Source organism: Callithrix jacchus, chromosome 16, assembly GCF_049354715.1.
Source record: "Callithrix jacchus isolate 240 chromosome 16, calJac240_pri, whole genome shotgun sequence".
NCBI classification, from domain to species: domain Eukaryota; kingdom Metazoa; phylum Chordata; class Mammalia; order Primates; family Cebidae; genus Callithrix; species Callithrix jacchus.
The window spans coordinates 92,243,118-92,490,775 of NC_133517.1; the positions used below are offsets into that span (position 1 = coordinate 92,243,118).

The 247,658-nt window shown below is 37.8% G+C and overlaps 2 protein-coding genes and 1 pseudogene across 5 annotated transcripts; 2 read left to right on the top strand and 1 right to left on the bottom strand.

The window, feature by feature from the left end:
- Window positions 1–121,132: 121,132 nt before the first annotated feature.
- Window positions 121,133–142,596, bottom strand: LOC118148420 (uncharacterized). The gene is made up of 4 exons (XM_078352477.1): window positions 142,383–142,596; window positions 141,197–142,325; window positions 131,900–131,982; window positions 121,133–121,214 (listed from the first exon to the last, which is right to left on the bottom strand). The coding sequence occupies exons 1-2, from the start codon at window positions 142,594–142,596 to the stop codon at window positions 141,217–141,219; spliced, it is 1,323 nt and encodes a 440-aa protein (XP_078208603.1). The 3' UTR covers window positions 121,133–121,214; window positions 131,900–131,982; window positions 141,197–141,216.
- LOC108588598 (U6 snRNA-associated Sm-like protein LSm6 pseudogene) lies at window positions 123,622–124,129 on the top strand (annotated as a pseudogene). Its single transcript, XR_013527812.1, has one exon. The product of XR_013527812.1 is annotated as a U6 snRNA-associated Sm-like protein LSm6 pseudogene (transcript).
- On the top strand, window positions 141,424–238,025 carry LRP12 (LDL receptor related protein 12). Of its 3 annotated transcripts, XM_017965640.4 has the most exons (8): window positions 141,702–141,896; window positions 196,506–196,562; window positions 205,233–205,262; window positions 217,428–217,563; window positions 227,063–227,265; window positions 228,543–229,647; window positions 231,836–231,968; window positions 235,722–238,025. In XM_017965640.4, the coding sequence occupies exons 1-8, from the start codon at window positions 141,818–141,820 to the stop codon at window positions 236,586–236,588; spliced, it is 2,610 nt and encodes an 869-aa protein (XP_017821129.3). In that variant the 5' UTR covers window positions 141,702–141,817; the 3' UTR covers window positions 236,589–238,025. The 3 variants fall into 3 exon arrangements, with proteins under 3 accessions (XP_035133513.2, XP_008981623.3, XP_017821129.3); XM_035277622.3 differs by lacking the exon at window positions 205,233–205,262 and having other exon boundaries at window positions 141,424–141,896; XM_008983375.5 differs by lacking the exons at window positions 196,506–196,562; window positions 205,233–205,262 and having other exon boundaries at window positions 141,424–141,896.
- The last annotated feature ends 9,633 nt before the right edge of the window (window positions 238,026–247,658 follow it).

The window sequence follows — 247,658 nt, forward strand, 5'->3', positions numbered from 1 at the left end:
TAGCCTGATGTCAAGAGTGCCCAAATTGAGAAGGCCTACACTAAACTCTGAGACAGGAAAGCCGAGGTTGGGAAAGAGGAAGAATTGCATCTTACTCGTTTCTTTATCAACAGCACTTAGTACTTTATGCTGAGAGCAGTAAGTCCATTCTAAACCTGGCTCTACTGTTAACACATTCAAAAACTTTGAACCTGATCAAATCCCTTTATCTTATTCCACTTCAACTTTCTCATCTGTAATTCGGGAATGATAACAATATCTAATACAGGTTGAGCACTCCTGATCTGAAAATCCTGTATTTGTCTGTTTTCATACTGCTATAAAAAACTGCCTGTGACTGGGTAATTTACAAAGGAAAGAGGTTTAACTGACTCAGTTCAGTATGGCTGGGAAACTTACAATCATGGTAGAAGGGGAAGCAAGGCACCTTCCTCACAAGGCAGCAGGAAAGAGAAGAGTGCAGGCAGAGGAAATGCCAGACATTTATAAAACCATCATATTTTGTGAGACTCATTATCATGAGAAGAGCATGGATGAAACCACTCCCTTGATCCAATTACCTCTATCTGGTCCTGCCCTTGACATGTGGGGATTTTGGGGATTACAACTCGAGATGAGATTTTTGGGTGGGGACACAGCCAAACCACATCAAGCCCAAATCTGAAATGTTCAAAAATTCAAAACATTTTGAGCACTGACATGGCTAAGGAGATGCTCACTGGAGCATTTCAGATTTTGAAGTTTTGGATTAGGGATGCTCAGTCTGAAGTATAGAGTAGAGCTATCATGGCCAGATAGGTCAGTGAGAGCCAGCCCTAAAAATCAAGGCTGGAGAGAGGGCAGCAGGGCTTCCTGAACAGTACCTTCCCCACCACATAGCTTCTCCTTCTGTCATATGTGCCAAAGTGCCAGCATCCATTTGACATTGACACTGTTTCCTTGTATATTTAAGAGGAGGTCCATTAGTTTTATGCCCCTACATTCACTTGACAGATGCTTTTCCATGTTTTCCCTCACTGTTCAATTCCATTCACGCCTCTGTGGGTTGCTGCCTGCAACTCTTATACCACATACTTTCCTCAATATATCCTGTTATTAGCATGTCAGACTCAGCCAGAAAATACTCAGAGAGCCACCCCTCTGTATATTCCCAACCCTCCCATGAACATAAGGAGGGGTGTGTATGAGGTTTGTATGTGAACAAAACTCAGCGAGAAAATACTTAGGGAGAGCCACCCCTCTTCTGTACATTCCCAACCCCACCATGAATACAAGTGTGTGGGTATGTGTGTGTGGTTTGTATGTGAACAAAAGAAACTTTACTGGGGGATTGAAAATAGTGCAATTACAATGAACAAATGAAATCTAAAACCTGATGCAGAATACCCCATGCAGTACTTTGCCTCATAGAAGTGCACCATCTTCTAATCTTTCCTCACTGCTCAAGATGCACTCTTCATTTTCTCCAAGACAGACATTATGATGAACTGAACATTTGTGCCCTCCAAAAATTCATATATTGAAGGCCTAACCCCCAATGTGATGATATCTGGAAGTGGGGCCTTTGGGAAATAATTCATGAGGATGGAGCCCCCATAGGATTAGTGCCCTTTAAGAAGATACATGGGAGAGAGTCCCCCCTCCCCCGCCTCTCTCTCTCTCTCTCTCTCTCTCTCTCTCTCTGTCCGTCTCTGTGAAAATACAGCAAGAAAGCTGCCATCTGTAAACTAGGAAGAGGGCCCTCACTAAGAACCTAACCACGCTGGCACTCTTAGACTTCCAGCTTCCAGAACCATGGGAAATAAATGTTTATTGCTGAAGCCACACAATTTATGGTATTTTGTTATAGCAGCCCAAGCTGACTAAACAGACCAATTCTTCAGTTCTCCCCAGTGTAAATCTCTACCCCACTCTACAAACAGGGGCCGGATTTACATTAGAATCCATCCTCTTCCTCTCACTAAAATAATTTCAAAATCTGAATTGTTCAAACTAGGAGATCCACACAAGACCTCCACAGAGAATGGAAGACCTGTGAGGCAGGTACCCTTTAATGTCATGGGTTGGTGGGGCACAATGTGATATCCAGTCCTCTTCCAAGTCTCCCTGTCATTCATTCCATGTCATTATCTCTTGAACCCACTCTAGATTTCCACTGCTCGTTTCACTGAACTCCCTGTGCTATGGCCATCGAGGACCTCCACTTTACCAAATTCAATGGCCAGGTTTTCAGTCTTGATTTTACTGGATCTGTCAGCATTATTTGATTCTGTTCATCACCGCCTCCTTAAAACATGTTCTTCACTCGGCTCCCGGGACATCACACCCCTTGGTATTACTTGCATCTAAAATGACTTCTCCATGCCATTGCTGGTTCTACCTCACCTACCGAGCCTCTCAACTTTGCAGTGCCCCATGGCTCAGTCAGAAGATCTTTTGTTCTGCCTACATCCATTTTTAAGTAAGCTCATCAGTCTCAAGACTTGAGTACCAGTCTATAATTCCCAAACATTTTTCTTCAGTCTAGACCTCTCCTATGAAATGCAGACTCATACTTTGCCGTTTGAAGATCTGGCTGACATCTCAAACTTATGTTTAAAACTGAATTCCTGATTACCCTTCCATAGTAACTCTAGCCTTCCAATTGCTCAGACCAAAAATGTAGAAGTCATCTGTGACTCTTTCTCTCACATCCCACATTGAATCGTTCAGTGAATATATCCAGAATCAAACCACTTCTTGCCCCCTCTTTGTGACTTGATCCAAGCTACCATTGTTTTTCTCCTGGATTACTGAAAGAGATTCCAAATGGCCTCCCTAGTTCATTTCCAACACATATGCCAGAATGTTTCTACTGCAAAATCAGACCTTATCACTCCTATGCCAGAATCCATACGATGTTCCCCCATTCAATTCAGTAAAACGTACAGTCCATAGTAAATCCTCTAAAGGACCATATGCCCGAACACTCTGTTCCCGTTTGGCCTCATCTCTTACTTTTCTCCCCAGTTTCACTCTTCTCCAGCCCCTCTGGCATCCTTGCCTTTCCTGGCAATTTCCTACCTAGAACACTCCTCCCTCTGACAACTGAGAGGCTTAGCACTCAAACTATCACCCCCTCACTATTCTACTTAAAATTGAAACCTCCTCCAACCCACACTTTCTTTTGCCTCTTTCTGCTTTCTCTCCATAGTAGTCTTTTGCATCTGACATATTACTTATGTTAATTATTGCTTTGAACTCTTTTCCCTCTCTGGAATGAGAAAGCTACATGATGGTAACATCCATGATATCACTTTTGTTCACTATTTTATTCCCAGCAACTACATCAGTGTTGGACACATTGTATGCACTTAGTAAATATTTATTGAATGAATAAATGGACATTAGAACACACATACATCTCTCTCAATGACAACAATTCTTGGAGGGACGGTCTAATTTTTTCTTCATTTTTAAAGGTGTTTTTACAATACTTCAGTCTGATTATCTATTTTAATTTTTAATTTTTATTTTTTCTTGAGATGGAGTCTCACTCTGTAGCCCAGGCTGAAGTGCAGTGGCCCAATCTCGGATAACTGCAACCTCCGTCTCCTGGATTCGTGCAATTCTCCTGCCTCAGCCTCCTGAGTAGCTGGGATTACAGGCATGTGCCACCAGGCCTGGCTAATTTTTTGTATTTAGTAGAGAAAGGGTTTCACCATGTTGGCCAGGCTGGTCTTAAATTCTTGACCTCAAGTGATCCACCTGTCTCAGCCTCCCAAGGTGCTGGGATTACAGGCATGAGCCACCATGAATTTTTTTAGAGACACAGTCTTGCTCTGTTGCCCAGGCAGGAGTACAATGGCATAATCATAGCTCACTGGAGCCTCAAAATCCTAGGTTTAAGAGATCCTCCTTCTTCAGCCTCCCAAGTAGCTGGGACTATAGGCATGTACCACCATATCTACCTAATTAAAAAGCAAATATTTATAGAGATGAGTTTTTGCTATGTTGCCCAAGCTGGTCTTAAACTCCTGGTCTCAAATGATCCTCCCACCTCGCCTCTCAAAGTGCTGGAATTACTGTGGTGATACTATGTATCAATTAAAAACCTGACTTTTTAATTGATATATAACATTAGTGTGTATTTATAGGGTACATATGACACTTTGTTACATGCATAGAATGTAATAATCAAGTCAGGGTATTTAGGACATCTGTCACCTCAAGCATGTATCATTATTATTTTTTTGATCGCCCAGGCTACAGTGCAGTGGCGCGATCTTGGCTCACTGCAACCTCTGCCTCCTGGGTTCAAGTGATTCTCCTATTTCAGCCTCCCAAGTAGCTGGGAAAACAGGCACGCACCACCATGCCCAGCTAACTTTTGTTTTAGTGGAGACAAGTTTTCACCGTCTTAGCCAGGCTGGTCTCAAACTCCTGACCTTATCATCCATCCACCTCGGCCTCCCAAAGTGTTGTAATTACAGGTATGAGCCACCATGCCTGGCCAAGCATGTATTATTTCTATGTGTTAGGGACATTTCAAGATCTCTTCCAGCTATTTTGAAACATATAATACCAAGAAAAGGAAAACTGTTCATTAATGTAACCTAATTTGTATAGCTTTTCTATCTGGGCATGGATACCTCCATTTAACATTGATTTTCAGAGCAGCTTCTGTTTCCCTTTCCTGGTTCCATACAATGCCCAGGAACCTGCAGATACATAGAAAACAAGTCCCATTGTAATCCCTACCCAACAGAAACTTCACTGTCTGCTGGGTTCATTTGTAGGAACATGGTAAAATATAAATGTCTATTGTTAAAATTTTTCTTTCCTTTGAACAGATCAAATTCTTTAGCAGAGTATTCTCTTAAATGGTCTCCAATCTTTCCATCAGCTGAAGGGCTGTGGAGTAAGAATTTATTTTTAGGCTATCCAGAGAAAATGTTCAAGGTGTTGGGACTGAAGGAGAGCTCTTCTGGATGTTTATCATTTGGCTGCAGCTCTGCTTAGAATAATGTATTTTAAACATTTAGAGACCTTAAGAGACCACCTACTTCAATCCAAACAGGTAAAGATAGCACATGTCCTGAAGGCCTTTATGGTTATTCAGAGCTGGGGATCAAAGTCCTTAATCTCTCTGAGCCTCTGTTTATTCATCTGCAAAGTTGAAATAGTAATACTATTTTAGTACCTGCCTGGATTAGAGATGGCTCCCTCTGTAGACTGAGCCTTACCTTACTTCTTTGAATTGCAGACAGAAGGAAGCAGCAGAACTCCAGAAACCAGAGATCAGTAAATGGAGTTTTCTCTCCCTCTATTCCCCATCCATGAAAATGCTATAAAAATTCAGGTATCATTCTCCCTGCTCCCACCTCTCTGCCAAAGTTGAAATATTTTGCTGTCCAGTAGTCCCAGGTCTCTGAACTGGAACAGCTTGCTTGGTCAGAGAGAAGGACCCAGAGGAGTTTGCCTACAACCCTCAGAAACCACAGACATAAACTGGCAACTACTTCAAAGGCAGAGGATGTTCTTGCTTTTTTAGAGAATTCCCAAGTGGAAACAATGGACCAAAGGAGACAGTCATATTTCACTTCCTTCATATATACACACACATATATATACACACACATACATACATATATTTGTTGTTTTGTTCTTTAATAGAAACATTAGAAAGCAAGCTAGCACACTTTTAGACAGAGAGAATCTTCCCAGGAAATTTGCAAACATTGCATGTTATTTTTCCTTTTTAAATATGTATGGTCTATCTTCTGGGAAAGGGCACACAGATCTTTATAGTACCTTTATTAAGAAAAGCAGCAATCATTACAGCCTTGTTAATTCTGCTTTCTACCACATATATATATATATATATTTATTTTACATGCTGAGTATATGTGGTGGGGTGGAGGAAAGGAGGTGCTTAACGCCTATGATGAAGATTTCATTGTGGGAGATAAATAATAATTACAGATTTCATAGTGATATGAGATTCTAGTGAAATCAGTATATAAATGTGCAGCACAGTGCCTAAGTATTCTGCACTTAATAAATGCTAGTTCCTTCTGTCCTTTGTATTTTTTATCAAAATGATAGCTATTGAAGTTTAATTCTTCAACAGTTTCATAATATCTCTTATTGCCTCCGAGGGAAAAAAAAAAAAAAAGGTGCAAACATGAGGATGCCCTTTATTTAAGCAGACAAAAAGAATGGGGTAAGGCAAGTGCTGATGGAGACAAGATTTTTTCCCTCCCTGAACTGGTTTCAGTACATGCACATGATGGCATGTGGACAAGTTAAAGAGGGATCAGAAGCTAATGAGTCATTTTTGTAGCCATAGAAATGATTAAATTATATTACACCTCATTATCGGGAAACAACAAAATGAATTATGGTATATTTCATATCATGAAATACCAAGCAGATATTACCAAGAATGAAATAGATGTCTACGTAGAAATTTAATCCTATTTTTACATATACATATATAATATATAATCATATCTATATATAGCAAATATAATCATATAAGCACAGAGGCATGTAAAATATATATATATATCTAATTTATATACTAGATATATTTTTGGTATATTAGATATATCATATATATTTTATATGCCTCTGTGCTTATTTGTGCTTATATATATAATTATGTGCTTATATGAGAAGTGTATGTATCTGAAAAAGCACAATTCAGTTATGTATGAAATGTTTGATCGGGAGAAAAGGGATTTTCACTTTTTGTGCCATACATGTAGCACAAACCTTTAATTCTCATTGACTATCCATACACTTTTGCAATTTCCCATTTTCCCATACAGTTAGGTGGGATCACATAACTGGTTTCAGGCCATGACATGTAAGCAGAAGTGACAAACATCACTTTCTCTCTGGGATACTTGAAGTTGTAAGTGTCCCTCAAGAAATCTCCCTACTACAAAAAAGCAGCAGCCTGGATCACTGTTACCCACAGAAGATGGCTTCCCAGGGGTATGCCCAACTTGAACTAAAAATGTGTGAGTGTGCATATGTGTGTGTGGGAGGGGATTCTTGTGTAAAGGCACTGAGAGATGGAAGTTCATTAATGTAGTAGGTGTCTATTGGAGGGTAATAAATTACTCCCCCAGCCCCCACCCCCACAGCTTAGCAGCTGGAAGCAACCGATATGTATTATTTCACAGGCCAGGAACCCAGGAGGAGTTCTGGCTCAGAATCCCTCATACAGCTACCATCAGAATGTTGGCCAAGGCAGCAGACATCTCAAGGCTCTACTGTGGCTGGAGAATCTGCTCCTAATCCCACCCACATGGTTGTTGGTCTCAGCTCCTTGACAGCTGTTGGCTAAAAACATGTATGACCTCTCCATAGCTCATGACAAGGCAGCTTACTTCCCCAGAGAGAGACTTGAGGATAAAAGAGAGAGGGGCATAGAGAGAGGGAACAAGTGTAAGCCACAGTCTTTTTGTAACCTAATCTTAGAAGTGACATTTATTCTGTTAATTAGAAGCAAGTCACTAAATCCAGCCCACATTCAAGGGGATGGGAAATGCACAAAGGCATGAAGAGCAGGAGCTGGATTCCCAGGGACCATCCTTGTGGCTGACCACCACAGGCAGCATAACCTAGCCTACCATACACAACGTAATCTTCTTCTCCGTTTAAAAATGTTTATAGCAAGCATGCATTATTTTTATAATATAAAAACAAAGCACTAAAACCTTATATAGCGTGTTTTCTAGAAAACTACCTAATTAGAATCTCAGAAGTTCTTCCCCCACCCAAAGATCGTTACCTAAGGTGATACACAACTAGTAAAATTATCCATTTTGTTTCTATTCAAAGTAACTTATTACTCTTGAGTTCTTAAATGCACATCTTGAAAGTGACTTATTTTTTATCTCTGCTCCATTTGTGCTTTTGTCACACTAAAGACATTTCCTTTGCTAGAATCTAAACAACTGGGAGGTCTCCTGAGCATTTTCTGCAGAAAAATACTTTCTTCTCCATTTCCTTCGTGTTAATTGTACAGAGCAGCAACCTCTGAAGTGAGAATACAAAATGAACCAGACCAAAAAACCCTTTTCAACCTAGGTCCCCAAAGTTGACATCAAGCTTTGAAGAGGCTGCCTTTTATTAATTAGCTAAAGATTTGTTCACAGTTGCTGCTGTACAACCACCTCACTGTTTACCTTCATCTTTACGGGAGCTTTTCAATATTCTAAGATAATCAGGCAACTGGGAGATGAGCTCACCAAGCCAGCAGGATTTGGGTCAGTCTTACAGGATAATCATACATCTCAGATGTCTTTCTTGAAGAATCTGAAAAGGAGGAAGATAAAAGTGAACATGAATAGTAAACACCTTTTAAAAAGGGGAGTAAAGACAAAAACTTCTCGGGGTTTTCTCTATATTTGGAAGGAGAGGACTAAACAAGCAAAAGCCCAGAGATATCTTTAGTGGGAAAAATACCAAGGTAAAAATGAAGTGATACAGGAGACAGAATTAGAAGATAAGAAATAAGATCAAATAGAATAGGGAATGTCGGGAAGATTGCCATTGATGGTGTAGTAGCTTTCAGCTTTCTAAATAGTAGACATCATATTCCACACCATTTTGAGAGTAAACATGCTTTGACTGCCTGTACCTTTTAAGAGCTAGGTAGGATTCAAGTGAATCTAACAGCATGATAAAGTTGGCAAGTGATTTTAAATCATTTTTAATAGTTGCAGTTTGCAAAATAATGGGTCCCGTGGGAAGACAGTGAGGAGTTTTCACCACAGCTGGGTAGTCCCCATAATTTCCCTCAATTTTCCTTTAAAAATCCCACATCAGCAATGTAATTGCCTCACTGTTTCCCTTCCACCCCAGATGGAAGACAGAGTGCATTGAAGGGAATAATAATGTGACATTCAATAAAGTGTTCTCAAGCAAAGCCCTGGGCTGGCTGGAAAGTGGGGGTGGGATCCAGAGATGAAAGGGATACCACTTCTGGATGGTGGCATCACCTCCTCACAAGGCAGACCACCCTATCACTGGATGCCTCTGATTCTTGGAAATAAACCCAAATCTGGTCCCTTGATTTCTTCTGGGGGTGGGGGAGTCTGTCTCCCTCTCTGAAAATGCACAGGATTTCAGCCTGCCACCCACCTCTACCCACACCCCTTACAGTCCTGGGCAACACACAGCCAGAGCAATTAGGAGGAGACCACTCTGGGACAAAGAGAAAGATGATGCATAATGCCACACTTTGTCACCATCCTTCTTTCAGAGTATTTTGGCTCATGTTTATTTTACATACTGGCTTTCACTCAGGTTTCATTTGAAAGAGCTTGAGACAGGAAAAGAAAAACTTATTTTTAAAGAAATTGATAAACTATCCCAAAGATTAGCAGTAGCTTTAAAAAAAATTCTTCTAGAGTTGGAAATTCTCTTAGGCATGAAATATGGGGGAAATACTAAAACTGGTAACAGATTCATATTCAGAAAATTGCCCAGGACCTTCCAAGAGACTGTAAAAGTGGTTTGCCTGAGCTTTCCTCATTTGACTTGTCTCTCAGGTCGACTAGTCTAAGAGTCTATTGGTGAATAAGGATTTGCTGTCAGTTAGAATTAAGTATAGCTGCATATGACAGAAAATCTAACCCAAAACTTGGAAGCGTGGTGGCTCCACAGAGTCATTAGGGTTCATGTGCCTTCCAGCTGTCTCTAGGGTCTGGTCTCCATCATCACTACCCACAATATCAGATAGAGCTTTAGGACCAAATCTGGATTTCCAGACAGCAAAGGAGACAAAGGAAGAGAAGATACACACCCACAGTCCTTTAATGAGGTTTCCAGAAATGCCTGTATCAGTTAACTCTTTACCAATAATGCTGTGTGAAAGTATTCTTATGCCTGTGGCTCTGATCTAGTCTGGGCTCAGCAGGGTGGCTCTGCTTCAGGCTGCTAGTCTGACCACCCTTGGCACCACGCTGTGATTTGGACTTCAGTCTGCTTTATGTGTTTTCACTTTAGTGCCCAGGCTAATAAAATCAACAGCTTCTAGAAACATATTCTTTCCATGGAGGAGTTCAAATGCTCCCAGAAAGACAAACAAAAATGTGCAATGCCTCTTAGGGTATGAGGTTTGAATTAGCAAAAAGTCCCTTCTACCTACATGCCATTGCCAAAAGAAAGTCACATCGTCAAGTTCAATATCAATCACATGAAAAGTATACTCTTTCTATGAAAGTTGAAGGAGAGGAATGGATATTTTTTGAATCGTAATATATTACACCATCGGCACCAGGGTTCCCCAAGACTTGTACATTTGGTGATTCACTAGAAGGACTCACCAGATGCAGAAATCATTACATTTCAGTTATGGTTTATTACAGTGAAAGGATACAAAGCAAATTCAACAAAGGAAAAATACATGGGATGAAATCCGGAGGAAACCAAGGGCAAATTTCCAAGAGTCCCTCCCAGTGCAGTAACACAGGAAGCACTTATTTCTCCCAGCAGCAAGTTGTGAGAACCCATTCTGTGCAGGGGTCTGTCAGGGAAGCTTGTCTGAGTCTAGGGCTTTTATCAGGTGTCAGTCACATAGGTATACAGTTTCTATATGACTGACCGCAGTCAATGGAGTCCCAGACCCCAAGAAGGAAAGCAGGTATCCATCATAATCACATTGTTGGCACAAACTATCTAGATAAACAGGTATAATGTGATTCATGCAAAGCACTCATCAGTTAAAACATTCTAAGAGCTCAATTCTGAGGAGGCAGCCAAGGGCCAGTCATGAAACAGGTCCTTCTTAGAAAATTGCAAGATTTGCAACTTGAGGAAGCTGAGTTAACACTTTTCTGCACACTACTCCATACCCTTTCCTCTGATAGAGACCAAAATGTCATCACACTAACCACACCTAGGTGCAGGGGAGTCTGGGCAGGATAATTTTTTCTCTAGGTGAATACATATCAAGCTAAGAATCAGTTTTACTCTTAAGAAAAAAGTTGAGAAGAGATTATGGGGTGCCACACTGAGCATTTGAGATGAATTGGAAAAGTGAGAGTAAGACAGATCAGTTAGGGAGCTATTACTACTTGACCACTGATGAAAATATTTTACTTCAACCAAGATGCCATCAATTACAAGACACATCATTATCTGAATACTGCTAGAAAAGGGGGGATACTGCTGCCAGTTAAACAATGGCAATGCTTTCATTTCACATACTTAAAAGTATGAAACTCATCAACAAAGCTTAATGAATCTCCACACCCATGTAAGCAGCACCCTGGATTAAGAACTAGAACATTGTCAGAACCCTACAAGGCCTGTATGCCTGCTGTCATTACTACCATCCTCCAAAAGTAACCATCATCCTGGCTTCTAACAACACAAAGATTTTTTCCTAGTTTTGAATTTTATATAAATAGAACTATACATCACATATTCTTTTCAGTCTGGCTTTGTTCAACATTATGTTGATGATATTCACCATTACATGCTGTTAGAACATATTTGTTCTCATTGCTGTATAATATTCTATCATATGAATATACATAATGTAATGATCCATCACATTGACAGACATTGGCTATTTATATTTTGAAGGTTCTACAAACAATGCTGCCATTAACATTCTTGTACTTTTATTTGGCTGAGTATACACATTTCTACTGGGTACATACATACCTGGAATGAGAATTGCTGGATCAGAGAAGATACAGATGTTGCCAAAATATTTTTCCAAAGTAGTTGCTCAGTTAACATTCCCATTAGTAATATTTAAGAGTTTCAGTTCCAATAGCTAAATCAGCTTACAACTTGATATGTTTGTATTTTAGCCTTCTCATGCATAGTGTTATCAACTGTGGTTTTAATTTGCATTTTCCTGATGAGTAAAGAAGCGCCTTTCATATGTTTATTGATCATTTTATATCCTTGTTTGTTCATGCTTTTGCTCATTATTTTATTAGGATGTTTGTCTTATTACTGATTTGTAGTTCTTTTAATTGCATGGACTGTAACCCTTTGTCAGATATACATTTTGTAAATATTTTCTCCCATCTTATGACTTGCTTTGTCACTCTTTTAATGGTGTGTTTTGACGAAAAACTGCTCTTAATTCCTATATATTTCAATTTATTTTTCTTTATAAATAAATAAATTAAAGCATATGGGGTTCTTGTTAATAAATATTTGCCCAACCCACGCTCAAGAAGATAGTCTCATGTTATGCCTCAGTAGTTTCATTATTTTGCCTCTCACTTTTAGATCTACAATCTAACTGCGGTTGATTTGGGGTCTGGTGTCAGAAGGATGACGCTTTTTCCCTCATTGTGGACATCTGATACACCCAGAGCCTTCATTGCAAGATCATCCCTTCCCCACTGCACTGGAGTATCATCTTTGTTACACGAGTCACATAGAATTTTTTCTCGTAGTTTTGAAAGATCTCTTTTAGAATTATTTCAATAAAATGTATTACATATAAGTTTTTGCATATATTAAAAGGAAAGTAAAAGAAAAATAGGCCAAAATATTGATAATATTTTTAATCATTTAGTCTGACTCACTTTTCCAACTATTCAATTCAGAGTCATTGCTGACTGTTTCTCCACAAAGCATGGTCCTCTGTGCCATCAAGAATGTTGAAGATGCAGCAAAAGAATGCCCCACTCTTATCCAAGGATTTTCTTCAAAAACTTGACACTGGTTCTGTACATTTTCATGTCAATGTGCAGAAAATGAAAACCTGACCCTAGTTTACAGTGATTTTAAGATACAGTTTGACCTCAAACTTGTTAAAATGTGAAAGTATGTGTGGCAAAAATCAAAGAAATATGGTTCTTGCTTAGGTCAGGTTACTAGAAGCCTGAGACAGAGATCCAAGTGAATATGGTTTATTTAAAAAATGATTTTTAGGGGAAGAAAAGTAACTTCTAAGAGAAGGAAAGACGATTAGGGAAGAAGTAGTTAAGCAAGAATGTGATCTTGGGAAAAATCTAGGTCTAGTCTGCTCCATGCTGGGGAATGGGGAGGAAACAGGTAGAAAGGACCTGTAGTTTTTTGTACCTATTAGTCACTGGCTGCCAGCAGCAGAGGGCAGGATGGGTTGCAATCTCTTCATCTAGATTCCTCATTCTTGACAAGAGTAAGTCTTCAAAAAAAAAAAAATTAGCTGTGATCTTTAAGCATCAACATTGAAAAGAGCTGAAGGATGGGTACACTGGTAAAAGGAATACGAGCTAGACAATAATTTTACTGTAGTCATAATATCTAAACTGTATCAAGTACTTACTATATCCTAGCCATACTTTTTTGGCAAATGAGGAAACTGAAGTTTGGAGAGGTTAATTTACTCATCCAGGGGTCAATGGCAGAGTTTGAGCACAGGTAGTCTGACTTCAGGACTCTTGCTCTTAATTAATACATTACTTCCAAAAAATTCAAACAGGGAATTAAACACATGATTTAAGTGGGAGAAGGGAGAAACTCCTTGTGTACTTGAAGCTGGGCAAGTAAGCAAGAGATCATATTCATTTTTAAAATGTTAATTTCTCCAAACACACAATTTTGTTTTACCTTCAATTGTTTTGTTTTTAGATTTCTAGACAGATTCTCATCTCATGCTTGGAGCCAAAGATAAAATTGTTAGTGCTCACAATACACCTTTAGTGGTGGGCATTTGTTGTCACCTTTGGTTTAGCCCTCTTGGACATTTATGAGCCCCTCATCATCAATGTCTATTATGCAGAAGTAGCAGTTAAGTCTTTGTCTTGGGATGATAGGGGTTCTTTGCAATACACATGACTGATTTTCTTATAGTAGCAATGATTACTACGGTTCTTATAATCTTGGTTTTTATTCCTTCCTGTGACATTCAAAATTGTTTTCTTCCTACATTTTTTCATAGCTTTAAATAGCATTTCATAGGCATAGGCAGCAGAAAGCTAAGAACCATCTTTATGTCTATTTGACTGACTTGCCCTCAAAAGCAGCATAGAAATTGGATCTCTGCAAAACCAGTGGGTCTCATATTGAAATTCTTATCTAGTTTTTTGGTCTTAACCATCACTAATTCGCCTTCTTTCCCATACCTCTCTACCCTCTATACCCACATCCCAAAGAGGTGCTATTAAAAAGAAAAAAGTACTTTAAAGCGGCAAGCCCCATACAAACCAAGCCAACATAGAAGTCTGCCTCCCCAAATACAAATCAGTGATTAAAGAGGTTTGCACTGGAATTCCCAAAATCAATTTCTGCATTCCCTAAGCTTCTCTTACAATAACAATGCAAGCCCATGGTCATCAGCATTACCCAGGGACTGCTCTGAGTCCCAAGTAGCTCTTCTGGTTGCACCTGCTAGAGATCTAGGCCCTCATAACTAACTTCATGCTTCATAACTGAGTCAAATGATAGGCAATCCAAACCCCCAATGGTTCCTTGATGGCACATATAGAAGAAAAAAAATGGTGCTAAAAATGGTAGGAATGAACATCAGCAGTTGGCTGTGAGTAGAGTTTCATAGAAGCCAAGACACTTTACGGGCAAAATTGTGATTTAATCTTCAATTTGCAAGTAAGACACCTAGAGAAATGTAAGAGCTCACATGTCTGCTTCGACCGTTGTTGTTCAGCACCTTTCACCAGGCTGAGGGCAGAAGGGATTGCTATTCTACAGGACAGCTCAGGGTACAATTCAGATGGAATAAAATTGATCTTTAACATCTTTTTATGTATCTAATTTTATTATTTATTTTGAGACAGGGTCTCACTCCATTGCCCAGGCCAGAGTGCAGTGGTGCAATCTTGGCTCACTACAACCTCCGCCTCCAAACTCAAGGAATCCTTCCACCTCAGCCTCTTGAATAGCTGGGACTATAGGTGCATACCAACATGCCTGCTAAGTTTTGTGTTTTTTTTGTAGAGACAGTGTAGAGACAGGATTTTGCCGTGTTGCCCAGGCTGGTGTTGAATTCCAGCACTCAAGCAAGACCCCAACCTGGGCCTCCCAAAGTGCTGGGGTTATAGGCATGAGTCACCATGCTGGGCCTCCAATGTCTTTTTAAACAATTCTTTTAGTGTCCCTAACTCTCTCCAGGGACACCTGATGCTCTAGACATCTTTTCTCCTTTCTTTAATGTAACAATTTAAAGTGATTTGAGCAGAAATTAAGGCCTTAATACAAAGAAGTGGGATCTCCAATTACGGACTTTTAGGCAACAAGGAGTGGTTTTAAAGAGTAGCGAGGCTTCTGGCTGATCATGCTGTGTAAGCAACATCAATGACAAGAAAAATTCTGCTGCTCCGGAAAGTACTGGAGGTGAAGACGTTTAAGAAGTGTGTATAATTCTTATCTTCTATTCATAGTTCTGTGTTTTTCCAGCTGCCACTGTTACATTTCTTAATCTTGGTGGGAAGAGGATAGCTGGGGGCTGGATTTCCATTGATAAATATAGACACATTATAAAAGAATTTGCTTCCCTCAAGTCAGGAAATGGAACAATGTTGAACTTTTTTCGTGGAGATTTAAATGAATCTTAATGCCTTTGTTCTGTAAACTAATAAATAAAGCCCCCTAATTCTGGAATACATTATTCCAATATTTATAGAGCACTAAGGAAAGTCTTTCCCCAAAATTTTCTTATTAACCTTACCATAACTCTGCGAAATCGGATAGCCTGTGTATTATTATTATTCCCACTTGAGAGTAATTGACAGACCCATGTCTACACAACAGCTGATGGATAGATCAGTATGTTGCCCAGTATTCTGGCGTCAAGTTGTATGGTCCTTCTACCATCTCTCTGATTTGTGGAGAAGCATAAGGACCCAATATTTGTGCTTTATTATGATGCTATAATCTGTGACAAGTTATCTCACCCTTTGTTTTTATAAACTTGGCATTAAAGATTGGCTTTGTCAACAAGTCTACTCAAACTAATTTCATGTGTCTTATCCCTCCTTCTAGTTGCCTTCTTTTGTTGTTGTTGCCAAAGTTGGCTCATTTGATCCCTCTTCTTCCTTAAGATAAAACACACAGATGAATCTCTTCCTTCACCTAGGAAAGGGGTGGAGTGAAACACTGAAAAGACAAAATACAGTGAAAGGAAAATAAGACAAAATCTTTGTTACCTACATTTGAAAGGATTTTTTTTCAGTGATAATGCTAATTCATATAGCTTCTTTAAAATCCTAGTAATAGTGAAAACTTATCTCAGTCAAAGGGCCTTCTTGAACAATTCAAGAGCTGACATATGAGTAGGAGTCAAATCCAAGAAAAAATATGGTTATGGGAAGTGAGTTTGATCAACCATCCTTTCTTTCCTGGAAATTCCAACTTAACTAATGACTACCAAGTATATTCTAAGCTTCACTGGTAGAATGGGAGCTTAGTATAAATCAGTGAACAACAAGATCAACTCACTTCCTCAGAGACAGTCAATAAACCATAAAGTAATGAAAAATTCAATTTTATAGTGCTAATAGCTGTGGGGGGAAAAAAGCAGAGGAGCATATGACGACTTAGGAGGAGCAGCATTTATGGCTGAAATTTTAAATAGGGTGATGGTATTGGTCTCAGTAAGAAAGTGATGCTTAAGCAAAGACTTGAAGAGTTTACCCACGGCAAGCCTGTGCAAAGGCCCCATGGCAACAGTGTTTGCATGTTTGAAGAATAACAAGGAGGCCCGTGTGGCTGTAGCAGAGAAATCAAAGGGAGGCATAGCAGGAGATGAGGTTGAAGAGAAAATGAGAGCTGCTTTTGTCAGGCCTCAGAAACCATTGTAAGAATTTGGGCTCTCACTCTAAGTGACAGCTTCTGAGGGAAGAGACATGACTGACTTCCATCACTCTGACAGCTATGCTGAGTATACCAGGGAGAAGGAAGAGAAAGGAAGAAACTGGGAACCCAGTTTGGAGACTACTTCAGCTAATGAATTCTTAACCTTTTCTTTCATAGCCTTAATATTGCTGATAATACCATTTTTATTACTCCCTTTGCAAATGCCTCATAAATGGTCTAACATCTGCCTTAGTATGTGAATATACTTGGAATCTGTTCTCAGCTTTCAGGCTTCAGACAAAAACCTCGAGACTTAGAAGAGTCCCACTTTAACAACCTATAGAAAGGGCTTCTTCTCCTGTCCTGGTTATCTTAAGGGACATCACTTTAATGTGTGCAGCCACAGGAGTAACTAGGACATTTCAGAATCAGTCACCAAGCTGATAGCATCTCATTTGTTTCCTACCAGGGACCAAGTTCTATGCTAAGAATACAACAACAACAACATCCTTAAAGAGCTCACAGGCTAAGGGAAGAAAATAGATCTGTTAATAATAACTATAACGAGGGAAAGTGATGGCTATGACAAGAGTCATATGAACCAAGTGCTATGGGAACAAAGAAGGGGTACTTAATTCTGCCTTTTGACAGAAGAGGACCCTTCAGAGGAAGCAGAATTTGAGTCAGCCTTGAAATTGAGAAGTAGAGATGGAAAAAATATATCCGAGCAAAGGAAACAGTCTGGCCTCAAGCATAAATGCTAGCAATTATGCAGCAGAGTCAAGGACCAAAGAGTGACCTAGTATGGCTGGCTTGTCATCAACCATGGAATAGTTTGATGAGGGGCAGGAAAACGCATGATGGGGGATGAGACTGGAAAGTGCGCTGGGTCCAGGTCACTGGGGACTTCAACATTGTGCCAGAGAAAAGTCAGCAGCAATATTTAGGCCAGGGAGTGATAAAAATCTTATTTCAGATGTAAGAAAATTATTTGAAATGTGGAAAATTAATAGGAAAAGAAAAAAACTATTGAATGGCATCTTTCAAGATAAGAAATAACAGGAGCCTGACTAGGGCATAGAATGGAGGGGACAAAGTCAAGGGACATTTTGCAGGTAAAAAATAACAGAAGGACTGGAGTATACTTGTATAAATTATAAAGAAAAGAAAATATACTATACAAAGAAATTATAGGACAGTAATACCACTAATCATCTAATAACCACAGGGGGAGTAGTGGACCAAGGAGACAGGTCGAGATCCATGGTCATAGTTTTCTGCATATGAACGTTATTTTCTTCACTTAAATGATTACTACCATGCCAATGCTTCTGTACCACAAACACAACATGCTGCCAGAGCTTGCACATAAAGAAGCAGAGGAGTTGGCAAGCAGAAAGGAAAGGTAAAATTGGGAAGGTACTGTTATAAGAAAAACTTCAGACAAATTCAATTTAACAGGGTTTGAGCAAAAACCGATTCATAAATTACACAACATTCAGAGCCAGAAGAGGGTCAGAGACTCCACCCATAAGCACAGACAGCTTTTATAGGATGAATACGGAAGCAAAGTGGAGAAATCACCTGTTGGGTATATGCAGGTGTTTGCCTTATTTGGGCATAGTGTGATGAGGCATTTGCCTTCTTGGGGCATGGTCTGATCAGCTGGCTGCTTGTGATTGGCTGAAACTTAGTAATTTGTTACAAAATATACTCCTAAATTAGATTTCAGTTTGTTTAGGTAGGAACTCAAATACAAGACAGCCTCAGGCCTATGGTCTCCTGCCTTTTTTTTTTTTTTTTTTTTTTTTTTTTTTTTTTTTTGAGACAGAGTTTCGCTCTTGTTACCCAGGCTGGAGTGCAATGGAGCGATCTCGGCTAACGACAACCTCCGCCTCCTGGGTTCAGGCAAGTCTCCTGCCTCAGCCTCCTGAGTAGCTGGGACTACAGGCACGCGCCACCATGCCCAGCTAATTTTTTGTATCTTTAGTAGAGACGGGGTTTCAGCATGTTGACCAGGATGGTCTCAATCTCTTGACCTCGTGATCCACCTGCCTCAGCCTCCCAAAGTGCTGGGATTACAGGCTTGAGCCACCGCGCCCGGCCTGGTCTCCTGCTTTTTTAACAGTGCAGACCAGTAAGAGGTCACATCCACAGAAATTGGTTACTCACCTGCCACTAGAAATGTCCCAGGCAAGCGAGCCAAGAGTCCAGGGTTGATAAGGCCAGATTGAATATGTAGAATTGTTGATCTGGTATCCCGGAACAATGGCTGTGTTCTCTGCTCCCCACTGAGGATGGAGAGCCCTGGTGAGTGGACGTTCATATCAACTGCAAGGAACTGAAGAACCTGAGGATGGTGCCTGCCCTCGCCCAGAGCCAACTGGCTCCTGCCAAAGCCACTTTCTGCCGGACTTGCACTTTACACAGATCATATTTTGTCATGAAGGGAAAGCATTATTTTTTTTCATTGAAATAGTTAAAAACACACTAGCACATGTAGAAAATATAAAACTGTTAAGTACAGAACAGTTTCCCCTGATAATGGGTACTAGAGAATACGCACAATAAGGTATTCAGGCCATGGAATTCCCTTACTGCCCTCTTTTCTCGGTCTCTTCTTTGAAGGGAGACGTGAAGGAGGCAGAGAGAGGAAGCAGCACTTCGGGGAGAGAAAGATGTGGGTGGACTAAAAGGGAGATGGGAAGGGAAATTAGAGAAGCGAGTCAGAGTCGGGGGAGAAAGGAGAGGGCAGTGCTAAGTACAATCACCTGAGCCAATTAAAACACCACAGAGCGAACATGGCACGAACAAGGAAGGAAGGAATACATTCTAATGTAAGATGGGAGCAAGAATTGTAGACCATCCTCAGGAAGTACAATTTTGTGTTCCTGTTTCATAAACGTGTGCCCGGAGTGAGCGACAAAAGTGGGGCGTGCACCTCCATTTGAATGGTGCCAAACTAGATAAAACAGGTGCTCATTTGTTTTCTGATTTTAACCATTTCAAGCCAGCATTTCCATTATACATCTGCCTCTCTTATCTCAATTTTTTTAAAAGCATCAGCTGGTTCATCTACCGTCTCATTGCCTCTTCCTGTTTCACCTAGCCCAGTGTTCAGGCTTCTGGCTGACTCCTGAGTCCCAGACCTAGGGACAGTCCATTCCATTTCTTATTTGTGCTGTGGGAAGAGTGGCCAGACTCAGAAGGATGCCCTCATCACAAAAACCTTGCTTGTTCTCTGTCCTTCCTTTGTTCTGTTTCAGAATGGAACCACTCTCAAATACAGCTAGACCTGTATGAGCATCTCACTGAGGTTCCAGAAGGTAAACATACTGGGGTTCTTAGAGGTCCAAAGGCAGCTCCAAGGAAGGAGTGTGTTACACTGGGGCGTGGGTTGTTTCCTTGTGGCCAGAACGCCTGGGGAGGTCCTTGTTATATCAAATATGAACAGGTCACTCCCTTCAGCTCTCTTGGCCTCATTGCCTCCACTGTAATATGATAATGATGTTAAAGGCTTTGTAAACTAAAAGGTCTATACCAGGGGTTTCTAATTTGTTTTCAGCAAAGCACGAATTTCCTGAGGAGAGCCTCAGCAGGCCGGGGAGGAAGCCTGCTGAGGCTCTCAGACAAGCTCCCTGACTGCCTACCCCCGGTTCAACCATGGAAGCTGGCTGTTATTAGAACTTGATATACAATTGAATTCAAATAAGGGTTCAGTAACCTTAAAAAATGGAAAAGCATGAGGCTTTACAAATTACTTTTCTTCCACTTTTCCCCTGTAGTACATTCCCAGTGAAGCCAAACCCCTCCCTCACTCCTATTTTTTTTTTAAAGGGGACAATAACTGTATCAGTCCATCTTCACACTGCTATAAAGAACTTCCCTGAGACTGGGTAATTTATAAAGGAAAGAGGTTTAATTGCCTCATAATTCCACATGGCTGGGGAAGGCCTCAGGAAACTTACAATCATGGCAGAAGAGGAACAGCTACCTTCTTCACAAGGAAGCAGGCGAGAGTGAGTGAAGTGGGAAGGGTCCCTTATAAAACCATCAGATCTCGTGAGAACTTGCTCACCATCAAGAGAACAGTATGGGGAAACCACCCCCATGATCCAATCTAATCACCTCCCTCCCTCGACAGGTGGAGATTACAAATCAAGATGAGATTTGGGTGGGAACGCAGAGCCAAACCGTATCAATAATGCTTCCTTAAATCCAACCTCGATCCCCTACCTGTCATTCATTTCCCTTCTTTTTGTGTGAACCACAGGGAGGATAGAGGACAGTATTCCCCACCCAATACAAAAGGCCCTTCAGGAGCTGTGGAATGTTCCTTCCATTGCCCTTGAGCTGTATCTCCTCTAAGCAGCATCATCTAGGTCCTGGCCTTTCATGTCTCCTGAGACATGCTATTTTCTTCTTTTTTTTTTTTTTTGAGACAGAGTCTACCTATATCTCCCAGGCTGGAGTGCAGTGGCGTGATCCTGGCTCACTGCAACCTCTGCCTCCTGGGTTCAAGCAGTTCTCGTTGCTCAGCCTTCTGAGTAGCTAGGATTACAGACATGCACCATGCCCAGCTACTTTTTGTACTTTTTTAGTAGAGATGGGGTTTCACCATGTTGGCCAGCCTGGTCTCAAACTCCTGATCTCAAGTGATCCACCCTTCTACGCCTTCCAAACTGCTGGGATTACAGGCATGAGCCACTGCATCCAGCCAGACATACTATTTTCAAACCCTTAAACAGTGCCTCCCTGCCTGCCAGCTCCCTCCCCAGGTGAGGAGCTACACAGGATTTGAAATGATCATAAGACAAACATCAAAAGGGTCTGTAAACCAAACAGGAAGGCCTGAGAACAACACCATATGGAAATGAGTGTAGAAGAGGGGAAAACATGAGAGAGCTGGAGAATGGAGAGGCAGGGCAGGAAGGTACTCTTCCTTCAGCAGGGACTCGCATACTGGCCTTCCTCTCCTCATGGCAACTTTCCACTGAGCTGTCAGGGATACTACCCTGGGACTGTGCAAGCCAGAAGTGGCATATAGCCCCTCCTCTGCCAGGCTCCTGCCCAGCCTCCCTTCCCTAGGCAAGGCTCTGCATATATTTGTAATTTGATTGTTGACATCCCTCACCTTCTCTTTCTCCTCCCTTCCCTGCCTCTCCAGATTCATTCACTCAAAAGTGTTAAGTAGCTTAATGAGGTGCCTCTCCTGAGAAGATTTCTACTTATAAAGAGTCAGCTCATCCAAGCCAATGTGTAACACAGGGGACGTGACATGAGCCATTAGACACCAGCATTAGTCTAGCATGGGAGGTGATTGCCTGTTGAAAAATCACAGCACAATGAATTCTGCCTTCTCCATCCAGATCTCTGATGAAACCTGCACCTGACACCAATTCCTTTGCTGACAAAGGTTTTTGTATCTTTAGCTATGCCCTCAACCTCTCTCCTAAGGAATGCCCCGGCCTTTCTTGCGGGGAATTGACCTTAAGGCCCTCTTCTACAGCCTCCAGTCTGTTTCCTTTTTTCTGTTCCTTTGAATTGCACCAGGCTATAGCTAGAGGTCTGTAGCTTCTGAAAGCATGTAATGAAGTTGCTACTGCAAAAGGAATGGCTTGAGTGCTGCACGGATGAGAGTGTCATTCTTATAAAACATAGAACTGCAACAAGCGTTTGAAGGCTTACATGACCTTCCATTCAGCCCATAGGACAACAATATAATTAACTTGCTTAGCCACAAGCTTCCCCTGAAAAAGATTTAGAACTCTGGTCTATGGGCATATTTATGGTCTGTATTCCTTGGAATAGAGAGTTGTTATTTTCTGTGAGAATTACAAACATCTTTATGTTTATTTTCAGCTGTCTATTCTCTGAATTTGTAATTCTTAAGTATTAGTTATGGTTTATCTGGGACTTATGAACAAGACAGAGGCTACTACTCCAAAGTACATTAAATAATGTAATGTGTAAGCTCCAGCCAAGTAAAGAAATTGTAAAGCTCAAGAATTCAATTTAGTTTCCAACTCCCTCTGGGCTATGTAACCTTACAAAGCCTTTGAGGCATATTTCGTAATTCCTGCAGGGTTAAACTGGTATTTTTTTTAAACATTGTTTGAATTAAATGGAGATGGGGTCCCTAGGATTCTACAAGAGACAGGCCAAGGTTATGCAATAGCTTCACCCCAGGAAATGTATTCTTGATCCATGAAACAATCCACCTCGAAACTAATGGTCTCAGTCTACCAGAGCATCCCAAAGAAGTCACTTTCCCCTGAGCCAGCTTTTTAATAGAGCCCCATTGACCCATTGTCCACTATCATTGGAGCTTGAAATTTTTAACTCATTTATTATTTTCTGCACAGACTTGCTCCAAGATGCCTCAGATGACCCAGATGCTGCTGTCACAGTCTGTCCACTTTTGGTTGGTTATCTGGGAACTCTCAGCGCAGCAAATTGAGGACAAAATCCTTTCAGACAGTCATCTGGAAGGCAAAAGGACTGTCCCACCCCACAGGGTTGGCTCTGTAATTTGGCATCTGCACTTCAAGCTTAGCTAAGTCACAGAGCCTTTGAAAGGTGCCTAATGAAGTGGCCAGAAGTGGAACAAAAACAGTTCAGCACTCCTGTGCCTTGGATGTAGTTGTGAATATTGCTCTACAGGAGAACAGTTAAAAATACTTTCAAAGTGATAGTAACTCCTTACTCCCAAGCACATCCCCGCAGCCTACAATAAATAACCTGCATGACTGTAATAACTCTGGTACTGCTGTTTATGGTATACAAAATATATTCACATACATTACCTGATCCGATCCTCATAATAAATATGTGAGCAGCAGATGTTGGAACCCTGTTTTACAAAGAGGTTGCCCAAGGTCATACAGCTATTGAAAAGTAAAGCTTAAGATAAAACAGATTCTCATTCTGATTCTTAGTTTTCTGCTATTTTTATTACTTTGCATTGCTTCCCAACCTGACCTTCTAATAATCTCTTTAAGAAATTTAGAGTCACAGGAGAGAACTATCTGACACACCACTCTGGGTACAGTAGCCAAAGGGGAGAATTGGCTGGATGTGGAAACTCTTAAGGGCTAGAGAGTGTGTTACATTTGAGATCCTCTGAAGACAACCTGCCCAAATGAGTGAGTGATTCAGTATCTGTTAGGTGCTAGGGATTCAATACAAGTGCCCAGCTGGTAGAGAACTGCAGACTTGAAAACCAAGCAAAATAAGACCAATGGCTTAGGCATTCATTTTAGGCAATCACTTTAAGATTCTGTAGGATTTCGTGGCTAAGGATACTTTCAATATGTGGATCTTGGGAGTTAGGACTGGACAAGTCACAGTGGACTAGCCAGATTCAAAAAAAAATAAGAATCCTTTTATTTGCCTCTAATCTTATCTTTATGATGTGCAATTATGATGTGCAAGGTAAAGCCAAACCTAGAAATTTTCACTAAATGCTAACTTAGACATTTTTGCTATTTGAGATTTCTCATTATTTCAGCCATCTGTAGTTCTATTAGAGAATGTAAAAGCAGTTATTTTGAAAAAAAATAAAACACTGGGAAGTATAATATACATACAGAAATGTGCACATATAATTCTATGACTCAATTAATTTTCACAATCACACACTTTATAAACAGCACATAGGACACAGAAACTGGTTATAGAGTTATATCAGGACCCCAGAGCCTGCTTCATTTTTCTTTTAAATCAGTACACTTTCCCCAAGAATCACCCCTCTCCTAACTTCTTGATTTGATCCTTCTCGCTAGAATAAACAAATTAATCTCCTATTAAAATATTACCTTTGAAATACCTTTCATGTGTGTGAAAGATGAGGCAGACCTCAAATAATTACCAATTTACAATAGACAGCTATAGTAACAATTTTATGAGTATAGTTGAAGCACCTAAGATCTGTTTTCTAAGGCCTTTTATTCTTCATAAAGACCAGAGGAGTCTCAGACATGCCGTATTGGAAGACAGTCAGGCCTGATGTCTGAATCTTCAACTTTTTCTCAGAAAGAATTCTTTTGTGAGATGATAAGCAAGAGTAAATATTTTCAGACTATTTCTAGAAATGCTTTTGAAATCCCTCCTCTATAAGCTTGAGTCAAGCTCTCCATTTCTATTCGTCTTCATTCTCTCTGTTAAAATCTTGATCTATTGTTCAGCAAGAGGATTATTCCCCTGTCAAACCCAGAGCTCCACACACGTGTTGTTAGAAGAATAGTTAGTATTCAAGGCACCAGGAGAAGCCCTTTCTAAATTAAATGAAATTTCAGTGTGGTTATATAATACCAAATCAGATTGTCTGATTTAAGCAGAGATTTGGTTAAACTCAATTTTATATGTAATTTTCTATTTGTAGAAACTAATAGAAGGAAATTGTAATAGACATGAAAGAGAACAGGAATCTTATAGAGTTTGTCATATTCTGTTATGTATTAAAATGATAACACTGATTTCATGGTCCACTATTTCATTAAATTTCCTGCTGTCATTAATGCTTTTATAATTAAAATAACCTTAAATTTAATTCAGAACTTACTACATATTTACAATTTTCCCCTCATACTTAGCTATCAGATTTTAGAGGGGTTTCCCCTTAAAGGGATGTGATTAACCTTTTGCACCAGAGCCTGTATTCGATTTTGGCAACCCCCGCGCTCCCAAAAAGAAAAAAAGAGCTTATTCAACAGGAATTCTGTGTAAAGTATTTCCTAGTGGGTAAGATTACATATCAAATAAGGTTTAGTGTGCTTTAAGGAATTTCCTTTTGAATTATTAGTCTATTGAGGGCTGTCTTTTCGTCAAGTGCAGCACTGAGTCTCAACCTTTTGAAGATGATGCTTTATTATATATGTATGTGTTTATAAACATCCCCAATATATACATATATATTTCCTTCTCTATAACCCACATTTTCTGCATTATAAATGTGTTTATAAATCTATAAATACATGTACACATTTGTGTGTGCATGTTCCTTTTCTAGTCATCTGTGATATTTACTTTGTTGTAAATTACCTTTTCTGTATGGGTAAATGTAGATACAATGAATCAAAGATAATACATTCAGATTCAGTTGTCTGAGTTCTTATGCCATTCATAAATGGCTTTGTGATTCACTTTAATATCTGTTAAAACTACTAATAGCCAATATTCATTGAGTGCCAAGTGGCAAGCATGTTGCTAAGTACTTTAATCCATACAACCTTTCAAAGTAGTTGCTATTACAGGCCCCATTACACACATGAGGAAGCTGAGGCTTAGTAGTCAACTACCTTGGCTGAGTCCCACAGTTACACATGACAGAAGCAAGGCTCAAACTCAGATCGTTCCGATGGCAAAGCCACATTATTATTCACTCTGCCATACTGCCAGCTTCACTCTGCCATACTGTGTGACTTCCCTCTCTTCTCTTTTCTAGAGTTTCATTGATAAACCCCTTGAAGTGTTCTTTTCTATTAAATTTAGAATTAAGAAGTAATGTTCTCAAGCGTCTTATTTGGATTTTGATTGGAGTTGCATTTAACCTATAAAAATATTTGGAAAGAATTAATTTTTTAATAAAAATTTAATCTTCTCTTGTGAGGATATGACATTGTTTGCTCTAGTCTCCTTTAACCTCAATAAAATATTGCATTTTTCTTTATATAGGTCAAAAGTACTTTTTCAAAAGATTATTCCTATGTAATCTATATTTTTACTGCTGCTGATGAAAGATCTTTTTTGTTATGGCATTAAATATCTATTGTAGTTATTGTCAAGAACAATACAGGGTCTGAGATTTTATACTAATTATAGACTAATAAGCCAGACTGTTACTGTTTTCTCATAAATTCTGGCAGAAAACATGAGGCTCCTCAGAGAAAGATCTCATGAGGCTCCTCCAAAGAGAAAAATCTTTATTATTCACAGCAAAGCAGTAACAATATACATGAAGATGTCCCATCTTCCTACAGGGACAAAGCAAAGGGGCCCTATGGATGCTTATATATGCAGCAGGCTGCATTTGTGGAAGAACCCTGAGCTTGGGGTATTCTCCACTTGAATAGTGAGAAAAAGCAAGCCAACTTTTGCTTCGCTGGAAATATTCCCTCATTTCTCAAAGAAGCTTGCTGCAAACCCAGCCTGCAAAGAATGATCAGGTCGGGATCTTGCCTTCTTATTATATATACCAAGAATATGCACAGCTACTTAGGGCTGATGGCAGATCACCCTCCACAAAAGGTATACATGAATGCTGTTGGGTCTTATGTACTTGTCTTGTATGCAGAAAACTTATTGAACTCATTATTTTGAACAAGGTACAATCATTATTTCCTTGGTGTGTGTATATATATATGTATATATGTATATATATGTGTATATATGTATATATGTGTATATATACATTATATATATGTGTATATTTACATATATATATTATATATACATATATATATTTTTTCTTTTATTGCATTTTAGGTTTTGGGGTACATGAGCAGAACATGCAAGACAGTTGTGTAGGTACACACATGGCAGTGTGTTTTGCTTCCTTTCTCCCCTTCACCCACATTTGGCATTTCTCCCCAGGCTATCCCTCCCCACCTCCCCCTCCCACTGGCCCTCCCCTTTTCCCCCCAATAGACCCCAGTGTTTAGTACTCCCCTCCCTGTGTCCATGTGTTCTCATTTTTCATCACCCGCCTATGAGTGAGAATATGCAGTATTTCATTTTCTGTTCTTGTGTCAGTTTGCTGAGGATGATGTTCTCCAGATTCATCCATGTCCCTACAAATGACACAAACTCATCATTTCTGATTGCTGCATAATATTCCATGGTGTATATGTGCCACATTTTTCCAATCCAGTCTATTATCAATGGGCATTTGGGTTGATTCCAGGTCTTTGCTATTGTAAACAGTGCTGCAATGAACATTCGTGTACATGTGTCCTTATAGTAGAACGATTTATAGTCTTTTGCATATATACCCAGTAATGGGATTGCTGGGTCAAATGGAATTTCTATTTCTAAGGCCTTGAGGAATCGCCACACTGTCTTCCACAATGGTTGAACTAATTTACACTCCCACCAACAGTGTAAAAGTGTTCCTTTTTCTCCACATCCTCTCCAGCATTTGTTGTCTCCAGATTTTTTAATGATCGCCATTCTAACTGGTGTGAGATGGTATCTCAATGTGGTTTTGATTTGCATCTCTCTGATGACCAGTGATGATGAGCATTTTTTCATATGATTTTTGGCCTCATATATGTCTTCTTTCGTAAAGTATCTGTTCATATCCGTTGCCCACTTTTGAATGGGCTTGTTTGTTTTTTTCCTATAAATCTGTTTGAATTCTTTGTAAATTCTGGATATCAGCCCTTTGTCAGATGGGTAAACTGCAAAAATTTTTTCCCATTCTGTTGGTTGCCGATTCACTGTAGTGACTGTTTCTTTTGCCGTGCAGAAGCTGTGGAGTTTGATTAGGTCCCATTTGTCTATTTTGGCTTTTGTTGCCAATGCTTTTGGTGTTTTGTTCATGAAGTCCTTGCCTACTCCTATGTCCTGGATAGTTTTGCCTAGATTTCCTTCTAGGGTTTTTATCATGCCAGGTCTTATGTTTAAGTCTTTAATCCATCTGGAGTTAATTTTAGTGTAAGGTGTCAGGAAGGGGTCCAGTTTCTGCTTTCTGCATTTGGCTAGCCAGTTTTCCCAACACCATTTGTTAAACAGGGAATCCTTTCCCCATTGCTTGTTTTTGTCAGGTTTATCAAAGACTGTATAGTTGTAGATATGTTGTGTTGCCTCCGGTGCCTCTGTTTTGTTCCATTGGTCTATATCTCTGTTTTGGTACCAGTACCATGCTGTTTTGATTACTGTAGCTTGTAGTATAGTTTGAAATCCAGTAGTGTGATGCCCCCCACTGTGTTCTTTCTGCTTAGAATTGACTTGGCTATGCGTGCTCTCTTTTGGTTCCATATGAAGTTCATGGTGGTTTTTTCCAGTTCTGTGAAGAAAGTCAATGGTAGCTTGATGAGGATAGCGTTGATTCTGTAAATTACTTTGGGCAGTATAGCCATTTTCACGATATTAATTCTTCCTAACCATAAACATGGAATGTTTCTCCATCTGTTTGTGTCCTCTTGATTTCGTTAAGCAGTGGTTTGTAGGTCTCCTTGAAGAGGTTTCTTACGTTCCTTGTGAGTTGTATTCCAAGGTATTTTATTCTTTTTGTAGCAATTGTGAATGGCAGTTCATTCTTGATTTGGCTCTCTTTAAGTCTGTTATTGGTGTAGATGAATGCTTGTGATTTTTGCACATTTATTTTATATCCTGAGACTTTGCTGAAGTTGCTTATCAGTTTCAGGAGTTTTTGGGCTGAGGCGATGGGGTCTTCTAGGTATACTATCATGTCGTCTGCAAATAGAGACAATTTGACTTCCACCTTTCCTATTTGAATACCCTTTATTTCTTTTTCTTGCCTGATTGCTCTGGCTAGAACTTCCAGTACTATATTGAATAGGAGTGGTGAAAGAGGGCATCCTTGTCTAGTGCCAGATTTCAAAGGGAATGCTTCCAGTTTTTGTCCATTCAGTATGATATTGACTGTTGGTTTGTCATAAGTAGCTTTTATTACTTTGAGATACGTTCCATCGATACCGAGTTTATTGAGGGTTTTTAGCATAAAGGGCTGTTGAATTTTGTCAAATGCCTTCTCTGCGTCAATTGAGATAATCATATGGTTTTTGTTTTTGGTTCTGTTTATGTGGTGAATTACATTGATCGACTTGCATATGTTGAACCAGCCTTGCATCCCCGGGATGAATCCTACTTGATCATGATGAATAAGTTTTTTGATTTGCTGTTGCAATCGGCTTGCCAATATTTTATTGAAGATTTTTGCATCTATGTTCATCATGGATATTGGCCTGAAGTTTTCTTTTCCTGTTGGGTCTCTGCCGGGTTTTGCTATCAGGATGATGTTGGTCTCATGAAATGATTTGGGAAGGATTCCCTCTTTTTGGATTATTTGGAATAGTTTTAGAAGGAATGGTACCAGCTCCTCTTTGTGTGTCTGGTAGAATTCGGCTGTGAACCTGTCTGGACCTGGGCTTTTTTTGTGTGGTAGGCTCTTAATTGCTGCCTCGACTTCTGACCTTGTTATTAGTCTATTCATAGTTTCAGCTTCCTCCTGGTTTAGGCTTGGAAGGACACAGGAGTCCAGGAATTTATCCATTTCTTCCAGGTTTACTAGTTTATGTGCATAGAGTTGTTTGTAATATTCTCTGATGATGGTTTGAATTTCTGTGGAATCTGTGCTGATTTCCCCTTTATCATTTTTTATTGCATCTATTTGGTTGTTCTCTGTTTTCTTTTTAATCAATCTGGCTAGTGGTCTGTCTATTTTGTTGATCTTTTCAAAAAACCAGCTCTTGGATTTATTGATTTTTTGAAGGGTTTTTCGTGTCTCAATCTCCTTCAGTTCAGCTCTGATCTTAGTTATTTCTTGTCTTCTGCTGGGTTTTGAGTTTTTTTGATCTTGCTCCTCTAGCTCTTTCAGTTTTGACGATAGGGTGTCAATTTTGGATCTCTCCATTCTCCTCATATGGGCACTTATTGCTATATACTTTCCTCTAGCGACTGCTTTAAATGTGTCCCAGAGATTCTGGCATGTTGTGTCTTCGTTCTCATTGGTTTTGAAGAACTTCTTTATTTCTGCCTTCATTTCATTGTTTACCCAGTCAACAACCATTCAAGAGCCTGTTGTTCAGTTTCCATGAAGCTGTGCGGTTCTGGGTTAGTTTCTGAATTCTGAATTCTAACTTGATTGCACTATGGTCTGAGAGGCTGTTTGTTATGATTTCAGTTGTTTTGCATTTGTTGAGCAGTGCTTTACTTCCAATTATGTGATCAATTTTAGAGTAGGTGTGATGTGGTGCTGAAAAGAATGTATATTCTGTGGATTTGGGGTGGAGAGTTCTGTAAATGTCTATCAGGTTTGCTTGCTCCAGGTCTGAGTTCAAGCCCTGGATATCCTTGTTGATTTTCTGTCTGGTTGATCTGTCTAATTTTGACAGTGGAGTGTTAATGTCTCCCACTATTATTGTGTGGGAGTCTAAGTCTCTTTGTAAGTCATTAAGAACTTGCCTTATGTATCTGGGTGCTCCTGCATTGGGTCCATATATGTTTAGGATTGTTAGCTCTTCTTGTTGTATCGATCCTTTTACCATTATGTAATGGCCTTCTTTGTCTCTTTTGATCTTTGTTGCTTTAAAGTCCATTCCATCAGAGATGAGAATTGCAACTCCTGCTTTTTTTTGCTCTCCATTTGCTTGGCAAATCTTCCTCCATCCCTTTATTTTGAGCCTTTGTGTATCCTTGCATGTGAGATGGGTTTCCTGGATACAGCACACTGATGGGTTTTGGATTTTTATCCAATTTGTCAGTCTGTGTCTTTTGATTGGTGCATTTAGTCCATTTACATTTAGGGTTAATATTGTTATGTGTGAATTTGATACTGCCATTTTGATGCTAAGTGGCTGTTTTGCCTGTTAGTTGTTGTAGATTCTTCATTATGTTGATGCTCTTTAGCGTTTAGTGTGATTTTGGAATGGCTGGTACTGGTTGTTTCTTTCTATGTGTAGTGCCTCTTTTAGGATCTCTTGTAAAGCAGGCCTGGTGGTGACGAAATCTCCGAGCACTTGCCTGTTCGCAAAGGATTTTATTTTTCCTTCACTTATGAAGCTCAGCTTGGCTGGATATGAAAGTCTGGGTTGAAAGTTTCCTTCTTTAAGAATGTTGAATATTGGCCCCCACTCTCCTCTGGCCTGTAGTGTCTCTGCTGAGAGATCCGCTGTGAGTCTGATGGGCCTCCCTCCGTGGGCGACCCGACCTTTCTCTCTGGCTGCCCTTACCATTTTCTCCTTTATTTCAACCTTGTTGAATCTGATGATTATGTGCCTTGGGGCTGCTTCTCTTGTGGAATATCTTTGTGGTGTTCTCTGTATTTCCTGCAATCGAGTGTTGGCCTGTCTTGCTAGGTGGGGGAAATTTTCCTGGATGATGTCCTGAAGAGTATCTTCCAGCTTGGATTCATTCTCTTCGTCCCCTTCTGGTACACCTATCAAACGTAGGTTAGGTCCCCTCACACAGTCCCACACTTCTTGGAGGCCTTGCTCACTCCCTTTTGCGTTTTCTTCTCTGATCTTGGTTTCTCGCTCTACTCCATCGAGTTGATCTTCGACTTCAGATATTCCTTCCTCTGCTTGGTCAATTCGGCCATTGAAACTTGTGCATGCTTCACGAAGTTCTCGTATTGTGTTTTTCAGCTCCTTTAATTCATTCGTACTCCTCTCTAAGTTATCCATTCTTGTTATCATTTCCTCAAATCTTTTTTCATATCTTTTTTCAAGTTCCTTAGTTTCTCTGCATTGATTTAATACATGTTCTTTTAGCTCACAAAAGTTTCTCATTATCCACCTTCTGAAGTCCAATTCCATCATTTCATCACATTCATTCTCCGTCCAGCTTTGCTCCATTGCTGGTGAGGAGTTTTGGTCCTTTCTAGGAGGCGAGGTGTTCTGGTTTCGGGTGTTTTCCTCCTTTTTTTGCTGGTTTCTTCCCATCTTTGTGGATTTGTCCGCTTGTCATCTGCGTAGTTGCTGACTTTTCGATTGGGTCTCTGAGTGGACACCCAGATTGTTGATGATGAAGTATTTCTGTTACTTGGTTTTCCTTCTACCAGTCTAGCTCCTTCGCTGTATGACTGCTGAGGTCCACTCCAGGCCCTGCTTGTCTGGGGTGCACCTCTAGCAGCTGTGGCACAGCGAGGGATGCTACCAGTTTCTTTTTCTGCTATCTTTGTCCCAGGATGATGCCTGCCAAATGTCAGTCTTTTGGATATAGAGGGGTCAGGGAGCTGCTTGAGGAGACAGTCTGTACTTTATAGGAGCTCAATTGCTGAGCTGTGAGCTCTGTTGTTCATTTAGGGCTGTTAGGCTGCTATGTTTGATTCTGCTGCAACAGAGCTCATTAAAAAAACCCTTTTTTCTCAAATGCTCTGTGTTGGGGGGTTCGGGCTTTATATTTGGATGTCCGTTGAGGTGTCCTGCCCAGCTAGGAGGAAGACTAGCCACTGTTTGCCTGCCGAGGTTCCGCACTGCTGTTGTGAGGTTCGCCCTATTGCTGCAGGCTCTGCTGTTCTGCTGTGGTCTCCGCCATGCCCTGCAGTGGAGTCTCTCTGTTGTAGCGGGTTGCCTCGGCAACGGCAGGCTGCGTCAGCAGTGGGCGTGTATCTCAGTAGGGGCGGGTTGCCTCGGTAATGGTGGACGCCCCTCCCCCATGGAGCGTCTCAGGGACCGTCTGCACGGGGAGTGTTTGGAATCGCCATTTTGTCCGTCCCACTGCGCTACCCCAAACGCTGTGTCCCTGCATTCCCCTGGGCTGGCCCACTGTCCAAGTCCCGTTCAGTCTCAAGTTCAGCCTCTCAAGTCTCAGGTTGCTGGTTCAACAGGGCACCCGGACAAGCGCACCCTGTGGAGAGCGCTGGGTAGGGCCGGCCGCCACCACCCCGGCTGCTGGCTTCACCAGGCAGTACCTCTGCCTGGCGTCCCACGTCTCCTTTATACTTGGGAATTTCCCCGTTCTGTGGGCAACAAAGATCAGTCTGGAAATGCAGCTCCGACTCACCTCTCCATGGATTCACCGAGAGCTTCAATCCTGGGTTGTTCTCACAGCGCCATCTTGAGTCCTCCTCTATATATATTTTTTAAACTTTTATGTCAGTGTGCTCAAATAACATGATCAAAGTTACCTAGATAATAAATCTGGAACTTAAACCCTGAAATTTTAATTTCAACTACTTTAACCTTTCTTTGTCATCATACTAACCAAGACAAGTTATATGTCTATTTTATTTGAAAATATAGTTTTATAATAGTATGTGCATTACCATATTGTATTTTCATCATCTGTTTACACATGTTTCTCTGAACTTGGATTGTAAGCTCATTGACCAAAGACTGAGTTTATTCATTTTTGCAGCTCTGGTATCTCCTAAAATGCCTACAGTGGACCAGGATAAAGATGGATGAATTAATCAATGGATATGAGAATGTATTCTTGCTGTGTATTTTTTGTGTGTCTAAGAATATTTATTTGCCAAACACATTCCAAAGAAATTATCTGTCTACATGTTATTAGATTGTTTTTGGATAAACAGAAACAACCAGCATGAGTTTCTAAAGTAGGCTGGCAAAGGTAAATTGGTTTGTCTAATTTTAAAGACCATAATGTTGTATAGAGCTGATAAATATGAATCCTCACATTTTCTTTTTCTATTTTTAAAATAAAATTTACTACTCACAGTTGAATACAACATTTACTTTTATTTAATAATTTTAAAAAGCAAATATGAAGCAAAGTCAGCAGATTTTGAAGCACCATAATTTTTTGTTTTAATTTCCTGACTGACATTTATATAAAATGATGGTGAAAAGGGCCTGCCCCTCCACGAGTTCACAACTTGCTTAACTTAGTACTGACATGTGCTGCCAAGTGAGTCCCTGAAAATGCCCAACTGATCACTTCACTCCTGTGTTTAAAATGGAAAAAGATGCACACATGCACACATCTTTCCAAGGTCTCCCTTTGCCTTCAAGATATAGGCAAATTGCTCAGCAAGATATAAAAACGTTATGATCTTCCTATGTTTTAGCTGTGCCACTCAGCATGACATTCCCCCAAACCTAAGCTTTGACGATGTCAAAATGATTGGCATTTCCCAAGCAAGTCCAGGCCTCCGGGCCTTTGTATACCCTGGTTCCTCTATCTAGAATCTTTCCTTGTACCTTTTCCCTGGCTAATATCTAATCGTCTTGCAAGACTCACTTCAAATTTCACATTTCATAGAAATTTCAAATTTCACAAAAAGCTTTTTCCTGAACACTCTTCTTGGTAAACTAACCATACTCTTCATTATACCTCCACTGTGCCCTAATCATACTTCGTTGAGAGCACCCGTTACACATTATTGCAATTGCTAATTTACAAGTCTGTACATTTCTACTGTGTCTTATTCTCTTTCTATTTTGATCTCTAGAGTTCAGCATAGGACATAGCATATGCTATGTGCTTGTACTTACCAGTTTTTCTTCCTTTCTCTCCCCTCCCTCATGCTCTCCTTCATAGATAAAGTCTTATTACCAATAAGGGTATTTGTGAGCTCTCAATGTTGAGACCCACCTCCTATGAAACTATCCAAAGAACTGGTATCTTAAAGTTGTTCATTGTACTCTGTTAATACTCCTTAGTAACTAGGAAGTCTGAATAAAGAGGTATTTTACATTTTATGTGAGAACCCAGATCCTGGGGGTAGGGGACAGGTATTCCTATATATCAGAGGATACAGAACATCGGTGATTGCACAAAAGCAAGGCCAGCCGTGGGTCAATATGGTGATGCACTTTCAGATACTCCCTGGATTATTGAGGGTGATAGCTCAGCTGAATGCTTTTCTGGAAATTGTAACCATTCTGAAACATCATCCTAGCTCCTGAGCTCTGTGTGGGATTGATTGAGAACCTCTGTGTTGCCCAAAAGCACTTTCCTCCCTCACAGGGCTTTCTCCTATCAGCCCTCCCCAATCAATGTCCTGCATGCAAAAATCCATCTAAGAATCTGTTTCCTGAAGAGTCCCAGTATAAAACAGAGGTTTTCTAATGTGATAGAAATTTACATTTTGTGGGTCTATGGAAGGTACACCTATTTAAAACATTTCTTCCATTGCTTTCTGTTTTGAAGGCTTTGAAATATTTTAGGTTAAATGCCTCTTGGAGCAATATTTTAACCTAGTATTAGTTGAAACTGCTGAAGGAATGAACAAATGGACACTATGTTTTCAAAATTTTGTTTCTTTTATATTTTGTTATTTATTTATTATTTATTTATAACCTCCCATCATAACTTGAGCTCAACATGAATAAACCAGTGCTAATAAGCTAATATAATTATTATTTTTTAAAATCTTAAAGAAATTTTGATTTTTGTTAGCTGATTTTTTTGTTGTTGTTGTTTCTGTTTTTCAATGTTCAGTTTCTGGTAAGGGCTCTCTTCCTGGCTTGAAGACTACCACTGTGTCCTCCCATGGCCCTTCCCCTGTATGTGCATCAGAGAGAGAGATATCTCTGGCCTCTCTCTTCTTAGTTTATTTTACATTAAGTTCCAGGATACATGTGCAGAACATGCAGGTTTGTAACATAGGTATACATGTGCTATGGTGGTTTGCTGTACCTATCAATCCATCATCTAGGTTTTAAGCCCCACATGCATTAGGTATTTGTCCTAATGTTCTCCCTTCCCTTGTCCCCCACCCCCTGACAAGCCCCCGTGTGTGATGTTCCCTTCCCTGTGCCCCACTGTTCTCAGCTAACTAACACAGGAACAGAAAACCAAACACCACATGTTCTCACTCATGAGATTTGAGTAATGAATGAGCTTATTTACTTTTATTGCAACATAAATATATAATGTTTAATCTTGTTTTCTGTTTCAGATACTAAAAATAGCATATGAACTCCTATTATCACCTTCATGTGCCCCAAGTATAGAATCTATTCTAATCTTTTTATTTTATGTTAGAAATAAGAAAATCAAAAGAAAAAAGGAACAGAAGCCAAAATGATGATGTTTCATCAACAGGACTTCCATCCATGATTATCACACCTACAGGTAAATTGAAATAACCCACTGATATAAACAAATATATGTGTGTATGAGTGTGTGTATGTGTGTTGGGGGTGTGGGGGAGTGGGGATGTGTGTGTTTATAAATAAGCTATCTCCTCTTTGACACAAATTGGCTTTTCTATCCAAATCAGTAATGTCAAGGCCAGAAAATCAGTGTGAACTTGTTGACTGGCATCAAAGTTTGAAGTGTGAAATGAAAACAAGATACTCTGTGATGGTTTATGGAATTTATTCATAAAGATGGCTTTTGATTAAGGCACATTCTCCACTGACATAGCTAACCTAGAGCAAAACTTGGTAAGCGAACTGGAGCCCTTCACTGCCTGTTCGCAAACTCCCCACCTTCACTCCTTCCTATGGAGATCTTCCAGTCTCACCAAAGGCTCCAGAGTTCTGCTACCTGCCCTTTCTTTCTACCTAGGAGGACAAGCCTCTCGGGTCTGCAGATCTGCAAGGAATTCCTAAATCATTAAAATACTTAAGAGGCATTTTTATAAATATAAAAGGTATACCTCCTTAGATATTCTAATTCTTCCTTAAATCTGGGTTGAGGCTCTGGAGTCCGTATGCTTAACAATCACTCGCAGGGGCTTGAGGATGATCAGCCAAATTCAGGAACCACCAATCCAAGATTATCATTCTCACCAAGTGTTAAAAACGTCATGGTTAGTGTTCTCAAAGGGATTTGCCTTTTATTTTGTTAGCGAAAGGCTATGCTAAACTCAAGGGAATAGATCAGGGCAAAAAGGAAAGATATTACGTGACAATTGGTCAATCCATGTGCCTGTCAAATCAAACCCCACAGAAATCATGTACTCCATCTGCCCTTTGAATTCTGGTGAGGTCATTTGAACTCATATCACAATGTCCAAAATAAGGCAAAAAAGAAGAGAATAGCTATCTCTCTCTCTCTCTCTCTCTCTCTCTCTCTCTCTCTCTCTCTCTCGTGCTTTCGCTCTCGCTCTTGCTCTTTCTCCCCTCTCCCTCCCTTTTTTTTTCTATCCCTTCCTTTCTCTCTTATTTTAGAGATTATATATACTAGTCTTTTCCTTTTTGGAAAAGAAAAATAAATCACAAGATTATGTAATTTATGAAGGAATTCTTCAAAGGACAAAATTAAACTAAAGAACTAAAAATTAAATGCACCAGGACAAGGAACTTAAAACAGCCCCAGTTATAAGCACTGACGAAGGAGGTAGCAGCCACTTCCTAATGACTAACACCAGACAAACACTCCCATGCTCAGAAATTGCGTATGCGCTTCCTAACTGCCACACTCTGATGCAGAAAAACAGCACAAGGTCTTGGTACCAATTGCTAAAAATAAACTGTGCGCCGTCAGAGAAAAAGATGGTCTTTGCAGGGAGGGCGTACATCGAGAACTTCTGTAAAGAAGCTGTCAACACTGCCCCCAACACCCAGCACTGCTAACAATTATGGTGAGCACTGTCCCCAGTCCTCTAACCAACCACCGAGGTAAACTGAGCCAGAGATTGCTGCTTGCAATCTAGAAAGGGATGAGCAAAGAAGGAAAACCGTTGAGTTCCCTGTGTTGTGGTCATTTTTGCCTTAGAATTTTCAGGAGAGACAGAGCCAACCAGCCCTGATGGGGGTCAGAAGACACGCGCCCATCATTTTCTTTCTTTTGACACATGGGTTCACTGAAATTCCTACAATTTTCTGAGGATATTTTTCTCTGCATCTTGAGCTCATGGGTAGTTTAAGAGAAGATTAATCCAAGGGTTTTCTGTATTATACTTCCCTCATTAAAATATTGCATTGGAAGATGTGTTAATACCCTAAAATCCTGCTGATCCTTTATATTAAGCTCTTTAAAGGAATTCTTTAAACAGTGAACAGAGCTGAATAGTACGGTTTTCATTTAAGCTCAGGATTCACTTTACTACCAGGTGCTTACATTCAAGGTTAGCTGATCCCTGAGGACATTCAGACACAGGCTCTGTAATCTGTACAGAACTTTTCCAGAGACAGAGAAAATGGAAGAGTCTGTCAGGAGAGAAAAACAGCTGATTTCCCCCAGCTCTCTCCTCCCAAGTGTTCATACAGGATAAAACCAAAGTAGCAAATTCTAATAAGGTGCTTATTAAGTGGCAAGCACTGTCCTAATATAACCAGTAATGTTATGAGGTGGATGCTGTTGGGAACTCTTACAGATAAGGAAATTGAAGCAGTTTACTCAAGTAACTCGCCCTTGAGCTGCAGAAGTTGATCATGTGGTCATTCAGATTATCATACATTTCCCCAAATCTCTGCTCCTTTACTTCAAGAACTGGCCCCTGTTCCTGCTTCTTTGCTTTAAGACCTAGACTGTGTGTTCCTTTTTTTTTTTTTCCTACATCATAGAAACAGAGTCTCACTATGTTGCCCAGGTTGGTCTCTACCTCCTGGCCTCAAGTGATCCTCCCAACTCATCCTCCCAAAGTGCTGGGATTACAAGCTTGAGCCACTGCACCCAGTCCCTGCTTTGGTCTTAAAGCCACACATCACCTAAAGGGGACTCAGAGTGTAATAGCAGAAAGAACTTTCCTTGGCTTCAAAAGAACCTTCTTTTTTTCCCTGCCTTGACCACATGTTTTAGTTGAGTCATCTTAGGCAAATCTGAGCTTCCATAGTCTCACTTCCATAGGGGTGGTAATGAGGAAATAACATGTGAAAAAAGCAAGCTGTGAATTGTAAAATGTCGATCAACATTAGTTATAATTATTAGTAAAATGCGAGATATATTTAATAGCAGTCAAAGAAAACATGACCTGTTCTGACACAATCCATGTATTTGGTGGAAAATCAGGTTATATTGGCAGTTGAATAAGGTGATAAAACAGACTAGCATATACTAAATATATTCCTGGGACCCAGGCCTGGTAATACTGAAGGCAGGTCATGTATTCATCTTTGTGATCATCATAAGTTACATGTGTGTAATATTTTACAGTTTTTAGAGCTCTTTGGTGATAGTGTTTATTTTATTATATAAGGGTATGTCACATAGGTGGTGTTGTCAAGCAGAGTGTGTGAGCCAGGAAATGATTGCTGTGTCCAGACAAACATTCTCTGCAGTGGACTAATTACAGGTCCTCAGAGGACCTGAGCCCATATGGTAACCTGACTGACTTCTTGAAATTGTGTAGTCAGGAAGGAAATGAGAATAATGCAGGAGCCTCAGAAATATCTTCCCCCATCCTCACTCCTAGCCCTCATTTTCAGATGTTTTCATGAGAGGTACTCGAGGAACATTATGTGCACCAATTCTTGTCATCTGTGTAACCTGGAGATCACTGAAAATAAAGGCCATGGCAAGTTCATACCTGGTTTTCCCGGACCCTTTACATGTAGAACTCAAGATGCTTGCATGGGAGGAAGAATTTCATGAAGGAAACTGGGAAAAGTGGATTCATCTCATAATGAGAAGATCATGTATTTTGGAGGGCACATGCCCAAGCCTGCTTCCCGGAGTGGCCTTTCTCTGATCTCTGTGGCTTAGAGAAAACAAGAATCCACGTGGCAAATGTATCAGTTAGGGTGTTTTCAGCTACAAATAATAAAACACTCAACTAGAAGGTATTATTTCAACAAGACAGATATTTATAGTCTCTCATAATAACTAGGTGTGTCTGGAGCACAGTAAGTTTTATGGAAGTCTTAGCTGCTATTATCAGTAGTAATAATTATTATTACTAACATTATAAGAAAAAAGTCAAGACGGCATTTTCAAAGTTGGTACAACAGCTCAGAGATGTAAGAGTTTTTTTCTTTGTGCTTTGCATTCACAGTGTGACATGATCCCTTCTTTTATGAGCCCAAAAAGGCTACGGTGGTTCTGGGGGTCACATAAAAAGAAAATCTAGAAAAGGGAAAAAAAAATGATGCTTCCTCTTTTCTAGGAAGAGAAGCCTTTCCCCAAAGCCCTTAGCAGACACCCCTTTGGGTTCCATGAGCCAATGCTGAGTTACTTGCCAATGCACTAGTTGTAAGGGAGGCTTGGAAAATAGTAACACATTTTCTCTAATAGGAGAAAGGCCTCTCCAATAAGGAAAGAGAAAAGGAAGCTCCTGGGAAGCCAACAAATAGTGCCAATGGTCCATAAGATTAGGCTAGTTCTCTCACCATGCACTGCTCGGAAAGCATGGGAGCTATCAGTCCTATAATTCTGGGTCTCCCCCTGGAGGTAAGGCTTTGCAAAGAGAGAAAGAGATGCCATTGGGCAAGCTGAGGTTGCCATAAGAAGATTTAAACTTTGGAGTCAGTCCTCACCCTTCTGCCTATGCTAGAAAAAGGCATTAGAAACCGGGCGCGGTGGCTCAAGCCTGTAATCCTAGCACTTTGGGAGGCTGAGGTGGGTGGATCACGAGGTCAACAGATCGAGACCATCCTGGTCAACATGGTGAAACCCCGTCTCTACTAAAAATACAAAATATTAGCTGGGCACAGTGGTGCGTGCCTGTAATCCCAGATGCTCAGGAGGCTGAGGCAGGAGAATTGCCTGAACCCAGGAGGCGGAGGTTGTGGTGAGCTGAGATCGCGTCATTGCATTCCAGCCTGGGTAACAAGAGCAAAACTCCATCTCAAAAAAAAAAAAAAGAAAAAGAAAAAGGCATTAGGAAACTGAAAAAGGGGTCCTCCCACCATTAACAAGAGATCAGAGTCATACAGAGAGAGATCAACCTCCTTGGGTAACAGCAACTTCCGTAACGGAGGGTCCAGCCGCAGAGCACAGCATTTCCAGCACAGAGAAGAGGGCCTCAAAAGAAAGTCACCGTCACAGTAGGATAGGTGCTTTTCAACATCCCGCAACTGTGGAAGCACCTTATGAGCAGAGTGGATATCACCACACAGCTTTCACTGTCCCATTGCCTGGTAGACTTTTGTGTTTAGAGACAAAATAACAAAAAGAAAAACAAACAAACAAAGAACAGTACCAACCATTGGTAAAGTAGAAAAAAAAATCAATTCCCTAGGAAATCATATTGTTTTGTGTATTCAGTACACTGACAGGATATTGAGGCAACCTAGTCGAAATAGATTATATTGAGAAAACAGACATTGGGAATTGGATTTTTGTGGCTCTAAAGTGAAGTGCCTGATTTCCTCAATATTCATCCTTAACGGATGTTTATTAGAGACTTGTCTACAGGCAGACTGAGCACTGTAGTTGGGAATCTGGATCTCAGCGAGATCCAGGCAAGCAGTTGGCTGGATGTTGGTCTCAGTGCCAACCACCAGAGGTGAGAAGGACTTGGAGATAGAGATGGTGGGCATCAGATAACACAGCCCTTAGTCAAAAGTTAAGTTCTAGTATCAAACAGATAATACTTCAAATCCCACTTAATAGCTGAACTCTGCCCAATTATTTAACCTCCGTAAGCCTTAATGTCCTTACATATAAAAGAGGAATGATGAGTGTACCTCGATGTGAAGATTAAATGAATTAATATATGTAAATTTTTAGAACATTATCTTGCATATATAAATATTAATAGCTCATTATTATAAGAGAAGGCTTATGAGAGAACCCAGCCATAACCAGTCTGAAATTCAACAGAGTAACTAACTTGATTCTGCTAAGTCAGTTAACAAAAGAACTCAGTGTAAGTGGATGAGAGGTGGCAAAGGAAGTTTGGGGAGGAGGGTACAACCCTTTTTACACATGATATAATTTTTATCGCATTAATTCGACTTTTATGAGGCTCCCTCGCTATGTTGAAGGTGAAGACCAATACTCTGTACAACAATCTGGAACTTCTCTTGTGATGTGCAGAGCCAAGAAGCTGAGCCAGAGAGGGCCAGGTGACTTGTAGCCTTAATCTCAACTCCTGCCCGCTTGAATGGAGAGAGGAACATGTACTATTTAAACCTCCCTTATGTTACCTTGAGGAACAAGACCTGTGCAGTGTAAGGGTGGAAATGAGGACGGCAGGCTCAAAATATTTGAAAGATTGGACCTCCAAGAGAAGGAAATAAAAGCCCCACACCCCACCAAGAGAAGGAATGAAGCTCAAGAACTGGAAGCTGGCTTGGGAATCAAGGCAATTCTAGAGCTCTGTTACCTTGTCACCCCCTCAGTCCCAGGAGTTCAGGGAGTTCTGCTAGTGTAATGAGTCAGCTCCTTCTACCCCTCCTACTGCTACAAATAACTCCTGTGCCATCTGGTGCCCACTTACTCATCACTTTGGTGTACTGTGACTTCTGCTCACTCACAACTTCTGTTACTCATGAACCTTTATGACCCTTCTCCCTTATGGCCTTGCTGCCTTCATCTTCTAGATTTCTTTTCAGAAATTCTGATACGTCTAATTTCACACCCACTGTTCTGGTTGAACAAAGCTCTTATCCATGACCTTACAGCTTATAGGTTGCCTTTAGCCAGAAATCTACATTTGGTTTAATCAACCATGCCCAAGAAGACAGGGTCTCATGGTGGCAACAGGAACAACTGCCTGCAGCCTTCCTTCAAGAAGGAAGGAAGGTGGCCCTCTAAAAGAAAACCATAGACTTTGCAGGCATTCTAAAGTTTGGTCTCTCCACTTCAGCAGGTATCTCAAACTAGAAACTAAAACTGAGTAGGAAGAAATCATCTAGAAACTTCAAACTCAGAGAAGGTTTGACTTTTAATAAAGAATGAACTTTGGCACTTGACTGGGCATAAAAGAAACATCACAAAGCCAGGAACACAGATAGTGATCAGACTAGGTCTCCAAGTCACCTAGGACACTAGAAGGGAGAAAAAAACTACACCAACTTTATATTAGAATAAAGAACACTGGGGTTTGATAAAGCATGTTGATACCTGTACTGGGGTAGTAGATACAAATGCTATAATTCACAGAACATATTGTCCTTGAGCTATTTGTTTTTTCTACACATTTTGAATTTTTCTTTTTTTCCTTTTTTTTTTTTTGTGGGGGATGGAGTCTAGCTCTGTCACCAAGCTGGAGTGCAGTGACACGATCTCAGCTCAATGCAATCTCCGCCTCTCGGGTTCAAGCGATTCTCCTGCCTCAGCCTCCTGAGTAGCTGGGATTACAGGTGCCCACCACCACACCCAGCTAATTATTGTATTTTTAGCAGAGATGGGGTTTCACTGTGTTGTCCAGGCTGGTCTTGAACTCCTGATCCACCCGCCTCGGCCTCCCAAAGTGCTGAGATTACAAGCGTAAGCCACTGTGCCCGGCCTGAATTTTTCTTATCCCTCACTTTTTAATGGTCATTTGTGAAAATTACAGCTGGATTACCAATACTTAGGGATAGACCAATGTAAAGGAAGAGGGGTGCATGCCTCATGGAAGAGTCACAAAGAGTGGGTGAATCTCAGGAACTGTGTTTCTTGTCCTAGAGTTTGCTCTTCCTACTCTTACTCATTTTGGTTTGTTTTACAAAACCAAGAGGGGCCTAAGGAGACATGACAAGTAAATGTGATGTGGCATCCTAGATGGGATCCTGGAACAGATAAAAAGGCATTAGGTAAAAACAGGAGAAATCTGAATAGACTGTGGATTTTAGTTAATAGCAATGTATCAATGGTGGCTTCTTAATTGCAACAAATGTACCATATTAATGTAAGTTATTAATAATAGGGAAAACTTGGTGCAGGAGTTGGGAGAGAGGCGTATGGGAACACTCTGTACTATCTGCTCAATTTTCTGTAATTCCAAAACTACTCTAAAAAATAAAGCCTCTCAATTTTTTAAAAAAAATCTATCTCTAGCAATGAATAATTTAGACACTTCAGTTCACTCAAATGGAAAGTGATTTAGGACACGGCCAATAGTCCAAACTTTTTCACAAAGATAAATTATGCAACTAGAAGGTTATTAGAGAAAATGTTGGGCTCATTATTTTTTGGGCCACCATTTGACCTTGTCAACAATCAAATAGCCAAACTATCATCCTTTACTCTTCAAAATGCAACTAAATTAATTGTGAAATACTTTTTACAAAGTTCATGTATTGGAAACTTAATCCCCAATGCAGTAGTGTTGAGAGGTGAAACTTTTTTTTTTTTGAGACAGAGTCTTGCTCAGTAGCCAAGCTGGAATGCAGTGGCACAATCTTGGCTCACTGCAACCTCCACCTTTAGGGTTCAAGCAATTCCCCTGCCTCAGCTTCTCGAGTAGCTGAAATTACAGGCATGTGCCACCATGCCCTGCTAATTTTTTGTGTTTTAGTAGAGATGGGGTTTCAGCAGGTTGGTCAGGCTGACTGGATCTCCTGACCTTGTGATCCACCCACCTCGGCCTCCCAAAGTGCTGAGATAACAGGTGTGAGCCACCGTGCCCAGCTGAGAGGTGAAACTTTTAAGAGATGATGTAATCATGAAGACTCTGGCCTTACACATGAATCAATGTCGTTATCACTGGAGTGGATTTTTTCAAAACTTAATTTAAGTTCCAGGATACATGTGCAGGACGTGCAGGTTTGTTACATAGGTAAACATGCGCCATTGCAGTTTGCTGCACCTATCAACTCATCACCTAGGTATTAAGCCCCACATGCATTAGCTATTAATAAAAGCAATTTCAGACCTCTCTTACTCTCTCTAGTACACTCTGGCCCTCTGCCTTCAGCAAGAAGGCCCTCACAAGATGCCAGTGTCATGCTCTTGGACTTTCAAACCTCCTGAACTGTGAGGAAAATAAGCTACCGTTCGTTATAAATTACCTAGTCTGTGGTATCTGTAATAGCAATACAGAACAGAGTGAGACACTATTAGCGTAAACATAACCAAGGGAAGCTGCATGTTACAATTAGAATGCCATGGCTCTAAACTTCAAATATTAACATGATGGGCTACTTGACTTTAAAAATACAAGAGTAAAAAGTGCCAAACAGGTGGCACTTGACAGAGAGCTGGAACAGAACAGTGAGTTCCTCATAATGAGAAAGCTTCTAACAAGAACGATTTCAGATGTAATCAGCTCAGGAAAGAAACTCAGCAGAACAGAATAAGCATTCTAATTCAATTTATATTATTATATTGATGATGCATTTATATAGTGCATTTTTCACCAAGGCTGTCAAGCACATTAGGCTAAGTTCTGCACAACAGAATTCCGAATACTGAGTAGGAGAGCTTCACTGTAAAATTCCTCACCTTCAAAGGTCTTAACGACATTCACAAAACCACATTTTGGGTAGATATGAGGAATTACAGCTACCTTGCGAGAAACAATTGTCAAGGTTTTACTTCTCATTTTTTTCAGTTCGTTACTGAAAGAGAATGCTGTCACTAGTTTCATGGCTTTCATGGCCAAGAATAGAACAGTAAAATCCCAGTTTGGTGTTTTCTAAGGTTTGAATATTTGTGTCCCTCCGAAATCCATATTGAAACTGAATCTCCAATGCAACCATATTGAGAGGTGGGATCTTTCAGAGGTGACTAGACCGTGAGGACTCTGCTCTCATGGATGAGATTAGACCCCTGTAAAAGAGCTTAAGAGAGTGAATTCATTCCTTTTGTCCTTCTGCCATGTGAGGACACAGCAACAAGGCACCATCTTGGAAGAAAAGCACAAGCCCTCACCAGACACCAAGTCTGCTGACACTTTTTGTTCTTGGACTTTCCAGCCTCCAGAACTATGAGAAACATATTTCTGTTGTTTATGAATTAACCAATCTAAGGGATTTTCTTACAGCAGCAGGAACAAATAAGATAGTGTTTAATATGCTGGGAAGTCTCTCACAGTCTGTGGGTGGCAGTGCATTGAAGATGGTAGCTTACTCAAAGCCCCTCCTACTGCCCGACCCTGATGTTTCTTTCAGGGTATACATTTCTGTCTTCATCAAGGCTCTCTCAGTGAACAGCAACTCACTCCAATCTATTTGGGTAAATGGGATTTCTATTTAAATACACACAAACACACACACACACACACACACACACACATACACACAATTTTATAAATGTTCTACGAGCCAGAAATTAAATAGAGTTGGGCCATGTAGAAATCAGAACTGAGGGTTTGATAGTGAAGCTGCTCCTTCCACTCCTCAGTGGGCCCCTTGGACTCTCAGTTCTGTTCCTTTCTGGACATCTGCCTTCACCCCTGTTTCTTCTCTGCAGGCTGGCTTTCTGGGTTTATTTAGGGCCTCTTTATTCTCCCATATTTCAGTGGCATGTGGTTTGACATCACAGTGACAACTCTGGATTCTGCTCTCTCTATATGACCTTTCAGTTCAAGCACTCATCATCTGCCTCTGCTCGTCAGTATCTCAATTCCAGATGCCCAGGGGAATGTCTAGGATAGATAGGGTTCTGTGACACATAATACACCTACTTCTTCCAGGAACTGAGTCACTGAGGGTGGGGTCTTTAACAATGAAATGTGAGAAGGAAGGATGTAATTTACTTGTCAATGTCCCCATCTTCCCTTTCAAAGTTAATTTAATTTGTATTATTGTACTTGTAACATATATTCCTTATAGAAAGACAGAAAATTAAGATAAGTAAACATGTTTTAATTGTCTGTAATTCTGCCATCCAAATACAACTACTGCAAATATCATGGCATAACCTTTCAGAATTTCTTAAATACCCATGTATTTATGTCTATATCTCCACTAATATTTTTAACAAGAAACAGGATCACTTTATGCACACTACTTTAAAATATGCTTTTTCACTTAAAAGCATATGTGACTATGTTGGCTATATTCTCATAACCATGAATATTAATTAATATCATTTTAAATTATTGCATAATATTTATTTTATGTATGTGCTGTAATTTAACCAGGTACCTCATTAATGTTTGTTTCCATTCCTTTCTTGTTATAAAAGCAACCAAACACTCAGATCAACATTCTTATATATATATATAAGTACAAACTCCTGAAACTTTCCTTAGTATGAAGTCTTTCAAAGGGATTTGCTTGTTTAGAAGGGATGAGACATATGATCAGAGTATTTGCATAAATGTGGTTCTGATATACATTTCCATGGGTACTATATCTATATGATGTGCCAATTTCTCTATATCCTGGGTATTATCATTCCCTTTAAACTACCTCAGTTTCTCCTTAACTGCCTATTTTCCTCTAACTTGCCATCTGTGTGGCAACTCAGACTGAAGTCATATGGGTTATAGTTCCCTTTAGACCAAAGATACTACATCTGTGACTTTCCTTGGCCAAATGTTTCATTTGAGAGAGCATTATTTTCAGTCTGACCTTTTTCTTCCTCACTGTCTTTGTAACTTGCTGAAATATTTGTATTGAGCATCTGCCTTTCCTTTACCAGCTGGGATGAATGCAGGAGTGTAGCTTTCTTTCTCTATTTAAAGCTGTCAAATATACCATATCCAGGTTTAGCCCAGAGTCTACTGAATATTCATCCTTGGTCAAAGAGCGCAGACATACTTCCTGGTAAAATTGACAGTCTGGTAAATTATCGGAGGGCTTCATATTGAATCAGGCTTTGCCATACTGGTACTTACTTTCTGTTTAGGAGAAACACTTATTCATTCACCTGTCTATTCATTTATTCATTTATCCACCCATATTTGCCAAGGACAAGTAAGCACATAAGCTATAAGTCTCTTAACTCTCTCGAAGAAATTTTTTGAGAGTCATCCTTATAAAGGTCTTTTAATTATTATTTTATTTTATTATTTTTATTTTTACTTTTTTTGAGACAGAGTATCACGATCTCAGCTCACTGTAACCTCTGCCTCCCAGGTTCAAGTAAGTGATTCCGCTGCCTCAGCCTCCCGAGTAGCTGGGATTACGAGCTCAAGCCACCACACCCGGCTATTTTATTTTTTATTATTCTTATTTATTTATTTATTTATTTTTGAGATGGAGTTTCGCTCTTGTTACCCAGGCTGGAGTGCAATGGCTCAATCTCGGCTCACCGCAACCTCCGCCTCCTGGGTTCAAGCAATTCTCCTGCCTCAGCCTCCCGAGTAGCTGCAACTACAGGCACGCACCACCATGCCCAGCTAATTTTTGTATCTTTAGTAGAGATGGGGTTTCACCATGTTGACCAGGATAGTCTCCATCTCTGGACCTTGTGATCCACCCCGCTCGGCCTCCCAAAGTGCTGGCATTATAGGCGTGAGCCATCGTGCCCGGACTATTTTTAATTTTTTTAGTAGAAACAGGGTTTCACCATGTTGGCCAGGCTGGTCTCAAACTCCTGACCTCAGGTAATCCAGTCGCCTCAGCTGTCCAAACTGCTAGGATTACAGGCATGAGCCACCACACCCGGCCAGGTCTTTTAATATTAAGTAGTTTCTCAACAAGCACAAGTAAGAAACAAGTAGGTATAATTTAAGGTGATCAATAAAAAAATATTTTTATAAAAGGAAAATATATGTTTATTATAGGAATTTTCTAAAAAAGAAAAACATAAAACTTATCTGTAATTATATAACCCAGAGGTATTCAACAGGAACACACCACATTAACTTCCTTTTGTTTTTTTTTTTGAGACAGAGTCTTGCTCTGTCACCCAGGCTGTATCACAGTGGTGTGATCACTGCTCAGTGCAACCTTTGTCTTCCCAGTTCAATTGATTCTCCTACTTCAGTCTCCTGGGTAACTGGGACTACAAGCACATGCCACCACACCTGGCTTATTTTGTATTTTTAGTAGAGATGGGGTTTCACTATGTTTGCCAGGCTGGTTTCCTGACCTCAGGTGATCTGCTGACCAGACCTCCCAAAGTACTGGGATTACAGGCATGAGCCACCATGCCTGGAACCACATGTTTATTTCTATTTTTTCTGTCTGTATTGTTAGCATAATCCCAAATAACAGCTGCCAAAGAATCACTTTCAAAAGAGCTTTTAAACTGGTTTTTTATGTAAAATGAACGGTGAAGAAAGAACAACAGGCCTCTGTGCAGTTAGGGAAGGAAGACGAAAAAGAGAAGAGGCTGGGAGCGGTGGTTCACACCTGTAATCCCAGCACTCTGGGAGGCTAAGGTAGGCAGATCACTTGAGGAGTTTGAGACCAGCCTGACCAAGATAGTGAAACCCTCTCTCTAAGAAAAATACCAAAAGTAGCTGGGTGTTGTGGTAGGCACCTGTATAAGCCCAGCTGCTCAGGAAGCTGAGGCATGAGAATCACTTGAACCCGGGAGGCGTAGGTTGCAGTGAGCCAAGATTGCACCAGTGGACTCCAGCCTGGGTGTCAGAGCAAGACCTTGGCTCAAGAAAAGAAGAAAGGATGAAAGGAAGGAGAGAAAAGGAAAGAGAAAGAAAGAAAAGAAAGGAAGGGAGGAAGAAGAAAAAGAAAAGGGAAGGGGAAGGAAGAAAGGAAGGACCAGGAAGAAATGGAGCAGAAATAAACAGAAAGTCACATACTAAAGAATGGAAATAGCTAGTGGTTTATGAAAGCAAAGGGAAGATTATAGGAAACAGGGAGAAAAGGGGATAGCATCAGAGCAGATTCTTTTTATTAATCAGGACTCTTAAAGATTGCGAATGACAGAAAGCCCTTGTGAAACAGGATACACAGAAAAGAGGGAATTATTTGGAAGCATGCTAGTGTATTTCTACTAACTAAAGGAACAATTAAATAACCAAGTCCATCCGGAGTTAAACTGTGCCTCTCAAACAATAGGAATCAGGGATTCCACACCATCAGGACTCTTTGTGTAGCTCTTGTCTTTGCTTTTCTCTCCACATCACATGCATCACATACCACTGCAGATGAGCTGACACCATATGATAGAAAGCATAACTGCCAAAAGCTAGCAAACTTCCTACCCCAAGCCTCCCACAACCTGAGAAGGACTTACTCTCATTTTCCAGTTCCAGTTAGGAAAACCTCAGAGATTACTTCTATTTTCTCACTTTGGGTAATTTGTGCACCAATTATAGTACCATAGGTATGTAATATACCATAGGTACTACAATATAGTGACGTCAAATAAGAACAAGGCGGCTCTCTGCAGAATCACATAGCTAGAACAGAAGGAAAAGCAGTTATCAACAGAGAGTTCCCACAAGGCTCTCGACAGACAAACTAGAGTTACTCATTACTCTTCTCAACGTAGCATAATTCTAAACCATTTAGAAGTTTGAGAGATAACAGTAGATCATTGTCTCCTTAGAAAGCATAAAACAGGTGGGGTCCTCCACAGGTCGCCCCCCAGGCCCTCTTTGGTTTGGAGGTTCCATTGAGTTCCTGGCAGTGGCCTGCATACTCCTGGCATGGTCCGAAGAAACATCGAGTGCCCAGAAAAATGGATTCCTCCAAGGCCAATGGAAGTGTTTTCTTGTTCAAGAATCCTTTACCAATCTCAGCTTGTAAATCCAATCCCCTAAAAGCACAGCTTATAAGCAAGCCAAACCAGTAGAGGGCATCTGTGTAGCATAGAGGTTTGGGGAGTACGAGCATCACTGTTGGGTGGGAACTCCCTAATGTTGACCAGTTTGTGTCAAAGCCTAGTGAAGTTCTTAGGAAGAGATGGAGAAACAGGTAAGGAGTCAGGGTGACACTGGAAAGAAAGGGAGCCAGCCTTAAGTCTGGAATAAGAAACCATGGCTCTTATAAATAAGAAGCATCTTATTTACCTTTGGAAAACACTATACACCCAACCCTGGTTTTTTTCTTTTTCTTTTTCAATCTCGGGCTAGGAATCTTGTTTTCCATTCATTTATCTAGCACTCTTTGAGTTACTTAAGTAAGATTTTTCTTAAAGACATTCCAACTCTTTCTATTACTCAACTTTTAAAAACAGACCATTATTCTAGTCCACCTGTCCTACTAGATTATAACTTCTGTAAGAACAAGGGATCTGGAGGATACAGTTTTGCATTGCATCTCCTCTGTCCCAAGCTCTTGGTGCAGTGTGGCTAGTAGGGCCCAGAAAATATTTGTTAAATTGAACCAATTTATAATCAGAAAGTACCCAGACATCACAACTATGTCTGCAATTAAAAGAAGCTTAGAATGTATTCTATAAATAAGATTTTGCTAATCCACCCTTTCACTTACTTTTTAAATCTTATTGAGTTCACTTCTACCAATATTTTTTGAGTGGCCAACTCTGTACCATTCAACGTGCTAGACACTCACAACACATTTTTGGTAAAGTTGTCACTGCATCTCCAAAAAGACAGACACTCCTAAAGAAAAGTTACACTGCCACGGAAATAAAGAGTAGGCAAGTTAAAGTTTAATCGTTATTTGCTGACAAGATGCGGGGGATGAAGCTGACAGCTTCAAGCAGGCTAAAAATCCTGGAGCCCTTCAGCAACTCTTGCAGTAGGAAATCCAACAAGCTAAAACCAGAGTTTTGCTGCTGCTGTTATTGCTGTTTTAAGAACAAGCAGAGTGACTCAGAAGGAACAATTTTGTTTGGTTTCTTTCTCCATCATGTTCTCCACAGAAGGGGATGAGGAGTTATTTTATTTGAGAGTCACAATTAGTGAGGAGCCATTGCTATATCTTAACTAGATTCTTCAGGCACTGTTTGCAGATCACTTAAAACTCCCCTGTGCTTTCCCTTTTCTCCAAACAGGATGCTCCCAATGTTAAAAAAAAATTCTTAGGGAAAAAGTAGGAAAATTAATCCAAAAAAGAAATCTAAACTTCATAGGTTATCCAGCTGCAGAAATGCAATGAGACTGAGTTTTTTGCTTTTTAGGAATCCCAAGGATAAATGGGTATGACAAAGAATGTGACATTAAGCTGGGAAAGGTGGTTCATCCGTGTAATCCCAGCACTTTGGGAGGCTGAGGTGGACAAATCACGAGGTCAGGAGTTCAAGACTAGCCTGACCAACATAGTGAAACCTCCATCTCTACTAAAAATACAAAAATTAGCTGGGCCTGGTGGCATGCGCCAGTTAACCCCAGATACTCAGGAGGCTGAGGCAAGAGAATCTCTTGAACCCAGGAGGCAGAGATTGCAGTGAGCTGAGATTGTGCCACTGCACTCCAGCTTGGGCAACAGAGTGAGATTCCGTGGAACATAGAATATTCAATAGGCCTGTCATATATCTCTTCCTATAAAGACCATTGTGATTACATTGAGCCCACCAGGATAATACAGGCTAAATTTTCATCTCAAGGTCAGCTGACACAAGTTTAATTCCACATGCAACCTTAATTTCTCTTTGCCATGTAACCTAACATATCCATAGGTTCTGAGGACTAGGATATGGACATCTTTGACAGCCATTATTTTGCCTACTGCAACACCTCGGTCCTCAATTGTGTTTAGGGTGTCAATAAGTCCAGAGACCCTTGGTTTTAGCTACTTCATAAACTAAACCTCCTGTTTTCTTTAGGGTAGAATAGGGAGACAATGGCAGTTAATGACTGGGCAGACTGGGGGATAGAATCTGAATATCTAACTCCAATAATTCTTAAAGAGAATTTCACTGAGTCTCCCTATTTCTGTCTCCATTGAGTCTCCCCATTTCTGTCTCCATTGAGTCTCCCTATTTCTGTCTCCATCTTCATCTTCCCATTTTCATAAATACCTGGTGTGTATACCAGGTATAACAATTTCTGAGACTTCAGAAGATTCTATGGATTAAATTAGTACATTGGATTGCTTCTTGTCTCTCCTTCACTGCAAGGTTAGGATTCAGCTCTCTCAAGTGTCTCTAAGTCAATGGCTACTCATTAATTTTCCTTCTAGCCTCCAAAATTTCATTACTATTGTCTTCTTTTCTGTTCTCTTTGTCCTTGTGGGTTTATACCTTTGGGGTAGATTAAATATAGATATATCTGTAATTAATTTTCTCCTTATATTCATGCCCCTTGGAATGTAAATTGCAGCTCCACTAACAAAGTGGCAAAGCCAATTTTTTTCCACCCCTTAAATCTGGGCAGGCTTTGTGACTTGCTTCAGCCTAACAGAATAAGGTACAAGTTACAATGTGTCAGATCAAAGGGTAGATCTCAAGAGACCCTAGATACTCCATTCACTTTCCCGAGATCCCCTTCTTCACCATGTGGACAAGCTTGATCTGACCTGATGCTGGATAGTAGCCTGAGTCAACTCATTAGTCCCAGCTGAGGCTCCGGAGATATGGGAGTCCAGTCAAGATGAGCAAATCTGCACTTGACCTGCAGCTGACTGCAAATACATGAAGAAGCCCTGTTGAAACCAAAAAATCATTTATCTGAGCCCAGCTCACACTGCTAATTCACAGAATCTGAGCTAAATAAATGGTTGTTGTTTTAAGCCACTTTATTTTGGGCATATATTGCTATGCAGCAAAAGCTAACTCATAGAGTCTTTAAAAATCCCTTTACTTCATTAATTAGAAATCCAGCAGACTGTAGATGTGTGTGTTCAATCCCTCATCTTTACGGGGAACTCTTGATTGACTGTTTTCTCAATAAGATTTGTTCAGTAGAGAACCGTAGAAGTATGCTTAGATATCACATTAAATTTTATTGTTTATTTTTGATTCATTCACTTGATTTTGTTTCAATATTTATTTTAGATTCAGAGGTTACATGTGCTGGTTTGTTACCTGGGTATACTGCATGACGGTGAGGTTTGGGGTACAAATGATCACATCACCAAGGTTCTGAGCATAATACCCAATAGTCAGTTTTGGTTTTTTTTTTTTTTTTTTTTTTTTGAGATGGAGTTTCGCTCTTGTTACCCAGGCTGGAGTGCAATGGCGTGATCTCAGGTCACCGCAACCTCCACCTCCTGGGTTCAGGCAATTCTCCTGCCTCAGCCTCCTGAGTAGCTGGGATTACAGGCATGCACCACCATGCCCAGCTAATTTTTTTGTATGTTTAGTAGAAACGGGGTTTCACCATGTTGGCCAGGATGGTCTCAATCTCTTGACCTCGTGATCCACCCGCCTTGGCCTCCCAAAGTGCTGGGAATAGTTGGTTTTTTAACCCTTGTCCCCCTCCCTATCTACCCCCTCTAGAAGTCCCCAGGATCTATTTTTGACATCCTTACATCCATGAGTACCCAATGTTTAGCTCCAATTTATAATTGGAACATGTGGTATTGGGTTTTCTGTTCCTGTGTTAATTCACTTAGGATAATGGTCTCCAGCAGCATCCATGCTGCAAAGGACATGGTTTTATTCTTTTTTATGACTATGTAGTATTCAGTAGTATATATGTATCACATTTTGTTTATCCAGTCCACCATTAATGGGCACTGAGGCTGATTCTTTGCTATTGTGAATTATTTGCTATTGTCTTTGCTATTGTGAATCATTTACTGGATTTTTAAAAAGCAGTAACTTTGTCCAAAGCATAGCTGACACAGCATCTGGTTTTTCATGATTCCTGTTAATCAAAAAAGTAGTTGCCATGATGATACTCAACGTTCCATTTGAAGCACATGCTTATTCTTAATTCCTACAAATACAATACATTCTGTGTCTTTCCTTATTTTACCCTCCACCCATACCCTTTCATGGTACTCTTAAATAGGAATTCCTTTAGCATGTTTGGTCACAGGACAATATAGAACATAATTTTGAAATGTGACCAGTTAATACTGAATTCAAATAGGTTCTACTGATGCATTTTTTTTCGCTAATTTTGTATCAACGCCCATTTTAAATGGTATAGTCTGTCTAAAACGGAGTAAAGCTTTCTAAGATAATAATAGCACATAGTTCATAGTTCAGTGTTTCCAAGTATTGAGATCCAAATCTTAAGTTATATTTCATAATACATACAATGCCTTGTTATGTTGGCATTCATTAATTGATTTTATTTTTATAACTCTTCAAACGTTAGTATTTTCGTCATCTGAATAGTTATTTATTTTCTAAGTTTGATCACAAAAGAAATTATTTGAAATAGTTATTCAGGAGTACAAAGCCCTTCCAATATTTGAAGGATGATTGCTGTGTCTTTGGCTCTGATTGTCAAACTAAAGCAGGGTATAGCTCTAACCAATATAATAATTATTCTACCCTACTCCAATTATTAGGCTCAGGAATACAACTATCATTACACAGAAGCTTTTAATAATTTTTCTCAGCACTTAGTTTTTATCAACTGGGTTACAATTAAATGTGCTTATTTTAGCCCTAAATTCAATGATAATAGATTATTCAGAGACTTTGTAGGCAACATAAAGGATTTCTGAGCAATATATAGCAAAAAATCAAAGTAAAAGAAGGAAATCATACTGTTGCCTTGGTTATTAATGGATTTGGAACTTCTTCTGCATTCACTAATGATTATTACTGTTTCTTACATAAAACAAAATGCCAATATTTGGGATATAGAAACTTGACATGAACATATTAAAAACATACAAATTGGAAAACATATGAGAGACACAAATGCCAGTAAGAACACATGCTAAAAAATGGTAAAGATAGGATATGACATGAGCCCAAAGAGGAAATTAACAAATAGTAATAAAAACTAGTATTTTTGAGAGCTTACCATTTTATGCCCTTTCACAATCCTATCATATAGGTAAAATTATTATTCTCATTTTGCAGGTGTTATTATTATTCTCATTTTGCAGTACCTATCAGATAGGTACTATTATTATTCTCTGAGAAACAGAGGGGTTAAGTGACTCTCCTAATATTACATAGCTAGAATAGGATGGAGCAGTGGTCATACCCAGTGGTCTGCTGCAAGAGCCCAGGCACTTAACCACTGCACTACAGATTCCATACCAGAAGGAAGCCACGTGAAGATTGCTTTCCATGGAATTTGGCCTTCTCTAATCCACTTCCCTCTACTAACTAAAAATATCGTTGCAAGATATAAAAATTATTACACAGATATAAGCGAATGTGTATGTGGAATTATATCATCTTCTTTTAAAAATTCTTTGTCTTGATATTTCTTCTTAAATCTTGTACAGTCTGCTTTTCACCTTTTGCTTTTATGCTTTGACTTAATTTTATAAAATACCTATGTCATTGGCCTATTTAACAATTAATGAGACAATAATATGCTTTTATGGTTATTGCAGTGGTCATAGTTTCTTTTATGTCGTACAGGTGTGTAGTCAATGCACCTCTTAAATTCTATGGAGTGTGGTCCTCCTTCTAATTGCAGTAAATTGGTTTCACTAATCACTTTGAGTTGTTGGCCAACATAGTTATAGATTTTGTACCAGGTGTTCTAAAGGAAGATAATTGCTTAACCGTAAAGAATATTTCAACACCGTTGATTAAAAAAAAATTCAATGTTAACTCCACATGCTGGTTTCATATTTTATTCACTTATTCATTCATTCACTTATTCGTAAAAAAATACATTTGCATCAAATGTATCAGTCATTAAACCAAACATCAGAAAAATGAAAAGTGTGGGATATATGCCCTGCCTTCACATAAGTTAGTGGCTATAATAATGAAATAAAGGATATGATGAGCCACAAAAAAGAGATATATAAAAATTTCCATAAGAGCCAAAAGGAGTGAATAACTAGCTATGTGTTCAAGGTCTGGAGTCAGAGTCACAAAGGAAATAATAACACTTAAGCTAAATCTTGAAGAATGTGTAGGAATTAACCAGTTGTGGGGAATTACGCAGTTCCTGGAAACATCAGCACAATCTGTGTGGCTGACACAGGGTGTGCAAGTGGGGGAAGGGCCTAGCCATGAGGCTGTACCGGTCAAGTGGATTCAAATCATGGAGGATCTTTTATTTCAGGAGAACATAAACTTTTTTCTTATTAACAATAAAGAAGCATGGAAGAGTTCTCATCAAAGAGTGGTTGTATCTCAGATATAATACATTGCACCTTCTCTTGTAATTCTCTGTGTACAAGTCTATCTCCCACTAGACTTGTCACAGTGTCTGGCACATCATGGGTGTTCCATAAAGTTAAGTAAATCCTGAGTGACTGAATTAATAATTTTTTTAAAAAGATAACATGGTCAAGCATGCAAACCATGGATTTGATTAGGATCAGTTAGAAGGCATGAAAACCATTTGAAAGCTTGTATCGATACAGATATATCATAATGAGAGTCTGTGCAGAACTATGGCAATAAGAACCAAAATGCAAAGCCATCTAAGCACTGTCCTAAAATGGACCCGTAGCCACTTTATTATCAACCCTGTGAAATCTTGTGAATAGATGGGAAGAAAACCTTCAGGCCTGCAATAATATTGCACCACCTACCCAGCTTATTGAGGGCACTCACCTGGACTGCCATCAACTCCTTGAATGCCCCATAATCTTGTTTGGGACTGATACTGTCAAATTCCTCATAAGTAAGTAACACAAACAGGTCTTCCTTGAACTGAAAACTCTGTCCCTTATTATAACCCACATTTTTCAGCAAACATTTTGGATATAATTGCACTGCTTTGATATGATGTCTATCTGAACTGTTAGAAATTCAAACTATGTCTTTACCAGGTCTAACAGTGGTGACTTCTAAGATCAGCAAAATTCTGTAGCAGTAGTGACAACAGTAATACTAGGCAAGAGGACTTATAAATAAGAGAGAGGCTGAGAGTTAACGATATACGAAGAATGTAAATGATAAACTATAGTAAGAGCTCAGTGCACATTTAAGCACCATTCTTTATAGCCAGAGCAGAAGCCTTTGATGGCCCGAAGAGCTAAAGAATAAATGAAACTATTGCAAGCAAAGTGCTCAGAGAATGTAATAGACCAACATTAAAAAAACATTACAAAGGGAAACTACCCTTTTACTACAATACTATTAGCATTATATATTTATAAAGATGAATAGAAATTGTTTATTACCTGATTCTTGGAAGCATTTCTTGAAACAAAAGCAGCAGAAGAAAATATATATGTGTATAGTTATATTCATTCTCTACACTTCTTTCTGTGAAATCAAATTGTTTCGGATTAAAACTTCTTTCTCTTCCAAACTAAGGCTAGAAAGATAAGCAACTATTTTTTCTCACTCTTTTTGTCCTTCCACCCCACCCTCCACCTTAGAAAAACAAAGGGCGTCTAAGTATACCATGACCAGGTATTTCCCCAGCAACAAGATTTTCCTAAGTGTAAAAACTCTGAGTAGAAGAAATCAAACATTAAAAAGTGAATGTTTTTCCATTTTCAGCACAGACATAATTAATTTTCACATCACATACTCACAAACAAAAGCATGATCAATATTATACCACTATGTTGAAACAGAGGCAAATAACATTTGAAAATCATCAAGTTATGAGCAGAAACAAGTAACCAAGAAAAAGGAGCTGGTTTGGGCAGAAGATGATGAGTTTGGCATTAGGCAATGCTGCTTTTGAAGGAAGGAAAATACCCATATTTTGGTAAATTGTCTTTCCTCATTCTCTGTTCAGTTTTAGGACAGTGTTTAACAAAATACATATTAAAAGTCAAAATGCTTAAGACCTATAAAAACATATTTTTAGTTTGCATTTTAAGAAATTAAGTAAAAATGGTACAAAATAATTCCATTCAAAAGTGCAATTTTTATAAAGAACATCCATGACAAAAATTTTCATTTTATCTCTTATTCTTACGGTCTGCAGCCTGGCATCTCCTCACTAGAACCACACTCTCCAATATTTGCAGAAAATAGGATGTCCTCATCTTTAAAAACCTTAAAACTCACCAACTTAAATATGTACACTGTGACAATCATGACAGCTCCTTAAGGTGACAAATAAAAACAGGAGTATGTATCTGTTCTAACTGGCATTTCCTTCACAACTGACTCATTTGTGGGACCTGATACAGTATGGTTTGCCAGCAAGTTCGCATGCCAATGCTTGGGCCAGGACCACACTGTGTATCCTTTCAATCAATGGAATCAGCAGTGCATTGTTTAAAAAGAAGTCCAGTTATAGATTAACAGATTTTCTTATGAAGATCCAGCAGAACAGTGTATTGTTTTTCCCTGTTTCTCAGTATCAAACCCTAGCGATTCCTTTAATTACTGTTTTGGTGAAAGGATCACATTGATCTGCCCACATGTTAGCTTATTAATTTTTTTTTGCCAGTTGATAAGGGAATATTGCTTTGCTTAAGTAGATATATGTCAACAATGTACTTTTAAAAATACCAAGTACTCTTGCAAACCATCTCCCTCTTTCACATGTGTGCACACACACACACAGAAACCAAACTCGAATGTTCTGTGTGTCTGTGAATGTGTGTGAGAGAAAGATGTTTATTTATGAATGAGATGAGAGTGTGACATTCAGATAGAGGTACCAAACAAGAAGGAAGATATTTGGCTCTAACGTGAAGGAGATAGGGTCAGTGTGAAGACAGGGATATGGGAGTTATCTGCTTAGAATAAACAATAGAAAGCTTGTCAATGGATAAAATCATAAATGGAAGAGAAAGATGCCTTAATGAGTTGCTGTTAAACTAAATTTGGCCTGAGGATGCGTTGGTGCTTTGAGTCCTTACATAACAAATTGCGACCTAACTTAGCATGTAAACTAACTGAAAGCCTAATTTCGGAGTGTACTTTTGTAACAAACAGCTGAGTCTCAAGCCTATCACAGCAGCTGAGCTTCAGTTACAGGCAGTCAACTGATGAAGCTATGCTCAGATGAGGCAAATGCTGAGCTATAACCAATCAAGCTGTTTCTCTTCCTTACTTCTGATTTGTGTCCATTAATGCTGTCTGCCCACATTGTGGAGCAGAATCCCTGCTGGTTCTGAGTGCTGCCCCATTCTCAAATCATTCCTTGCTCAATTAAACTCTGTTAAATTTAATTTGTCTAAAGATTTTAACAGAGCCATTATCCTAAATTTTACACTTAGCTCAAATAAGCTAATTGAGTTAATAATATAGTAAGCATTTGTTCTTGTTTTTATTCTGGTTTTGTTTGTTTTAGTTTGGTTTTTGCCTGCCTGGCTTCTGATCTCATTTGAGGATTCTTGCAGAAATAATACCTCCCTTTTCATGGGTAAGGACACGTGTAGACCACAATCTGTGTCAATAAAATCAGCCCAGACTTATCCTTTCAGGAAAGATAGTTCACTTTTAGCTGCAGCTGCTAAGCTGGAAGTTCTGTAAGCCTAAAACTGTTGCTCAGTCTTCTGCACCCCTTGGGGAAAGCTTGTGTTAGGATGATGTCAACACAGAAGAAAAGAACTAACAGGGCCAAAGAGAAGACTTCCTGGTGGCATCATTTCGTTTATCAGATCAAGTTGTGCTTGAAGCTCAATTATCTCTGGACATACCACTTGCAACAGAAAGAATTCTGACTTACTCACACAGCTGTAGAAATGAGTCAGAATCATAATAGGAGGAAAATAAACCTTCTATCATAAATTTACAGCTATTTAAAAAATGAAACTCTTTTTACAAAATTGCCAGCAAATCATTATTGGACAATATTATTTTATTTTTGTTTGTGTTGAGGTATACAAACACTAATCTTCCCAGATCAGAGCTATAAAGACACTAACTTTGAGAACTGTAGAAGTGACATAAGCTGGAATCTTCCAAGAGAAGAAGCAAAGGAAAAACTGAACTGGTGATTACCGTAATGACCCCTCCTTTCTCTAAATGACTGCCCTCCGTGACCTCCATCCAGCAAACAAGTCATCATTGTCAGTCAGCTTCCCCAAAAATCTTTACTAAGACTTGCTTAAAATATATATGAGACTTTTCACAGTTGTCAGTCTCTCATTTATGATTTTTCTTAATTCTTAATCTATTTATCTATACAACTTCTCTGGCAAAAGTCATTTAGTGTATTAAAAACTAAAGTAATTTTTTAACAATTTGAACTTTCTTGGTGCCTTTATTAATATAGTATATTAATATAGTAAAACATCAACTTAGTTTTATATGTCCAGACAACAATTTGGAACCATTAGAACCAAGAAAAGCAACTGCATAGCATATAATGAGTCCTACTCTGTGCCTGGGACCATGCTGAATAATTTAATCTCAATACACTAAAGGGCAATAAACCTTATAAAATACAAACGTGAAAAATGAAACCAGATAAATTGAATGACTTACAGGTCACAGAGCAGTGAAATTATAAATTATTTTACCATATGCTGAATCACAAACCCATGTTCTTAATCACTCCATTATACTGCCTCTAATCAACACCTCTACTTAAAGAGCTGTAGGATGACAGCTTTGGTAACTGGGACTTGATTTGCAAGGCTTTTCCCAGGCTTCAGTCAAACAAGGAAACTGAAAAGATAAATTTAGAATGTCTTCCCAGCCCCTAAATTATTAAAGTTTAAGATATAGCAAAAAGGGAGTGATGAGGTCAGAATTCATGAGCCACAGCACAGTGTCATATTTTTACCGTAGCACTTATTACATAGTGCAAAAATTTTTTTTTTCGCTTGTTTTCTTCCTTAGCAGGCTATGAACTCCTAAAAGAGAGAGATCATGCTCTGTTCATCCCTGAATCCCTTGTATCTGGCTTAACGGCTATCACAAAGAAGGCGATTAATACAGTTGTGCTGAATAAATGAGTGTGCCCTTAAGAGACTCCTTTGTCGGGTGTGTGTGTGGACATTCCTCTGGAATGGTGAATCAGTGGAATTTTTCCTTACCTTGAGGTTCCAAGAAAGGCTAAGTAGGGCACCTAAATCTGGGATACCATGTGGTTGTCAGTAAGTTTACTTATCTAATGCAGTGCCAAAAGAATAAAATAAGTTTTTAATTATGAAAATGACTTGTTTACTGTATGGAAAAAAGTAAATTTAGAATCAACCATAATCTTACCAGCCAGAAATAGCTATAGTTAACATTTTGGTGTTTTCCTTCCAATCTTTTACATTCATACATATACACAGCTACATATATAATTACCTCATGTATATTTTCTCTTAATGTTATATTATGAATATTTTCCAAATGTTTACAAAATTATTGAAAACACAGTTTTAATAACTGCATTAAATTCTATTGTGTAGATGCTTTAGAATGCTTTCAATCTCTCAGCAATAATGCCAGTCAGCAAATATTTATTGAGCAGCTGCTATGTATGGGACATGAGTGCTAAGCTCTGGGAAGATACAGTAATGAATGTTGTGGATGTGGCATGCATGGAGCTTATGATCCCATCCCAGCAAACATTTAGGTGTTTTCAATGTGTTGCTACTTTCAGAAACAGTATGATGAATGTCTTTCTACAAATATCTTTCTAAAATCTTGTTTGCATGTGTGCAAGCACACACACTTACACAATAATGAAATAAAAATTTTATGAAACATGAATCCTTACTGTTAGAGACAGAATGCTTGTTCCTAGGTACTACAAGGAAAAGTTAGTATTCAAACAAAAAGTTATCTCAGCAAGGCAATTTTACTTTCTTCAGAAAGGGCACTACTCACCAGCAGTCTCACTACAAGAGCACAATCAACAAAGGAAAGGCAGGCGTATTTATTCTTTATGCATTGGGTCCTCACTGCTGTGTCTGATCTCAGTTGGAGCCAGACCTCACAATCTAAAATCGAACTTGATTGGCTAACAACTTAAAACTTTTCTAAATAGGTAAAGACAATGGAGAACAAAGAAAAGAGGACACTGCTTGCAAAGTACTTAGAAAAGTAATAACATTCCTAAATAAGGAAGGGGCATAGGCTGCAAGCTGGGACATGCCTGTGAGCACATCTAGCACAGATATCTTGGTTAAAGTACAAGGACATAGAATGTACTTATTCCTTTATGTCTGATAGCTACAGAGGATAGAGCTCAACAAAGAGTTATTAGCAAAAAGCAAAAAGGCTTTGAAGAAAGTTAGTCTTTGAAAGAAACTATTATTTCTAACATTTATTATTATTTAACAAGAAGGAAAACTTTGAAGAGGACCTTTCTACTTTTCACATTTACTATATATAATGTATTCCTAGCTGTCTATTCCATTATAGTCTTATAAAATTTCTTTTTCAAAATTGTTACAAGTAATTAGATAGGTGTCAGCTGGGCAGGAGAGGGCTCTCCCCCCACCTACTAGGAATGTCAGGTTCAACAATTACTGATGTGGCTACATTGTCTGGGGTATATACCCTGGGGTTCGTCATCTCACACCAGGAAAATTTAGGACACAGACACACACAAGGAGTTTAGAAGCTGGGGTTTAATAGGCAGAAGAGAAGAGACAAAGAAACAGTATTCGCTATAGTTTAGGAAGTTGGAGAGAGGGGTCTCCCAGCAGAAAGGGCCAGTTGGTGGGCAGCAAATATGTTGAATTTTATAGTCAGGGTTGAGGAGGCAGTGTCTGATTTACATAAGGCTCCCAGATTGATCAGGTATGACATTTACATAGCATGTGGGAAGGCTGGCCACCCCATCCTAATCTTATTATGCAAATGAACTCTCCTGTTAACCAGAGCCATCTTGTCTGCTCCTTACTGTACATGCAGCTGATAAAGAGAAGGGAAGATGGGGCCGCCATTTTGAATGTGATTGCCACAACTGCCGGCATCTATGACTGTAGCTCAATTTTACAGGCTGCTTTTTGTTAGAAAGGAAAATGATTTGGGGCTGTTTTTCATTATAAGGTAAATCTTATTGAAGACTTCCATACCCTCACTATCCACCTAAGTAATTTCTTCTTACCTCCTGTATCATTATCACACTGCCTCACTAAAAATTACAATTTGGCAGCCCACCCAGGGTGCCAGGGAGAGGCCATTTCCTGATGATCCACAGCTATTAACATTAAAGTGTTGATTGAATGCAGATGCCAGGGAGAAAAACTTCCTGGCCATGAGCACTAAGAGACAAAATGGTACATATGACCTTACGGGTGCACTCCACAGGAAAAAGCGAAGAAAGTTTCAGATGGGCATGCATGCAACTTTCTAAACACACTGTGTGTGCTCAATTCCTAAGGGTAAGGAGAGTACTGCTCATGCAGAAAGCCCACCCTAAGGGAAGAATCATGGGAAAGAGGAGCCATTACAGCCCTAGGATCAATGTTAAATGCTCCCTTCTCTCTTTGACCTTCAGGGGCGCTCTTGAATCTCTTCCAAGTGAACTTTCCTTTCTTTCCTTTAATCAAACTTCCACTGCTGCTCTGAAACTTGCCTCTGTCTCTTTTTTTCCTTTATGCTCCTCCGTTGAATTCTTTCTTCTGAGAAGTCAAGGACAGATGTTGCTACAGACCCATACGGATGTGACACTGGTAAGTTGGGGTAACTCACATATCTGCCACAAGTAACAAAATGACTGGTTTTTATCTGCTACATTGATTTATAACCCACTAAGGAGTAAGGACCTACAGTTTGAACAACACTGCCATAGACCGTGGTAAAGCACCATGATTTGTCACTACAGGGCCTAATAAGCACTCTAGTAGCTACTAAGCATCAAACTAAGTTATCAGCTATAGAGGAAGCATGGGGCTTTCTGAAAAACCAAAAGAACTCAGCAAAGTCTCAGAAAAGCTGCTGTTAAGAGGACTGTTGCCATCAGCAAAAGCCACTAGAAGCAATTTCTATCTCTCAAAGCTGTCAAAAATAATAGGATCAACTAAAGGGAGGAACCTAAAGGGAGGATCCTTGCTAAGAAGAGCAAGGCCAATAAGAGCAGGTGCCAGGAGCCTTCACCATCAGGATGCTCCTCTGCTGAAAGAAATTGCCAAGAGTAGCTGAGACATCCCTGACAGATGATTTGATGGTTAACAAGAACCATCATTATAGCATCAGAGTATCTGGATGGAAGAATTTAAATGCCCAGAGGTCTTTAGCTTTATTCCTCTTTACAGACCTTGTCATCTTTAAAATCAAGATAATTGTTAAGTTGTTGGGTTTTTTTTATGCAATTGTCACCAAAAAGGAAGAATAATAATTTTCTGGCTAAAATCCAATAGAATGAGAGGCCCAGAAAACCGCAAAGACACTGAGTTGTCAGCCCTTCAATTTCCTGTGGCTCAGAAAAGAGGGTAAATCGGCTGCAATTTGTAGTGAGTCTCACAGCAAATGCAATTGCAAGCGCAGTCTGCCAACTAAACTAGTAGAAGAAGGTAGGGTAGTGGGTGGGTGAGGATTATAGCAGGATATGATGGGAAAAAGATCTTAAGGAGAGCTAAATATTTTAGAGCTTGAAGCAAAAAGACCAAGAGTGTAGTGTTTCTAAAATCAGACATCTAGAATTACCAACCATCCTGGTTTGCTTGGGACTGTCCCAGTTTTAGCACTGAAAGTCCTGCTTCCCAGGAAACCCCTCAGTCCTGAGCAAACTAGGAAAGTTGGTCACCCTGAGTCCAGTTAGTTTGCAACTTACAGATCGTATGACTGCTCCTCACAGTCTCACTAATAGCGTGACTCACTTAGTATCAGTGTGACTCAGCATCTCTCAGTAGCTTACTTAGCATCTATGAACTTTAGTTTCTTCATCTGCAAAATGAAGATACTAATGCTTATTCACAACCAATCAAAGGAGATCAGAAGTACTTTTTGGTATTGCAGTTCTATCCCTGCACAGATGCAGAGGCTTTCCTCACAGTCAACTCTGAGCACAACAGCACATAAGACAAGAATGCAGAGAAATGACTGAGTAATCTACCTTTAGTATGGAGTCAAGGATTGTAGTACTTGGGTCCTAGCACTGATGGCAGCCTTTTAGCATCCTAGTAAGTTTTTGGGGTTTTGTTTCTTTCTTTCTTTTTGTAGTGATGGGGTCTTGCCATGTTGCTCAGGCTGAATTACTGTGCTCAAGCAATCCTCCTGCCTCAGCCTCCTGAGTAACTGGGACTACAGGTGTGCATCATGGCACGGGCTCACCTTGGTAAGTTAGGAGTGACTTGGGCAATGCAAAAATAGCCTAGTAGCCCAAGAGCTTTTAGGAACAAAGGAAAAATAGGAGTTTGTAAAAAGAGTATGTTAATTATAATTTTGCACACATGCCATGAAATGTCAGTGACAAATATGCAAGCTATTCAACTTGTTTTGTCTTATAAACAGAACAAAAATAAGTTTATTAAATGTAGCCTGTCAAGTGTAAACAAATTGACATTATTCTGAGAGCGATATTATAGACAATTTACATTTTATTGCTTTTACATTGTCTCTCTCCTGTTGGAGGTAGTTTTTGCCCTGCTTGAACTCATAGAGCTGGCTATATTTATTTGAATAGCTGCACTTTCAGATTCATATGTTCCAATTAAGCTAATGGCCCCTGTTTTTGTTGTTGATATAGGTCATGACTAAGCCACTTCATGCTTGTATTTTTACTTCTTACCACAAGTGTTTCTAGACAAGGACCATAAAAATGATTTTTGAAAAATCCAATTTTTAAAGGTGATATCATTTAGTCAAATTCTAATACTACTCCTTCAAGAAGAATGTTCTCTCAAGGTTGCTGTGCCCCAACTTTTAAAAAGCATGCTTTGGGAAGACTTGTTAAGTATAATGCCAGAAGAAGCTGTGGCATAGATTCATGAATTAACAGAGGTAAAATCAAAGCCAAAAACAAACACTATGGTCAGGGATGAGGTATGGGAGGATTCAATGAAGAAGAAAAGTAAACTTTACCAACTACTATGAAGGCCAAGAGATTTTTCAGAGCAATGATGCACAAGTCTTAAGAAATGAATTGTAATCTTTAAACTGTACTTGAGGCGAGAAATAAAATGAATAGAAATAAAATTTTAACATGAAATTTAAGAAAACATAAAACTTCATAACCAAAAAACTTCCCTACCATAATACTTAAAGAAAAGAAAATAATGTTTTGTTCCCCATTCTATGTGCACCAAGCACTGAACTGGCTGCTCTCTTTGCATATATTTTGGAAATAGGTATTGGAATCCATATTCAATCTGAAAAGAATAAGAAACTTATTGAAGGTTACATAGCATTAAATAACTGCTGGGCTTTGAACTCAAGTCTGTCTGTATGTTTCCAAAGTACATATATAGTTCAAATCAATTAAAATAAGCTCTTTCCAAAAATTGATTTGCATAAGATTTCTCTTTTTGAGGACTTAAAAATCATGATTTCCCTTGACTTCTTTGTTAACTTCTAAACCAAGTTTCTGCCAATGTCTCTTAGGCCTATCCTCAGACTGTGAGCATTCATTCATAGCTGACAAACGTAATTTTCTTAAAGGTTATAGGCCACAGCAGAATGGGACATCAGATCTTTGCCAATTAGTCACTAAGTATCAATTTTGAGAAGAGTCAGCTAGGTTTGCATACCTCCTCTGCTAGCAGTGGCAAGTCATTTACTTACTCTCTCTAAGCTTCAGATTCCTCATCTAAAAAATGAGGATAATAATAGTATATGTCTCTAGATGTGTTTAAAGATGAAATTAAGTGGTATTAAAGCAATTAACAAAGCACTTAGTGAAGAGAAGGGTTTTATCTGAATCACTACATGCAGTCATTTGCAGGGATCCAGGAGTTTGGTCATTTTCAAAGTAATCTACACATATCCTACATTGAAACAGAAATCCCTTGGCTTCATTAGGGTTTATTTAATGTCCCAGGAGTTATGAGTACCCACTGAGGCTGCTTTGGCTTCACACAACCCAGTCAATGCCTATAGGAACCAAGATAAAGATCGCTTTATACTGGGACTTGGGCACTTGTTTGGACAGGCCACAAGGCTAATTATACCCACCTTAGTGCACTGAGCCAGAACAATCCAATAGCTGGCAAAGAAAGAAAGTACTGCCATTTATCTTCCATCTGTCTGTGACTGGGCCCCACCAGTGCCTTGCCCTTGCCAATCCCTCAGTATTTAAGGATAAGAGTCATGCCATTTACCTTAGTATGCATCTTGAAGAATATGCAATAATTTATCCAGGCACTATTCTAAGGATTGGGGATGGAGGGGCAAATAAAACAAACAAGGACCATTCTCCTAAGCAGCTCCCATTCACAGTAGAGATACACACAATAAAAAATATGATTTTTCCACAGCAAAAGAAGTTATGAAATAAATGAAATGGAATATTGGAATAGAGAGTGATTGGAGGGTCTAGAGTCATCTTAGAAGGCATCTCTGAGGGGTAACATCTGAGCTGGGACTTAAAATACTTTAGAAAGTTAAGTGGTGATATAGGAAGTAAGGGAGGCAGTCATGAAAAGATCGTATTACATAAAAGTCATTACACAGGCCTGGGAGTGGCTTAGAGATATTTATAAGATTGTAAGATAAATGCATTTTTAACATATTTGTAATAAAACCTCTTGCATTATAAGTAGAAGATTAACCATAAAGATCTGTCCACTTCTAAAATGTTTTGTTCAGACATAGCATCCTGCCTGTCTGCTTATATTTCCTTCTCTCTCTGTTAAAGACCAAGATACTATCTTTAAGTGAAAAAGACTTTTACCTCTTTTCTTTTTTTTTTTTTTTTTTTGGTGGAGTTTCACTGTTCTTGTTGCCCAGGCTGGAGTACAATGGCACAATCTCGGCTCACTGCAACCTCCACCTCCCAGGTTCAAGCAATTCTCCTGCCTCAGCTTCCCGAGTAGTTGGGATTACAGGTGCCCACCACTATGGCTGGCTCATTTTTGTATTTTTAGTAGAGAGAGAAGCTTTTACTACATTAAAAAGCATCACTCTGAGTCTGTCTCACATCTAGGCCAAGTCACACAAATCGGCCTTTTTCTCAGGTAGATTGGAAGCTATGCTCTGTAGATGGTTTTGTGTATATTGTCTGTTTTAGTCCTCACTGAGTCACGAAGCAATCCTCAGGCATTGTTACTTCCACTTGACAGATGAGGAGACAGAGGCTTAAAGAGGTAAAAGTCAGCCCGGCATGGTGGCGCATGCCTGTAATCCCAGCACTTTGGGAGGCTGAGGCAGGCAGGAGTTCAAGACCAGCCTGGCCAACAGAGCGAAACTCCATCTCTACTAAATATACAAAAAATTAGCCGAGTGTGGTAGTGCACTCCTGTAATCCCAGCTACTCGGGAGGCTGAGGCATGAGAATAGCTTGAACCTAGGAGGCAGAGGTTGCAGTGAGTCGAGATCGCACCACTGCACTCCAGCCTGGGTGACAGAGTGAGACTCTGCCTCAAAACAAAACAAAACAAATAAAGCAAAATAGATGAGTATTAGATGATGAGGAAGGAATGGAAGAGTAAAATCAGTGACATCCAGCTTCCAGAGGAATGAATGCAAGCGCCAAAGGATCCTGATGCTGCCTTGCCTTCAGGAAAAGTACCATGTTCCTGAGTCATAGAGTCCCACAGGCCTTGTTCCTGAAAGGCACATCAAGGGACCTTACTAAAAAAAACTAAGAGGCCTAACTTCATGTTTTCCCACACACAGCATTACTTTCCATCTCCTCTTCAAGTCGATTTGGATGTTTTGTGAGCAGAAACATTACAGAAGAGAATTACAGTGTTTATTTTTTCATTCATTCCACAAACATGCACCGATGCACCCCTTTCACATACCATGTATCTGTCATTCAGGGCCCTGCAGCTGGGAGAGTTGGGAGGTTCCCTTCACTCCTACTCTCATGTCAGGGCAGTGCTTCTAGGTGTGAATTCCCGATGGAATGAAATCAATTTATACAATGCTTGTGCACAAGTTCTTGAAATGGAATATTAAGCCATTGCTGTAAAGCTAATAGTGGATTAGCATATTCCCTTTGGAGTGTGGAAAAGGGAGGAGGAGGCATGGTTAATTCCTAGCTTCCCAGAGGAGGTTTGAGAAAACTAGTCAGTTATCTAACAACTTAACATTTTTCAATGCTGTTTAACATTTAACAATTGAAAGTGGAAGTTGGCCCTGGCTACTACTTATTTAAACTCACAGAGCACTGTCGAGAAGATTTATGGTTTTAGAATCATTAAAATATGCATTTTCAGAAAAGATAAAAATCAAATGGCAAGAAACAGATGCTATTTGGAACTTAGCAAATACTCAGTATCATCTGTAATTCAGATTACAAAACCCTTAAAAATATGGAGCATATCAAAAATAAAACATCCACTCGCTAGCAAAATCAACATAGTATATAGCATTTCATCATTATGAATTACAAATAACCCAGCTTTCTTTCTACTGGTCCTTATGTCTGCATTTTAAATGGTTGTATTCTCAACCTGAGCCTGAGTTATGCATTATTTCCCCAAACTACTCTTTGAAAAATCGGTTTCCCATAATTGCCACTTGTTTTGCTGAAACAAATCTAAACTCAGGTAACTACTTAAAAATATATCTGCTTAGGGAGAGAAGGGTGTCTCATGTGTAAAACATGTAACAGAAAGATTTATTCCGGGCTTTCTAGGCATGAATGAGGGTATCATTTACACAAACACATAACAGGTAACTTTAGAAACTTCATTTATAACTAAGTCACCTTTATAGAACTTAAAAACAAAAACTGGGATTCTATGCAGCAAGCACAACATTAGATTTAGTATGCATTTCACTTGGTCTTTAAGGGAGGAGTAAGTATCGTTATCCCCATGTTACATGAAATGAGAAACTGAAACTGAATGGTTATGTAAATTTCTCAAGGTCATTTAGTTAGACTCCAAAAACATGTCTGTCTGGCTCCAAAAACTACGTATGTTGAACAATATCATGCTACTGTTATTGTCCATGGCTCCCTTTCAATGATCCCATAAAATGACACTACGGCAAAAAAAAAAAAAAAAAAATCAAATCATACTTGATTTTCTACATAGTTTGTCTAACACTGAAGAATTGGAAGGAACTCTAGAAATAATCAGATTAAACATCTGACCTCAGACAAATCTGTCATTTACCTGTAGTGCTCAGAGGTAATAGTAATGCCACTGAAAATCGCAAGCTGGTATCCTTTTTGCTACGTAGTGTATCATTTTAGTTTTGGAAGGAGTGAGGTGATATTTTTTGCTCAGAATTCTTTTTATTTTAATGATAAACAGAAACCACATTCAGTCCTCAGATTTGCTATTCAGATTTTTAACCATTTAGAGAAGTCTTCAGTTCAACAGCATTACGTTTAACTTTGGATTTTAACAACTTCAGGAACCCAGCTAAATTAATCAGGAATCTTTTGATTGCAAGTGACAGAAATATAATCAAACTGACATAAGCAAAAACAATTTAAATGGCTCACATGACTAAGTAGTCCAGAGGAGTGTGGTTTTAGGCACTACTTGGCTCTAAATAAGCTCTTCTCATATGTTGGCAAGATGACCACCACCACTTCCTGGCTTGTGTTCTACACCATAACAGCCTCTTTCCTAACAGTTCCAACAAAAGTCTTGGGGTTGAATTTCATTAGATCAGTTCACTGTTAAACTAAGTGCCATGACTAGCAACTGAAAAATGTTGATTGGCAAGGCTTGGGTCATCTGCTCATCACATGGACTCAGAGTTGGGGATGAGGGTGGGGACCCAAAGGAAAACTGAGATACCATTTCCCAGAGCAAGAAAAACGGATTCTGAGCAGCTAAAAATAGCTGGTATCCACCCTGTGTGGTTCTTATTTTTATTGTTATGTCTTTTTTTTGTTGGCTGTTAACATAACAAATCATAGAAATTCATAAAGTACTTTCCTTCTTATTCTCAGGACATTAAGGATCAACTCTGTTCAAGAAGAACTTGGTACATAACATACACCTTCATGCAATAAATGCCCAGTTCTAAACACTGACATTGGCAAGTTCTGAATGTTCCCTACATCTACGGCCCCCCAGGGGATAGGCTCAACCACTTCTACCTGAGGACCAAACAAGACAATTGGGCAAAAGGGTTTCCAGGAGTATGGGCTCAATGCTCTGAAATTTAGCATCAGCATTTGTTAACTTAGGTGTGCTTGATCGGAGAGCTTTTTGAGACTTTATGAAAACAGATGAATAGGCAAGTCTTTTTGAGACTTTATGAAAACAGAACTAGGACTAAGTATTAGAAAGAAAGGAGGACTTGAAGGATATTCAAGAAGAGGTAATCCAGCAAATAGCTCCAACATCAAGGCATTGCAGGTGCTGCTATTACTTGTCAGGGAATGACAGCCTCAAGGTTTCCTATAGTTTTTTTTAACCAGCCACCCAGCAGAGGACTTTGGTAGGAGGTTCGGGGAAAGGTGACAAAGTTTTAGATATAGTTCCAGTTCTAGTGAGACAACTACTCTGGAAGACAAGGTAAATATGGCATACTGGAGTCTAAGTATACAACTGTCAACTCATTTTACACTATACACCTACAAATGTACCCCTTGTCATAGAAAAATTCAGCAGTCTTAGAAATGCTAGGCTGCACGTGTATGACAACAAACACTGTATATATTGTATCTGCTATGCACTAAGCCAACTCCTTGACATGCCATACAGATAAAGAAATCAAGATCCGTGGTGATTTAACAGCTTTCTCCAGGTCAAAAAGTAGCAGGCAGCAGAGCCAGACTTTGAAGGCAGGTATGTCTGACTTAGAAAGGCTGATCTTCTCCCAGGAATCCATGGCTCCCTGCTGTTTCCCATAGGTGACCGGGACTGGGTCTTTGCCACTTTCCAACAAATGTCCAGATACCAACCTCCTCCCTCCTATTTTCCTGAGTCTCCAAATATGCTTTTCTCCTGAATTCCCCCTTACTTGGCCCAGCTTTTGGTCTTCCTGGGACCACCACAACTGTTCTACACCCGGTGACTACAACTATTCTATTGAATAAGCCTCCTCATTCCATAGTTTGGCTCTGTGTCTCCATCCAAAATCTCATGTTGAATTGTAATCCTCAGTGTTGTAGGTGGGGCCTGGTGGGCAGTGATTGGATCATGGAGGTGGTTTCTAACAGCTTAGTACCATCCCCTAGTGCTGTCTAATGATACAGTTCTCACAAGATCTGGCTATTTAAAAGTGTGTGATACTTTCACCTTCACTCTCTCTTCTGCTCCACCATGTGAAGATGTGCCTACTTCCCCTTTGCCTTCCACCACGATTCTAAGTTTCCTGAGGCCTCCCCAGCCATGTTTCCTGTACAGCTTGTGGAACTGTGAGCCAATTAAAATCTCTTTTCTTTGTAAATTACCCAGTCTCATGTAGTTCCTGATAGCAATGCAGGAATGAACTAATACAATAACATATCACCTGGACCAGTTGTGTTTCTTTTTCTTTTTTTTTTTTTTTTCTAAAATTAGCAAAGCTTGTTCTCTTGCTCACTCCTACCTACATGGGCTTTCCAGACTCTAGTATCTGCCAGTCTATCCTGTTTTTCTGAAGTTAATGAAATTGACCTTTTTCAGGTTCCAAGATAATCACTGTAATCTTCCTTTGGTTTAATGGATATATTTGTCAACAGAAAGAAAAACATCTTTAGGCATTCTTCCATTAAAAAGCTTCAACTTTAGGCCCTTGATTCATAAACTCTAATAAGTGGAGTGTAAAAAGATGAGATTGTGGCCTAGGTAATTTAAAAGTGTATCCTATTATTGAGAAACTCACCAAGAGATGAGAATTTCTGCAGCTACCTGGCGAGTAGCCTGTCAATAGAAATAAATTTTATATATACATGGACTTTAACCTCTCGGTCCTGTTTCTGGTACTTTATGGAGACAAAAACTTCAGAACCCAAAAGTATCTATACAATTATGTTTGTTATAGCACTGAGAAAGTTGGCAAAACTTAAAACAACCTGCATAGGAGAGAACTTGAATACATCATGGTACACTCAAGCTGAGAATGCAGCTTTTTAGAAGAATTAGCTAGATAGACAGATAGATGATAGATAGATAGGTATTTATAAGAATTCGGGGCCTAGCACGATGGCTCACGCCTGTAATCCCAGCACTTTGGGAGGCCAAGGCGGGTGGATCACGAGGTCAAGAGATCAAGACCATCCTGGTCAACATGGTGAAACCCCATCTCTACTAAAAACACAAAAAATTAGCTGGGCATGGTGGCGCACGCCTGTAGTCCCAGCTACTCAGGAGGCTGAAGCAGGAGAATTGCTTGAACCCAGGAGGCAGAGGTTGCGGTGAGCCGAGGTTGTGCCATTGCACTCCAGCCTGGGTAAACAAGAGCGAAACTCTTTCTCAAAAAAAACAAAAAACAAAAAAAAAAGAATTCAAAGAAAGTTACAAAAATTTTTTTTCACCAGAGTGTTTTTCTTGATAACCTCAGATGTTAAGGATGAGAATAGAGACATGGTGAGGGTACATTACTATGATTTTTTAAAATTTAATAATCTTTGATTTATTTCAACAGTTAAGTCATCACATATAATTAATAGGATAATTTTGGAAGAGGACTTCAATAACAAATTTTAAAGGAAAAATAAAGTTCAATAAATATAACCATAAGGAAAAGGGAGCATAATGAAAAATACCCTCTTTACAACTTCAGGGACAGCTCTCGCCTCTGTGAACGCCACCCTTTCCCTATCTCCTAGGAAAACAACTTAAGAATACCATAGGAATGGTGTTTTCTGGAATTATATAACACAGCAGCCCAATATTAGCATTCCAGTTAAAAGCAACAGCAAGGAAACACCTCAAATGAGAGACCAACAAAATATGAATTAGAGAATAGATTTGCTCTCATTTGCATTGGAAAAAAAACTTCACAAACTTTAGCACTTTATTATGAGCAAGAAATTGCATGAGACACACCTAAATGTGACTGCACACACACCTAGTTGATTAGAGCACACCAAGATATTCTGACTTCATATCAGAGAGTATTATGGCAAGTATAGAGGTTCTAAGCAGAATTCTAAACATGATTATTAGAAATGAAGTAACATCATTTGATTCATATTTTAGAAAGTCCCCTTTAACAACAGCACAGAGAACAGTATCTACCCTGTCCCAGTTCCAGCCTGGGATGCCAGTCACCATGCGCACACCCACTGACCAACAGACATAAACCATGGACCATCCTTGTAGGTTCCTCACCTATTCTCATCCTAACCTAACTCTATTCAACTCGAAATTCCTCATTCATCCCCAGCTAAGAACCTGTTAACAGAAAAACCAAACTCTGTAAAATATTTTAAAGAGGTTTATCTTCAGCCAATACGAGTGACTGTGGCCCAGGGGAAACATAAACTCAAGAAGCCTTGAGTTACTGATCCTGAGCTGGTCAGATTACAGTTTGGTTTTATATAGTTTTGGGAGGCAGTGGTTAAAGGCAGAGACTAAGTCAGTACATAAAAGGTGTACGTTGGTTTGGCCCAAAAAGGTAGGATATCTTGAAGCAGGGGCTTACTGGTTATATATAGATGGTTTCTGAGATTTTTTAATTTGCAGTTGATTAGAGTAAGGTTCTGTCTAAAACTTGGAGTCAGCAGAAAGGAATGTGTAAGTTAAGATAAGTGCGCTATGTCAGTGTCAGACACAATATACTGGGTCCGAATGACCTGTTCGTTAACGGCCTGCAAGTGTAACTTATTAGGTCTTGCTTATAGTTTGGTATCTTATTGCCACAAAAAGTCTGTTTTGTCAGTCTTATAATCTCTGTTTTTAACATTAATGTTGTGACTAAACATTCAGTTGTGACTAAACTCCAAGAGAGAGGGAGCATAATGAGGCACATCTGACTTCTTTTCCCCATCATGGCCAGGAACTCTGTTTCAGGTTTCTCTGCAGGTGCCCTTGGCTAAGCAGGGCCTGTTCAGTTGGTAGAGGGCTTAGGGTTTTATTTGGAGTTTACAAACCTATCTTTGGCCCTTTAGCTTTTGGTGTTTGAACCCTGCAGTGTTTAACTCTCCGTGTTCTCCAGTGGACTCTGATTTCAAAGTGTCTGTTGACTTCCTCCACCCATAGAACACCTTGAACAGGAGAGTCTAGGCTGGTCTTGCCTTCTCATACTCAATACCCATTGCTGGCCTTGATGGAAATCCAAGCCAGGCTAGTCCCAGATGCTCCCTAAGGAAATGGTTAGAGATGATAAGTCAGGGGTAGTGGGAACTGGAGACAAAAAAAAACTGGTGAGAGCAAAATTACAACAATTCAAGCCAGAGGCAATGGGGAATAAACTAAACTTGAAAATATTACACTATACAAATAAAGTGCTGAATTGACAATGACTAATTCTAAGAGATGAGTTATGAAAAGTTTACTAAACTTACTAACTTCAGCAAATATATCCACACACATATACGCACATGCACACATAGACACACACACATACACATAGAGTAAATAATATAAATTGAACCTTTGATATTAACTTTAATTCTCCCATACCTGGAAACTTATTGAAACAAAACTTTCAGCTATACATGCTTTTAAAATATGATTCTGAAATGTTTTACTCTGTTTGCCTCCATTACAAGAAACAATTTCTTTTTTCAGCACTTTTACAGTCATTGTAGAAAATTCTTTCACTGCATACAATTGCTCAAAGTTCAAACCCCAAGCACAGTATCTCAGGGTTCATAAAGCAACCTCAGTGTGTTTTGTAGGGTCATTTTTTTTCAGTTCAAATTGTATCTTAAAAGGCATCATAACATGATGGGTGTTGTACTTAATGGCAATAAAGACACACCAGTACCTTACTTGCAGCCTGCTTCATGCTTTTATGCAATCTCTTGGTCCCTGTTTACATTTATGGTACTTGCTTGGTTCCTGTATACATTTCAGTTTATTATCTCTCATATTATTTTCATAGCTATATCTATATATCATTTTATCTGCTACTACTCAGATCCGCATAATACAGGATTTACAGTGCTTTCATTCTCCCCCAGTATTCATTTGCCAAATTTCTATTGCTGCTGCTGCTGTTACTGCTGCTGCCTGTACCTAGGAATCTTTCTTACACTTCCTGCCCCGTTTTCTCCTTCTGTCTCCATTTCCCCTCCATTATTCCCTCCTATACCTCACCCAAGGATTATAAATTCAGACTATTACCTGAAAAGTGACCTCCACAGTACCAAAGTCATAATACTAGCTGACTTGCTGGATTACACTATTAGGCACCAGCCTGGGTCTTGGCCAGCCAACTCCTGGAGGTATACCAGTTAGTAGTTTCATCAAACTACTACCAGTTAGGCCTTCCATCAAAAAGCCTGAATAAAACTATTTTTTAAAGGCTAATTTGTTACATCATTTGAGAAATCTTTCAGGCTGCTCAGTTAGATTGTAAATCAGGTGACTCTACAGCATTAGACACATTTCTAATCAAGCATCTAATCACATCATATTACAAACAAACCATCAGCATCACAAATTGTTTATATTTCTTAGCTTCAAACATAATCTATTGTTTTTAATTTCCAGTGTTTTACATCTCTCTACTTAGGAAAAGAAAATATAGTAGCACTAACAACATTTTTAATTTTGGTAAGGGTGGGATAGATACTGTTCACTATAGCAATTATCGTACTCTCCCTATGTTATGGGCTGAATGTTTGTGCCTCTCCCAAATTCATACCTAATATGATGGTATTTGGAGGGGAGGCATTTGGGAAGTAATTAGGTTTAGATTGTCATGAGGGTGGAACCCACATGATGGGGTTAATGCTCATATAAGAAGAGGTAGACAGATACCTCTCTCTTTCTTTCTCTTTCTCTCCCATGTGTACACACAAAGGCCATGTGATCAAACAGCAAGAAGGCGGCAGTCTGCAGCCAGAATGTGACAAATAAATGTCTATTACTTAAGCCATCCAGTCTATGGTATTTTGTTATAGCAGCTCCAGCTGATTAAGACAACCGGTAATAAATTTAATAATCATAAAAGTCAAAATTAATAAATGAGTTGCACACCTGATGACTAGTCATCAGCACATTAATGTCCCTGTATGCAGAACTAGCCATGTTGCCTTATTCACTGGTGACTCTGAAATGGTCTGAGTTCAAACGACCATCTGCTCTGCTTGATTTGTTAAGTGGAATTAAAAGAAGAAACAGTAAGTTTATAGTTAGTACAACTTAAACTTATGTAACAGAAGGTAAATGATCTTTCATTTAGAGGAACTGAAGAGAATATTCTCCAAGGATATAACTTAAATTAATACTTGTTTTGTGACAATTCAGGTGGATTTTTCATTTGCATAGTTTTGTCTCCAATGGACTTAATGAAAGCTGAATATTCACACTTCTGACTTGAACATTGAATTGTTGCATTTTATCACTATTCCATGCTTCATTTGTGATAAGAAGCAGCAAATACTATATAATGATTTCAAGGCCAACTAGGTTATTCAATGATTATTTTTACTTTCTGTTCTGTGCAGACTATTGAAAACATCTTGTTTGTAGAGTTTCCTGCTGATTATGGTATTAGAGATGCTCTAAGGCTTTTATGGGAGAAATAAGGCTGTGCTCAATATTTAACATGAATGGACATCCTTCTGCAAGCTCTTTAAATGAATTGTCGGTAGTCATTTTGGCAGAAGTAGAACTTAAAAGCATTAGGAGCTAATTGGAAACAGCTAGTTGAAGCAAACAATAAAGAGCTCTCAGAATCAAAACAACATTGGACAAGACGTGCTATTGTTCACAATGCATTCTTCCATGAGTACTGAGAAATTCCTAGTTGCTTTCTGTTTGTACACACCAATATTCAGGATTAATAGGTTTTATTTCTTGGCTCCTTATGATTTTTTCAGAGCTTTTAAAATTATGTCCTTTTCCACTTTTATGGATAAGTCCCTATTACTGCCTGCAAGCGTAATCAAATTATTTTTATCACTTCTTTCAGGCCATTAAAAATGATATCCAATGTAAGTAGCCTCATAATAATAATCCTACTAGCATTCTCCTTAGATAACCTCTTCCTCTCTCAATTCACAACAGGGCCAGTTTTCATTATGTTTTATGTGCCCTTGCTCCCCCTCCAATCCATTCTCCACACAAGAGTTCAGAGCAATCTTTCTAAAACACGTCATTCCTCAGCTTAAAACCCTTTATTACCCTTCCATTATACTTAGGAAAAAGTCCAAAATTTTTCAACCTTATGAAGGGCCATCCATGAGCTTGTCCCTACATAACTTTCCAGCCTTATTTTGTGCCAGTTGCTTTTTCGTCTGCTGGTCTAGTGCCTTGGCTACCTTTAGTTTTGCAAACATGACAAAGTCCACTTTACCTGAGGGCCCTCATGCATACACAGGGAACAGGGACTGTATCCCAAAACTCAAGCTTCATTAGCTTCATGTAACTTCCTCCTCTTCCCTCTGAACTTCTTTATAACATGTAACACAAAGTGGGTGATGATTTTCTGCCTCCCTAGTTTGACTGTGAGCTTCATAAGGGCAAATCTGGGTTTGCCGTATTTACCACTATATTCTCCTCTACAGATCATAAGTACTTCAAGAATATTTATGGAATGAACAAATAACTCAGTGAGTAAATAAGTTTTTTTGTCATAATAAGCTTACATCTGAATCATTTAGCATTTACTTACAGATTCAAAAGAAAAAAGAAAAAAATGCTTTGATAGTAATAATGACAAAACTTTGACTTCAGAAAACCATGGCTCTTTTTCCTTTTTGGTCATCTCAATAAAAAGAGCAAAAAAGACAGACAATATATAAAGAATAACTTTGTGCCATAGAAGCAGGATGGTGCTTATTTCCATTATGTTTGTAAGTTTCACGTTTGGGGTATATTCTAAGCAGACAGTCTAGTTCTTTCAGTTATCTGCCTCCATACATGATAGGTTTCATTTGATCAACTTTCATTTCTCATATTTTTCAGATTATGAAAGACAAAGAGTTTGTGCATTCGTTCGGCATAAACATTCTACTGAGTATAACAAAATTATATCCAGTGATAAGCCACTGAATATTTAATAACCAGTTAGGTATTGAAGGAAATAAGTATGTGCTGTAGTATTTGCCTGTTCCTGTGGTGTAAATACTACCAACATTGGGCCAGATGCGGTGGCCCATGCCAGTAATCTCAGCACTTTGGCAGGCTGAGGCAGGTGGATCACTTGAGGTCAGGAGTTTGAGACAAGCCTGACCAACATGGTGAAACCCTGTCTTTAGAAAAAAATGCAAAAATTAGCCAGACATGGTGGCACATGCCTGTAATTTCAGCTACTCAGGAGGCCAAAGCAGGAAAATTGCTGGAACCCAGGAGACAGGTGTTGCAGTGAGCGGAGACTGCGCCACTGTACTCCAGCCTGGGAGACAGAGTGAGACTCAATCTATAATAAATAAATCAGTAGAAATAAATAAATAAATAATACTACCAACATGGCCAATTTCAAGCTAATCACGTTTAATAACTGGCTTCCAAAATTCCTAAACAGTTAACAATTGGCTTTCACAAAACGACATGAGCATCTCTAACACACCACTGGCTACATCATTTCACCAAAATACTTTTGTGTTTTTTACATACATACATATATACACAGTTGTATAGCATATAGAATAAGTTACTAATAGTAAAATTCACCTTCAAAATATATGTTCTGTGTACTATAATATGGAAGAAAAAATTGTAGTTACGAAGAATGCATTCCTTCAGTTTACTGTGATGAAGTTTATTTTGTAATCATTTGATTTCTTCATCCTATTTCCATTTACAGTCTGACCCAAAGCTATTTCATGGCTTAAATCCCATCTGTTCCACTTTATTCTAAATTTTTAAGTAGGAAGATTTCAAGTGTTAAGACCACAATAATATTTTCCTCCTAGTTACTAAGAACAACAGTAGCTTGCCATTCTCCAATTTCCTCTCACTTACTGTCGGCCATAATTCATGAATTATGGAGCATATATGAGTATTTACTATAAGCCACTTACTGGGCTGATAGGCTCAGGGGATTCGACAGACACAACTCCTAGCTTCAAGGAGCTCACAGCCTGGTAAGGAGATAGACAAGGACAATTCCAGACAGAAAGTCCCAGGACAGATAGGTAACCACCCAGGGCCTAAAGAATACACCGACTGTGTGAATAACTCAGCCAGCATTGAAAGAGCCACATTGAAGTTTGAACTTGAAAAATGAGTAGGAATTGGCCATGGAAAGAAGGACAGAGAATTCCAGGGAGACGAAAGAGCAAGTTCAAAATTATGCCCAGCCAGGTAGAGCCGTGATTGAAACAATCAAAGCACAGAATGTAAGAAAGGGTGGGAGGAGTCCTGAGGCTGCAGAGACAGGTGATGGAGGAGCTTTAGGGGGTCACACTGATCCTCCTGTATTATGCGGAGGAAACTGGGCTTTATATCAGACAATGCATCAGACGCATTTAAGGCAAGTTGGTGAATAATAGAATAGCTGCTTTAGAAAATGTATTCGGACACTGGATTGAAGTTGGATGAGATGGAAGTGAGAGACCACCTGTTGAGCAATGATCTCAGTACAGTAATCAACTCTCCTTCCATCACTGTTTTCCCCTGAGTTCTGTATTCATCTTAATTCTCTGCAATTACCAAGTGACATCTTTTTATATTGAAACAAAAATGGTTCCACTCTGTTGTTTCCTTTGGTCCATAAATCTCTCTCTTAAGTCCACTGTCTCTAAAAATAGTACTCAACATGAGTCAGCATTTTGCATCATAAATTTAACAGAGAAAAAAGGCAAGACTTAATAAAGCAAAAGGATTAAATGCTCAGAGCAAGTTTAAGTTTAATCAAGGGAGTGTCATGTCTACTGTGGTTATCTGTTGCTACATCACAAACCACCCCAAATTTAGTGGAATAAAACTAGCAATTGTCATTATTATCACTTCACAATTCAAAGGGTTGACTAGATTCACCTACATGGTTCCAGTCTCTAGCGCTATTGAATTCAAAGGGGGATTGGTGTGGTGGCATCTCAAAGGTCCTCTCACTCACATGCCTGGTGGCTGTTGCTGGTTATTGGTTGGGACCTCAGTGGGGGCTGTCTATTAGGCCTTGTTATGTGGCCTGGGCTTCCTCAGAGCAGTGCTGGGTTTCAAGGTCAATGTCCCAAAAAGAATATGCCTTTTCTACCCTAAACTGGCTATTCACATATAGTCACTTCTGTTTTAGAAGTGAGTCACTATGTCCATTCACAAAGGGAAGAGATTTAGAGTCCACCTCTTGGTGGAAGAAGTGTCAATGAACTTTCAGATGTCTTTTAAAAAGCCATCACATCACTTTCAAATTTTTGACCAATACAAGAAATATCCATTTTTATTTGGCACACCAGGCAGGAAGTGACAAAATATAATGATAACCAACAATATCCAGAATACGCTGAAAGGGAGTAAAACCTCCCATATATGATCTCTGATAAACATTCAGGTCTTAAGAGACTGGACAGAAAAATAAATATGGAGGCCAAAGCTGAGACCAGGTGATCAGGGTGCGTTTCAAAAAGCCAACCATCTCCAGGGCAGTAAGAAAAGAATCCAAGTCTGTTCCTTTCATATGATGGGATAAAGACAAATTCAATTTCCAAAGAGAGAAGGATCTGAAGACTGCTAGCAGAATCATTTTACTTTGAGGTATACATATGTATGGGAAGTTGTAAATAGTTGTCATTATAAACTATGGGTTGAATAATAACCAAAAAATAATTTACACTTTCAAAAGGTGATAAAGAACACCTCTGGCTGTTATGTACATTGCTACCTGGATCCTAAAGTGGACAAAACTAGGTAAAAATCTTCCCTGACAAAATTTTCTCTTAACAAGATTTATTTCTGTCCTGATGTGATACACTTTACACATCTACTGTGTAAGATGAGAAATATTTGAAATTCACACAGCTTAAGTAGGTTAGACCAATGTAATTTACAATACCTACAACACTCAACAGTTATTTTTTACAATTCTGAATAGAAGAGAGAAAAAAGAACACACTAGTAAACACTGAGAGAAAAGCTGAAGGGAGGCTGTTCCTTGTACCTACTTTTAACAGTACTAACGAGACATAAGGAGAAAGCATTTTTACTCTCACTCCTTTATAGATTGCCTAATTTCTCAGTCTATTCTTCAGCAGGACTACTTGGATTAACATAATAGAACCAAAGGATAATCCCTAGATTTAGGAATACTTTGAACTCCTATATTTATTACCTAGTAATGATCATTTTGACAAGTAGTTCACAACTTTAAAGCTCATAAGAATCAACTATGGAACTTATAAAAAATTCATATCTTGGGGTACCATCAGGAGAGTGATTCAGCAGCATGTTTGGGATGAAGAGTAAAATTCATTTGAGTATTTTGGGTATATCAATCACTGTTCTAGGCAGAAAGAGTACAGCTGTGAAGAAGACACAGTGTCTGCCCTCAGGGAGCTGACACTCTAGACAGTGAGACAGACCACAAATAAATAAATGTATTGTTTCAGGCAGTGAGTGCTGTAAAAGAAAAACAAGCATTCTAATTAGGCAGAGAATACTGGATGGTACTGTTTTACCTACTTTATTTATTATTGTCATTATTATTAATATTTTTAGATAATCTCACTGTGTCGCCCAGGCGGAGTACAATGGCACTATCATGGCTCACTGCAGCCTCAACCTCCCAAGCTTAAACCATCCTCCCACCTCACCTTCCTGAGTAGCTTTAACTATAGGCATGCACCACCATACCTGGCTGCATTTTTTTTTTGAGAGATGGGGTCTCACTATGTTGTCCAGGCTGTTCTCAAACTCCTGATCCTCATAGCTTGGCCTCCCCCATAGTGATGGGATTATAGGAATGAGCCACAATCCCTGGCCTGTTTTGCTTATTTTAAATGGAATTGTCTTTATTGTTTATTATAAATATAACATATCTAAAGGAAAAAAAGCAAAATACTATATGTGTAAAATAGAATGAAGAAGTCCCTTGACAGAGAAAAATGACTAAATTTTTCCCATTTTCCTGTGCTACTTCTTAAGAAGAAAATGATACAAAACATGTTGAACATAATAATGCAGAGATCTTAAGATTCATTTGTTCATTAAACCATTGTTTATTGAACACTTACTATGTTCCAACCACTGTTTTAAGAGGTGGAAACAAAGCAGGGAAGGAGACAAAGACCCTGTTGTCTTTAGGGGTAGAAATGCAAACATTAAATAAACAACTAATATAATTTCAAGAAAAGATAGGCAGGTATATTAGTCTGTGCTCTTACTGCTATAAGGAAATACCCGAGACTGGGTAATTTATAAAGAAAAGAGGCAGGCCAGGAGCGGTGGCTCAAGCCTGTAATCCCAGCACTTTGGGAGGCCGAGGCGGGTGGATCACGAGGTCAAGAGATCGAGACCATCTTGGTCAACATGGGGAAACCCCGTCTCTACTAAAAATACAAAAAATTAGCTGGGTATGGTGGCATGTGCCTGTAATCCCAGCTACTCAGGAGGCTGAGGCAGGAGAATTGCCTGAACCCAGGAGGCGGAGGTTGCAGTGAGCCAAGATCACGCCATTGCACTCCAGCCTGGGTAACAAGAGTGAAACTCTGTCTCAAAAAAAGAAAAGAGGCTTAACTAGCTCATGGTTCCATAGGCTGCATAGGAAGCCTAGCGGCTTCTGCTTCTGGGAAAGCCTCAGGAAACTTACAATCATGGCAGAAGGTGAAGGGGAAGCAGGCACATCTTACATGGCTGCAGCAGGAGGAAGGAGGCAGTGCCACACACTTTTAATCAACCAGAACTCATGAGAATTCTATCAAGAGAAGAGCACAAAAGGGAGAATCCACCCCCATGATCCAGTCACCTCCCACCAGGCCCCACCTCCAACGTTTGGGATTACAATTCAACATGAGATTTGGGTGGGGACACAGATCCAAACCATATCAGCAGGGATGGAATAATATTCAAGTTTGGTTGAAGGGGTGGTAGGACAATAATGGAATCAAGAGTGAAAATATTTCTTGGCAAATAGAAGGAAAGAAATTTTATATCAGAAACAGGATAGAAACAGCAAAGAACAAGCAGAGATAGAAAATATTAAAGTGAAGGGATAGAACCAAGTTTATGTCAGATGACCTCAGCTTTCTCACTTCAGTAGAAAGCCTTATCCTAAGTTTCTGCTAGAAACCAGAAAAAAGCCTGGGAATCCTGGGGTGAAAGAAAGCTTTTGAATGACTGTAGTGGAAAGGCAGAGTGAGGGTCAACAAGACAGGAATTAAAGATTGCTGAAGAGCAGAAAAGCTCCAGAAAGCATCTCCATTTTTGAAAACTTGGTCCAGGCTTCTGTCATCTATCTTCTGAACCATTCCTATCACACCTCCCCACTCCAGTATCCACACTGCAGGCTGATCAGTATGCCTTGTCCTGCGTCTTTTTTTTCCCATCAGGTTCAAGATTCATGACCTTCAATTCCAGGAAAAATTTTAAAATCATTCTATTAATAGTTGCCTCACCTCTGTTTTAAAATCTTTTTTACTATGAAATATACTATAAATTAAAAACCATATATTTTATAATATGTCATATTTTTATAAAGTCACAATCTCTGTAACCATCACTCAGGTTAAGGACTAGAATACTACCAAGATGATAGAAGCCTGGGGAGACTAACTTAGACAAGATAGTCAGAGAAGGTCTCTCTGACAGCTAACACTGGATGAAAGACCTGAATCTGAGAGGAATGGCATTCCCGATAGAAGGACCAGTTAAGGGTAAAGAGTCTCTGAATTTGGTAAATCTTGACATGTTCCAGGAACAGCAAGAAGGCCCATAAGGATAGCACAAGGTGAATGAGACATGTGGTTGAAGGTGACACCAGACAAAGGCTCAGAGCAGCTCACAGGACAGCATAGACAATTGTAAGGAGTTAGAACTGTATTTTGAGTATGACGAAAACTACCGAAAGATTTTGAGTAGTAGCTTATGTGATCTGATATAATTTTGAAATTATCATTCTGGCTATTATATGAAAAATTAATAATAGGACTATCAGGAGCAGGGAGACCATCCTGGAGGTGAAAAGTTACTAGATCTTAAATGTTGTAAAATATAAATTTGCTGATGGATTGGCTGTGGGGTGTGTGAAAAAAAAAAGAAAAAGGTCAAGGATGACTCTCGGGTTTCAGACATGAGCAATTAAAGGCATAGTGGTGCCACTGGCTGAATTGGGGTGCCCTCAGGCAGGAGCATATTTTTCAAAAGCCATAGATACAGGAGTTTAGTTTGAAATGCATATTAGATATTCAAATGGATATGCTGAGGAGGCAATTGAATATGAAAGGTTACCATTCACGGGGAAAGATTGGGGGACTCAATAGTGTAAAAGGTCACCTAGGAAGTAAGACTAGATTATGAAAGCAGAGAAACTAGCCCTTCAGTTCTTCAAAATTTACAGGTAAGAAAAGGGGGAAATCAAGAAAAAATAAGCCACTGGAGTAAGAAAAACATCCAAGACAGTGTGCTGTCTCTGAAGACAAGAGAATTTTCTGAGAATCAGAAAGTGATCAACTGGTCAAAAGGCTGCTGGGAAATTGAGAACCGACCATTAAGTTTGGCAAAACTGAGATTGTTAGTAACCTTAGTAATCTGAAAAAGATCAGTTTCTTAGAGTAGTGGTAATAAAATCCTGATTAAAGTTGACTGAAACAAGAAAGCAAAGTGAGAGACCAGTATTCAAAGTTTTTTTTCAAGAGGTTTTGCTAAAAGGGAAGAAGAGATATGGGCAATAGCTCCATGAGAATAAAGGGTCTAGAGAGTTTTAAAACTGGGAACGATACAGTATGTTTGTGTACTGAAGGGTATGATCCAATAGAGAGAATTCAGTGATGCAGGAGATGGGAGAGAGCTTGAAGGGAGGGTACTTGTGACACAAAGTCCTGGATAAATTAGGGGTGATAGGACTAAGTACACAAGTGAAAGAATTGCCTTACATTGAAACAAGCTAGTTCATCTATGGTAGCAAGAGGAAAAGTACAGGAATATGGATTTTTCATGTGCACCCTAGGTGATTCTAATGTGGTTAGACCCCTAATTACATCTGGAAAAAGGCTTGTTTAATTAAACATTTCTTATACACAGAAGGGAAATAGATTCATTTAGTTGTCAACAAAAGATATGAAGAGAGAAAAATGACTCTGCAAAGATCTGGTCCACTTTCATGTAAACTGGGCTGTCAACATCACCCCTAAAATGGAGATAAAGTGAAGAATTGTGAAGGGGTATTGTGGGACATTGCTACCGTCATTCAAATTTTAGAGATAGCACACTCCAGCTGTCTGCCCACTGACACTTCCTACCAAATTCCTTCCCAATTGCTCTAGGCCAGTGAGGCTTAACATTCTTTGGGTCACTGGCTGAATTGAAGATCTAATAAAAATTTGTGCTTTCTTCCTAGAAAGATGTACACATTCTCTAGAGCTCTTTTGTTTGCACACCACAAGAACCACCTTTGGCTTCCACAAACAAAAATAATTTATGGAAGCAAATGGGAGATGTGATAGTTAATTTTATGTGTCAACTTTTTTACACCACGGTACCCAGATATTTGGGGTGGAGGAGAGAGAGAGAGACAGAGAAGGCAAAGATGAAGGTGAAGGACAAGGAGAAGGAGAGAACTTGCCAGCAGACTGCTTTCAGACTTGGATTGCAGCATCAACTCTTTCTTGGGTCTCCAGCCTGCTGACCTATCCTGCAGATTTTAGACTTGCCAGACTCCACTCACAATCATGTGAGTCACTTCCTTAAAATCCATCTCTTTTTCTGGAGAACACTGACTCATACAGAGAAGTTCACAAATACAAAGAGGAGACTGACAGATTGACTGGGAAAAGTAAAAATTAAGTAATTCTAAAGGGTTTTGGTCATAGGATGCTCAGATCACCTCTGCTAGAATGAATAAACTCGAACTGATTTCACTCTTATATCGCTTGATTCATGATTTAAATTTCAAATGGTGGCTTTTCAATTAACTTAACATGGGTCATATACATAGACCCGGGCTACTGAAGCACAGGCACGTTTGTGAATAGCTTACCAGGGTGTATTCAATAAGGAAGAAGCTATGCTCCCAAAGAAAACCAGGATGATGCTATTACTAAAATAACACAGAATTCAGCATCCTAGAGTACCAAAAATATCTAATGTTTCAACTACATGTAAACATACAATTTTACATATAATTTTGGAAGAATCACAGACTCTCTCTCACTCTATATACAGCCCATATATATATATCTTCTGGGATTCTTGAGCCCTGCCCACCATCAGGTCAAGAACCCCTTGTCTAAACGTAAGTACTATATTCTTGGTTCTCACCTCACTGAATGATTAAGCTACTGAGTTATTCTGGAAAATGGAGAAAGTGTGGCTTCTTCTCACTGTTTCCTCCCACCTCCAGTCTCAGAAGGTTGGGTTCACATCCTCTTGAAGGAGAAAGATGGCATTAAACTGTTGGCAAGACTTTACTGTAGCCCCTTATGATACAGAAAAAGAGGTCTGAAACAAAAGAATATAGATCTAAATTCTATTTCTATCAACCAAGAGATCTTCAGCTTGAGAACCTCTTTGAACTTCAAGTCCTTGCCCTTAAATTTCCCTGCTTGCCTCAATAGATATTGTGAGGTTCGTGTCATTACCTCAGAATACATTTTGTAAACTATGAATTTATAAACAAGTTTCAGATGCAATCCCTATATCTATGTAGATCTACAGATTGAGAGAGAGGAAAGAAGGAAGAATGGAAGGAAGGAAGGAAGGAAGGAAGGAAGGAAGGAAGGAAGGGAGGGAGGGAGGGAGGGAGGGAGGGAGGGAGGGAGGGAGGGAGGGAGGGAGGGAGGGAGGGAGGGAGGGAGGAAGATGAGAGATGATAGATAGACAATACTTCAGTGGTTGTCAAGCCTGGTTAATAACAGAAACATCTGCTAACCTTTTAAAAATGCAGATTCTCGGATTTCCACCTAGACTTACTAAATGAAAATCTCCAAGGGTGAAGATATAGATATCTTCATGCATACATGTCAAGTTTCCCACATTATTCTTAAATTTTCTAGATTTGAGATCCCCATCACATTTCAAATCACAATTATTACAGTGACCCATTGTGTGTTGATTATACTGATAAAAGTCAGTATTACTACTTGCAAGACTATCTAGACTTTGTATTAAAAAAATGCCACTAACTTATTTCACACATATAACCAATCATGAATAGTCATAGAATCCAACAGCCCCACTGAGGAAATGCTAGTATAGCAATAACTGGCTTAGAACAAATTCTGCTCTCATTTATATGCTCAGAATCATTAGAGTAAGATTTTACAGCTCATGATCATTTTAAGCATCATCAATTTATGAGTATGGCTATTTCCACAGTTTCAAAAACTTTGCAGAGAAATCTATAGCTTCTTGCAGCCCTTTAATATGGAGATGATGTAATATATTCTTCAGGTGCGGGGAAAGTGAGAGAAATTAAGGAGAATGTAAAATACAAAATAATGGTATCAGCCTTTGCAGTAACAACATTTTCTTCATCTTCTGATATGTCTTTATCATGGAGGTATGAGGATTATTTTCTTTAATTTTTCCTTAGAGGAGAAAGAAATTTCACAAAGTATTTAAAAAGGAAGGCAGCAGTGACCTTCCATAAATACCTTTAGTTTCCTCAATCTTCTCCGGTTTTAGCTTTGCATTGTTTTATGCTAGATCTTAATAATGTCTTCATGCCACATCACATTTTTTAAAAATGTTAACTCTTGTTACATAAGCCATAGATAAGCACGACAAAGGTCCTGTCATCTCTCTTGTAGTGAGTACTATGTTTCCTTGCTGAGGGTGATGTTGTTTTTATAGTTCTGTTTTCCTGAGTGAATAAAAGCAGCGTGTTTCAGCTGAGTGCTGTGTCAAAGCCTTCCAGCTTGGCTGCCTACAGATGGGAGTATCAATTCCTTCCTTGCTAGCATCTACCGCACAGAAGGACTATCTTTAAGATACCAAAGTGAAGTTAGGAATACTCTTAAGTCTGGATGTTGATCTTTGAACGAATCTATAAAGATATTTTGCATTTTAACACTCTAAACAAAACTGATTAAAAATGTAAACTAACAAGTGAAAATACTTTTTGCATAATTAGAGTATCCCTCCTTAGAGTTTTAGGTGCAAATGACAGCCCCCAGCGCACTGCCACATGAAACACTGGCGCCCCCATCACAGGTTAGAAAGAGTTCATTCAACCTCTCCTCCTGCTAGGTCTATCTCTCCTCCCACTAGGTCCACCTCTCCTGACTATTTAAAAGCCCCCAGACTGCTTTCTGGAGTCCGAAACTCCAGTCAATCTACTCTCAAATCCCGTTGAGGCCAGAATTCATAGAAGCTTCCTTAAGATGGGTGGAAGCTCAGCAGTAATGAAGGCTGGACTTCTTCAGAAGTTAATATAGTGCAGCTTTTGGCCAGGCACAGTGGCTCATGTGTGTAATCCTAACACTTTGGGAGGACAAGGCAGGTGGATCACCTGAGTTCAGGAGTTTGAGACCAGCCTGGGCAACATGGCAAAATCCTGTCTCCACTAAAAATTAAAAAGAAAAAATTTAAATTAAAAAAAAAATTAGTACGGCATGGTGGCAAACAGCTATAGACCCAGCTACTCAGGAGACTGAGATATAAGAATTGCTTGAATCCAGGAGATGGAAATTGCAGTGAGCCAAGACTGCGCCACTGCACTCTGGCCTGAATGACAGAGTGAGACTCTGTCTCAAAACAAACAAACTAAATCATGCTGCTTTTGCCACCATTAGGTAGATATCACTGGCCCCTGACTTGTCACTAATTGTTGATGCTGCCATTTGTACTTAAGCTCAAAGTTACCACTTGTGGAGACTAGCAGGCCAGTCCTATTGATTCTCACCTTAGAGCCTTGCAGCTAAAGGGGTCCACCACCTCTACTGAAGGCTGGTTGTTCTAGGATAGTGGCTCTCAAACTTTAGCCTGCATTGGAGTGACTCAGAGGACTTGATAAAATACAAATTGCTCATCCCCACTCTCAGAGACTTTGATTGCTAGGGTGTGGAGTGGGTCCTAAGAACACACACTTCTATCAAGTTTCCAGGTGACGCTGATCTTGCTATTCTAGGTCCATATTTCCCAGAACAGCACCCTAGGGGAAGGCTCTTCCCAAGGTTATCTGAAGAAATCCTCCATTTGTTTCTGTGGCTGTTAGTCTAAAGACATAAACTCTGCTGGTACAACCTAAAGAAGGAGAGCCAGCCTGAACCACTCCTGAGGTAGAGACTCCTGGCTGAACTGCACTACTTCTTCATGGAGTAAGAGAGGAAGATCCTTCTCTGGCCTGGGTTACTGGTAGCTTAGGTCTTAGAATCAGCCACTCAGACACCTCCTAGAACTCAGGAAGCCACTTGGATGCAGGCAGATAGGTTCTCATGTCTCCTGCCTCACAGACCCCAGAAAAACCCTTGACCTTTAATCATCTAACTTTTGCTCAAGCCAGCCCTGGTTGGCTTAAAAATCTTTTTTTTTTTTTTTTTTTTTGAGATGTGTGCACTGTCACCTGGGCTGGAGTGCAACGGCACGATCTTGACTCACTGCAACCTCTGCCTCTCGGCTTCAAGTGATTCTCCTGCCTCAGCCACCCGAGTAGCTGGGATTACATGCACCTGCCACCATGCCTGGCTAATTTTTTTATTATTTTAGTAGAGACGGGGTTTCAGTATGTTGGCCAGGCTGTTCTTGAACTCCTGACCATGTGATCCACCCGCCTTGGCCCCACAAAGTGCTGGGATTACAGGTATGAGCCACTGCACTCGGCCAAAAATATTGTTTTTCTACATTTATCTCAGAATTTTATCACTGAAGTTTATCTTCAGTGAGATGAAGATAACTCAAAGTAAACTTCAAGTAACTTTATCTCAGAATTTTATCACTGAATTTTTTTTTTAATTTACTTTTTGAGACGGAGTCTCACACTGTTGCCCAGGGTGAAGTGCAACGGTGCCATCTTGGCTCACTGCAACACCTGCCTCCCGGTTTAAGCGGTTGTCGTGCCTCAGCTTCCGAGTAGCTGGGATTACAGGCATGTACCACCATACCTGGCTAATTTTTGTATTTTTAGTAGAGACAGGGTTTCACCATGTTGCCCAGGCTGGTCTTGAACTTCTGACTCAGCTGATCCGCCCACTTCAGCCTCCCAAAGTGCTGGGATTACAGGCATGAGCCACTGCACTGCCCTATCACTGAACTTTTTAGGCCCACCTTGCCATTGAGCCTTACGCAGGACAAGTAGGCTGCCTTAATAGATTTGTATAACATTGAATTGGACCCTTCTGTCCAAATCCAGGGACCTTTCTGCCCTAGAGGGTCCTTGGATTCCAAACGCAATTTAGTTCTTCCTTGTTTTAGCAATCTTCAAGTTCCATGTTTAAGATGCCAGAAAGAGCCCAAGTGTGACTAAGGGCTGTTAGTAGATTTTATCACTTTAGGTAATAAACTCTAGTTAACAGATACAGTACATTTTTGGTGAACAAATGTGTGCACATAGACACATACAAAGGAAAAAGGAAATTACAGATTTTATAGCAGAACGAAGAAAAAAACAGGCAAGGCTTTCCTTTGTAATGAGATTGCTCTGCACCTTGACAGTTCCCTGCCTAATAGTGGATTGAGCATTAAGTTATTCAGTAAATCAATAGTTGTCAGTCAAATTGTACAACACATCCCCAAGTCCCAATCTCAGTAGTGAGCATTGTGATGTTAGCAGAAATGTGATCATCATTACCAAGTAGATAAGTAGACAGGTAAATCCTTTTTTTTTTTTAATGATTGTTGACCTTTATTATTTCCACAAGGTATTTTATTATATATGTCTCCCTAGTCGGCTTGGAAATAAATATTAACAATTACAAAAGCCTTGCATTCTCACCAACATTTCCTTATTTGCTATGTATAGCCTTTTCAATGCATAACAAAGGCAAAATTTGCTCAAGGTTATTCACTATCAATGTTTACTCTGTAAAGTGCCTTAAGGCATTCTCAGTATAAAGGCTTTTGTATAAAATATTATTTTCTATCCCTATAATAATCGAATAGCTAGAACACCTTCTAATATAGTTTAAATTAAGAAAAAAAATCACTCATCAGCTATTTATTTTTAAATAAAATAAATTTTATTTAATTATTATTTTGCTGCTTCATTACAGGTAAACGGTAATGAAGTAGGAAAATAATAATTAAATAAAATATATTTTCTACACAAATGAATATATTAAATTTGTGTTTAATAATTTAAATTATGACAACATAAAGATGTCATTAATTTTTTAAATTTTTTCTTCATAAATGTTTTCTTTCATTTTTTACATTTTAAAGTATAAGCATTGACTGTTCTTATTTTATTGGACAAGTAGTACATAAATTATACATGGGTGATGGTCAATATTGAGTGTCAACTTGATTAGACTGAAGGATGCAAAGTATTGTTCATGGGTATACATGAGGGTGTTGCCAAAGGAAATCAACATTTGAGTCAGTTGACTGGGAGAGACACACCTACTCTCAGTCTGAGTGGGTAATATCTAATCAGCTGCCATTGAGGCTAGAATAAAGCAAGCAGAAGTTGGAAGGACTTGACTTACTGAGTCTTCCGGCCTCCATCTTTCTCCCATGCTGGATGCTTCCTGCCCTTGAACATTAGACTTCAAGTTCTTCAGCTTTTGAACTCTTGGATTTACACCAGTGATTTGCCAAGGGGCTCTCAAGCCTTCAGCCACAGACTAAGGCTGCATTATCAGCTTTGCTACTCTTGAGGTTTTGGGACTCAGAAAGGCTTCCTTGCTTCTTAGCTTGTAGCTGGCCTATCATGGGGCTTCATCTTCTGATCAAGTGAGTCAATTCTCCTAATAAATTCCCTTTCATATATACATCTATCCTATTAGTTCTGTCCCTAGAAAACCCTGACTAATACAACATGGGTGGTGACTTTTATGAATTTTTTTATTCTGTGAAATATAACAAAGAGTTATATGCACAGAGTTCAACAAAGTGTCACAAAGGAAAGCCCTCACTAGGTATAACCAGGGTCAGAAGATGCTAGCAGGATGGGGATTGTTTTGCAGGTCAAAAGATACTGTCAGTACCTTAAAGCCTCTGATACAGTTTGGATATGTGTCCTTCCCCAAATCACATATTGAAATGTAATCCCCAGTGTTGAAAGTGGAGCCTGGTGGCATGTGATTGGAACTTAGGGGCAGATTTCTCATGAATGGTTTAGCACCATCTCTCTTAGTACTGTCCTTGCAATAGTGAGGATAAATTACTGTCTCAGGTATTTCTTTATAGCAATGTAAGAACTAACTAATATAGCCTCCTACCTGTCCACTTCCAAACATTAAAATCCCCTCCCTCCAGAAGTAAGTACTAACCTGACTTACACACTAATCACCACCCTGCTTGTTTTTAGATTGACCACCTAGGCTTGCATTTCCTAAACCCTAGAGTTTAGTTTTGCCTCCTTTTTGAGCTTTATACAAATGAAATTATACATCATGTATTCTTTTGTGTCTGGCTTCTTGCACTTCACATTGTATTTCTGAGATTCGTCCATTATGAGTATGTAAATGTAATTCATTCATTTTCATTGCTATAAAGTTTCCACTGTATAGAATAATGTAATTTTCATCGGCGTTCTATTGTTAATGGATATTTGGGTTGTTGAGACAGTTGACATGAACTCTTATAGGTCATTGGAGCAATAACTTTTTCAGTAAATCAGTAGCAGTCAGAAATATACAATGCATTCCAACTCCACATCCTCAGTGCTGATATTGGCACTCACTGTGATATTGGCACAAATGTGAGCACCATTACTAACTACGTAAGGAAACAGGTAACTCTCGTACATAATTCTTGGCACACCCTTGCGAGCATTTCTGTTAAGTGTATATCTGGGTGAGGAACTACTGAGTCATAGGACATGTGTGTCTTCAACTCTCCTTATATTATACCAAAGTGTAGTGTTAATGTACCTCTCACCAGCATTAAATAAGTGTGCTGTTGCTGTTCATTCAGGTTCCAGCTCCAATTTTATCTCCTTGTAGCATCCTTTTCTGGCCATCCTAGTTTAAGTATTCCACCCCATCATCCCTTACTCTTCAGTCCATTACTCTGATTTATTTTCTTGGGTCCCTTTGGCTCTTTGAAAACACCTTGTTTCTGGGCTCCTCCACTGAAAGGTAAGCTCCATTAAAACCGTTACTCTGTCCTTCCCATAGCTAGGATAGTGTCTGGAATACAATAGACTCTCAATAAATATTTGTTAAGTGAATGATTGGGAACTTTATTCATAAAGTATGTATTCACAATAATGCCAGTAGAAATACTTTACAGAATATAAACTTTGAATCTTCTCTTTGTAAGGAGCAATACTTTTTGAAAAGGAGTTTCATGATCCATGCAATATATTTAATAGCTAGTGTTCAGAAAAATAATTATTCATTTAGATTTTCCTGTAAGATGACCATCATGACACATGTTGAATAATTTTTCCTGTCTCATGAACACAGTGAATACCAGCATTTCTTATTCATTGTGAGAAAACAGGTGCCTGTAAATCAAGGCTTCATGTTCTTTAAAGTGCAGATCATAACAATCAATTGACATCCTTCTGTAAATAATAATGCATGGTTTCTCAAGGAACCCTGCAGGTAATTGATTCCCTGGTCTAAAAGCTCTAGGCCTGTGATTTTCTTATATCTATGGAATCCTTCAGCTGACTTTATTGTCTTGTTTTTAGCTAGCACTTGAAATAAAGTTCATGAATCTTTATTATATATCCAGCCTCTCTGGAATAGAGTAGTAGTAGTTTGTACGCTTGGAATAGCCCAGCCATATCTGCATTTCTACCGTAAGGCCACAGTGATAAATACCTAGTGGAGTAGGAGAATGTGAGTTTTGTGCATGTCCAGAGCTATCACCAAGTGAATCCAGACACCTGAGTCAGGCAATGATGTATCAGATTATATTTTACAATGGGCTATTCCCAAAGCCTCAATTCGCCAACTAGGAATGTGGCTATGTAACAGAGAGGAAGGTTTTGTGTTCTAAATGCTTGACTGGTCCATGGTTTCTGTTTTTTAAGAAGAGCTGACCATGTGACCTTATTACTCTGACCACAGCTAACTGGATCAGGGATGAGTGCCTGACTCAAGGCTGGCCAGTGATCTGTGAAATGGCATGAGACCTCTGCCAACAGGGCTACTTTACTTGGGAAAGTGACCAACTAAACAAATCAGATTATCTTTCTTGGAGAGTTTAAATGCAGGATGCAGGTACCATTAGAGGAAGGTAGGGGAAAAATAGGGGAAACATAGAATATGTTATTTTAACCACACATTTTGAGATATATAAACCTTAGTTTTATCTCTTCTATAATCCTGAAAATAATAAAATTATTCATGAGGATAGAAAATAAAATCAAATAAAAACCCCAAGTATTATCTTGTGTGAAGATCTACTAATCTGTGGTTTAAAACCAACTTACGCACTAACTTCTAATCAGACAACAGCAAAAACATCTGTCGGGTGGAAAAGCCAAGCAGTCAGAAATCCAGAAAAAGGCAGGAGGCCCAAGCCACCAGCCAGGAGAATCTGCAAGGCGGCAGAAATCACAAGAAGCAGAAATCAGGACGCAGCAAGTAAGAGAGTAGAGAATCGTGGTTTTGCGAGCTCAAAGGTTGTGACTGAAAAAAAAGAAGCAGTCATTACACTGATGGCACATTAAGGTAAGTAACAATAGCACTAAAGAGACAAAACCCATCACTAGAATCACGAAGTGATTCCACACGGAATCACGTGGAATCACAAAGTCCTTACAGCTTTCTATGAGACCAGCTTGTTTTATTGTTGTGTTTCTTAGTCTTTCTCTCAATGAAGATTTGGTGTAGATAATAATCACCTAGGATATGAATTAAAAATCTGCTACCTGCAGCTGTAAAGAGTTTCTGATCTAGTAGATGTGGGCCATGACCTAGGTATCTTCATTTTACATATCTGAGCCTGATGGTCCAATAAATCATCCCTTAAGAAACACAAAGCTAAGCTATCCTGAGGTTGTATATTTTCCTTGAAACTGGAAATAAAAAAATCTACCTAATATAGGATCCATGTATGACTTCAATTTTGCAGAAGTAGCCCAGAGTTGGAGCATCTAGGACACATCGCTGTATTGGTTTTATTATTATCTTTTCGTTAAATAAAAGTCATTTCTAGAAATGCTACATTTTAAGTATTTTGAAATAAAAGGTTTTCCCCGTCTTCATTCCAAAGGACTGTGTAAGGCTTGCATTCCTCTCTTTTCTTGAAGAACTCTGCTCTACTCCAGCTCATTGATTCTCAAATATGGGCCAAATTCTGTTCATGTCTGAAGCAATGCATATACTCACCACCCTATCCCTACTTAGAGGAATAGCAACGAAGGCACTCACAAGCTCAACTAAGGTTGGCTTGTGTGAAATACTGGGTGAAGACAGTTTGGGGTCCCTCAAACCAGGTCTGGGTGTTGGAATGGAAACTAGAACTTCCCCCTAAAGATAAACCAGCTGGGAATCAAGACAATAGTCAAATCCAAGTCCACTGGTAAATACCAAGTTTTAAGACTGAAGAGACTAGGTCCAAAGACTAATGCAAAAGCTGGAGGCAGGAAATCAAGGCAGATGTCTCAGAGCTAGAAGGATAGAGCAGGCAGAAATGGAGTCCACATAAGGTCCCTGGTCACTCCAGGCCAAGTGGAACCAATACCCCACTGAGTCGTTGCAGCTGAAATTCATGGCCTGGTAAGTACATGGAGATGTACAACAGTTTAAAGGCCCTTGTGAATCAACCCGTTTTCTAACAACTCCTGTTCAATTCTCAGGACTGAAAGTTGGCCAAGACAGCCTTTGCCCAGATGCTGGTACCATTTGTGGACAGAACTTTCTTATGCTGTTTAACTGGTTAGTACCATCTATTTGTGGATTGATGTCTCAATATTCTTATCTATAAAATGAGAATTATAATAGTACCTAATCCATAAATTAGCGGTGGTTAGAACTTTCTTATGCTGTTTGACTGGTTAGTACCATCTATTTGTGGATTGATGTCTCAATATTCTTATCTATAAAATGAGAATTATAATAGTACCTAATCCATAAATTAGCGATGGTTAGAAGAATTAATATATGAAATAAGATAATGTACAAATGCCTGGAACTTAGAAAACACTAAAAAATTGTTGACTGGGGATGAAGGGGGACAAAAGGATATACATACATTTATTGCCACTGAACTGTACACTTAAAATGGTGAAGATGCTAAATTTTAAAAAACATTTGTTGCTGCTGCCACCATTGTTGCTGCTGTTCGTCAGTGTTGCTATAAGTAATAATTTCTTATGAACAATCAATTATTTTGACACCTTTTTCCTTTATGCTGGATTTTATTGTTTTGAGATAGGGTCTTATTCTATCACCTAGGCTGGAGTGCAGTGGCCTTATCATGGCTCACTGCAGCCTTGACCTCCCAGGCACAAGCAATCCTCCCACCTCTGCCTCCTGAGTAGCTGAGACCACAGGCATATGCTACCATGCTCAACAAATTTGTTTGTAGAGATGGGGTCTCACTATGTTGCCTGGGCTGGTCTCAAACATGGGCTCAAGCAGTCTTCCTGCCTCAGCCTCCCAAATTGCTGGGATTATAGGAATGAGCCACCATGTACCATGCTGTATGCTGAATCTCTTGATACTGACTTCTTGCCTGGATCATGACACATGTTGTTGACTGTTCGTTTCCCTCTAGGTGCTATGTTCCAGGTAGAATTCCCCCCTGAAAATTAGTCTGTCTGATATCACCACCTACCACTTCCTGATAGTGTTACATATCCCACCAGGTGACAGGTCATTTCCATCATGTCCCCAAATAACACAAATTTTTTCTCCCTTACCAGATATTCTTGAAGACTTAACTCAAATGCTTTCTTCCTCAAAAAGCTTTACGTAACCTGAAGGGTTCTCCCAGCTCTCTGGAGTGCCTACTATATGTAATCTGAATAATTAATCTACCAATTAATCATTTACTGCTTCATAAAATCTTTTCTGTAAGTCCCTCAAATTGTTATTTAAATCATGTATTATTATTTAACTTATCATACATCCGTCTTGTGTACCCAGTAAGATAGTACCCTCCTTAATGATAGCAACTGTTTTATTCATCTTTGTATGCCCCATGGCTAAGCACCATGCTTTTCACAGAGCTCAACAAATATATGTGATTTGATTTGAAATGCTTAGTTAGAATACCATAAAAGTTTACCTATTTCACATTCAGAGGAAGTCATTAAGATTTAAAGAGTCCATTAAGGACTAATCCAATAACCCAGAAGAGAGTAAATTGCTTACTTTCAGGCAGATGTGCTAACTTTCTAGACCACAAAGGTTCTATTTAAGCAATTTACTAAGAGTAAATTATCAAATGGATCCAGGTAGCTCAAAAAGGTTAATACCTGCTACTTCCTACTAAGAGGCAGGCTATGCCTCCTTTGCCTGCTCTGAGCAATACCAGCCAAAACCACCTATTGTTTATAATATACAGAGAATATATTTAAACAGAGTAACCATTTGGACTGAACTTACATAGCTGAAGAAAGCAGTTCCATAAACTGTAAGATTACAGTGCACTGTTGATACCCAGATGCTACTAACTTGCTCTAATATTGACGCCACTCTTCTCCTCTTCCTACCCCATATTCTAAAATTCTCATCTGTAACATGAAAAGAAAATGGAAGAAGAATTAATTCAGTTGTATTCACTATTTTTTGTTTGTTTGTTTTTGGAGACGGAGTCTCACTCTGTCACCCAGGCTGGAGTGCAGTGGCACGATCTCAGCTCACTACATCCTCTACCTCCCGAGTTCAAGCAATTCTCATGCCTCAGCCTCTCAAGTAGCTAGGATTACAGGCTGTGCCACCATGCCTGGCTAATTTTTGTATTTTTAGTAGAGACAGAGTTTCACTATGTTGGCCAGGCTGGTTTCAAACTCCTGACCTCAGGTGATCCACCCTCCTCAGCTTCCCAAAGTTCTGGGATTACAGGCGTGAGCCACCAGGCCCTGGCATATTCACTGTTAATTGTTGCAGGAATTGCACTCAGTAGTAGGGATACAAAGGGATTTAAAACTTGAAAACATGATACCAGTTTCATGGAACTGCCATTCTAGTTAAGAGTAAAGTGGTGGAATTGGGAGTGAGATAGGAAACACATAAACAATCATGAAACAATGTGGTGCACACGATAATAGTAATATCTGCAAAGTGTTCTCGTGAGGAGTGGGGAGTCCTAACAGCTTTGGGGGAGGAGTAAGAGAAGCAGATGTTGAGCTGTGCCCTAAGGGGGCATCAGGAGTTCTCCAAGGGAGACAAGAGGAGAAAAGACAAACACAGGGAGATACATGAACAGAGAAATGGTTTGGCAAAAAGCGATTTTAGAGGTATTTTGTTCAAACCCTGAATATTATGGACCAAAGAAAATCAAAAATAAGACAAAGGGATGTTAGGTGACACATAGGCACAACTGGAAATGAGAAAACAAACCTTGAGCATACATCTGTCTGACCAATGTCAAATCTGGTGCTTAACCTGCTTTGATAAATTGCATATTTAATGTAAATTCAATGAAAAAGGAGGCTTGGTAAGTAAATCCTGCTCAATTGGAAGTTCATTTTTACACTCATTCATTCACACATTCAACAGTACTTATTGGCATCAACTAGGTGCCAGGTATTTTATTAAGAGATAGGAAACTAAGAAGGAAGAGTAACCAAGACAAACATAAGCCATAATCTCACAGAACTGACAACTTAGAAGAGGATGTGAATAAATAAGCCAGCAGTAAGAGATGAGTGTAAGGATTGCGGTAGGTAAGTACAGAGTGCCATGGGAGCATGCTTGGGAGAAGTTTACTGGGTAGAGAAGCATCACCCTGTAGGCTAAAACCTGAGGGATAAGAAGGATTTAGCGAAGTGTTCCATGAAGGGATAACAGCACGTGTGAAGGTACAAAGGAACAAAGATCCAAAAATAAGAGAGTGCATTATGCGTAAGAACTCAAATTTCAGTGTGAGTGGTGGTCTTCCTCCCCATGTTATGCCTTAGCCAGCTCCTACCTATCATTTAAATTGCAAAGGGCACATAATTGCCTCCCTTTCCTAACACTCTAAAAATCAGGTTCCCTTCATGTTCTTGCTGTGAATTGCAATTACTGATTTATTATCTGGCTTCCCCACCAAACTGTAAGCTCTTTGAGGGCAGGTGTGTATGATGTCCTTGATCCTAATCTCTTGAACCTATAAATGTTACCTTGTGGGGGGAAAAGGGTTCTTTGTAGATGTGATTCAATTAAGGATCATGAGATGCAGAGATTATCCTGGATTATCCACATGGGCCCTAAATCCAATTACAAGTATCCTTCTAAGAGAGAAGCAGGTGGAGACCTGATTGCAGGCAGAAGAAAAGAAAGCCACAAGACCACAGAGGTAGACATTGGAATGATGCAGCTGCAAACCAGAGAATACCAGGAACCACCAGGAGGTCAAAGAGGCAAGGAATAGATTCTCCCCTACAGACTCCAGAGGGAGCAAAGCCCTGCCAAACCTTGATTTCAACCCAGCAATACTGATTTCTTTTTTTTGAATTAGAGTCTTGCACTGTCACCCAGGCTGAGGTGCAGTGATGTGATCTTGATTTGCTGCAAGCTCTGCCTCCCAGGTTCAAGAGATTTTTGTGCCTCAGCCTCCCAAATAGCTGGGATTACAGGCACGAGTCACCACACCCTGATAATTTTTGTATTTTTGGTAGAGACAGGGTTTTGCCATATTGGCCAGGCTGGTCTCAAACTCCTTACCTCAAATGATTCACCCACCTCAGCCTCCCAAAGTACTGGGATTAAAAGGTGTGAGCCACCATGCCTGGCCCCAGTGATACTGATTTTGGATTTTTGGACCCTAAAATTTCTGTTGTTTTAGGCCACCAAGTTTATGATAATTTATTACATCAGACACAGAAAACCAATGCAAACACTGATATACATCTTTTCCATAACAATTGTTTTGGTGTTTTAGTATTAATTCCTTTAGACAGATTCCTAAAAGTGGAATTGTGAATCAAATTCTATGACCCTTATTTTAGGTATAATGAAGATTACTAAATAAGTTTCATAAAACAATTTCTATTAACACCAATAATGTAAGAGTGTATCTGTTCACCACACCCTCTTCATCACTAAATATTTTCATTAATTTGAATGTATGCTATGTTGATATGCAAAAATAGTTTGTCAATATTGTTTTAATTTACATTTCTTTGGTTGCTAATGAAAATAAATGTTTTCCCACATTTGCTTATCAGTTTTATTTCTTTTGTACATGTGCAAAGTTTATTTTTTTAAAAGAGATTTATATGTATTTCTCCTAGAGCAAAGACATCACACTTTTGTTTCTTAAATTTGCTTTAAACACTTTATCTTACTCTATTGTTTGCCAGTTTATTTAGGTTGGATTTAGGTTTCTGTCTTTAAAGGGGATATGCAAAACTTTCATCTATACAAATAAGACAAAGAGCTGATATTTCCTTGGTGCTTCTTTTGTTTCTAAACTTAGAAAACCCCCTACTCCTCCTCTAGAAGAAAGCTATAAAGAGTAAATTCTATTTGCTTTTAGATTATTTATGGCTTGACTTTATATTTAACCCCTTTTCTATCTGAAATATACTTTTGTTGTGCACAGTGCAAGTTGGAGAACTAAATTGATTGTTTTCATAATGCAACAATGCCATTTGTTGCACCATTTATTGAATAATCAATTTTTTCTCCACTGCTTTATAACACTTGTTGTATTATGTATGAAATTCTCATATAAAATGGTATCTGTTTCTATATATTGTGTTTCTCTAATCCAATTGCCTATGATAATGTAAGTATTATATAGTTTTCAATACTGCATTTTAAAATTTGTTTCCAAATGTGGTAGGCTTGCCTCGTCACCATTTGTATTATATTTTTGAAGAGTCTCTGTGTTTTTAATATTTCAGTAAGTTTGCAAAAGTTGTTTAAAAACTTTATATTCTTTTATAACAAATTTATCTACAGTTTTCTCCACAACAGAAGGTACAGTGACTGATCCATGATAAGCACTTATAAATTGTAGTGATTACTGGTAAATAATAACATTTAAAAACACGTTTTTTGTCTACTTGATTTCTGAGCTATGTAATTTTTCATTTTACCAATTATGAAACAATCAAGTCCAGGAATTTTAGCCAATCTTCTTTTTTGTTGTTATTTTTCAACTTTTACTTTAGGTTCAAAGGTACATATGCAGGTTTGTAACAAAGGTATATTCCATAATATTAAGGTTTGGAGTATGAATGAATCTGTCTCCCAGGTAGTGAGGATAGTAGTACATAATAGTTCATTTTTGAACCCTTCTCCCACCCCTTCCTAACTGAGACTACAGGTATGAGCCACCACACCTGGCTAATTTTTGTATTTTTAGCAGAGACAGGGTTTCACTATATTGGCCAGGCTGTTCTCGAACTTCTGACCTCAGGTGATCCACATGCCTCAGCCTTCCAAGGTCCTGAAATTACAGGCATGAGCCACTGCACCCAGCTAGCTTCCATTTATAAGTGAGAACATGCAATATTTGGTTTTCTGTTTCCACATTGGTTTGCTTAGTATAATGGCCTCCAGCTGCATCCATGTTGCTGCAAAGGACAAGATTTTATTCTTTTTTATGCTGCATAATATAACCCCATTAAAAGATGGCCAACAGACATGAACAGACACTTCTTAAAAGAAGACATACAAGCAGCCAACTGTAAAATGATTCTAGGTTTCTTACTATCCTCCCCTCATTATAAATAACAGATTTTTCTCCTTTATATGTTGTAAATAATTTTATAAAGCAATATGACATTGCCAATTCATTCTTTCATACCCTCATGATTTCTTGCTTTTATCATGGCCAATACTATTAGTCAATTCATGTAGTTCCTCGTTCTGTCAACATCTTTCACATGTTTATATGAAAAGATGCTCATTATCACTAATCATCAGAGAAATGCAAATCAAAACCACAATGAGATACCATCTCACAACAGTCATGATGGCCTTTGTTTTAAAAAGTCCAAAACAGTCAGGCATGGTGGCTCACGCCTGTAATCCCAGCACTTTGGGAGGCCTAGGCGGGTGGATCACGAAGTCAAGAGATAGAGACCATCGTGGCCAACACGATGAAACCCCGTCTCTACTAAAAATACAAAAAGAAAAATTTAGCTGGGCGTGGTGGCACGCGCCTGTGTTCCCAGCTACTGGGGAGGCTGAGGTGGAAGAATTGCTTGAACCTAGAAGGCAGAGGTTGCAGTTAGCTGAGATTGTGCCACTGCTCTCCAGCTGGCAACAGAGCAAGACTCCGTCTCAAAAAAAAAAGAAAAAAAATGTCCAAAACATCTAAAAGCAACAGATGTTGGTGAACCTGTAGATAAAGGGAAACATTTATACAGTGGTCGTGAAAATGTAAATTAGACCAACCACTGTTCAGAGCAGTTTGCTGAGTTCCCAAAGAGCTATGAGTTGAACTATCATTCAATCCAGCAATCCCATTACTGGATATATACCCCCCAAAAAATAAGTCATTCTACCAAAAGACACACGAACCCATTTGTTTATCACAGCACTATTCACAGTAGCAGAGACATGGAATCAAACCAGGTGCCCATCAGTTCTGAAATGGATAAAGAAAATATGGTGCATATACACCAGGAACTCTACACAGCCAGTCTTCTTTTGGTGAATAAATGCTTTGTTAAAATTCTACCCCACAAACACACACACACACATTTCTGAGTGGTATCTGTTTTAAAACTCTTTAAATATATGATTAAGAGATGATTATTCTCATAGAAAGCTGAATAGACGTAGTCTTTTACAAGACTCTTCTTTAAGTCTTTAAAACCACTGAGCTATATTTGACTCATGAACCCTAAAACCACATGTGCACTTCAGTAAAAACTAGGTCAATAGTGAAATCTGACTAGTGTGAGAAACCATCACTTCCTCATATTATTAGACACCTTGCTGTAGCTTTCAAAATACAACTGCACAACAATGGTTATCAGAATTCATTGATCTACTTGCCTCCTTTTTATCCCTTGCCACATATGACAAAGCTAATACTTAGGAATCACCTGTTTATTCTGTTAAATGTTATTTATTCTACATCTATTTGTCTTCTATGAGCTAAGCACTGGGAACACAAAAATTAATGATACCGACTCTGCCATTAAGAAGCTCAGATATTGCAAGGGAAGTAGACAAATAAACAACAGCAATGGAACCCTGAGATAACGACCCGCTTCCTTCAAATGGGGTTAGCAAAGTTTTTATCTGCAGAATAAGGCAGAGTAGAAACCACAGGAACTCCTCCCGGCAACCCTGTTTTACTTACTTTAAAATAGCAACTGGTATCTCTTATAATGACAATGCAATGAAATGAAAATTGCAACAATACATTATGAGATGTTAACAGAGATGATATTTAAACTGCACCCTAAGAGTAAGTAGGAGTTTTTTTTAATATGGAAAAAGGATGGAGGGCATTTTAGGAAAAGGAAACATGAGGATGTGATAAAACATAAAACATCTGGGACAAAAAACTACTCCAGCATAGCAAAAGTGTAAAATTTCAGTTGTACGCAAATGTAGAAAAGATAAGATACAAAGCAGAGAATCAAGTCTTGAAAAATAAATTGGAGATAGAGGATAAAACTTAAATGCATTTGGTCTCTGTGTTATTGTCAATGTCAGTCCTATCAGGTTCTAAAGAAATGGAGTAAGACAATTCATCAACCCAGTCTTTTGCGGCTCTCTTTGCTACCACTTAGCTAAAACTATACTTGTCAAGGTCAAACATAGTCTCCATGTTGCAAATTAATGTTTTTAAAACAAAGTTAATAGCTATATAGAAAGCGATTGAAAAGGATTAAGACTTGTGGCAGAACAAGTTGGGAGACTGCTGCACCATTAAAGTGAGAAATGATGAGGTTATATTGGAAGAAACTGGCAATGTTATATTGCTTTATTGGATTATTTACAACATAGATAGGGAGAACTCTGATTTGTAATAAGTGGAGCATAGTGAGAAATCAAGGATCATTTTCTAGTTCCTATTTTGGTCAATTGCATGAAAAAGATGAGCAATTTGAGGAATTACATCATAATTTCCATGGTAGACTGTGTTGAATTTAAATTGATTCTGGGTCATTCAGGCAGGGGTTCAAGGTAGAAGTGTGTGTCTGATACTCACATGTAAGAGTAAAGGCTAGAGATATGTGCTTCAATATCTTCTGAATTCACTCATATTTGTCTTTCATTCTTCTGTTTTCATGGAAATTTATATTTTAATCTGTATGTTCAAAGGGATAATCACTCTACTTGATTTGTTATCGTCATCCAATATTATTAGTCAGTTTACTTAAGTCATTCATAAAATGTAACTAGTACTGAGTCTGAATTTAGTGAAAAAGTTGAGACCTGGCTGTAGTCAGAGAAGAGATCTATGTGAAAAACCACAAGGTCATTATAAGCTCCTAGGAATATTGCCACGATGGTAAAATCATGTGTTTGTATATTTGTGAGTTAGCTATCATAATGATCTGTGAAAAGACAAATGAATTCTAAAGTAAGTGTTACAGTGTTTATCAACCTACTCCAATATGGCTTTCATATTCCATGGAAACTGTTTTTGTCAAGTTCATCAACAATCTTTGTGTTGAAAATTCAGTGGGTACTTTTCTGCCCTCATCTTAAGCATCCTTTCCACATAGAAAGGGACTTATTTTTCTTGACATACTCTTCTGATATGGCTTTAGCTTGGTTTCCTCCAGTCTCACTGACTATTTCTTTTCAGTCACCAATAAATACTATCTCCTTCCCCATACTTGACCTCTAAATGTTTCAGAGCTTCTTTTCTCTTTTTTTGTACCTTTTCCCAAGCCATTCCTGTGCCTTCAAATACTTTCTAATTTTTATGACATACAAATTTAAAAGATTTAGGAACCAGATGTATATATCCAACTGCTTATTTGATATCTCCATTTGAATGTTTCATAGGTATCTCAGATTTAACAAATCCAACACAGATCTTTTGCTTCTTCTTCATCTGCACCTCCCAAAACTGTTCTTTTCCTGGTGTTCCCAATCATGGTAAGGGACATTCAGTTTCATAAGCCAGAACATACAAGTCAACCCTGATTGTTTCCTTACCCACATTCACACTCCTTCTGCCTTCAGTCCATCACTCAGTTCTACCTCCAAAATCTACTTAGAATACCCTCCACTGTCTCTGTCTCCTCTGCCACTACCCCAGTTTGAGCCACCATCATCTCTCACCTGGACTATTCCATTCAATATCTGATGATCTCTCTGCTTCTTATACGTCCCTCTCCAAGCTATTCTTCATACAGCAGTCAAGTACTCTTTTAAAAGTATATGTAGATTTATATAACTTCCTATGTAAGAAAAAAAAATCATTTACTTCCCAGAGCATTTGGAATATAACCCAAACTCTGCACAGTGCCACAAAACCTGACTCCAAACTTTTCTCTTAACCTATTTAACCCCGTGCTCCCTGGGCTGCAGCCACACTGGCCTTTCTATAGTTCCTAGACCCTGCCAGACTCTTGTTCCCTTTTCTAAGAACACACTTTCCTTATTTTTTGCTTCCTCATCTTCTGTTTGGATAGTAAATGTTCCTTAGAGAAATATCTCCTGGTCACCTTATCCAAAGAAGCCTGACCCCTTACACATACCTTGTTCTCTACCACAAAACCATCCAGAACCATCTTTATTTGTTTTATAGCAGTTTACAACACAAATTATAATCATTGCGTTTATGTTTTAGGGTACTCATTCATTCTCCATCTCCTCCACTGGCATGCAAGCTCCACAAGGACACAGCCACGTCCGGCGGTCCATCGCTATGTTTTCAGGGCCTGGCACATGGTGGCACTAAATAAAATGCTGAGAGGAAGGAAGAAAAGAATGCGATGCAGGTAGGAAAGGAGAGAAAGAGAGAGAGAGGCAGGAAAGAAAGGAGAGACAGGCTGTAGGTAACCAGAAACTAAAGGTTCGATTTTCAGGGAAATTTCAGAAGATATTACATAAGGAAAGAAGCTTCAGTTTTTGTAGTTCTTAAACACCGTGTCAGAAGAACTTCTGTAAGCAGACGTTTGGGATTTGCCTTGTGACATCAACATTCACGCAATCGAGAGAATTAAAGCTGATAATTAGGCTGGCAATCAGGGTTTTTCAGCTCTTATGGATTTAATAACTCTAAATTTGCAAATGCTTGTACAGAAAGACTGTATGTTCAAAAAATTCAAAAACATGAAAACACAACTAGTAAACAAGCACCCATGTTTCATTAAATATCAGAGGAAGAATGAAAACCTGAAGTAAACATTCAAATGATTCCATCTATATTAATAAAACATAAGGAAGAGTGTGTTTGAAGGATGGCAGAACCACGGTTATGCCAAATGTCACCTTCTTCCACCAAGTTTCAAAGGAAGAAGTATCTTTCTTCTTCTAAGCTAACCTCTCCACCTGGGTTCCTGAATCCACTTCCTCTCATATCCTCAAGTACTTTGCTTCAAATGTTATTTCCTCTTTCTCCTGTGTTTCGACATCTTGCCCTCTCCATAGGCCCCTTCTCAAAAGCCTAAACAAGCTCAGCTTCCCATTTCAAAATACACACTCATTGGCTTTTAATTCTCCACTAGCTATCTCTGTCTCTTCTCAGCAAGCTCCTCCAAAGACTAGTCTTTCTTCCATTATTCCTCTTCAGTGAACTACCATCAAGATTCTGCTCTTACTACTCTTATGATACTGCTTTAACAAAAGTTAAATTTGACATCCTAATCCACCAGTCTTTTTAAATTCAAAATCTTGGTTTCTCTGCATCAACTGACCATACTGTTGTCTCTCTGCTTGGAATAATTCTTCCTTTGGTTAACAGAGAATGACTCTCTTCAGTCCTGTGCTACTAATATTGCCCCTATTTCTATTTGCCAGATCCCTCCTTCCCTGGTCCTTTAATGTTGGTAATTGCAAGGGATATTGTCTTTATTTATTTACAATATTAACATTCTCCTATGTGATCTTATCCATTTCTGTATCTTCAGTTAACACCTACATATCAGTATCACTCAAATTCGTGCCTCTGGGTCAGACCTCTTCTGTAATCTAGAAGTACCTATCTTACTGCCTGGATTAATCACAGATGTCTCAAATGCATCTCCAATATCTACTCTGTATTTGCTCCTCTTGTGAACTTTCCTCATCTGAGTGAATGGCCTATTAATAATCTACCTAACCTGGCTGAGAATCTGGATATCATCTTAGACTCCTCTCTCTTCCTCATTCCAACTCAAAATCAAGTCCTATTAACTCTGCCTTTTCAAAATCATTTTTCCAATTGATATCCTTGTTTTCAACCTTGTGGCTATTGCCTCGTTCAATTTGATAGAAATCATACTCTCAAGTTCTCTCTGCCTCCAGTCTTAACAGTCTTTTTATCTATCCACCATATTGTCAGATTTTTTTTCAAGTTGCAGTTTTTTTCTCTATGCCCTATTTCTTATACTTTTGTATCTGTTTATCCACAATCTTTGGCCTGGAGTGTCTTAGTCCTTGTTTACTCACAGAGCATTTACCCACTTTACAGACAAATTTCAAGAATAACTTTCTCTGTGGAGATTTCTTAACCCTCCCAACCCCATAAAATCAATGAGTCATCCTTTACTTCCACGGCATTCAGTACTGACATGTGCCATGCCACCCTAAACAGTGTATTGCACCTACAGATAATTCTCCTATATTCTAAGTTCCCTTTGCTCTAATTTAAGGGTTTCTTGATGTCAGGAACTGAAACTCACTTATCTTTCTCCTCCCAGCACAAACACAGTGTGCAACACATAATTGACGATAACGTCAGCTTGTTGAATGAGTGAATAGCCCTTACATTGTCAAAAGAATAAAAACACTATCATGAAAGACAGTCCTCTTGTCTAAAAATGATAATAGAGCACATTAAAAATTCACTACATCAACATTCATCTCTACCTCAAAATCTGGTCTGCCTTCAAAATGAAATCCTAACTACAACAATAATGAAATATTAAATGTTCATTGAATGATATTTTCCAACACATATAGAAAGCATGGGTTTTCATGATTGCCTGGAGATTTTCTGTACAATATAGTAAGACCTTTCCATTACCCTCAACTCCTCTGCTCCTGCACCACATTGAAGCAGGTGTGCCTCTGCAGACCTCTGAATGTTCCTCCAAGCTACAGTTACACACCTGTGGATCCTGAGCCCTCTCCATGCTGCTGATGCATAAGAGTGAAGAGGTCAAAGAACAGGAGCTACAGTATTTTATATCTACACTTTGTACTTCAAATGATATCCTTGGTCTGGAGCGAAGCCCATGCTGGGCTCCTACTGAAGATATTATCCAACACTCCTGACCTTGCCTTACTTAACTTTCTCTTCCTTCCTGAATTATCTGACTACCTGGATCTGACCCATTTTTTTAATCTAACCTTTAGTTCTTTCTCATCATTAGTTCCTGGAGGACATGGACCATGTCCTAGAAGCAATGGACATAATACCTAGGTAAGGGGAAATTCACTAAAATTTGGCGAGAATAATAAGAACAGAGCCAGAACTGGGGTCCTCAGTACCAGAGGTCAGAGATCAAGATTTATAAGAAGTTATTTGTTGATGTAGTCCAGTCTCAGATCTGGTTCCTTGAAATAAAAGATTATCTGATCCAAAAAGGTGTATGCTGGGTAGAGTTTAAGAAGTAGAGATGGGAGAGTAGATCTATCAGAATCAGAGGCAAGACATACCAAGAATTGGCCTAGCCCCCAAGGACAGGCAGTGATGGAGTCACAACAGTAACCCAGCTGTTAGACTCCAAAACTTGTGCTTATGGGCCAAGTACCCTGAACCATCAAGAGTGTCAGTAAACCCTGTCTCTACTAAAGTACAAAAATTAGCTGGGCGTGGTGGCACGCACCTGTAGTCCCAATTACTCAGGAGGCTGAGGCAGGAGAACTGCTTGAACGCTGGAGGTAGAGGTTGCAGTGAGCTGAGATCATGCCACTGCATTCCAGCCTGGCAACAGAGCAAGATGCCATCAAAAAAAAGAGTGTCAGTAATGATTAGAGTTAAGGTGCATTAAACACCTGGCTGAGTGCCTGACACATAGGATGTGGTTACTGTTCATGCTGCTATTATTATCTTACACTTGACCCTACAAAGTCATCAGCTGCTTTTTTCTTTCCTGATATATTTTCATTGGTTCAACATTTCACCATTTGAAGAAGCTTTGTGTACTGTTCAAACCCAACAACTCCATTATGCTCACCTTCCTCAAGAATTTTTTTAAAGATATTGGTTAATTACTGTTATGACTTTTTCCTAGGGAATTTCTTCCACTGTGAGTATTTCTCTGTGCAGATAATTACTTGGTGTACTTACCCTTTCTCTAATATGCTTAAATAATAGGACGGTGATTTCAAAATATGGTCCTCTTTCTACAGTGACTCAATTTCTATTTGTTTCTATGACAAGCTCCTACAGTCTCTTTAGGTATACTGCCTCAGTTTCCTTATGCAGCTTGTTCTCCTCCACTTGACCTTCAACTCTGAGAATTTCAATATAGTCTGAAAAGTTGGGGTATAATTATATCTCATTGGAGGTCTTAAATGTTATTATTTCTTCAATCACCAAATATCCAGAATGGACTGATTCCAACCTTTCCTACTAACATGTGGATGCAGTAGGTAGTAGCTAAGCTTTGTTTCCTGTACATGTACAACAAAAATCACTCATAAAATATATGTTATTAGCATATGCAAAAAAGGGTGCATTTATAGGAGGAATAATCTTACTAAAAATTAATGTCCTGGGGTAAGACGCACATAAGGTAACAAAACATCTTTTGTGTAAGGATAACATTATTTAGTTTTGCTTTTGAGACAGGTGTCACTCTGTGGCTCAGGCTAGAAAAGAGTGATGCTGTCACGGCTCACTGTAGCCTCAATCTCCTGGGCTCAGGCAATCCTCCTGCCTCAGTTTCCCAAATAGCTACAACTACAAATATGTGCCACCATGCCCAGCTAATTTCTTAATTTTTTGTACAGAGACTGTCTCTCTATGGTGCCCAGGATGGTCTCAAACTCCTTGCCTCAAGTTATCCTCCTTCCTGAGCCCCCAAAGTGTTGGAATTACAAGTGTGACCCAGCTTGCCTGGCTGACAGAACTTTAAAAGATATTTTTAAACACACCACTTAAAAGATATATTTACAGACACCAAGTTTGGGAAAGATCAACAGGAGAAATTTTGTTCATTTTTGTAGTGTTTGTATTTTGAGTTCTAAATAGTTGATTCCACGTAGAAATTGAAAGATCAGAGATTTTTAAATATACTCCAGGCGGGGCCAAGATGGCTGACTTGAAGCAGTTAATGTGCACCACTCTCATGGAGAGGAAATGAAAGGGCTAGTGATCACTGACCCTGCAGGTCAATCGTTTAAGAAACCACATGGATCCATCAAGGCAGCTGGAGAACATGGGGAGCTGAGAGGAATGAAGCTGGGCAATAGTCTGTCTGGGCTCAGTATGGAGCCAGGAGAACTTCTCCAACATGGGAAAGAATGAGTGAGTGATAGCCCCCAGGGAGATTCAATCTTTCTACAGGAACCTGTGCAAGGCTGGGAATAGAAGAATTTTTGGTCCCCCATACACTATCCTACTATGCTTCTAGACTGAAGCAGAGAGCTACCCAAACATTCTGCAGGAAAAACTCTCAAGTCCAAGGGGACCTCTACAAGCCTTGGGTCCCTTAGCAGACCAGCACTGCCACCATAGACCCAGTAGAGGCTTTAGTTACAGTGTCTGGGAACAGTAAGGTGCTCCACACCCCCTTACTGGATGGGGCTTGGTGCCAGTTCTGGCCCAGGAGTCCCACCTTGGTCCAAATTCAGCCGGCCCCTCCACTCACCCCCAGAACTTGTACAGGCAAGGCCTGCTAGAGCTTCTGGCCCAGAGTTATTGCTTCTGTGGCAATTCAGCCAGTGGGCCAGCCTCCTGTTATCCCAAGAAGCATCTGGATGTCAGGGCAGGAATCCCCACCAACCCTTACCCCTGGTAGCCAGGAAAGTCATGCCTGCTAGAGCAGGGATTCTCACCCTTGGGCCACTGACCAGTACTGGTTCATGGCCTGTTAGGAACCTGGCCATGCAGCAGGAGGTGAGCAGTGAGCAAGCGAGCAAAGCTTCATCTGTATTTACAGCCACTCCCCATTACTCACATGACTGCCTGAACTCTACCTCCTGTCAGATCAGTAGCAGCATTAGATTCTCATGGAGCATAAATCCTATTGTGAACTGCACATGTGAGGGATCTAGGCTGTGCACTCCATATGAGAATCAAATGTGTGATGATCTGTCACTGTCTCCCATCATCCCCAGATGGGAGCATCTAGTTGCAGTAACGCAAGCTCGGGTCACCCCCAGTTCTAAATTATGGTGAGTTTTATAATTATTATATATTATAATGTAATAATAATAGAACTAAAGTACACAATAAATGTAATGTGCTTTAATCATCCTGTAACCATCCCCTGCCCTCCCCACTCCAATCCACGGAAAACTCATCTTCCATGAAACTGGTCCCTGGTGCCAAAAAGGCTGGGGACCACTGTGCTAGAGCCTCCAGATCACTGGTCTTACTTCTGCCTGAATTTGCTGAGGGGCATATCCTCCTGTTACCCTGGAAACACCCAGGTGGCAGGGTGGGCAATTGCACCTTCCTGCCTCTCATACCAGATGGGCCATACCGAGAGAGCTTCCATCCCATTGGTCCTGCTTCCATCTGAATTCTGCAGATAGGTACAACCCCAAGTTTCCCCAGGAAGCATAAAGACAGCAGAATAGGGCCAACCTGGCAAGAATACAGCTTGTCTGCCAACTACAGCCCTGCCTGAAGGAGTCCCATGTACCAGAACACACAACAAAAGAAATGCAGGCATGGAGATAGTAATCAGGGGGGACTCCTCCAAGACCCAAGAACAGACTAGAATCAAAGTCAATCAACTGAACCCACCCTATACAATAATCAGCCAAAAGGCATCAAAGAAGAAAAAAGCAAAAAAAAAAAAAATCCAAAGAACAGAAATTTCAAAGATTGAAGGAACCCCACATAAATAAGACAGAGCCAGCACAAGAACTCTGGCAACTCAAAAAGCCAGAATGCCTTCTCTCCTTCAAATGACTGTACTAGCTCTTTTGCAAAGTTCTTAATCAGGCTGAAATAGCTGAAATGACAGAAATAGAATTCAGAATATGGACAGAAACAAAGATCATTGAGATTCAGGAGACTATTGAAACCCCATCCAAGGAAGCGAAGAATCACAATGAAACAATACAAGAGCTAATAGATGAAATAGCCATTATAAAAAACAAAACTGATCTGATAGAGCTGAAATACACACTACAAAAGTTGTACAATGTAAATACAAGTATTAACAGTAGAATAGACCAAACTGAGGGAAAAGATATCAGAACTCAAAGATCAGCTCTCTGAAATAAGTCACACAAAAATAAGAAAAAATAATGAACAAAACCTCCAAGAAATATGGGATTATGTAAAGAGAGACCAAATCTATGACCCTTTGGCATCCATAGAGGAAACAGGGAGAAAGCAAGCAATTTGGAAAATGCTTATCAGGATATTGTCCATGAGAACTTCTCCAACCTCACTAGAGAGACCAACATTCAAATCCAGGAAATGCAGAGAATCCCTGTGAGATATTACACAAAAAGACCATCCCCGAGATACATAATCATCAGACTATCAAAGGTTAAAATGAAAGACAAAAATGTTAAAGGCAGCTAGAGAGAAGGGGCAGGTCACCTACAAAGATAACCCTGTCAGGCTAACAGCAGTTTTTCAACAGAAACCCTACAAGCCAGAATAGATTTGGAGTCTGTATTCAGCATTCTTAAAGAAAAAGTTTCTAAACAAGAATTTCACATCCAGCCAAGATTTATAAGTGAAGGAGAAATAAGATCCTTTGCAGACAAACAAATACTGAGGGAATTTATTACCACCAGACCTGCCTTACAAGAAGTCCTGACAAGAGTGATAAATATGAAAAAGAAAGACCACTATCAGCCACTACAAAAACACACTTAAGTATACAGATGAGGGACACTATAAGGAACCACCCAAACAAGATTGCATGATAACTAGCTAGCAACATGATGAAAGGATCAAATCTGCACATATCAATACTAACCTCGAATGCAAACAGGCTAAGTATCCAATTGAAAGACACAGAGTGGTGAACTGGATAAAGAACCAAGACCCAATGGTATGCTATTTTCATGAGGCTCATCTCACATGCAGTGACATCCATAGGCTTGAAATAAAGGGATGGAGAAAAATCTACTGAGCAAATAGAAAACAGAAAAAAGCAGAAATTGCAATCTTAATTCCAGACAAATGAACTTTAAACCAATAAAGGTCGTAAAGGACAAGAAAGGGCATGGTAAAGGGTTCAATTTAACAAGAAGATCTAACTGTCCTAACCATATATGCACCCAACACAGGAGCACCTAGATTCATACAACAAGTTCTTAGAGACCTACAAAGACACTTAGATTGCCACAAAACAATAGTGGGAGATTTCAATATCCCACTGACAGTGTTAGACAGATTATTAAAACAGAATATTAACAAAGATATTCAGGACCTGAACTCAGCACTTGATCAAATGGACTTAATAGATATCTACAGAAACTCCTCACCCCAAAACAACAGAATATATATTCTTTTCATCACTACATTGCAATATTCCAAAATTGACCATATAATTCAACATTAAAAAAATACTCAGAAAATGCCCTCCAAAAAACCAAAATCATACCAACCACACTCTTGGACCACAGCACAATAAAAATAGAAATCAAGACTAAGAAAATCACTCAAAACCATACAATTGCATGAAAAATAAATGACCTGCTCCTGAATGACTTTTGGATAACAATAAAATTAAGGCAGAAATAAAGAAATTATTTGAACAAAGATACAACATACCAGGATCTCTGGGATTCAGCTAAGGCAATAATAGGGAAGTTTATAGCACCAAATGTCCACATCCAAAAGTTAGACCTCAAATTAACAACCTAACATAGCAACTAAAGTAACTAGGGAACTGAGAGCAAACCAATCCCAAAACTAGCAGAAGACAAGAGATAACCAAAATCAGAGTTGAACTAAATGAAATTGAGGCATGAAAAGCGATACAAAAAAGTCAATAAATCCAAGAGTTGGTTCTTTGAAAATATTAATAAGATAGATAGACTGCTAACTAGCCTAATAAAGGAAAAAAAAGAGAAGATGCAAATAAACACAATTAGAAATTATAAAGGGGACATTACCACTGATCTCAGATAAATTTAAAAAAGAACCCATTAGAGACTATTTATGAACACCTCTATGGACACAAACTAGAAAATTTAGAAGAAATGGATAAATTTCTGGATGCATACACACTCCCAAGACTGAACTAGGGAGAAATTGAATCCCTGAACAGACCAATAGTGAGTTCCAAAAGTGAGTCCGTATTAAAAAGCTTATCAATGAAAACAGAGCTCAGGACCAGATAACTTCAAAGCCTAATTCTACCAGATATATAAGGAAGATCTGGTGTCATTTCTACTAAAACTACTCCAAAAAATTGAGGTGGAATGACTCCTCCCCAGCTCACTCTTTGAAGCCAGTATCATCTTGATACCAAAACCTGGCAGAGACACAACAACAACAAAATCTCAGGCCAATATCTTTGATGAACGTAGATGCAAAAATCCTCAACAAAATACTAGGAAACCAAATCCAGCAGTACATCAAAAAGCTAATTCACCATAATCAAGTAGGCTTTATCCCTGGGATGCAAAGTTGGTTCAACATACACAAATCAATAAATGTAATTCATCACATAAACGAAACTAAAAACAAAAACCACATGACAATCTCAATAGATGTGAAAAGGCTTTCAACAAAATTCAACATTCCTTCATGTAAAACATCTTCAGTAAACTAGGCACTGAAGAAACATATTTCAAAATAATAAGACCCGTCTATGACAAACCCAGAACCAACATCTTCATCGATGGGCAAAAGCTGGAAGCATTCTCCTTTAAAACTAGCACAAGACAAGGATGCCCTTTCTCAACACTCCTATTCAACATGGTATTTGACATCCTGGCCAGAGCAATCAGGCAAGAGGAAGAAAAAAAAAAACAAAAGAAAAGAATCCCATTCACAATTGCCACAAAAGGAATAAAATGCCCAGCAATACAGCTAACCAGGGAGGTGAAAGATCTCTACAGCAAGAACTACAAAACACTATTCAAAGAAATCATTACACTTGTAATGAATGGTAAAACATTTCATTTTCATGGATAGGAAAAATCAATATTGTTAAAATGGCCATACTGCGTGCCCAAAGTAATTTACAAATTCAATGCTTTTCCTATCAAACTACCAATGACATTATTCACAGAATTAGGAAAAAAAAACTATTTTAAAATTTATATGGAACCAAAAACTTACCCAAATAGCCAAGGCAATCCTAAGCAAAAAGAACAAAGCTGGAGGCATCATGTTACCCAACTTCAAACTACAGTATAGGGCCACAGTAATCAAAATAGCATGATACAGGTACAAAAACAGACATATAGACGTACTGAACATAATAAAGAGCCCATAAATAAGGCCACACACCCATAACCATCTCATGTTTGACAAAAAAAATTAATGAACACAAGCAATGGAGAAAGTATTCCCCATTCAATAAATGGTACTGGGATAACTGGGTAACCATAGGCAGAAGATTGACACTGGACTCCTACCTTATACCACATACAAAAATCAAGATAGACTAAATACCTAAATGTAAAACCTAAAACTATAAGAACCCTGAAAGATATCCTAGGAAATACCATTCTGAACATAAGCCTTGGCAAAAATTCCATAATGAATACACCAATCAAATGCAACAAAAGTAAAAACCAACAAATGGGGTCTAATTAAACTACAAAGCTTCTGCATAGCATAGGTTACTATCAACAGAGTAAACAGACAATACACAGAGTGAGAGAAAATATTTGCAATATATACATCTGTTGGATTAAAGACTTAAACATAAGACCTAACACTGTAAAAACTCCAGAAGAAAACCTAGGCAAAACCATTCAGGATATAGGCATAGGCAAGAACTTCATGACTAAAACACCAAAAGTATTGGCAACAAAAGCCAAAATAGACAAATTGGACCTAATTAAACTCCAGAGCTTCTGTACAGCAAATGAACAATCATTAGAGTGAACCAGCAACCAACAGAATGGGAAAAACTTTTGTAATATACCCATCTGACAAAGGGCTAATATCCAGAATCTACAAAGAACTAAAACAGATTTACAAGAAAAAAAAAAAAAACATCCAAAAGTGGGCAAAGAATATGAACAGGCACTTTTCAAAAAAAGACACCTATGAGGACAACAAACATATTTAAAAATGCTCATCATCACTGATTATTAGAGAAATGCAAATCAAAACCACATTGAGATACCACCTCACGCCAGCTAGAATGGCGATCATTAAAAAATCTGGAGACAGTAGATGCTGGAGAGGATGTGGAGAAATAGGAACACTTTTACACTGTTGGTGGGAGTGTAAACTAGTTCAACCATTGTGGAAGATACTGGGTATATATCCAGAGGATTATAAATCACTCTATCATAAAGACACATGGGCATGTATGTTCATAGCAGCACTGTTTACAACAGCAAAGACCTGGAACCAACCCAAATGCCCATAGATGATAGACTGGACAAGGAAAATGTGGCACATATATACCATGTAATACTATGCAGCCATAAAAAAAATGATGAGTTTGTGTCCTTTGCAGGGACATAGATGAATCTGGAAACCATCATTCTCAGCAAACTGACACAAGAACAGAAAATCAAATACCTCATGTTCTCACTCACAGGCAAGTGATGAACAATGAGAACACATGGACACAGGGAGGGGAGCATCACACACTGGTGTCTGTTGGGGGGGCCAAGGGAGGGACAGTGGGGGGTGGGAAGGTCAGGGAGGGCTAACATGGGGAGAAATGCCAGATGCAGGTGATGGGGGGAATGGAGGCAGCAAACCACATTGCCATGTATGTACCTATGCAACAATCCTGCATGATCTGTACATGTACCCCAGAACCTAAAGTACAATTAAAAAAAATAATTATATATATATTCACACAAACACACACAGACACACACACACCTGACAAAGATCTAATATCCAATCTATATAAGGAACTTAAACAAATTTACATGAAAAAAAAACAAACAACATCATTAAAGAGTAGTCAAAGGGCCAAGTACAGTGGCTCATGACTGTGATTCCAGCACTTTGGGGGACTGGAGGCTGAGGCAGACAGATCACCTGAGCTCAAGAGTTCAAGCCTAGCCTGGGCAACATGGTAAAACCCTAACTCTACAAAAAATACAAAAATTAGCTAGGCACAATGGCATGAGCCTGTAGTCCCAGCTACTTGGGAGGCTGAGGCAGGAGAATCTCTTGAGCCAGGGAGGCAGAGGTTGCAGCGAGCCTTGATTATTATACCACTGCATTCCAGCCTGTATGATACAGCCAGGCTCTGTCTTAAAAAAAATAATGGGCAAGGAGTGTGAACAGACATATTTAGAGAAAGATACATAAGCAGCCAACAAGCATATTTAAAAATACTCAACATCACTAATCATTAGAGAAATGCAAATAAAAACCACAATGAAATACCATCTCACACCAGTCAGATGGCTATTAGTAAAAAGTCAAAAAATAATAGATGATGGTAAGGTTGCAAAGAAAAGGGAATGCTTATACACTGTTGGTGGGAGTGTAAATTATTTCAGCTATTGTGGAAAGCAACATGGCAATTCCTCAAATAACTTAAAACAGAAATACCATTCAACCCAGCAATCTCATTATTGGGTATATACTCAAGGGAATATAAATTATTCTACCATAAAGACACATACATGTTTATGTTCATTGTGGCACTATTCACAATAGCAAAGACATGGAATCAATCTAAAGCCCATCAACAGTAGACTGGATAAAGAAAATGTGGTACATGTATACCACAAATACTATGCAGCCATAAAGAAAGAACAAGATCATGTCCTTTGCAGCAACATGAATGAAGATGGAGGCCATTATCCTAAGCAAACTAACACAGGAACAGAAAATCAAATACCACATATATTTATTGATAGGTCAGAACATATGGATATTAGGAGGGGGACAACAGGCACTGGAGCCTATGTGAGGGTGAAAGGTGAGAGGAGGCAGAGGATCAGAAAAAATACCTACTGAATATCATGCTTATTACTCATTTGACAAAATTATCTGTACACCAGACCTCCATGACATGCAGTTACCAAGTCCGGGTAATTTATAAAGTAAAGAGGTTTAATGAACTCACAGTTCCACATGGCTGGGGAGGCATCAAAATCATGGAGGAAGGCAAAGGAGGAGCAAAGGCACATCTTACATGGCAGCAGGCAAGAGACTGTGTGCAGATGAACTGTCCTTTATAAAATTATCAGATCTCATGAGGCTTATTCACTATCATGAGGACAGCATGGGAAAAACCCACACCCATGATTCAATTACCTCCCACCAGGCCCCTCACACAACATGTGGGAATTACGGGAGCTATAATTCAATATAAAATTAAGGTGAGGACACAGTCAAACCACATCATTCTGCCCCTGGCTCCTCCCAAATCTCATGTCTTCACATTTCAAAACCATGCCTTCCCAACAATCCCCAAAGTTCTTACCTCATTTCAGCATTAACTCAAAAGTCCACAGTCCAAAGTCTCATCTCAGACAAGGCAAGTCCCTTCTGCCTATAAGCCTGTAAAATTAAAAGCAAGTTAGTTACTTCCTAGACACAATGGAGGTACAGGCATTGGGTAAATAAACCCATTCCAAATGGGAGAAATTGGCTAAAATGAAGGGGCTACAGGCCCTATGCAAGTTCAAAATCCAGTGGGCCAATCAAATCTTAAAGCTCTAAAATGATCTCCTTTGACTCCATGTCTCATATCCAAGTCATGCTGATGCAATAGGTGGGATCCCATAGTCTTGGGCAGCCCTGCCCCTGTGGCTTTGCAGGGCATAGCCCTCACTCAGGCTGTTTCACAGGCTGGCACTGAGCATCTATGGCTTTTCTAGGCACATGGTTCAAGTTGTTGGTGGATCTACCATTCTGGGATGTGGAGAACAGTGGCCATCTTCTCATAGCTACACTAAGTGGTGCCCCAGTGGAAACTCTGTGTGGGGGCTCTAATCTCTGATTTCCCTTCTGTCCTAGCATAGGTTCTCCATGAGGGCTCTACCCCTGCAGAAAACCTGTAAAATGCAGGCATTTCTATACATCCTCTGAAATCTAGGGAAAGGTTCCCACACCTCAATTCTTGTCTTCTTTGTACCTGCAAGACTAACACCATGTGGAAGCTGCCAAGGCTTGGGGCTTACACCCTCTGAAGCCATGGCCTAAGCTGTCCCTTGGAACTTTTGCCACAGCTGGAGGCTGTGCCCAACACAAGGCACCAAGTCCTAAGACTACACCCATGTGGATGGGGGAGCCTGGACCTAGAACAGGAAACCATTGCCCCTCCTAGGCCTCTGAGCCTGTCATGAGAGGGGCTGCCATGAAGGTCTCTGACATGCTCTGGAGATATTTTCCCCATTGTCTTGGTGATTAACTTTCTGCTCCTTATTATTTATATAAATTTCTGCAGCTGGCTTGAATTTCTCCCCAGCAGATGGGGGGTTTTCTTTTCTATCACATCATCAGGCTGCAAATTTTGCAAACTTTAATGTTCTGCTTCCTCTTGAACACTTTGCTACTTAGAGATTCCTTTTGCCAGACACCCCAAATCATCTCTCTCAAATTAAGGCTCCACAGATCTCTAGGGCAGGGGCAAAATGCTGCTAGTCTCTTTGCATAGCAAGAGTGACCTTTACTCCAGTTCCCAAAAGTTCCTCATCTCTATCTGAGAACACCCCAGCCTGGACTTTATTGTCCATATCACTATCAGCATTTTGGTCAGTCATTCAACAAGTCTCTAGGAAGTCTCAAACTTTCCCACACCTTCCAATCATCTTTTGAGCCCTCCAAACTGTTCCAACCTCTGCCTGTTACCCAGTTCCAGTCACTTCCATATTTTGGGGTATCTTTACAGCAGTGCCCCATTCTCTGCAGTACCAATTTACTGAATTAGTCCATTTTCATACTGCTATGAAGAAATATCTGAGACTGGGTAACTTATAAAGAAAAAGAGGTTTAACTGACTCACAGTTCCCGTGACTAGGGAGGCCTTACAATCATGGGGGAAGGTGAAGAAAGAGTAAAGGAACATCTTACATGGCAGCAAGCAAGAGGCCATATGCAGGGAAACTGCCCTTTGTAAAACCTTTAGATCTCATGAGAGTTATTCACTCTCACCAGAACAGCATGGGAAACACCTGCCCTCATTATTCAATTACTTCTGACCAGGTCCCTCCCATAACATGTGGGGATTATAGGAGCTATAATTCAAGACGAGATTTGGGTGAAGACAGAGCCAAACCGTATCACCCTGCAAATGTATTTTTTTAAACTTTTATTTGAGGTCCCAAACCACATATGACAAAACCTACACATGTGCTTCTGGACCTCAAATAAATGTTAAAAAAAATACACTCCATGTCACATGGAGTGATTGAGCAATGATATAAATTTAGTAACACAGATTCCTTCAGATGGGTAATTGCATTATTTCACCCAATCTCCACCAGACTCATAATCCCCTCATTTTACTGTTCATAATATTTAAAGTGTTTTAAAATTAAACTCTGACTTTCTAAACAAGTATAAATTTCTATGTTATTATTGTTCCTTTGTCTTAAATTTTGTTGTCCCATAGGACATGTGATTGAATGAGTGCAGAGTTTGCTAGTCTGGAAAGTTTGGCAAGTTTGCCATGGCTACTAGTGATCATAGCACATTACTCAGATAATTAGAACTGAGGACAAGTTCTGCCTTAAATGAAAATTCATTTACTGCTGATACTCACTGTTGGTAATAAATAATTACATTCACTCCTTAAAAAAAATAGAAATGAGGAGGAACTTGAAGTTTAAAATTGATTCTTTCAGGTCTTAAGTTTGTGTTACAAACTTCACAGCACAATACTGATGAAGTCATGATTGCTTGCATTTCAAATGTTGAAAGAAGTGACCAAAGTGATTTGTCTATTAAAAATGGTGAAAAGGCTGGATCCCGCCGACGAGGATTGTTAAAATGAGTCTTCAGAAGCAAACCCCTAGTAACTTCTTAAAGCAAATCATTAGACGACCAGTTGTGGTAAAATTAAATTCTGGAGTGGATTATCGAGGGGTCCTGGCTTGCCTGGATGGCTACATGAATATAGCCCTGGAGCAGACAGAGGAATATGTAAATGGACAACTGAAGAATAAGTATGGGGACGCATTTATCTGAGGAAACAATGTGTTGTACATCAGTACACAGAAGAGAAGGATGTGAAGACACCAAGAGAGCAACACTTTTCATAGTTGGATATATTTTTTTATGAATTTTTTTCTAATTTTTGCTTCTTTTGCAATGTAATTTGTCCTGTTTTTATAATAATTGGTGATTTTTCACTGACATGTGAGTAAGATGTTTACAATTGTGGATTTAATTGTGAAATGTTCTTTCACGTTTTAAGTTTCAGTCATTTTCTTTTACCTGTTGTCAGTGTACAGAATGCTAAAAGAATAAAATATATATATATATATCTCTTCTACAAGATTATGTAACTTAAAAAAAATGGTGAAAAGGAAAAGAAAGATGTAGAGTTAAATGGTTCCCCTTAATGCAAAGAGTTAAAAATATCTTTACAATTGCTAGTTACATCTCTTTTCAAAGAGTAATCTAATTTCTGATTTCTGCATGCTTGGTTGGGCTGTCTTTTATTGCTTTTCCTCAGTGGCCCACAGTTATTCTTCATGGTGTGAAAGGGTTATTTAGTGTTTTTAATGTGTTTCCTCTGCATCTCTTACTTCCATTCACTTAATTTAAGTTTTATGTACAGGAAATGCTTAGAGTTCTCATTATACAGCTCTTTTATCCTTCAATTACCACTAAAAACTCTACTTTTTAAAAAATAATTTTATACTACTCTTGTTAAACCATTAAATTTGAAACCAGAAGAGCAATGAGACTTAATTTCGCCACTTACCAGCTTTGTAAATATGAGCCAATCATTGATCTCTCTGAATCTGTCTCTTCTTCTGTAAAATGGGAATCATAATGACATCTCCTTTATTTACCCAACTCCACCAGAAACTAGTTATCTGATTTTGGCACATTATCTTTTTTCTTTCTTTTTTTTCAGCTTCATGAGCTGTTTTATCGGCTTTTATGGTTTTTTTATTATACTTTAAGTTCTGGAGTACATGTGCAGAATGTGCAGGCGTGTCACATAGATATACATGTTGGTATGTTACTTATCCTTCCTGTGCTTCCATTTCTTCTTTTACAAAGGAAAGATAGCAATAGTCCCTATCTTGTAAGGCTATTTAAGGATTAAAAGAGATAATATATGTCAACTGTGTAAAACAGATACGTATTAAGTGTTCAGAATGCGTCAGCACTTGTTATTGCTTAAAAGATAAAATGAGCTAGTGTATGCAGCATGACAAAGTGCAAAGAACAAGGGCTTCAGAGTCTAACAGATGGGTTCAAATCATTCCCTGCCATTTATTAGTTGTGACATCTTATATAAGTTACTCCATCTCTCAAGCTTTGGTTACCTCAATTGTCAAAATTATGAATATTAACAATATTCCTATGCATAAAGAGAAGATTGAGTAGTCAAGAAATGGTGGTTATTATGAGTATTCTGCAAAAGTAACTTTTGATTAAAAAAAAATCACTGCTCAAATAATAATTAAAAGGGAGTAATAATCAAAGAAGCTCCTATCTCAAGCCTGACCAGGAGAAGCAAGAAGAAAGCATACTCTAAAGAAACAGGAAACAACAAAAACAACAGTGAAATAGAAAAAATACATGACCGTAACAAAATCCTTTACCGATGAATTTGTCAAAAAGATCACAAAATGAAGAGAAAAGGTCATTGGATTCATATCTGTACACTTCTGCTAGGAAGGTTTGCCAAATAGCAACTTCTGCTTAGTAGGTTTGTCAAATAGCAACTGTGTAATAGGAAATACACATATTTCTAAGAAAACCAGACTTAGTCCATGGGTGGTCTTCACCATAATCATAACAAAAATATTCACATATCTGGAGCTAAAAATGGATAATGTATAGGTAGCATAATGTAACACTAAAAATCAGGATGGTAACTTCTTGTTGGACTAATTTGATATGCTAGGCTAGCATATCATAGATTATATAATGACATATTTAGTCCTATTTGCTGTAGTGAAGTTGGTAGTATTTTATATGTGTTATGAGAAAAAATGAGGCAAAGCATTATAACAATTAAGCAAGTATATTCAACATATATGGCTAGAATGTCAATGATCTGAGCTATTGTGCCCTAACTTGCTCTAATAACTGAAGACTGTGTTACACCTATCTGGTTACTTTGGTTCCTGATTCAGGAGCCAATCTAATTCTTATGTAACAGGACAATAAAACTCTCTAGTTAAGTAGCAAATTGACTCAGCATTAAGTCAGACTATATATGAAATACATAACCCTTGGTTCCCCATTACTGCTTCTGTACCATTCTTCTTCTCTCCTCCTTTCCATTTCCTCTTAAGTTCTATTCTCCTTTCTTCACTTAATAACACTGTGATGGTTAATTTTGTGTGTCAACTTGGCTGGGCTTGACCTAGATATTTTGTCAAACACTAGTCTAGATGCTGCTGTGAAAGCATTTCTTTTTTTTTTTTTTTTTTGAGACGGAGTTTCGCTCTTGTTACCCAGGCTGGAGTGCAATGGTGCGATCTCGCTCACCGCAACCTCTGCCTCCTGAGTTCAAGCAATTCTCCCGCCTCAGCCTCCTGAGTAGCTGGGATTACAGGAACGCGCCACCATGCCCAGCTAATTTTTGGTATTTTTAGTAGAGACGGGGTTTCACCATGTTGACCAGTATGGTCTCAATCTCTTGACCTCGTGATCCACCCGCCTTGGCCTCCCAAAGTGCTGGGATTATAAGCTTGAGCCACCGCGCCCGGCCTGAAAGCATTTCTTATGTTGTACTGGCCCGAGTGTAGAAAGTCAACACCAAGACAAAAGTATGCCAAATTGCAGGGTCTTTATTGCCGGCGGCTGCAGAGGACTCGCATCTCTCCAACCTGTCCGAAAGGAGGGTGTCAAGACCTTTCATACCAGTAAAAATCACCTTGGGAGTGAGGGTGAGGGGCGGGGGTGGGGGTGAGGGGCTTCAGATGTCCTGGGGGCTAGTGGATTCTGTAAATCACTTTCTGGGCGGAGATGAGGGTGAGGGGCTCCGGACACTCCGAGGGCCAGGGGACTTTTGACATTCTGATTGTGGCAATTACAGTCCTTAATTACTTATTCACATTTGGGGACACAGAGAGCACTTTCAACAGAGAGCTGAGGTATGGTTGAGGTATGCAGTTTTATGGGGCTTTTTACCATGTCACACTTAGATGAGATTAACATTTAAATCAGTAGACTTTGAGTAAAGCGAATTAGCCTCCATAATGTAGGTGAGCCTAATACAATCAGTGGAAGGCATTAAGAGCAAAAACTGAAGATCCCCCAGGTAGAGAGAATTTTGCCTCTACCTTTGGATTTAAGCTTCAATACCAATTCTTCCCTGAGTCACCAGCCTGCCAGCTTGGCCTGCAGATTTCAGACTTGCTGGCCCCCGTAATTGCATGAGACAATTCATTAAAAAAATTTTTTTTCTCTCTCTCTCCTTCTATCTTGTTCTTACTAGGAAGACAATGCTAGGAGATGAAGTTAAAGTGGTAACTGGAGTCATAGAAGGATGGTCTACCTCAAGGGGTGGTTTGTATGACTTGAAAGAATTTTAGTTTCTCTCAAAGAGAGTTAGGAAGTCCTTGGACATTTCTGAGTAGGCTAACATGACTTGACATGTTTACAAAAATTCAGTCTGGCTGTTGGTTGAGAATAAATCACTACTCACAATCATTTAATTTTTCTGTATCCAATTTATAAAACCAGTAAGTGAGAATTGAAGATCCTATTAGGTTACAATCAACTTTTAAGAAGTCATAAAAATACAAATGGAAAAGGTATTTTTTAAATCCATGGTTTACTTAAATGCTTTTTAATTGATGGCAAACAACAAAACAGTTGCTTAACTTGATACCATGTTAAAAATAAATGCTTGGTATAATTAATGATGATCTAAGCTACTGATCCAAGGGCCCTTCAAATTATCAGATTTTCCTATTTGCCATGGTCTCACTTTTATTTTCACATGTTCTTACTAAAACTTGGCTTAAATAACTCCTGAAAGGAAAAATGACAGAGATTCAGTAGATGCAAGATTTATTGTGACTCAAATTTAGATGAAACCAATCAAGTCTTGGCATGGGAAATTGAAGTACAATGTATTGAGATGTGCTGTTTTCCTTTCAACACTTAAAAAAGAAATCCAAATGCTTCTGGCCTAACCATACCAATCTATTATACTTTAGGTGTTGAAGATTTTTCTGCATTTGACTGACTTTCAGTGTGAAAATAGGCCATATGCATGAGCCAGGGTTTTCCAGAGAAACAGAACCAAAAGGATAGATAAATAGATGATAAATATATTGCTAGATAGAGATTGATTTTAAGAAATTGCCTCATGTGATCGTAAAGATTGTCAAATCTGAAATTTGTAGGACAGGTCAGCAGGCTGAAATTTCAGGCAAGAATTGAAGTTGCAGTCTTGAGTCCAAATTCCACAAGGCAGCAGGATGGAGACTCATGAAAAGTTTCTGTGTTGCCATATTGAGGATAATTTCTTTCTCAGGAAACCTCGGTCTTGGCCTTTACCTGATTGGAAGAGGCCCATTCATATCATGGAGGGTAATCTGCTTTACTTAGTCTACTGATTTAAATGCTAATTATGTATTTTTTAAAAAATCCTTATAGTAACAGCTAAACTAGTCTCTGACCAAACAACTGGGTACCACATATAACATTAACTATCACACCATGTTAACCTTCAGTCCAAAGCTCCTTCACAGGGTAGGGTCTAAGCAAATGCTGAACTGAATAACATTAATTTTCAAAGAACACAAATTATTCCACTTATCTGAAATCTTGTATAGTATTCTAATTACATTTTCATTATTCTTCACTTTTCTCTTTTTGTTTGAAATAAAATCAAGAGGCACTATTCAAAGTTGTTATTAAATTCATGTATGAGAACAAATAATATTATTAATGAGGAATTAAAGAACAAGTTTTCTTCTACTCCTTTATTCCTATGTTGCTAATACAAGTTATATTTGAGAATTGCTACAGTAAAATCCCTAGATTAGGTTCATCTACTGAGTTAGACTGAATGTTTGTATCTTCTCCCCACTCATGATTAATATGTTAAATCCCAATGCCCATGTGATGGTATTCGGAGGTGGGGCCTGTGGGAGGTAATTAGGTCTTGAGAGAAGAGCCCTCATAGATTGGATTACGGTCCTTACAAAAGAGACCCCAGAGACCTCCTTCACTTTCTCCCACCATGTGAAGTTACAGCAAAAAGACTGCTGTCTGTGAACAAAGAAGCAATCCCTCAACAGATACTGAATCTGCCAGCATCTTAATCTTGGGCTTCACAGCCTTCAGAGCTATGAGAAATACATTGTTTACTATCTAGTTAGTCTACAGTCTTTTTATAGCAAATTGAATTGACTAAGACATCTATTAAATGTGAAAAGTAACCTGATAATGCACAAAAATTGCTTTAAACTGAGTCTGGGATGTTCTAAGTGTCTAAATGTACTTTCATGGGATTTGAAACCCTATTCTCACAGCTGGAACCACTGAATTTCCACATCCTAGAGTTTCTTAGAAAAATCCTTCTCTTAAGAAGAATGTGGAGGCTTCTACCCTAGCATCTTGGAACACACCATTTTTCTACTTTGTTTCTATGAGCTCTGACCCTGTGCACCAGTATTAGAAATATATCTTGCTCTAAGGCTGTAATACTCACCTTGAACATCCAGTCTAATGATGCTGATTATCTATTTTTAACCTAACTGGCATCCCAGTCTTTCTGGGATTGAAGCCTCGTCTTGCTCTTGTTAGACTTCCCTTCTTTCTAGGGGCAGGGCATCTGCCTCTGATTGAAGATGAATAACTAAGGTCCCATCTATCTGCTCAGGGTTCATACCTACCTAGATGTACATGTGCTAACAGACTGCCTCCTAGTAACAGCTATGTGCTATCCATTTGTTGAAATACTCCCGCCACATCTCAGCCCTTCATATGCCATAAGCTTTCCTTTTTTTTCTTTCTTTCTTTTTTTGGAGACAAGAGTACCACTCTGTTGCCCAACCTCAGCCTCTCGGGTCTAAGTGATTCTCCTCAGTCAGCCTCCCAAGTAGCTGGGACTACAGGCACCTGCCACCATGCCTGGCTAACATTTGGTATTTTTAGTAGAGACGGAGTTTGGCCACATTGCCCAGGCTGGTCTTGAACTCCTGGGCTCAGGCAATTCGCCTGCCTTGGCATCTCAAAGTACTAGGATTACAGGCATGAGCCACTGTGTCTGGCTTTGTGCCATTCTCTTTTCTGGGAGTTTGGGCTTCCTTTCTGAAAACCAGTCTGTCTTTCCTCCCCCACCTCTACCCAAGGTTTAATTCTAGGTCCCCATTTCCCCAAGAATGCCTGTCCCTCGACAGAATTCACAGGGTATTATTACCCTTTTAAAAATGGGCCTGGGTTTTCTCACCTGTAAAATTAGAAGATTGGACTAAAGATGACCCTTTCAGTTCTGACAGTCTTAGGATTCTATAAATGCCTCTTCTGCTTAATGGTCCTTGACAACACCTCAGAGAAAATACAATCACACCAGGTCCTGAGTAGATTATTTCTATTCCTGCATTTCTGTGCCTAGCTCTCTTTTCTGATAATAAATTTCTCATCATTCGTTTGGAGTAATGCTTCTATTTCTTAGAGAGTACTTTTCCTTAAATACCATAGTCATTATCAGTTCACCCAATCTATTCTAGTGAGACTATTAAGGGATGTACTAAAGATTTTCCTTTGCATTTCTTACACAACACAAATTTAATTTAAACGGAAAGCATTGCTAATCCACTGCTTCCTGCCTGTGAGGAGCATGAGACCGAGCATTCTGTCCAGGACGAGCTCGCTGGTCCACACATGCCTCTGATAATGGGGCTTTGATGGTTGAAATAGCTTTGAGTTTGTACACTTCCTCCTCTCTTTTGGCAAAAGAATATTTTTACACAGTGCATTTGTTAGAAACCTTGTTCCCCAAGGCTTAAATGTAAATAAAGGATTAAGAGCATAAATAATTTACATGCTATACAAACATATCCATGAAACCATAACACATTTTAAAGGATACACTGAACAAAAGTTAATATAATTTTACATTGCATATCAGAATAGGCAAATCCTTGTCATTTACCTTTACTTTTAAAAGTGAAGTTCATGACAATAAAATTTTTCACTTGCTGAGCTATTATTTTTTTCCAATCAGAGCACTTCAGCAGAGACTGTTTTAGGAAACATGGTGTCTATACTTACTGCACACATAAAATGAATCTTAAAAATGATTAACGAGATTGTTTTCCCTTTCCAAACAACTGAATTAAATTAGAAGCATGATCAAACTACTTGGCTGTACGGAAGTCAGTTAATAATACTGTTTAAAAAAGGTAATAGGGAACAGCTGATTAGTAGACACAGATATTTTTGGCCTCTATAGAGCTGAACTTGTCTGTCCCATACCACATTGGAAGTTATTCCAGTAGTGCCAAGGAAAATAGTGACAGAGTAATTGGCATTAAACAAGATAAAGGATACATGTTCTTTGGCTATTATGTTAGCAACTGAGTACATTGAAATACTATCAGCCAAAAATATAATTTCCAAAAAGAACATTACCGATATAATAAATGTTTGTGACCTTTAAGTCTTCTAAAGGTTTAGTGTGGCTCTAGGAGAAATAATTAGGCATTCTTGCACTGACTTGTCTTCTGTCTCAGGGAAGGATTGCTGTGCAGTAAGGGGTCACCTTAGAGGGGAATCGGGAAACATCCCTGACCATGAATGTCTCCCCAACCCACTGAAAGTACACCCTGACACTTGCATTAACAACCCATTAAATTATAAATACTCTAGAAGAATAGCCATATGTAGCTTCGAGGTGGATTTGTTTATAAAGTTTTTGTTTGCTTGTTTTATGTTTTTTGCCAGGAATCATTTCTGATGGGGGGAGAGGGTAAGAAAGCTTCAGTATATTGGGAGCCTGAAGTTGAAGGAAAAGAAGGTAAACAAGGCTGGGGAGAACAGAGGGGAAATAAAAAAGGAACCATTGGGTGGTGAAGAAAAACTTTACATACTTCAATGTTGTATCCAGGGTCCATGCCGAATTTAGAAATCCTTCTGTTTAACTTCAAAATGGATAATGCTGTAATCTAACAGGCTGAGGAAAAAAAAAAGGACAAAACTCTTGATGAAATCAGAAAAAAAAAATAAAGATCACCAAGAATTCAGCTCTAATCTATATCAAAGGCCAAAGAGATTTCTGTAGAGGCCTCCAATAAGAACATTAGACTTTCTTGTAGACAATTTTGTTAGTTCCTCTTCACATTTTGACCTTTTATTACTTGAGTTCTCTTTGGCACAGACACACTTTACCTTTCCTCTTTTAGTAAACTTTTCTTTGCTTGGTGTCTGTGATACCAGACTTTTCTTCATATCTTTCCACCCACTGGCCATACCTTCTCTCTCTCCTCTTGTTGTCGGTTCCTTTTCTGCACCACCTCTGCCCTCTGCAATACTGATGCTTTCCATATTCTCTCTTTTTTTTTTTTTTTTTTTGAGACGGAGTTTCGCTCTTGTTACCCAGGCTGGAGTGCAACGGCGCGATCTTGGCTCACTGCAACCTCCGCCTCCTGGGTTCAGGCAATTCTCCCGCTTCAGCCTCCTGAGTAGCTGGGATTATAGGCATGCGCCACCATGCCCAGCTAATTTTCTGTATCTTTAGTAGAGATGGGGTTTCACCATGTTGACCAGGATGGTCTCGATCTCTTGACCTCGTGATCCACCCGCCTCAGCCTCCCAAAGTGCTGGGATTACAGGCTTGAGCCTGTTTTCCATATTCTCTAAGGGACACTTCATCCTCTCCGGAAGCAATCTTACCAATGCCAGTCATTTTCTGCCTTCAGCCTATTGTTCTCCTCTGAAATACACAGTATACCCAACTGCCTATTGAATTTCCTTACCTGAATGTGATGGTTCTAAGTTACACTCAATATTTTCCCTGTCCTCTTCTCCCCACTTCACTCCATCTAGTTGCTCAAACTAGAAATGTGGGAGTCTTAAATTCTATCTGTTACACAACCATTGACTGTGTTCTCTACTCCCCATAGTACTGCTCCTGGGCACTCCTCAGTTCATCTCATCTCCTCAGTGCGGTCTGTAGCCTCCTCCTGACTGATCTCCACCTTTCCTTTTCCTCTCATTCTGAGCTCCGTCAAAATGGAGCCTGACTCCTCTGCTCAAAATCCTTTCAAGTCTCTCCACAGCCTGCATCATACAAAATAAAACTACACTTATCTGCATGTCACTTATAATCCTTGGTGATGTAATTCCTGATTATAGTTTGATTTCCTCACCTTCCCCCACCCCTATGGAATCAGCAATACCAAACTACTTTATATTCCTAGAACACACCCTGTTCTCCTCTCCTATCTCTATTTGATGTCCCTCTAGCTTCAATGCTTTTCCATTACCCCTCGCAAATCTCCTTCTTTACTGGCAGTCTTCTATTCATTCTTCCTTTCTGAAATCAGGTGGTTTTCCTCTGTGAAAACTTCTGTAATTCTTCCCTATGGCTCTGATGTATGTTACACGTTTGTATCTCTACTGTTACCATGTTTGTTCACTGAACAGTCCCAGCACTTGGAACAATGACTGGCACATAGTAGGTGCTCAATAAATACTTATTGAATGAATGTTGTTTATATTTATTGATATGTCTGTTTCCCCCACTAGATTATAAGCTCTGTTGTATCTGCAATGACTAGCCTGACAGAGTAGAACCTCCACAGTTTGGTGATTGAGTCAGGTAATGTGAACATCTACATTGTCTACAATCTTGAGCATATTTCAAGTATTCAAAAATATAGAGCGGATTATGAATAAAATCTCGGTAACATTCTAGTTAATTTTTAGAGAACTGGTTTTATTTTGCTGAACTCTCAACTTCAGCAAATACATACTGATAGAAGACAATGTTGGTAATAGCAAATGATGAATAATAAAGATAATTTACTTTGGAGTTTCAAAGTTAAGTGCTCTTTACACTTATCATTTTCTTATGTTGGTGACTGATGGCCAGAAATTCATAATGCATTGAACAGATTTTGAATTCACATTGCAAAGGTCTGGCCATCTGGATTCCCTTCTCTGCTCCCTGATCCTGACTTCACACTGGGCATTAATTTCATCACCTCTTAGACTAATTCTAAGGAACAGTTTAACTTGATAGACAACAGAATTGGAATCTGTTTGCACATCTGAAGCAAAGTGTTAGCTCACAGCTTTCTGAAGAACGTTCTGAAATACTTATTTTCTAAGGGTTTCTGCTGAGTTACAGAAAAAAATCCTGTTTAATAGTCAATAAAATAAGTAGTATCCAACTCACAGGTCGTATAAGGCCAGCTGTGGCTATAAAAAGCCTACAACCTAGTATAAAGGAAATATTAAACATTGACAATAAAATAATAGAAAACTATGGCTTCAATACCAGATTCATGTTTTGAAAAACCCTCATTAAGCAGTATCTTGAATATCAGCAAATGAAAATATGTGAGTTTCATCCTGCAGTGTATTCATTGGCTGTTCCTAAGACTAGGCATCAAAGATTCACTCCCTTTGTGCCTAGGCTCCAAACCTAGCAGTTTTCACTGCAGGCTACTTGGACACTAATGTCCAGACAGGTATCTGTTCTTTCTTTCCTTATTTCTCTCTCTCTCTCTCGCTCTTTCTCTCTCTCTCTCCAATGCATTACCCCTGTCTAATAGCTTTGTTTCTCATTTTTCCCCAATAATCTATTTAATTCCTGAGATTCTTTATTCATTCACTGAATAAATGTTTACCGAACATCTATTTGGTGACAGGCCCTCTTCCAGTTGCTTCCAGTGAACAAAACACAAAAGTCTCTGTCTATCTGAGCCTTCTCTCCTCACATTCCTTATTTCTCTTCCTCAATGAAGACAGGAGAATCTGAATATTCTGATTCTACTCCCCACATCTGCAAATGCACCAGTCAAAAAGATATGGATAAGTGAATTCAGAGTACTTCTCTTATCTTCAGAGAGAGGTCCATGTCTCAATTCTTAACACTATTTTTTCAGTTATGAGGAATGTCCACAACGTGCCTTGCCAGCAGGAGGAGCCTGTAACAGAAGGAGGCTATAGGGAAATTGGTCAACTATTTTAATGAGCGTGGCCAATGCTGTAAGAACAGACTTCTTGAAAGACATCATCCACTGAACAGAAAGATAGGATGGGAGTGGGGAAGAGTAAGTGTACATGGTAGGCAGTCTGGGTGACTGCTTCTGTCTGTCTGAGGCAATGAAAAAGGGCAAAATGTCCAGAGGAGCTTGGTGCCTATATATCCTGGTCTCTGGAGTGCTGAAGATTAGAACTGCTGAGAATCTATCCCAGAAGGAACATAGGTGGCACAGCTGCTCTGGGGCTTGCCCTTTCTTCCCCATTCACAGGCCAGCTAAGGTAACCTCCAAATAGCAGGTTCATTGCCATTAATTGCCTTTAAGTTATACAATTTAAAAACTGTTCATTGCCACTAATTGCCTTAAAGTTATGCATTTAAAAACCGAAAGTATTTTATGAAATTATGTATATATGAGTGTTTATAAATTGGAGTTACCATCTGATGCGTGTTTGTACTTAAACTGAGCTACTAATTACATAGAAAAAACACATTGTAGTGGCTGGAGTTAAGTGCACTGGTGACCAGCCAATACAATGTTCTAAGGTACTTAACTTTTTTCACTTAATTCACTTCATTGAGTACAGGAATAAAATTTTTATATTGAAATGCTTTTGACACAATTTCTTTCATGTCCTGTTCTGTGCAAGTGAGGCAGTGGACTCTGGGAATTGAAAGGCTTAGACTATTCTTTTCCATCACAGCTGGTATGTATTCAAAATGCAAACCTGCTTGGGTATTTCCAAGGAGAATATTCTTTTCATGATGAAGCTGGAGTAATCTATTCTTTGGTAGAAATGACCCGTGTTTTCATGGCCTGATAACTGAGCAGTTTCATATGATTTGATGTATTCTTTGAGATCAGAAAAAATGTCATAGATCTTTTCCGAAGATTAAGGCAATAAGCAACCAAGGGTTCTCTGATCTTCAAAGGAAACTATAAATACTGACTCCAAGGTCAACGAAAAAAACTACAAGCAGCAAAAAGCCAGGCTTCTGGTTCATCTAATTTATATTCACTTGCTACTTTCAAAAATTCAAGGAAATAAAACTTTAAAATATAAATCTAAAAGAGGCTTATGTCTATTTAGCTTAAACAGAATTCAAGTTAGTATGGTTGTTTCCGGAAAACAGAGGAGAATAACCATACAGATTTTACTTTAAAGTGTATGATATGAGAGAATAGGATCATCTTGCTTATGTCATTTATATGTTGAATAACAGTAGCTGCTATTTACTGAGTACCTCCTAGGTGCCTGGAAGTGTATTAAGTGCTTTATATACAACTTGGCAAAATGATTAAGAGAGCATGCTCTAAAGTCAAACTGCCTGAGTGTAAATGCTCTCCATTTACTATGATCTTGAGAGAATTACCAAATATCTCTGTGCCTGTTTGTTCTTTTGAAAAATGGGGATAATCATACTATCAAAATCATAGGACTGTTTGAGGACTGAATTCATAGCATACCATAGGAATTCAATATATTTTAGCAATTATTATCTCAAGGTATGTGGATGATCAAAGAAGATCCCATATTTTCCCCATTTTATAGGAGGGAATATGAGGTACAAGAAGTTAGGTTCTTTACTAAGGTTGATCAAACCCAGCACGGTTAAACTCTTGAGGCTTATATCTTGTATTAGTCCATTCTTGCACTGCTATAAGATTGGGTAATTTATAAAGGAAAGAGGTTTAATTGACCTACAGTTCCACAGACTGTACAGGAAGCACGGCAGGGGAGGCCTCTGGAAACTAACAATCATGGCAGAAGGCAAAGAGGAAGCAGAGACATCCTATATCGCTGGAGCAGGAAGAAGAGAGTGAAAGGGGAGACCCTACACACTTTTAAACAACCAGATCTCATGAGAATGCACTTACTATACTGCAGGGAAAGCAAGGGGAAAATTCACCCTAATGATCCAATAATCTCCCTCCAGGCCTCTCCTCCAATACTGGGGATTACAACTGGACATGAGGTTTGGGTGGGGTCATGAATCCAAACCATATAAGCCTTTATCCACTACAGTATACTGGACAGTTGACCCTTGAATAACACAGGTTTGAAGTGCTTGCATCCTTCACTTATTATGTGATTTTGTTTTCAACCAAACATGGATCAAATATTGATGGTGCGAAACCCACATATAGGAGGGTTGCGGTTATATGGGTGGGTTCTGGTTCCATAGAGTCCACTGGACTTAAGTGTACATGGATTTTGGTATACGGAAGAGAGACGTGTCCTGGAACCTATCCCCCACATATACCAAAGGATAACTATATTTGCCAAATATACTGGGGAATGTCAAATCTTTTCTGGATTTAAGAAGAACACAAACAAATAAGTTATATATGCCTGAAATTAGCAATATTTCCCCATAAAGAGCCATCGAGTTGCCATTACAGCTGCCAAATTTATTTCTGATGGGCTCATGGGGAGATATGGAATGATATTTCATCCTACCTACACTTCTAGCTCATATCCTCCATCAATCATGAGAACTTAAACACAAAGTTATGTGCATTTTGAAACTTAGCACTTAAATGACAACAAAAAAGCTCAGAGTATCTCTTTATATATACCAATATCTGTAGTTAATGCTCCCTTTACTTCTTTTTTCTTTGTGGGGGCAATTGTTTTATATGCCTACAAGAGCTAGATGCTATTGCCACTATAAGTTATTGCATGCTCTGTGGTCTGGTTTTACAATTAAGTCGAGTTTATGAGGGTAAAACTAAATCTATTTGAATTGGGGTTATTTAATTTAGAGCCAGGATTACATCTTTGACTACTTGGTACAATGCTGGGTATGCTGTCACAGCCCAGAATATTTAACCACAATAAATGTGCTAGTGAACTGATAAAGAAGTTACCTAGATTGATGGTTCTCATTTGCTAGCCTATATTATTCAGCTCCAATGGAAATTATAATTCACTTGTAAAGGGATCTCATTTATTTAACTTCAATCTTAAAAAACTGTCTTTCTTTTAGTTACTTACATGCTTTTTTTCAAGTTTGTTTTTCTTTTAAAAACATAATATTCCTTTGAGGGGGAGTTAAAAGATTTAACTTTCTCTGGCAGCATGCCAAATAGAAAACCAACTATCATCAATTTTCTTTCCAATAAAAGATGATTCTTGGAGTGGGAGTGATAATGCTCCCCAGTCTAACCTCAGTGTTGATGAGATTCTCAAACACTACTAAATGAAGCAGCATCTACATTGAGATGGAACAAATTTTAATTGGTGACAAGTAAAAATTAGACCATTATATGTGATGATAACCAAACAAGGAAAAAAGAGAAGTTTAAAATCAAACAAAAGGATTGATTATTTAAGGGGATGTTCCCATATAGTGGAATTGTAGCCCTTTTCAAGATATATCAAGGGAAAAAGAAGCAGTCCCTGTACTACTCCACTCCCAACTGCATGTACTTGAGGAGCTCCAAAACGACTTGGAAAAGGATTAAGCAGCAGCTCAAATGGTTGCCTCATTCAGTTTTTCTTAAACTTTAAAGAAAATGGCAGAGACAATCCTTTAAGCATCTGCTGAAAACAATGTCTTCTGTCTATAATAGTACATGAACACAAAATCTTCATATAATTTCAGAAGGCTTAAGAGATTCTTTGAAGCCTATCTGTGGATCCAGAGGACTCAGAGTAAGAATGATATGGGTCTCAGGGGCATGATTTATGCTTTAAATCATGTAGATCAGAACACTGGCCAAGCAAAACTGCAATGCAATTGTTATCAATATTAACCACTGCTAGCTATAGTTTTCTGGATTTCAAAGTGCTTTCTCACAGATAAACAATTTGGTGTTATCAACCCAGATGGCCAGCTAAGGTAGATTAGATGACAAAAAGGGAAGTAACATTGAGTACCTATTCTGTGCTATGATACTTATCAATATCTGATATCCAACTAGAATTTTCAATAAACAAAAATGTTCCCCCATAAAATTTAAATACCCTTCACTGGTGAACACTGAATACTTATTAGACACCTTCTAATAAAAAACAGAATACTTAGGTTTTGAAGGCCTTAAGACAGACACCTAGATCTACAGTTCTCAAAGTTTTTCTGGTGGTAGGGTGGTTATTGGGGGTGTCACTGACTATTTCAGAAAAGTACATGAGGTCCTCCCTTTGCCAATTTATATATCTGTGTGAGTCTAGATTTTCTTCATATACTTCAACCAAAACAACATATTGCAACAGATTGGATGCAGAAGCAGATATGAGAATCCAGCTGTCTTCTATTAAACCAGTCATTAGGGAGATTTATAAAAGTGGAAAACAATGCCACTCTTCTTACTAATTTTTTTTGTGTTTGTTTTAGAAAGCAGAATTACGTAAATTAATAATGCATTTTTTATTTTAAATGGATTTACTTTTTTTCTAATTTCTAAATGGTAAATATCAACAGATATGACCCACATAAATAAAAGTTCTTTGGTGTCCTAACCAAATTTTAAGTGTTATAGGGGTCCAGATACCCAGAAGTTTGATAACCTGGCAAGTGTGAGAAGACATATTTGGGTGAATGAGCCAGTATAGGGGTGGGAGGGGTGTAAAAGCGACTGATGAGAGCCCTGTGTGTTTTCGTGCTGGGGATAGAGTTCCTTGAATGGTATAAAAGTGGACAGGGGAGGACGCAGTCCAGTCTACTTCTTCACTTTGCTTGTGACCTGTTCTTAACCCAGCTGTCACGGCAGTGCAATTTACAGAAAGAGATCTTAAGAAACAAAGCGGAGTTTAGAATCCTAAAACTAGGAAACGCAACTGTAATTTGTTTAGTGAAAAACACTGAAGTTCCTTCTTTTCAATGAGAATGGAAAACATTTTTGGACTGCTGGTTGCTTTTTTTTTTTTTCTTGCCAGGTAAGATTTGTTAATTATTAAATTTTTGTAATATTTATTAATAATTTTTTTTCTCGTATCTTTTGGAATACCATTTCCTGATTAAAAAATTAAAATTAGGCCGGGCCTGGTGGCTCAAGCCTGTAATCCCAGCACTTTGGGAGGCCGAGGCGGGTGGATCACGAGGTCAAGAGATCGAGACCATCCTGGTCAACATGGTGAAACCCCGTCTCTACTAAAAATACAAAAAATTAGCTGGGCATGGTGGCGTGTGCCTATAATCTCAGCTACTCGGTAGGCTGAGGCAGGAGAATTGCCTGAACCCAGGAGGCAGAGGCTGCGGTGAGCCGAGATCGCGCCATTGCACTCCAGCCTGGGTAACAAGAGCGAAACTCCGTCTCTAAAAAAAAAAAAAAAATTAAAAGGGGGGAAATCGGTAGGAGATAGAGGGAAAGTCTAAAAGTATTCCCCAGAAAGTATGTTTTAAATTTAACATTTACTTACTGGGCACTAAGCACTGTGCTAGCGTTTGCTGTGGTTTAGGGGAAACACTCTTGACTTTGGAATAAGAAAAACTGTTTCAGACAACTTACCTGCCATTAGTATTTTAAGCTCTCCAACTTTTTTCTATGAAACGTGGGTAATATTTATCTCACAAGGATGTTTGGGATTAAAAAAGGGATAAGCTATGTCAATAGGACAGCATAGTGTATTGTAGGTCTTCAATGAATAGCATGGAGAGTGCTTGCAAAGGGCAACCATAAATCTAACAGAAATAAGATGCTGTAGACAAACACTTTAAAAACACACGACGGAAGGTCTGAGGTGCCAGCGTTACTACAGACGTATTTAGAAAAGTGTTCTGGGGATCTAAGTAAAGGAGGACTCGAATATGTCGGGAGTTGGGGAAGAGCTTTAGGGAAACTGGAGAGTGATGGGCGAACTCTCCTGTCATTAATCTACCCCCAAAGTCAGCTCCAGCCCTAGCGAGCATCCCCGCCCTGCTGCACCCCTCACCCCGCGAGAGATGTCAAACGGCCTCCCTGAGCTTCCACCCCAGACTGCAGGGGCTCTGCACACACCCTGCCCGACTCATCCCGGGGACCTTAAGCATGCGAATCCACACTGCCCCTGGACCGACCAGCTGCCGGGTGGGCCGCACTAACTTGCGCCCACCTCCACTCCGAGCTCCGCGCCGACCGCAAGTGGAGACGTTTGGGTACGGGATAGAGGAAGGAACTCTCAAGTTCTCAGCCTCCGACCCTCCACGCCTCCCCCAACACGGAAACACTTTCAACCTCCCAACTCGTACCCACCCCACTCCTTTGGCCAGCACCTAGGCCTCGAACTGCGACCCAGCTCCTTCACCGGCCCCCGCGCTACAGCCCCCGGGCATCCTGAGGCCGGCGTTCGCGCGCTCGCTCATCGATTGGCGCTGCCTTGCTCCTTGGGCTCCAGTCGCGGGGAAATCGGCCCGAGACTTGGAAAGTCCAGCAGAGCGCCGGGCGGGAACCGAGGCAGGCGGGCCAGGGGATTGCCGATCGCACGGATGAGCGCGCGCTCCGTCTGGCGAGTGGCGGCGCCAGCTACCCCGAGCGGTGCGAGGCCGGAGTCCCGCGTCCGCCACCCCCTCGCCTGGCGCCGGCGCGGGAGCTCCTTGCTCTTGTACCCAGGAGCCTCCCCGCGCGGGGTTCTCACACAGCCCGGATTGGGAGCAGGCGAGCGTGCGGCTGAGGGAGGGCCGGAGGGAGGAGGGAGAGAGCGCGCGCAAGCGGCTGCGGCGGCGGCGGCGGCGGCGGCGGCCCCTCCCCTCCCCCTCCCGCCGCCGCGGAGAGCGCAGGGAGCAGCTGGGGGCTCGGCGGCGGCGGCGGCGGCGTCTAGCCCCAGCTCCTCCTCCCTCCTTCTCCATCTCCTTTCTCCCTCCATCTGCCGTGGTTATGGCCCGTCGCTGGAGCACAAAAGAGTCTCCGCGGTGGAAGTCTGCGTTGCTCTTGCTTTTCCTCGCTGGGGTGTACGGTAAGTGTCCGCGTCCCTGCACCCAGCTGACCGAACAAAGCTGGGGCGACCCGGGCCCCGAGGCCTCCAGGACCGGGGTTCCCCTGGGGACTCCGGCGGAGACCCTGGCTACCGACGGGACAAAGACCGGCGAGGGGGTGGAGGTGGCGGAACGGTTGTCCCCGCACAGAGATGCTTTCGTCCGCTCGCCCACCTCCAGACACTCGAGTGGTGGAGAGGGGCTGGGGGTCCCGGCCAGGAGGGCCCGGCGGAGCCAGGGGGTGGCGGGTGGACTTCCCGACCTAGGCTCGAGGCCCCCCGCGGCCAGCTGCTCAAGGACCCGTAGCCCGGCACAATCCACACAAAGATGTAAGACTGTGAGAAAGCGAAGGAGGTCGCCCCCGCCGCTGCCGGGACGGTCTTGCCACCCGCCCCCCCCCCACTCCCCTTCTGGGGTTAGGAAGTTCTCTCACGAGTGAGATTCCCCCTGCACCAGCCCTGCCCTACCCCACTCCCTGAAAAGGCTCCCCGCTGCCTTTTCCCCACCCCTCCACCTCGGGGGCCAGGGCTCTGCTGAATCCGAGCGTGCTGGATCCTGTTGGTTTCCCGGGAGCAGCACGCGGGAGAAGGCCAGAAAATAGTTTCCAGCCCCACCTCGGTCTGTCCCTCTTAGGGCGTACACAACTGCTCTGACTCCCAATTCAATTGTCATTTCATCCATCATAGCCCGCCGCTGTGGTTACTGTTACTTTATACCAGTCGAGGGATCGGGTTAGAGGTAACTCCTTTCGGGTTAAGAGAAGGCTGAAGACTCTGTGTGAGGACAGCTTTATATTTCGTTGGGATCAAAACAAGAGCTGAATGGAATGAATTGCAAAGAACATTTATCTCTTAAGATAATTGAGTTCCACTTCTGACTTCACCATTCTTAATTCATCAGTTAAATACATTGAATAGGTGTTTCAAGGAGCTCAGTTTTAACCTTTCCTTTTTGGAGTGTTGCTTTGATTTCTTCAGAAAAAGATCATTAGAAGTTATCGTTCCTTTGGTAAATTTTACTTATAAAAAGCCTACATCATTTGCCACAAACACTGATTTAATTAGTATAATGGTGGTGGTGGTGGTGAGGTTTGGTCAACAGGCAATTTGTCGGCAAATATTATCTCTTGAATGCATTTATCTACGGAATTGAATGTGATGGTGGCTTTTAAAACCTGGCAAGTGTCACTAAATGAAGAATTAATGAGTATAATTGGTCATTTACCAACAGCCAAGAAATAGTGGTCTTTTGGTACAATTCAGGGTGTATTGCTCCCGTACCTGGTTAGTATTATTTTTGTTTGTTTTGGTGAAGATAGTGGTTTGGTCCATTTTTGATCGGGCAATTGCCAAAGGTGTGCTTGTGTGGGACCAAAACCAGTGCATTACTTTTGATTGTTAGCCTCGTCAACTGGCTGTGATCCCTGCTTGCCTGATGACTTGTGGGTTTGGGTCTACACCAGAGATCAATAAGCTATTACGTTGTTTCGTCTGGCCTGAAGGTGGGTATAGTTCTGCTCTCGGTTTGGTGTAATGGCCCAGGAGAGAGAAGAAATTGAGAAGTATCTTTAATTTAGAGTGATTAGGGTTGTCCAGCTTTGTCCTCTACTACAGTAAGAATTGAATTTCTGGGATGTTTGATCAGAATAGATAAATAAATGGTCTCTTTCATTAATACCTGTGTCATCAGTGTTTGAACCACAAGTCTTTTGCCTCGAGGGATAAGAGGCTGTGAACCCCTTGTACACAAAGTGACTTCCTGGTAGGTGCGTATCAAAGTTTTATCTTTTTGGAATTTGTGTTCAGTGAAGAATTGTTAGTAAGCATGAAGAATTGTTAGTAAGCAAAGACTAAAACTCCTTTTTCCAACAGTGTGCGCTCGGATTATAAAACCAGCAGGTGATTATGCCAAAGGTTGATGTCTCAAGCCACAGCAAGTTTCAAAGTGTAAGAAAAAAGGAGGTAGTGAACCAGGCAGAACATTAAACTATATCAGAAGAGATTAAAGGGAACCCTTCACCTTGCAACTGGGAAATTCTCTTTATAGCTGCATGTTTTTTGTCCTCTTCTGTCTCTAACCATATGTGGATTTATAATAGTGAAAAAGGGCTGTAACAATAGTATGGGGGGATGTGGTTCTGTAATAATAGTGGGATTTGGGTAACTTAGAATATATAGTAGTTGTAATGGGTAGTGGATACATCCTGAGAAATAGCTATCGCCTTGAGCCTCTTAGAACAGATACTAGCTGTAATTTATGAAACTCTCCCCTATACAGTAAAAAGTGTATGCGTTTTAAATGACTTCAAAAATAATCAGCTACATTAATGACACTGAATATTCAGAATCACTGTTAACAAAGAAAAGCAGATTGATTGGCCAAGATTTAGAGAATTCCAATGTTAGTTCTTCAGAGTGACTTTTCAAAACAAGATGACTCTAAGGTATGCTTCGGATTTTTGAAACATTTCATATATTTAAAAAAAATTTTTTGTTGTTTATTTTGGTACTACTCTCCAGATGATTTAGTGGGCTCTGATGTATGACTGTTATACTTCTAAATTAACTTTTCTGAATGCCAGAGTGTGACCTGAAACTCTAAATTGTAATCTAGAATACAGTTAATGTTTTTTAGAAGTAGTTGTTCAAGGACCAGTAATTATCTTTCAAGGGGCTACTGTGTCTTAACTGCATTAAATGTGCCCAAGAGTTAGGACGAGAGAGTAAAGGTTGACCTCTTCCACTTTGGGAAGTTTGAAGGAATAAAAACATCAGTGGTGGCAACCAGAAGCTTTTCTGCTCATTGTCCTAGGCTTACTATAAGAAAAGAAAGTACTTTGTTATTTTTCACATAGGGACATCTGGCTTTTACAAATCTATGGGAGTTTCCAAAACCTCTCTCCTAGTCAATAGAAGCTGTCAGTCTTGCTCACCTCCTAAACCACAATTTGGTAACCCTGATGGTTACATTGCTTTATCCTTTCTACTTCTGTTTGTCTCCCACATTAGTGTTTTCTAACTTTTACTCAAACCCACCTTTAAAATACACATTGCTTAGGGTACTATGTACATGGAGAAAAAAGTTAATGAAATACGTACGTAACCTCATTACCTGTGCACTAAGATGTTTTCTATTTATTCCTCCTCTTTCTCACCCTTCCCTTCATCGTTTGCTGGTCTAGACCCATTAAATTTATTTTGGATAATAAATTGCAGTCCCTAGCTTGAAAAACATTACCCAAAATGAAGCCTTAAAATGTAATTTAGAAACTGGGTGCAGTGGCTCACACCTGTAATCCCAGCACTTGGGGAGGCCAAGGCGGGTGGATCACCTGAGGTGAGGAGTTTGAGACCAGCCTGGCCAACATGGTGAAACCCTATCTCTACTAAAAATATGAAAATTAGCTGAGTGTGGTGGTGCATGCCTATAATCCTAGCTACTTGGGAGGCTCAGGCAGGAGAATTGCTTGAACCTCGGAGGCGGAGGTTGTAGTGAGCTGAGATTATGCCATTGCACTCCAGCCTGGGCAACAAGAGCAAAACTCTGTCTCAAAAACAAAAAATAGTAATTTAGAATGTTTGTTGTTGTGTTTGTATATCATTTTACAATAACCTTGAAGAGTTGCAAATGGTTATTTTTGGTTGCTTGCTGCCAGAGCATTTCGTAGCAGTAACAACTGTTCCTTGCATATACTGATTGACTTGTGATAAAATTCATTCTTAAACTGGCTTTCAGCTTATTAGTCAGGAGTCTTACTGTGCACAGTACTATTCTAGATGTTGTGGTAGCATAAAATGATCTTTTTATTCTTGCGTACATCTAATGGATGAAGCTTTTCCCATTAATTTGATGGAACATTCAATAGCGCTTAATAACTAGTTTAAGGGTAGACAAGAAATTCCAATTTTAGAAAGGTTATAGAAGTAACTCGAACATGAGGGAAAAGTCTAAACCAGATACCAATTACTTCTTAAAAAGTCAAGCTTGATTACATAAAATATGTTGAATAAAATTGAACTAATTGCTTAACATAAACCCTTCCTTGAGTTCAGAATCTAAATTATATCCATATCCTTGGGAGAATATGAACGTAGGCAGCACATACCACAAATTCTAGGTGGTTATCAGGCAGAAAGTATTAAACAAGCACTGTTAGCTGTATTCCACATAAGAGTATGAAGGAGATTTGAAGGATGTGTGGTAAATGATTTATAAGGTTCCTAGAAAGTAAAATTTTTTTTGAAGAACATAAAAGGTATGTTAGCCTGAAAAGTGAGCAGCAGTTAAAACGTTAAGATTTACTTTTGTAGTTAGAAAATTTAAAGCTTATTAAAATATTAAGGGAACAAAAGGGCCTGTGTGTTTCTGATATGAGAGGTTAGTTTTTTGCTTTTTTTTTTTTTTTTTACATTTTACCAATGATACTAGAATTTAAGGGGTGAAAGATAAGTAAAAATATACAAGAAATTTAAGTGAGAATTATATAGATTTAGGTAAATAGAGAATATTTTTACTTCAGAAGTTTAGAATAGATATTCTGTTCTTGCTGCAAGTTTTTTTAAGTAAAGGAAGGTAGTTCTAAATTTAGGAATTGAAGTTGATGATCTCTGATTTCTAAGGTTACCTTTCTTTTCTGTTTTTCTTCTGTTTTCCTTATCATCACTCCTCCCCCCTTTATAAGAGAGTTAAATAATAGATGTATATTATTTATTGCCATTTTCTAAAATTTAGAATTAGATCCTGCAATACAAATTATCTGTGTATCTATTCAAATACATGTCATCAGAGTTTCTTCTTTTTAAGTATGTATAAATATATAGTTTTAATACTTTATTAGCTTAGGGAATTCTCACTAAGTTACAGAAGGGAAGGAAGGAAACTAACATTATGTTTAATAGGTTTTATTTAGTTACAAGTACTTAATACTTATATTGAAAAATTGATGATTAGTCTTTATTTATTGCCAGTTAATCTTTAGTAGGTCTTATTGACAGTCCTATCAGATACGTACTCTTTCTTTTCTTTTATGGAAGAGAAAGTCAAAGCTCAGAGATACTGTGGCTTAACTGAAGTCAGACCACTATGAAGTAGTAGAGTCAGGATTGCAGCCTAACCCTGGCTGTCTCTTCACTCAGTTCATTTAGCAAATATTTATTGAGCCCTTGCTTATATCTGGCATTATATTACATACAACCTGAGGCACATGGTTTTTGCTCTCATGGAGCTTATAGTCTAATGAATATATTGTAATAAGTGCTCTCACAGAAACAAACACAGCAGAGATAATAGTGAGTAACAGGCACAGAGTAATTAGGGGAAGACTTTTTGATGAAGGGACCTTCATGAGACCTAGAGGATAGCTAACTATGTTGTGGCTGGATAAGAGAGCTTTGGATATGGGAACAATGCATGAAAGGCCCAGGATCAAGAAAGAGCTGGTATGTTCAGGTAAATTAATAAAATCACTGTAACTGGAACATAATGGTTATAAGGGAGAGCAACAGGGTAAGATTAGAGTGATACTTAGAAACTCTGGGCTTTAGAATCCATGATAAAGTATTTGGTTTTATTTTAAGTACAACTATTCAAGGGGTTTAAGTGACAATGTGATTTATGTTTTGAAGCAGTCACTTTTGTTACTGCGTTGAATATTGTTGTGAAGTGGGAAACCATAGAGATGGGATGATCAGTTAAGAGATTTTGGCTGTAATCCAGGTGAGAGATAACAGGAGCTTGGACCAAGGGAGTAGTGGAGATAAAGGTGTGTGAATTGCCCTATTGATAGAGAAAAGGGGATTTTTCCTCTCTTGCACTAAGAGGAAAAGAAGAAAATACTGATGCAAGTCTATTTAGGTCTGTAGGTTTTGGGGTGGGAAGGTGGACATTACATCTGATTGTTCTTATTTTCTCAAAGTAATATGACATGAGGTCATCAATGAAGAGTAGGAATGAAAAGTTGAGGGTGATTTTTGTTCCCTCAATTCAATAGAACAGTTTGGACCCTTAGCAAGTTAGATTTCTGTTATGTAATGTAGACTAGAGAAGACCACGAACACTATGCAAGAAGACAGACATATTGTGAATGGTTATACAACAGATGATAGGAAGAGATGGGCTTAAATTATAAGGGGAGGAACTTTAAGAAGGGTTCTGTGGAGAACTCAGTTCTGAGGGCAGTCATTTTGTCAATGAAATAAGTATAGAACATAACGTTTTACAGTGTTTTAAGTATATTTTAGGCAAGAAGCAAAGGGTGGGGCAAAAGCTGGATTTCCATTACTTTTTTGCCTAAGTTAAATGCTTTCTACTAAGTTATCAACAAAGATTGCTTTAGAAGTCAGATTGTCTATAAGAGTCAAGAATGTATTGAAAGATTGGTGAATTTAAGAAGAGATTTTGAAAAATCAAGCTTTTATATTTTTTGGGTGGGTGGGGATTGTATAGCTTTTTTACAGAAAATATAACTTTAGTAGGTCCCAAAACTTCAAAGTAAATAAAACTGACAGAACAGTTTTTTAATTTTCCTCTTAAATATTTAATAACTCATTGACCTGCTGGTATGTTTGGTGAAGATGTGAAATTGTTTTTTTGCTCATGTTTTGTCATTGAATGAGACTAACTTGATATCTACCTTTAATTCATTTACATTTTAGTTTTTAGAGAAATTAAAATAGTACCAATCTTTCAATATTAGGATTAAATGTAGCACAATAGGATATTTAGTAGTTGGAACTTACCTTTTCAAATATAAGGAAAAGAGTAAACCTTTCATAATCTGACTTCATTTCATTAATAGTTAAGGCATCTTTTACGTATATTGGAGAAAACATGATAATAATCTTTGTATCTGATATATTTTGAAGTAGAATTGTTTCTTGAAATTATTGCCTGTAAAAGTTTTTCTAAGAGAATACAGAATACTTATACAAAAAAATGCCACAATTAATTCTCAAAATTACTGTTTGAGGTAGGTATTATTAGAAAAAACTGAAGCTTTGAGAATAGTAGTTTTGCCTAAGATTCACGTCTCTCTATTGCTATGCCCTTTGTGTAGAGGCCCCTTTCTTTCTTCTTTTTTTGTTTATATCATTGTCACAGCCCCCAACTAGTCTTGGCTCTAGTCTTGTCCTGATTCAGTCATACCACACCTAGCATTAGCCAGAGTGAGTACACATCTAATCATGTAACTTTCTTGCTTAAAACTCAACAGTAATTCCCTATTTTAAAAATATAAATTTAACTCATTATAGCTTTCATGATCTGGCTAGTTTCTTTTTTTAAGTTCAGAGGTACATGTGCAGGTTTGTTATATTAGTAAACTTGTGTCATGGGAGTTTGTTGTATAGATTATTTCATCACCTAGGTATTCAGCCTAGTACCCAGTATTTATTTTTTCTGATCCTGTCCTTTGTCTCATCCTCTACCTTCTGATAGGCCCCAGTGTGTGTTGTTCCCCTCCCTCTATCATTCTCCTTTCATCTTTTAGCTCCCACTTACAAGTAAGAACATGCAGTATTTGGTTTTCTGTTCCTGCATTTGTTTGCTAAGGATAATGGCCTCCAGCTCCACCCATGTTGCTTAAAGGACGTGATCTTGTTCTTTTTTATGGCTACATAGTATTTCATGGTATATATGCACATTTGCTTTACCCAGACTGTCATTGATGGGCATTTACGTTGATTCCATGTCTTTGCTTTTGTGACTAGTGCTGCAATACACATAACATGTGCGTGTGTCTTTATAATAGAGCAATTTATATTCCTTTGGGTATATTCCCACTAATGGGTTTGCTGGGTCAATGATATATCTGTTTTTAGGTCTTTGAGGAATCGCCACATTGTCTTCCACAATGGTTGAACTAATTTACACTTCTGCCAACAGTGTGCAAGCCTTCCTTTTTCACCACAGCATCGTCAGCATCTGTTTTTGGTTTTTTTTTTTTGACTTTTTAATAATTAGCTATTCTGAGTGGTATGAGATGGTATCTCATTGTGATTTTGATTTGCATTTCTCTAATGATTGGTGATGTTGAGCTGTTTTTCATATGATTGTTGGCTATATGTATATCTTTTTTAAAAAGCATTCATGTCCTTTGCCTACTTTTTATTGTTTTTTCTTTTTTCTTATAAATTTAAGTCCTTTAAAGATGCTGGATGTTAGATTAGTTCTTTATACATGCTGGATAGTTTGCAAATTATACCTAATTGTCAGATGCATAGTTTGCAAAAATTTTCTCCCTTCTGTCAGTTGCCTATTCACTCTGTTGACAGTTTCTTTTACTGGAGAGAAACTCTTCAGTTTAATTAGATTTCATTTGTCAGTTTTTGCATTTGTTGCAATTGCTTTTGGCATTTTTGTCCTGAGATCTTTACCTCTTTCTATGTCTAGAATGGTATTGCCTAGCTTGTCTTCCAGGATTTTTATAGTTTTGGGTTTTACATTTAAGTCTTCAATCCATCTTAAGTTAATTTTTGCCTATGGTGTAATGAAGGGGTCCAGCTTCAATTCTCTGAATATGGCTAGCCAGTTACCACAGCACCATTTATTGAATAGGGAATCCTTTTACCATGGCTCATTTTTGTCAAGTTTGTTGAAGATCAGATAGTTGTAGGTGTGCCACCTTATTTCTAGGTTCTCAGTTGTGTTCCATTGGTCTATGTATCTGTTTTTGTATTACTACCATGCAGTTTTGGTTACTGTAGACCTGCAATATAGTTTGAAGTTGGGTAGCATGATGCCTCCAGCTTTGTCTGTTCACTTAGGATTATCTTGGCTATTTGGGCTCTTTTTTGGTTCCGTGTGAATTTTAAAATAGTTTCTTCTAGTTCTGTGAAGAATGTCAGTGGTAGTTTAATAGGAAGAGCATTGAATCTGTAAATTGCTTTGGGCACTATGGCCATTTTAACAATATTGATTCTTCCTATCCGTGAACATGGAATGTTTTTCTATTTGTTTGTGTCATCTGATTTTTTTGAAGCATGGTTTTGTAGTTCTCCTTCTAGAGATCTTTCACTTCCCTGGTGAGCTATATTTCTGGGTATTTTATTATTTTTGTGGCAGTTGTGAATGGAATTACATTCTTGATTTGGCTTTCAGCTTGACTCGTGTTGGGGTATAGGAGTATTAGTGATATTTGCACATTGATTTTGTATCCTGTGACTTTGCTGAAGTTGCTTACCAGCTTAAGAAGCTTGTGGGCTGAGACTATGGGTTTTTCTAGATATAGGATCATGTCATCTACAAACAGGGATAATTTGATATCCTGTCTTCTTATTTGGATGCCCTGTATTTCTTTCTTTTTCTTGATTGTCCCAACTGGGACTTCCAATGCTATGTTGAATAGCAGTGGTGAGAAGGCATCCTTGTCTTCTGTCGGTTTTCAAGGGGAATGCTTCCAACTTTCCCCATTCATTATGATGTTGGTTGTGGGTTTGTCATAGATGGCTCTTACTATTTTCAGGTATATTTCTTAATAACTAGTTTACTGAGAGTTTTTAATATGAAGGGGTGTTAACTTTTATCAAAAGCCCTTTCCGCATCTGTCAAGATAATCATGCGGTTTTTGTCTTTAGCTCTCTTTATGCCGTGAATCACATTTATTAATTTGCATATGTTGAATCAATACATCCCAAGGGTGATAAAGCCTACTTGATTAGTGGATAAGCTTTTTGATGCGCTTTTGGATTCAGTTTGCCAGTATTTCGTTGAGAGTTTTTGCATCAGTGTTCATCAAGAATATTGGCCTGAAGTTTTCTTTTGTTGCCAAGAAGTTTTTTTGTTTTTTGTTTTTGTTGTTGTTTCATGATGCTGGCCTCATAGAATAAGTTAGGAGGGAGCTTCTTCTCAATTTTAGTACAGTTACAGCAGGAACAATACCAACTCTTCTTTGTACATCTGGTAGAATTCAGCTGTGAATCCATCTGGACTTTTTTTGGTTGGTAGGCTATTTATTACTGACTTAATTTCAGAGTTTGTTATTGGCCTGTTCAGGGATTCAGTTTTTTTCCTGGTTTAGTCTTGGGGGATGTATGTGTCTAGTAATTTATCCATTTATTCTACATTTTCTAGTTTATATTCATACAGGTGTTTGTAGTATTCTCTGATGATTGTATTTCTGTGGGGTCAGTGGCGGTATCCCCTTTGTTGTTTCTGATTGTGCTTATTTGAATTTTCTCTCTTTTCTTCTTCATTAGTCTAGCTAGTGGTCTATTTTATTATTTTTTTCAGAAAACCAGCTCCTGGATTTGTTGATCTTTTGAATGATTTTTGCATCTCCGTCTCCTTCAGTTCATCTCTGATTTTGGTTATTTCTTGTCTTTACTAGCTTTGGGATTTGTTTGATCTTGGTTCTCTAGTTCTTTTAGTTATGATGTTAAGTTGTTCATTTGAGAACTTTCTAACTTTCTGATGTGGGTATTTAGTGCTATAAATTTCCCTTTTAATACTGCCTTAGCTGTATCTCAGATTCAGGTATGTTCTGTCTTTGTTCTCATTGGTTTCCAAGAACTTCTTGATTTCTTCCTGAATTTTATTATTTACTCAAAAGTCATTCAGGAGCAGATTATTCCATTTTCATGTAACTGGTTTTGAGTGAGTTTCTTAGTCTTGATTCCTAATTTGATTGTGCTGTGGTTCAAGAGATTGTTTTTTATGATTTCAATTCCTTTATATTTGCTGAGGAGTGTTTTGCATATGATTATGTAATCAACTTTAGAGTACGTGCCATCTGGTAATGAGAAGAACGTGTATTCTGTTGTTTGGGGTGGAGCGTTTTGTAGATATCTGTCAGGTCTATTTGATCTAGTCTGAATTCAGGTCTTGAATATCTATGTTAATTTTCTGTCTGAATCTGATACTGTGAGTGAGGTGTTAAAGTCTCCCTCTATTATGTGGGAGTCTAAGTCTCTTTGAAGGTCTCTAAGAACTTGCTTTATGAATCTGGGTGCTCCTGTGTTGAGTGCCTATATATTTAAAATAAATCTTGTTGAATTGAACCCTTTACCATTATATAATGTTCTTCTTTATCTTTTTTGCTCTGACTTGGTTTAAATTTTGTCTGAAACTAGGATTGCAACCCCTGCTTTTTTCTTTTTTCCATTTTCTTGGTAGATTTTTCTCTATCTCTTTATTTTAAGTCTATGAGTGACACTGGATGTGAGATGAGTCTTTTGAAGATAGCATACCAATGGGTCTTGCGTCCTTATCCAGCTTGCCATTCTGTGTCCTTTACTTTGGGCGTTTATCCCATTTCCATTCAAGCTTAGTATTAATATGTATGGATTTGATCCTTCCATCATGATGTTTCCTGGTTATTTTGCAGACTTGTTTATGCTGTTGCTCTATGTACTCCAGTGTGTTTTTGTAGTGGCTGCTAATGGTCTTTGCTTCCCATGTTTATTGCTTCATTCAGGAGCTCTTACACAGCAGATCCGGTGGTAATGAATTCCTTCAGCATTTGCTTGTTTGAAAAGGATTTTTTTTCTCTTTTGCTTATGAAACTTTGGCAAGATAGGAAATTCTTGGTTGGAATTTCTTTAAGAATTTTGAATACTGGCCCCCAATCTCTTCTGGCTTATAGAATTCCTACTGAGAGGTGTGCTGTTAATCTGATGTGCTTCCCTTTGTAGGTGACCTGCCTTTTCTCTCTAGCTACCTTTAACACTTTTTCTTTCATTTCGATCTTGGAGAATCTGATGATTATGTGTCTTGGGGATAATCTTGTGAAATGTATTACTTGGGTTCTCTGCATTTTCTGAATTTGAATGTTGGCCTCTCCAGCTAGGTTGGGGAAGTTCTCATGGATGATACCCTGAAATATGTTTTCCAAGTTGGTTCTATTTTCCCCATCTCTTTCAGAGACACCAATGAGTTGTACATTTGATCACTTTATATAATCCCTTATTTCTCAGAGGTTTTGTTTGTTCCTCTTCATTCTTTTCTGACTGTTTTGTTTCAGAAAGCCAGTCTTCAAGCTCTGAGATTCTTTCCTCTGCTTGGTCTGTTCTGTTAATGTAATTGCATTATGAAATTCTTAAAGTGTGTTTTTCAGCTCTTTCAGTTGGTTTCATTCTTTTCTGTAGTGGCTGTTTTGTCTGTCAGCTCCTGAATTGTTTTGTCAAGATTTTTAGCTTCTTTGGGTTGAGTTTCAACATACTCCTATAGTCTAGTTGATCTTTGTTACTATTCATATTCTGGTTTCTATTTCTGTCATTCAGTCATCTTAGCTCAGTTCAGAACCCTTGCTGGAGAGGTGATGCCGTCATTTGGAGGGAAAAAGGCACTCTGGCTTTTTGAGTTTTCGGGGTTCTTGTATTGATTCTTACTTATCTTGTGGGCCTATCTACCCTCAGTCTTTGAGGTTGCTGATCTTTGGATTCCCCCCCGCCCCTTTATCCCCTTTGATAACTATGAGTGTTGGTAATGTAAGGTGGATTCAGCTGACTGGCTTCATTTCTAGAAGATTTTAGGGGACCAGTGCTCAGCTTCCAACTCCTGGAATGCATGCTCTAACTCTGAGGGGCTTGAATTGGGCCCCAACTTTGTTCTCTGGCTCTTCAATCCATTGTGCTGGATTGGGGGGACCAATTTGCAGCAGTTACGGCAGTGTGCTAGTGGAGCCAGAGTGCCTGCCTCCTTGTGGATGTTCACCACAGTGGTGGAGGCAACACAGCTAGGCAGGGTGTCAGGGGCTCCCTGCTGGTGACTGTGTGCTAGTCACACTGGAGGTGCTGTTGGCTTGTGGTCAGGGCACTGGCAAATCTGGCTTCCTTCTCTGTGCTCTGCATGCAGAAATGATCACTAAGGGCAGGGGATCTGGCTATTTTTTATCTTTCTGCCTCATCTTGGTCACTCCCCTTCACCCCTGCCCTTCTTCCTCTTCCACACCATGATCCTGCAGTACTTGTGACTTCCAGCCTTTATTTATTTACTTTAATTTTTTTTTTTTTTTTGAGACGGTGTTTCACCCTTGTTGCCCAGACTGGAGTGCAGTGGTGCGATCACGGCTCACTGCGACCTCTGTCTCCTGTGTTCAAGCAATTCTCCTGCCTCAGCCTCCCAAGTAACTGGGTTTCCAGGCATGTGCCACCATCCCTGGCTGATTTTGTATTTTTTAATAGAGATGGGGTTTCTCCATGTTGGTTAGGCTGGTCTTGCACTCTCAACTTCAGGTGATCCACCTGCTTTGGCCTCCCAAAGTGCTAGGATTACAGGTTTGAGCCACTGCACGTGGCCAACTCCCAGCCTTTATGTACACTGTTTCTTCTTCCTGCCTTATTTCTTCCTCCACTACTTTGTTCATCACTATGCTAACTCCTGCTTTCCTTCAATTTTCCTCCCACTGCTACCTCCTTTGGGAAGTCTTCCTCAAAACTAAGTGTCCTTAGAAGCATCTCAGATATATAATGACAGCCTCAAGTGTAAATTATATATGTAGTTTTGAATTTTCTATTAACCACATTTTAAAAAAAATAACAGGTGAAAGTAATGTTAATATTCTAAAATGAATATATCTAAAATGCTATCATTTAAACATGTAATCAGTAGAAAGTAATTATTAATGAGAAACTCCGCGTTATGTTTTTTATGCTCAGTCTTCGAAATCCAGTGTAAATTTTATACTTAGAGCCCATCTCAATTCAACTAACCACATTTCCACATTAGAAAACAGTGTCTATTAAAAGCTGTATGTAAACATGTCCTGTGGCCCAGCGATTCGGCCCTTAGATATGAACCCAAGAGGCACATAATGCCTGCCAAAAGACATGTACAAGAATATTCATAGTGTTCTTATTTGTTATCGTCCCAAACTAGAAACAACCCCTATCTCCATCAGCAATAGAATAGGTGAATAAATTATGGTGTATTAGCATAAGGTAATTCTGTTTTGCAGCAGTTTCCAAACTTTCAGATTGCAGGACTCTGCAGTTATTGAGGAATCCAAAAAATGGTTTTAATGTAGGAGCTACATATGCTTTTAAGAATATTAGGAATTAAAATTGAGGAATTATTAAAATATTAATCCATTTAAAATGACAATAAGAAACCTATTACATATTACCATAAATAACATGGTAAATAAAAATATGTAAAATGACAATTATATTTTCCAACACAAAAAAATTTTGTGAGAATAGTGACATTGTTTTCCATTTTTGCAATTGCCACATGATTAAAGTTATATGTAAAACATATTTAGTATAATGCCAGACAATACTTGTTGAATAAATAAATTTATTTATCTATATGTAGAGTAAATTACATTTGTGTGATTCCTAATCTTGAATCACTTTTGCATTCATTCATAGGCCATATCAACTTACTACTGAAATATTTTAATCTGCCAGAATACATTTACTGATTTTTTTATACTTTGCATTTATATTTATGACATCAGTATATTGTCAGTCTCAGCTTTCTTCTACTCTCTACCCCTTTTATTTTCTTCCCTTGTGTAACCTAACCTCCCCTTCCTTCTGCTTGATTTTCATATCTGCTAATCTTTATTTTAGATGTACTTAAAATCTTTTTTTGTTAATTTTAGTGTTTAAGAGCAATATAAGAGATTCTAGTGTTCCAGTTATTATTTTGCCTTTTAAGATTAGAAAAGGGAAGATAAGTGATTATTTATGAACTGTATAGGTACTGTAATAGGAAAGCAAAAATTAGCATTTTGTGCTAATAAATGCTGAGGGGAGAAATGTTTTCATTCCTAGTGTGTTTAAACTTTATTTCACTAAGCAAGATAATACAGATGAGCCTGTAAGAAGTAGATCCCTTCTTACACATGGGCCTTGGGATTGAGTAAGCCAGTAAGAGACCTCAGTGGAGATGGAACAGTTCCCTGAGAAGTGGAACTCACATCTGAAGGCAGGAGATGTATGGGAGGTAAAATGGAGATGCTAAATGAGAATTGAGCTAAAGTCAGGGGATAGGACTCCTGTATTCTGTCAGTTGAGTACATCGAATTTGTGTGGATGACACTTTTAAGACCAAACTAATTTGCTCAGAAAGTAGTAGATATAAAGTTTACTGAAATATAGCACCAGTGCTATCTAAACTATGACCTAGTAGTGTTACTAACTTGATTACTTGTATATAAAAGTATTTGCCCAAGTACAAAGGGTGACAGATTAAGGAGAACCTACAACTATCGGTGCTGCTGGCCTAGATCACTACACCAAAGTTAGGAGCCATTTGAAAAATACAAAGGAGTATTAAGAAATTGCATAAGTTACATTTGTATACGATTCAGCTTCACATTATCTTTTTCCACCATGTAAGAATAAGAGTCTGAGTGTTTGATTTGATTGCTTGTATGTGGGTGGGTTAAAAAAAATTAGAATACATGATTTATCTCTGCTTTTTATTTATTTTATTATTTTATTTATTCGTTTATTCCATGATCTAAATAGAGGGCTAGCTACGAAAATAGAAATTATGTTTCTTAAAGGTTATTAGAACTCTACTTTCAAAGCATATGTGCATAATGCCTTTGGGGAAATAACTCTTTAATTTTCAATTCTGTCATCCTTGAGTCAGTTTTGCTAATTTATATTAACTTACATTTTCCTAGAACATTATTGTACCTGTATTTCCATATTTGCTTTAAAGTTCTAAATAATATTATTTTTAAGATAGTTTCTATCTGTGATTATATCACCATAGTCATTCCTAATACCCATCTGCTTCTCTTGTCTGTCATTCTTTTTGTGAGCAGACTTATCAAAGGTTTCTTTATTTTAGGTGTTCTTCTCAAAGAACCAGCTCTTGGTTTTATGCTGTACTGCTTTCCTTGTTTTCTATTTTATTAATTTCCTTTCACTGTTTATTTTCTTGATATTTTTTGTTAGTTGGCTGTTTATTTTTAAATTCTGTTTTAGACATTATGCAGTAAAACGAACTCTTCTTCTAATGCAGTTATATGACTATTAACACAGGTACACATTCGTGTAGCTGCCACTAAAATCAGGGTGTAGAACAGTCCATCACCTCAGAAAACTCCCACCTGCTCTTCCTTTACAGTCCTCACCCATAATCAGTGATAGCCACTGAGATGTTCCTAACCATAGTTTTGTCTTTTTAAGAATGTCATGTAAATGGAATTGTCCAACATATAATCATTTGAGACTGACTGCTTTTACTCAGCATAATATCTTGGAGATTCATCCACACTGTTGCAACAATCAGTAGTTTATTCTTGCCATTGTATGGATATACCATGGTTTATCACTTCACCTATTGAAAGCTATTTCCATTGTTTTCCATTTTTGGTTATTATACATAAAGCTTCTACAAATAGCCAGTACAGCTTTTTGTGTGGACAAAGTTTTTTTATTTCTCTAGGGCAACAGTCCCCAACCTTTTTGACTCCAGGTACCAGTTTTGTGGAAGACAATTTTTCTGCAGACCTGGTGGGAAGGGAGGATGGTTTTGGATGAAATTGTTCCACCTCAGATCATCAGGCATTAGATTCTCATAAGGAACACCCAACCAAGATCCCTTGCATGTACAGTTTACAGTAGGGTTTGCAGTCTGCCACTAATCTGACAGGAGGTGGGCCTCAGGTGGTTCATTAGTCTGTTTTCACACTGCTGTAAAGAACTGCCTGAGACCAACTCATTTATAAATGAAAGAAGTTTAGTTGACTCACAGTTCAGCGTGTCTGGGAAGGCCTCAGGAAACTTACAGTCATGGTGGAAGGTGAAAGGGAAGCAAGGCACCTCCTTCACAAGGCGACAGGAAGAAGAATGAACACAGGAGGAACTACTAAACAATTATAAACCATCAGATTTCTTTTTTTTTTTTTTTTTTTTTTTTAAAACCATCAGATTTCATGAGAACTCACTATCATGAGAACAGCATGGGGGAAACCACCCCCATGATTCAGTTACCTCCACCTCATCTCTCCCTTGACACATGGGGCTTATAAAGATTATGGGGATTATAATTCAAGATGAGATTTTTGGGTGGGAGACATGTCCAGACCTTATCGGATGGTAATGCTCACTCACCCCCCACTTACCTCCTGCTGTGCTTGCCCAGTTCCTAACAGGCCATGGACCATTACTGGTCTGCAGGCCATGGGTTGGAGACCCCTGCTTTAGGGTAAATACTTAGGAGAAGAATTGCTGGGTCTTAAGTTAGACATACACTCTTAACTTGATAAGAAACTACCAAAATGTTTTCCAAAGTGACTATATCAGTTTCCATTCTGACTAGCAGCATGAGAGCGTTTCACTTGTCTGCATCTTTGTCAGTACTTGGTATTGTTAATATTTTTATTTTTGCATTCTAGAAGGGAAATAGTGGTAGCTTGTCTGGTTTGCATTTGTATTTTTTTAATGGCTAATGATATTGGACATCTTCTCATATGCTTTTTTGCCATCTTGTGTTAAATGTTCAAGTTTGTTACTCATTTTTAATTGGGTTGGTTGTTTTTTTGCTGTTGAGTTTTGGGAGTTCTTGTATATATTTTTTTCCCTCTGAATCTGTAGCTTGTCTTTTTTATTCTCTAGACAGTGGCATTTGCAAAGGAAAAGTTTGTAAGTTTGATGTTGAATTTGTCAGTTTTTTTGTTTTACGAGTTATTTTTTGTGTCATTTCTAAAAGCTCTTTACCTAATCCCAGATCACAAAGGTTTTCTTCTTATTTTTTTTCTAAAAGTTTTAGAGTTTTATGTTACAATTTAGATCTAAAATTCATTATAATTTATCTTCTAAAAGATAAATTTAATGAAGAGGGTCAGTTTTTGCATATGGATAACCACCAGTTGTTCCAACACCATTTGTTGAAAAGATTAGTCTTTCCTGTTGAGCTGCCTTTACACGTTTATCAAAGATCAAGTGGTCATATTTGCATGGGTCTATTTCTGGATTATAATCTGTTCCATTTTTCTGTGTGTATCATTTTGTTATTATCACACTGTTTTAATTACAGTAGCTTTATCATAAGTCTTAAAATTGGGTAGTGCATGCAGTCCTTTCAGTTTTATTTTTTGTAAAAATTAACTATTCTAATTTCTCTTCCATATGCATTTTAGAATCAGCTTGCCTTTATGTACAAAATATCCTGCAGGGCTTTTGATGGACATTATGTTAAATTTATAGATCACTTTAGGAAGAATTGACATCTTTACTATGAGTTTTCTAATCCATGAATGCAGAGTTGCTCTGTTAAATTAGGTTTTGTAAATTTGATTTTTTCTATTAGTGTTTTGTAGTTGTCAACACATAGATCCTTTGTATGTTTTGTTACATTTATACATATTTCATTTGAGGGGAGCTATAGAAAATAATACTGCTTTTAAATTTTGATTTTTGTTTTTTTTAAATGGATATGAAATATGATTGATTTTTGTGTTGACCTTGTATCTAAACTCATTTATTAGTTCTAGGAGTATTTGTATAGATTGCTGTCAAATTTTCTACATAATTATGTCATCTGTGAATATGGACTGTATTATTTTTGTCTTTCTCAACTATATATCTTTTATTTATTTTCTTGCCTTATTGCATTGGCTAAGACTTTTAGTTGTAGAGTAGGAGTGGTGAGAATGCTTGCCTTGTTTTCCATCATGAGGGGAAAGTATTTCAGATTCCACCATTAAGTATATTAGCTGTAAGGTTTTTGTAGATGCCTTTTTACCAAGTTGCAGATGTTCTTTTGTATTTCTAGTTTGCTAAGAGTTTTAATAAGAATCGATGTTGTATTTTGAAAAATTCCTTTTCTGTATCTACTCATGTCATTATGTGATTTTTCTGTTTTGACTGTTAGTATAATGGATTACACTGATTGATTTTTTTCAAATATATAACTAGCCTTTTATTCTGAGGATAAACCACTTGGTTTTAGTATATTGTTTGTTTTTTAAAAAAAAAAAATTTTATATGATGAACTTCAACCTTTTAAAGTATACAGTTCAGTTTTTAGCATATTCACAGAGCTACACAACTGTCACCACTATCTAATTCCAAAATATTTGCATTGGCCCAAAAGGAAACTGTACCTATTAACAATTACTACCTCTTCTTTCTACCCTCTAGCCCCTGGAAACTACAAATCAACTTTCTATCACTATGGATTCGCCTTTTCTGGGCATTTATATAAATGAAATCATATGCTATTTGGTCTTTTGCGTCTGACTTCTTTCACCTAGCATAATATTTTCATGGTTTATTCATGTCCTAGCATGATTTGTAACATGGCTCAGTATGTTATTCCTTTTTCTGGCTAAATAATATTCTGTTGTACGGATATTCCACTTTGTGTATCTGTTCATCAGTTGACATTTGGATAATTTGCACTGAGACTATTACGAATAATGCTGTGATTATTTGTGTGCAAATTTTTGTGTGAACACATAGTTTCAATTCTCTTGGGTATATACGGGGGGTAGAATTACCAACTCATAAAGTAATTCTATGTTTACCTTTTTGAGGAACTCCAAACTCTTTTCCGAAGGGCAGCACTATTTTACATTCCCACTAGCAGTGTGTGAGGGTTCCATTCTGTCCACATGATTGCAAACACTTTATTGTCTGTCTTATTTATTACAGCTCTTTCAATCAGTGTAAAGTGGTATGTCAGAGTTGTTTTTATTTTTATTTCCCTGATGAGTAATGATGTTGAGATTCTTCTTATATGTTTATTGGCCTTTTGTGTTTATACTCTGAAGCAATATCTATTCAAATCCTTTGCCCATTTCTTAATTGGTTAAAGTATCTGTATTTGTTGTTGAGTTGTAAGAGTTCTTCAAACATTGTGGTTATTAACCCTGTTATCTGATACATGATTTTCAGGTATTTTATCCTGTTTGTAGTTTGTCCTTTTACTTTCTTAATGGTATTCTTGGAGGCACAAGTGTTTTAAATTTTAAGAGAGTCCAGTTTGCCTAGTTTTTGTTACTTGTGCTTTTGATACTACGTCTAAGAAGTCATTTGCTACCCCAAGGTCATAGGGGTTTACTTTGGTGTGTTTTTTTCCCTGTAAGAGTTTTATAATTTAGCTGTTATATTTCAGTTTCTGATCTGTATTTTGACCTGTTTTTTTGTATATGATGTGAGGTAGGGGTCAAATTCATTCTTTTGCACATGGCTTCCTTTGTTCCAGCATTATTTGTTGAAAAGACTAGTCTTTCTCCCATTTAATCTTCTTGGCACCCTTGTTGAAAACCAACTGGCTGAAATTATGAGAGTTTACCTCTCAGATCTGTATTTTATTGACCTATGTTGTCTATCCTTTGCCAGTAACACACTGCCTTCATTAATGTCACTCTGGAGTAAGTTTTGAAATCAGAAAGTATAAGTATTCTAATTTGTTTTCATTTTTCAAGATTGTTTTAGCTATTCTGGATTTCTTAAATTTTCATATGAATTTTAAAATTAGTTTATCAATTTCTAGGCTCAAGGGAAGGCAGCTGGGATTTTGATAGAGATTGCGTGGAATCCTTAGAACACAGTTTTAAAGAATTTCTGTTTTACCAATCTTAGTCTTTCTGATTGATGAACATGGGATATGTCTTCATGTAGATTTTAATCTCTTTCAGAATAATGTTTTGTAGTTTCAGAATGTATGTTTTGTACTTCTTTAACAAAAGAAGTGCAAAATGTTTATTGGCCTTTTGTGTTTATACTCTGAAGAAATATTTATTCAAATCCTTTGCCCATTTCTTAGTTGATTAAAGTATCTGTCTTTATTGTTGAGTTGTAATAGTTCTTTAAACATTGTGGTTATTAACCCCATTATCTGATATATGATTTTCAAGTATTTTATCCTGTTTTGTAGTTTGTCCTTTTACTTTCTTAATGGTATTCTTTGAGGCACAATTGTTCTTTAGAAAAAGAAGTGCAAAACTTACCCTCTGAAACTGTTATTCCTTTTCATGCTATTGTTAAGTGGATTTTTTTTTTTTTTTTTTAGTTTTCAGATTGTCATTGTTAGTGCATAGGAATATATGTTTTCTTGTATCCTGTGACCTTCTTGAACTTACCAGCTGTAATAAGTTTTTGTTTCTGTGAATACCTTAGGATTTTTCAGAGACAAAATTGTATCATATGCAAATAGAGGTGGTTTTACTTCTTCCCTTGTGACTTGGTTTGGCTGTGTCCCCACTAAATCTCAAGTTGAATCTCCCAGAATTCCTCTGTGTTTTGGGAGGGACCTGGGGGATGTAATTCAATCATGGGGGCCGATCTTTCCTGTGCTGTTTTCGTGATAGTGAATAAGTCTCCCTATACCTGAGAATATGATAAACTTCTGATGTGTTTATCAGGGGTTTCTGCTTTCGCTTCTTCCTCATTTCTTCTTGCCACCACCATATAAGAAGTGCCTTTCACCTCCTGCCATGATTATGAGGTCTCCCAGCCTTGTGGACTAAGTCCAGTTAAGCCTCTTTTTCTTCCCAGTCTCAGGTGTATCTTTATCAACATCATGAAAATGGACTAATATACCCTTCCAATCTAAATGGCCTTTTTTCCTTGCCTAATTGTTCTGAGCAAAACCACTAGTACAGTGTTGAATAGAAGTCGCAAGAGTGGATAGAACTTGTTTTTATTTGTAATTGCCTTTAATTTTCCTGCTCTCATACTGCTGTTTTTTTGTCCTGTCATTTTTCTTTTCTTTTTTTTAAATAAAATGACATTTATTATGGATTTTGTAATCAGTATATAATTATATGTTTAAATATTACTTTACATACGTAAAATCACAGCCAAGGAGGTTAACCATAATTTTACATTTTGTCACCAGTCACTTATGCTATTTTATGTTTGAAAATACTACAAACAGTGATCTGTAACTTTGTTTAGACAATAATAATTAAGAGCCTTTTCTTCTTTGGGACAATAAAAAAATTAAGTGATGATGTATTGAAGATAGTACTAAAGAAACTCCACTTTTTGATTATGGCCTCTTTATTGAAGATCTGTAGTAATTTTTCTAATTGTCAGATCTTCCCACATCCTCTTTGTTCAAAGAAATAACATCTCTCAAATAATTTGTGTGAATGCTTTACAAATTAAAAATTGATTCACAAGACTATGTTATTATAATCATTTATTTTAGCAAGTCTCCTAAATATGTTGAATATCACTTTTCTTGATTATAATATGTCAGTAATATGGATATACTCTTAGTATAACAGACTACTTAATTAAATCAGTTTCCCATCAACCCACCAAAGTCATTTAGTAATTATATTGGCCATTTCCACTGATTGGCGGGACACTCTTCTCTTAATGGGTCCCATGGTTTTCACTGCATTTTTCTCACCAGACTTAGTTAATTTTCAGTCTGAGGAATCACCTCTTCTACTTGACCACCTTGAGGTTGGTATTCTGATTTTTTAACGTCTGATTCTACTTTAACCATAGCTAGCTTCTCACTTACAGTCTGTTCTGTATACTTTCTATGTTCTGCATTTTCAGGGATTTGGTCAAGACCATCAAGAATCTTTGTGTACCATATTCTCACCCTCTCTTATGGACTCTTGAGTACAGCCAATCCCTTGAGGCCCATTGTCTTCAGCATACCCACCATGACAGTGCCAACGAGTTAGTGACCTGCCGTTTTTCTTGAAGTCTTTAATCAGGCTGAAGTTTATTTCGCTGTGTTCTCTCTCTCTTTTTCTCTGTCTCTCTCTCCCTCTGTCTTTCCCTTCTTCCCCCCACAACCAAGACACATGTATGGGCTCTATATATTCTTACGGGTATACAGCTAAAACTGTTTTTTTTATTTTGCCCTCACACTTTAGTAGTGGTTTGGCTGGTTGTGAAATTCCAGGCTCCAATATTTTCATCCGGAATTCTGTGTATGTTATTTTATTATCTTGTAACTTTTAAGTTAACCGTTCTGGTTCTTATACCAAGAGTTGTCCTTTGAGAAGCTTGTAATTTCCTTTTTCTATTTGGAGTTTACAATTTTCACAAGTGTGTGTTTGTTGTGTATCGTCAGTCATTATTAATGTTTGCTATTTGGCAGACCATTTTATCTGGACATACTGATACTCTTCTAAAATACTTATATGTGTGTATGTCTAGTTGTGTGAATATATGTACATATGTGTATTTATTATGGGTATGTGCACATATATATGTCGACACTTGTATATGTGTTTTAAATTCCTTTTGTCCTGTAAGTTTCCTTCATTTAGAACTTCTATTAAGTGAATATTGTATTGCTTAATACTTAATAGAAGTACCTAGCTCTTTTTTATCTCTTAGGTTTTTATATTTTTATCTTTTTATTCTATATTTTAAAGACTCTTCAGTTTAGTCTTCTAAATTATAATTTGTGTGCAATACATCTATGAATAATTGTCTTTGTTTTGTTTTTGTTTTTGTTTTTTAACGGAGTCTTGCTCTGTCACCCAGACTGGAGTGCAGTAGCATGATCTCAGCTCACTGAAACCTCTGCCTCCCAGGTTCAAGTGATTCTTCTGTCTCAGTCTCCAGAGTAGTTGGGACTACAGGCCTACACCATCATGCTCGTTTGTTTTTGGATTTTTTTTGGTAAAGACAGGTTTTTACCATGTTGGCAAGGCTGGTCTCAAACTCCTGACTTCAAATGATCTGCCCACCTTTGCCTCCCAGAGTACTGGGATTGCAGGTGTGCGCCACTGCCCCCAGCCTAATTTTTCTTTTTTTTATAACGATAGTTTTATTTATTTATTTTTCAGTTAGCTATGCGGAGCCGATTTGTGTCTTTCTCGTCTCTTCTGAGAATTCTCTCACTGTCTTGTCCCCTACTCTCATCCCTACACCTGAGAATATAAGAACTGTAGGTCCTTTCCTCAGAAAACAATCCCCCTATGCACATTCAGAGAAGATTTTTTCCATAATGTTGTGTGATTCTAGATGTCTAAAAGCTCATTTATGACCTCTAGATCCTTGCTATTCAAAGTGCTGTTGTAGAACCAGCTACATTTGTCCTGTCTGGTATCTGGTTAGAAATTCAGAATCTCAGGCCCTATGCCACATACCAAATTGGAATCTTCATTTTAACAAGATCCCCTGTGATTTATTTTACATTCAAGTTTGAGAAGCCCTGCTGTAAGAGGTTAGAAACCTCTGTGGTTTATGTGATATATATTGATTCTTTTCCTGTTGCGTATCTGTAGTGTCGTCTGTAGCACTTTTTTAAAAATCATGACTTGATTACCAAAATTGTAAAGTGGATATATTTTGAAGTAGTTACAATACAGTATAGTATTTGAATAGCAAGCTGTGCTATATGAAGTAGCAGGAGGCAAGCAGGGACTGATCTTATAACAACAGCAAACACCTACATAGTAGTTACTATGAGCCAGGCAGCATTCTAATCACTGTCTTTTTGTTTATGTGTATGTGTTTGTATCTGTGTGTCTTAGTCCATTTGCAGTGCTGTAACAAAATAACATAGACTGTGTGGGTTATAAAGAACAGAAATTTCTCACAGTTCTGGGGGCTGGTCCAGCTTTAAGGCACTGGCAGATTTGGTGTCTGTTGAGGGCTCACTTTCTGATTCATAGACAGTGTCTTCTTGCTCTGGGGTCCTTGCATGGTGAAAGACGCTAGCTAGTTCTCTGGGGTCTCTTTTATAAGGACACTAATCCCATTCTTGAGGGCAGAGCTCTTATGACCTAATCACCTCATGAGGTACAAAGACTACCCCCTAATACTGTAACCTTAGGGGTTAGGATTTCAGCCATGTGAATTTGGGGAGGGATACAAATATTCAGACTATGTGAATGTATGTATGTATGTATGTATGTATGTATGTATGTATGTATATGTATTTACGCAGATTCATTTGCTTATCATTTGATATGATAAGCAGTCAGAGAAATACAAATAAATGCCACCTGTTAATTTAGTAAATATATAAAAATCAAACTATTTTATCAAATCTTCAATAAAGGCATAAAATTAAAATGTGATTAGTGTTTCATGAAATAAGCAAATCATTTGTTCTGACAAGCAAATGAATCTGTGTGAATAAATACATATACATACATCCGCTTAGGTACTGTTTCCATTTTACAAATAAGGAAGATGAGGAACAGAAAGGTTAAGTATCTTAGCCAGGTCACATAACTCGTAGATGAAAGAGCTAGAATTTGAACCAAGATAGCATAGCCTAGAATCTGTGTTCTTAACCATTGCACTATACTGCTCTTTTGTAGTTGTATTTAGAGATCTCCCTAAACAAAATGCAGCTCAAAAGCAAGCTGATTAATTCCTGATACATTTACCATTTAAAATTCATTACTAGAACTCATCTGCTTGTGGTGCTGATAGATGAGCCTGACATGCCAGATCATTAATTCTTTCTGAATTAATTTTGGTTTGCTATTATTTGAGATTTCTAAATGACAAGAAGCTAGATTATTGGATTTTACACTACCTACCCTCAAGGTTTGATACAAGGTTATTAAATAACTTATGCAAATACTTTCTATATTAAATGTTAATTTTCTTCCTTCTCTGGTAGATGGACAAAAGATAATTTATACAAACAGTAATTGAATGGCTAACAAAATTAAAAGAAAGACTAACTTCAAAAGCTAGTCAGAGAAATACAAATAAATACCACTTATTAATTTAGTAAATATATAAAAATCCAACTATTTTATCAAATGTTCAGTAAAGGTATAAAATAAAAATGTGATTAGTGTTTAATGAAATGGGCATTCATACTTGATAAATAGAAATGTTCATCTTTGCGGATGGGGTTTATTGGTATTATTTGACATATCATGGCCTTTTTTTCTTATCATTTTTTTCATAATTTCCTAATGTTGAACATTAAATTGTTTGCAATTTTGTTCACATGAATGTGTTTTTATCTTTGAATTTTTATTATTTATTGTTTATAAAAGTAGAATTACTAGGTCCAAGGTTGGAGTGTTTTCCAAGCTCTCATTAAAAATAATACCTACTTTGTACTGAATGCTTACCATGTGCAATCATTACTCTAAATGCTTTACATATATATGAACTCATTTAATCTTTACATTAAAATATAAGATGGACCCTGTTTTGACTCTTGTTTTATGGGAAATTAAGCCACAGTGGAATTAAAATAATTTTCTTAAAGTCAAACAGTTCAAGCTAGGATTTGTTTTTCAGAAAAATTATACCACTTTAAGCTTCTGCCTGTAGAATTTGAGATTATATACCCTTTTATTGCCCTCCCTAATAAAATGTTGTGGTAATAGTGCAATAGCAGTGCACACAATTAGAACCTCTGAATTATGGCCTTTAAATACCATTCCTCACTGAAAGAATCAAAGGATCATTGGATGACTGACTATTTCCATTCTAGGGCAGAAAATAAAGAGAAACCAGGGATGTTCTGTTGTATCAGAAAGCAAGGAAGCTACCAAAGGCTAATACTTCCAGCCAAAAGGACACAATGGCCAATTAAAAGGGGGCTCCCAGTGACCAAATACAAGAGAACTTGAGCATGATAAAAGAATATAAGGAAAGCAGTTGGTTGAAATGCACAGAATTTGTAAAAATTCCTTGGTTCATAACAGTGGATGTGTAATAAGGAACACACAGACACACACACACACACACACACACACACACCCCACTACAACAACAGTGAATTACTGGATACAGTAAAAACAAATAGGCACTAACTCCATACACTGATAACGAGCAATTATGAAGAAAGAATTAAACCTTTATCCTTTTTCTGTAAGAACACTGTTATAGGGTAAGCAAATAACATTATTTATTGAGGGAAAGTTCTTTGCAGAGTTTTAGTTAATGAATGTGGAAGTAATGAAGGATTAGAATATCATTTTGCCAATCCTAATGAAATAATTTATTCAGGCTATGATCATCAGTGGATGAAAGCATTAGACATATGATCATGTGAGAACTTCTCAGTGGAACAAGCAGTCTGCCCTGCCTGGACCTATTGCTTAATCTCAGTCTTATGAAAAGTAGGGTAAGCAGATAGTGTATGTCTTCTGCTGTCATACATATGAAACATACAGCATAAGCTCTGAAGTTTTCCAGCCAAAAATGTTGAGCCTGTGTCAAATTAAGATCAAGCTTCTGTAGCAGACTTTGGCAAAATCCGACCTTTCAGTCAAATCCAACCTAGTGGCTGTTTTTAAATATCATTGTTTTCTTTTGTTTTTTAAACACAGCCACTCTGATTCATTTACATATTGTCTGTATCTGCTTTTATGCTGCAGTGACAGAGCTGGGTAGTTGTAACAGAAACTGTATGACCCACAAAGCCTGAAATACTTACCTTTTCACAGAAAAGGTTGATCCTTGAGCTAGATGAGCCAAGTTAAGTTACACCAAAAAGAAGCAACATGGCCAGGCGCGGTGGCTCAAGCCTGTAATCCTAGCACTTTAGACCAAAGCAGGCAGATCATGAGGTCAAGAGATCGAGCCCATCCTGGCCAACATGGTGAAATCCCATTTCTACTAAAAAGACAAAAATTAGCTGGGCATGGTGGTGCGCTTCTGTAGTCTCAGCTACTTGAGAGGCTGAGGTAGGAGAATTGCTTGAACCCAGGAAGCAGAGGTTTCAATGAGCCGAGATCGTACCACTGCACTCTAGCATGGCAACAGAGCAAGACTCCCTCTCAAAAAAAAAAAAAAAGAATTAATGCAGAACTTACATGAAGAAAATTCCTCTAACATAAAGAGAATACTAAATGAAGAGATATACTCTGTTTTTAGATAGACACATGAAATATTGTTAAGAGGTTTTTCCTTTTTTTTTTTAGGTAAGTTTTATTTCAGTAGGTTTTTGGGGAGCAGGTGGTGTTTGGTTACATGAATAAGTTATTTAGTGGTGATTTCTGGGATTTGGGTGCACCCGTCCCAAGCAGTATATGCTGTTCCCAGTTATCCAGTGTGCAGTCTTTTATCGCTCATGCCCCTCACCCTTTCCCACGAGTCCCCAAAGTCTATTGTATCATAATTATGCCTTTGAGTCCTCATAGTTTAGCTCCCACTTATGAATGAGATCATGAAATGTTTTATTTTCCATTCCTGAGGTATCTCACATAGAATAATGGTATCCAGTTCCATCTAGGTTGCTGTGAATGCCATTATTTTGTTCTTTTTTATTGATGAATAGTATTCCATGGTATATGCATACTGCATTTTCTTTATCCACTTGTTGGTTTGATGGGCCTTTGGGCTAGATACCTAGTAGAGGGATTGCTGGATCAAATGATAGATCTACTTTTAGTTCTTTAAAAGTACTGTTTTCCATAGTGGTTGTACTAGTTTACATTCCCGCTAGCAGTTAAAAGTGTTCCCTTTTAAACATATTCCATGCCAATATCTGTTATTTTTTCATTAATTGATTATGGCCATTCTTGGCAGGAGTAAGGTAGTATTGTATTGCTGTTTTGAATTGCATTTCCTGATCATTAGTGATGTTAAACATTTTTTTCGTGTTTGTTGGCCATTTGTATATCTTTTGAGAATTGTCTATTCATGTCCTTAGCACACTTTTTGATAGGATTGGTTTTTTTCTTGCTGATTTGAGTTCCTTGTAGATTCTGGATATTAGTCTTTTGTTGTATGTATAGTTTGGGAAGATTTTGTCCCACTCTGTGGGTTGTCTGTTTACTCTGCTAATTATTTCTTTTGCTGTGCAGAAGCTTTTTAGTTTAATTAAGTCCCATCTATTGATCTTTGTTTTAGTGGCATTTGCTTGTGGGTTCTTTGCCATGAAGTCTTTGCCTAAGCCAGTGTCAAGAAGGGTTTTTCAAACGTTATCTTCTAGAATTTTTATGGTTTCAGGTTTAAGTCTTTGATCATCTTGAGTTGATTTTTGCATAAAGTAAAAGATGAGGATCTAGTTTCATTCTTCTGCATGTGACCTGGCAATTATCCCAGCACCATTTGTTGAATAGGGTGTCCTTTCCTGACTTTATGTTTTTGTTTGCTTTGTCAAAGAGGCTTTATTTCTGGGTTCTCTATTGTGTTCCATTGGTCAATGTGCCTTTTTTTTTTTTTTTTTTGAGATGGAGTCGTGCTCTGTCACACAGGCTGGAGTGCAGTGGCACCATCTCAACTCGCTGCAACTTCTTCCTCCCGGGTTCAAGCAATTTTCCTGCCTCAGCCTCCTGAGTAGCTGGAACTACAGGTGCACACCACCATGCCTGGCTAATTTTTGTATATTTAGTTGAGACAGGGTTTCACCATGTCATCCAGGCTTGTCTCAAACTTCTTACCTCAAGTAATTCTGCTTTGGCCTCCCAAAGTGCTGGGATTACAGGTGTGAACCACTGTGGTAGGCCTACATGCCCATTTTTATACCATTACCATGCTGTTTTGGTGACTATCCTTTTAGTGTAGTTTGAAGTCAGGTCATGTGATTTTTTTTTTTTTTTTTTTTTTTTTTTTTTTAGTCTTGCTTTGGGTGTGTGGGCTTTTTTTTGGTTTCATATGAATTTTAGTATTGTTTTTTCTAGTTCTGTGAAAAATGATGGTGGTATTTTGATGGGAATTGCATTGAATTTATAGACTGCTTTTGGCAGTATGGTCATTATCACAATATTGATTCTACATATCCATGAATATGGGATATATTTCCTTTTGTTTGTGTGGTCTGTGATTTCTTACAGCAGTGTTTTGTAGTTTTCCTTGTAGAGGTCTTTCACCTCCTTGGTTAGGTATATTCCTAAGTGGTTTTTGTTGTTTCTTTTTTTTTTTTTTTCAGCTATTGCAGAAGGATTAAGTTATTGATTTAATGATCAGCTTGATAACTGTTGGTGTATAGCAGTGCTTCTGATTCATGTAGATTAATTTTGTATTCTGAAACATTCCTGAATTCATTTATCAGTTCTAAGAACTTTTGGGATGAATTTTTAGGGTTTTCTGGGTTAGGATCATGTCATTGGCAAACAGTGACAGTTTGACTTCCTCTTTACAACTTGGATGCTTGTTATTTCTCTCTTGTCTGATTGCTCTGGCTAGGACTTCCAGTACCATGTTGAATAGAAGTGGTGAATGTGGGCATTATTGAATAGAAGTAGTAAAAGTGGGCAGTCTTGTTCCTGTTCTCAGGGGAAATGCTTTCAACTTTCCCCATTCAGTGTAATGTTGACTATGGGTTTGTCATAGATGGCTTTTATTGCCTTAACGTATGTACCTTCTATGCTGATTTCACTGAGGGTTTTAATCATAAAGGGATGCTGGATTTTGTCAAATATTTTTTCTGTGTCTATTGAGATGGTTATGGGATTTTTGTTTTTAAGTTTTGTTTATGTGGTGTATCACATTTATTGACTTGTGTATGTTAAACCATTTCTCCATTACTGATATGAAACCCACTTCATCCTAGTGGTTTATCTTTTTTGATATGCTATCGGATTTGATTAGCTAGTATTTTGGTGCGGTTTTTTGCTATGGTCATCAGGGATATTGGTCTGTAGTTTCCTTTGTTATGTCCTTCCCTGCTTTTGTTGTTAGGGTACTGCTGGCTTCATAGAATGATGTAGGGAAGATTCTTTTTTTCTCTATCTTTGGAATAGTGTCAATAGGATTGGTACCAATTCTTCTTTGAATGTATGATAGAATTCAGCCATGAATCCATCTGGTACTGGACTCTCTCTTTTTGACAATTTTTTAATTATTTCAGCCTCACCGCTATTGATCTGTTCAGAGTTTGTTTCTTCCTATTTTTCAGGAATTTATTCATCTCCTCTAGGTTTTCTAGTTTGTGTGCATAAAGGTGTTCGTGATAGCCTTGAATGATCTTTTGTATTGCTGTGGTATCAGTTGTAATGTCTCCCATTTAATTTCTAATTAAGCTTATTTGGATCTTCTCTCTTTTTTTCTTGCTTAATCTCGCTATTGGTCTGTCAATTTTATTTATCTTTTTAAAGAACCAGCTTTTTGTTTTATTTATCTTTTGTATTGTTTTTGTTTGTTTCAAATTCATTTAGTCCTGCTGTGATCTTTGTTATTTCTTCTGCTGGATTTGGTTTGTTCTTGTTTCTCTAGTTTCTTGAGGTGTGACCTTAAATTGTCTACTTGTCCTCTTTCAGACTTTTTTATTTCATTTAACGCTGTGAATTTTCCTCTTAGCAGTGTGTTTGCTGTACCCCAGAGGTTTTGATAGGTTGTGTCACTATTATTGTTCAGTTCAAATAATTTTTTAATTTCCATCTTGATTTCATTGTTGACTCAATCATTCAGGAGCAGGTTATTTAATTCCATCTATTTGCATAGTTTTGAGCGTTCTTTTAGAGTTGATTTCCAATTTAATTCCATTGTGGTCTGAAGGAGTACTTAATATAATTTCTGTTTTCTTAAATTTATTGAGACTTGTTTTGTGGCTTGTCATTTGGTCTGTCTTGGAGAATGTTTTATGTGCTGATGAATAGAATGTATATTCTACAGTTTTTGGGTGGAATGTTCTGTAAATATCTATTAAGTCGATTTGTTTTAGGTATAGCTGAAGTCCATTGTTTCTTTGTTGACTTCCTTTCTTGATGACCCTATCTAGTGCTGTCAGTAGAGTGTTGAAGTCCCCCACCAATATTGCATTGCTGTCTATCTCATTTCTTAGGTCTAGTAGTAATAGTTTTATAAATTTGAGAACTCCAGTGTTAGGTGCATATATATTAAGGATTGTGATCTTTTCCTTTGGACTAGTTCTTTTATCATTATATAATGTCCGTCTTTGCCTTTTTTTTAACTGTTGTTGCTTTCAAGTTTGTTTTGTCTGATAACAAGAATAGCTACTTCTGCTCATTTTTGGTATCTACTTGTATGGAATACCTTTTCCCACTCCTTTACCTTAAGTTTCTGTGAGTGCTTATGTGTCAGATGAGTCTCTTGCAGACAGCAGATACTTGATTGGTGAATTCTGTTTTGCCATTTTGTGTCTTTCAAGTGGAGCATTGAGGCCATTTACATTCAGTGTTACTATTGAAATGTGAGGTACTTTTCTTTTTATCATGCTATTTGTTGCCTGAATACCTTGTTTTTTTCATTATGTTATTGCATTTTTTTTTGTTTTTTTGAGACAGAGTTTTGCTGTTGTTACCCAGCCTGGAGTGCAATGGCACGAGCTCAGCTCACCACAACCTCCGCCTTCTGGGTTCAAGCAATTCTCCTGCCTCAGCCTCCCAAGTAGCTGGGACTACAGGCGTGCACCACCATGCCCAACTAATTTTTGTATTTTTAGTAGAGACAGGGTTTCGCCTTGTTGACCAGCATGGTCTCGATCTCTTGACCTCATGATCCATCCGCCTCGGCCTCCCAAAGTGCTGGGATTATAGGTGTGAGCCACCACGCCCGGCTGTGTTACTGTTTTTTTAGGTCCGTTGAGATTTATATTTTAAGGAGGTTCTATTTTGGTATATTTCAAGGATTTGTTTCAAGATTTAGAGTTCCTTTTAGCAGTTCTTACAGTGTTGACTTGGTAGTGGCGAAATGTCTCAGCATTTGTTTATCTACAAAAGACTGTATCTTTCATTTATAAAGCTTAGCTTCACTGGATACAAAATTCTTAGCTGATGGTTGTTTTGTTTAAGGAGGGTAAAAATAAGACTCCAATCCCTTCTAGCTTATGAGGTTTCTGCTGAGAAATCTATTAATCTGGTAAGTTTTACTTTATAGGCTACCTGATGTGTTTGCCTCACAGCCCTTAAGATACCTTCCTTCATTTTGACTTTAGATAACCTGTTGACTGTATGCCTAGGTGATGATCTTTTTACGATGAATCTCCTGGGTGTTCTTTGAGCTTTGTATTTGAATGTCTAGATCTCTAGCAAAGTCAGGGAAGTGTTCCTTGATTATTCCCTCAGATATGTTTTCCAAACTTTCAGATTTCTCTTCTTCCTCAGGAACACTAGTTATCCTTAGGTTTGGTTGTTTAACGTAATCCCAAATTTCTTGGAGGCTTTTTAAATTTGTTTTTTAATTCTTTTTTTCTTGTCTATAGCAGATTGGATTAATTTGAAAACCTTGTCTTTGAGCTCTGAAGTTTTCTCTTGTTCGATTTTGTTGTTTAGACTTTCCAGTGTATTTTGCATTTCTTTAAGTGTGCCCTTCATGTCCAGAAGTTGTGATTGTTTTTATTTATGCTATCTATTTCTCTGGAGATTTTTGTGGCCATGTCCTGTAATATTAAAAAAAGATCTTAAAGTGGGTATTCACCTTTCTCTGAAGCCTCCTTGAGTAGCTTAATAATCAATCATCTGAATTATATTTCTGGCAATTCGGAGATTTCTTCTTGGTTTGGATCCATCACTCATGAGCTTGTATGATCTTTTGGGGTTGTTAACGAGCCTTGTTTTGTCATAGGACCAGAATGTTTTTGTAGTTTCTTCTCAATTGGATAGACTATGTCAGAGGGAAGATCTGGGGCTCAAGGGCTGCTGCTCAGAGTCTTTTGTCCCATGGGGTGCTCCCTTGATGTGGTGTTTTCCCCCTTACTGTAGAGATGCCTGAGAGCTGAACTGCAGTGATTGTTGTTTCTTTTGTGGGTCGTGCCACCCAGCAGAACTACCAGGCGAGGAGTGCTTATGTGTCAGTAAAAAGTCCTGAGATGTGATCCATCTTCAGGGCTCTCAACCATGGATACGAGCATCTTTCCAGTGGGGGTAGCAGGGGAAGGAAGTGGCCTCTGTGAGAGTCTTTGGTTGTATTTTTGTTTACTGCACTGGTTTTCTGTTGGCTGGCCTCCAGCTTGGAGATGGCACTTTTTTTTTTTTTTTGAAGTGTACTAAAATTGTGTTTAAAGTTTATTTCAAGTCACAGAAAATATACAAACTAAGACAATAAAATCAATTGCTTTTGTTCTGAGAGAAGGTGATGGGAGTCCTCCACCTGGCACTGATTTGAGTTATTCAAGGGTTAGGATGCAGGGCATCTTTTTCAATATTTCAACATAATTATAGAATTAGTTTCCAGATTTCTTGCCAGGTATTTTTGAAAACCTGTCAAGGTGCTCCAGTGGATTTCTGTATTTGTTCCTTTAAAATCAGGATACTCTGCCTTTGCTCAGGAGGCAACATGGCAATCTGGTCTGCAGTCAGTTGTAGAACCTGCATAATCAAAGCAGCCTTCTCATGATCCTGTGGAGTGACTTGGTTCTGCCCAGGACTAAAGCCACCAGGCTGGCTTCCACCCTGTATACTCGCTCCTTGCATGCCTGTTCCCTGTATGACTGGGACCTATCTGGATCCCTGGGGGACAACTGCCCCCATGTTAATTGGACTGGGACCCTGCATTCCACTAGGTATAGGTCCTCTAGGGCCAGGCACTGGGCCTCTGGTATCCATGCCTCTGGCCTCCATCCCTCGGACTTCCATCGCACGGGCCTCCATCGCTCGGGCACTTTTAACAGAGCATCAGCTGTGGTAGCGTAGGGAGAATACAAGCTTGCCCGAGGGTTACCTAGATGAGGTTTCTCAGGCAGTGGGTGGGACCATAGAGCTCCCAAAAGATTATGTCCTTTGTTTTTGGCTACCAGGGGAGGTAGAGAAAGATCATCAGGTGGGGGCAGGATTAGGTGTATCCAAGCTCAAACTCTCCTTGAGCAAGGCTTGCTGCTGTGGGGAATGGGGGTGTAGTTCTCAGGCCAATGGAGTTACATTCTCAGGAAGATTATGGCTGCCTCTGCTGTATCATACAGGTCAACAGGGAAGTAGGGGAAAGCCAGCAGTGACAGGCCTTACCCAGCTCCCATGCAGCCTGAAAGGCTGGTTCCGCTCCCTCCGTGCTTCTTCCAACAGCACCAAGTTTATTTCTAGGCAGCCGGTGAGCAAGGCTGACAATTTGTCCCAGTCTACAAATCTCCCTACTGAAAAGGCAATCAGGGCTTTCAGGTTTCATGCCTCCCCACCTGCCAAGCCTTCTGTGCTCATATCTGCACTCCCCATTTGCCCCCTCCCCTGGATTCTATTCAGTAAACTTCGCATTCAGTCAAAATTGTTGTAAAGTTCAATTGGAAGTTTCCTTCTTTCTGTGGTTTTTCACCAGTTCCACTAGCAGCCCTCCCCAAGGACTCCAAGACAAAGTCAGAAGTGGCTTTCCTATGGACCTAGAGTGCCCACAGGGCTCTTCCTACTGCTTCCTGTACCCCTATATTTCATTCAGCTCTCTAAATTCATCTCAACTCCAGGTAAGGTCAAGTTCTTTTCCTGTGATCTGGACATTCAGGTTCCCCAGTGAGGATGTGTGTTCAGGGGCGAACGTTCCCCTTTTCACACTTTGGACACTCACAGTTTTTTGCCTATCTCACAGAGCCTGCCGCAGCAAGCAACTTCATTCAAAGGATCTGTGGATTCTCTAGGTTTTCCTGGTATGTTTCTGTGGTAGTTCTTGGAGCAAAAAAAAGTTTATGCTGGGGGTCTCCACACAGTGCTCTGTCTGTCCGAATGAAAGCTGCAAGGTAGTCCCACCTCCTATGTGCCATTTTTTTTCTTACATTGTACAACTTTTATTAATGGTATGAAAAAGGATAATCCTCAGCCTCACATGTGATGCTTCTACAGGAAAATGCCAAGCTGACAGGTTAACTGGAAGGTAGTACTTTAAGGTTCCATGAAAGATTAGGTAAGCTATGAGATGACTTCAGTAGAAGTAAGTTAAAAGCTACGTATTTGCTGAAAGAAATAAAATATGTATTTATACATTTATTATATTGATGGGCTGTAAGCTGTTAAGAGCCCAGAAGTCACTGAAGATCAAAAATGGTAAATTAAAAAATCGTGCCATTTTCTTGGTATCCTCCTTCTCAACAAGTTCTAAAGCTAATGCAGAGTAAAGTCCCTTTCAGTCTAAAGACTGAAGCTTCTCGAAATGTAAAATATTTGGTAGTCATTTACCAAACATTTTGAAAGATAGTGTTAATAAATTTCTCTCTAAAGTCTCTAATTCAAGGGAACAATTGAGTTTAAAATCTTTCACTTGTAGCTTTCTGACTTCGTTTACTCGTAAAAGAATGCCTAGTTTTCTCTTTCTACATTATTTATCATTTTCCTTCTGTCCTCTTACCTTCCTAACAAACAGTAGCATATGAAGCCAAATTGTTAATTATGTAGAGGACATTTCATGCCTAATTCCAAAATCTGATAATTTTTATTCATTAAATCAACAAACATTCACTGAGCTCTCACTCTGTGTTGTAAACTGGGTGGGAGATGGTTGCTGGGGAATAGCAAGGCAGGGAGAAAGAGAGAAAGAAAAGGAAGGAGAGAAGAAAGAAAGGGAGAAGGACTTTCTGTGCCCTGAGGTACTCAACATTTGGTGTGGAAGACTAGCAGTTACAATGTACTACATATGTATATGGAATACTACATAGCCATAAAAAAGAACAAAATCATGTCTTTTGCAGCAACGAGAATGCATTTGGAGGCCATAATCCTAAGTGAATTAGCACAGGAACAGAAAACCAAATACTGCATATTCTCACATCCAAGTGGGAGCTAAACATTGGTACTCATGGATGTAAAGATGGGAACAGTAGACACTGGGGACTATTAGAAGTAGAAGGGAGAGGGATATAGGTATAAAAACTACCTATTGGGTGCTATGCTCACTATCTGGGTGATAGGATCCATACCCCGAACCTCAGCATCACACAATCTACACATGTAATAAACCTGCATATACACCCCCAGTATCTAAAATAAAAGTTGAAATTATTTTTAAAAATTAACCCCAAAATATAAGGATTGTGATAGTAATATGCTTGTAATGCAGTATGTACAATGTACTGTGGGAGCATCAAGGAGGACCCTTAACTTATCTTGAGGTAGACAGAAATGTATTTCCTGAACTGGGTTGAAGAAATTAAGGAGTAACCAGTGGCAATGCACTAGACTTTTCCATGCAAAGGGGGACATCATGTTCAACAATGGCAAAATTTTAGAAACTGTGTATATTTTAGTAATGCTGAATCCAGAATATATAAGTACAAGGTAAAGGCAGGAAAGGAATAGCAAAATTGAAGGGATGGAGAGATAGAAGAGTCCAATTATGGTGAGCCTTAGACGCATAGAAGGACTTGAACTAGTTACAGGTTTATAAGCTGAAGATTAATGTCAGATGTGCCTTTAAAAAAGATCTCTGGTAGCATTGCAAAGAATGATAGAGGATTCATGAGAGAGTAGTCCAAAAAGGATCGAAGAGTGTGAGACCAAAAGTAGGAAAACCAGTTTACAAGTTAATTCATTTATTTATACGTTCAGCAAATATTCATTGACTATCTAATATGAACCAGGCACTACTCTGTGCTCTGTCCTTTTGAAGGTTATATTTAATGCAGTAAGAAAGGAAAGAAATACCAAAGACATAAAATAAGGAAATACCAGGAGAGGTGGAAAGAACTGAGAACTTAATATATAGTGCATGAAGGAAAGGAAGGAACGATAAGGAAGAGACTGAAATGAATTCCAGGTTTCTACTTGGACAACTAACTGGGAAATGCTGGTGTCCTTCACCAAGGTAAGGAATATAAGAGGAAGAGGAGACTGAGGGTAGATAAGAGTTCAGTCACACACTTAACAGAGTTTGAGATACCTAGGATATTAAGGCTAAACTGTACAATAGAAAGTTAAAAGACAATATCTAGTGTAGAAATTGAACTAACAGCTCCTTCATAAGGCAATTGTGAACATCAAATGTACAGAAACATGGAAATTCCTTAGACCATCATTTGGTACACAGTACATACTTAGGTTAGCTGCTATTATTATTATTTCAAGATTGTGAGCTTTGAGCTAGACAAATCTGCCTAAATAGTGGTGGCAGCACCACTTGTCAGTTGTGTGACCTTGAACAAGTCTCTTAGAATCTTTGAGTCTATTTTTCTACATGTAAAACTAGAATAATATCTGTTTCAGAGGGGTGCTATAAAAATTAGCAATGATATATGAAAAGTACTGACTACAGTGACTGGCACAATGTAAGTGCCCAGTGACTACTGGGAGTCAAATAAAAAGTTGCAGCTTAGGAGAAAGTTCAGATTAGGTGTTAAAATTTGGAACCTATCAACAGGGAGTACTTGAACCTTTAAACATGTATGCTGATAAGAGATTTTCTAGAAAGGGAGAGAATAATGTGCCAAAAGATCCCTGAATAGTTGGAAAGAAAGGCTATTTCCTAAGAATAGTGGTTGAGGAAGTTGGTTGGAAGCTTGAAGTGAATAATGAAGGGCTTGATAAAAGTTTTCAATGGCATTAGAGGTAGAGCTGAGTAATTATTTAAAGGTTATACAACAGCATTGGTTATCCAGATGAATTTACAGTGATACTGTTCTTCATAGTTAAATTATTTTCTCCAACAAAAAAAAAAGGTAGATTCAGAGTTGATGTTTTTGAGGATAAAGTGTTTTCTAAGTAGGTCATTGATGTCCTTTTCCACATGAGCTTTAGAAATGTGCCAGGGATAAAAGCTAGATTGAGGAGGGCTCTGGAGCAAATGATAGGAAAGGAAGCTTCATTAATCAATATAGATTCTTCTTTCAAAAACTTTGACTGAAAAAGACCAAAATAGGAAAATGTAAGGAGGGAGGTGAACTGGCAAGAAAGTGGTGGTTTTGCTTTTGTTTTTTAATGGACAGGAATTACTTGAATATGTATTTAAGAGGAAACAAAGGAACCAAAAGAGAGGAAAGGTCTGAAGGTGAAGCAAAGAGATGGGCTAATGAATGACTCCAGGATCCAGAGTTATCTTAGATCTAGTATGTCCTTGGTACCCATTATAAAGCCTCTGATAAACTTGAGAACCGCTTTTACTATGTTTTTTATTTTTATTTTTTGAGACGGAGTTTCGCTCTTCTTGCCTAGGCTAGAATGGAATGATCTTGGCTCACCACAACCTCCGCCTTCTGGGTTCAAGTGATTCTCCTGCCTCAGCCTCCCAAGTAGCTGGGATTACAGGCATGCATTTTTAGTAGAGACGGGGTTTCTCCATGTTGGTCAGGCTGGTCTTACTCCCGACCTCAGGTAATACATCCTCCTCTGCCTCCCAAAGTGGTGGGATTACAGGCGGGAGCCACCAGGCCTGGCTGAGAACCACCTTTATTATCAGTGAAATACCATGCATAACTTCATGTTCTCTGATCATAAATAGTGCTAGAAGTAGAAACAAACTACTTCCTTTCTCATCATTTATACGTAATAAAGATAGGGAAGAAGACATTACTAGGGTGTTTGATGCAAAAAAAGAAAACAGAGTTAAGGTCAAGAAGGATTTAGATCTACAAATACTATTGACTGATTTTAACAATTTAGTAATTTCTTTTAATGTTGTTAAAAGTATACTTTAAAAACAGTTAGATTTTGCTTTCTCTATAATTCTACTTTTAAAGGCTTTTCTTTTTGCAGTATAATACATTAAAGTTATTTGTTTCTATTACAAAAATCAACACCATTTTTATTTGTTTGCATTAGTCTTTGCATAGACTACCTAGTGCTGTTAGTGATGTCACCAAGAATAAAAACGTTGTGTCTACATATTCATCTTCTCATCATTGAGTCTTATATATAGGAACATTTTTTTAAAGTTACCTGTTGCTGTAGAAGAGGGAAATTTATATTAAATGATAGTTCTTGTACTGTTTTGTTAATAATATTAAAAAAGACATCACCTGTAATCATGTTTTTGTTATGAAGTTATAAGGAAAAGTTTGAATTTCATTATGTTGTCTTTTTTCAGAAGTTAGCATTCCAGTGCATATTCAGTACACATTATTGCAGAAGTCAATGCTTTAAAATTCAAACATTATAGAAATGTATAAGCAGGCCACTTAGTTACTTTGCAGAAATGTAATAACTACAAGCTAATTACCCACTGTTTAGTATTAAGCTATAAAGCTTAATAAATATGTGACATATTTATTAGCATAAATATTCTTAAAATAGCATAAATGCTATTTTTTATATAAAAACGCTAATGATCATCTGATCATATATAAATATATGTAATATATAAATACATATGTTTATGTATACACATATTTATTTATCTGCCACATATTTTTCTACATGTGTAACTTGGCTGTTTTGTGTACTTTGTTTTTTAATTTTAAAAAATTGGTCTCACAGAGTAACAACAGGGGTCACAAGTTTAAGTTACGACCAGGAAGGTAACAAGTGAATGAAGAGCGTCTGGGATCAGTCTCAGAATGACAGGGGAAGGTAGTGGGCACTGGGCACCTGAAAATGGCATGCTTCTTCTACAAGAAGTCAGCCACAGATTCAGCTCAGTAGGTGTGTATGCAGAAATGTATGTACACAGATGTTAAAATTTTTTCAAAAGCCCCAAAATTCAGTATTTTTAGGTAAAAACTCTCAATTTTTAATGTTGAAATTGGGTAAATCTCAATTTGAGTCTGTCTCTGTCACATACTAGCTATAGAATTGTATGAGTTAATTATATGAAAAAACCTGAGTCCGTTTTCTCATCGATAATATGGGGATGATGGAATCTATTCTTTTAACTTTAGAAGGAAGATTTAATAGTACATCATAAATTCATACAATTTGTAATGCTTATTAAATTTTGACTGTGATTAGTGGTTGTCCAGGTTTAAAGTTGTGGGAAGGGGATTTATTACAAGGGAACATCAGAGAGGTTTTTTTGGGTGATGGAAATGCTCTGTATCTTGATTGTAGTGTTGGTTGCATGACTGAACATATTTGTTAGCATTTATCAAAATGCTTGAAGTTGATGGATTTTTGCATATACATTATACCTCAACAAAGCATTTTTATAAAGATAACTGCCTTTCTTTTTTCTATGTACTCCACTTATATCAGCTATTAATAAAATAGAGTTGATACCAAAGGTTTCTTACATTTTTGTCACTAGTCTTTTACTGTCCCCTCTGAGCCCCTATCACAAGTCCCACAATGTGGAAGATTTGCCTGCTGGGAAACAAGAAAGAAAGAAAAAACTACCTTTATTAGTCCAGTATGCTCTTCTCCTATACTGTGCTAACCATGGACTGCATTTATCAATTTAGGTACTGTGCTTGATACATAATATGATTCAAGCAGGCCATTTAGTTACTTCGCAGAAATGTTATAATATAATCTACAAGCTAATTACCCACTGTTTAGTAATAAGCTATAAAGCTTGATAAACCAACAAGAAAAATTGGAAGCAAAAGTAATATACAGGCATATCTCAGAGATATGATTTGGTTCCAGACCTCCACGATAAAGTGAGTCACGTGAATTTTTGGGTTTCCCAGTGCATATAAAAGTTATGTTTATACTATACTGTAGTCCATTAAGTGTGCAGTGACATATCTAAAAAAATATATATACCTTAATTTAAAAATATTTTATTGCTTAAAAAATGCTAATGATCATCTGAACCTTTAGCAAGTCATAATCCTGCTGGTGAAAGGTCCTGCATCAGTATTGATGGCTGCTGACTCTCAGGGTAGTCGTTGTTGAAGGTTGCCAAAGCTGTAGCAATTTCTTAAAATAAGACAGGAATGAAGTTTTCCACATCAATGGACTCTTTCTTCCTTTCATGAAAGCTTTCTCTGTAGCATGTGATGCTGTTTGATAGCCTTTTGCCCATAGTAGAAATCTTTCAAAATATAGGGGTCAGTCCTTTCAAACCCTGCAGCTGCTTTATCAACTAAGTTTATGTAATATTCTAAATCTTTTGTTGTCATTTCCACAATGTTCACAGCTTTTTCCCTAGGAATAAACTATCTGAAGAAACTACTTTCTTTCCAGATCCCTAAAAAGCAACTCCTCATCCGTTAAAGGTTTCTCATGAGATTGCACCAATTCAGTCACATATTCAGGCTCTACTTCTAATTCTAGTTCTGTTGCAATTTCCACCATGTCTGCAGTTTCTTCCTCCACTGAAGCCTTGAACACCTCAAAGGTCATACATCAGGATTGGAATCAACTCCATCCAGTCTCCTGTTTGGTCACAGTTCATTGACCTCCAGTGAATCATGAATGTTCTTAGTGACATCTAGATTGGTGAATCCTTTCCAGAGGTTTCAGTTTACTTTGCCTGATCCATCAGAGGACTCACTATGGCAGCTTTAGGCTTGTGAGTCCTTTGGTCTTGAAAGTTGAAATTACTCCTAATTCATGGACAACAAAGTAGATGTTGTGTTAACAGTCATGGAAATATGTGGATTTCTTGTACATCTCCATCAGCGCTATTGGGTGACCAGGTGAATTGTCAATGAGCAGTAATACTTTGAAATGAGTCTTTTTTTTTTTTTCTGAGCAGTGAGTCTCAAGAGTGGGCTTAAAATATTCAGTAAACAATAATGTAAACAGATGTGCTGTCACCCAGGCTTTGCTCAAGCAGAGTAGATTTAGCTTAATTCCTAAGGGCCCCAGGATTTTTGGAATTGTAAATAATCATTAGCTTCAACTTAAAGTCACAAGCTGGATCAGCCTATAACAGGAGAGTCATTTTGTCCTTTGCAGCTTTGAAGCCAGGCATTGACATCTTCTGTTTAGCTATAAAAGTCCTAGATGACGTCTTCTTCCAGAAGAAGGCTGTGTCATCTACATCGAGAATCTGTTGCCGCTTGTAGCCACCTTCATTAGTGATCTTAGCTGGATCTTCTAGATAACTTGCAGCATCATCTCCATCAGTACTGGCTGCTTCAACTTGCACTTTTATGTTACATAGAGTACTTCTGTCCTTAAACCTCATGAACCAACCTCTGCTAGATTTCAATTTTTCTCTTGAAGCTTCCTTACCTCTCTCAGTCTTCATCGAGTTAGTGTTCGTGGTGCCTTGCTCTGCGTTAGGCTTTGGCTTAAGGGAATGTTGTGGCTGGTTTGATCTTTCCAGACCATCAACAGATTCTCCATTTCAGCAGTAAGGTTGTTTTGCTTTCTTATCATTTGTGTTTTCACTGGAGTAGCACTTTAAGTTTCCTTCAGAAACTTTTTCTTTTGCATACACAACTTGATTAACTGTTTAGTGCTAGAGGCCTAGCTAAAAGCTAGGCCTTACTTACTTAGTAAGGGCCTTCCTTACTAGGCTTAATCATTTGTAGCTTTTTTTCCTTTTCTTTTTGAGATAGAGTGTCACTGTCACCCAGGCTTGAGTGAAGTAACGAGATCTCAGCTAACTGCAACCTCTGCCTCCCGGGTTCAGGTGATTCTATAGCCTCAGCCTCCCAGTAGCTGGGATTACAGGCATGCACCACCATGCCCAGCTGATTTTTGTATTTTTAGTAGAGATGAGGTTTCACTATGTTGGCCAGGCTGATCTTGAACTCCTGCCCACCTTGGCCTCCCAAAGTGCTGGGATTACAGATGTGAGCCACTGGATGTGGTCCATTTATAGCTTTTGACTTAAAGTGAGACGTGTGTGAGTGCTCTTTTCACTTCAACACTTAGAGATCATTATAAGGTTATTAATTGACCTAATTTCAATATTGTGTGTGGGGAAAGAGGGAGACCAGAGGAGAGGGAGAGAGATGGAGAAACAGCTTGTTGATAGAATAGTCAGAACACATACAACATTTATTAGTTATTTTACCCTCTTTTATAGGCTCAGTTCATAGCACCTCAAAGCAATTACAATCGTAGTGTCAGAGATCTCTGATCATAGATCACCATGACAAATATTATAATAATGAAGAAGTTTGAAATATTGTAAGAATTGCCAAACTGTGACACGAAGACCTAAAATGAGCACATTATCTTGGAAAAATGGTACTGACAGACTTGTTCCATATAGTGAGCCACAGACCTCCAATTTGTAAACAAAACAAACAAAAAACGCTGTATCTGCAAAGTATCATAAAGCAAAGAGCAATAAAAAGAGGTATGCTTGTAGTTAAGTATATAAGTGTATAAAAGTTTAGTTCCTTGAATGAGAATAAAATACCTGAGTAAAAGCACTCAGCATGTTTGTGCATGCTTTAGGGTATGTGTGTGTGTGTGTGTGTGTGTGTGTGTGTGTATATATATATATATTTGTATGTATTCTGTGAACACACGCATATATGTATCTTTCACAAATTTTTCCTAACTTCATTTTACCTCTGCCACTCTTGAGATTCCAAGATAAACTCTTCTCCCACTTCCTCCTTCTCCTCCTCCTCCTCCTCCTCCGCCTACTCACCATGAAAACAGTAATTCACTTCCACTTAATGAATAGCAAATACATTTTCTATTCCTTGTTATTTTCTTAATGACATTTTCTTTTCTCTAGCTAATTTTATTATAAGAATACAGTCTGTAGTGTATATATAACATATAAAATATGTGTTAATCAACTGTTTATTTCATTGATAAGGCCTCCAGTCAGCAGTAGGCTACTAGAAATTACGTTTTGGGGGAATCAAAAGTTATATGCAGATTTATGACTGTGCAGAGGGGTTAGCACCCCAACCCTTGTGTTGTTCAGGGGTCAACTGTATAATTATAAACTATGACCAAAGCATAAGCATCAAAAGAAGAAATGGGTAAATTAACTGTCCTGAAAATTAAAAACTTGTGCTTCAAAGGGCACCATCAAGAAAGTGAAAAGTCAGCTTATAGAATGAGGGAGAAAATATTCATAAATTATGTATCTAACCAAGGTGTCGATATCTACAATGTCTAAAGAACTCTTACAACTCAGCAATAACAAAAAGACAATCCAGCCAGCTAAGAATGAGCAAAGGATTTGAATGGACATTTCTCCAAAGGATATGCGTAAATGGCCTTAAGCACATGAAAAGAGCCACATTATTACTCATTAGGGAAGTGCAGATCAAAACCACTATGATGTGTCACTTCACACCCATAGGATGGCTAAAATGAAAAAGACAGTAACAAATGTTGGCAAGGATATGGAGAAATGGACCCTTACATATTGCTGATGGGAATGTAAAATGGTATTGCCATTTGGAATACAGTTTGTCAGTTCCTTAGAAAAGAAAATATAGGGATACCATAAGACCTACCTGTTCTACTCTCTATATATACTAAAGAGAAATATCTGTATAAAAACTTGTATACAAATATCCATAGCAATGCTAGTCACAAAAAAGTAGAAACTACCTAAACGTCTGTCACCTAATGAATATGTAAACAAAATGTGATATATTAAGATAATGGAATACTATTCAGTCATAAAAAGGAATGAAGTACTGAGTCATGCTACAACAAGGATGAATCGTGAAAACATAAGGCTAGGTGAAAGAAGCCAGACATGAAAGACCACTTATTATATGATTTCATTTATTTGAAATGACCAGAATAGGCAAATCCATAGAGATAGAAAAACCAGATTACCTATTGCTAGGGGATGGGTGCAGGACACTAAAGGGGGAATAACTGCTGATACAAGCTTTTTTGAGGGAGTGATTTAAATGTTCAAGCGTTAGATGGTGGTGGTGATGGTTGTACAACTTCCTGAACATACTAAAAACCACCAGTTGTATACTTTAAAAAGATGAATTTTGTGATACCTCTTTCAATAAAGCTGTTACTGTAAGAAGTACAGGGGTGTAATTTTTTTTTTCTGGAGTTCTGAATTATTTCAAACTTTCATATTCATTCTTGTGAACCACAGTGATAGGTAGGAACCTTTGAACTCGGTAGTCCTAAAATTGCTTTTCCAATTTGTATTGTGAGCTCCTTTATCAGAACCTTAGCTAGTTTTAGAGTAGAGAAGATGATTTTCATCTGTATGAACACTCACTGAGATGCTCAGCAGTAGGAGGCATAAAAATCTCTGCATGTTCTAAGAGATCTGATTTATTCTCTCAATATTAGGAGCTTGTGTTTGTTTAGTATTTGTTCTTTAAACAGTATAGTAGTTCATTGTCATTATATCCTTATTTTTAAGACATTTCAAACATAAAAATCTTACTAACATAATACTGCAGGAACTCTAAACATATAAAAATACTGAACTCCCAAATGTCCATTGAGAATGTGGTTTAAAATTATAATGTATCCTTTTATTAAAAGTAATGTTATAAATAATCATTACTGTTATTTTATTAAGTAGCAAACAGGTTCAAGGCTAGTCCATATAAATAATGGATGGCATCACAATTAAAAAAGTTATAGAAATAATGCTTTGAGGATACCAGTAATTAAATCAATCAGGAAAATATCTTATTTCTCAGTGATTTCTTAACCTTTTTTACAAAATTAAACATCTCATTATAGGTATTTGTTATACATTATGGAATCTTTCTTTAGAAGAATATACTGACTTCTTCATACACTTGAAAGGGATTCCCCTTGTAGCGCTACGTGAGGAAAGTGGGTATATAAGTCTGTTTGGAGTACTGTAACAAAATACCACAGAGAGGGTGTCTTAAACAGCAGAAATTTATTTTCTCACAGTTCTGGAAGCTAGAAGTCCGAGATTTAGGTGTTAACAGGGTTGGTTTCGGGTATGGCCTCTTTTCCTGGCATGCAATGTCCTCCTTACTGTGTCCTCACATGGCCTCTTCTCTTACTGCGTCCTCGCATAATATGTGTAGACAGAGAGATCTCTGGTGGCTATTCTTTTTATAAGAGGAACCAGCCTTCTTGGATTAGGGCCCCCACCCTTCCCTATTCTCAAAATTCACTGAGAATGTTCTCATTCAACGAGAAAGTTCTAGATGTTAGGCCTGCTGATATGTAACACAGGCAAAATGAGGCCTCCACTATTAAGCCTGCCTTTTTGGTAAACTATATCAGGGTTTCGCCTTACAGGTAGTAAAAGACAAATATGTATTTGTGTGGCTTTGTTTTTTGTATATATATCTTCACAAGTAAAAAGTGATGATCAGGCTGCAGCATATCAGATTTGAGGATTCTAGGACCTGTGCTTTGAACCCTCCACCCTCATTTTTTTTTGTCTTCTCACATAACTTGACATGAATTATCTATAAGATTCCTTACAGTGCTGTCTTACCATAAAACTAAATAAGAAATTTAAAACTATAATAATTGGAAATATTTATTTTGCATAATTTGCACATGTGATACTAAATTAAGATACTGAGGGGGATAAAACAATGCTTATGATGCTAACCCTGATCTGAAGACACCTGTATGTTTTAAGATTTATCAGTCATTTGCACAAATCTCAAATCCAGAATATTTTGTGTTGTATAATATGCTATCAAAAGGTTTTTTTTTTTTTGTTTTAAAAACTTCTTATGGATAATTTCAATTATTTGTGAAAATAGATACGGTAATGAACCCGTATGTACCCAGTATGTAGGCCCCAACATATACTAACCCAGAGCCAATCCGCCTCCTTACTAGCCTATTAAATTCTTCTGCATATTTTGAAGAAATACCAGGCATCATTTCATCCACTAACATTTTAGAATGTGTCTCTAAATAACAAGTATGTTTTCTTTTTAAATCAATATAAGTGCCATGCCATTATTTCAGGAATGATTATTAATTTTTCCCCAATTTTATAAAACCGGTTTAGTTCATGTTTATAGTTGTCTCATGAATGTCTTAAGTGTTTGTTTATAAATCAGAATCTAAATGAGGTCCACACTTTGTAATTATTGGATACTTCCTTTAAGCCTTTTTCAATCTATAGACTTCCTTCACAACTTTCTTTTTAAAAAAAAAATTTGCAGTTTGTTTTTTGAAACAATTTAGAGTTTTTTATGCTGGAGTTTGTTGAGTGTTCCTCTATAATAGGATTTAAAATGGTCCTCTGTCCTTTGCCTTTTCAGCAAACTTGTAAATGGATTTAGAGCTATAAAGCCTAATACAGTAGCGATCAGCCAGAGGAGCTATTTTAAATTTAAGGTTAAATTAAATTTAAACCTTTAAAACAAAATAAAAATTAAGTAGCTAAGGTACATGAGGCTCATTTTAAATGATTAAAGTTATATGTGGCTAATGGCTACCATATTGGGCAGTGCCTTGATAGAACAGTTCCATCATGTGGGAAGTTCTGTTAGACAGTGCTGCTTTAGATAGAGGCTTGCTCAAATTCAGGTTTCTCCATTAGGAGGCCCATGATGTCTGATGCCTCGTCTTTTCTTTTTTTCCCTGATGTTAGCAGTTATTGATAGTCAATGCCTGATTCCATTCATTCATTAAAGGATGTGAAATGTTGACCATAGGAGTTTAAGTTACTTCTGGTTGGGGTGATCTCCAGAAGCTTTACGGCTGAGTTAAAATTTAATTGAGCTTTGAAATTTCTCTAAAAATTTGATCAGTGAAGATATAGAGAGAAGAGGATTTTTGTGGTTGTGGGCTGTGATGGTTGCGTTTGTTTTTGTTTTTTAAACAGGGCAGAAGACTAATGTGTTTGGTGCACAAGGAGTATGGGAAATTAAAATTGAGACGTATGTTTGGAGCCTATATTATGTAGATCCTGAGTGCAAGGATAAGGCATTGGATTTTATTTGAAGGGAAAAATGCTATAGTAGTTATTTGTTGGTTGCCTACCACCCAGTTATCCCTTTTCTCTTTTTAACAATGCCCTTATATGCTTCAGAAAATGTAATTCAACACCTCACTCCTAGGCCTGTGCCAATCATCATATTCCATTTTGTTTTCCTTGACGGGTGGATATGTGACCCAGGCTATTCTAAATAGAATGAATACCAAGGCTTTTGGTTGCAAGTGATGGGATACAAATATTCTCTCTTCCCCTGGGAGTGGTTCCTTAAGGTGCTGCAGTTATTTTGTCAGGCTGATGAGGAAGCCAGCACACAGCTGAAGAAATAACACACAGATAGATCAGGCAACCACTGATCTGTCTGTCACTATAGATTAGTGCTTCCTGTTTTAGAACTTTATGTAATAGAATTAAACAGGATGAATTATTTTGTGTTTCTTCTTTTACTCCGTATGTTTTTGGAATATCTTTTTGTCTTTTTGATATGTTTTCATTAACCTTACCTAGGTGTGGAATTGTTAGGTCATAATAAGTATACATTCATCTTGAAAGAACTGTTTTCCAAAGTGGTTGTACTATTTTATATTCCCACTGGCAAGTTTTGAGAGTTCCAGTTGAAGCTTGTTTTGAAGCTTTGCTAGGACAATTGCAGAGTAGCTTTTACTTGGCAGTTACATTAGCCCTACTCTTAAGGTGTGCGTGGACTTCCTGGTCTTGTGATACCCATGTGTTTATCAAGGTGTCTCCACACTTTAGAGTTCTCTCTTGCTGGTCAGACTTTAGCATCTTGCAGATTTGTGGGATGGTAGTGTTTATTTAAGCTTTCATTAGTAGTTCTTTGCCTATTCTTATATGGTGTCACCTTACACAGGTGCAGCTTACCATTCAGCCTAAGACTAGGACTGTGATGAAAATTTTGATTTGTGCGTGTGTGTGTGTGTGTGTGTGTGTGGTGTGTGTGTGTGTGTGTGTGTGTGTTTCATTGTTGTGGTTGTTTTAAAAAACATACTGGTTCTCTTAATGTTTCTGTTGCCTGAGCCCCTCTAAGCTCTCATCTCTGTCTCCTTGTCTTAGCAAGATCACCCTGCTTTGCTTGGGTTCTCCCTCAATATGCCAGAGTCCAGGAAGTCTCCAGGCAGAAAGGACAGTAATAGGGCTCACCTCTATTTGTTTCCCTTTTCTCAGGGATCACAATCTTGCACTGCCTGTTGTCCAGTGTCTGAATTTTTTTAAGCATATTTTTCTCCATTTTTTAAATTGTTCACAGCAGAATTGCTGATCTGTTACTAATTCCTCTTTTATGACCAGCAGCAGTTATATGAGTTTTTTTCTTTAATCTTTTTGTGTTGCAGCTGAAAATGGGGTTTTCTGCTGTGATTCCAAATGGCTATCGTTTGTATTTAGGAAGGCTTTTGATTTCTGTATGCTTATTTTATATCCTACGCCTTTACTAAATTTTTGTGTTCTAATTATTTTTCTATTGACTGTCTTGGGTTTTCCAAGTAGATATAAAATCCTATCTATATAAACATAGACACAGTTTTACTTTTTTTTAAAAAAAAAAAAAAATTCTTGTCTAATTGGACTAATATCAGTAACTATAGTGGCCACTCCTATCCACATCTCTATTATTTAGTAGAAAAGCCTCTAAGCTTTCCACATGAATAGAAAGCTTGTTAATTATCTTTTGTTTTATGTTGTTTGCTTCTGTTCTGTTTGTTTTCATTTATTTTATCAACAGATTATCAGCTTTTTGGGAACAGGAGCTCTGCAGGCCTCTTACTTATATGGACTAAGTGTTCTCTGCTATGTTTTATGTTCTGTGCTAGTCACTGGGGTTGCAAAACAAAACCCTGCTGTGTCCCATCAGAACACCTCCCCCAGCCCAAGATTATAATGTAGTAAGGAATATAGGCATTACACAGATAAAACATATATGATAAATTTTCAAAAAGTGACAGTGTTGGATACTAAAGGAATCTATAACAGAATGACCTAACCTAGTGTGGGAGAATCAAGAGATACCTCCCTAAAGAAATAATGTTTAATGAAAATCCGAGGGCAAGAAAGACAGTTGATAGTTTTTGAAAAGGCATCCATTATTACTGGAAAGAGGAGAGAGAATGGAAAAGTGGATCATAAGAGCTAAAGCTTTAGATGTAGTTAGGAAGAATCAGACTGTGGAGAGCTTGGCAAGCCCTATTAGGATTATGAACTTTTTCCTTAAGTACAATAAAATAGGAACCATCTTTGCTTTTTTGGTGTATGTGTGTATATATGTGTTTATGTTTGATAACTCCTCTCACTGAGCAGTAGAAAACAAATTGTAGTATGCTGAGCATATTCGTTTCTTGCAGCTGCCAGTCATTTAACTTTTAAACCAATGTTTTTCTTACGAATTGGAATGTTGTAGCAGGTACATTTTAATTCTGAGAGCTAAGCACTATTTCTTTTATAAAAAATATATTCGTGTCTGAATCCTTTAAAAAAAAGTAAGGAACACAGACTTTACTGTTGTGGGAATTAGTATTGAACCTGAATTCTTTTTAAGAAGTGAGGAATACAGACTTTTTAATGACTGTATTTGAATGTTCAATCCATCCAATTATAAGCTCTTTGAAAAAAAAATTACCAAACTGCTAGAAGCTTTGGTTTTCTCATTTGTAAAATGAGCTGTTGTTTTAAGGATTAGATGGGTGAACACTTGTAAGGCACTTACGATTTGGCTGGTACATATATATCAAATCTTGGGTGTCTTTATTAGCTATTCTTTAAGAACTTTAGTTCTTAAATAAAAAGGACAGCAATATATTAAAGAAGACAGAAAGATAAAGCAACAGGGATACAGAGACAATAAATTTAGACATTCTCTTATGATAATATCCCCATTATGTAAGTGAGCAAACTGAATCTTAGAAGTCATTTAAAGTTCATGACTATATAAATATTAAAACTGGGTTTTATTACCTAAGTCTGAATCTAGAACTCAAACTCCCTAAAACAGCATCTATTTTAGTTTGATTCTCTCTCATATTGCAGTCAAAACTACAGGAAGCAATAAGTGGGGATGATTAATCAATACCAATCAATCATTGGTATTTAATGAGACCAAAATATTGTTATAACAAACTATTTTCTGATTTAGATGATAATGAAACTTTTTCTTACTTGAAAAAACTTTGTTAGGGGTTATCTACTTAACTGGTTCATTAAATAATTAGCTGCTAATGTGTAGTTAAGTAATGTTTTATCAGACTGTTTTTTTTCAGCATTCGCTACCTCTAAATGGTGACTTCTGAAAAAATATCTGAAATGGCTGCATTTGAACACTGTAGTCATAGTAAGGTTGGTGGTGGGTGTTCATATTTATACATATGAAATTTTCTTTCCTTGGGGATTGGGAGAGGGACATTAGGGAGAATATAATTTGCTTTATTATTAGCAAAGCAATTTTCTTTGGGCTATCTACTGGTAACCTAGAAATAATTAAAAGTGACATCTTCATAAAAATGTTTTTTAGAATGGCAGTACACATAAATTAAGTAGCCCACTTTTTCAAGTGATGTTCAGAAGCAGAAACATTACTTTGATATTAACAGAAATTATCATTTTTTTTTTTACCTTCTAAATAGGAAGTTAAGAGTAAATGTATGGGAAATTAATTAACAGTATCATGTTTTCTGTTTTAAAGTGTTACTAATTTTTAAAATCATTGATACTTTAATGAAATTTTAATACTTTATAATTAGCATGGTATTTATCAGATTTCTGTTTATCCAGAATGATGGGAATGAGCTATATTCTGTTCACCTTTTTCTCTTCTTTTTTTAATATAAATAAAATTTTTAAAGAAATATGTGCCTGTTTGTAACATATTTGGTCAATGCTCAAGTACACAATACAAATCTTCCTCTCCAATTCCAGTTCCAGAGGTTTTCCTCCACAGTTTGTGTATACCCTTAGGCTCATCAGTGTTTATATAAATGCATAGACATACATGTGACATGTTTAACATCTGCATATTATAAACTATACATACATCATTTTAAAGTTAAAATTAAATCATACTTTACTGTTTATCTGAAACATTTTAAATTTGTGTATCTCTCCAAGTTAGTACATATAAAATTATTTCAGTTTATTGAATATTTTATAAGGCTATATCAGTTTATTCATGTGCATGTTGATAATAGTTTTAGATTTTTTTTTTTACTATTATAAAGAATTTCACTAAGCCCTATAAGGTAGACATTATCTCCATTTTAAAAGATGAAATTGAGAGACAGAGAGGTTAGGTAACTTGCCCTAAATTGCACACCAAGTAAGTAATGGAGCTGGTTTTAGGATCCTGGCAATCTAGCTCAGAATTCATAGTCTTCAATATTACATTATGCTGCTTTTTTGCCTTCTGGCTATTTTTCCTCTGTTACCAAACTGGAAAAAAGATTTCATGTTTAAAATATATCTAAACTGGGTATGGTAGTACACTCCTGTAGTCCCAGCTGCTCAGGAGGCTAAGATGGGAGGATTGCTTGAGCCCAGGAGTTCTAGTCCAGCCTGGGCAATATAGTCAGACCCTGTCTCTTTTTTAAAAAAATAAAATCTGATATTAAAACTCTCCTGAGCATAATATGCAGTCTTACAGATATTGGAAACTTTAGTATCACAGATTACATAGCTATAATTTGTAGCTGTGTATAATATAGAAGTAGAAGGTTTAAGCCAAAACCTTGCCAGTGCTTCTCAAACTTTAATGTTCATATAGATCACTGAGTGTGCAGAAGGATCTTGTTAAAATGCAAATTCAGATTCCGTAATCTGGAATGAGCCTGAGCCTGCATTTCTAACACACTCCCACAGTGGCCAGTACTGCTAGGCTATTTGTGAGTGGCAAGGATTTAGGTAGCTTATAATGACCTTTGGCAAACCTTGTTAGGTGTTTTATTGAATTGGTTTCATGTTTCGTTTCTGCTGCCTGTTTTTATAAGTTGTGTGTGTTAAAGAAATGAGTAGTCTTTCTAGTCATTTTAATTTTATATGTATGGCTTTTAACAATAAGAAAAAGAAGTCCCTTTTGTGGTATCAATGCACAGTACTTAAAATAAATGTAATCATTTATTTGTTACTTAATATGGCCTTCCCACCTATCTCATCATTTCCACTGTTTCATTCTCAATTGAGGGAAACATAACGTATCTTTGCGTTTTGAAGGGTATAGTTGTAGTGGAACCAAAAATATTGTTTTATCACTATTATTTTTTCTTATAGTAATGATATACTTTGCACAGTTACAAAAAGCAACACCTGTTCAATGCTATGTGCCAAGCACTGTATCAAGTGCTTAATGGGCATGATTTCGTTTTAATCATCAGGACATCCCTCATTTATTCATCTCTCAGCTATTTGTGTGCCTCCTCTGTACCAGGAACTGTGCCTACAAGGGGGAGCCAAATAAACACAGATTCTGTTCTCATACAGCTTAGTGCATTGGGTTGGGGGGGGTGCTATACAATATTCGAGCAATCATACAAGTGTGATAATTGTAAACAAAAGGTTGTTATTTACAGTATTTGCTATTTTCTCTACTCCCAACCATGAAAGAAAATTCTGCTTTTACCTTCTAAGCTTTTTCCAGCCAGCTTCCTTCCTAACCTGACTCCAAGGTGAACTCTTTCTCTCTCTGCTCAGTTTCTGAGCTGTTGTGATGCCAGATCCAACTAATGGGTAGAGAGAGAAACCTTTAGAACTAATGATGTATAAAATACAAAATTTTAAGACAAATACCTGAAGAGACATTGTTTACACCAATTTGAGGGAATAAAGATTTTTCGAAGATTTAGAAGACAATGCAAGACTTTTTTTTTTTTTTAAAGTACCAACGTGTATGGCCCTAACAGAAATTACACCGGCTTGTGGCTGATTTGGACATGCTTTTAGGGGAATGCTATTTTTAACAAGCTGTGTTCTCTTTTTTCTTGTAGTAGTACTGACTTCCCTTTGGATTACTAATTGATGAAATATTCTTACTGGTGTTGATCAGATCTATCTATTTGACCTTGATATATAACACAACATTGTTGAGATTTCCAAAATGTTTGTTTTTCTTATTATGATTCTGAGCTTCTTAGTGTTGTAAAACAACACTAAGAAGTTTGTAAGAAACTTTAACTTAGTTTCTCAATATTAAACGTAGCTCTCTGTAGTTGTTTCTCTTAAAGGGAGGATCTGAAAAAATTTTATAAATTTTATCTTGGATATTAGTTTATTCATTATGTTTAATTTTAGGAAATGGTGCTCTTGCAGAACATTCTGAAAATGTGCATATTTCAGGAGTGTCAACTGGTAAGTCATTTTTTGTAATGTTTAAATTTCACGCATGACTTATATGGTAAATATTGAAAGCCACCTGGTATCTTACAAAGTGATATTTGGCTATAAAAATTATTACTGCTTTTTGCAGTATGTAATAAGGAATGAAGTAACTGGAACATGGAGAAATTCGCGTAAGATAAAACTGATACTTGCATGCCCATGGATTGATTATACTTTTCCAAACGGACTGCATAATTATTTTTTCATACAAACATTGAACCTAGAGAAAAGTTAGCTCAAGTTGAATTAGTATTTTCTTTCCATACAAAGTTATTTGAAATGAAATTTATTGAAATGTGATTTTGAATGCTCTCCCTAGGATTAGAGCCTTAGAAATTAAGCTTTTTGCTTGATTTTTAGATTATAGTACTATTGTACATGAAACTATTGTATTTGAGCGCACAGTTTATTTGCTATTAAAAGCAACTCAATATACTGGTGTTCATAAAGTTCAGATATTCATCGTTGAGGCAAATGCATTTTTTCCACTCATCTAGGCTTATGTAACTTATAATTACTTTATAACTTTATAATTACTTAAAGACTTATAACTACTAAAATTTTTATTCTTAGGTGAGTTCCACAGCTCTGTTACCATTTTTGCTATGTCCACCACAGTTACTAGGAGAAGTAAAATAATTATTTTTGCCTATATTGAAATAGATTTTCTTACTGTTCATTTATTATTTTCCTATATTGATAAGTTTTGTGTGGTTAAAAACTGTACTTAATGTATTTATCAACCCGTTGATTGACTTCTTTGTGTCATTTTGTAATTTGATTGGTTCTTTTCCTCACATGAAGCAAAACCAAAGGTTTGCTCTTTTGTTTTATGTCTGATTTCGTATTCAGAAGGTTAATAGATTTAACAAATACTCTAAAGGTTAGTGTGCGCTAGTCAAACACATAAACAGGTCTAGTTTCTTAAAAGTGTAAAGCAAATGTTTCAGTGCCTGAATTAGTTTTTTTCACAGTTTGTTTCACTTTTTAAAAATAAGTTTTCAGGGCCGGGCGCGGTGGCTCAAGCCTGTAATCCCAGCACTTTGGGAGGCCGAGGCGGGTGGATCACGAGGTCGAGAGATCGAGACCATCCTGGTCAACATGGTGAAACCCCGTCTCTACTAAAAATACAAAAAATTAACTGGGCACGGTGGTGTGTGCCTGTAATCCCAGCTACTCGGGAGGCCGAGGCAGGAGAATTGCCCGAACCCAGGAGGCGGAGGTTGCGATGAGCCGAGATCGTGCCGTTGCACTCCAGCCTGGGTAACAAGAGCGAAACTCCGTCTCAAAAAAAAAAAAAAAAAAAAAAAATATATGTTTTCAAATGGTATAGAATTATATGTATCAAATAGCAATAAGGTTATTTTAAAGATGACCTTCTTCCTTTTTCTTTGCATTTCAAATAGTTAATGAGAATTATAATTACTTTTCCAAGTTGTAACTATAAAGTATTTTTGTTTACAAACACTGTAATTTATACAACCAAATGGTTACTGTTTAAATTCAGTAGTTTTCAAAAGTTTTGGTCTCAGGACAGGTTATAAACTTTTAAAAACTACAGAGGCCTGTTTTAGTCTAACTTGTGCTGCTACAACAAAATACCACTGTGGATGGCTTAAATAAGAGACCTCAATTTTCTCACAGTTTCAGAAGTCCAAGGTCAAAGTGCTGGCAGGGTTGGTCCCTGGTGAGACCTCCTTCCTGGCCTGTAGATGTCCACATTCTCACTGTGTCTTCACATGGGCTTTTTTCTATGAGTGCTCAGAGAAAGCAACAAGAGGCTTCTTGTACCTCTTCTTACAAGAACATCAGTCCTATTTTTATTAGGGCCTCATCCTTATGACCTCATTTAACCTCATTTACCTTCTTAAAGGCTGTATCTCCAAATACAGTCTCACATTAGGAGTTAGGACTTCCACATATGGGCTTTGAGGGGGCACCCAGTCTATAACAAGGACTTCAAAGAATTTTGGATTATATGGGCTACAGCAACCGATATTTACTATATTTGAAATTAAAACTGAGAATTTGTTTTAAAACTCATTAGTTCAATTAAAATAATAGTAACCTATTGCATGTTATCATCAATACGTAATATAGGTTTATGAATAATTATTTTTCAAAAAACAATAAGAACAGCATCGTTTTATAATTTTGTAAAGTAATGATTGGCTTAAAAGAAGATAGATTCTCATATCTGTTTCTGCATTTGGTCTTTTGCAACATCATGCTTTGTTTGACATACTAGAAGACAGACCAGCCTCACAGTGATGTGTAATTGGAAAAGAGAGGAATATTTTAATAGCCTTTTTCAGATAACTGAGAATATTCCTCTGTGATACTATACCAAAATTCAAAAAGAGGTAGTTTTTTTTAAGGTTAGTTGCAATGTGGAGTCTGAAACCGTATCATTGAGCTTTTTGTGCTCTGTTACATTAAAATCTAAGTGGGTCTTTCTTACCCTTTGAATTCATTTTCTTACCATGTGTGATTTTATAATGTATATTGATCACTTGCAAATGCAGATTTGCTGAGTTATGCAGATTAATACAGAATATTGAGAAGTTATAGAAATTTGGAAATTTGGACAGATTCAGTACTATGTTCTGAACTTTGTGTCAACTCATCAAGAGTTAGATAATACTTATTTTTAGCTATAGCTTGTGATTAGACTATTATGCTCTTCTTGAGAATTGATAATACCTATAAGTAAATTCCTGTTTGAAAAAAAGAAAGAAAGCAGTAAAGATGTTTTACATTTTTTAATCTTTTTTTTCCTTCTGAATTTCAGATACATATTTAGAAATATATATTAGTTTGCTAGGGCTACCATAATAAAATGTCCCAGACTGGGTGACTTAAACGACATAAATTTATTTTCTCACCATTTTGCAGGCTAGAAGTCTGAGATCCAGGTGTCAGCAGGGTTGGTTTCTTCTGAGTTCTTTCTCTTTGGCTTATAAATGGGTGCCTTACTACTGTCTTCACATAGTCTCCCTTCGTGTGCGTTGTCCTGATCTCCTCTTCTTGTAAAGACACCAGTCGTAGTGGATTAAGGACCACACGTACTTCCTCATTTTAACTTAATTACCTCTTTAAAGACTTTATCTCCAAATTCAGTTACATTCTGATGTACTAGAGTTAAACTAAAATATGAGCTTTGGGGGCGCCACAATTCAGCTCATAACAAAATGTATGTTTTAATTACATATATTTATGCCTCAATAAAATAGTCTATTTCAGAAATGAGTAAATCCATATTCATGGCTTATTTTTTCTAAAGTCTCATCTTACAAAATCTTTCTAACATAGAATGAAGAATAATACATGAAGTCTATTCCACTTATATCATTTAAAAAATAAATGGATGTTATCTCCAAAGGTATGTCTGGGTACAGTGCTATGATCTCAGTTCACTACAACCTCTGTCTCCCAGGTTCAAGCAATTCTTCTGCCCCAGCCTCCCAAATAGACGGGACTACAGGTGTGTACCACCACACCTGGCTAATTTTTGTATTTTTAATAGAGATGTGGTTTTACCATGTTGGCCAGGCTGGTTTTGAACTCCTGACCTCAAGTAATTCTCCCACCTTGGCCTCCCACAGGCATGAGCACCCTCACTGCATTGTGGCCAGTATGGAGCTATAGATGTAATGTTTAAAACAGTATAAGCTTTCTGAAATCCTTGCATCCCTGGTAGAAACTAGGGCTCCCTTCAGTGCAGGTCTAAATGGAGAGCCAGCCTTTGGAAGAATCTCAAAATATAGGACTTGCTTTCTCTTGAGATCAGCAAGCAACAGAAATGGTGGGACACTTCAGTATTCTGTTCTGCCACCTATTTCTGCTCTTCTGCTCTTTTAACCTCTGCTACTCCATTTGCCGGTGCTCAGTGCCCTGCTTGATTGTAGTTTGCACTTTGGAAAGTATATTGACGATCTTAGGAAGAATTTTAATTGTCTACATCTGGTATTATCAGGTAATTTATTTTCCAAATCAGGACACTTTGAAAGTGAAAGAATACACTATTTTTAATTACGCTGCACCAGTGACTAAACCAGAACTGCCCTGGACAAATCAGTCGTTATAGTCACCCTGTTGGCTGTGAATTCAATTCATTTAACATGTATCAAGCACTTGATAGGACCTTGTGCCAAGAAGGGTGGAAGTAAGCGATGAGTAAAATATTCTTATCTCAAGGAACTTATCACTTAATAGCAGAAGTAAATGTGCAAACTACCTGTAACGTGGTCTTAATGTACTAATTTTTTTTACTTTTTCTTTAATTTAGAGCTTTTCTTGGTCCAGAATTTTAAACCTCTCTTTATATATACAATAGAAAAAGGAGAAAAGACAAATGGCATTTTCATAAATCTAATAATAAATGAAAATCATTATGAATTATACCACAGAAACTGGCAAGTAATTTAATTGTATACATGAGAGTGTAGAAAGGCCATTTTAATGACTTTTAAAAAAAATGTCTAAATTATGTGTTTCTTTTGGAAATGTTTAAAAATACCAAATTACTGCTCATCTGCTACATAGAATAAATATATCTTAGGTCAAGTTTATTTTTAATAAGGCCTTGGTACACATTAAACAAACATTTAATTTTTTAATATGTATCTACTTTAAACTGAATTTTACTCTGTAATATATGATACTGACTTTAATCAGGATATTCTAGAAATAATTTATGTTCTCCTAATTCATGATTACTTCTAAATCAAGTTTTTTATTTGTTTTCACAAATTCTATTTATTATACAAGTTTCATTAAGCATTTAGGAAAATTAGAGAAAAGCAAAAAGATTAAGAAAATCACTCATTAACCCTACCTTCTTAGAATAATTAATAATAGTATATTAAATTTTTTATTTGTCCTTTTTGTGTACATACCTTAAAAATAATTGTGTATGCATTTAAATTATCCCCAGTTTTATCTCCTGCCCTTTCTATTTAACACTTTATAGAGTACATTTTGCTCTTAGTCTTCATATTCATTATGCCTGCATAAAATTTTCATCATGTGACTTCATTACAGTGGTTTGTTTCCAGTGGATTTTGCCTGATTTGGATCATGCTCAAGAGACATGTTCATATACAGTTGATGCTTAAACAACACGGTGGTTAGGAGCATCAATTCCCTCCATAGTCGAAAATCCATATGTAACTTTTGATTCCCCAAAAGTTTAAGTACTTAATAGCATACTGTTGACTGGAAATCTTAACAATAACATAAACATTCAATTAAGTTTATGTACAGTATATGTATTAAATGCTGTATTCTTTTCTTCCTTTTTTTTTTTTTTTTTTTTTTTTTTTTTTGAGACAGCATCTGGCTTCGTCACCCAGGCTGGAGTGCAGTGGCATGATCTCAGCTCACTGCAACGTCCACCTCCTGGGCTCAAGCCATCCTTTCACCTCAGCCTCCCAAGTAGCTGGGACTACAGGTGCACACCACCATGCCCGGCCAATTTTTGTTTTTGTGGAGACAGGGTTTTGCCATGTTGCCCAGGCTGGTCTCGAACTTGTGAGTGGAAGTGATTTGCCTGCCTCAGCCTCCCAAAGTCCTGGTATTACAGGTGTGAGCCACCTTGCCCAGCCTTAATTGTAGTATTCTTTGAGTAAGCTAGAGAAAAGAAAATGTTATGAAGAAAATCATGAGAAAGTTCATTTATAGTATGCTACTATATTTATTGATACCATAAGTTTACATTATCTATTTACAGATGAGTCATCTGTCTGATGAGGTGGGAAACTGCAGTTGCAGACCTCAGTCTACAGTACATATCAGGCAATTCAGCTTTTTCTCATACTTTTGTTTGCTTTTAGGGAGCACTTGCAACATCACCAGTGGCACTTTGTATGGATCCCGTGGTGTTATTTGGGTTTATGGTATTGCACCAAACACAATGAAAAATACTCAAGAACCACCAGAGATCACTTTATACTGTGACACACAATTTACTGGAGAGACCACTGTTCATGTGGAGATGATTAGCATCACACAGTGATTTAAGCAGATACTTGCAAATTGGGCTCACCAAAATAGCAATAGGAAGTGGTTACAGAATTATTAATGCCTATAATTAATTTTATTCAGTTATGACTTAGTACTCATCTTTATACTTCATGAATGTAAATGGTGCTGTGTGTGGTCTGCAGGTGTTTGTATAAGTTTTGATAAATTGTAACTTTTATACGGTAGTGGATTTTTTATGGTAGTAAATGATAAAATAGACTAGTATTTTACATATGTGTGCATTCATGATATACCCTAATTTTTTTCAAAATTTCTAGTCTATGGGATTTGTCTGCAAGTTTTTTGAATTGTCATAAATCTCCAAAAAAATTTCCAATGTATTTATTGAAAAAAATCCACATACAAATAGACTCACACAATTCAAACCCATTGTACAAGGATCGACTGTATATATAGCCTTTTCTATTTCTATTTCTTAGCATACATTTCCGAAAGTAAAATTACTGTTTCACAGGTCAAAAATAATATGATGACTCTAGAAACTTTTTGACAGATTGCCTTCCAAAAAGGAAATTGTAATTTACACAGCTGTCTACATTTATTTTCAATATAATCATGTTTTTTCTTGCTTAACTTTTTTTTTATTATGTTTTCATTAAAGTCTCAACCTTTTATTTTTCCTAAAAAAATTTTTTTTAAAGTAACCATTTTCTTTTCTTTTTGATTCATGGCCTGGAATTGTAACGTTGCAAAGAATAAGAGAATGGGATTTGCTTTTCTTTATAGTTAAGCAAAAACTAGCCTGAAGTTTATAAAAGGTTTTTTGTTTGCTAATAGAAATAGATGCTGGGGCTTGCTGCTTTCTCAGGCAGAAGCTTTTTTTTACATGTGAAGATTAACATGGTATTTCCGATTACCAGTGATACGACTTCCAAATATTCCTACCTTTAATTGATAGCTGAAGTTTCTATCTGGGGTTAGCTGCATTTTGAGTCTACTTTGCATTTGACTTGGAATCTTTTGTCAGGCAAAGCTGACATTTCTGAGAGCTGAGAGAGAGAATATTTGCTTAGGAAGTTCGTTTCTTAATCCTTATTCATATTAACTGAATTAGCAGAGTATATAAAATAGACTTCAGATAGTTTTTAAATATTGTTTATGCTGTCAGAATTTTATTCTATCAAAATCATCATCCTTTCTTGCTTTTATATATTTGCATTTTATAGTTTCCACTCTAATATTTGAAGGCCTAGCACATTGCTAATCCTGTATGCCTTTACAACTAGTAATTTGGTTGTGGCCTTATAATAGGGACACATTTTCTATATTGCAATACATTTTCTTTCAGATTCGTTAACAACATTTTGTAAGAATGTAGAGCACTAAATTAAAATGGCTTTTGTTTTTAACGACAGCTTTAGACTTAAATATTATAACATGGTATATTGAAATTTTCCTTTGAAAGAACATCTGGTCTGATACAACTTTTGTTATTTTAGAATGTTTAAGATCTTCCAAATAAACAATCTGAAAGGAAATAAAGCTTAAATTGTAATTATCTCTGATAGAAGTTTATGATTATTTTTTAAATATAGAAAAGTTACATGAATAAGTAGCAGATCAAGTGGTCCTTTGTACCTTTCTTATGTAATTTTAGTATTATTTTACAATTATTCAATCAGGTACCTGGACCTCTTGTTAAAGTTACTAAGAAGAATTTTAGTAGTTCTTTTGACCAGTGTTATAAAAATGTCTTTCATCCGTGTTTCAGATGAAGAAAAGGAGGCTTATTACATTTTAGCTGATTATTAATACATTAGGGTTTTTAGGATTTCAGAATATAAAAATAGAACATAGTGTGAACCCAAGAAACTATCCTTCATATGAAGAAAGTAGGTGGGGAATACGAGACAGAGTACATTCTTTTTTTAAAAAAAATACACAACATTACTATAGGACACTAATAATTTTTAAAGTCATTGTCTACCTTTGGAGAGTTTACTGCTAAGACACTTAAAAGTTTTAAAGTACAGAACTCCCCTTAAGTTTGGAAAGGAAACTAATGGTGGTATTATTTCCATATTATATACTCTATAATTTAATCTTATGGCCAGTGTCTTATATGAAACATCTTTATCTTATATATTTGTAACCTATTTTTTATGTCAAATATTTTTTGAATACTTATGTATTTATAGCAAAATAGTTATATATTATTTATAACTATTATTTATACATTACTTTTTTTTTTTTTTTTTTTTGAGACAGAGTTTCGCTCTTGTTACCCAGGCTAGAGTGCAATGGCGCAATCTCGGCTCATCGTAACCTCTGCCTCCTGGGTTCAGGCAATTCTCCTGCCTCAGGGGAATAAGTCTTAAAAGTTTGATGCCATGTTAGTTATCTCTAATTTTGCCAAGGCATGAATTTGAATTAGATATACTGTGAGACTGTGGTGCAAAAGCCAGTCACTTGGTGGATGAGCAAACTGGACTTGGGTGCCAGTTGACTAACAGCCTTATATAAGAAAGGCGGCGATTTGATCTTAAACTGCAGTAATAGAAATACAGTATCCAGAACCAAGCAGATGATAGTTCTTTACTTCTCACGCTAACATACTCTGGTATTATTTATTTCTGGGTACCACCCTTGACAAAGGACACAACAACTGGAACATTCCCAAAAGATGTGAGTATACTAAAAATTATGTCAAAGCTGATGGGTTACAAAATTATGACCTCCAAGGCCAGTTTGTTAACCTAAGTGATGATTTTTGTGTTACCTCTTTATGCTTCCAGCCAGAGTCACAGTAACCTTCAAAAATTATTAATTTTTCCCATTCGGGAAATAGAGTAGCTTGCTTTAGCATTTTAGTCTTCTGTAGTGCTTAAAATTGGAGAATGTAGGTACCATATCAGTAATTTTTATACCCTTGCAGGAAAAAAAACTGCCCTCATAAGCCCTTTTAAAAAGACATAAAAGCATGAATCTTTTCATCTTTTATGCATTGTTAGCAAAATCCTAAATTACTCTTACTAAGAAATTTCAGGGTGAAACTGGCTAGATAGTTCCATTTTAGGTGGGTATATTCAGTTTCTTTGCTCTCCTCATCTTTATTCATACTGTGCTATGACCCTGTTTTTTTATTATTGTTATTTTTCCTTCTCTCTTTATGTATATTTTGTGCCTCTTCTGACTCTATGTTTTATTTTACTGCCATGTAACCCTTGATTATAGTTTGTTTGTTCTGAACATTAGTGACCTTCAAGATGCCAAAGAATTACTTGCCTCGATTACAGCTGATAGCCAAGTAAAATGTTTCGGTTCTTAAAGAATGTCACTTAGAATAATATGAATAAATATATGGTTCCATTCAGTCTTAAATGTCAGTACTAATCCAGAAGAATATTCATTTAAATTATAAACAGCTGGATATAAGATTTCCTACTTGCCAGAGGCACTTGTGGTTTCTAATAATAGGTCTGAGAGTAATGAGAGTCCTAAGTGGGAGTGATGGGTTAATATAATTTTTTCTGCTTGCCTGATTCTTGCCTTTTAAATCATAATTAAAACCTTTCCCATCTTAGACTAGTAAATATTGCTATAAGTGAGCATCCGTAATCTAAAAATCTGAAACTTTTAAAGGGCTGACATGATGCTCACAGGAAATACTCATTGAAGCATTTCAGATTTTGGATGAGGGATGCCCAACCAATATATATATATGCAAATATTCCAAATTTTGAAATCCAAAACACTTACGGTCCTAAGCATTTTGGATTAGAGATACTCAACCTATGTTCAAGTGCTAGTAATTATTTCCATACAGGGAGAAGTTCAGTTTTGTAACCAATATTTTTTAAAAAGAATAAAATTTGGAGTAATTCTAAGAAAATCTTACTCATGTCCAGTCTCTGTCCCCTTCCAACTCTGTCCAGCCTCAAAATGTTGACTCTTCTGACATTCCCATTATGATGCAGCTTGGCTCAGGTGCCAGGGAGTCAGAAAACACCATTTAAGGAGTCTGGAGGGTCAGAGAAATCAAGACGCTGTATAGGCAACAAACACTGTCAAGATACAGGAAGTGGACTTTGGAATCAACATCGTTTCTTCCTAGCCGTGGGCTTATGTTTCGTGTTCAAGTTACAGGTCTCAGTTATGTTCTACATGACAGTCCAACAGAGGGAAGCAGTAATACTTTAAGTTATTCTTCTTGCGGATTCTAACAGTTAGTCACTTGCCCTGTATTCTCAGTGGCCCATACACTATGCTGAACATGCATGCTTTACAGACTGTCCAATATTAAGTATCTGTCCATTGTTATTTCCTTTGAAATGTCTCCCTTAGACTCCACTTCTTCCCCTTATTGCTGCTATTCTACTCCTTGCCCCAAGCATCTTACCCATAATTAACTATATGCATATATGTTCTCTTACCACTAAAAGTAGGTTTTAGAATGCTGTTTGTGAAATATTTTTTAATTCCAAAGATAATAAGAAGCTGGTCAGTCCTCCCTATAATTCCTAGATAATATGTAGCAAATAAGAATCAATCTTAGAAGCTTTAAAACGAACTGTACTTATTTTTTCTGTGTTATTATAGAACCTGTATCCTTTTTGTCCATATTAATGTAGAACCAACAGTTCATTTTTCCAGAATAGACCACTTTTGTCATTTAAATGCTACTGAAGCTACTCCCTTTCACCTCCCTGGAAGTTTTTCCAGATGTCATATGAAGTTCAGTAGTGGGCAGTAGTTTGCCTTAGTGGTTAAGAACACAGCTTTTATGAAGCCTCTTGCCTGGATTCCATCCCAGCTCTGACACAGCTTTTTTGTGACCTTAGGAAAATTACCAAATTTCTCTATGCCTCCATTTTTTTCCTATCTGTTAAATGGGGATAATAATAATAAGTATTAAATGAGAAAAGGAAGTACCTGACAGGTAGTTAGAGTTTAGTAAATGTTAGATAATTTTATAATATTATCATCAGCCATGGATCCACCAGCCTGCATATATGCCTCACTTTGATGATACTTACAGTCCTCAGACTTAGAAACCATAAATTTCTGACTTGAAACAGAAATCTTATCCTCAGCACTATGTGTCATACATACTTAGCCTTCAAGTTTTCAAACTGTTACTATTTTCCTAAATTAACAATAGGCCAGGAGGTATCTTATTTTCATGCTAATCATCTAACTATATACTCTAAATTTTCCATGTTTTGGTACCTTTTGTTGTTTGCAGAAGCATAATATTTTCCATGTATTGAATGATTCACTTGTACACTTTCAGAATAATTCCTACTTTCATTTCATATGGCCATTCAACAGATACCATTTGCTTACCAAATTTTTATTTTGGAGATTATTGGGTTTTTTTAAGTACATTTATTTCCATTGGAATCAAATTCTTCTTACTAGTTTTCAATACTTGGGATTGCTTTTGTACTCATCAGCCGTAATAGAATTAATATTATTTATAAGACACTCTATACAGTACTCTGAAAAATGAGACGGCCAAATGACAGTGACCACCATTACCTATATATGCTATTATCCTTTGCTTATGAACAGTGAGCATACTCTATCTTGAAACTTTCATAAAGTAAAATGGTACAAAAAGATGAGCTTTTATAATTGTCTTTTAGGTGATCTCTGCCTCACTGGTTTCTCTTCCTTCAATAACCTTTACAAAATACTTGGATCACATCACTTCCTTTTGTAGTAGGTCTACTGTGGCTTGACTAGTGTCTATAGAATTGAATCATTAAATTCTTTTAACTAGTTTAGAGTATGTTTTTTACTGTGGGTCTACCAACTTCTCTTCTATGAAGGAAATCCTTTGTTCATAGTCAATAACCTTCCCTGTTCTATATTTGTATAATGTAGGTTTTTGGTGGGCCCTTGTTTCTATTTAATAATACCACATGTTTAACTGAACATGTGATACTTTGCCTAAAATTACTTGTTATGCATTATATCGTGTAGTACTTTATTATCTGATATGCTGTCATATTAACTGTTATATGCTTCTTGGATTCAGTTAAAAAGCATTTATCATTGTTATAAAATTATGATTTCCATGAGGGCATGAGTTCTCTTTATGTCTTTTGTACCCTTCTTTTGAAGTTAGGTGGTCAGAAAACATAACTGACATTTACTTACATTTCAGTTTTGTGATTTATTAAAATCAAAGTCACAAAGATTTCACGTAACTTTTAGTCTCAACTACTTTTTGTCATAAAGTATCAAGTCTTGTCAGCTTTGAAAAACCTAGTTTTTTGTCTGTGGAATGGGAAATTGTGCTTTTTCTTTGACAGTAGTTCATCTCTAATTTGAATATCTTTACTTATGTATATTTTCCGTAACATTTTACATATTTTGAAACTGAAATCTCAAATTGCAAGGCAGTTTATTTGACATTATTTTGAAGTGATCCTCCCTCTTTTCCTGTGTCCTCTTAATAGAGGTTGTTTGAGCACTTCCAAGTTTTTAAATAATTGATTTTAAGATAATAAGTATGATGCATTAATCTAGTTTTGAAACCATAGTTTTGTGCTTTTCTGTGGAATTATTAACATAGCATCAGTATAAACATGAAGTGGTCTTCAGTGTTTTTTTAATTTAATTTAATTTTTATTTTTTTTATTTTTTCAAGACAGGGTTTCACCGTGTTGGTCAGGCTGGTGTCCAAAACCGGAACTTAGGTGATCTACCTGCCTTGGCCTCCAAAGTGCTTGGATTACAGGCATGAGCCACCACGCCCGGCTGATCAGTGTTTTATTATCAGTTAATTTAGCCCTATTTTCTAAACTACACAATGAGATCTTTATATTTTAAACCAGAAGACTACTACCAAAATCTTAAGAACTTAAGCGAATATCTACCTATTGATTCTTTAGTTAATTCTCTCTTTCTCAATTGACAGCATACTTGATAGATTTTAAAAGTATGTATTAGTTTATCTTTTCATATGGCTTAACCATTAACATTATAATAATGTCATTGTCTTTTTTTTTTTTCATTTCAGATGTCCTATACACTAGATCCAGTGTAAATTAAATAGGCTTTTGGGTGAAGGGGAGGAAGGCAGCAAAACACACTGCCATGTGTGTACCTATGCAACTGTCTTGCATGTTCTGTACATGTACCCCCAAACCTAAAATGCAATAAAAAAAATACAGCCTATAAAATTTAGGGAGGAGAAAAAGTCTTTTCAATAAATGATGCTGATGCAATATAATATCTTTATGAAAGAAATAAAGCTACTTCATACATACAAAAAAAATAGGCTTTTGTGGGGGCTAGTCAGATAACCTATATGTTCCTACTAAGAAGATACTATCCATGTTTGAAAGTTGCTATCTTTTGAATAAACATTTAGGATGACCTCTTTAATTTGGGGATTTCTATTTCTGAGGTTATGGGAAATTTATAAAAGGTAGAGATGTAGATCGTTATTATGCAAAGTACTTGAATATTTGTTTATATCTAAGGATAACTGACCAAAGTAAATTAGGTAGATGATTTTTGCAAAACAAAACGTTGATACTAACTGGGTGTGGTAGCTCCCACCTGTAATCCTCATACTTTGGGAGGCCAAGGAGAGTGGATCATTTGAGCCCTGGAGTTCAAGACCAGCCTTGGCAACATAGGGAGACCCTATCTCTATTAAAAAAAAAAAATTTTTAAGTAAATTTAAAAAGTTAATACTAGTAATTAAAAGATATATTAAAGAAGCAAAGTGAACAAAGAGTTTTTGAGAAAAGTAGTGTTGGCATAGATCGCTTATGACTACATACGTTTTAAGTATAACCCTAGCAAATAAAATATTAGTCCAAATACTAACACAGTCAAATACCTGTGGACATTTACAATTAGAATCAATCTATATTCTGCAGCCATATATATATAGATTTTTGCTTCCCCCCTTAACAATATTTGCTTCTAATAGGGATCAATTTAATCAATAATAAAAATATACTTCAGGCATATTCCTTATCAATTAGGGTGTTTTGTTTTCATAGCCGTGTGATGTCTTCACATTTCCATCTGCATTTTGCAGTTTTCCAGGATAGCTTAATGTAGAAAAAAGCCAAGCAGTTATTTAAGCCAAAAAAAGTAACCACATTTTGCAGTAAAGAAAGGCAGCTTCTATAGGGTTTTCATATTTTTTCTTAAACTCTTAAAACTTCTACATCTGGTTATTTCAAATCATTGGCATGCCGGGAATAAGATCTTACACAATTTTGCATTGTACTGACAAGATTCCTTTATTTGCCAATTATATATAAACTAATTCTTAAGGAAGAATTAGCCAGACCATAGTTGAAATAACTATGTTTAAGCATTAGAAAAGGTATGATTAGAATGAATATAAGCAAAAGAAGGTAAGTTTGATATACTTTAAACTGAGAGTGTAGTCAAATGTAGAAAGATGAAGTTCAAACCACCTAAACCATGTAAAGATTTTGATCTCAAAAAGAGATTTAGTTCCTAAAGTTTTGTGAGTTTGTGTCCAAACCCCATCCTTCCCATGGCTTTTATCTGTGTCAGGTAAGCAGTTAATCATGACAGAGTTTCTCATTCTTTCCAGTGCGTAATGGTACCCAGCAGTTACTAAGTAAATAGTCACACATCCTCTTTCAGTCACCGTCCTCTTTCTCACTTAGCCTGAACGCAGCCTTAGTTGCCATCTCAGTACAGCATTTTAGACATTACTAGCAAGTAATCCAATTTGACTTATCACATAATATTGTTTACTGATAATTTACTATAATGCAAGCTGTGTGCTATATCTTTTACCAAAATAATTGTATGTAATCCTTGGAACACCCTGTGTACTAGTATTTTAATCCCCATTTACAAGTGAGGAAATAGAGTAAGGTTTGTTTTGTTTTGTTTTTGTTTTTTGAGATGGAGTCTCGCTCTGTTGCCCAGGCTGGAGTCAGTAGCGCGAACTTTGCTTACTGCAGCCTCTGCTTGCTAGGTTCAAGTAATCCTCCTTTCACAGCTTCCTGAGTAGATGGGACTACAGGCATACACCACCACACACAGCTAATTATTTATTTATTTACTTTTTAGTAGAGACAGGGTTTCACCATATTGGCTAGGCTGATCTCGAACTCCTGACCTTGTGATCCACCTGCCTCAGCCTCCCAAAGTGCTGGGATTACAGGCGTGAGACACTGCGCCTGACCTGAGACTCAGGTTTTATCAAATTTATCAATATTATAATAATAAGTCACCTCAAATGTATAATATAAAATGAGTAACAGTAGTATAAATATAATAAACTAAGAAAAATGAAATTACAGGTGATAGTAGGTACCGGAGCTGAAGTATTAATGATAAGCTGGGACTGGGAAGTCATTTATGAAGCACTGAAATAATGAAAAAATGGAAGACCCAGAGGGGGTCCATTGAAAAGTTGGGGCAGATGTGTAAGAGATAAAGCAGGCCTTGGTTCCCTAAGAAGTGGTGAAGGGGCGGGCTCAATTTCTGACTGAAGTTTCCAGTTTTAATCTCTGTGAGGCCCAGCTTATTTCCTGAAAATTCTTAAATTACCTGTGGTATTCTTCAGTTTCTTTTTACTAAAGTACCTATTCCATCAACCAAATGCTGCCTAAGACAATATAGATTCAGAATATAGGATATTCTGAAATCGGATTTGGGAAATACACAGGTCTGATTATGTTGAATTTGAGGTTAGAATGTCCAGTGGGCATTTGACTATGCAAATCCTCCGGGTTAAAAATGTTAAACTCACGACCATAGTTGAAATTGTAAAAGTGGATGAAATCTTCCATTGAGAGTAAAAAGAGCAGAGGGCTTTGGAATTAACCATGAAACCAGTATCAGGGGCTGGCTTGCTGGCCAAGGACAGAGGATATAGTGCTAGAAAGTTAACACAGAATAGAGTTAGAAAGAGAATCAGAAGAGGTGACATCCACAAAATCTGAATAGTATAGTTCCAAGTCTGGATAGTCAGTGCCAAGTGCTCCAGAAAGATCAGATACCTTGGGGATGAGTGTCCATTGTATTTAGCAGTGAGGTCACTGATGGCCTTTGCCTGCTAGCATAGTTTCTGTGGAAATAAGGTCAGAATTGAAAGTCTGTTTCAGTGGGTCAGAGGGAAAATGCAAAGAAAGAAAATGAAAAATTTATCAATGTATCCCAATGAGCTCTCAGAAATATAGTGGGAAGAAGTGCATGATTGAGGGCTGAAATAGACTTAAGAGGTATTCAAATAGCAACTCCTTATTTTAACACATGAGGAAATTATTAATAGTACCCCAAAAAGTTTAGTAGTTTACATTATGCAAAGCCAGTAAGTGGCAGATAGAACAGACAGCATGTAGGTCTTCCAATTCCAAATCTGCCAGTATGCATAGGCAAACTCTTAACCGAAAAGGGAGTTAAAAATTGCTTTAATGGTTTCTTTTGGCTTTTGAAATGTACTCTTTCTTAGATATAGAAAGGAATACATTATGGCTGTGCTGGAGTACATTTGTCTGCATACTCAATATATTGTACATGCAGAAATACGTTGATAAAAAGCCACTGGCTAGATCTGGAGCCAAATTCCAAATTCAGTCATGTTGGAAATGTGCATAACTAAATCAATATATGTATTTATAACCAATTCAGAAAGAAACTTTATGATACAATAGTTTTGTTTTTGATTAGGAAGAATCATTAATATTTTTAAATAATGTTGTTAAAGTACATATTGAATTAGAAATATAAGTATTGAATCTTAAAATAACCATTCTTATTTATAGGGGGTATGTCTTTTCCTTGGGCAGTTTTATGGAAATCACATATTCACAAAATGTATTTTTGAGTACCATACTAGAATCTTCCGTTTTTGGTATAAGAGCACCACCTATGGGTTTCCCATGTACTTGAAATGTTTTTCCTAAAACAAAACTTCATAAAATTCTTTCTAGGTTTTCCCTATAATTAGTCTATCCATTTAGTCAAAGGTTAGGAAGGTTCTGCTTTGTCATAGATTACTCCCACCTTGTTTTTGGCTATATCTCACTGCTGTTAAACCATTTAATAAATAGTTGAATACTTGTATGCTAGTACAGTATTACAATTGTGAGTTAAATGTAATTATCTCAAAATTGCATTATTCTTCTTAATGTAGGTCAATCTTTTTAATAAAAATGAGTAATTTTCCATATTCTTGGGAAAGGGTAATGGTTGCTTTTGGCTGTTTATTTATATGTTTGTTTATATTTTCATGAACTTAAGATTTCCTTTAGCGTACTACTCCAGAATGTTTTGGTAGGAGATAATGAAAAAGAAGGTGTTTTTTTGTTTTGTTTTGTTTTTTTCTTCTTTGTCGACAGGCTGGAGTGCAGTGACGTGCTTTTGGCTCACTGCAACCTCCATCTCCCAGGTTCAAGCAGTTCTCTTGCCTCAGCCTCCCCAGTAGCTGGGACTGCAGACGCACACCACCATGCACAGCTAATTTTTGTATTTGTCTTAGAGACAGGGCTTCACCATGTTGGCCAGGAGAAAAAGGAGGTCTTATAAATAACTTAGTTATCTTTTTATTAAATTATTGTAATAATAACTCAGAGCAAAGTGGAAGGAAACTCTGGTAGTTTATTATTAATGAACTCTTAAAAAGAATTACATTTGCATACATTTAGTCTTTTTCTAAAACATTCATTAAAATTAAAACTTTTTGGTAAGGGAGATTACTAATGAAACAGCAGCAGCAGCAAAAAAAAAAAAAAAGGAGGCTTTGACTATGCCTTGGCAATGAGATGAATGCTAAGCCCTTGATGTATCTCTGTGCTGTATGCCATGAATCTGTTCTGAAAGCAGTTTGAAACAGGATCCCTTTGGCAATGCACCGTAATTCTAGGGCAGATCCATTTTAGGTATGAACTTTTTTTCTGCAGTATAATATACTTTTAAAGCTTTGATTGCATGTTTTCTTCAGGGAATAGATTATTCTATAGAAATAAGAATTTACATTAAGTTATATAGCTTATTTTATTTTGATCATATGGCTAAAATCCTTTAAATTACCTAGTATACTTCCTAGCATTCTTAACCTAAATTGAACAGACTATAACCTCTGTTACCAAAAAGAAAAAAAAAGAAATTGCCAGGCATGGTGGTATGTTCCTTGCAGTCCCAGCTACTCAGGAAGAAGAGGCAAGAGGATCTCCTGAGCCCAAGAATTCAAAGCTGTAGTGTTCTTTGCTAGTGCCTATGAGTAGCCCCTGCACTCTGGCCTGGGCAACATAGTGAGACCTCATCTCTTAAAAAAGGTCGAGGCTGGACATGGTGGCTCACGCCTATAATCCCAGCCCTTTGGGAGGCTCAGGCGGGTGGATTATGAGATCAAGAGATCGAGACCATCCTGGTCAACATGGTGAAACCCCATCTCTACTAAAAAAAAACAAAAATTAGCTGGGCATGGTGGTGCGCGCCTGTAGTCCCAGCTACTCGGGAGGCTGAGGCAGGAGAATTGCTTGAACCCAGGAGGCAGAGGTTGCAGTGAGCCGAGATCGCGCCATTGCACTCCAGCTTGGGTAATGAGCAAAATTCTGTCTCAAAAAAAAGCAGGCCAGGTGCGGTGGCTCACGCCCATGATCCCAACACTTTGGGAGGCCACAGCAGGCAGATCACAAGGTCAAGAAATCAAGACCATCCTAGCCAACATGGCAAAACCTCGTCTCTACTAAAAATACAAAAATTAGCTGGGCATGGTGGCACATGCCTGTAGTCCCAGCTATTCAGGAGGCTGAGGCAGGAGAGTCGCTTATGCCCAGGAGGCAGAGGTTGCAGTGAGCCAAGATTGCGCGACTGCATTCCAGCCTGGTGACAGCAAGACTTGGTCTCCAAAAAAAAAAAAATCCTTTTTCCAAAATAAAATTGTAACAGCAATATTTGGCCTTCTCTTGGGTTACCTGATTTTTAAACTACAGCAGAACTTAAAAAGCATGGGAGTTCAGGCAGTGAACAGTCATTTTGTACAGTCATTTGGCCTGTACTGATTTCATCTTTCACTCAACAACTCTTAGATCAGTATGAATATTAATTTATTATGATGGTATAATATGACAGTCTTACCTTTTGAGAGACGGGCAATAATGTGTAAATTATGAGCTCATGGTTATTGAGTTTAGTATGTAACATATATTGTATTTCCAAAAATTTACTCATCACTTCTGATAACTGTCTGTGTACCCTGGCAGCTAGTCTCCCCACTTCTAATTTTCTGCTTCTAATCTGCTCTTAGTTTAAAAATCAAGAATCTAATTTGTTGAAATTGTATTAAATAGGAGATTCTAGGGTGTTAAATTCCACTAAAGGCTTAAACATCACATATTTAATTGAGAAAGAATAAATTGTCACATTATCAACTGAATTCTGGATAATGTTAACTATATTACAACAAGAGTTCCAGATAATGCAAGAATAATCCAGGAAAGTGTTGGTATTAGTTTTAATTTATTCTATAATGCCTGAAGATTTTCCTCTGTGATATGCAGATGTCTAATCATAATGATATTTAAAGCACTATTTCAAGACTTTATTTTTAAATAACTTAGGAATCATTCAAAACCCTGTAATAAATAGCTTGGAAATGTTAATGGAATAAATTGAAGAACTGCTTTACAGTAATTTTGAATGTTTTACTGTCTTTATTCAGTCACCCACTGACTTCTTAACAGAAATTACAATCCAGCATCTTGATGTTAGGTTTATTTAGAATACCCTAAAAGCAGCATGACTCTCCAAAGGATCTAAACAAAGTAGGTTAGTAAATATTGGAAAGGTAGTTTATAATAAAGAAAATAAATTTGAAAGATGAGTTTTGAAAAAAATGTGGATGGGTGGATAGATCAGTCTCCATGGCCAAAGCTAGCAATGCAGAACTCTTACTCAGTCATCCTATTTCCTTGCCTGCCCAAAACATGTAGAGTAGTCCCTCATTATCTATGCGGGATACCGTCAAGACCCTCAGTGAATGCCTGAAACTGCAGAGTACCAAACCTGATAGCTATCCAATTTAATGCCTTTTCCGTCTTATCTGAACAAGTAGGTACTATGGCCATTAACTTTTGCAGTTTGAGGTATGACAGCAAAACTAGCATGAATTTATTTTTCATAATTTCATGGACAGAAGATTCATTCTTACCTTAGAGGTCAGCCACCTCAGCATATGATTTTTTTTTCTATTGTTAAGTTGAGAACTTTCACCTTTTCACTTAATGCAAGCATTTTACAGCTTCTCTTTGACGTATCCACATTACTGGCATCAGTGCTTTTGTGCTTTGAGGCCATTCATAATGGCAAAATAAGGGTGACTTGAACACAAGCACTTCAATACTGTGACAGTTGATCTGATAACGAGATGGCTACTAAGTAACTAATGGTGGGTAGCATACACAGTGTGGATACACTGGACAAAGAGAAGATTCATGTCCCAGGAGGGACAGAGAAGCATAGCAAGAGATGTCATCACTACTAGAACAGCACACAATGTAAAACTTATGAATTGTTTATTTCTGGAATTTTTAAATGCAGTATTTTCATAAAATATTGCACTGTTGACTGAGAGTAACTGAACAATGGAAAGCAAAATGTCCAATAAGTGGGACTACTATATTTAATTAGAATAAGGGACTTTGTCTAGAAGGGAGGAAATTGAAATCTCTCATTAGAATAATAAGTTTTTAAAGTTGATACTCCCACATCTTATTGGATATTATTTGATGTGTAAAGTTTTTTGGTTTTTAAAAAATAAACACTGATTTACCTACGACTATTTTAAAAGTATAATAATAAGCAAAGATTGCTTTGGCTATCTTCTAGCTTGTGGAGAGACTCCAGAGCAAATTCGAGCACCAAGTGGCATAATCACAAGCCCAGGCTGGCCTTCTGAATATCCTGCAAAAATCAACTGTAGCTGGTTCATACGAGCAAACCCAGGTGAAATCATTACTATAAGGTAATTCTACCTTTCTGTATTATTATATCATTTATTACAAAACATAAACTCCATTTTCATTTATTATCACAACATGCAGTAATATAAAAAGGTTTTTAAGAAGATGTAATAAAGAACAGCTATTGGTGTCATCTTAAAAGTAAGAATAACAACCCATCTGGTATGTGTTTTGAGTATTTCTAAGGGTGGTAATGTGTTTGCATTGAATCATCTATATTATTCTAAGCTACTTTTTAACAAAAGATACATATTTGCAAAATACCCTATTAGGATCAAGAATAATCTTTGGCAGTAGAACAAATAAACAAAACTCATTAATTCACTTGGATATCTAGCCCTTAACCTTGGTCTCATTAGTAGAGCCTTCTACCTAAATGAGTTAAAACACAATTGTCATGCATGTCTGTATATGTGTATGTATGTATAAAACTTGAAACAAACTGATAATGGAAAAATACATCTAGAAAAATCTTTTTTTATAACTCAAAAGAACATTTGTTAAAAATACGAAGTAAAAGGCATTCTTAGGGGAATAACCATAAATTTAAGATTCTAGGAATAAATGTGACATAAATAAGGAAGATTAAGATTACATTTTAAAACATTAGCAAATTACTTGCAGAGAAAAATGATACGGGAATAAGACAGTAAAGAATATATTTAGTAGAACTAGATATTGCTTGCTTAGGAAAATTGTATCAAGGCCATTAGGAAAAACATGCTTACCTACTGGGGGAAAAATACAGTGTGCCTGAACAAAGAACTGCAGTTGGAATGAAAACACAAATAAGAATGTCCTTTCCATCACAGAAAGAGTGTAGCACAAAGGCACCTTCAGCATGCTTTCATGTGTAACATTGTATGGATAGGAGGCATAGAATTTTAGATTTAGAAGAGACTTTGGAGATCATAAACTCACTCTTTGATTTTAGGTTTTCAAAATAAAGCTTATACATTTAGTCTACTTTCTCATCTTTTTCATCTTCCTTTTTTGTATTTATTAACTAATCAGGAAATCCCAGTCTCTTTTGAGGAGCATAATTGTCATCTGTCCCCTTTTTTGGTGGAAGCCATAAACAGGGGCCATAGTTTGTTTTCCTTTTATTTTTCTCTACCTTACATTACCTCTTCTGGAACCCTGGAGCTTGGCTCATACAGAAGCTGTTGTTCTCCATGCAAAGTGTTATTCTTTTGCCTGATTGAGTGGTAGAATGCACCATTAAGGTTATCTTTCTGCAACAGTGTCAGTATTGGAATGTAAATAATGTATCTATTTTCTGTTACTTGTAGTATGACTAAGTATAAATGTGTTTACAAAATAGCATTTTTACCACATATTAGAGTTTTTAGCATAAAACTAGAATTTATAGACAACTTTATATTTTAACCTAAAAATTAAACTTACAGCCTATAGCTTAGTTTTGTAAAACTTGAAAATCTTACCAGCACAGAAGAAATTGCATGAAAAACTGCCATCTGGTTTTGATCATGTATTGATTGGATCCTTGAGATTTCAAAGATACACTGAAAACCAAGCACAATACTGAAATGCAGAATAAAATTGAAGTGAACCCTTCAGCTAAAGGAAAATTTCCTGAATTCTAGAAAGGAGCAATGAATTTGGATGAATTTGTATTTATATAGATTTTAGTGATTGTTCAAATTCTTTACTGAAGTCATTATCATGGTAATACCATAACTTGAAAAAGATGACATACGTGCATATACACAAAGACAAGTTTTCTATATGATTATTGATACATAATCTTAAATGAGTCAGAAGAATCATATGCCATAATTAAATAGCTCTTTGACATACAAACGCATCAGTATTAGGAAATATTAATTTGCCATGTTAACAAGTGAAAATGAAAAGTATGTGATTGTCTAGTGTACATAGATGCTTTAAAGCAAATCAGCATTCATTCCTGAATTTAAAATAAAAAGTTCAAATTCTTAGTAAAATGGAAGTAGAGATTTTTAAAAATTTGGATAGAAGAGGGAAACTAAAGTTATGAAGTACAAACAATACTGAGAGCTATCTTTATAAAACTTGCTGAAGATGGTGAAATAAAGATATTTTTACTTCACTCCTCTCCCTCAGAACCCACTATAATCAGCAAAGGCCACCTTATCCATGGGGAAGAGAGGATTGAATCCTAGCACTCTACTTGAAGCTAAGGACTAGGGACAGGCAATTTTGCTCAAGACAACACACTGAAAAGTCTGTCACACACAAACCACAGCCTGAATTTTATATGGGGCTGAGAGCTGAGAGGGCATAACCTAAAAAATATGAATAACTGTGTCATCTACTGACTCCATGACAGGATCTTTAATTTTCTGAACCATCATTTAAGACCTGTTCTAGAATGTAGACCCAAGTAGGGGAATATAGAGGAAGAGAGGGTTAAAAAAGAAAGAAAACCCCAAAAAAACTTACATAAAATAAACCTGTAAACCAGAATTCTAGAATGTGTGAAAAAATTGAATGCTGAGAAAAACAGTCAAACAAAATTAAGTTGAAACTCAAATTTACTCCATACATTTTAAAATGTATTCTGTCAGGGAGTCTTTACTTAACTTTCTTTATGCCGCAAACACCTACTAGTCTGGTAAACCCTATGTATTCTTTTCTAGAATAATATGTTTAAATTCATAAAATATATAGAATTATAGCTATCAGATTTTAAAAATATTTGTAAAAAAGCAAAAAAATAATATATGCTTATTTATTAGCACATTAACAAAATCAAGTGATGGTTAATTTCAAAATAAAATTTTTAAGTGTAAATAGTATTTTTAAATATCTGTAAAAACTGAAATGTAACATAAAAGTATCTGTGATTTTGAATAGTGGTAGAGTCAGGTACTGTTAATACTGACATGGTTTGTTGTTTCTAAGTGAAGGAAATGTTAAATTTTAGTAAGAGGTTAGTGAAAATAAAGCTGTAAATTGGTTCCATCTTATTTGTGATTTTGAGGGGACAGGAGAAACACTGAATACTCTTTTACTTGGCCTTTGTTAGAAAAAAAGTGTGTTTTAGCTTTTTAATTAAAATATCAAAAGTTAGCCACTGATTAAAAATAGAAATAATATTGAGCATTTAAGACAGGAAATGGAACTTTAAAAATATATTCAAAAAAAGACAGAAGGTCAGACACGGTGGCTTCATGCCTATAATCCGAGCACTTTGGGAGGCCGAGGCGGCCTGATCACTTGAGGTCAGGAGTTTGAGACCAGCATGGCCAACTTAGTGAAACCTTGTCTCTACTAAAAATACAAAAATTAGCTGGGTGTGATGGTGTGTGCCTGTAATCCCAGCTACTCAGGAGGCAGAGGCATGAGAATTGCTTGAACCCGGGAGGTGGAGGTTACAGTGAGCCGAGATAAAGTGTCACTACACCTCAGCCTAGGCAACAGAGTGAGACCCTGTCTCAAAAAAAAAAAAAGTAAAGAAGGAAAATGAGAACTCTCTCCCAATTAGAAAGGTTGTAACACACTTAAAACCAAACTAATACAGAATGTCTAAAAACAAGGAGATGTGCCGGCCGCCGTGGCTCACACCTATAATCATAGCACTTTGGGAGGCTGAGACAGGCTCAGGAATTCAGGACTGGCCTGGGCAACATGGCAAAACCCTATCTTTACAAAAAAAATACAAAAAATTAGCTAGGTGTAATGGCATGTTGCCTGTAGTCCCAGCTACTCAGGAGGGGGATCACCTGAGCCCACGAGGTTGAGGCTGCAGTGAGCCATGAATGCACCACTGCACTCCAGCCTGGGTGGCAGAGTGAGACTTTGTCTCAAAAATAAAAACAAAAAACAAGATAGAAAAGGTTAGCTTTGGAGCTGCTCATCAAGAGAAAGCTAGTGTAGGAAGATTAATATTAGTTGTAATTGAGCTTAAGGCACAAAATATTAGCAAGAATCATGGTAATCTAGCAGGAAGATAAAACAGCAGTAAATTTCTTGTACCTACTTAGCCTAAAATACATGCAAAACAAAATGTGGAGAATTGCCCAGCAAATTTGACCAATCCACAATTGCAGTGGGAAATTTTTAACACACCTTTGATATTTATTTCAACAAAGAACACATATTTTTTTCAAAGATGTGGAACACTTATAAAAATTATGTTTTAAATCACAAAGGTACTCAATACATTTCAAAGATTCTACATCATTCAGATTGTGTTTTCTTACCACAGTGCAATTAAAATAAAGGAAAAAAATAACAAAACCTGTATGTTTAGAAATACATTCCTAAATAACTCCTGAATTAAAGAGGAAATTACAGTGGGACTACATATTTTTTAAATAGTCATAGTGAAAGTAATACATATTAAAACTGTTAGAATACATTGAAAGAATACTTAGAAAAGTTTACAGCTTTAATGCATCGATTTAAAAATTAGAAAATAAATAAGCTCGGCATTTAACTCAAGAGTTAAGGAAAAGAATTACAGGGTGAATTTTAAAGTAGAAGTAAAGACTAGAAAAATTAGCAATAAAATTCAATAAAACAAAAAGCTGACTTTCTGAAAAACTCAGGAAAATAGACAAAAGTCAAAGCAAAACTGAAGAAAAAGAGAAGATAAAAAGAGCAAAAGTGTGTATAATTATAAACATAAAATTTTTTAAAGTCGTAAGAAAATTTTAACCAGTTTTATGTTAGTACTTTTGTGCAAGTAGATTAATTGGATTATTTTCTAGAAAATGTATTGTTACCAAAATTGATTCAAGAAGAATTAGAAAACTGATGAAATCAGTAGCTGTTGACAAAATTGAATCAGCATTCAAAATAAGACTCTAGAACTAGGCAAGTTTGGCCAAATGAATAGCAAAGGAATTTCCTTAACCTGGTAAAGGAAGTCTGTTTAAAAATTTTAAAAAGCAAATTTAATGTCAAAGTTAATTTTAGCACCAAGGACCAAGATGAGAATGTGTGTTTTTACTGGTTATGCTAGAATTTCAAGTCAGTGCCACAGGTAGAAAATAGCCATATACAAAAATGGGAAGGAAGAGATAACTTTTATTTGCCAGTTATATGTTTGTTTTAAGCAGTTTAAAGCAAACTTAAGAGCACAGATAGAACAAAATGTCTTTAAATTGTATAAAGTACTATGTACAGAGCTTTGTGGTAATAGATTTTATTATCAACGTAAAATTAATTTCTAAGAAAATTTAAATGATTAAAAGTTTAGGAAACACTGATTAAACCAAAAACATTAAGAAATTGAAACTCTCTCTCTGACTCAATATATTCTATAATCCCAGCACTTTGGGAGGCTGAGGCAGGTGGATCACGAGGTCAAGAGATTGAAACCATCCTGGTCAACGTGGTAAAACCCCGTCTCTACTAAAAATACAAAAATTACCTGGGCATGGTGGCACACGCCTGTGTGTAGTAGTCCCAGCTATTCGGGAGGCTGAGGCAGGAGAAATGCATGAAACCAGGAGGTGGAGGTTGCCGTGAGCCGAGATCGCGCCATTGCACTCCAGCCTGGGTAACAAGAGTGAAACTGCATTTCAAAAAAAAAAAAAAAATTATTATGAAACACTAAAAAAACTAAAAAGTAGTTTTACTCATTCATTTAAAAACCTTAAATGAATTAGCAAACTAAATCAACTAGAGTATACATGAACAGATTTCTGTTATTCTAGACAAGTGCCCTGCCTTAATGGATCTTTTTTTTTTTTTTGAGACCTGTGTCTTGCTTTGTCACCCAGGCTGGAGTGCAGTGGCACCATCTTGGCTCACTACAACTTTCGCCTTCCAGTTTCAAGCAGTACTCCTGCCTCAGCCTCCTGAGTATCTGGGATTACAGGTGGATAAAAACTAAAACTCTGAAATAACTTGAAAAATAGTTGAACATATTTGGAATCTTTGGAAATACCAAGGTATTTTAGAGAGGACACTAAACGCACTAACATAAAGCAAAAATAATAAATTAGACTTCATCGAGACTAAAATTAAAAACCATGCCCAGCTAATTTTTGTATTTTTAGTAGAGATGGGGTTTCACCGTATTAGCCAGACTGGTCTCGAATTCCTGACCTCAGGTGATCCACACACCTCAGCCTCCCAAAATTCTGGGATTACAGGTGTGAGCCACTGCTCCCAGCCTTTGCCTTCATGAATCTTAAATGTTTAGTGGACTAAAAGTTTATTGAGAGATTCCCTAGTTTGAATGGGACTAGGCCTCCCATAAACAAGAGTTACCAAGTTTGGATAAAATATTCTAAAACCAACTATGTGAAGGTACTGGAGAGTAATAAGAAACTGGCAAAAACTGGAGAGAATTCCACCCCTGAAAGAAGGAACCACACTTGGTGAGATTCTTGCCAGTCTGTGTAGCATGGAGTAACCGGAACTTAAGCAATCACCATGGTCTTGTCAGTTTTAGGTGTCAGGATTCAGTTGAGGCTGCAACAACAGTAACTGGAACTTAATTAATAAGGTAACTCCTGGAGAGAGCCACAAGCTGGAAAGTAACTGCATTTAAATTATTCTCGAATCCTTAGCTGATGCTTGAATTGTGTGTGCTTAAAGAAGTCTCCAAGGAACCTGCTGGAAAGTAACAGCGGGAAGGCTGAAAAGACTGTCCAAGGATTTCAGCTGCTGTGCCCCACAGCTGACACAGCATGTAGAGTTTGAATCCTTTCTATCACAGGGGAGACTGCGTGTAAGGTTCTCAAATATCTTGAGATTTTTATTGAAACTCTGTGTCATACTTCACAAGTAAAGACAGTGTCCTTAAACTAAGAATTCCCCCTAAGACTAAGGGCAAAGCAGAAACAAACTCACTCTAAACAAAATGTAAAACCAAACCTCCATAATTTCAGGGTCATTAGACTAATATAACTGTGTGATAGAACAAAAATTAGTATCTTCTATGTTCTAGATAAATGTAAGAAAAAAAATCATTTTCTACTTGAAAACATACAAAAATTGTTTCATGTAAATCTCAGGCATGAATGCAAAAACTAAAACTCTGAAATACTTAAAAAATAGTTGAACATCTTGGAGATCTTTGGAAACACCAAGGTATCTTAGAGAGGACACTAAATGTACTAAACATAAAGCATAATAGTAAATTAGACTTCATCAAGACTAAAATTAAAAACTTCTCATTAAAAGCTTCCATTAAGACAATGAAAAGACAAACTATAAACTGGAAGAAAATATTAGAAATACACACATCTAACAAAGTACTGGAATCCAGTATATAAAAAGGATTTTATTTTTGTTTTTGAGACCGAGTCTTGCTCTGTCACCCAAGCTGGAGTGCAGTGGTGTGATCTCAGCTCACTGCATCCTCCGTCTCCCAGGTTCAAGCAATTCTCCTGTATAAGCCTCCGGAGTAGCTGGGTTTACAAGTGTGCGCCACCACACCCAGCTAATTTTTGTGTTTTCAGTAGAGATGGGGTTGCACCATATTGGCCATGCTGATCTCAAACTCCTGACCTCAAGTGATCCACACACCTCAGCCTCCCAAACTGCTGGGATTACAGGCATGAGCCACCATACCTGGTCAAGAATATAAAAAGGACTTTTATAATTAAGTTTTTTTTAAATGAGCAAAAGACATGAACAGATACTTCACAGAAGATATAAAAATGGCCAATAATCACAGAAAAGATGTTCAACAAATTTGTCTTCAGGGAAGTGCACATAAACCACAATGAGAGATGCCATTCCACACCCACCAATGACTAAAATGAAAAAGACTGCCCACACTGACTCTTGGAGAGAAAGAATGTGGATGTAGGTGGATATGCACATGTCTTACATAACAGATGTGCCCCCAAATAAGTTCGTGTTTATAATATGTAGAGTTCTTACATAAGAGAAATTAATGGATAAAGTATATAACAAAGCAATTTACAGTAAAAGAAATAGAAATATCCAGTAAATTGGAAAATTGGAGAAGTACTTCAATCTCAGTAAATAAAGACATGCAAAATAAAACAGTGATAAATCTCCTTTTTCTACCTAATTGGCAAAACATTTTTTAAAATAGAGTATTATTTTGCTAAACGTGTGGTGTACAATACTTTGGTACATACTCGGTAGAATTGTAAATTTGTATAAACATGTTTTGCCAGTGTCTGTCTGATTTAAAGAGGAATTATGTCTTTTAACCTAGGAATACTAGTTCTAGAACAGTTTGTCCTAGAGAAATACTTGTTCTTGTGTGTAAAAGAAATACGTATATGTATAAGGAGTTGTTTTTTTTTGTTTGTTTGTTTGTTTGTTTGTTTGTTTTTAAGAGACTGAGTCTTGCTCTGTCGCCCAGGCTGGAGTGTAGTGGTGCAGTCTTGGCTTACTGCAACCTCCGCCTCCCAGGTTCAAATGATTCTCTTGCCTCAGCCTACTGAGTAGCTGGAACTACGGGCACGCGCCACCATGTCCAGCTAATTTTTGTGTTTTTAGTAGAGATGGGGTGTCACCGTATTGCCCAGGCTGGTCTCAAACTCCTGACCTTCTGATCCACCCGCCTCAGCCTCCCAAAGTGCTGGGATTGCAATGCAAGCATGAGCCACTGCACCCAGCCAGGAGTTTTTAAAGCATTATTCATAATAATGCAAAACTGGAAACAATCAAATTGTCTATCAGAGTTGTGTTATTCAGAATACTTAAAGAAGAAACATTCTGGTATAATAATCCTTGGGTAATTAACTTTATTACTGCTTAGTTTAAGGCAAAATCGGGAAGATAAAATCAGATCTTCACTTTTTGTTGAGATGTGTTTGGATATTGTAAAACTGTATTTTGGTTTCTCTTTTTTGATAACCAGTGACTAATTTTCTATATGATTTTACTTGATGTTTTTGGCTTAAACTTATGCCCATAATTTATTAACTACAAGATAGTATTTGGCTATAAATTGATTTATGTAAAAATATATTCCCAAACTCAGGAACTTTTCACCGAAAACATTTTTCATATGTTCATTTTTTAAATCTTTTACCTTGCTCAGATTTGTCCTAATTACTCTCCGAAAAATGTCAGCTGCAAACTTTTCATTAAGCAAGTATTAATCCAAGAGAAGGCTAAGTTTCTCTGTGTTTACTTCAGTTCATCAGACTGGGGAGACGTGATTCTGGTTGGAACACAGAACAGTTTAGAATGTTCTGAGGTAGAAGTGGTCTTTCCCAACCACACACACACACACACAGAAGAAAACGAAAAGGTGCCAGTGTCACTTGTTTTTTAACATTATTTTGGAAACTGGCATTACTTATGAAGTAGTTTTCTACAGTCTGGGGAAGAAATACAAATATTAGGAGCATAGAAGTAATATTATTATTTCCTAATGATATGGTTGTATGCCTGGAAAACCCAAATATTATTTGCTAACGATATGGTTGTATGCCTGAGAATCAGTCAGTATATGGAGACTTATAATAATATCCTCAGTTACATTATAATAGGAATTTTTTTCCAAAATTGCCTTTTTAATAGACATATCTGATTTTTTCTTTTTTTCAGTTTTCAGGATTTTGATATTCAAGGGTCCAGAAGGTGCAGTTTGGACTGGTTGACAATAGAAACATTCAAGAATATTGAAAGTTACAGAGCTTGTGGTTCCACAATTCCACCTCCATATATCTCCTCACAAGACCACATCTGGATCAGGTTTCATTCGGATGACAGCATCTCTAGAAAGGGTTTCAGACTGGCATATTTTTCAGGTGTGTTTTTACAGAAGAAAGATAATTGAACTGAATTTTATGATAGTAACTGCTCTATCACTTTGGAGCTAGTCTTCTAAAAAATGTTTATTTAATTAGGAGTAGGCCCTTAAGGCAGCTGAGATTGAGGATTAGAAGCTAAAGTCAGATGCCCTAAAGCTGAGTCTCCAAAAGGTGTTTTGTATAATTCTAACAAAATGATTAACTTCGTATATACTAAGGTTGATTTTCTTTTTAAACAACTTAAATACATTTATTCTAAGAATAGCCTTTTTCTCCCTCAAGCGCTTACTCATATACAGAAAGTTACTTCAGAATGTATTTTTATGATAATTGTCATTGTTTTTATACCTCCAAAGAAAAGACATAACACATTTCACCTTCATAGTTTATAGTCTCAGAATAAAAGACATATTTCTTTTCTTAAGCTGTGGCTAAAAAGCATGACCAGATGATAGAAATGTGAATAATTCAGAATTAGTCCTTTCTTTTAGATCAGAATGCAAAGATCTTCATGGAATAATAATAAGCATTTAACAAATTGAATTGACGAGTAAGTGTGCCGTTTGAGTAAGTGTGCCAGTACTAATTTGTCATTAGAACCCAGCCTGTTAAATCATTCTGTTTATAAAGGTACATACACACATATGTTCAATTGCAGCACTATTCACAATAGCAAAGACATGGAATCAGCCCAAATGCCCATCAGTGATAGGCTGGATAAAGAAAATGTTGCTACATATACACCGTGGAACACTATGCAGCTCTAAGAAGAAACGAGACCATGTCCTTTGCAGGGACATGGAAGCCAGAGGACATTATCCTCAGCAAACTAACTCAAACAGAAAACCAAACACCACATGTTGTCACTTATAAGTGGGAGCTAAACAACAAGAACACATGGACACAGGCCCCACATTTACTGTGGCCAATCAGGGGAGGGTGAGGTGGTAGGGAGAGCATTAGGAAAAAGAGCTAATGCATACTGGGCTTAATACGTAGGTGTTGGGTTGATGGGTGCAGCAAACTACCATGGCACATGTTTATGTATGTGACAAGCCTACACATCCTGCACATGTGCCCCGGAACTTAAAAACAATAAACAATAAAATGATTATATATATATATATATATAAAAAAGAACCCAACCTATTGTTTAAAACTATCACTTGGGCTTTATCAACATTTATTATAAAAATATCACTTGCTGTTTTATATCTTTTAAAGATTATGTTCTTGTCTCCTCTTTCTATCTTCCTTCTACTCCATTTTCACAGGGAAATCTGAGGAACCAAACTGTGCTTGTGATCAGTTTCGTTGTGGTAATGGAAAGTGTATACCAGAAGCCTGGAAATGTAATAACATGGATGAATGTGGAGATAGCTCCGATGAAGATATCTGTGCCAAAGAAGCAAATCCTCCAACTGTTGCTGCTTTTCAACCCTGTGCTTACAACCAGTTCCAGTGTTTATCTCGTTTTACCAAAGTTTATACTTGCCTCCCTGAATCTTTAAAATGTGATGGGAACATTGACTGCCTTGACCTAGGAGATGAGATAGACTGTGATGTGCCAACATGTGGGCAATGGCTAAAATATTTTTATGGTACTTTTAACTCTCCCAATTACCCAGACTTTTATCCTCCTGGAAGCAATTGCACCTGGTTAATAGACACTGGTGATCATCGTAAAGTTATTTTACGCTTCACTGACTTTAAACTTGATGGTACTGGCTATGGTGATTATGTCAAAATATATGATGGATTAGAGGAGAATCCACACAGGCTTTTGCGTGTGTTGACAGCGTTTGATTCTCACGCACCTCTTACAGTTGTTTCTTCTTCAGGACAGATAAGGGTACATTTTTGTGCTGATAAAGTGAACGCTGCGAGGGGATTTAATGCTACTTACCAAGTAGATGGGTTCTGTTTGCCATGGGAAATACCCTGTGGAGGTAACTGGGGGTGTTATACTGAGCAGCAGCGTTGTGATGGGTATTGGCATTGCCCAAATGGAAGGGATGAAATCAACTGTACCATGTGCCAGAAGGAAGAATTTCCATGTTCCCGAAACGGTGTCTGTTATCCTCGTTCTGATCGCTGCAACTACCAGAATCATTGCCCAAATGGCTCAGATGAAAAAAACTGCTTTTTTTGCCAGCCAGGAAATTTCCATTGTAAAAACAATCGTTGCGTGTTTGAAAGTTGGGTGTGTGATTCTCAAGATGACTGTGGTGATGGCAGCGATGAAGAGAATTGCCCGGTAATTGTACCTACAAGAGTCATCACTGCTGCCGTCATAGGGAGCCTCATCTGTGGCCTGTTACTCGTCATTGCATTGGGATGTACTTGTAAGCTTTATTCTCTCAGAATGTTTGAACGAAGGTCAGTATCAAGACAGAACTATAGAGGTTATGCTCTCCACAATAAGAGCAGGCCCAAATATTTGAAACAAGTACTTTAATGATTAGCAGTATATTTTTGTTTTATATTAGTTTAGAAATGGATAAAGATTGTTGATGATATCTAAAATTATGTGAAAAGCCCAAGACTCAAAAGGCCAAACACATTACAAACTAAATATTTAGAGTTATGAGAAAAAGCCCATCTGTTTACCAGCTCCTGTTCTCAGATTAATCTGTTTTATAGGAATATTGTAAGCTATCGCTCTCAGTTTTAGTGTTTTAACCTGTATTTTTATAAATACTAATTCAAAAATTACAGATATGTAAGAACCTATGTTTAAAGCATATAGGTAAATAGAGAAATGAATAAGGCATAGTATTATAAGAAGTTTGCAGTTAGGAGGAAGGAGTTGGTGCATAGAGTAAGATGACAAAAGTGTAATGCTGTAAAGAGGTATAGAACAAAATGATACCAAGTCAAAAATACTTAATCTGATGAGGAAGGGATGTGGAAAGGCTTTAATTGGAGGGGTGCCACTTGCAATGTATGAGTAGAATATGATAGGGGAAAAGGTGTTGTTAAAGTAATAGCCTGGGAAAATATATAGAAAAAAGAAGGCCAGCATTGCTCAAAAAGTAAGCACATGGTTCAGTTTATCTGGAGCCCAGGATGCTTATGAAATGCAGATATGAAATAGGAGATACGATTGGAACACAAGACTAATGTCCTGGTGTAGAGTTCTGTGACAGCAGCACTTTAGAGTTCTCAGTTTAGTAAGAAATGGTTAACTGTTAAAGGGTGACCTTCAGAGTGAGTAGTTTTCAGTATGATGCAGGATAAATGGGAGAAGTTAACGCAGAGATTAACTTATCATCATCATACTGCATCATACTGAAAACTGTGGAGACAACGACCTTCAGTCCCAGGAGAGTTACAAGTAATAGATTTAACAAAGAACTTTTTATATAACAGATGGCTAAGATAATAGATGGCACACAGATGCACAGTATCATAATAATCATTACTGCATCTTTTTGTGTGTGTTTTGTTTGGTTTTTCTGAGATGGTATCTTGCTCTGTCACCCGGGCTGGAGTGCAGTGGAGCGATCTTGGCTCACTGCAATCTCTGCCTCTTGGATTCAAGCGATTCTCCTGCCTCAGCCTCCCAAGTAGCTGGAATTACAGGCACCTGCCACCACAGGCAGTATTTTTTGTGGAGATGGGGTTTTACTATCTTGGCCTGGTTAGTCTCGAACTCTTGACCTCATGATCCACCTGCCTCAGCCTCCCAAAGGGCTGGGATTACAGGTGTGAGCCACCGCGCCCAGCCACTGCATCTTTTCTTTGGGCAAGTATAAATGGCCAGAAAACTATTCACCACATTGCAACAAAAGAGCACAGTGAAGAGTCAGAGATCCTGGTTGGGCACAGTGGCTCACACCTGTAATCCCAGCACTTGGGGAAGCTGAGGCAGGCAGATCACCTGAGGTCAGGAGTTCGAGACCAGCCTGGGCAATAAGGTAAAACCCCGTGTCTACCAAAAATACAGAAATTAGCTGGGCGTGTTGGCACGTGCCTGTAATTCCAGTTATTCAGGAGGCTGAGGCAGGAGAATCGCTTGAACCCCGGAGGTGGAGGTTGCAGTGAGCTGTCCATCACTGTGCTCCAGCCTGAGCGACACAGTGAGACTCCATCACAAAAAAAAGATCTCAAGTTCAAGAACCAGCTATTCTAGAAAGGATATTGGTGACTAATTCCATTCTCATCTACAGAATAAATGTGTTGGACTTTATAAATAAAGTGTCTTCTGAGAGCTTTCAAATCCCGTCACCTAAAGTCTAGAGCATCTCCTCCCCAGTATTCTTTGGAGTTTAAAAATTTTGTGTTATTTCTCCCTTTACCTATTATAGGGATTTTCATTCAGTAAAACTCAGTGATCCAGGCTTTTACTAGTGTAAAGCCCCATGAAGACAGACTGCCTGCTTCAGCTTTGTATTCCCAGGGAGGGCAGGGATAATACATATATTCAGTAAATGTTGGTCAAATGACTAAGCTTTAAAATGATCAAATATGCCAAGATTCAGATTGTTTTAATTACTTAAAATAGAAAATTGTTCTTTTTGTTTGCTCTCCTTTTAATTTTTTTTATTTCCATCTACTCTCAAAGATCATTTGAAACACAGTTGTCAAGAGTGGAAGCAGAATTGTTAAGAAGAGAAGCTCCTCCCTCTTACGGACAATTGATTGCTCAGGGTTTAATTCCACCAGTTGAAGATTTTCCCGTTTGTTCACCTAATCAGGTATATTACGATAAGTAATTTCTGTTACATTTCCTCTTAAAATGAAATCTGTGCCTGTATATATGATAAAGCAAAGACCCTTGACTGTCAGAATTTTTGCAATCAAGTCAAGGATTTAAATGTATGGAAAATTTTAAATCATAGTTTTCATTATACTTTAATACTACAAACTACAAAAGTATATTTTTCATTCCACTGATTTGGTTGTGCAATTCTTAAGCATTTTACTGTTTAGGATAATTTAGTGCATTATAATTCAAAAGTAATAAGCTTGGCAAATTATTTTTTACTTGACCTGAACATCTAGAAGATTTAAGAATGAACACTAAAATTAATAAGCTAGTAATATAACATGCTAGATTAACCAGTTATAAGTAAAAGTAATTGAAATGAAGTTAACATTTCTCCCTCAGGAAAAACTTTTTCAAGCTGGATTTTCTAGTGTTCAACAATTTATAGCATTTTGTTTATATAGTAATTCCATATATGTTTCTGAATTCTTTAAATTTCTCAGCAATTAAAAAAATTTTTTGTAGTACTTAAAAATGCTGTTCATTGTAGGCATAAGGATTTATACATTTAAATTGTAAATTCATTCGAAAACATTTATAAAAATTGTTGTTCCCAGTATTATAATTAAAACTGATAAACATTGTTTTCCTAGTAATATAATTCTTTTCAAAATAGAATACCATTTCCTTTTTGGTAAATGTGATTTCTGATTACAGTTTGTCACCTTATTGTAGTCTTTTAGGAAATCTTCAGTGAGAATTTGTGGTTTCAAAACATTTTTTCCATATGTTATTTGTTAAGTAAATCATTCAGAAGTTCCACAGGTTGGAATTTTGTGTGCAAAGTAGGAAAAACCTAAGTTGTGGCTTCTGTTTATCAGCCCTGCTATGGGGAAATTTGTTTTTAGATAAGTATCAGATCATGGTTAATTTCATACACCTACTTCATTCTCTACCACTCACCACTCCTAAACCCCATAAAGTTAGAGGGAACACAGTCCACACAAGACTGCCCTCACTCCTGACACCAATTATAGATTCAAGGAGTTCCCCAAATCCCCTTCAGTTTTGATAATTTACTAGGAAGACTCAAAAAACTCACTGAAAGCAACTCACTTGCGATTAGTTTATTACAGGGAGAGGATACAGATTAAAATTAGCCAGGGGAAAAGATGCGTAAGACAAAGTTCAGAAGGGTACCTAACTTGGACCTTCCAGTTGTCCTTTCCTCATAGAGACAGGAGGGCATTACCTTGTCAACAGATGTGTGACAGTATGCATGGAGTGTTACCAACCAGGAAACCTCAGTGTCCAGAGTTTGTACTGGTGCACTAGCACATAGGCAGGATTGATTACACGTGTGGCCAATATCAATTTCTAGCCTTATCCAGAGATTGATGGACCCAAAGCCCTCACCCTGCATCACATTGTTGGTGTAGTTCAGAGCTTTCACTTTCACTGTTTGGCTGGTCCAAGGCCCCCAGGCAGAGACACTTCTTTCAGACAAGACAGTGGAAGGACTTAGAGATCACATACCAGAGGCCAAGGACAGAGGCTTTGGGTGAGGATAAATTCTTCATTACCTCACGCTACCCATTTCTCAGGTTATAGTTACCCTTGTGGGAGAATTCTACTTCAATGTTTTAAAATTAAATACGTTTATGGGTGGTAAGTTAGATTTTATTCATTTAAGGAGATTAAACTCTCAAGTTTGAAGCTTTTGGTAACAAATTATCAAATTTTCATAGCAGTTTTTGAAAAAATAAGTAATGATGTAATTCATCATCTCACTCAAAATAGAAATGCCTTTTGAGGAATGTTTTCTGCTTCATAAACTGAAGAAGTATATGAAATTATTCTGAAGTTATTCCTAGAACATTCATGAGATCCCCTCATAATATCTAATGTTAGATTGGCAATCCTAATTAAGCAAACGTTTAACTAAGTAGAGAGTTTCACCTCACTATGACAAAGCAGAATGTTAAAGTCCGTGTTAATGTATGTTGAAGGCATTGTTGATGTTGATGGCTAATTAGCAGCACAACAGAGAAGGACCTTAGGAGAAGAGCCTTTTGTTCATTGCTGGACATAATAGCATAGGGCACAACACAAAGCCTTACAGCTTGCATGCTCACTGTTGAGGAGCACATCTGCAGAAAAGTTCTTTAGAAATATGAACCACTTTTTCTTTTTTTTTTGTTTTTTAATTTGTAGTTAGGTACTTCTTAATTGGTGAAAAATCTCATCTGTATAGCAAATCCATGTGTGCTGATATCTAAATATCTTATTAACAATCTCTGCTTTACTAAAGCTAGACTACCAAGTGTTCCTACGATAGCAGCTTCTTAACTTTCCATAAATTATGTTCATGGCACTATGGAAAGGCCTATATGGAAATCATAAATAAATGCAATACCATGTAATCCCAGCACTTTGGGAGGCTGAGGCGGGTGGATCACGAGGTCAAGAGAACGAGACCATCCTGGTCAACATGGTGAAACCCCATCTCTACTAAAAATACAAAAAATTAGCTGGGCCTGGTGGTGCGTGCCTGTAATCCCAGCTACTCGGGAGGCTGAGGCAGGAGAATTGCCTGAACCCAGGAGGCGCAGGTTGCGGTGAGCCGAGATCGCGCCATTGGAGTTCAGCCTGGGTAACTAGAGCAAAACTCCGTCTCAAAGAAAAAGCAATACCAGTCACAAAGAGATAGAGAACATCTTCCTTATTTTCTGTCTTTGTTCTGTGAGGGGAAAAGGAAGAGGTGTGAGTTTTGGCAGAAGGAGACTGTATTATCCTTTGAAGGAGAGTATATTAATTTGCCATTGTTTCCTGGAAATATATATTTTAAATACTAAATGTCAGGTTGATAAAAGCTGTTTCAAGTTTGAATACTCCTTTTTATAACCACTAGATGGAGCTTAAAGACATGTTATATAATGCTATATACTTTTAAAAATAAACTCTAAACTTGTTCATCTAGAAAACAGATTTTTCTTTCAGTTGGGAAACCCTTCATATACACTAATTATAGCATATTCATAGAATAATGATAATGATAATTTATGCTTAATACTAAACTCTAGAAAATAAAACTTTAAAGATGCGAAGAAATCTAAATGTCTAGATACCACTGAGTAATGATACAAACAAGTTAACTTGTTGTTTTCTGTGCTATATTACAAATATAATTCCTTTATTTGTGAAGTATAATTAAATCCTCAGTATCCATTCATTCAGCAAATCCTTGAAAACCAACTCTGTGAAATACAGTTTTCACATGTTTTGGAAAAGTTCAGCCTTGTAAATTAAATCTAATTTGTTCTATTAAAAAAAAAAAAAGATAAAAGGCCTGGTTTTCACAAACTTCTTTTGGTCACTTCATCAATTATGGTAGATTCTTCTACGTTCCTAGTTACAGAAATAGCAATTTTGTTTTCTAGTTTTGGTACACTTTTAGCATCGGATTACTATGTGAGATTTTGAAACATCTGTTATAACTGACATTAAATATCATATTTGAGTTGCATATATAAAGTGGAATATCAAAATTTTAAACAGCAACGAGTAGATTAGATTCTGAGTAGAGTGAACCTACATAAGTAAGAGAATTTGATTTTTCCACCTTAGACCCAAGCAACAATGAGTAACAGAATTTTTAAACACCACATATTCTTAATAGAGGTATGTTTTTATCTTAGTACCTTGTTGTTAACCATCTTAAGATCTTTTCTTATTTTTGTAGGCTTCTGTTTTGGAAAATCTGAGGCTAGCGGTTCGATCTCAGCTTGGATTTACTTCAGTCAGGCTTCCTATGGCAGGCAGATCAAGCAACATTTGGAACCGTATTTTTAATTTTGCAAGATCACGTCATTCTGGGTCATTGGCTTTGGTCTCAGCAGATGGAGATGAGGTTGTCCCTAGTCAGAGTACCAACAGAGAACCTGAGAGAAATCATTCTCACAGAAGTTTGTTTTCCGTGGAGTCTGATGATACAGACACAGAAAATGAGAGAAGAGATACGGCAGGAGCATCTGGTGGGGTTACAGCTCCTTTGCCGCAAAAAGTCCCTCCCACAACGGCAGTAGAAGCGACAGTAGGAGCAGGTGCAAGTTCATCAACTCAGAGTACCCGAGGTGGTCATGCAGATAATGGAAGGGATGTGACAAGTGTGGAACCCCCAAGTGTGAGTCCAGCACGTCACCAGCTTACAAGTGCACTCAGTCGTGTGACTCAGGGACTACGTTGGGTACGTTTTACATTAGGACGATCAAGTTCCATAAGTCAGAACCAGAGTCCTTTGAGACAACTTGATAATGGAGTAAGCGGAAGAGATGATGATGATGATGTTGAAATGCTAATTCCAATTTCTGATGGAGCTTCAGACTTTGATGTGAATGACTGCTCCAGACCTCTTCTTGATCTTGCCTCAGATCAAGGACAAGGGCTTAGACAACCATATAGTGCAACAAACCCTGGAGTAAGGCCAAGTAATCGAGATGGCCCCTGTGAGCATTGTGGTATCGTCCACACTGCCCAGATACCAGACACTTGCTTAGAAGTAACACTGAAAAATGAAACAAGTGATGATGAGGCTTTGTTACTTTGTTAGCTACGAATCACATAAGGGAGATTGTATACAAGTTGGAGCAATATCCATTTATTATTTTGTAACTTACAGTTAAACTAGTTTTAGTTTAAAAAGAAAAAAAAATGCAGGGTGATTTCGTATTATTATATGTTAGCCTGCATGGTTAAAATCAACAACTTGTAACTCTATGAACTTAGAGTTTACTATTTTAGCAGCTAAAAATGTATTACATGTTCATATTGTTCAGTTATGTCCTTTCATTTGTTTCTGATTGTTTTCATCCTGATACTGTAGTTGACGGTAGAAATGTGGCTGCTGAAACTCATTTGATTGTCATTTTATCTATCCTGTGTTAAATGGTTTGTTTATACTCAATAATACCTTATTTTAATTGAAACATGCTTTTGCCAACACATCTTGTAACTTAATATACTAGATGTTAAGGTTGTTAATATACAAAAGAAATGCTTATACTCACCTGCATTTTTGTTTGTTTAATATTTGTCTATTACTGGATTTCATTATCATATGAACTTGTCAAAGGGAAACAAACTTTGTCTAAAAATTTTTCTCTGATGTTTAAAATACAGTGATGTGAAATTTAGGCAGAGTTAGATAAATGAATGGCAAAAACAAAACTCTTTTATAGATTTTCTAATGTTGACTTTAATACTCTAACATGGTACAAACCAAATGGTAAAATCCCAAGTCGTTTCTTTTTTCATCTCTATTTAGGGACAGAATTAAGTGGATGAAGATATTCTACTATGCATTAAATCTTGAACTTTATAAAATATGTACAAGAATTGTACAAGATAAGTTCCAACTGGTAATGTCTTTCCCTAATACAGGGTTGCGCTTGTATTGGACCCTAGGGATTTGCACTAAAAATATGTCAAGGTCTCAGATGAGTTTAGTGCACAAGCACTATCACTTTAAATACTATTATTTGCTACCACAGTGACTATATATTTCCATAGCTTTTGGCTGGGGTCGGGGCGGGGCATTTTTATTACAACTTGAAATTGCTTTGCTGGTTTCATATTTATTTGTTGTATTTAAGAAATACATTATTGTTGTAAGAGTGATTTTTTTCAATATATTTTATTCCTGGAGGGGGGGATCATGCTACACTCTTGAAGAAAAGAAAATTAAGAAATCATTCGGATCATCCCCTCCTTTTTAAGTAGAGTGAATTGCAGAACCCAACATATTTTTGTATTGTCAGTTGCTGTTTATTTATTCTTTAGCTGTCTGTTTTAGTAGTTTAATGACTGAGTATGAAAAATGTATTCGTGTGTGATTATTGCTATTTATTAAATTTTAAGTACTTTGCTGAATGTCATTTTAAAGCATGTTTGAGGTCTTGTGTATTTGTCTGTGTTATGCTGTCAGGAGGAACTGACTAAGATGTTTTAATATGTATCAAAATTAAAATGATTTTTTTTATTGCCTTGAGGTACGTTTTAAATTAAAGTTGTTCTTTATTTGTTGAATTGTGATGCATATACAAATTCAGGCCATAAAATATGCAAAATATGCAATATATCTAGAATAAAAATGATTAGAAGGAGACTCTTCCTTAACTACCTTATGGTAAAGTAGTAGCTTTTACCAGTACTCGAGGGTAAAATTTTCTAAGGACTTAAATATTATTTTGTCTTTGAGACTGCCCTTCAATTGAAGTGTCTCACAAGATGAGTTTACCCTTTAATTGACATATCTCACAAGATGCAGTAATACAATTAGTTCTTTTTTTAAATTGTTTTCACATACATTTTAGACCCCTATAGTATATTCTACTGACAGAATTTGGGTTACTAAATAATCTTCTTTTACGCCCTAGTACTACTATACTATCAAGTATAGTGGTTTTGGTTTTGTTTTCTAGCGTATTTTAATTAACTAATGTATCTCCCTGGTTCAAAGAGTAAAAAGCGAATCCCTCTCCTATCCAAACACGCATCTTTTAGTTCTCTTGAAAGAGACACATACCAGTACCAGTTCCTTGTATATCACTCCAGAAATACCATATACGTACATAGGCATATAAATGCCATATATAGTAATACAAGTTGTAACGTACTGTGCATATATTTTTTGTACCTTTTCTCAAAGGGGAAAAAATACGTCATTAGAGTTTGAATATTACAAGTAAAATTGAGCATTTCTGTTATTTGGTTTTTTTTACATTTAAGTCATGGTCTATCCTGAATTTAGGACTTCGCTATTTTTTTTCCAGATGACTACCTAGTTTTCACAAAGCTATTTATTAAGTAATAGGATGGATTTATTAAGGAAAGGATGGATCCTTTCCTTACTAATTTGAAATGGAACTGATTATATCGTACATTTCCATATTACTCGAGTATGTTTCTAGACTTGATTTTCTTCTGTTGATCTGCTTTTCTTTTTTTGTACCAATTTATTGTTAAAACAGCTAATTTTTAAAAGTTTCAGTCATTCTTATATTTCCATTTGACTGTCAGAATCAGTTTGTTTAGTTCCAAAAAACATCCATGGGTACTTTTCTTTTTTGACAGTTTTAATTTCATAGATTAAGGGAATTTGACATCATCATCATGTTAAAGCTTTTTAAACCATGATACACTATCTAAAAACTATCTCCATTTATTTGTCTATTGTTGAATTTTACACTTTACAGAGATAACAGATTTTAAGAGTTTATTTTTAAAAATTTTTACATTTTGTTGCCTTTATTAACAAAATTATCTTTATAATTTGGCCTTTTAGTGTATATAAAGGATAATTATTATTATTTATTATTATTATTATTTTTTTTTTTGGAGATCGAGTTTCGCTCTTGTTACCCAGGCTGGAGTGCAATGGCGCGATCTCCGCTCACCGCAACCTGCGCCTCCTGGGTTCAAGCAATTCTCCTGCCTCAGCCCCCCGAGTAGCCGGGATTACAGGCACGCGCCACCACGCCCAGCTAATTTTTTTGTATTTTTAGTAGAGACGGGGTTTCACCATGTTGACCGGGATGGTCTCGATTTCTTGACCTCGTGATCCATCCGCCTCGGCCTCCCAAAGTGCTGGGATTACAGGCTTGAGCCACCGCGCCTGGCCCAAGGCTAATTATTTATGTTAATTTTCTACCCAACTACCTGATTCCATTTTTTTATTGTTTGTAATATTATTTCACTTCATTATTTTGTGTTTTCCAACTACACAATTCTGTTATAAGCAAACACTGGTAATGTAACCATTACTACAGTTTGCCTTCCTCTTTGTATCTTAATTGCATTGTCTAGAATGTCTAATGTCATCTTCAATAACTGGCTATAATAAATCTGGTTGGGATAGATTTAATCATATTAAGGAGTAACAACTAATCCCTTTATTTTTTCAAGGCTGCATGTTGAATTTTATCACATGCCTTTTCAACATCTGTGGAGATGATCATATGATGTTTTTTCCTTTCAACCTTTAAAATGAATTTTACCAATATATTTTGTAATTTTGAGCTATCATTACATTCCTGAAATAAATTCTTTTTGGCCATGTGTATTTTTTAAATATATTGCTAGGCTGCACTTCATATTTTATTTAGGATATTTGCACTTGTAAACTAGTCTATAGTTTGTGTGTGTGTACATACACGTGTTTGCTTTGAGAAGTTTAGTATTTTGTGCTTGTGGATTTGGAAACTTCCCTCCTTTTACAACACCCTAGAACAGTTTAAATAGCATTGGAATTTTCTGTTTCTTAACATTTCAGTGAAATTATCTGGGTCTAGTGGCAAGTAGGTTTGACAACTTTGTTGATATTGTATGTGGTAATTAGTCTGTCGTTTTTATATATTACCTGGATTAGGAACCATCCATACAATCCAAGTTTTCAAATTTATTTGCCTAGTTGAGGAATGTTAACCCTTCTATGTGTGTGGCTATTGCCCTAGTTTGTTATGCTTTCTCCCTTATTTTCTTGATGAAGGTAGCTAACAATTTACCTACTGTTTTAATTGTGTATTTTTTTGTTTTTCCCAAACTGGATGTCTATTCTGTTAAATTTTTTCTCGCTAATTATTTGTTTTACACTTTAGTAAGTTTTCTACATTTTGCTTTCCTTGGTTTATTTTGTTGTTTTCTGTTCTAACTCCTTCAGTTAGCATGTACTCATTTATTTTTACTTCTTAATTCTTAAGAAGAGATGAAGACATGGACTTAAGTGTGAGCACCACTTAAGGTGAATCATTTGGCAGCATTAGTGTTGTCATTACTGTTATTTTCTAGATGTTCTTAAGTTTCAGTTTTGATACATTCTTTAATCCAAAATTGGTATGAAAGAGGATTTTTTTTCTTTCCTTTTTTTCCTAGATAATGAGATTTTTTTTGGTGTGAGTGGTAGTTTTGTTTTCTGATTCTTTTCGTTTTATGGTATCAAAAACAACGTTAAGGGTATAATATATGTATTTGGGGGGGGGGGTCAGTTATTGTCTTTCAGTCTTCAAATGTCCCAGCAGCACTTTTTTAAAAAAAAGTGCTGTGTCAGAAGGGCTCTGTGGGCCAGAAGCCCTGGTGTTGACTCATGTCATAAGCTAGCACTAAGAACGTAAGTACAAGATGAAGGGCACTTTCGATAAGCTGTTGAGGTTTTAGTTCTTAGCTATTGCTTATCACCATCATCCACTGTTAATCTGGGAATAAGTGAGTAAGACAGGCTAAATGGGATAAAGGAAGAACAAGTTCATTCAATTAAGTATTTACTGAGCACCTACAACAGACCCAGTAACATTCACAGCATTTTACAGCTGCCCTCCTTTCAACTAACTGCTCCACCTTTCCCTCACATCTTTCCCCCGAATTCCAAGGGAGAAGATGACAGCAAGTCGATAGGACCTATTTTACTCAGGAAGATCCCTGTTTAAAAATAGGTAGAAGCAGGCAGTAGAGAGAAAGGCCTTTTCTCTGAATATCTGAACTCTTGTTCAGGAATAGCATACAAATTGCAAATTGCATATAGATGTTGGCATGAGTTGATGGCTGTGATTACATTTTTTCCTAAGGTAATCAACATGCAAGGTAGTCAAGGCAAAGTAAAATTCACAGAATTTTATAGCTGGAAGGAATCTTAAAATGAGGAAGTAACAGACATAGCTGTTTAGTCAAGAATTTTCTAGACTTCAAGGAAATCTATTTACCCATATTATATGTACATACAGGTAAGCATAAGCCATGTATGCATACATGGTTGACCATCATACTATGTCACAGGTTTTTTTTTTTTCTATTAGAAGTCAGGCCATTCTGACATTTTTGCACGTTCCTGCTCCTAAATGTGTGTATCTATGTTCACAATGCCACCAAATGCCATTCTGTGAGCCTTTTACCACTAGCTGCTTGTGCATTATAGGAATTTTCAAAGCAAGTAATATTTGCCCATTATTGAGTGCCTATCACCTGCCAAGTTTTTTGTATGTATACTTGGAATCTCACAGTTCTATGGAATAACAAACTTGTCTTCTATTTATCTAAGGGCATATAGCCAATAAGGCAGACCTTAGTCATGTCTGACTCAACAGTTATGAATAAGATGGATCATAAAGTGAAGTAAGATTTATCAGGAGAAATACCAAGTTGGAGTTGACAGACCTGGATTATTAGGCCAGCCCACTGAGCCTCAGCTTTCTCATCCTGAGGTAAGGATGATAGCTTCTTTATAAGATCATTGCAAGGAATAAATATCCCATGTGTAAAGGCCTTAGCACTTGTTCTGTTCATCTATTGCTGCATAACAAACTACCCTCAAACTTTGTGCTTAAAGCAACCACAGTCATTCAGTTTTCTCACAAATCATTAATGTGAGCAGAGCTCAGTGATACAGGCTCATTCTCTTCCTCTTGGCCTCTGCTGGAGTTGGAAAATATACTCCCCAAAGGGCTCACCTGAACAGCTGGCAGGTTCCTGCTGCCTGTTGGCTGGGTGCTAAGCCAGGAGCCTGGAATCCTCTTCATACGAGTCTCCTCAAGGTTGCTTATGTTTCCTTACAGTGTGAAAGCTGGACCCAAGAATGAATGTTCCAGTACACCTCTGCAGAAGCTGCAAGGCTCTTAGGACCGAGTCTCAGACATCCTAGAATGTTACTAGGTTGGTGCAAAAGTAATTGCGGTTTTTGCCATCGAAAGTAGTGGCAAAACCCGCAATTACTTTTGCACCAACCTAATACATTCTATTTGTCAAATCACTGGCCAACCCAGATTCAGTAAGAAAAGAAATAGCCTCGTCTCTAAATAGTAGGAATAGCAGAGAAGTCATGCCATCTTTACCCCAGCACAGTACCTTATACATAGCAAGAAACATTAAGTTGCCATTATTAATATTTTAAGTAGAAAAAGCTTTACAGCCTTAGAAATGTATTTGCTAAAAGGATATAAAACTAAGCTCCATTCCACTGTCGTGTCAGGCATGTATGTGTATCTCATATTTGTTTATTACAAATACAAGGATAAAACAATTTGCCTTAGGATATTGAGTCAGAAATCACAGCATTGATGCAATTTTAGACATTTAGGCAGTTGGTAAAATTTAAAGATTAGCAGTTATTTCTCAACTACATTTAAAATAACTTCTATTAATATTTCAACATGTTATAACCTATAAAAGTTTTAAATTGCTTAGAGGCAACAGTATAAAAGGGTAAAAGTCTGGAGCCAAATTGCTTGGATTCTAATCTCTGCCCACACCTTACTGGCATCTGTCCTTCAGGAATTCAGAATCACCCTGTACTTCTGTTCTTCATCTGTAAAATGGGGATAATAGGGCTACTGGAGGATTAAACTAATATACATAATACTCTTGGAGCAGCATTGTAATATGTATATATACAGCAGCTCTTGGCTCATAGTAGGTGCTGTGTAACTGTTTGCTATTACCATTGTTACAGTTTAAATGTTAAAACAACTGGCCGGGTGCAGTGGCTCATGTCTGTAATCCCAGCACTTTGACAGGGCAGGTGGGCAGATCACCTGAGGTCAGGAGTTCAAGACCAGTGTGGTCAACATGGTGAAACCCCATCTCTATTAAAAATAAAAAATTACAGGTACATGCCTGTAGTCCCAGCTACTCTGGAGGCTGAGGCGGAAGGATCATTTGAACACAGGAGGCGGAAGTTGCAGTGAGCCAAGATCGCACCACTGCACTCCAGCCTGGGTGACAGAGCGAGACTCTGTCAAAAAAAAAAAAAAAAAAAAATCTCAGAAGCTTACATTTAAATGAACTATTGTACGTGAAAAGTTCTAAAATAATAGTGGTTTCTGAAGAGAAATGGAAACAGATCATTTTTTATTTCTTATGCGTGCTTATTCCTGGGATCATGAAAGTGAATTGCAACCCAGAACAAAGGTCAGTGAGGGAGCAGGGGAGAAGAAACAGTAGGAACCCACTTGTGATGAGTTAGTAGAATTCCAAGACCAAACACAGTTGAAAGGATCTTGCAGAGCTCAGGGGGTCCAAGGAAGTTACCTTAGTGACAGGGAACTAGAGTGAGGTCTTTACAGAGCTCCTAGATCCAGATGATTTTCAGATCACCTGGTTCCCTTGTTGTAGCAAACACTGCTAGTTGCATATCCAATATCCATGAAAAGAAAAGCTTCATTTTAAGAGTGATGGAAAAGAAAGACAAAACACCTGATTTCACTGAGCAGTTGCATCAACTGTGGCCTGGCTATCCCTGGATTTCTAGTTCTATGAAAAAAAAATAAACCTGTATGTATTTAAGCAACTGGTAGGCTTCTCAATTACCTATGGAGTAACCTTAACTGATATACTGGTTCTTAAATCAGGAATAGTAACGGTGGAGTAGAAGATTAAATGAGATGATGTGAATGCAGCAGAACAGTGATGAGGAGGCATGTATCAATGGAGCTCAACTGGTGTAGGTGCTCAGTCAATGTAGCCCCAGTTGATGAGGGGGTTATCTCAATAAACTGCTCATCCTTGTGTTCTCCTAACAGCAATTCTATTTATATCTTGGACTTCTCTGCAAGATTTCATTTGAACAAAGGGTTTTAACGATTAAGACAACTTGAAAACTAGTGTTAGAACTTCACAGGACCAAGTCACCCTCTGTCTACCTAGGACACGCGTGGTTTACTGGGAATGAAATGAGAATTGGCTTAGTGTGTCTTACAGTAAGAATACTGAGGTGTTGATTAGGGCCAGTTTTTCCATATGTTGGAAGGAAGCTCAAACCCCAGAAAGCTTAATATCCCTCAAAAAGTGACTTGGAAGCTTTAGTAGGGAGAAGTAATAGAGTACCGTGAGATAGAAAAGCATGGGCTTTGGAGTCAGGCACATCACAATTTGAAGTCTATGTCCACTACTTAAGAGTTTTGTAAACTGAGTAAATCACTTGGTTTTCCTGTCTTACCTAGAAAATGGGATTATACCTACCCTTAAGTGTTACTGAAAAGATCAACACATTTTTTAAAAAGCAAGGAAAAAATTATGCAGAACCCTTTTCTGGAGCTTTACACACAGAGATTGAAAACAAATTTTAATTGTCAATGTTATAGATTGATTTTCCAAAATAAAACACTCTTTTAAAAGAACTCCCCTATACGATATTGAGCATTTTGTGTATTGCTAGAGCTTTCTGAAAGAGCAGATTTCTTATAATGGTCACTGTCCTGTTTTCTTGGTTACAGGGCACCTTGTGGCTATATTTCAATGAAAACTAAATTCACTAAACAAAGGTAGAGTGATGTCTTGGCACAGTCCTATTTATTATTTACAAAAGCCAAAATGAAGAACATCCACAGATGTTCTTCATTTTGAGCCCCAGAACAGAAAAGAGGTGGCTACTTCCTGTGAACTTAGCAATGTACATTAAGCTCATATAAATAATAAAATTTATGATAAAAAGCAATATACATACAATATTCAATGGAATATTCTCAATTGCATTACAACGGAAGCAACTTTTAAAGATATTTCTATATTACTTCTGAGCTCTGATTTCAAATAACCCTGGAAATTTACAGATTTAGTTTTCCAAAGTCTGAGTTGCCTTAAATATAAATTTTGTACAACAGTCCCCTCCTTGTCCAAGGTTTCACTTTCTGTGGTTTCAGTTACCCACAGTCAACTGTGGTCTGAACACATTAAATGGAAAATTCTGGAAATTAATAATTCATAAGGTTTAAATTGTGTGCTGTTCTGAGTAACGTGATGAAATCTCATGCTGTCCAGCTTCATTCCACGCAGGTTGTGTATCCTCCCTTTGCTCGGCTTCACACTGTGGACATCGCGTGCCCCTGGTCACTTATTAGTGGTCTTGGTTATCAGATCAATTGTTGTGGTATCACAGTGCTTGAGTTCAAGTCACTCTTATTTTACTATTCTTATTAGCCCCAAAGCACAAGAATAATAATGTTGGCAATTCGGATATGCCAAAGAGAAGCCGGAAAATGTGTTCTTTAAGTTAAATGGTGGAAGTTCTTCACTTAATAAGGAAAGAAAAAGAATTGCAGGCTGAGGTTGCTAAGGTCTATGTTAAGAACAAATCTGTTTGTGAAATTGTGAAGAAGGAAAAAGTTTATGGATAGTATGCAGAGGGGTTGGTACTAGCCTCAGTTTAGGCATCTACTGGGGGTATGACAGGTATCCCCCCTTATGCATGGGGGGATTTTCATTTTGTGAGTTTTAGCTGCATCCTTTTTCTATTTCCTTTGGTGGTTCTTTGCACACTGACATTTTTTATTGAGATTTTACCATTTAACCTAATTTCCATTTCTCTAGTGAATGTTGCCATTAGAGTAATTAGTCAAAGGCCAGGCTTGGTGGCTCACACCTGTAATCCCAACACATTGGGAGGCTGAGGCTAAGGTGGGAGGATTGCTTGAGGCCATGAGTTTGAGACCAACGTGAACAACACAGCGAGACCCCTGTCTCTACTAAAAATAAAAATAAATTAGTTAGGCAGACTAATTGTGGCAACTGCCTGTAATCCCAACTAGTTGGGAGGCTGAGGTGGGAGGATTGCTTGAGGCCAGGAGTTTGAGGCTGCAGTGAGCTATGATAGCATACCTGCATTCCAGCCTGGGTGACAGAGCAAAGCCTGTGTCTAAAAAAGTTTGTTTTAATTAAAAAGAGTTGTTAGTCAAGTGTGCAAAGCAACTGTGTGTAACCAATTCCTTGCTTTTAAATGAACATAAGCATTTATTGGTACTTCCTGAGTACCAACCCTCATGCTAGATGCCTTATGTACTTTGTTTCTAATCCTTAGAACAAATATGTGATGAATGTTCTTATCCACACAAACAGCTACAGAAGTATCAATAAGTGTCTCCATCATTGGGAGTGGAAGCAGTCTAGTTCTTGGAGGTTTAACTAATTCCTTATTATATTTTCACTGAGAATAATTGAAGGATTTAATTTCTATTTTAAAAGTTATAGCCTCAAAATGAGGATTTATGTTTTGTTTTGGAATCAAAATATAAAAATATTATAAAACAATCAATTTGAAATTACTAGGATGTCTGTAATAAAAAAGACAGGGAATAATAAGTATTGTCGAGGATGTGAAGAAACTGGAACCCTCCTACAATGCTGGTAGGACTTTAAAATGGCACAGCTGCTCTGTAGAGCAGGGTCTCAAAAGTTAAATGTGGAGTTACCATATTGACCCAGAAATTCCACTCCTAGATGTATACCCAAGAGAAGTAAAAACATATCCACACAAAAACTTGTTCATAAATGTTCACGACAGCATTATTCATAAGAGCCGAAAAGTGGAAACAAGCCAAATGTCTATCAACTGATAAATGAACAAACAAAATGACATATTCATGCAATGGAATATTATTTGGTGACAAAAAGGAATGCTATGCTGAGGTGCTGATACATGATGAACCTCAAAAACACTGAAAAAAGCCAGTAACAAAAAAACACAAATTGTGTAATCCCATTTATATGAAATGTTCAGAAGAGGCAAATCTGTGGTGACAAAAAGTAGAGCAGTAGTTGCTCAGGGCTAAGGAAGGTCAAAGGAATTTAGAAGGAGGTGGGTATCAGAGGAACATTGTGTTACATAGTTAAACAGGCAAGGAAGACTTTTCTAAGACTATTA

What these genes read in the sequence shown, in the direction of transcription:
- LRP12 (XM_017965640.4), top strand. Translation starts at nt 141,818, where the DNA reads ATGGCCCGTCGCTGGAGCACAAAAGAGTCTCCGCGGTGGAAGTCTGCG. An exon ending in TATTTCAGGAGTGTCAACTG is followed by an intron (nt 196,563 to 205,232) that starts GTAAGTCATTTT and finishes CCCTTGACAAAG; the next exon opens with GACACAACAACTGGAACATT. An exon ending in GGTGAAATCATTACTATAAG is followed by an intron (nt 217,564 to 227,062) that starts GTAATTCTACCT and finishes TCTTTTTTTCAG; the next exon opens with TTTTCAGGATTTTGATATTC.
- LOC118148420 (XM_078352477.1), bottom strand. Translation starts at nt 142,596, where the DNA reads ATGGATGAAATGACAATTGAATTGGGAGTCAGAGCAGTTGTGTACGCC. An exon ending in GAGCCTTTTCAGGGAGTGGG is followed by an intron (nt 142,326 to 142,382) that starts GTAGGGCAGGGC and finishes TCCTAACCCCAG; the next exon opens with AAGGGGAGTGGGGGGGGGGC.